Source organism: Cupressus sempervirens, chromosome 11, assembly GCF_028749045.1.
Source record: "Cupressus sempervirens isolate cs-2001-9-10 chromosome 11, ASM2874904v1, whole genome shotgun sequence".
NCBI classification, from domain to species: domain Eukaryota; kingdom Viridiplantae; phylum Streptophyta; class Pinopsida; order Cupressales; family Cupressaceae; genus Cupressus; species Cupressus sempervirens.
The window spans coordinates 437,017,788-437,306,145 of NC_143128.1; the positions used below are offsets into that span (position 1 = coordinate 437,017,788).

General features: G+C 35.4%; 3 protein-coding genes across 4 annotated transcripts; 1 reads left to right on the top strand and 2 right to left on the bottom strand.

The window, feature by feature from the left end:
- Positions 1-16,799: 16,799 nt before the first annotated feature.
- Positions 16,800-220,751, top strand: ORC3 (origin recognition complex subunit 3). 2 transcript variants are annotated; one of them, XM_089809069.1, is made up of 18 exons: positions 16,800-17,000; positions 17,079-17,306; positions 61,035-61,209; positions 61,387-61,556; positions 61,768-61,898; positions 69,536-69,809; positions 69,935-70,009; positions 70,286-70,362; positions 70,543-70,639; positions 92,199-92,416; positions 92,847-92,916; positions 113,080-113,285; positions 138,418-138,507; positions 164,141-164,216; positions 218,951-219,075; positions 219,314-219,490; positions 219,878-219,975; positions 220,076-220,751. In XM_089809069.1, exons 1-18 carry the CDS (start codon positions 16,932-16,934, stop codon positions 220,081-220,083), a joined length of 2,364 nt encoding a protein of 787 aa, XP_089665195.1. In that variant the 5' UTR covers positions 16,800-16,931; the 3' UTR covers positions 220,084-220,751. The 2 variants fall into 2 exon arrangements, with proteins under 2 accessions (XP_089665195.1, XP_089665196.1); XM_089809070.1 differs by lacking the exon at positions 220,076-220,751 and having other exon boundaries at positions 16,849-17,000; positions 219,878-219,983.
- Positions 19,636-21,618, bottom strand: LOC149530297 (uncharacterized). The gene is made up of 4 exons (XM_089811147.1): positions 21,474-21,618; positions 20,988-21,388; positions 20,477-20,882; positions 19,636-20,345 (listed from the first exon to the last, which is right to left on the bottom strand). Exons 1-4 carry the CDS (start codon positions 21,616-21,618, stop codon positions 19,771-19,773), a joined length of 1,527 nt encoding a protein of 508 aa, XP_089667273.1. The 3' UTR covers positions 19,636-19,770.
- LOC149530298 (uncharacterized) lies at positions 21,607-22,270 on the bottom strand. The gene is made up of 2 exons (XM_089809657.1): positions 22,090-22,270; positions 21,607-21,967 (listed from the first exon to the last, which is right to left on the bottom strand). Exons 1-2 carry the CDS (start codon positions 22,233-22,235, stop codon positions 21,727-21,729), a joined length of 387 nt encoding a protein of 128 aa, XP_089665783.1. The 5' UTR covers positions 22,236-22,270; the 3' UTR covers positions 21,607-21,726.
- Positions 220,752-288,358: the final 67,607 nt, after the last annotated feature.

The window sequence follows — 288,358 nt, forward strand, 5'->3', positions numbered from 1 at the left end:
AAGACCACTTAGATTAAAATAAATCATAATAGAGATAAATTAAATTTTAATCCTAATATTAACTAAGGTTGCATACAACTCTTTGCCAAAACCAAGTTTACCATAGCATAAATGCTAATATAATTGTAAAATATAACCCAAAGACTAACTACAATGTAAAATATAATAGTTACCCTAACACTAAGTATAACTATAACAATACAGTTGTCTATAATTCCAATATGAGCACTACCCTTTAGATTTTTTTAATAACCTAACACTAACATTGAGTGCAACAATAACAAGTTAAAATCCATTGTAATACAAGCACTACCCCTAACTATAACCTTTACCTTGAGAATATAATTAAACATAGCCATACAAACACAAATAATCCTAAAAAAATCAAATGCATCCAAAAGACAACCATAAATTATAATAAAAATCAGTCTACTATCAAAGAAGATATGAGGGTCGAAACACTACAAACTACATATTGAATTTATCATAAGGTTGCCCCTTAATGTAAGATTTTTTGAAAACATTAACTCTAGTTGTACCCATAGTTATACTCTAATCCATTGCATTACCCATTACCTTTGCCTAAGTCTTATAGAAAGCTTCATTATAATGGTACATATAATCTAAAACCCTAACTCTAGTCTATTGTTATTTGTAACCCTAATTATAATCTTAAAAAACTACATGTTTGATCCTTATTATAATTATAACCTTAACCATAACCCTACTCCTATGAGCACACTTATAACTATAACCCTAACCCAACTTCTAAATCTAACCCTTTCTCCAATCATGTTTCTTGAGCCTTACATCTAACTCTAACCCTAACCCTACCTCTAAACCTAACCCTATCCCTAACCCTAACTCTAACCCTTAATGTAACCATAATCCTAACTCTATACCTAACCCTTACCCTAACCCTAAATCTAACCCCGACCCTAATTCTACCCCTAACTCTAATCTCGACCCTAATTATATCCCTAACTCAAACACTAACTTTAACCCTAAACTCTAATCCCAATCCTCATCCTAACCCTAACCATAACTCTACTCGACTGTAATATTTTACGTAATAATATCCTTAAAAAAATGTTATGCAAATCAAACACCATATATAGAATTGAAAAATAAAATGTTGATCAATGACAATAACATTATCAAAATAGAAAAATAAAATAAGATGTTTCCTATTGCACTGCGACTACTACTAGCGTGTGTAAACACACATATATAACCATTAAAAATTATTAACTAAGAAACTTAATGATCTATATATATATATATATATATATATATATATATATATATATAGTATAACTAAAGAATTTGTGCGCACGTCACACACACACACATATATTAATGTTAAAATATTAAACAAGACTCCAACTACTAATACCATACATTTATATCCTTTAAATATTTTGTTACATGTGTGTATATATATATATATATATATATATATATATATATATATGTATCTTATGTTTTTGGGTTCGTTAATTTTCTATATATTAAAAATGGTCATAATTTTTATAAAGTTTTAATTTTTATTTTCATTTATTCATTTATTTTTTAATAAATAAAGTATTATGTGAAATATGATTGATTTATACAATTTTGTGTTTATAGGGGCACATTTTGCATCCTCTATATTTTTTGCCTACATTTTAACACATTTTAATGTTTGAATATACTTATGTTTTCAATATTTTTCATATGATAAAAATATTTATGAAAATAATTAAACTTATTATCTATTTGACTTACAAATTTACCTTAAAAAATTATTTTTGAATAATTGAATTTCACTAAACTACTTAACGTAGTCAAATTCTATTTTAAATCTAAATTATCATATTAATTTGCACAATTTATTTATTTTACTAAGCTCTTCAATTTCTATTAAAATTGTATCAAATATTTTAAATATATATAATAACAATTATACTAATAGCTCTCTTACAACTTTTGTTAATAAATTATGTATAACTATGAAAAAATGCTAACATCTTTAATCATATTTTTAACAAATATATATTTATATTACAAGTATGTTTAAATTTTAGTTTTAAATACTACATCTACATTGAAAAATACATTATTTTTTATTAAATAAGATGGGTTTTAATAGGTGCCTGAAACTCTATAGTAACAAAATAAGGCTGAATTAAAGTATAGATCATAAAGGAGAACAATAAAACACTACAAGCCAAGGAAGGCCACTAACTAGTCCTAAGAAAAAATAACCTCTAAAGGAGCATGCAAGCCCAGCCAAACAAAAAATCAAGGGGAAAAAAAAAGAAAAGCCAGGAGAACAAATAAGGGCACTATTTCTTGGACCAACACAATAGTCTTGAGCTTCAACTTTTCCATGGTCTCTGCTGCTTTAGTCATCAGGTGATTATCATCTGGAGTGTCCTCCCTATCCCTCTTCCTCTTGTTTGATCTCACTTTATTGCTCAGGCTTTCATCCAAGTGGTTAACATCCTCTTTAGAAACCATGTTTACCTCATTTCCTATGTCAACTTTCCCACTTGTGCTAACCTTCATCATCACTTGTATTTGTTTGATATTATCATTTAAGCCTTTGATAATATTAAGGCTCTGGTTAGCAGAACTGTGAAGAGTGCTCTCCATCTTGTCCATTCTATTATCCATCTCAATAACCCTAGTTTTCAGAATGCTAATTATGTCAAACTCGTCATCCCCTTCCTTCCTTTACAGCCCCTACAACCTGTTCTTTAACTCTCTAGCTTCGTGAAAATCCACTTGATTGATCGAAAGTTATCTACCATGTTGTTGCAGCATTGTTGAGGAGATTCATCCCCACCTCCCTAGCATTGTCACGAAGAACCACCATTGTTGGATCAATAAGTTTCTCCAAATGGATTTTACCATCATCTCCCTCTAAGACCTTAGGCTGGATAATCTCTCTAACAATGGCCATTTTTGGAATTTGAGACTTGAAGTTCCTCCATACCATTTTCCTACCCTTGGAGTTGAAAGATATGGTAATTTTCTCCTTGCCATAATCCTCATTTTTGACCTCTTGGGCATTAAGAGTGGTCTCCTGACCCTTTCTTGAGTCTTGATCAACTTCAATTTAATTTCCCCTTCTCCTCTTTGTCGGGCTTTCCACCTTCGTGCAAATCGAGACCTTGCTAGTACCCTCCTCTTTCACATAATTCTCCTCTTCTGTATCCATCCCCTCATCCTTATCATTATAATCCTCAGCTAAATTAACCTTAGACTAGAAAATTTTACCTGTCAAGCCTTTCCTTGTCTTTTTCTTCTTATTTTTGCCCAAATCCATAATTATCTTGGCCACCTCCTCTTCACCATCCAAGTGGAGCCCTACACTATCCTTAGTATCTGATGGGAGATAGGAGCTTTCTGTATCATCTGAGGACTCCACTTTGTGGACAATAGATTTTCCACGGGTTTGAGCCTTGAAGTGCTCATAAATCAATAATAATAGACCCTCGTGGAAAGTTGGATTAGCATGCAATTTCTTCTTATAACCCATGATATTCTTATTGACAAAGAAGAAGAGGTAGTAGGGTATGGAGATTTTTGTACCATACCTGAAGTGGTTGAGGATGAAAAAGTGATGGGTACGGATTCTATCATACCTAGTATACAACATAATGTAAGAAATAATCGCCCTCAAGATGAACCTCCAAATTTTTTTAGTTGAATCTAGTTCATAGTACGCTCTCATATTCACTAGGCCTTTTGTCTCCTTGACATTCTTAGCAAAGTCTTTCACTGCATTGAGGGAAACTTTGTTGTCCCTAAAGAATTTAATGCCCTCAGAAAGGGACTCAGTGACCTCCACAATAATGCCTTCATTAACCTGGAAATCAACCTTGTCAATCTTAACTTTTCCATATTTCCAAGATTTGACCATAAAATCAGTAACCTTAGGGTTCTAACAATGCAATTTTATTTAACTAAGAAGTTTCATGAACTTATTAGATATATTTACTATAAGTGTTTTTTTTGTGCATTTATGTATTTTCACTCTTAAATTTTTTAAGAAGACTCCAACTCCAATAACCATACATTTGTATCTTTTAAATATTTTGTTAAAACATGTATTAAAAGATTAATCGATATGAAAAAATGCATATATTTTATTATTATCTACTTTCTCATTGGTTTGCTATTACACACACACACACACACACACACACACATATATATATATATGTATGTATGTATATATATGTATGTGTGTATATATATATATATATATATATATATATATATATATATATATATATATATATATATATATATATATATATATATATATATATATATATATATATATATATATATGTATATATATATATATGTATATATATGTATATATATACATATGTATATATATATATATATGTATGTATATATATGTATGTATATCTATGTATATATATGTATGTATATATATATATATATACATACACACACATACATATATACATACATACACATATGTATATATATGCATATATACATATACGTATTGTTGATTTCAAATTGGTTTTGGCAAGTGAGTGTCGAGTCACTCATGTGCCGAGTTACTCAAGTGCCAAGCAAACAATGTATGCCAAGAGATACATGAGCTAAGTAAGCAGTACATGTTGAGCCATTTAGATGTCGAGTCAAAATATAGAAATCAATATATGTCGAGCATCAGAGACTTCAGATGCTTAGTAAGACAGTTTTGTCATAGTTGTTTGTAATGGCACAAACTACTATGTAAACCATTTTTGAGTTGACTTAAAGATTGAATTATGATATTTTAGAGCTAAGGACAAATCTTAAGTTGGAATCCCTATGAATTGCATGCAGCCAATTAGGAAAAGGGAAGGCTTAAGCGGCAAAATGAATGAATCACAACCGTTGATTCATACCTAACCCTAAGTCACCTAAGTCTTCTTAAGGAGGAAAAACCCTAAACTATCTAATGTGTGTGAAAGGAGCGAAGAGAGAAGTTTGCATGTGCAAATAGAGTATTCATGGTTAAAGTGAGATTAAATTGCAGAATCAATTAAAGGAAAATAGAGGAAGGGGCCAGTTTACAACAGAGAGACATCTGATCAAGAAGGATTAAGAATACATTAGTTTAGGGGTGATCTATCATCAAACAATAGAGTGCTAATCATAGGATCATTTTTGAGTCATTCTAATAGGTGAATCAGTTAAATCTCTTAACAAAGTAGTCCTAACAAGCTATATTGAAATCCTCTAACAAGGTGCTTACTTAATTGTGAGTTAAAGTCCTTTAACAAGGCACACTTCTACCAGGGTTTTGAAATCCTTTAATAGGGTGAGACCTAATAGTCTTTGTAAGCCTTTAATAGGGTAAACCTTTCACAGGGTAGATCATAGCTCATGATCAAACATTGTAACCTTCATTGGATAAACTTTATTACTGTAGTAGTGAAGATTCCTGGGTGTCATCCTCGCTCCAGTTTTACCTTCTTGTTGGAGGGTTTCTGGGTGATCATATCTGGTGTCATATATGTGTGAATGCTTACTTGTTTATATGATTTAGATGTATATGCTTTACATGGTATTTTAGTTTACTTATTGAATGTATGAGATGGATGTGTGGTGAATGTTTTATGGGTCAAAGTTTAAACTACTAATTCACCCCCCCTCCCCCCCCCCTAAAGTTTAACTTTCCTATTATAATTCCAAAAATTGGTATCAGAGCCTTATTCTTTGAAAGAGAAGCTTTGCATATTTGAGGAAAGATCTTGAAAATGGAAGTCTACAAGTTGACAAAGATCATTGAGAATCAGGGAATTGAAATACAACTCATTCTACATCAATTGAATGAAGCAAGAGAAGTCTTAGAGAAATCTTTGAAGAGAATAAAGGAAATTGCTATTGAGGAGAATGACACACAATACAGAGAAATGGATACTACTAAGCTATTTGCTAATGGAGACTCTAATGAATTTGATGCAACAGTTGTAGATCTAATGGAAAAGAACAGAGCTCGAGTTGAGAAAATCAGAAATCTCAAGTTGGAGCAAGAATCACAAGCCTATGATTACTATGCGAGGTGACTGAATGGAAGAGGAAAGCTATGGAAGAAAAAGCCATGATTGAAGAAGACAAAAAAAAATTGAGCAATAGATTGGAAGAGAAATCATCAGAGCTAACCAAGATTTCCAACATGCAATTGGATACTCTAAGTCAAATGATGAATGCCAACTATGTATTGAACGTCAAGGACATTGAGATAACAACATTGAAGGTGTAGAATGAGTAATTGCATAGTGATCTATAAAGGGAAAAGGAATTTGTTGAAAGTTTCAAAAAACCAAGTGAAGTCATCAAATACTTTGAGCAATTAATAAGATCCCTAGACCTAACAATGATACATATGAACTTTGATACACAAGTACTGAAGAAGGAGAGTCATCCAAAAGTGTTGGAGAAAGGAGAAACAAAGGTAAGAATTCCAAACCTATTTGTCATAATTATGGTGAGAAAGGTCATACTGCTAATGTGTGCAAGAGTAAAACTACAAATCAAAATATCAAGCATAGGAGCATGGTTCACCGCCACAACAAACAAGGTTATCAAGAACATGAATAAATAACTAAGACCACAAACACTTAGAGATTTGAAGGATATTGTTATAACTATCTTAAGTATGGACATAGAGCTTTTGAGTGCAGATCCAAACTCATGTGGTCATCAAATAGGCAAACAAAGGTAAGGAACAATGACAACTCTTATAACTGGGATTATAATACAAGGTACAACTGTCATTATTGTCAAGAATATGGACATATTTATGAGAATTGTATTAGAACACACTTCAAAAGTGACTACAAAAGGTGGTTGAGTCAAACCACATGTTTTAGTTGTTTGAAGATTGGTCACATTAGTCAATATTGTTCAACAAAGTAAAAGGCACCAAGTTGTGAGTTCAACAAAGGAAAAGACAAGGAAGATGTTGAAAATGTCAGAGATGAAATGAACAAGACATGGAAGAAAAAGGAGGGTTACAACAAATCAGGTGGAGAAGGGATCACTTCACCCAATGGGTTAGGTGATCACACCCCATCAAACCAAGCAATCAAGATGTATGTGAGACTGATATTCAAAAGTTATATCATAAATCAGTTCCAAAGGATTTAGTGCTAAAAAGATTACATAAGCACGAACAAAGATGCAAGATTTTATTAGGAATCAAAGTAAAATCTTCAATTTTTTCATGTTACTACCAAACATGAAAAGTTTCCTATGATTCCCAAGTGAGATACTAGAGGATGTCGAGTCGATAGATTGGCTAGTTGATGTTAAGATCATAATGGTTGTTAAATGAATAAAATGCTAGTGGATGCCAAGTGAGCTAAAAATTGGTTGATGCCAAGCTTACAACTGTGTAAGCACTCAGCCTTAATTGCAGTACTCCAAAGGGGTATTTGATCAATTTTTAACTCAATTTACATCATTTTGAAATCAAGAAAGCGCAAGGAGAGCTAGAGGTAATTAGGAAATTCATCAAAAGTGATCGCAAATTATTTGAACAATGATTCAACATCATTTTGTCAGATTTAGCAAGTTATTTATCATGTGCTGAGCTACGCTATTTCTATTTTCATAAACCCTAGTTTCACATAATGGCATCCAATTCTTCAAGGGCTAAAGAAGTAGAGGGTAAGGTGGGTTTGAATGTTCAATTGGTTAGTAATGAGGTCAAACAACTGATTTTCAAGGCCATACTTGATATTTCTTATAAATAAGACCCCTCTGATGCATTATCCATGATACTCCAGAAAGTTTTAATGGTTCAAGACATCAGAAAATGTTATAATTGTAAAATTGGGAGTATTGGTGATATTAGATCAGGCAAGCATATGATAGACTTTGTAAAAAATGGTGTACTAAGGGAAGAACTTTAAATTGTAGAGAAGAAAGGGTTAAGTCATGCCCTAGATTTCCCAAATGTTTTCAAAACTGAATGGATTAGGATTGTATTGAGTAAGATTCATGATAGTTCACTTTGGTTAGACAACAAGCCAATTAAAATCACCAAAAGAATAATCCATAGGGTAACAGGGTATCCAACCCTAAATTAGCCTAAGGCTTCAAGGAGTGATTCAAAATAGGTTATTGAGAAGAAAACAGGGGCTATGTGGAATAAGAGGGAAATGATAATAGATACCATCACAGATTTAAATAGTGTGCTCTGTATTGCAGTAGATGTTGGTTATAAGATTGTGAAAAAGGATCATGTATATGATCTTGCTGAGCTACAACTACAACAATTGATTGAGAACCTAGGAGCAATAAGGAAGACAAAGAGTGCTCAATGGAAATTTGGATCTATCTTTATATGTATCTTCTTTTATTTTCAAAACACGTTTCCTACATTTGGCACTGTAGTATGGAAAACAAATAGGTCAATGGCTATACAAATAGATGAGTTCATTGAATAATTGGGTGAAAATTTGAAGTCAGTAATAACAAGTTATTTTGAAGACTTCAAGCAATTTATAAACAAAATATTGAGAATTCTAGTATCATTGTGGAAAAACGTTATGATGATGTTTGTTTCATAGTTGATGTTGATTATACATTTGTTCAAGCAACAACTCCAAGGGTAAGATGGCTAAGGCCATTAGGCTATGAAATAAATGTAGATGAGGCCTCTGTAGCAATAATTGCACTACTCATAGAAGATATAGATAAAGATGCCAAAGCATTTGGAAACTATGAGATGGATAAATCTAAGATTACCATGGAACTAAAGGTCGCCTCTGTTATAAAGAAGAAGGATAAGTTGGTAAAGAAATTGAAAGCTAAATTTGGTGAAGGTGTTGAGCAGGAAGAGGATGAAGAGGAAGAAGACACCCAGACCCAAGCACCACTTGCATTAACACAAGGAATGGGAGAAGATCAACAAGACGAAGAGATAGAAATTGCAGAAGGTGCTAAGGGAGAAGAAGTCAAGGAAGCACTTACTTCTACTAATCAAAAGAAGAGAAAAGCTAAGGCTTAACTAATGACAATAACCAAGAAGACTGCCAAACCAAGCTAGCCCAAACCTACAACACCTACTACAAGGGCTAGTGCACGTATCATTACACAAAAGGTAAAATAAAAGATAAAACCAACGAAACAGGAAGGAGGAGCTTAGAAAAGGCCAAGGAGAAAGTACATTGCTCAAGCTGGATCTAATGAGGAGAAAATAGAATCAAATGACAATAACCAATTTCAAGTGGTGAGTCACAACCCATCCTCAGATCTAGAAAACCTATGTAAAAATATTAGAAATAGTGTAAATCTGTCAGGATTTTCTCATATTGATTTTGATAATCTTGGTAAAGTTGAAAAGAATCAAGTAGAGGAGACAATATATGGCATGATGGTAAATTTTAAGAAAGCCCCACTAGAGATTGCCAACTCAATGCCTAAAAGTTTATATGAAAGAGTGGAGCAAAAATAACATCATTGTTTGAATTTAGAAAGACAAATAAGGGAGTCATCACTTGCTCAAGTTATGCCTGAACTTAGTAAGGCAAAAATTGCTAAGGCTATGAAAAATACACAATTAGACTTGTTTCAAAATATAGAGCCTTCAACATATTGCAAAGCAATATTGAAGATGTTGTGAAGAAATCCACACAGATGTGGAAGGTCATATATGGATTAGCTACAGTAAAGGTAGGTGAACAAGAGCCTATAGAGGTTAAAGATGATGAAGAAGATGACAACAATGAAGACACTATTGAGGGAGGTACAGAAATGAGTATAGATGACATGACAATAGTTGAGGTAGAGCAACAAGAAGAACAAAGTGTACAAAATACACAACTGCCAAATGTTAGCCCTCAACAAACAACAAGTGTAAATACTAAAACAGTAACAGTAAAGGATGTTTCTGATCTCATTGCTCAGAACATCAATCCCCTTATAGAGGAAGATCTGAAAAAGATACTTGATCAATCTACACTGCGATTAAAATTATGTGACAATCCTATATTGGTGAGTGTAGATGAAATAAAAAATTAGTGATTAACACTACAAGGGAAGAGGTGAATACACAAGAACCACCTACCATTACCCCTCAAGTCACCATTGTATAATCTTTAGATAAAACACCATAAATTACATCAGAAAAGGTTGACATAGTTATAAAGGACATAATGAAAACTCAAGGCACCACTAAAGAATAGAGTGAAATAGGTCAGATAGATTTATCTGCACCTCCAGCACAAGTTTAAGGTGCAATTCAAGGCATTGTGGAAAATAAGGACAAGCTCAAAGAGACTGAGTTGAAACCAAAGCTAAAGGAGCAAGAAACCATTCAAACACTTGTAATTTTACTAGAATTTGGCACTCCTTCCAGTCACACTCTTCAGAAGCCAACCAAAAATGCAACACCTTTGCAATTTTTAGTGCCGAGTCTAAATTCATCAAAGGTAGAAGAGGTAGTAACATATGTAAATGTAAGCCTAGATGAAGAGATTGTTTTACCTAAGTATGATTATGACACAATGACAATAGAGCATATGGGTATACTTCAAGAAGCCTTGGCTAGAAAGAAGCATCGAAAACTGCTCAGAAGGGAGCATAGGCATAAGCAAGCTTTGCTCTATATTAAAGACATCTTCTTAGATGCATTCAATCTTCCTACTCTAGATGAAACCAACCAATTGATTGAACAATTGACAAATATAGTGGAAAAGGTAAGTGATGCAAACCTTGATACAAATGCAAAATTATTAGAATGGTCTGAAAAGAAATTTCAAAGCAAAGTGAATGAGAAAATATTAGGTGACATAACACTTACACAAGTTGCATTGGCAACTAAGGTAAAAAGTGTGATGAAGGTACTTGAGAACATTTTCTCACACTACACCAAATTGTGTAGCCCCACACTCTTCACACAAGAAACAAGGAGTCACATTTTGAGTTTGGAAAGTTAAATTAATGCATCAAGTGTAAAATTGCCTATGACTCCAGCTCAAAGTGAGAAGCACTTCCGAACTTTATTGCAAACCCAATGTCAGTTAGCAACATTGTCTGTAGATGAAGCCAACATAAGGGCTAAACTAATTAACATCCAAACCACTTTGACTCCTCACATGGAGATTTTGCACAAGGAGTTAGGTTATGCATAAACTCTTATGAAGAAAGACCACCTACCATCGCCCCTCAAGTCACCATTGTATAATCTTTAGATACAACACCATAAATTACATCAGAAAAGGTTGACATAGTTATAAAGGACATAATGAAAACTCAAGGCACCACTAAAGCATAGAGTGAAATAGGTTAGATAAATTTATTTGCACCTCTAGCACAAGTTCAAGGTGCAATTCAAGGCATTGTGGAAAATAAGGACAAGCTCAAAGAGACTGAGTTGACACCAAAGCTAAAGGAGCAAGAAACCATTCAAACACTGGTAATTTTACCAGAATTTGGCACTCCTTCCAGTCACACTCTTCAGAAGCTAACCAAAAATGCAACACCTTTGCAATTTTTAGTGCCGAGTCTAAATTCATCAAAGGTAGAAGAGGTAATAACATATGCAAATGTAAGCCTGGATGAAGAGATTGTTTTACCTAAGTATGATTATGACACAATGACAATAGAGCATATGGGTATACTTCAAGAAGCCTTGGCTAGAAAGAAGCATCAAGAACTGCTCAGAAGGGAGCATAGGCAGAAGCAAGCTTTGCTGGATATTAAAGACATCTTCTTAGATGCATTCAATCTTCCTATTCCAGATGAAACCAAGCCATTGATTGAACAATTGACAAAATAGTGGAAAAGGTAAGTGATGCAAACCTTGATACAAATGCAAAATTATTAGAATGGTCTGAAAAGAAATTTCAAAGAAAAGTGAATGAGAAAATATCAGGTGACATAACACTTACACAAGTTGCATTGGCAACTAAGGTAAAAAGTGTGATGAAGGTACTTGAGAACATTTTCTCACACTACACCAAATTGTATAGCCCCACACTCTTCACACAAGAAACAAGGAGTCACATTTTGAGTTTGGAAAGTTAAATTAATGCATCAAGTGTAAAATTGCCTATGACTCCAGCTCAAAGTGAGAAGCACTTCCGAACTTTATTACAAACCCAATGTCAGTTAACATCATTGTCTGTAGATGAAGCCAACATAAGGGCCAAACTGATTAACATCCAAACCACTTTGACTCCTCACATGGAGATTTTGCACAAGGAGTTAGGCTATGCATAAACTCTTATGAAGAAAGACCACCTACCATCGCACCTCAAGTCACCATTGTATAATCTTTAGATATAACACCATAAATTACATCAGAAAAGGTTGACATAGTTATAAAGGACATAATGAAAACTCAAGGCACCACTAAAGCATAGAGTGAAATAGGTCAGATAGATTTATCTGCACCTCCAACACAAGTTCAAGGTGCAATTCAAGGCATTGTGGAAAATAAGGACAAGCTCAAAGAGACTAAGTTGACACCAAAGCTAAAGGAGCAAGAAACCATTCAAACATTGGTAATTTTACCAAAATTTGGCACTCCTTCTAGTCACACTCTTTAGAAGCCAACCAAAAATGCAACACCTTTGCAATTTTTAGTGCCGAGTCTAAATTCATCAAAGGTAGAAGAGGTAGTAACATATGCAAATGTAAGCCTGGATGAAGAGATTGTTTTACCTAAGTATGATTATGACACAATGACAATAGAGCATATGCATATACTTCAAGAAGCCTTGGCTAGAAAGAAGCATCAGGAATTGCTCATAAGGGAGCATAGGCAGAAGCAAGCTTTGCTGGATATTAAAGACATCTTCTTAGATGCATTCAATCTTCCTACTCCAGATGAAACCAAGCCATTGATTGAATAATTGACAAATATAGTGGAAAAGGTAAGTGATGCAAACCTTGATACAAATGCAAAATTATTAGAATGGTCTGAAAGAAATTTCAAAGCAAAGTGAATGAGAAAATATCAGGTGACATAACACTTACACAAGTTGCATTGGCAACTAAGGTAAAAAGTGTGATGAAGGTACTTGAGAACATTTTCTCACACTACACCAAATTGTGTAGCCCCACACTCTTCACACAAGAAATAAGGAGTCACATTTTGAGTTTGGAAAGTTAAATTAATGCATCAAGTGTAAAATTGCCTATGACTCCAGCTCAAAGTGAGAAGCACTTTCGAACTTTATTGCAAACCCAATGTCAGTTAGCAACATTGTCTGTAGATGAAGCCAACATAAGGGCCAAACTAATTAACATCCAAACCACTTTGACTCCTCACATGGAGATTTTGCACAAGGAGTTAGGCTATGCATAAACTCTTATGAAGAAAGATCCCAATCTTTCTACATTAGATGACCTAGTCCACCTTTTTGCTGCACTAGCTATCCAAATAAAGTCTTTGGATGTAGAGTGTGAAAATTGGGATGCAACTCTTAAGATTATACTAGAAGTCCATAAATCTTTCTTGGAAAAATGCACTATCAGTGTATAGCCCATTGACATAAGTGTCAAAAATGGGGAGAAAAGTGAGCTTATGAAGTATAGGGAGAAAGTAAAAGAAAGGGGGAGAAAGAGCAAAAAAGGAGCTAATCAAAGAGGGAGAAAGTAAAAACAGAGTAAGAGCATGGGGGAGAAAGCAAAGCACACTTACTTAGTAGAAGTACAAAATTTTGAATACAATACAAACCTATCAACTCAGGGGGAGTTATCAAATTTTGAGGTATAAGTTGTTGCAAAATTTTGATATTTTGAAATTTTGTATAACAACAGAATAAGAGATATGTTATGCTTGTAAGAGTAAGGATATCAATGCATGACCAAGTGTTTTTGACACTCATGTCAAAGGGGGAGATTGTTAATCTCATATTGGTTCTGACAAGTGAGTGTTTATACACTTAAGTCATTTACTTAGTTCATGTTGAACAAGTAGTACATGTTGAGCACAACATCTATAAGATAAAGCATGCTAAGTTCACGGTGAGTGTCGAGTCACTCATATGTCGAGTCACTCAAGTGCGAAGCAAATAGTTTATGTCGAGTGATATAGGAGCTAAGTAAGCAGTTCATGCCGAGTCATGGTATAGAAATTAGTATATGTTGAGCATTAGAGAATTTAGATGCCAAGTAAGAAGGTTTTGTCATAGTTGTTTGTAATGGCACAAACTACCATGTAAATTATTTTTGAGCTGACTTGAAGATTGAATTACAATATTTTGGAGATAAGGATGAATGTTAAGTTGGAATCCCTATGAATTGCATACAACCAATTAGGAAAAGGGAATGTTTAAGTGGAAAAATGGATGAAACATAGTTGTTGATTCAAACCTAACCCTAAGCCACCTAAGTCTTCTTAAGGAGGACAAACCCTAAACTATCTAATGCGTGTGGAAGGAGCAAAGAGAGAAGTTTGTATGCACAAACAGTGTATTCATGGTGGCTAAGGAATTGTGAAGTGAGATTACATTGCAGAATCAGTTAAAGGAGAACAAAGGAAGGAGACAACATATAGCAGAGAGACATATGATCAAGAAGGATTGAGAATATATCAGTTTAGAGGTGATCTATCATCAAGTAATAGAGTGCTAACTGCAGGATCATTGTTGAGTAATTCTAACAGGTGAATTAGTCAAATCTCTTAACAGAGTAATCCTAATAGGTTGTATTGAAATCCTCTGACAAGGTGCTTATTTAATTGTGAGTTAATGTCCTTTAACAAGGCATACTTTTACCAGGGTGTTGAAATCCTTTAAGAGGGTGAGACCTAACAGTCTTTGTAAGCCTTTAAAAGAGCAGACTTTTCACAAGGTAGATCATGACATATGATTAAACATTGTAACCTTCATTCGATACACTTTATTACCATAGTAGTGAAGATTTGTGGGTGTCATCCCCACCCCATTTTTACCTTATTGTTGGAGGGTTTATGGGTAATCAAATTTGGTGTCATATATATGTGTGAATGCTTAGTTGTTTACATGATTTAGATGTATATGCTTTATATAATATTTTAGTTTACTTATTGAATGTATGAGATGGATGTGTGGTGAATGTTTTATGGATCAAAGTTTAAACTACCGATTCACCCCCCTCTCAGAAGTTTATCTTTCCTATTGTAATTCTAACATGTATACATACATGTGTATGTACACACACACACACACACACACACACACACACACACACATAAACGACCCGTAGGCAACTTGAAGACAAGGGCACTAGAGCCACCTTTCATATGTGTGTGTGTGTGTGTGTGTGTGTGTGTGTGTGTGTGTGTGTGTGTGTGTGTGTGTGTGTGTGCACGCACACACGCACACACACACACACACACACACACACACACACAACCGCCACCACCACCACCACCACCACCACAAAAATGACAAATATCTTGTGCTCTTGGAATTTTCTTTTTCTACTTAAAAAAAAAATTGTTTAATGCTTTTGTACCTTTGAACTGTTTTGTTAAAATTGTAAACTGGCTAAATAAACTACTAATATTCCTACTTAAATAAGTGGATAGAATATGTAATTATGAATAAGGGACTCAAAAGTCTTAGGCTATACTACGAGTTTTCCTTTCGAATCTTTTCTTCAATGCCTCTACTTGAACATGAAATAAAATGTAAAATACAACTTAAAAAATTTAACCTAAAAAATAAATATTAACATGAGCACAATCACACTATCCCACTCCACCCTTTGTGTCATTGTAGAATGCCTCATAACATTAATAAAATACTACGTTGTCTATAATAAATTAAGTCTAATATTGACAAATTTTCATACTATCTAAAAAATTTGACCATTAGTTGAAAAGTGAAACCGACTAATAATTTTAATGACATCATAAACAATTTCTATATCCCTTTTCATTTCCAATTTCATGATATGAATCTTAATGAGAAATCTTAAGTTTGCTTGATGTTATTTGAAATTTTAAATGACATCATAATGAGTTTGGAATTTTAAACAAGAGTTACAATGCCAATAATTGGAAACGAAAGAAAATAGAGATTTATAGATATAAGGAAGGATATGCAGGGAGAGCTAAAATAGAGATGTACAATGATAGAGAGAGTTGAAGGGAATTTTAAAAATATTCATAATTATATTATTTTAAGAAATATTATATGAATGCACTACTCATTTCTACCAATTCAATTATAAGTTGAAATATTTAATCTTCAAAAATAAATTGTTGATTACTTAATTCACACTATCAAAATATCTAGTATGTTTGAGGGGGTAGTATTAGTTTTACAATTTGTAAAATGGTATAAAAAAATTTAGATCATGATTGTAAAATAGTAGCTAGTAAAACATAGTGTAAACTCAAAGAAATAAATTTTATAATTGATAAAAATAAACACTAATGTAAAACTAATAAATATATTCAAAATAAAAAAATATAAAACATTTAACTCTATATATATAGCTGGTAATAAAAATATATTGTGATAATTAATATTGACTAAACATTTTTTTTGAAAATCTAATCAACTTTTCACAAATGTGAAAAAGATAAAGTTGTAATTAATAGATTGATTAATGTATGATAGATTTGTTAGAAAATATTTGTATTTTGATTGAAGATAATTGAATTTTATCCCTACCAAAAATAATATGACAAAATAAAAAATGTGATTTATAAAAAAATAATGAAAAAATATAAACATTTGAAATTTATTTTAATCTTTTGAATTCTATGAGCTAATTGGTCAATTGAATTGATGCCCTTAAGAATTAATAATAATATCATAATAGGTTCTACTGTTGTCGTGAGCTGTGCACTGGGAAAGAAACATCTCTTTTGGCACACCCGTAGTCTTCGTCCACAAATAGGTATATCTAGCACTAATATCGATTTGTATTTTAGGCCGCGCAAATAGGCGGGAAGAGCCATGGAGGGTTGTAGTGCCTCCGATTCCTCTCATTCCTCAGGCGACCAAGGGGATGACAAGCATTTGCAGGTATCATATTTCTGTTTGTCTTCATCACTTGTCGGAGAAGAAAATAATTTACATTCTTCATGTTCTTTTTCAACACAGGCTTGCTTTGTACTGAGGGGCTGCGCTTCGCCTTCCAAATCTTCGTGCGACACGGCATCATCTGCTAAGTCTTCTAAATCTAAGAGGAAAGCCGAATGGGAAAGAAATAATTCGGGTAAAACGCTGCATCGCCTCCCGCCCTTTTCAGAAGAGGAACATCCTCTGTACGGTCGATGGCGCATGGAGGCATTTACTTGCGTCTGGTCACGAATTGAGACCATTATCAAGGTACATTTGTTTACTTATATATTTTTTGGACTGCTGCACAATGACTTTTGTAGTTTTTTTAATATATAATGGTTAGTTGAGAGCTTCTAAGCCTCGATTTCCTTTACTTTGATGGATTACTTGGATTCAATTCCCAAGGTGAAATAGATTATCGGACTTAATTTTTTTCTCAAATGGCTTCCAGTTTTGACTAAAATTTGAAAACCACTGACGGCCTACTTCAGGTTCATCAACACAGTCGCGGCCAAATTTGATTCTTGATCTGATCGTTGAAACTTTGAATTTTGAAGCATTACGTTTGCAAATGCTGGGGTTTAGAGGAGTATTCGTATTTTATATGTTTTTTTAATGCTGATTATTTTTCTCTTGAATGTCTTGGATGAGATCACTTGCTGCTTTTATATAACTGGTAAATTTCCCTTACGGCGAAGTAAGATGGAGAAGCTAAAATTTTAGTGTACAAAAGAGAAAATACACACGCTATAGAATTCCGGCAAGAGAATTAATGATTACTGTCAGAAATTAGGTAGGGCTGGATAGATTGACATTTCACACCTCAACTGGGTACTAATTATTGACCAACTAGATGTTCTAATATTTTGTAACTACAAATTTAAACCGAACAGAGAAAAAAAAAAAAACAGGAAAATGGAAAAAAACAAGAGGCACAATTTATAGTGGTTCAGCAATTGCCTACATCCACCCTACAAGCAGGGAATCACTTCATTAATGTTTGACCAATACAGTGAAATACATGACTGCACACATCCATTAATATACTAGCATACATGTTTCAAGTTTAGTTATTGATTCGTGACACAAATCTGATTCGGGCACATGAATCGGATCCGTGGACTCGGGATTCTCTTTTCTCCAAATATGATTCATGGAGGATTCGTGCACACACACACACACACGCACACACAAATAAGAGAAATATACATAATTCTAAAACTAAATCATTTCATAGTATGACTCTAGGATTCTAGTATGCATCTACAAGTCTAGTTAACTTGATCAATGATAATTAATCTATTTTCATGATTATAAAAAAAATCGACACATACACATTGAATTACTGAAAGTGAAAGTTCGTAATATTCAAAATATAGATCATTAAACTTAAAGTTTGAAACATAAATACTCATAAAAGAGTCAAGAGTCAAGATTAAAGTTTTTGATTTAATCATCAAATGGATTTTTGTACTATCTCCTTTCGGATATTTCTCCAAAAACCCATAATATGAAAGTGCAGATTTAAAACCGAACAGTAAACCAATATCCAATATAAATCTCAGAATTTAAATCGATTTCTAATCAGCAGATTTACATACAATAAAAATCAAAAAAGCTAGTTTATTCCTCCAATGTTCAGAAAGTGCATATATAAACCATGAGTTAACTCAGATAAATATCAAATGCGTTATTGTATTTTACAACAGCAATACAATAACATGCAAATATCCAAATGATCCAATCTTACAAATAGTAAAAACAGTTAGATTGGCAAATGTAGATAAAACCTGTAAGAATTTGTGTCCAACCTTCAAAGCTTCTTCAAGGGTTTGCGTCCTCGAAGAAATAACCAGCAACTGTTTCCAGCTCCTAGATTAATATTTGTTTAAATATTATATCTTCATATATGCTCTCATATGGAGCTTGTTGTACCTTTATCATTTTTTCCAATGTGATGCATGCTCTTTTAAGTAATGTGGGATAAAACACCTTTTTGTCCTTTAGTCACTTAAGTGAACATAATACCTTTTTAAATAAAGTGACAAGTTAAATGAACTTAAATAGTCACTTAGTCAATAAACCATATAGCCATCGGGCATTAAAATAACTGACCAAATGAACTCTGATAAGCATGTACAATAGCTCGTTGGAAAGCTCTCGGTGAGACGCTTCCAACCCAGCACTGAGGTATTGAAAATACTGAGCTCTGGTTACTTACTAAAAATAGTAAGCATCTGGACCATAGTAACGTGAATCGGAATCGTATTGGAATCGGCACGACCGAATCGAATTGTGAATCGGGGGTGAATCGCCGGTGAATCGGCAAATTTGAAAAAACCCTTTAAATGTAAAGATTTTAACAATTTAAGACTTATTTCATGCACCCTTTATTGAATATAACTTAAAAACACTATAACATCATCAAATAGAATCTAACATACATAAACATGAAACATAAAATCCATCACATACGTAACTATGTTATCATTATGTACTAAAATGTAAATTGTATGCTAGCTGAAGTAAATAAAAATCAAATGATCATAATGATTCAAATCATAGAATCAGTAAGATGAAATCATGAAGATCTATAAGACATCAAATCATAAATGTATGTATAAATCTAAGATGAAGATCCATGAAAGTTTGAAACATATGTCTATTAGTGATTCAGTATCACTATCAATATCTATACAGTGTAAACAAAATATAAAAACAAGGCTCCAGCTCAAGCCTCATCATCCTCTAGCTCTGCTGCAGCCTCAACCTCAGCCTCTGAGTATCCAGTTTGCCTATGAGAAAGGCGTGTAAGGTAGGTCCTAGAGGACCGCCGAGCCATGTCCCCTGCATGGGCAATGGGCTCATGAATTTCGTCGCTAGGGCCTGCGTCTGTGTGTGCGCGTGTGCATCTACCAATGCCTGAACGTGCTCTAGCTGCCTCCTCTGCCCTAGCCACAGCCTCAGCCTCTACATCCACCTGGTCAACCCACACGCGGTCTTCCTCAGTGAAGACTGGATCCACGGTCTCTGTGATCCACTCTGATTCTGGATCAATCTCTTCTAGAATGATCGGAGAGGAGTCAGCGCTCAAAATCTGTCTAATCTTAAGACGAAGGTTGTAATGAACAAAGACAAGATCATTCAACCTCTGCACTGTCAACCTGTTTCTCCTCTTCGAGTGGATGTGCTCGAACATGGACCAACTGCGCTCACATCCAGAAGCGTTGCTCGGCTGACTCAGAATGCGGATGGCAATTTTTTGAAGGTTTGGGGTTGTGGCCCCAAACATTTGCCACCATCTATCTGAAATAAGGAAAAAATAAAAACAATTAGTCTCATTTACAAATTACAACTCTAAAATTAATGCATTATATAATCAACTTTAAGTTTAGAATCTAGATTCATGAACATTGAATATATTATTTAATTTTTACCTGGCTGTAGTGTTGTCTGAGCATTTATGGCCATCCTGCCAGAGAAAAGTGGCCCCTCCTTATTGTTGAACTGGTCTAGCTCAACAATCGCAGCAGCGCTATTTTCATCGCTGCTCAATCTCTGAATCACTGTGTATAAGCCAGTGAGAACCTCCGCATTTGCCTTGAACTCAGGACGGAAACGAAATGCCGGATTCAGATAGTAAGCTGCTGCGTGGATGGGTCGATGGAGCTGATTCTGCCATCTCCTATCGATGATGTCCCAAATAGGGCCATACCTCTCTTGCACTCCTGCATATTGGTCTCTGATGGCCTCCTTGGCCCTATCCATGCCCTCATAAATGTAGCCCATAGAGGGCTTCTCCCTATCAGCAGTTCGTAGCAAAGCTACAAGGGGCTCAGTGACCTACATATAAAGTAAAACAAAAAATTTGAGTCAAAACTTAAATATAAAATAATATTACTTAAAAGTAAAAGCAAAATACTAAATGTTAAATTGCAATAAATTTACCTTAAGGATTTCTCTAGCGGGTTTCCAAAAACCATCCTCATCAAATATGCAATCCGCCACATCTAACCCTACAGTGGTCGTAGCATAAGAAGAGCAAATCCACTCCTGCCCAACAAACATGCTCCTCAATCCATCCCTTGATGTCAACAAGGACTGCAAGGTGATGAAATTCGAGGCAAACCTCGTGATACCTGGGCGAGCTAACTCCTTGCCTTTTGTGTACTTCCTCATTGTGCTAAGGACAAATGCATGATTATAAATGAATTTGCATATATTTTTTGCCCTTTCCACACATGACTTGACAAACTCAAGTTTGCCAATTTCCTCCAACATGAGGTCAACGCAGTGTGCCGCACAAGGGGACCAAAATATGGTGGGGTGCCTCTCCATCAAAAGTTTACCTACAACAATTTTAAGTTAATTAGAAACTCAAATTTCAAAATTCAAATAAATTTATTTTCAAAACTTGCAAAGTTAAAAGTTTACCTGCTGCAACATAATTTGCTGCATTATCCGTCACCACCTGGATCACATTTTGTTCTCCCACCTCTGCTATAACTTCCTCAATAGCCTCACATAAATATGTGGCATTTTTCACATGTACGGAAGCATCAATGGATTTTATGAACATGGTATATCCTACAAGTAACAAAACAACGAATTATAATATTAAATGGATCATTAACGAATTAGCATTCAACAAATCAAAATTTACAATGTATGTAGGAAAGTAGAATGATCAATCACCTCCACAGGATACAAGAAAATTGAGGAGTGTTCTATTCCTCCTATCGGTCCAACCATCAGTCATGATGGTGCAACCCTTTGCAATCCATTCCTTTCGGTTCTCCTCGAGGTCAACCCTCATGTCCTCTACCATCTCATCCAGGAGGTATCCGCTCAACTCAGCCTCAGTTGGGGCTTTAAACCCCGGACCACAAATAGCAACCGCATCTATCATATTCTGCCAATAAGGAGCCCTGTCACAAATAAAAGTTTAGATGTCAAAGACTCAAATTATAAAACAAGTAGATATAATTAAAGTTTTACTTTTACTTTTAATTTTAGCTTTAAAGAAAACAAAGAAAAAAGAATCAATTACCTGGCTGCAATAAATGGAATGTTGCAAAAGTACCAAAATTTGCATATCTCCTTTCTGGCAGCATCGTGAATCTCCTTGTTCAAACCCATGCCCTCTAGCGTGGGTTGGGAACCAGGAGTAGTGCGGGGCACAAAGTAACTATCCATTCTGTTTTTTCGCACTCTAGGCTGCAATAGGTTGGTGTGGGACTCCGTGTTAGTATGTGACCGACTAGCACTAGCACTAGCACGAGCAGAAGAACTAGGATAAAAAGGAGGCCTAGAAGAACCCTCTCCAACACAACCTACGGATGCGGAAGCTGATGCAGATGCAGATGTGGATGCGGCTGCGGATGCGGGAACATGGGAGCCAATACCCCTTAACCCTTCAACTTGCATTTTCCTATTTGCTTTTTCTTTTTCAATTTTTTCTAATGCCATTAAGCAAGTGCATTTTGCCTCAGGAGTTTGGTGAGTGCAAATTGTAACATCATGTCCAGGTATAGCAGCAATGTGGAATTTCAATCTATAAATACCCCCGGAAGTTATTTTTTCTTTACAAAACATGCATTTTGTTTGATATTTGGTTCTTCTAGGAAACTCTTCATTATATTTCTAACATTCATCTTTTTTACCCATTGGAATTTGCGAAAAATGAGAGCAAAGGCTGCTGCAATAATTTTTTTTATGTAAAATATCAAAGTTTGAAGCTAATAAAAATTAGAAAACAACAAACCCTAGCTTGCAACTTAGTAAAAATAAAGAGCATTCAAGGTTTACACTAAAATTCTTGAAAACTATAGAAATTTAACAAAAAATGCATAATACACTAAAAATTTAATAAAAAATGCATAATACACTAACATGCAAGAAAAAAAATAAGCACTTACCTCTTGCAAATGAGTTGAGGAGTGTTGATATTGGCTCCTTAATGCTCCCAAAGCAATTGATGGGCTCCCCAAATGGCCTGCTGATCTCTTTGGTGCTCCTCCTTCTTGCCGGTTGGAAACCTATGGCTTTTCTTTTCTTTTCTTCTCTCACACTTTTCCTCTCTTCTACTCATGCTTCACAAATAGAAGGCCCTTTAGGGTTATAACAAAGAGAATAGGTGAAAAACAAAGTGAAAAAAACAAGTGATTTTTTTAAAAATTTCAACTTCCCTTTTTACATGCCGCGGGCGATTCACAGCCGATTTTTTAAGGCGATTTTGGCGATTTTTACATGAATTGCCTGAATCGCCGATTCAGGCGATTCATGGCCCAGAAATCGGCGATACCGATTCACGATTCAAAAAAAATCACCCAGGATGAATCGGGTCGCGGAATCGTCGATTCAGGCGATTCTCGTTACTATGATCTGGACAACCTGCCAAAACTGCTCTGATGTGTCGGAAATTGGAAATGTCTAGGTCAAATCTCGAACGGAACCTCGTAAAGAGCCTTCTCGCCCCCAAAACCTAGGCGAAGTGAGCTGACAACACTAAATTATAATATATCAGAAAAAGGGGACATTATAATGCCTCCCTTCTCAAAGATTGCTTGCCCTCAAGCAATCCGCTCATACTTGTAAAAATCAAATGCTAGGATCCCATACTCGCCTCAAGAATGAGGTTCTATTCTTTAGCCGATGTATCCCGACATGCATCTTCTCAAACTCAGAATGGCGAAACAATACAATAGGAATCAATGTGCCAAGTAACTGAATACTAGGATCCCAAGGCTCACCATTAAAAGACATCAATTGCCATGTGCTGCTGCCCTGTGTACCAATACCCTTAGTCAGAATGAATGCCTCACTCCATGAGTGACCCTGCAAGTCTCTACTGTCAAGTGATGATGGGAGCTCGACAATATACCAACATCTACCCCAAGATGATAACGACCAAACTCTCCTAGCTCCCTGATAAAAGGAAATACATAAGGATGCTCCCCTTGGATCCCAAGTGAGAACTCATGCACTGTCCGAGATACCACTGACCAACCCCTGAAATATTTGCACCATAGTACCACTGTACCACTCCTGCAATATTTATTCTGATGACAATGATAGATCCGGCCAATCTAACTCCACCACTATATCACCCTGGTGAAAACGGAGTAATCCTAATCTCTGGAACTTTGATGTGTCAGAAGGCTAAAGCACATAGATCATAATCCTGTGACTATGTAACAACATGACATAATCCACTAGATGTAAGATACTATTAACACCTGGATACTCGATCACCCAATCAACATGATCTTGGATAAAAGGAAGAGTGGTTGGTGAATCACCAAAATCATGAAGGCTAACACTGTCTTCCAGATACTGCTGAATAAAAAATGTAGACACTTTATGAGGAACGTAGGATAGTGTGTGTTCTCCCCACTCTCCTGCAAATAACTCATTGACCCTTGAAGGCCAAATGAAATCAGCGAATATATTACCAACACACATAGGCAAATCATTGATAGCTGGAATATACCAACAAGAAAAATCACCAATCAACAAGTAGGCTGTGGTCATCTCATAAGAGTTGGGTGATAAAACTCTAGGTAAGCTGAAAAATCCCTCAGAGCATGCTAAGGATAAATCTGAAATTCCTACACCATAAGTACTCTTGCTTATGTCAAAGTCTTCATAAAAGAAAGGTTCACTATAACTTGAAATTTTTGAATTATCCTCACTTGTGGTATCACTAACCATGTGCTCATGTGAAAATGTACAGCTGCTGTCATAAAATTCATAATTTTTAGACTCACCAACTTGCTGGTCCATAGAATTTTTCTCATCATGGAAAGTTTCAAATGGAAAACACGTGATTGAATTACATTGTTTGTCTTCACATCTACTCATGTTATGAATTTTTTCAATGATTTGCATGATTTCTTGTGCCTTCGAACCACGATTATCTTCTTCATAAGTGGCTGCTCCACTTGTTTGATTTTTAGCTTTGTAGATGGAATAATATGTTAAACTCAATTGAAGGCATAGCTCATCTACCTCACTCTACTTGTCCCTTTCAAATTCTATTGCTAGATCTCTATCCATTAACAGTTGCAAGTACTCATATTTTATCATTTTCAAAGTTTCAAAAATAGTATGTAAAAGAGAACTCGTGACACCACATGCATTCCCATGCATCTCCTCTATCACAATCTTCCGCATGAGATCTTCAATCAAATTAGAGGAATCATCCATCCTTGTCAATACTTGGAAAATCTTGTCCTCTTTGACCAAAAGCATATCTAATAAGTCAAGGAGTGATAATGGTTTTTGATCATCTCCTTCGAACACAAGTGGGCTGTTCTCCATAGAATTTTTTGATTTTTCATCCCCTAGGGGAACAATATTTTCAGATATGTCCTTTAACTCAATGTGTGCTAGATCATCTATCCTGCCAACATTGCGATCCATTTGCTCCTCAAATTTTGATATAGTTTCCAGACTATTATCACCATAAAATTTATCCAAGCTAATTTTCATGTCACCAAATAAGATGCAGGTATTTTCCGTGTCTAAACAAGATGGGGAGTTGCCAACGTTGGCGATTTGGTCAACTCTTCTACCTGAGCCATCAATATGCTTATCACAAGGACTAGTGTAAACAACTCCATAAGATACTTTTGTCTCCCAATTACCTGTTAGTCTACTTGTGTCATTATCATGCAAAGGTTGCTCTTCCCTTTTAGTACTACTATCAAGTTGATCAATGGCTTCCTCGTGTAAATTTCTGTACTTGTCCTTTGCAAGGAGATCTCAAGCCGGATCATAGCATTTATTTCTTATCATATCCGTCTTGTTTTGTAGCTCTCACTGAAAGTCCACATATTCCAAGAATGGTAATTCTTTTTGAATCTATGGAGGAAATTCGTTGTACTCATCATATATGCTCATTATTTCAGTCCTCAGATTGGATTGGAAATTTTGGGCTAATTGTTGTTGTAGCTTCAGAATATCTTTCTTGGTTTTATCCAAGTCCTGTATCTTCCTCATGGCTAAATACTACTTGTCTGTAGCTGTGGACCAAACACCGTAGTAAACCCCCGGTCCTATCTTGCCTTTGTAGTTTTGAGTTTTCTGATATCTGAGACACAGGGATGATGGCTGAGTCTACTCCAACCGCCGATTACTCCTTAACCCCACTCACAGTGGTATACTGTCGTGCCCTCCAATGTTAATGGTATTTCAACGACTGTAATAATCTTGGCAAATTTTACAACAGAGTTCTGAAATTGTAATCGGGTAATTTTGTCAAACAGTTATCAATCAACCACCATATTAATCACTACTAACTTTCGGTATAACTCAAACCATTGTTTATTAACTCATACACTAGGTGAGGTTGAGTCTAAACAAATATAGTTTCGCATTCCATTAAGATAGTTCATACTGAGTTTGACAGTCAAGTTTTACAACAATCCAATGACCAACAAAGAGCTCAAATATCTAGATCTTCAAAATGAGGCCAATTGGACAATGATCGCTGCCATTCACATCTGGAATTGTGTAAGAGTCATATACATTGTCCACAATTGATTTTGAAACAAGGAAGTAGTCAAGACGCCAACTTCTATTGTCAGCTCTTGCCCCTTGTCTATAGCCCCAGTATGTGTAGCCAACTGTGTTTGGGTGTTGTTGTCGGAAGGTATCCACAAAATTATCTTCAAATGACCTTCTTTCTTCATCTGTAAATCCTGCACTCCTTTGGTTTCCATCAGGATTGTAGATATTTTTCTGTTCTAGATCTTTGATGTAGCTGCTTAGAGTTGGATCCCATTTTTGAACCCTGTAAGTTAGTCTTTCAAGCCTTTGACCAGAGTTAGGAACATATCACACAACCAAATAGAATTGATCAAGTTTTATGGTAATTAGTCGACCTTCACCGTCATGGTTGGAAAGTTCAAGTCCAAACCTTATAGAAACAGGTTTAACTCTAAAAATCATGGTAGTGCCTGAATAGTCAAGCTTGGAGACACTACAAGTCTAGAAACTATTTTCATATCCATCAAGAAGACCTTGCTTAATTTGTTGTAATGTCCTTCATGAACGTGTTTGAAAATGGCCCTATTGCTACGCTGGTTCTGGTATCTTAACCAATTGGCCGACCAATATTTTTAATTGCTCCTTGTAAGTTGGCAGAACGTGTGAACTACACTAGTGAAGAGTTTCCTTTCTAATGGTGGTCCCGACTGATATATATTGCTTCCCATGTGACAACCCCGTCCGGTTTGTAGGAGTTCAATGCCATGAAGGGCTCCTGGTTCACTCACGTAATCTATTGGCATTCACGTGAGTCAAACACTTGGCTGACTGTAGCTAGTGTGCTGGTTTGAGTGCGTCCATTTGCAAGGCATTAGTGTTGCCATGACTGGTTCCAACTTGCTTCCGACTCTCTGCTCGTAGTGTCCCGTGGCTGTTGGAGGGATACCTACTGTCCGTGTCGGGGAAAGAACCACGACGTGATCATGGTCTGCATTGACGCGAGGTTCTTGCCAGAGATTTTCGCATTACATCTGAACCATGCCCAACACTGGTCAACGCCGATTGAAACCACACTAAGCATCTCGCGACTGCTTCAGTTGAGTGGGAAATGCTGTAATGGATTGGAATAACCTACCCATGATCTGATATGGAGGAAGGCATGACTGGGAACAACTTCTCCTTAACCCGTAACGTGATCACCTTGCAGGACGTGGATAGAAGAGACCTCACGATGAAGACCCGACCCTGTATTATGTGCAACAATTCATAGTTTCAACGTTCAGATGCCGTTAATCTGTATCAACTCCTTATCATGTGATTGATGAAACCAGCTGTGGGAAGCCCTTCACGGAAGATATACTGTAAATGCTATTGGCTATTCCCTCAATCCGACATAGAATTATCTATCTGACAGTAACTTTGCCTAGACGTTTGCAATTTCTCTAACTATATTTAACCCTTTCAAATGCATAAACCTAACTGTACTTATGTCAATGCCTAAACTGAAACCGATTGTCTTTGCTGTAAATTTAGTTCACCAAGGTAACCACTTCTAGTTCTCTAAAGAACTCCTGTCATTCAACCACCTGTGATAAGCACTGTATTACTGATTCTCATACCATGTGCAGAGCTGGGGCTACGTCTAGACTTCTTCCACATAACCCAAGGGTATGTCGTCCTTAAGCTGGCCTAGTCACAATAAGCAATAAGAGATTTCTAATCATTGAATCATAAAATTTCTGTGTGTTGCGTGATTCCACAGGATGGCAAGATTCTTGGTTCTGATACCATTGTACTATCCCCTTCTGGATATTTTCCCAAAAACCCGTAATATTAAAGTGCAGATTTAAAATCAAACAGTAAACCAATATCCAATTAAAATCCCAGAATTTAAATCAATTTCTAATCAGCAGATTTACATACAATAAAACTCAGAAAAGCTAGTTTATTCCTCCAATGTTCAGAAAGTGCATATATAAACCAGGAGTTAACTCAGACAACCATCAAACGCATTACTGTATTTTACAACAGCAATACAATAACATGCAAATATCCAAATGATCTAATCTTACAAATAGTAAAAACAGTTAGATTAGCAAATGTAGATAAAACCTATAAGAAGGTTAGGTTTACGTCCAACCTCCAAAGCTTCTTCAAGGGTTTGCGTCCTCGAAAAAATAACCAACAATTGTTTCCAGCTCTCAGATTAATATTTGTTTAAATATTATATATTCATATATGCTCTCATGTGGAGCTTGTTGTACCTTTATCACTTTTCTCAATGTGATACACACTCTTTTAAGCAATGTGGGATAAAGCACCTTTTTGTCCCTTAGTCACTTAAGTGAACATAGTACTTTTTAAAATAAAGTGACAAGTTAAATGAACTTTAATAGTCACTTAGTCAGTAAACCATATAGCCATTGGGCATTAAAATAACTAACCAAATGAACTCTGATAAGCATGTACAATAGCTCATTGGAAAGCTCTCGGCGAGACGCTTCCAACTTAGCACTGAGGTACCGAAAATACTGAGCTCTGATTACTTACTAAAAATAGTAAGCATTTGGACAACCTGCCAAAATTGCTCTGATGGGTCGGAAATTGGAAATGTCTAGGTCAAATCTCGAAGAGAACCCCGTAAAGAACCTTCTTGCCCTCAAAACCTAGGCGAAGTGAGCAGAAAACACTGAATTATAATGCCCCAAAAAAAGGGGACATTACAATTTTCAAGAAAATTCGCATTAGAGGGGTATTGATGAGCAACAGATGTTGCATCTGTATTAGTAAAGGAACCCAAACCACTAGTAGTAGAGGGGATTGTGAATTCATAATCCTCCTCATCATCCACATCAATCAAAGTGGATCTAGCAAGATCCCAGATGGTCATATCTAAATCAGGAGTCTTGGGTGCTACATCTCGAAGCTTTTTGGGCTCCTTCTTGTACATTGGATCCTTGTGTGACAACAACTGTAAATTGTTGTGAATGAACACAAGGTCTTCTGATTCTTTTAGAGCCAATCGGTTGCATTTGACTTAGTGGATAAAGGAGTAAGTACTCCAATTCTGCTTTGCTGTAGAAGAGCTGGCAACCTAAAGAGAAATTAAAAATTATCAATACAACAATCAAGATAAATAAATTAAATAATTGTTGGTGTAAATACATATTTACTATTTACACTTAAGTTTACTTAGGTTAATGCATTATTTTATTATTTTATTTTGTGAGACACTTAGGAGTTTGTGTACCTTTTTGGGTTGTCATGTTGACAATACAGAAGTACGCAACTCTATTTCAACACATGGTGTCTACAACACTGGAGTTTGCATCATTCATTGAGTTGTTATGTAGACAACACAGTTATTCGCACTTCTTTTTTAGCACATGTTGTCTACAACATTGATTTGCGTGTTACACCTTTGTAGGTTTATCCTCTCATCATCGCACTTACTTTCGTGCTTAATGGAGGATTACCCATATCGAGTGGACATGTGCTTGGTTGTATGACTTATCATGTAGCTGATTCCGAGGCATTCTAGATGCATCTCAGAGGCCTTTATATACAGGCACTTGTAGTGTACTCTTAATGCATATTGAATTGAATACGTTGTTATTTTGATCATACTCCTTTTTAGTTTATAGTTGTGCTTGTGTTTGAGTTCTTAGTTTTTAGGTGAATTTTGCCCTAAGGCAAATTCTTACATGGTATTAGATCTTGGAGATTTTCTCTTCACATAGCTGTTCGAGACCATTGTTGCATTAGCACCTTAGTTCGAATCCGGAGTACAGTAGAAATTGGGAGTGTCTAGAGCCTGAACGGACCTCACCATTGTGTCCGGAATACTGATTCAGTGCGAATCTACTAAAAACTCGGCTACCTTTGGCCAAAGTCGATTGTGAGGCAAATTTTTTTTGCAAACCGACACCTAGAGGCCTGTATTTGCAATTTGGGTATGGTCATTTGCAGATCTATTTGATTAATTTTTCAGGTCTGTAATTTTAATTCTCTGCATTATTTTTCGATTGTATTATTTCGAATTTTTTTTGCCTTGTATTATTTTGAATTTTTTTTGGCCCTCTGGGTAGGTAGCAAAGAATTTTTTTTATAGGTATTGGGCTGTCAGATCCCAGCCTTGCACAGAGGAATATTCTTTTGTTATTTTGGTGAACCACATTCAAATTTTGGCCAAGTCGCAGCGGCAACATCTCTGCACACATTCCAACCATTGGCTGAACAAATCTGGTGTATGCCTCAGCACACTGACGGCTTCCTCATACTCCTGGTGGCCTTGTTTATGACAAACCCACAGATTATTCTTTTAAAACTGTAGGTGGGCTCTCCGCACATACATATGGGACAATTCCCACTGGAATTTGAACATTGGTAACGACGTGGTTTTTAAGACTTCCAACCATCGAGCATAACGATTTCGATAGCGGCAATGATTTGTGGTTTTTTGTCGGCAACACTCGTTTTCTGGCCGCGAAAGCTATCTCCAGCCATGACCAACTCTTTCGTGCACGCTTGGCTCCCTGCGTAGCATCTTCGATGACTGACAGTATATTCCGGCAACGGTTTGATAACTCACGGCAACTGTTTATTAAATTTGGTGCCGCTGTTTACTCTCGTGCCACATTCGCAGAACCTTGCGGACTGCCCTATGCTGCCATGTGTACACTCTAGAACGTCTAGTCAGTGTCACACGTAGGACCCACCACCTGGACTCACAGCTTAGCGCCAAAGGACATGTCAGCAAATCTGACTCGGATTGTCACTTCAGCAAACAAGCCGTATGCCATGTGTCACGTCACTAGGTCGCTGATTTTTCGTTGACTTCAACATTTCACTAGGTTAAATTTGACGACCGTTTGACCGTCATTCATAGTTGTTTTTAAACTGCTGCGACTTTCGTTTGATCGTCAAATTTAAGATAACAGTTTTCCTTCTAGACCCCTCTTTAGATTGCTTTTTGATTTGGCAGCTTGACTTTGCGAGCTCATAACTTGGTCATCCAGACTCCAATTGAGGTGCGAGTTTTTTCTGGTTTTGGTGCAAGGATTTTTCTGAAATTGCATTTTTTGGCAACTATATTTGCTTAATCTTGCATTTTGCAACTTCAAATGCTTTGTACGGGCTCATCTGGTCACTTTTTTAGGTTTCGTTTTTTTTGAAAGTGTGTTATTTTTCGTCTACTTTCCAGATCTGCAGTCAGATTCTGGGGTTGTGTGGACAAAATTCTCACTTTCAAAATTAGGGCTTTTTCTGCATTGTAAAGATTTAATTACTTTTTAGAATTCTTGTACATCTTAGCTACAGTGCTTAATGACAGATTTGGGCCTCAAAAGACAGTTGTAAAAGCAAAATCAGAAAGTCCACTTTGTTCATTTTGACAAGTGGCCCATTGTACACGCACTACTTATAAAGTGCTAAAAGCATATTTTTTGGGAGGATCTTTTGATTGAGTGAAAAGGGGGGGTGTGTACTGTGTTTTTGTGTCTTTCTTTTGTGCTCTTTTCATTTTTTGCATCATGGGTTCATTTAAATGTCCACCTCTAACTTCACGCAATTATTCTACATGAAAAGATATTGCATAGAGTAGATTAATGGGAAAAGGTTACAATCTTTATGTTGATGGTACAATTACCAAACCTATTGACGCTAAAGAACTCATTGAATGGAAAAAACAAGACCAATAGGCTTTAGGAATTATCAGGAGTTGTGTACATACAGATCTCTTCTTCCACATTGCCAATTTCATAGAATCCAAATCAGCTTGGGACAAACTTGAATCATTGTATGATAAGGTGGATGAGGAAAAGGGATTTCAAATTGAGAATGATTTACTTCTCTTGGATCCAAAGAACTTTGACATAATTTAGGATTACATCAACAAAGCCAATGAGTATAGGGCACTTCTTAAAGATTGTGGAAATCCCATGAAGGATGAAAAGTTGATTCATCACATCCTGAAGAGGCTATCTTTAGAGTATGCTTTGTTTGTTTCGAGTTTGAATACTCATAGGTTAACTATGGGAATTGCTTACTGGAAGCCTACATTTGACGCATTCGTAGAGATGTTGATTGTCGAACAATCTCACTTAATGGATTTAGGACTTCTCACGACATCAAAGAAAGCCTTGGTGGCTAGTGATGAGCAGCAATTGAGTTAAGGAGGGAAAAGCAAGAAGAAGAAGAAGCAGTGGAAGCAGAAATCACAATCTGAGACACAACAATCCTCCTCACAGCAAGGCAATTCTTCTTCCAACAAGAAGGGAAGTAATGAAAAGGACAAATTTTTTTGTGCATACTGCAAAAAGCCAAATCATGACGAGCATTATTGCAAGACTAAAAGAATCGATGAGTTAGAAAATCTACTTAGGAAGAGCAAAATTCAAATGCTTAAGTCTCCTTCTCAAGCCTTGTTGACTCACTCTACTTCACAAACCACACTATGGCATGAGCATTTTGGTCACCTTGCCTTCCGCTCTCTTCAGCATCTTTGCTCAAAACACATGGTCAAAGGTCTACCTAACATCAACTTTTTAAAGGGTGAGTGTTCATCATGTTCAGTGGATATGCATCTCGAGGAGAAGTATGATAAAGGGAAGTCTTCACGAGCACCAATTGTTCTCCAGTTGGTTTACATGGTTTTAGTAGGAGCCTTTGTAGTGACTTCAGTCAGCCAAGGCCGCTACATCCTTACTTTTGTTGATGGCTTTTCACGATTCACATGGGTCTACTTCCTTCATTACAAGAGTGAAGTGGTTCATAAGCTTCAAGCCTTTAAGACTCATGTTGAACACAAATCAAGGAAAGCCATCAAGGTTCTATGGATGGACAACGAGAACAAATATGTGGACAGAAGACTTAGAGACTTTTGCAAACTTGAGGGAATTGATTTTCAAAATCCACTAGCATTCAGTCCGCACAAGACAGATGTTGCAGCACTGAGGATTAGGACTCTCAAATCCATGGCAAGTTGCATGATAAAATCCAAGTTTCTCAATCCTACACTTGAAGTTGAAGACATTAGCAGTGCTCCTTACATACTTAACAAGTCTCCTCATAATGCCTTAGACAAAAAGACTCCTTTTGAGGCATGGTGCGGTAGAAAACTAGTTGTGAGTCACTTCAAAGTCTTCTGTTGTCTAGCATGGGCAAACCTATCTTCTAAAGGATGCAAGGCACCAACACCTTGGCCTTGTACTTTCATTGGATATGAAGACAGTTCTAAGGCTTACAGACTTATGGATCCAGAGACACATCGAATCTTTGTGGAGAAGGATGTTCACTTTGAGGAAAGTTCACCCAACTTATCCTCTAATCCTCTTCGCACCTCATACACTGTGGAAACTGATAGTGACACCGGTGATGGTGCTTTAACAGATTCAGACATGTGGGGTTCTATTGACAGTTGCATTGAGAGGTCACATTGTCAGTCTAGTCCACATGCTTATATTGCCACAGTGAAAGGTCCAACACAACATGGTACATCTCGTCTTCCAACTCGAGCTTTAGTTGATGACTACATGGCAAACATTACAGGTTTGTTCGTGGAGTCGCACACCGTAGATTTGGGAGACAGCCTTGAGGATTTACATCTTCTCTTTGATGAAGATGATCCTTCTATAGTTGTTGCAAGGGCTCACTTTGACTCTCATGTCCATTCTCTACATGATCAATCTTCACAGGTTAGCATGATTGTGGATCCTTATGAACAACAGTTGTTAGAGGTTTCTTTATCAGTTGAGGAGACAAATGGTTCATTGGGATAGGTTCAATAGGTATCCTTGCCAGATTTGCATTCGTTCTTTTCAGCACTGTTGGAAGGGGCGATCATCAGCATTAGCACAGGGATACTTGAGCAAGTTTCAGGAGCACCATACATCTTAAGAATTGTACCTTTGCTATTGTTTCTTCCAAAGGGGAGGAACATCATTCTGCACTCTTGAACCAACATCTTCTTTGGAGTAGCACTCACTGGTCGACATTCTTCATTTGGGGGGGGACTACTTTGTCTCTTTTCCTCTTCTTTCTTATGGGGGGGACTTTTCCCTCTTATGAGGTCTTGTTCTTCTCATTCTTCACTCTTGTATATATTGGATGTATGTCGTAATGGGGGGGTTTTAATTGTTGCCCTGCATTTTGTCACCACAAAATGTAGGTAACAGTACGAAGTTTTTTCAAATTAGTTTCGCATTTCTCTGAGTTTATTTCATTATTTAATTGGTTAGTATTGATTAACCAATCGGTACCAATTGATACAATGAATCCTTTTACTGAAAGCCTTCATCAAGTCTTTTTTGTTTTGCTTTCTGTCGAGCCTTTGCTTGATTTTTGAAGCCTTCACAGTCCGTTCTTTGATTTTGAGTTTGCGTTTGTTTGTTTTTAGTCCTTTGAATTTGCTCATATTATGCCTTTCGATTTCCCCTTCGATTCGGTCTAACCTAGAGGTCAATCGGAGTTGTCAATTAAGAGATATGGTCATTTTAGTGCCTCAAAAGTGGACATTTTAGGTGCAACAGCACGAATTAAAAATATGATGTTATATTTTCATTTTGACATTCACTTTTTGAAAATATAACATTTTACTCACTTTTTGTTATGTTTTGAAGTTACTTTTTATTTAAATTTATAACTTAAAGTGATTGTAGTGCACTTTATGTTATAATTTTAAGTTGAGTTACTTTTTAATTTTTCACTTAAAGTGACTATAGAACTATATAGTTACTTTTTAAATTTTTGATTTTTAAATCAAATACTTATATTAATGTCACTTTAACTTAATGTTTATGACTTATATTGATTAATATAATACATAAATATTATTTTTGACCCATATTGTTGACATTTTTATAAAAATAAGTGAAATGCATAACTTAAAAGTCTAAAAGTGGACATTTTATGTGCATATGCATGTAAAAATCTATAAAAAGTGGAAACTTTTCATGCTAATGCATATAAAAATTCATTTTTAGGACTTTTTTCAAGTCATTACATCAAAAGCTTGTAAAAGTGGACCTTTTTGATGTAATGACAGGAAAAGTTGAGTTTTCATGCTTGTGCATGAAAAAGGTGAGATATGTTTATAGAACATGTAAGTGGCTCCAAAAAGTGAGATTTTGGAGATTTGCACATTTTAAAATATGTAATGGGCTTCAAAAAGTGAGATTATATCTCAAGACATATTTTAAAACATGCATTGGACTCAAAAAGGTCCTCTTTTGCCTTCCAACATGTTTTAAAATATGCAATGATCACAAAAATGTCCTATTATGTGAAGAAAACATGTTCTTGCTCCAAAAACCTTTTATTTTGATCATAACTTTTGATTCTCTTCATGGATTTGAATGAAATCAATTGCATTCATCATGTTTTTGATAGGTGATCATTTTGCCCTCATCAAAAATCAAGTTATTGCACCCAAAAACATGTTTGAAACTCCCAAGCTAAGACACGTTGTTTGTATAAAACTCCATAAATCTTCAAAGTTTGATCACATTTTTGTATGGAATTAAATCGTTTTGGCCCTATTTGCTGATTACATCACATAGTGATCACCATTTTTGTGTTTAAACATCAAATTGTTTTGTTTGGAAGATCACGTTTTTTGCTTGGAGAAACACGTTTTTGCTTAAGTTTGCCGAAAAATTGGGGTTTTAATCCACTTTTTTGCATTTTGAAGTCACTTTTTTGCATTTTAATCCATGTATATCCATTTGGGGAAGTCGTTTTTGCATTCACAAGTCAAAAATGACTTTAAAATATGCATTTTTCGTTTTTGCAAAAACGGCTCAGATTTTTGAATTAAAAAGTCATATTTTTGTTCAAAAAACTCAAAAAATTGCATTTTCAGCCCATACATTTGATCAAAAGGGATTGTTTTTGAGTTTTAAATGCATGATATTGTTTTTGGAGACCATTTATTTGGCACTTTCATGTCAAATCCGACCATTGAATGTCCATTACATGCAAGTGCGGAAAAAGTCAAAAGGTTATTTGAAAATTCGGATTTAAGGGAGAATTGGTCTTAAGACTATAAAACTTGCTATTTAGAGCATCTTTTCCTTCATTTTTGGCTCATATTCATCATGTAAGTAGACCTCTTCTTTCTTACATTTTAATTCATGCTTATCCTTTCTGATTTTATGCATGAAATCGTTGAATGGATGCCATTTGTAAGAATCTTTGCCTTAAAAAGTGCATTTTTCCTTTGAATATGAAGTTTTCCTTCATTTTGATGTTTTTGGTTCTTCCCCAAGTTCCAAATTCAAATTTCATCTTTGGAGTGCATTGCATCTTGGCATGTTTTGAGTTGTTTTCAAATGTATGTTTTTCTTTTGTTTTGGTTTTGTGTGCTTGTTGGTTTTTCTCCATTTTGAAGAAGTTGCAAGTTTTTTCCCAAAAACTTGTTTTTCCTTCGTTACATGCGAAAGCATTATCATTTCATTTTTTTTTCACATTCCGTTTCCATGTCATTACATCTCACATTTCATCCGACAAATGCGATTACATGTTTTTCATCCCATTCGCCGTTCACATATGCATGTAATCCCATTTTCCACTTCTGTTTTCATCCATCTCATTCTTTTGCTTTCATTCGCATGACACGATTACACGAAATGTCTTATGTGTAATTGCATTTAAAAGGTCCGATTTTGATCAAAAGTCATATTTTGAAAAGACAAAAAAAATGTTATTTTCGCTTTCCGTGAATTTTGACTTCTTTCTTCCTCCAAAAGTGACTATATAATTCATTGTTTCATTCCCATCTCCATATGCATTCACACCTCCATGAGTAAATACATGTTTCCGTATCTTTCCATGCTTTTCATGTTAGCCTTCATCCACATATGCATGTAAAGTGTATCTTTCACTCACACTTGCATTTCATTTCACCTTCCACCTTTCGTTACATGTTGCATTTACATGTAATCCATTTTCTGTGCAGTGACATCTTGAAAGCCCAAGTCATTTTTTGAAAATCAGCAATTTCCATTTACACGCATTCCCATGCCCCAAGCACTTTACTTCAAAAAAAGAAGAAGAAGGAATTAAAGGTGTTGATGGGAAGTTGTTCTGAGTGTACATCCAAACATCGTCAAGAAGGTGTTCAAAGTGTCAAAGACTCCAGTTTGTACTAATCTACAAAGGAGAATTCACGACAACTTGAGCGAGAAAAGATGGATCACATCAAATTTCTAGATGATAATGGACAATTCATCAAAGAGAGCTAGAGGTTGTCAAAAGATGCAACACTATGGTTATCAACGTGAATGTAGCAGTACAAGGTACAGGAACTCCCAATCTTGTTATCATCTAGGATTGCATCGTCAAGTACAAGGCCTTTCAGAATTGTTCTTTTCTCTTTCGTCTTCTTTCTTCTTCTTTCATGTTTGTAGTTGGAGAAGATGCATTACGTGAAAAAGTGTGATTACATGTAATGCGAACTACATGTGTATGTAAAAGAGGTAATATGAGTTGCACGTGCAGTTGCATGTAATCCTATATTTTCTCTTGTAGTTAGACTTGGTCAAAGTTGGTTGAGTTGCTCCCACTTTTTGCTCCCCCTTTTGCTCAACTTCTTTGCCTATATAAAGGAGTGCCTCCTTATTGTAAAAATTATCTTTTGTTGTATGCAAGAAAGCTCTGCCACATTTGTGCAAGCATAACTTTGATTGTGTAATACGAATTTGGGAGAAAAGTGAATAAAAGAAGCAATTGGATTCGAAGCTTTGACTGGAAGCAATTGTGATAGAACAAATCAGAAGCTTTGACTATAATTTGTGCCTATTGTCTTGATTCATGTTATTATTGTGTGTTCAATAAAAGAGCATAGAGAGTTAAGAAACAATTGAAGCCCGAGCTTTGACCAGGAACAATTGTGAAAATCCATAGCTAGAAGCTTTATCTGTGGCTTGTATTTTCATCTTAATTTGCAAAATAGTTAGATTATTCTTACTTTTAGGAGTCTTTGTGCCCTAATTGTAAACTTTTACCATATAGAAGTACGACTAGACTTAGAGCCAAACCGGTATGTTTTAGCTAGCCTTTGAGTTAGTGAAGATTTATCGGTATCATTGTTTCCAGCTCTTGATAGAAGTGTAGTTAGAGATTTACCTTGCCCATTATTCGTTCTACGAGTAAGTGGATCTTTTCTTGAAAGTTAAGAAGAAAGGATATTAGTAACACCTTGTTTAAGATCTCTCGACTTCTTGCTTACCTTGAGTTGATCCAAAGAACGGTGAGAAGGGGGAGCCTTCCTTTTAAGGTAGGAGAGACTCTGTCTCACATGTTGTGATTGGTCATCCTATTTTGCGACTAAATTTTTACCCAAAATTGTCGGTTGCAAAATATCCACTCAACATTAATTACTCCATCCATCCATGCATTCCTATTCATCTCTCTTTTTGGGTGAGGGTTTTTCCCATGAGGTTTTTTCTTTTTCTCCGTTTTATGAGAGATTGCATTTCATTATGTACATGGGTACCTAACATGGCTTAGTAGCCGGGGCCCATCTTGCACTTCATCCTAGTTTTCGTAAGTTTAAGGGCATTCCCCTAAGTTGCACTTAAGGGGGGATGTTGGTGTAAATACATATTTACTATTTACACTTAAGTTTACTTAGGTTAATGCATTATTTTATTATTTTATTTTGTGAGACACTTAGGAGTTTGTGTACTTTTTTGAGTTGTGATGTTGACAACATAGAAGTACGCAACTCTGTTTCAACACATGGTGTCTACAACACTGGAGTTTGCATCATTCACTGAGTTGTCATTTAGACAACATAGTTATTCGCACTCCCTTTTTAACACATGTTGTCTATAACATTGATTTGCCTGTTACACCTTTGTAGGCTTATCCTCTCATCATCGCACTTACTTTCGTGCTTAATGGAGACTAACTCATATTTGGTGGACATGTGTCTAGTTGTATGACTTATCATGTAGCTGATTCCGAGGCATTCTAGATGCATCTTAAAGGCTTTTATATATAGGCACTCCTAGTGTACTCTTAATGCATATTGAATTGAATACATTGTTATTTTGATCATACTCCTTTTTGGTCTACAGTTGTGCTTGTGTTTGAGTTCTTAGTTCTTAGGTGAATTTTGCCCTAAGGCAAATTCTTACAATAATAAATTCAAGGAATTGAGAGTGTTAATCTTAAGCTTAATTTTACAAACTTACTTGGGATAGGACCTTTATGGCAAAAGGTTGTAGGTATATGAAGGCTTGCCCATGAAGGTACCACCATTTGATGGCATCCATCTTGCTTTGATCTGCTGTGGCAATAGGGTGGAAATCCTCACTTGAGATAAAGACTACAAATTCACTCCTCACAATTGCCCCAATCTTTGGATCTTGGAATATCTTAGTTGATGCCCTCTTATACCCATTTGCAACCTCTGCATTTCTAAATGGTGGCACTTTACCTGGAAGGCGAAGTACATTTGCACTATAGTACCTAGGGATAACAAAAGACAATTGAACATTATCAAATATCAATAGCACAAACATTGGATAAAATAAGCACAAGTATTTGATAAGAACTATAGTACCTCGGGGATAGAGCATATGCAAGGAGGTGCAAAGGTGTGGTCATCTTGTTCCATCGATAATGAACAATTATTTCCACCTTGTAAAGGGTGTCCTTAGGATCATTCTACCTCCTCTGTATGACTTAGGATATGAGATATGAATAATAATTATAATTAGTGAATATGTCAATTTAAACTTTAGAATCTAGATATCTCTCAAATAAAAAATTGTTGTAAAAGAGCGTAGAACTTACCATTTTAATTTTTTCTAGCGTAGTGTCCATGGAATCATAAATATCCCCAAGGCATGGCTCATCACTATTTGCAAAGCGAAGCATTGTCATTATTGGATCAGTGACTTCCAACACATAAATCACAAGACCCCACCAATCCTCATCTATTATCATTCTTCTCACATTTAAGGCCTTTGCTGTATTGAAATTCTTCCAAACGCCCCATTGGGGGCTAATGACCATGTGTTTCAATGCTTCTTTTACCTTCACAAGTCGTCTCAAGACGATTGTGTGAGAGGCAAAGCGGGTTTCAGCAACCTAAGAACATGTTAAACTCAAGTTAGTAATACATTTAAAAATTAAAAATTGTTAATGTAAACAAAAAAATTTATGGAATCCAATAATATTCAATTATATATTAAATATACAAATATACCTTCAATAATTCCAAGCTTGAGAAACTCCTAAAAATTGCTTGTGACATGTGATTTGTCACAAATATTTGAATCTCTTTAGCTTCCTCATATACCTTTTTCACCCAATCTATTTCGGTGCCAATTACTTTCATCACTAAATTCAGAGAGTGGACGAGGCATGGTGTCCAAAAGATATGATCATATCTAGACTCTATAATTATCCCTGTGGCCATGCAAACTTTTGCATTGTTTGTGATCACTTGGACAACATTATCATGATCCATTGACTCTATGGCATCAATAAGAATGTGTGAAATAAATTCTAAATTTTTCACTTGCCCTTCACAATCAACTGCCTTCAAGAACATTGCCCTCTTAGGGCATACAACAATAACATTGATCAATGGACAGTTTCTACAATCTTTCCACCCATCTGAAATAATAGACACACTCGATTGAACCCAATAATGTCTTATTGGTTGAAGTTCAACCACTATAGATTTTCTCTCATCATGTAATATGGTAGTGCACAACTTTTCATAACCAGGGGGTTTGTAACCACGGGGTGCTTCATTTATTGCTTCCACCATCTCCCTAAAATAAGGCGATCTCACAAAATTAAATGAAACACCATTTGCAATTAAACAACGTCCAGTTTTGTGATGAGTAATGTCTCTCTTTTCATTTTGGAATGCCCTATCTAGTGGGCCTCTCTTGCGAGTGAGTGGAGATGGGTCTTTATCTTCATCATTTGTAGTTGGCATAGGCAAAAAAGGATGTGTTCTTGTGCTTGTTTGATTGGATGATGGTGTTGGTGTATTTGTTCTTTTGGAAGCACCACGTTTTGCATTTGCAACTGCTCTATTAGCATCATCTTTCTCTTTTGCTAACGCTGCTATTTGTGCAGTTGGTAATCCCTTCTTATCACTACCTTGACACATGTTAATTCCTTCACCCGCAGGGCCCAAAAAATGTAGTTTCACTTGGGAATAGGAGATTCTATGTTGTATATTGCAATAATTATATTTCCATATGTATGCCCCACCCCTAGGACATTGTGTGACTTTTGTTGTGTGTCTCTATAAAAGAGACCCTTTATCAATTTTGAAGCTTGGTGATGTAGCCCCACCCCCACCCATGGAGCCTTGACCACTCATTAATCTATTCTTGCAATCTAGAAAAAATAAAGAAAGAAAACCATACTTCACACTCACACAAAAACTTGAAAATTTCGAAAATTAAAAACAAATCAATAATCTATGAAAGAACTCAAGAATATGGCTGAAATGCATACCTTAAACACTTCTTGCAAGGTATTTGGAGCTCCACAACTGATCTCCTTCAGATCCAAGCACTTTACTTCAACATTGGGTGTTGAACCTCAACATTTGTCTTCTAACACAAGAATTTCAGTTCTCCTACATTGATGTCGGCAGTACCATAATCTGGCACCTGCGCCTGCTTAAACATGTGTTTCACCATATTTACTTTGACCACGGGTCCATCATGCTAATCATGGTGCTCACCAACTTTCCTTTATTGGCACCGACTTTTTCATGATACGTTTTGTTATCTATTTGTTCACTTTGGATTTGTAGAACCTCTAAACGAGTCATTCTTCCTCTATTATGCTGTAATGTTGTAAAAGAATTAACCTTGTATTTATTTTCTCTTGGTCTGCCTATGTCAGCAAGTTCCGTGTCTCGATCTTTTTCTCTGTTACCATTGCTAATGCTCTTCTCAGAGCAAACCTCTGCAATTACCAACGTGAGGGTTATCACTTCCCAAATTCATCATATGACTTCACAAATTCTCAATTGTAACTGCTCTATCTTTTATGGACTGTTTGACTTTACATTTTTTTCTTGTCAATTCTGTACTCAGTAAGAATTATATGGAGCCCAATAATTCCATTTTTAGCTCCCTATTTCTTCTCATTTCACAAAACTCCCACTTGTTTATAACTTTCTCCTTTTTCTTCTCTGTATAGGAAATCTGCTCTTTCAACATCAAAACCTGCTCTTTTAGAGTAACAATTTTTTTTAAGGCAATCCTCTTGATTCTTGGCCTCTCTTCCATCTCTTTGCCAATTGCAGCAACAACTACATCGAGAGTCGAGAAGGAAACAAACCTAGCTTTTTCCTAAACCATTCTCTTTTGTTCGTCCATCCCACCAATGCACACAACATCTTCGCACCATCTCTACTCAATACTTCACCATGCCTCTGAGACCAATTCTAAATTTAAACCGAACAAAGAAATGGAATAAAAATAGAAAAATGAACAAAATAAGAAACAGAATTTATAGTGGCTCAGCAAGTGCCTACATCTACTGAATGTTTAACCAACATAGTGAAATATATGACTACACACATCCATGTATGCACTGGCATATAGGCTTCAAGCGAAGAGCCATGAGAAGCCTAAGAGTTGTGTGATTGTTGGGCTTCACATTCCTAACACTAACACTCCTTTCAATTGTCCAATTCATATAAATTGTTGGGTCATGGACAGTTCAATTAAGAACTTTATTAATTTGATAGGAGGCAATGACTTTGTAAGTCAACAAAATGCATTTGTATTTCATTATTTTTCACCATTTTTACAATGAAGTGGCAGCAAAACTCAATATTTTTAGATCACTCTTGCACAATGAGATTCTTCACCATCTTTAAAACATTTTGATATTCCATATTACATTGTTGGTGGTTGTTTCTGAAATGGTTATTAATTGATGCATTAACTATGGAGAACAAAAGTTCCATATATAGGAAATACACGATGTTCTTAAAAAAACAATTGATAACCACAAACTGATATAGAAACAAACTAAACTTACTAAAGTACATTGAGTGTATCAAATAAAAAATATCTAATATTACTGTAGTGCCCTCTCTTAATTACCATTCTATTGACTACAACAAGTTGCTCCTTCCTTGGAGACTGAGGACAATCTATTGCATAGTGGCTGTCATGAAATGATGAAATGAGATATGTAGCTCACAACATAATTGAGATTAGGTCTAGCAGTTGTAAGATAAATTGTGGTGCCCGCTTGTTGTCCGAAAGCTAACTTTTTCACCATAGGTGAATCTGATTTGGCCTATAATTTCAGCCCTTTCTACATGGGTGTAGATGAAGGTTTGCAATCAGTCATGCTGAACTTATCTAACAAACTCATGACATACATGATTGAGAAATTAAAATTCTGCCACCTGTTTGACTAACATCTACACTGCGACAATAATGGAGAAATCTTGAATTAGTCATATCAAATGCCTGACACATTCAATTTGATCTGCCCGAGGAACTATGCCCCATTACCAATAATGATGATATCATCGATATAGATGACAAGAACAATGATGCCATTACCAATGATTTTGACATGCAAGTTTGGATCTAAAGGACTTTTGTGAAAACCTTGTGCAACCAAATATGTATCAATTTTGATCTACCAACCCCGGGGGCTTGCTTGAGGCTATAAAGAGCTTTGACCAGTTTACATACCTACTGCTCTTTGCCTTCAATTTTGAAACAAGGAGGTTGTGACATATAGACTTCTTTCTCCAAATCGCCATTGAGGAAGGCACTCTTTACATCCACTTGATTGACTTTTCCAATAATGACCATCTTTGTTGGTTCAATAAGTTTCTTTTTTAGTTGTTTACAATTGTTTTTTATTAGAAACATTGTCTTGTAATCTTTTATAACAAAGCTGTTTGCCTTTATTGTATACATCAATTCTATAATAACACGGTGTAAGAGCGGGTTAAGATTTTACTAACCAATTTTGTTTTTTTATAAAAAATCATGATTTTCTTGGAAATTAATTGTACAAAAGCTTTTGAATGATTTTTTAATAAATTTGTGAATCATGTGCAGTTATTTCTGGTGAAGGATTCTTTTGGGTTGTTTTCTCGTGACCTCTTTTTTCCCACCGACGTCATAGGGTTTTATGGCATCACTCTTCCGACTTTGCATGGTTTTTTTTGGTTTTTCAGTTTTTTTCTTTTCCACATTTCTTTCAAAGACTTGCACGAAGAAGGGTTTTTTGCTACTTTGAAACCTATATTTCTTACCCACAATCTGCAAGCTTTTCTATTCTGCAGTCATGGAGATTATTGTATCATTTTGTTGAAACACAGATGGCTTTTTGGTTTTGTCAAGCTTGCACAACCTTAACTTTGAGGTTTCCAGTGTGCACGCAAGATTTTTTTTCCATTCTTTTAGATTGCAAAGCATGATCAACCTATGTTGTGCCATCACAAATGTGTGGTGAAAGGTGCCCAAGTACGGTTTCAAGATAAAGGAGACCCAAAATCCCTCGAGCATTCTAGGGACACCTAGTTGTTCCCCGTCACAAGATAATTAGATTTTGTTTTACTATTTAAAATTTCAATTTGTTAGAATATAGAGTTGTAATTTTTTAATTTTAAAGTGGGGCATAGGCTGAAACTTTGTCTTTATTGATTTATTTCTTTTTGTGAAGTGTGTTGTCAAAATGAGCTCCCACAATCATGAAATGAGTGAGAATGAGATGGAAGTTCATTCTCACAGTGCAAACCAATTAGGCCCCGTTTGTTTGCTGGAATTAACCTCGAATAGGGAAACGGGAATAGGAAAATTGGAATAAATTTATTCCAATTTTGGCCCAAAATGAGAATAAATCGAATTCTAATTTTTTTTTGGAATTCGATTTATTCTCATTTTGGGCCAAAATTGGAATAGATTTATTCCAATTTTCCTATTCCCGTTTCCCTATTCCAGGTTAATTCCAGCAAACAAACGGGGCCTTAGAGGTTGAGCATGATAATAAGCCCAATGAGGGGGGTGAGCATGGGTCAAATTTGGAAGGGCAAACTATTTGTATAGCTAATGCACCACTTGCTACTAAATGCTCAATCACATTTTTGGCAGAGTGGGTTAGGGGTCTTTATAGTCTCAAATCTCCTTTTAGATAGTTTGCAACAAGAATAACAATCCCAACTCGATCTGGTCGCAACACAAGGAAATGGAAAGCAACATTTGTGGTACTAATCTCCTCTCAGTCGGTTTGCAACAAGAATAACAGTCCCAAGCCATCTGGTAGCAACATAAGGAAATTGAAATTGATCATTTGTGGTACACAGTGGTTTGGGAGCATCACTAGAGTTAATGTACACTTCCTCTCTTGGCTAGGAATAGGTGTAGGAGCATGTGTTTTTTTTTAAAGGAGCCTAAAAATTTGCATGACAAAATTGAGTTCAACAAGCTTTGGAGTGTTCTTGATGATGTGGGAATCACAATGCCTACTACCTTGTCTGGTAGGCAATATATTCATACTATTCAATAGATGAAGGAACATCAAATGTGGGGGCAACCACATATTTCTATTCCTGGATCACAATAGAGACTCGCAATATTGTTAGGGTCAGCATTAGGACCTTTGTCCATTTATATTGCTAGGGCTGCACTTGAGAGAGTAGATAGATGATTACATTAGTATGTTTTTTTGCCAATGGCATCCAATTTCATGTAGCTCAATTTCCCTTATTATAAGGCGATAATGTCAATAGTGACGAGGCGGGAGGACCATCATTTGTGCCACCAAGTGAGCACAAACTGAGGACCACAATCTTGGATAACTAGTGTACCAAGACCAATTCATTAATGGAGACCATGAGGACATGTTGGGAGTTGTCTAGATGCAATTATGGTGGGTGGGTAGAGATTAGGCACCATCCACTCATTAATATAATAGTTACATGCTCGAAGGGCTCATCCTTTCTCAAGGTGGCAATCAAAAGGATGTCGATTTTTAGTTTTACATTCTTCAAACACCTATTGAGGAGATTAGGCCATAAGATGTGGCCCAAGTAGTGATAGATGCAACACGTGTGTAAAGTTGTAGGGAAGCTTATTGAGGCACCATACATACATATTTGGTGGACTCCATGTTTACATGCCATGAACAATGCACTGAAGGACACTGAGAAGATTAATCGGAATAAAGAAGTGGTCAATGATGCTAGAGATGTGCAAATGTATATTTTGAACCACTACGCTTCACATGCATTCTTTAAGAGCTTTGCAAAGGAGTTCTTGAAACCAGTTGAGACCAGATAATCATCCTATTTCATTCTTTTGGAGAGAATGCTTGAGTTGCAAGAGCCATTGCAACTTATGGTTACGATGAATGAGCGACATATGTGGAATGGGTCTAGGACAAAAGAGGGGAGAGGGTGAAGTAGATAGTGAAAAGTAATGCATTTTGGAGTGATGCAAAATACATAGTATTTATCATCACTCCGATTTTCGAGGTCATCAGATATGGGGATGGGGATGGGGATGCACCTAACCTTGGATAGGTGTATGAGTGTATTGATTCTATGCTTGGCTAGATGAGGGCATTTGTGTGAGAGGATCCTGCTTCAACATTCTACAATGAGCACATTCAACCTATTATTTAGTGTAGATGGGACAACCTAAACACTCCTTTGCACATTGCTTCTTACACATTGAATCCAAAGTGTTCAATTCCTAAGCCTAAAATAGTTCGATTGATTTAAGAAGATGTGGTGAAGAGAGGATTCTTCACGTGCATTGTAGGATGTATGACTTTGAAATTGTTGGGAAGGTTCACACTGAGTGGATGAAATGTGATACTTGTATGGGTTATAAGGCTACGACAAAGGTGGACATAAGAACTATGGCACAAGAAGATCCAATTTTTTGGTAGACTTGTCATGGACCGAAATCAATGACTACTACACTCACCATTTGTTTGTTGTATTTAGTTTCTAGTTCTTCAACTTTTAAGAGGAACTGGTCTACTTAAAACTTCATCCACTCTCGTAAGAGGAACAAACATACCTCTAGGAGAGTGAAGAAGCTAGTGGCTGTTTATAGCAGTGTTATGGGACTCAGCGAGTCCTGAGGGGAGGCAGGCAAAACGAGACCAATGGCCTCTTGCCTCGGACGAGTCCTACCCAAGTCTTGGCTGACTTGCAAAGTCCCGTTAGCCTGAATTGGCCGGCGGGTAGCCTCTAGAAATGACAAAAAAAAAAAAAGTTAATGTTTTTTTTTTGTTTTTTTATATGTTTTAGCATGAGTAAAATCTAAAAAGGTCATTTTGTTACTTGCAAACACAAATAATAGAGAAAGAAGAGTTGAGGGAAGAGTATTGGGGTTTTGGGATCCGATAGTGGCAATGGCAGTAGAGGAGGCTAGAGCACGAGGAGACCTAGTGCAGGATCCTGAGGTTGAGAGTGATGAATCTGACTCTGATGATGAGGATTATGAGGATGAGTATGAGGATGAAGATTATGAGGATGAGTATGAGGATGAGGATGATCATAATGAGCATGTCATTGAGGTTCAACCTCAAACATCGGGAGAGAGGACTCCTCTAGAGTCTTCCATGACCTATCTTTGGTATACTCGTAGGAAGACATAGGCTACTACGAGCCTTTCTTTTGATATATGTTTTGAAGTTTTGATTCCATTGATTGCATATTCCATGGATATTCTAGACATTTGACAGTTACATTATATTTCAGATTTCTATTATGTTATTCAGTTTAACTTTAAGTAATTTCTTTCAAAAATTTGAATTTATACTTACGTGATCTATAAAAAGTTGTATATGTGTGCAAAGTAGCTTTTATTTATCTCAATTATTGTGTATTTGATGTTAATTGGCTAAATGATGCATGCAAAAACATAAAATCCTTAAAATTTTTCAAATTTCATGGGGTTTTTAATTTGCTGAGTTTGGCTACTAAGACCGAATTTGAGCCCAATCTGGGCCTGACCAAGTTCAAGCCGAGTTCGAGGTTGGTAACATTGGTTTATAATGCCTTGTATATTATTATCTGTAGGATATGTATATACTAGGAGAGTCCAATAACATGATTAGATGTAGAGCCAAAGAAGCTATAATAGATTGATGTGATGAGGAAGCTTTAGATGTAGGATTGGTTGGTGTTCCTTTGGCAGATCTTGACCTTGGAGAGTCCAGTAATTCCAATGATGAGGAGTTTCCCGACCTCCTGAGGGATGATTAGAGGCCTCCTTCACTACATTTTGTCATTTTGATTTTGTACTTGTTTTTGTTATCATGGTACTCATTGAAATCATCTTTATGATCAAATACCTTAGATACCTTTGATATCATATGATAAAATAGAAATCTTCCATTTTTTTTTTTTATCATTATGTAGTATTGAATATTCTAATTTCTAATTAGTAATTTGATATTAAAAACTTTTTGTAATTTACCATTTTTCATCTTTGTCTTATACATCTTTTCATGACTAGCATTTTATGTACCATACGTTTAGTATATAGTATATACATCCCCCCACCTCCACTTACTGTCATCCCCCGCTGCCCAAAAACTGGGGACCTTTTGCCCTCCATCCTGGAAACCTAACTCTTCATTCCAACATCCCCTTGCCCTTGACAATGGTGTAACTATGGTAATATGAAATGCAAGAATAGGCGATAGCCTAATTCCAAAACGAAACTAAACAACAAAATGCAAATAAATATAATAATCTATTTTGATTTTTAACTCTTCAACTCAGATATGAAGTAATAGAGCCGTACGAAGTTGTACAACCAACAAGAAAAGATATAACAATCCAATGCAATAAATACTCAGTAGGTTTTGACACAATACTAGCCGTCCCATTGAAATGAGCAGCAATGAATGATTTTTGCCTCATACGTTTGAAATTGCATACAAAACCTTTCCTTGCTGGACATGAGAATTATTTGGAGGTTGTATGGCCTTGATTGGGATTCCTAGCTAATTTTGATTTGCTGCCCTAGGTCTGATCTGTTAATTTGTTGTGAAATTCTGCCTCCTCTTCAAGCAAGTACAATAACCTCACCGAAATCGATTCCCTAAATGAAAACCCAATCTGTAGGCAAGTTAAGGGTACATCTAGCTTGGTTTTTTCAAGAGTTTTTGTTCATGAAAGATGAATCCATTGTGAACCTTGAGGTTAGAGCTCCAACTTCAATCTGCAATGTAAATATCACTTTATTTTGTCCCCATCTATTTTGAATTGCTATAAGGTTTCTTTTTTAATAAAAATATTTGCCTTGCCCTTGGTTCAAACTTCTAAGGCATCATTATATATTATTACATTGGCCCCTTATTTACAACAACTTACAATCATCTAATTGGGGAAATGGGCCCATGACTTACTACAACTTATTATAATACAAAATGATTATAATACTAATTTTATTATCATTTATTTAATCTCAACTTAGGAAATATTTAAATATTTAGCAATTTATTCATAAAACACTCATTTTTAGAACTCGAATTTGATCGAGGCTAGCGGATCATTGATGATGCTTGAGTTCTATAGATCAATTAATAGTTCCTCCACAATGGATCCTCCCTAAAAAGTAAGAGACTGTCTACAATCATTTGAAAGTGCTCAAAAGGGATTTTGCTCTGCTCCACTTTTGGGTGGTCAACCAATCAATTGACAAACCTCCCTAAAAATTTTTGGGATACGGTGACTCAACCTTATCATGATTTATTGGTTTTTTATTTATTCAGTTTTGGAAGATGCTAAATGAGACAAAATCTTCCACACGGATAGACTTGGAGCAAAAAACAGAAAGTTTGTTTTTTGGGCTTTATTCTCTTTGCTTTGTCTTTTATGCAAGAGTTGTGCATAAAGAAATTTTCTAAATAAGTTGTAGAACATTGAATGTAGATGCTTTATAAACTGTTTCCTTTTGTATGGAAATTCTATAAGTACAATGAGCTGTTGAAGAGATGTAAGAAAGAGATGAGAAGTTCTTTACACATGGTTATGCTGTTGGATTTTCTCTAGGATGGAGCAAGATGTAAATCTCCACGTGAAAGCTGAAAATGTATTGTAACTTGTTGCTCAATGATACATTAGCTTGATAGCTTGGAGGGTGGGGTTTTTATCTGGAAAGGTTTTCCCCACCTATATCTGTGTTTTCTATTCTATCTCATTCTTCTAGTTTCATGATTTTAGAATATTAAATCTGTATGTTGTAATGCTGCTGAATTTTTTCTTAGATTTGTAAACTGTAATCACTCTCCTTTAAGGTTTTAATTGTGGGAAATCAACCGTGTGTTTCCACTTTTATGGCATAGTTGTAGGCGCTTGTATTTTCTTATTAGAAACTATTCAAGGAATCATTGGATATAGTTTGTGCATACTGATCTCATATGGCTTTCTGGGATGTTCTTATTTCCCTTCAATTGGTATTAGAGCTCAGTTTTCATTTTGTGAGTTGCATGTTGCTTGCATCTGACAATTCATAGTGGTTTTGGTTTTGAGTATCTCTTCTATTAAGATTTTTTAGCTTGCAGAGCTTGAATAGATCCGTTTTGAAGGAATTGGCTAATAATTAATCCTGTGATGAGTTCTTGCATTTGATTTAATGTTTTAGGTGACAATAGACATTTCTTGAAGGATGGTGAAGACAAAAAAACAGAGTTGATCATGTTGAAATGACTTTGATTTGGAGCCCTTGGTTGATAGCGAAATAATTCATGATGCATGGGTATTGGAATGTGTCTCTTTTTTGTTACCTGGAATGCATAGAGGTTATGGAGTTGATCATTGGATGATTTGGAAGCTTCTAGATAACCTATCTCTCTCAGATGCATGTGCTAGTAGTGATTTTGGAGCTAGTCTACTACTGGGCTTGGAGTTCCTGTACTACATCTTCCTCTCGGATGATTGTACTTGCATGCCTTGGATTGTTGTTTGTTGAATCTGAGGGGTTTATGGATTCTCCTTAAAAACCTATGATGATTCTCATCTATGATAATCCATTATTCTGGGTTTAGTTGTTTGGTGTTTTCAAACCTTTGAATCCTCCAGATGAGAATTGGATGTGAATGTGCATGGGTGTTCTTCAATACAATGGTTTTGTAAGTTTTGGATACTCAAGGAAAAGCTTGTAGTTTTTTTGTGGATCTATTGAAGAACTATTTTCTAGACCTTGGTTTCTTCAGGGTATTACTAGATGAGATAGTTGTAGTTCTACATGCATGCATGTTTTGTGCATGGTGAGAGGTGTGTTTCTTTCCCTGCATGGAGATGTTGGTACGTGATTAGTCACTCAACATTTTTGTGGTGATTCTTTTGTGATACTTGGACTATGGTTCTGGATGTAGACATTATTGGCAAATTAGATTTATGCTTGATTTGGTGTTTGAGTCATGTTGTCTACATGATTGTTCTCTTTGATCCCATTTTTACATGTCACTGATGTGATAGTGGGTTTGCATGTTGCAATGATTGGACCTACAAGTTATGTAGTCAGGTGGGTAGGTGGGTCTGTCTATATCTACTAGATTTGATTCAATACTTGTTAGTTGGCCTTGTATGTGGTCACTTATGCATTGGTGTAGTTACTTTGGGATGAAAGAATGCATGATAGTTGAGTACTTGGATAGTCGGTTATGGTGTCCTACAACATGGTGAATTTCCGTAGTTTGGAAATCTTGGCTTCACTCAGTTTGATGTGTGGGCTTGGATGATTTTCAGATTTGGGAGATGGTGTGTCATATGCTTGGAGAGCTTGGTATCAGACTTTAGTGGGAGCTTTAGCAGCAATTGTATATTCATCACATGGTGATGGATGATATTCTTTTCTGTTACAAAGGTTGAAGGATAACTTAGATCTTGTTGTTGTAGAAGAATCTTTCACATTTGTTGGTTCACTAGTTAGAGATGTTATCTTCGTGTGATTGGAGATGTTGACATCTTTAGGATTCTAGGGGTCCTTGGTAGAGATGTGGTTTATGCTTTCTTTGATATGTTATCATGGTGGCTTTTATGTCATGGTTTTGCTCTTGATTACCGGTTTAGAGTCATGATATGATGTAGTTATTTGATATGATCACATGGAGCATGTTATCTCTTTTGAGGAGATGGTTTTAGATCATGTTGTCATCCTTAAATTCCTTATTCCATTGTTGGAGCTTTGACTTTGATCTTGGTTTAGTTTATTGGTATTGAGTACTTTGATAATTTGTTGGATACTTCATGATAGTGCTATGTTGTAGCAGTGGAGTTTGGCATGGAGTGATTGATTATAGGTGCTCATGAATACTTGGAGATTTAGGTGAGGCTAGAGTTCTCTTGATATGAGAGACATGTTGTTGAGATGTATTCTTTTGATGAGATTTCAGCAGAAAGTCTGAGGAAACTACACCTTGGTTGGACTTAAGTTCAAGAGAGATCTATGAGGAGATTGTTCTTGGATAAGTCATGATGACTTGCATATATTGGAGCAGCATTCTCACTCCCCTCTCTTGGTCTACTCGGCAATTTATCACTTTAGAGGTATTGCCCGATGTTACTATCAGGTGCTTTATGTTTCCTTTCATATTCATGGATGTTGAGTTGCAGTTAGATGGTTCTGGAGGAATCATTGTGAGAGATGGATAACATGTTTATCTCCTTGAGGTGTGTTTTTCATTTATGATGATAGTAGGAGATAGTAGTGGGTTGAATTTTTGAAATGGGAAATGAAGTTGTTTGATCTTCTTTGAAGAGGCTTACATCCATATAGATTCATAATATCATGCTATGTTTGATCTCTTGAGGTTGAACAATCTTGGATGTTGTTGTGGCTTTTCTCTTGGGGTTGTGAAGGAGATCATACTTGGCATAGTTGACATTTAGAGGTATTTGTGTAAGGACATGCTACATGCCTATGATTTGTAGATTCTCTCTTCGGTCTTGGTTATCTTCTTGGATATTTGGATTCACATAACATTGTTTTTTGAGATTTGTTGGAGCTCTGGTGGTCACTCTTTTGTGGTCATATGTTATCACTTGTACTTAATTGTTTTTTGGTGATAACATGGCGGTTCCTTTATCTCTTTTCTTTGTTGGACTTGGAGAACATGGGAGAGTTGTGGCGATTGGATGAGAGAGATGTTTCTTGTAGAATTTTTGCTATGGGATTTGCATATCTTTGTGGACGGTCCTTTGTACTACATGGTTACACTTTCTTTGTGTTGTTATTAATAGACTTAGTATGCCTTTGATTTTTCAAATTTGACATTACCCATACAGTGGGAGTTCTTGTATGTGTTTGGTCTTCATCGATTGGTTTGCACATGTAGCTTGAGGTTGTAGCTAATGGGTTGGTTATGTCGTTGGTGTGAGTTTCCTAATGTTGGATACCTTTGAGCTATGGTTGATTGGATGGGTTAGCATTTGCTATGGATGTTATTTCCAATTTGATGGGTTTATTAGTTAAATTGGAGCAATTGGTTTGGTTGTTGTTCTGGCTGATGTTTTATCTAGTTTTTTAGAGGATTACTTTGCAACTGTGTTAGGCTAAGAAGTTGATGTTTTTGATGTTTCTATATAGCTCATGAATGTAGTGGAATGGTAGTAGTATTTTTCAGCCTTTGTTATCACTAGGATGTTATGCTTGTGTTGTTTAGACGTGTCTACTTGGAGCATGAGAGCACGTGTTAAGATTTATGTGGTTTCATGGATGGCTGTGATGATATAGTTTCATCAGTTTGAATCTTGTAAGGTCTTCGTCAAGTGGGAGATTGTTGGGATATGGTGACTCAACCTTATGATGATTTATTGATTTTTTATTTTTGCATTTTTGGAAGATGCTACATGAGGCCAAATCTTCCACACGGATAGACTTGGAACAAAAAACATAAAGCTTGTTTTTTGGGCTTTATTCTCTTTGCTTTGTTTTTTATGCAGGAGTTGTGGATAAAGGAAGTTTCTAAATAAGTTGTAGATACATTAAATGTAGACGCTTTCGAAACTGTTTTCATTTGTATGAAAACTCTATAAATACAATGAGCTGTTGAAGAGATGTTAAGAGAGAGATGAGAAGTTCTTTACTCAAGGTTATGTTGCTGGATTTTCTCTAGGATGGAGCAAGATGTAAATTTCCATGTGAAGGCTGAAAATGTATTGTAACTTCTTGTTCACTAATACATTAGCTTAATGGTTTGGAGGGTGGGGTTTTTGCTTGGAAAGGTTTTCTGCACCTATACCTGCATTTTCTATTTTGTCTCATTCTTCTAGTTTCATGATTGTAGAATATTAAATTTGTATGTCATAATGTTGGTGAATTTTTTAGATTTGTAAACAGTAATCACTTTTCTTTAAGGTTTACTATCTTGTTTTTGTTTTTATGGCATAGTAGTAGGTACTTGTATTTGCTTATTAGAAGCTATTCAAGAAACATTGGATATAGTTTGTGCATACTGACCTTATATGGCTTTCTAGGATGCTCTCATTTCCCTTCAAAGATAAAACCCCTCCCTCAAAAGTAGGAATCGCCATCCAAATGCCCAAAACAACTTAGAGAGCCTATGCAAAGCTCAATGACCCCTTGATTGAGTCCCCTATCTATATTGTTGACCTTTGACGATTTGAATGATAGGTCAAACCCTTGTCAACTGTTGATCAGTCTAAGGAGAGGACATTATAGTCCTCCCTTCCTAGAGTTGCTTGCCTACAAGCCACAACAAGGTTAAATAATGAAGTATAGCCTCTCCTTCCCATGTGGAATCCTCTAAGAGTAAATCCCTACAACTACACTATTCCCTGATTACTCAGTTCCTCAACCTGCTCTCCCATATGTCTAAAATCTCAACAAGAATCAGAACTAGTCTTCCTTTCTCATCTAGTGGAGGTAACTCAATTGAAGATAGAATATGCTGCCCCAAGGCCTTTTTCAAGCACAACACATGAAATATGTTATGTCTCTTGCTCTCAAAAGGTAACTCAAGGTAACTCAAGCTCATAGGCCACCTCTCTAATCCTCCTCAGTACTCTCTATGGCTTGTAAAACCTTGGCTTGAGTTCCTCTGCTCGACTCCTCTTAAGTGTACTTTGTCTATAAGATTGAAGGCACAAGAAGAGCATGTCTCCAACTTCAAATGACTTCTCTGTCTTGTTTTGGTCCGCATACATCTTTTGACTGATTTTGTGCATGTTGACTAATATTTTTAAGTGGCATCAGGATATCTGGACATTCCTGTAATATATCATGATCTCTAGGTGCTTTATTGTCACCCAACACCAAATTTAAAAATGATAGTGCATTATAACTATATAAGGTTTGGAAGGGAGTCATACCAATGGACATATGGTATGTAGTGTCATAATAATACGCACTCAAATACAACCAATGCACCCATGCTCTCTGCTGCCCCAAGACATAGTATGCACAAATAACCCTCAATCCATTTATTTACTACCTTTATCTGTCCATTTGTTTGAGGGTGGTACTTGGTGCTAGGGGTCAACTTTGTACTTGCTAACCAAAATAACCGTTGCCAAAAGATACCCATGAATTTTTTGTTAGAATCATTAGCAATAGTCCTGGGAAGCCCATTGGTTTGAATACCTCACTAAAGAATAACTTGGCTACCTAAGATGTTGTGAAGTTGACTATAATGGGAAGCATATGTGTATACTTTGTCAATTCTATCCAAAACCACATAAACACAATCTTTTCCTTGAACTCTCAGAAGACTTGTAATGGAAGCTGTAGATATACATTCCCACCTTTTCTATAGAATGGGTAATGGCTATAGAAGACCTGTTGGGAAAGTGTGCTTTGACTGATTTGAGTGACAAGTCACACTTGCACATGACGCAAGACATCTCCTTGAGGCCCTTCCACAAGAACCCTATCCAATCTGCCTATATGTCTCAAAGCTATGCTTAATGCCCTGCTAGTGATCTGTCATGGATGGCGTGCAAATTCTCCTCATGTTTTGATATAGGAACCAAGTAAAATTTTGTTCTTATAGTGTATAACATCATCAATCTTTGTATACCTGTCATCTGGAACCAAGCCATCTGTAATCTCACATGCAAAATAATTCTTGAAATACTCATCCAATAGTTCAGACTTTTAATCTGCTGAAATCTCACTCAAGGAACATAAGGCAGCAGCTATATGTCTCCTTGAAAGTGCATCAGAAACAACGTTTTTCTTCCATTTGGCATACTTGATGTCAAAATCATATGCTTATATCTTTCTAAACCATTTATACACACATTAAGCTCCTTTTGTTCCAAGAAGTATTGCAGACTGTTGTGGCTGGTCCTTGCCACAAACTTCCCACCTAAGTTGTAATGACAAAACTTCGCCCATGCATGCATGATGCAAAACATCTCCTTGTCATAGGTGGAATAAAGTCTCTCATTATCTCTTAGCTTCCTACTCCCGTAGGCAATAATATGACGATTTTGCATAAGAATTGCTCCAATACCATCTCCTAATGCATCACATTCCAACACAGAGGGCTGAGAGAAATCTGGAAAAGCCAAAACTGGACACTCATTGCCCATGGCAGAATCCATAAAGCACACCATTTTTATGATATTAATCTTCACACATTCCAAGGATCAGAAAGACACAAATCAGAAAATCAATGGAGATAAGAGATATCAACCATCTCCAATCTGACACCCAACTTATTCTTTCTCTGAATATTATTGTGCGAAGTAGTGGTTTCTCCACATGTCAAGAAACAGTTTACAATGCCCAGAAACAATTCAAATTTCCCTTTCTGATTTTGGTGAACTTTACAAGTATGTTTAGTCTACTATAAATGACCAAGAGATGAGGAGAAGAAAAAATAAGTGAATATAAGTTATACATTCCACATGAACAAGCAGGTTATGACCAGTAAACCAGAATTGACAAGCATCGCAATAGTTAATAAACAATCTTTTCCTTTAGGGAGACCAAACATTGTTGTTTCAGGATGGTTGTGTGCTAGAGAGGCCTACCATTACATTTTTCATTGTAGAAAGTGGATTAGTGATTTATTTGCTTCATTTGTACATGGTCATGTTGTAAGTTGACATCCATGCATGATCAAGTGTGAAAGATATGTTACATTTGCAGAGAGACATCGATTTTAGATTTATCACTGTTTTTATGTTGCTTTGATGACTATTATTATGTTATATCCATGGTTATTGGGAGACCCATCTCCTCCCTATAAGTCCCGTCTGGGAGACCGAGACGCGTCTCAAAGACTTTTTGCATCTCCGGAGACCTCAAAAAAGGTTGGAGACTTCATGGCAAAGTCTCCTGAAGTCTCCCAGCCTCCTAATCCAAAAGGTGAAGTCTCCCCAAAGTCTCCTGATAAAATATAAATTTAAAATATAATATTAAATAATTTTATATATTTTAGCCCTCATTTTAATGTTTTTAATGAAAAAATTAAGACCACTAACACTTTAAATGATTAAATCATTTAAAATATTTTAATAATAAATATTTTATTGAATAAATTAGTAACTTTAAAAACGTTAGAAATTTGCGAGAATGGAACTTTTGAAAACAGCTGATACAAGGTTTGCATCTTATTTTATTCTTCTTGACCGCCTTTGTGAAGTCAAAGTAGCTTTGTGTTCCACAATGGTTAGTGATGCATGGGCTTCTTGGAGACGGTCTAAATCAGACACTACAGTTGAGGTGAGAAGTTTGGTTCTTGATGATCACTTTTGAGCTGATGTTAGATTTGTTGTGGCATTTATTAGGTCCATTTGTGAGGCGATCAAATTTGCAGACTCAAATAGGCTATGTTTGGGGGAGATTTATGAGGAAATGGAATCCGTGTGTGAAAGAATGAAGACAATAACAAATGCTAGAGATCCCCCTTTATATCCTTTAATAGAAGATAAACTCCATGGAAGATGGAATAAGTTGAACAAACCCCTTCATTGTATTGCATATGCCTTAAATCCTAGATGGTATAATACAGAAGAGACCAAGAAGAGGGCCCCACATGAGGATAGAGAGGTAATGAAGGGATTTTGGGCTGCAATAAAAAAGATTTATGGTCAACATGATGAGACTTCGGTTATAAGGAGTCAATGGAATAAGTTTTTCACGTGGATAGGGTAATTTTGCTTCAACAACTTTATATGATATGCAAGAAAAGAAAGGCCCTATAGAATGGTGGTGAAACCATGGAGGTGATACTCCTGAGTTGCAATCATTTGCAATAAGATTGTTGTCACAAGTGGCCAATTCTTCAACTTGTGAGAGGAACTAGAGCACTTATGGTTTTATTCATTCATTGAAGAGGAACCGATTGGGGTCAAAGAAAGCAGAGAACTTGGTGTACATTCATAGAACACTCTACCTTCTCTCTTGTGTTGATCCTACATATATAGAAGGTACCTCAGCAAAATGGGATCAAATTGCATATGATGGAGATGTTGCAGCCATGGTGGAAGAAGTAGTTGAACCAAATGGCCTTAGGGCCCGTTTGGCGAGCGGAATAGGAATACGTATTCCAAAAATTTTGAATTCCTTGTTTGGATGCACCAAAACGGAATTGGAATACGAAGTAAAATAGGAATACGTATTCCAATTTTGGCCCAAAAATGGGGTTTGGCAATTCCACCCAAATAGGTGTTATTGGAATACGTATTCCTATTCCACTTTTTTTAATTTTAGAAAACATAAATTTTGGGGTCCGCGAATTCCCATCAAATATTGGCTGAACAAAACGGAGAACAGGAATACGTAGCCCCATTTTCTATTCCAGAATACGTATTCCTATTCCGCTCGCCAAATGTGCCCTTAATGAATTGCCCCCAGTTTTACTACCATCAGAGGAACCTAAGTTGGACAGATGGTTTTTTGGAGAGCATGACAGCTGAAGACCTTGAGATGGATGATCACAACCTTGTGGAGTAGATGATAGTACCATCAACATACTAGTACTAGATAGATTTCTGTTTTTTGTTTATTGTACTAAGTTTGTTCATTTTTGTTTGCATATCGGCAATTTAGCATCAAACTATACTTTTTTGAATTTAAAATTTGAATATGTAATCATAATCTCAGCGATTATCAATCTGATATGATGATGATCATATGCAATATTCGAAAAAACAAGTATGTCTATGAGATACAATATTGTGATTATGTGAGTTTTGAAATATTTGACTCTATATTAATGTGACATTACTATTATTATTTACTTTAGTCTTTTAGTTTTATAGTACTATTATTTTCAAATTTTGTATTTAGTATTAGACTCTTTAAACTATTAAAAAAATAAATTGGCGTCTCCAAGTACCTCTGTCTCCTATTTTTGAAAAATTGCCATACTGGTACCACCACCAGTACTGGAGACCTCCAAGTCTCCCCGTCACCCAATGACCTTGGTTATATCATATGAGAATATTTTAAATTTCAGATTTCATTGTATATTTTAAGTTTCCCTTATTTTTAATACACACACACACATACATATGGCTGCCCCCTGCTGTCCCTTGCTCTGGAAAAAAAAAACTGTACCAAAAACCTGTTTCCCATCACCCTGTCATTGAACTTAGGGTAACATAGACATATATTAGAGATAAAATCGTTGCTAGTTTGGTTGTTTGCATTGTTAAGAGATAAGGCGTTGTTTACTTTGGGGAATTGAAACAAATAAATCCATTCAAAGACGATAGATGTAATGCAGAAATCTCTGACCCAGCAAAGCTTAGTTTTATGTAGATTGCTTTGTCATGAAGCAAAAGTAATTTTAATTTATTAATAGATCATTCTTTATTCAACCGAAAAATTGTCGTCTTTAGATATATTTGGGATGAAGAGAAGAGCAATTGCTTTTAAGTTGCTTTGTGGTGAAGCAAATGTTAGCTATGTTTAGAGAAGGTTAATTCTCATATATACGGCAAGACATAATGGTACAAGGGCATACACTGTTTTGAGTTAGTGGTCTTAAATTTTTTGGAGTGCTTCTCATGTAAGGACATATACTGTTTTGACAAGGTCATGCACTGCTTTTATTTTTGGTGTAATTAGATTTGAGTTTCAGCATCTGTATTCTGCCATAAAAACAAATTTTAAAATGCAGTCTTTGAAGATTCATATTTCAAAATTCTGGTAAAAACTTTTTATTTCCAAAATAATGAGCTATACAATTATCTGTCCTGTGATAGTCTTAATAAGAAATCCAGAATTCTTCTTCCTAACAACTTCTTATCAGTAGATAAAACTATCTCAAGGCTTTATTCAGAGCAGTGACCTTACACCTAATAATTAGTTGCTCCTGGAATTAGAATTGAAAATGCTCTAGCCAAGAACCTTTGTTATCCCTTAACAAGTTCGAATATTGTTTGCATTGCCTTTTCAGGTTCTGTCAAACTTTGTAAAATTACCCATCATACTTTACTCAATTGTACTCTTTTTGCACTTAGCCCTTGAACTGGATTGTTGTTGGCTGTTTTACTTTTAACACAATTAACTCGTTTCTGGTTCTTCTGTTTAGGATGTTGTTGTTGAGCAAAATATGCATATATTTGAAGAAATTCAGCGGTGGATCTACAATTCATTCTCTTCTGATCTGCAGTCTAAGTTGTATCTATCTGCTGGAGATAAAATCACAAATTGCACCCAGAGTAATTTAGTTGTCAAGAAGCTTCCCACTGCATTAGTTTTCATTAGTAAGTTGCTACAAATAATTTATTCTGGCACGACCATCTACATACACTGTATATATTTATATCCACAATAGATCATTATTCTCAAGTAGAAAGTAGTTATATTCAATTTGCTATTTTAAAGCAGTCTGGTACTGTTATGGACCTGATATCTGCATATTTTGTGGTATGTGTGTGTAGGAAATGTGGAGTTCGTAGATGACCAAAGAACTTTTAAAGAGCTTGGTTCTTATTTGAATTCTAATAATTGCCATGTTGCTAACTTGAGACCACAACAATTTTCATCCAAGATTGGTGTTGGAGGTTGTGTTCAGAGTCTATTGAGACAGATGGTCATGATCAGCCCTAATGTAAGTCTGTTATTTCCTATTCATGTTTGCATCCTCTGAATACAACATAGTGTACGTATCCAGACAGTTATGATCAGCCCTTGCAAGCCTGTTGTTTCCTTTTTATGTTTATGTAAATATCCTTTAAGAATATCATATTTTATTGACAATTATTATATGTATTATGGTTCCTTTAAAGAGTTTTTGACAGTTCTTTTTGTTTTTGCAACAGACACCAGATATGGACATATTGGCCTCTTGGCATCAGGAGCCAAGTAATAGAAATCATCCTGTTGTCATTATTATTGAGGATGTGGAACGCTGCAATTCTGCTGTACTAGCAGAATTTATTGTTATGTTAAGGTACCATATTAAGACTTTTGTAGTTCAAATATGAAATCTTAATTTGGCCAGTTGGAAATAGAATCACCTCAATTATTAATGATTGGGATGTATAGGGTCCTTGATCCACAATGCTTATTAGTCGTTGATATAGAAATCTGATTGTGTAGACCAAATACACACATATAGGAAAGTGGATGATATGTACATTGTTTATATCATAATGGTTGGTATGATTAAATCCAGATCTAGTCATGGATTAATATTATATTAATTCATCATGGATGAGCGAGTATATGCCACTAAAGCCACTGTCTAGATTTCTTTAACCCTAAAGAATTTGGGGCATCATTTGTGGTAATCAGAAGGTAGTGTGAAATTCAAATCTAACACCCAACATGCATTGGGGAAAGTTAAATGACTCTATAGCGCTAGAAGGTGTCTTGGGAAAGGTAACTTTTTTGAATTTTTAAACAAAACATTTCTTGAGTACACAAGAAGAAAGTAGTGTTGCTAATATCTTCCTTGACAATATAAGAACCTTTCAATCTGTTTTAAGATTTCGGCCTTTGTTGCCTTGTTTATTGATTAGGCTGTCAATTTTAAGCACAAGGTCTTCAATGTTAACGAATCATTAAGACATCTTGTAATTGTATTGTTAGCTGACATGGTTTAGGTGTGCTTGAATAAAATCACACAGGTCTAATCAAATAAGCTTGGGGCTAGGCCACTTGCTTTAAAAGCCTTAGGAATGAGCTATTGAGTACTGAATTCCATCTGATTAGGACTGTTTTCTTTCTGGTTTAATACAAAGATTGTAGGAGTAGGATGGCTAGCATTGTGATGTAGAGGATCCCTGAATAATAAATTCCTAACCATACTGCGATAAAAGAAAATAGGGATGCAAGGGACAATCCCTAGGGTGGATAATTAAACTAGGAGGGTTCCACCTAAAGTGCTTTCAATACATTAGGAAGTAAAATAACCCACTACCCTTAAGAAGACTAAAGTGCTGAACAAGTGTAAGAGTTTTCTTTTGCTATATGGGCTGCTGATTGTGTAAGAGGATTGAGAAAATGTTAGATAGAGAGCAAGAGGAGCTTTGTTTCATACAAAGGAAACAATAGACTGAAAGATCCAATTCTGAAACTAGAGTTGAGAAGCCAACACAAGGACTAACCCACACTCCAAGTTTTAGCTTGAAATGCATGTTAAATTATAATATTGTAATGTTTCTTTAGTTAGTCTTTATTTTACCAAAATACAATTTTTAGTTTATTAAAATAAGTGTTTCCAATTTTTTTTTTTGAGTTTTTAAAATAAACATTGTTTGAGGTATTCTATGAAAATTTCGTGGTTCCTCTTCGAAGGTTTTTGCTGAAAATTGTGAGCATGGTCGAGGGTTTTGATCACACAATTTCTTGGTTTGAGCAAAAATCTTTGATTTATCGAAGGTGGCAGTACTATTTTGTGAGTTGCGTGTTCTTGCACGTCCATTTTGTGAGTTGCATGTTGCTTGCATTTGCTTTTTTTGAGTTGCGGTTGCTTGCATGTGCTTTTTTCAGGTTGCATGTTGCTTGCATATGTTGTTTACCACACAAAATCTCATGGTTTGTCACATGAAGGTTTCTCTAATGGATTTTAATCTAAGATATTGATTCGTACCTAGATTAGGTGGTTTCAAAGGCGAATATGTTCAAATTTTGGATGGATCTAGATTCCCTGTGGATTCTAGCTGGTAGCTGGAAGCTAGCTACATTCCTCCGAATGCGTCAACAAGCCACTATTTGGCTTCCTGACGCATTCGGAGGCTTGTGGCTCTTGGATATGGCTTCTTGATGCATACAGAGCCCTGTGGCTGGCTTCTAGCCAAAATCCACTGGGAATCTAGACGCATCTAGAGGAATCCACGGGCCCAACATTAAGATAACTAATAAAAAATGCTTGAACTTAAGTTAGTTTTATTTGCATGTGCTCTAATGATGTTTCAGTAGTTGGAGATGATGATGAGAATGTGGATTTTCATGCAAATCCTTATGACTTAGACTATGATGCATATTAGTTGATTGAATTTTCAATCATGAACTAAGTTATTATTTTGTTGGGATCTTGAACATGACCTATTGGAACTTATTGTTTAAGATTAAACTCTAATGTTGAACAAGCACATATTGATATATCATATGAATTTTGAAATATCTTCAATTTTGATAAAGGGTGAAGTATCATAGTCATTCTATCAAATGATTTGTTTTTGTATATTTCTTGCATTTCTTTGTATATACATATACATATATACATATATGAAATATCCCAAACCAATATTGACTCAATTTTTCCCTTAAAGTATATTCAGATCTTAAACATAGGCAGATGTATTACAAAACAACAATAGAAACTAGTAGATATTCCAAAATATTTAGGATTCAAGCATATGAAAATGCATTACATATCAATAGTATAAAATCCGTAAACTCTCATAAAATTCCTCAAGACATGTTATTGCATTATACAACAACAATACAATAACTAGCATTCAAAATCCAATCTTAAACATAGTTTTAAAGTTAGATTGGAGCACTAAGAGAAGAACCTGTAAGCGCATACGAGACACCTGAAGTGACGTCTTCACAGACAATGGGTTTGCGTCCACTGTTTTCTGGCATGAGCGGCTACATCTTCACACTGGCTGAAAGCTAAAGCTTTTCGAATAACTCTTGCAAGAGAGAATTAAAATCTAAGTCATAAATGAAGCATGCCCAAATGAATGAGTCTCTTCTTTTATTCTCACAACAATGACTCTTTGACTCCTTTCCTAGCTTTTCGTCTTATCTCTCATTGTCATTTTTAGCCCACTTTATGATATTAAATTGACCTTTTATAATTTGGGTCCACGCTCTAAAAGTCAATTTTAGTTTTATACGAATGTCTTTAACTTTCTAGTGTCCCAAAAAGGGAACATTACAATATACATATATACATATACATATACATACGCTTCCTCTCGCATCCGCATCCAATTTTTTTGGTTTGCCTGCATCCTGTATCCACTTCTAGAATCCGCATCCGAATTGGTAACTTAAGTATTAATGAGTTTTTCCTAAAAAATTATCTGTTAGGTTTTAATAATTTTTCCTTAAAAATTATTTGTTGGGTTTTACTAATTTTTTCCTCAAAATTTTTTTGTTGGATTTTACCGTAGTTTTTTATTCTTTGAAAGTTTGATCCATGTCTTAGATTTTATTTTTTGATTTTGATCAATTTTTCACCTCAAAAATTATGTATGATTTTTTCGCTCAAAATTCATTTTTGCTTACTATAATTTCACAAAGTTTTTGTGCAATTTTTTGTCAGGATTCTTATTTTAAGGTTTTTATTGTTTTTTCTCGAAAAACAATGCCTCATTTACTTCAAATCATGGTATCTCGCAGTTTGTTTTGGTGGAATCTACTCATTTGCAATAATTTGAAGGGTTTGCCGAGTTTTCCTCAAAATTGTGGCAGCTGTTCGCATTGCGTGCCTCTGTTTACAGAGGTAGTCAGTTTTGTTATCCGACATTAGGTTCGACAGTTTTTGAATGATTTTAGGCTAGAAGTTCTATAGTTCTAGGAAAGTTAGTGGCAGAGTCATCTTAGTGGTAGAGCAGGGACATGCTCTTTTCTCTTGTTGCTAAGCATATTGAAAAAGGGGACTGTCTTCTCTATTTTTATGAGATGGATTTCCACTACTCTAGGTCATCGACATTCTACAGATCCATAGACAGTCTTAACAATAGCAAAATGTTATGCAAAATTTATGACCACAAGACAAGTACAATCTTCTGTAGGGTAGTTAGACAATGACCATTAAGGGAGAGATATTAGAATATTGTAATGTTCCTTTAATGGTCAGCTTAGTTAGTCTTTAGCTTATTAGGTTGTTTCTGTTTTCGTCTCTAGTTCATGATTGTTTCATAATAAAAATGACACCTTTTTAAATCTATATAGTGAGCTTTCATCTCCTTCATTTAATTCAATACAACAACATCGATTTAATGTAATATGTCAGGAGTGACCTAGAGTGTAGGGGGTGTCTGGACTCGTCCTTGATGTTGAGTTTTCCTATAACTAAATACAAAACTTTGCCACTTGTTACTTGCACACATGAAACTAGAAAATTGTTGGGATAAAGTGGTTTGCTTCAATCGAACCTGTATTAGGAACTAGCCTTGAAATCAAATTGACATTGCAGAAGCTTCATAAATATCCTATACCTTGACGATACAAATGCTTCTTGAAATGAGATTTTAAGTGTTGATGCAATAGCATCACTCCACAAATACCTAAACGGACATCACAGAGACATGCTTGCATAATGATTGCTAGGATTTCCACCATGATTCACTACCCAAGTGGGGAATTGGACACAATTAAGCAATTCGTACAATTTATGACACTACACATACAAGTATCTATGGTAGTTTGGTTTTGAAATTTCAATAGAAGCAAAACTTGTGAAAAGTTTGAACTAGAAAAGATAAATAAAAAGTAAAAGAAAAATAATGCAAGGAGCTCATGATGTATCTTGGGAAAAAACCTTGTCAAAGAGGGAAACAACCTAGCCTGGCAAATTTAAGTACTTCATTGATTATGTCAAATCAGATCAACAATGTCTTTTGCTTTCATCACATCTCATGTTCCATAACCAGCATATGTTTAACTAAGATGAATAAAGCAGTAATAAATAAATGCTAGTGCCTCTTCATGAAATGAAACTCTGCAAGAGTTTATGTAAAAGATATACTCTATATACTCTTAGAGAGTATACAAAATTTAATCGTTGCTCTAACATATTTTGGTAAAAGGTGTTTTAATGAGTGAATGTATCAAAAACAACTTTGAGATCTATTGTTTGTGGAAGCATAGTTTCAACCTTTTATAGTTTAGATTGTATTAGAACAATTAAGATGAGTGAAATGAGGATTGTGGATGTGGTATATCATGCACTAGGTCAAGTGGAAGTGATAATCTTGTACCTTAATATGCAGAGATTAGTTCTAGAGTCTATGTCAAATTCTACAAAATTTTAACATATTATGCTGAAAGGTAAAACAATGATTAAATGTTTGTATTGAAGAGAGCTTTTAAATCCATTGTTGGCGAGAGCTTGAGCTATGATCTCAAAATTTTATAGAGTAGGTTGTATTAGAAGAAGTGAGATGAGTGAAAAAAGGACCGTGGATGTTGAACCTTAAGATGAAGACATTGGCTTTAGGGAGCGGACAAGGCAAAGAAGAGTTATCACAAGGGAAGAAGATGATGATGAGGTAAGTTTCAAGAAGCTTGAAGATGATGTAGTGAGAGTAACTAGTTTGGTTGGTAAAATTCCTAGGCAACAATCTATATTGCTTGCTTTGATGGAGAGGATGTGCAAGAAGTAGTCTCATGAAGAGGAAATAGGAGTCACTAAAAGCCAAACTCATAAGCTGAATCATGCAAAGTTTCTCAAGGCTCAAACAAAAATAGACATCTAGCCCTAAGTGATGGTGAAATTATTGTATAGATCTTAAATCAATGGATCTTGCAAATGGAAGTGTGTTTTAGTGTTTTAGTCTCCTTCCAATTTCAGAGGCTCAAATCTTCTGGTCTGTAATGCCCCTTTTTGGTATATTCTGTATTTTTGCCCTAAAGCAGTAATTGCAACAAAAGATGAGAACTGCATTATACTTATAAATGCAAATTTATCAAAAATGATAAAATTTTATTATAATATTATAGTTGTTAATTCTATGAGTAATTCTGAAAATAGATCTTATCTTGGGTTTCTGCAATACATTTCCTTGAAACGCTGATGATATTGTCTTTGTCAACTATTATGAATTTATTATAATATTCAGACCAATAAATCATAGCATAGTAGTCATTCTTATTGTGAATTCTCCAGAAATACTGGCAAATCTGCTGAATTAGAGGTTTTTGTCAATCAGTCAACAGTAACAATACCAAGGGTTTTTGTCCTTAGTATGCCAAAGAGCATAAAAGCTTTTTCATCCTTTCAACTCTTAGCCCATCTTGGAGGGTTTTTGTCCTCCTTGACCAAGATTTGGGTTTTTCTCCAAACTTGATAAGATCACGAAAGGGTTTTCATCCATCCAAATCTTGTGGACCCAAAATGATTTTGTCCTTCCAATTTGTAAGATACTACCTAGAATTCAAAACTGACAATGTGATGTTTCAGTGGATTATGCATTAAAGAATTTCAGGTTTATATTTATTACTGAATGAATTGACACTTGAGATATGAATTTCTGCTTTATATTTATTACTGAAGGAATCGACACATGAGATATGAATTTATGAGTTTGGCACATTAAAGAAATGAATTTCTGATTTTTATTTATGGCTGAATGGTTGATGTTTGAATAATTGATGAATACATGATGGGTGTTTGAATGAATTATGTTTGAATGGCGGATGATTAAATGATTGAATTGATCTTTTACTGCTTGCTGGCTTGTTTGCTTGAATTCAAATTTTCTGAATTGATTGAGTTTTTCTGATTATTGATTCTGGGATTTATTTTCTAATTAGATGAATAGATTGCATGAAATATGTACATATGCATGGGGATGTGCATGTGCATGTGTATCTGCATGTACATACACATATACACACACATTTACACATATATACCCATATAAACATATACATATACATATACATATACATATACATATAAAACACATGGAACAGTCACAGTTACACCTTTGCTGTGCATCAATCTAAGAATGGCGAGATTTGATCCTTTACCACTAGGCGGCTATTGAAGAGAAAAATTTCTTCATCAACGTTGAATCGTGTACTGCAAAATGCACATATTCAAAACACCTGCAATGCCTGGAAGGAATATTCATGTAGTTGAATATGTGAGACTGGTACTATCCATTCTTTGTTTACATTGAAACTGGAAGAACTTTGTGGTAGTAGTGTGGAATTGGTGTTTAGTATCATCTGAGGTGTGCAGAAGCTTTCCTTGCAAATTGTTAATTTGTAGCTTAGAATGATACTAAAATCGTAGTCGTAGGTATGGAGGGCAGGCCCAAACAGGAACTGTGGTGAAAGAGTCTCGGCTGGGGTCAAAAGAAGGTTGCAAAGGGTTCAAACAAATTCTTTTAATCCCAAAATGACTACCCTAAATTGAATATCACATTTTTGTCTGCTTTTGTTTTACAATAGATAATGATGAAACCTTGCCTGCAGGGGAACAAGTCATCAATTTGTGAGTGAAAAGCCATGAAACTTGAAAACATTGCTCGATGCTTTAGGCAAATTCGTGAGGTATAAATGAGTTTTGCTGTATAGAAAATGACTTTGGGGATAGATCTGATTTACTTCTTGGAAAAGAATGCGATCAGTTTAATCACCCATTTTAAGCATTCTAAAGAGGGTTTACAATTCCTCTTTTGCAGCATTTTGAAGACTTTTTTGAATATTAGCTAGATAAAAAAATGCATTGAGAATAATACTAGTGTCCATATGCATAGTGATTGTAAATAAATATTGGTTCAGATTGTATGTTCATGTACATTATAATTGCAATGGATTTCTTGGTTACTAATAGAAATGTCTATTTGCGTTGGCAGTTTTCTAGTTTTTGAGTTTTTAATGTTCTTGTGTCAGTGAATGGGTTGTTCAGATACCAGTTGTTCTTGTAATGGGAATGGCAACAACTGTTGATGCTTTAAGGAAACTACTGCCCTCAAGTGCAATACAACATCTAAATCCTCAAAGGTTTAACTTAAAGTATCCTCATGAGCGCCTCGAGGCTTTTCTCATTGCCATATTGATTGAATCCTTTTGTGGATTTGATATTGGATTCAAGGTTGCAAGGTTTCTGTACACAAACTTCTTGAGGCAGGATGGTACTGCAACCTTCTTTCTAAGGGCACTGAAGGTCAGTTTCAGAATTTAATATCTTTTTATATAGCGACTGTGATGTTTATATTCTGTTGGGTCATACAAATATATGTTGTCTTGACTCATGCAGAACTTGGACTTGTTTTGTTGTGAATTCTGCAGATGGCATGCATGGAACATTTTTACCACGAACCATTGAGCTTCTTATGCAATGAACTAATGAAGAATATGAGCCAGGTTTGTGTAACATGTCACCAATTGTTATTAGTTTTACATTAATAATCTTTGTTCGCAGAGTACACAGTTGATGGAAGCATATAAATCTATGTGAGCTAGAAATGCTATTTTTTAAGATAGAGCTTTGTTTTCATTTTGTTAGGCAGTTAGGTCTTGTTTATGAAGAGTTTAAGTTGAAAGAACAATGTATTGGTATATGCTGCATGTATTAGTTTACACAAAGATGGAATGCTTGAGAATTGTGATAAAATTCTGAAATTCAAGCAGTTATTTTAGGAAGCTTGGGATGATGTATGCAAAGCAATACCAAAGTTTATGCTGAAGTATGCTGCAGATCTTCCCTCAGTTAATACGTAAGAGTTGGATGCCTTATTCTTTTATCTTTTGCTTTTATGTTTGGAGGCTTTTACACAGAATGGCTTTCTGGTTATCATACGGTTATTCATGAATTTTTACTCCTACTACTGAGTTGTTTAACTATTGGTCAATTTATATTCAATCTGTTTTAGATTTGTTGTGATGGTTGTGAGCAGAGAACTTAAGTACAAAGATGGAGACATAGGTCTGAATTTGGCTGCTGCATTGTTGGATATTAAGAAAAGAAAACAGAACTGGAGCAGAGTACTTATGGTAAGTAGCTTGCAATAGTGAAATCTAAAGTTTAACTTGTTCGTTTCCACAATATTCATTTGAATTTTCACCATCAACTTCAGTGTTGGAGCTAGAATGAAGAGTACAGATAGTAATGTGACTTCGAAAATTTCAAACAATATTAGCAATGGCCAAATTAAGACCTGTCTCTATATACATTTGATCATTTTGGTGTAAATAACCACCTGAATGGACTAAACAAGTGCAGCATAAACTTTTTCAGTGTTGTCTTTGTTTGGAACAGAGTATACTGTTGGCTAGAAGTGGGGAATCTGCTGATGTAAGAGCTAGTCTAGAGCTGAAATTAGAGATATGATCTGATAAACAGAATAGATAGCTGCTGTTGTGTTAAAATGCTATTAGAATACAGTTGTGAAAATATAGTAGACAAGTAGATGCAAATATGCTTTGTTTGAATAAAATACTGTTATAGGTGAAGTCACAGGGTTTGCGATTGCTTTTCGTATAAATTTGAAATTTAGGAAACTTTGGAAAACACAAAAAAGGGTTCAAAGTGATGAAATATTTCATTAAGAGTTTTTGTGGGAAAAATTAATTAGTGGCATCCCCAAGGGTGTCTGGGCATGATTTTCTGGTGTTCAACTGAAGCTTTTTCCACTGCCACTGTTGTTTACCAGCGGTGCCTGCTCTCACAATTTTTGACATCTTCCTTTTTCTTCTTTCTGTGGAGAATTTATATTCTAACCAAATTATCTGCGAAAGGTCAAAAGAGGATAATAGGCATCTGTCATATAAGATAGTAGTTTGAAAGAGACACATGAAGTAACTGACAGTTTTTATTTCCAAATGGTTTCAACTTTTGTTTTGGATGAAGTCTTAGGGTAAAACAAAATGTAAACAAAAGAGGGATATTTGAGATTTGTGAAAAATGGGTTCAGATTAAAAAGGAGCTGTAGTGGCAAAATAGTAACAGAGGAACCTTTTAAAACTCATGACTCAGAGTGTATGATGTATAGGTGCTGACATGAATGGAAGAAAGATAAATTTTTTTTAAAAGTTAAAGCTTTATGGCATTACTATGATAGTCTTACACCACTTAGAGTTTTTAATTAATTTTAACTTTCAGGTTTTAAATTTAATTTTTATTATATTCCATGATTAATTTATAATTATTGCAGATACAACAGAGTTTAGCATTAACATTCTGCCTGCTATGACATGCATTTTACATTCCAGATAACCATCTTGGTTGTGCATATTTCTAACAATGGATTACAAATTGGTGTTCTTCGAGTCTTTAAATGTTGGGATGACCAAATACCTGCTGGGGGTGGGAGTGTTACAATCCTTTGATCCAGCTTATTAGCAACTTCCACCTGCTTTGTAGGCTAGAAAAAGTAAATTTCTGATTTGTCTGTGTTAACTTGCTGACCCCATACAGAAGTATAGTTTCTAAATGTTTTTTTTGATTATGTTTGCTTCTTGAACTTCTTGAATATGTTGTTACTGATTTAAAGGTTGATGATCAAGGTCATATAAATTTCAAAGGATTATTCTTACGTAATAGAGATTTGAATTGAGCTCACTACTTGTCTGCTTGAGCCACTTGGTTGGGTGGCTGACCTATCTGGATACTCACTTGGCCACTTGGTTGCATGCTTGGGCTACTTGGATATGTGCTTGAGGTGCTTGAGCTACTTGGATGTGTGCTTGAGCTACTTGGTTGTGTGGCCTGGCCGTCTGGTTGAGCTACTTAGGTCTTTGCCTAAGTTGCTTGCTTGTCTATTTGTGCTGCTTGCCTGTCTCTTGCACATCCTAGGTCTTTTTTTTCTATCTCAGTATTGCAATATTTAAGAAGTTGCCTTATTTGGTTTTTAATTGTTTGTGTGGATATTATTATTAGTTTTGTGCCATATATCTTTATGTGGAGAAAATTACAGAAGCTGCAGTTATGAGTATGATGGCATAAAAAATTAAAAGTGGGCAGCTTTTGGATGAAACAATTATTATCATATTTACTTATTTCTTGATGTTCTGGTTGATTTCTGTGGCAGCTACTTTGTAACGCTGTGACAGATAATATAAAGTCATATTTAATTAAATCGTTTTTATATTTGAAATGTGGCAAATTTTTTTCCCTGCGATGATTGGTCAGATTATTGATGTGTTGTTTTTTTGTTTACGGTTGTAAGGGGTCTGCACTTTGAGGCCGACTTGATGGCCAAGTTTATCAACTCGGACGGCCGACTTGGTAACTCTTTGTGAAGCAGAGGTGATTTAGGTCCGCACCATGGGCAATGTGCTAATTGTGGAGATCGCCATGGCTTGATGATGTGTTGATGTGCAAGATAGGACCTGTGGGGTTTCTATTAAATCCTTGAACAACGTTCACTTGGTGGCTGACTTGGGCAGTTTAGGTCCAAGCATTAATGTAATGGGCGTGTTGCATGGGGAGTTAAAATGGGTTTGGTCCCAAATGTGTAACGGCTAGATGGAAGGATTCCACTATAAAGGAAGCACGAAATTAATCCATGAGGCAGTCAGTCAGAATTGAAGACAGAAGTCTAAGGCAGAGCAATCAGGAATTTGGGATCGAGGCAGTGGTTAGCGAATTCAGATTTCGGCAGTAGAAAGTGGAGCAGCAGAGGACATCAAGTGTAGGAGTTGGTCTTGATCACTGGGTTGTCAAAATTGTATACTGGGCTGTTGCATTTCTATGAGTGTGGAGCTCAATGTAATAAGGACAGCTAAGAGGCTTTAGCCGATCCATTACAAGGAGGCGATTGTCATGTCCCTTTTTTTTGGAGGTAATTTGATTTAATTAATTAAATTAATTAAGTTGTTCAAAATAATGAATATTTTATGAGGATGACTAATTAATTATTTTAGTTAAATAAATAAGTGGTATTAAGTTAATTATTTATAAAGTTATCAAATAAACAAATATTAAAATGTAACTTTATATTTAATAAATTTAATAAAGTGACTTGAGTTATAAAATATTTTATAAAGTCACTTAATAAATAAAATAATGTTCTAGAAGTTTCTAGAGAAAGTGGAGAAAAAAGAATAAATAGGCATTCTGGGCTTCATTCTTAGCAGGCAGATTTGTTGTTATTGATGTTGATGTTTGATGGTTGTGGAGCTTAGGGTTTATGCAGTAGTCACAATTGGCCATTGAGAACGAAAACTCTCAATTGGTAGGCAATTTTGAGGGTGTGAAATATCACTTGAATTATTGCAGCTGGGGAGAATGTTACTTCAAACTTTCATTTGTGTTTCATTTGTTAAAACTTTGGGGCCTTTGGCCAAGTTTTGTATGATATTGATTGGTGTTTGCTTTGGAGACTTTTGGAGTTCATAGTCTTCAACGAATTTGAATTAAGGAGGTGATTTGCAGCATCTACAATTTATTTAGAAGTCTGATATACTGCTGCTGGGGCATCATTGGAAACATATTTTTGTTCATATCTTCACTTAGAGGTATCCGATGGTTCTGATATTATTGCATTCAATTGCTATCGTCGAGACAATCATTTCAAGGACAAATTCGAGGAGCTTAGAGGTTGCATTTATTTTTCTGAAGTATTGCTAGGCAAGAACACAGGCGGCTGGGTGAAAGCATCGATTGGGCCTAAGAGAAGTTCATTTTGCTTGAAACTTGATTTTTTCATCAGCTCTTTTCTAAGGCATCATCATTTCTCCAGGTTCCTTTGTTTATCATTCATGTTAGCATTGCATTTTAGGTGTTATAAGTTTCAGTTGTAGGTGTGCATTATACCAACATTATCATATTTTGTAATCCATATAAATGCCAAGAGTATTGGCCATATTTCATGAGCATTGTATTAGAAATTTCATTGCAATCAAGGAGATAATAGTTGCTGGTGTCATTTGAGCAATTCAATATCATTTTTTATCAGTCAGTTAGTTTGCATACCAACTATTTGTAAAAATGCCAGTTGGCTGTAGGTGTTCATTTCTCATGCTTAGATCATATATATGCATTGAATATTGCCAAAATTAGTTGCACATTCATGTTAGGTCATTGTTTAGACAATCTGGAGTCTTCTTGCAAGCATTCTTATTGATGCAAATTGAAGAAAAGAGTCTTTTTAGCAAACTGAAAAGTTATATCAGTCATATGACCCTTCTATGCAAAGTGTTTGACAAAATTTCTTGAGCCTTCAATTAGAAGTTTTCAATCAGATTTCAGCAAGGTCATTATAGCGATTTGTGTTTGTTAACACTCAATCCTATCCACTTATTCATTGTGAGTTGGTTACTTTTGAATCAAGCATACTTGGGGAGATCGCCCCACCAAATCTTATGGTCCGTGTTATTTGCATTGCACATGTTATACTTTGATTTTACCTTGCATCCGTATATAGGAGATCTCAGATCTATAGTTAAAGCTTCCACATAAGTGCATTTTTGGGATAGGTGTAGTCTAGTATCCTATATGTGAGCTTGGCTTGCATTATTCCGCTAGGATAGCCAGTGCCACATGGTTTACCTCCCACGGACCGTGACAGGTGGTATTAGAGCTATTTAATCTAAAGCTTGAGGCGATTCTTGTACACATTGGAACAAGTCATATTCAGAGCAGTTTGAGCTTAGTGACAAGGAACACTGAGCAATTATGTTTGGAGAGTTGGTCTCTAAGCAATTTGGTTTAGATCGTGGCAGAATTGAACACGAGGTGTTCGAGACAAATCGGAGCGAAGCAAGGATAACATGGCTGATGCTGATAGTCAAGTCGACATGCACCAGGTCCAGATCCAGCACACCGATGCGAGTAGTAAGACTCTAAAACACCGTGACTAGTTGTTATCGCATGATGCAAGATTGGACGTATTGGAGGCTTTCGATTTGGAGGACAGATTGGAAGAGAAGATGAGTGTTGAGATGGCTAATCTTGGAGAATAGATAGAGTCTTTGAGGGAAGAGGTCCATTCTTTGAGAGATAGTCAGAAGGCCGACCACTTGATACAAGGGGGAGGACAAGACAACAAGTCTTCTAGGATTGGCAAGTATGACGGAGACTACGAAGACACCAGCCTAGATAACTTCTTTTGGGATGCGGAGGAGTCTCTAGTAAGTTCACCAAACTTAAGCGATGAAGCTCAAGTCAAAGAGGTGATGACACATTTGATAGGAAGTGCTAAGTTGTGGTGGAGGACACATTAGTTGGATTGGTGTGCCGGCAAGCCAGTAAAGGACATGAAGTCTTGGGAAGATTTGAAGAAGGCTTTGCATGACTAGTTCAGGCTAGGTTATTTCGATTGGATCATTCGGACAAAAATGTAGAATCTAAAGCAGAATGGCACCATCCGAGACTATGTCAAAGTGTTTCAAGTGTTGGACTTGGAGTGCACCAAGTTGGGTGATTTTGAGCGTTTGTACCTGTTCACTAAAGGCTTGCAACCTTGGGCAAAAAAGGAGATCAGAGGTCAAAATGTTCAAACTCTTGCGGAGGCAATCATGGTAGTAGATGGCTTGCTCGATTATAAGGGAGTCACTGCAAAGGACTTTAGGAAAGCACGTGAGAACCATGGGAAATGGTTCTGCCAAAATGATAAGAAGGAAAATGCTCCTAACCATGAAGGCAAGCAAAAAGGCAAGAAAAGACATCAAAGACAAATGGCAAAGGTAACACCAAGAAGAAAGAGGTAGCCTCAGAAAAGAAAAAGAACTAAGACTTGGGTTGTTTCATTTGCAATCGGATTGATCACTGGGTTAGGGAATGTTCGAATAGGAGTAGGATCAGTGCGATTATGGGAGAGGAAGCCAAGATGCCCGAAATGAGTACCTTGCAACTTCTCAACTCGATCCACAATTCATCTAGTGCACCCAAAGCCGATTGACATGAATTGTGTTACTTGGAAACCTTCTTTGGGGGAAGGAAGGTAATGGCGATGGTTGACTTAGGGGTGACACACAACTACATTTCGGCGAGATAGGCTAAGGGGCTTGGCCTTAAGATGGAAGAAACATCAACTTAGTTCAAGGTAGTCATCGCATCGACAAAGAAAGTCAGTGGAGACATCCACAAGGAGATCATTCAAGTTGGATCTTGGCAAGGAACAGTGGACTTGGTCGCCATTGACATGGATGAGTTTGATTTGATCCTCGGACATGAGTTCTCAAGGACGACATTTGTAGCAGTGGTGCCACACTTGAATTGTATAAGTACTCGATCCAACTAGGCCTTGTTTGATACCTACGATGAAGAGCAAGGACAGAGAGAGAGGCCTTAATACGTTGAGTGTAAAACAGGTTTGTAAGAGCAATTGGGATGATTTATACTTAGCTGCTTTGCTTGGAGGATGGGATGAAGGAGAGTCATCACTAACTTCTGACACTGCAGCCATTCAAGAAGTATTGCTAGAGTACATGGATTTCATGCCCAAAAGCTTTCCATCAGTTTTGCCCCCACGAAGACATGTGGATCATAGGATTGAGTTGCAGGAAGGAGCTAGATCACTTGCAAAAGCTCCATACTGCATTTTAGGATTGAAGATGGTCGAGCTGAAGAAGCAGTTGACAGATCTTATCGAGGTCGGTTATCTCTATCCGTGCAGATCACCCTATGCTGCACCAGTCTTGTTTCAACGGAAGAAGGAAGGGACTCTTCGACTTTGTGTGGACTACAAGGCGTTGAACAGACGTTCAAAACCAAATATCCACTCCCCTTGATAGTGGATAGTTTCGACCGCTTGGTGGATGCACGAGTGTTTAGCAAGTTGGACTTGAGGCAGGGATGTTACTAGATTAGGATCACACTGGGCGACGAAGAAAAACCAACCATAACGACTAGGTATGGGATTTATGAGTTCATGGTGATGCCTTTTGGTCTAACCAATGCCCCTACGACGTTCAACACTCTGATAAACGATGTATTCAGGCCTTTGTTGGACAAGTGTGTGGTTGTTTACTTGGACAACATCTTCTTCTATAGCAGAGATTTGGCCGAGCACAAGGAGCATCTAAGGGAGGTGTTCAAGCTGCTCAAGATGCATGATCTGTATGTTAAAAAGGAGAAGTGCATGTTTGCACAAGAGGATGTGCTGTTTTTGGGACACATTGTTGGGCGAGGAATGATCAAGCCAGATCTGAAAAAGTTGTGCTATCCAACATTAGGAACCCTTGCACAATGTTCATGAGGTGAGGCAGTTTCTCGGTCTAGCCAACCACTATCGGAAATTCGTAGATGGCTACTCCAGTATCGTTGGCCCATTGACCGATCTACTGAAGGAGGACAGAGGTTGGAAATGGGACGATACACAACAGAGGGCATTTGATACCTTGAAGGCAAGACTAACCGAGAGTCTGGTCCTAGCTTTGCTGAAGTATGGACTTCTATACAAGGTATAGATAGATGTGTCCAATTATGCCATGGGAGGCATCCTGATGCAAGAAGGTCATCCGATTGCCTTTGAGTCTAGGAAACTCAATGACAGGGAATGAAACTATTCGGCGCATGAGAAAGAGATGACAGCTATAGTGCATTGCCTAAGGACTTGGAGACACTACTTGTTGGGGGTTCTGTTTGTGGTTAAAATAGATAATGTCAGCTCAACCTACTTCAAGACTCAATCTAAGCTTACCCTGAAGACGGTGGGTGGCAAGAATTTCTGGCGGAATTCAATTTTGAGATGGTGTATAATCTAGGCCGACATAATGTGGTTGTCGATGCACTTAAGAGGAAGGCATAGTTGGGAGCTTAGGAAATATTGGGCCAAAGTCAGGTGTTGCCGTCCGAGGAAATGATCGAGAAGATCAAAATAGGGTTAGAATATGACTCGGAAGCTTGGCAGATTGTGTTACAGGTTCAAGCTGGCAGAACTAGGAGGTTCACAATCCATGATGGCATTCTTTACTATGCTGAGTCTAGAGTCTATCTACCAAAATGGGGAGATGTTTGCAAAGAAGTTCTGCACGAGTGTTACGACTCTGTTTGGGTAGGACATCTACGACAAAAGTGAACTATGGCTTTACTAGAGAGAGGGTTTTATTGGTCGAGTATGCGTGATGATGTGGATTGTTATGTGCAGACTTGTCTTACATGCCAACAAGACAAAGCAGTCACAATGCAACTAGCCGGTCTGCTTCAACCTCTACTTATTCCGATTCGACCTTGGGCCAGCGTGAGCATGGATTTCGTCACCCAACTGCCCAACATCAAAAGATTTCTCAAGAATCATGGTGATTGTTGATCGATTCTTAAAGTATGCCATTTTTGTGGCTTGCAAAACTCCCTATACAACGGAGGATGTGGCAGATTTGTTTTTCAAAAATGTGGTAAAATTTTGCAGCTTTCCGTTAAATATTGTAAGTGATTGAGGTCTGAGATTCACTTTCGCATTTTGGCAAGAGTTGTTCAAAATCTTGGGCACCCGTTTGTTGACGAGTTTCAGGTTCCATCCTCAAAAAGATGGGCAAACAGAATGGATAAATGACATCCTTGAAGATTATCTTAGGCATTTTGTAGCATCGAACCAAAGGAATTGGCCAAGATTGTTGGATGCAACTCAATTCTCCTACAACTTTCAAAGGAGTGAAGCTTCTAAATACAACCCTTTTGAATTGGCAACGGGGCAACAACCACTTACACCCCATACTGTGGTGGCAGGATATTAGGGACTCGATAGAAATGCTACAAAACTCATTCAATCCTGGAATGAAAGAGTTGATCTAGCAAGGTATCATTTGACTCAAGCTTCTGATCAGATGAAGAAGTTTGCGGATAGGCATCGGTAGAAAGTTGAGTTCAATGTCGGTGACAAGGTATTGCTATGGGTAGACTAGAATCAGTTCAAAGCACTGAAAGGGCTGAGTGCTTCGCTGGTAAGACGTTGGGACGGTCCTTTTGAAGTGGTTCGGAAGATCAACAATGTGGCACACTGACTCAACTTACCACCAGACATGAAGGCTCATCTTGTTTTTCATGTCTCTCAACTAAGAAGGCATCATCCTGATGAAGAGGACTTAGTGAGGAATATTCTGAACAGGGGCCCAACAAATGTGGTGGATAATCCAGACCGTTGTGTGAGTCAAGTGTTAGCCATGAGAACTCGTGGAGGAGGGAAACGTGGTATTCAGGAGTTCTTAGTAGTATTTGATGGACAAGGTCGTGAGACAACTACTTGGGAATGTTGTGAGACTTTGTGGCAGGATGAAGAATTGATTATGGAGTTCCTCACAAATGGGAACTCATTTAGACCTACCTAAGGATTACATGTTTGGACCTCCCGAGCACAAGCAGGTTGTGTAGGCGTCGAGGATGTCACCACTAGTTTAGTGGGGGAGGATGTAAGGGGTTTGCACTTAGAGGCTGACTTGATGGGCAAGTTTATTAACTCAAATGACAGACTTGGTAACTCTTTGTGAAGCAGAGGTGATTTAGGTCCGCACCGTGGGCAATGTGCTAAGTGTGGAGATCGTTGAGGCTTGATGATGCGTTGATGTGCAAGATAGGACCGGTGGGGTTTCTATTAAATCCTTGAATAGCGTTCACTTGGTGGCTGACTTAGGCAGTTCAGGTCCCAGCATTAATGTAACGGGCGTGTTGCATGGGGAGTTAAAATGGGTTTGGTCCCAAATGTGTAAAGCCTAGATGGAAGGATTCCACTATAAAGGAAGCACGACATCCATCCATGAGGCAGTCAGTCAGAATCGAAGACAAAAGTCCAAGGCAGAGCAATCAAGAATTTGGGATCAAGGCAGTGGTTAGTGAATTTAGATTTCGGCAGAAAAAGGTGGAGCAGCGGAGGACATCAAGTGCAAGAGTTAGTCTTGATCACTGACTTGTCAAAATTGTATATGGGCTGTTGCATTTCTATGAGCGTGGAGCTCAATGTAATAAGGACAGCTAAGAGGCTTTAGTCGATCCATTATAAGGAGGCGATCTGTGTTTGTTAACACTCAATCCTATCTGCTTATTCATTGAGGGTTGGTTACTTTTGAATCAAGCATTCTTGGGGAGATCGCCCCACCAAATATTATGGTCCGTGTTATTTGCATTGCACATGTTATACATTGATTTTACCTTGCATCCGAAAATGGGAGATCTTAGATCTGTAGTTAAAGCTTCCTTATAAGCACATTTTTGGAACAAGCGTAGTCTGGTATCTTGTATGTGAGCTCGGCTTGAATTATTCTGCTAGGATAGCTAGTGCCGCATGGTTCACCTCCCACGGTTCGTGACAACGGTAGACATGTTTTTAACGAAGCATTTCTTTTGGACATAGTCGTGGTATTGAGTGGAAGTATGAATGACAATGCAATAAAGATGCGGACAAAGGAAATCAGTGAAATATGCAGAGAATGTGTGGGAAGATATTCCGGTTTCAGTTTTGAATAAATATTTGATACCCTAGAATTTGATGTGTGGGGGGTCTTAAGAAAACGCAGGTGGGTGTTTGGAGTGCTCTAGAAATGGTTTAGCGTTAATTCTTTACTGGCAAGGGAGTGGTATGATGAAAGTGTTGTCCAATGTTGTGTATGAAATATGTAGGAATTGATAATGATTACTAAGCAAGATTGGGTAGAGTGTTGATGAGATAGTGTGATGAAACAAATAATGTGCAAGGGACAATCACGAGGACAGATGAGCTAGCTAGGAAGCTCACACCTAAACTACTTTCATACATTGGAAGGGCTATGATCCATTGGACTCAAGGAGGCTCAAACATTGAGTGGATGCAATTCATTTTGGTGGGGAGATGAGTTCAGCTTTTGTTAAAATTATGGGATAGTCAAGCCTCTACATTGGTGACTTTGAGGTTGTAATTGACACACATTTTGCTGAGGATAGTCCTACTTAATGTGAGAGCATGCTAGGATATCAAGACCATGAGAAATTGCTTGACAATGATGACATAACAACCACCTTGTCCATACATATAAATTAATCAAATAGGGAAATTGAGGTCTACGATGACGTTGATGACACCCTTGTGAGGAGTGATGAATCATGTGCTCTTTATAACAAAAGCTCACTTATACATGATAGTGATCTAGAAGACCAATCAAAGACCATTAAAGTTCCATATAGGAAGGCTCAAATAGGAGAACGAAAGTGGTATGGGAGGTGATTCTTATGTTGTTGATTTACATGTGGTTGAAGTAGCCTTTTGAATCTTTGAGATCAGATTATTTATGTTGACTTTTAGACAAGGATTATATTTTAAAGGTTGCTGAATATATGTCGATCAGCTGATGAGAAAAGAGAATGATGCTCATGGGACATTGGATAATACGGGGGTTTCCCTTCAAGAAGTGGAAAAGCAGATTTTGGGGACTGATTAGTTCTAGGAACAAGAAATCAAGGAAAACACTGATTTTTCTCAGAGAGGTGATCAAGGAACTTGATAGTATTTAGTAGACATATGACTTGGATAGCTGCCTAGGAGATCAAGTAGAAATTATTTTGTAACTACTAGAACTTCAATATGAGTTGGAAAACATTCAGTTGGTTGACAATTGTTTGTTTAAGATGGATACTGATTTAACATTTAATAATCCGCTTTTTGAGTTGGATGAGAAAGGTCTTTCTGATTTCCATGATGAGGATGGGATTGATTGCATGATTTGGGGCCTAGGTGTAGTTTCTAGTGACAAGTCTTGGTCACAAGGCTGGAGTAGTGGAACAATTTCCAGAGTTAGTACTTATGCTCATTCTTTAATCAGCTTATACGCGGTTTTAGATTCTAACTTACATATGAGTTGGATGGATTTTATGCCCCCAACAACTAGATAGATCTTGGTTGAGGATTGATGAGAGCTATATTTTTATCATAGGGGATGGGTTTTTGGTCCCTCCTTTACTCGTGACACCTATGAACTTGGGGACATTTTAGATTGATGATTGTGGTGTTAGCCTTACCGTACCTTTGGTGTTGATCTCAACTATTGAGCAATTTGCTTGTTACATCGATAGTTTAGGATGGGCAATTTATGATTTATTATATGTAGGGTGATATGCATTTCAATGGGAGATCACTCACAGATTTAGAATAGTCTAGTGCTAATAGCTACTAGAATAATCTTAAGGGTTGTGCTTCATGAAAGATGGCAGAGTAACTAAGGGTTAGGAAACCAGATCTAGATATGCCTTTAAGGTTGGGATTTAAATTAGAGGTTAGAATGGTATAGTTAGATTTGTTATTGTTACGATTCTAACAATTGTTTTGCAAGTATTAGTTGTCCCAAGATAACCCTAATAGTGGGCACATTACAATGGTATTAGAGCAATGATCTCACCATCCTGTAGGGTAATCACAATTATGAAAAAATTGATCAGACTATTGAATACAAGTAATAATGAACCCTGTAAATATATATTTGTATATATAAGTGATTTATGTTGATCTAGGAGAGCTAGAGTAAATCCTCGTGAGATAGGTGAATTCCAAGATGGGTATGAAAATGAAGTCCCAATGCCTTGAGGGAGCATACTCATAGATGAGTGTCTAGCACCCTGCGACATTAAAATTCTCATCCTTTTAATGGAGAACATGCAAGAAGCAGGGAACACTTTATATTCAAGTCATTTATCAAAGAGATTATCAAAGAGATCATCAAATGAATTATTATCTACAACAATAAGATATTGAAACTATTTAGATCAATCATGCATTCATGTTGGAACAATCAATCAAACAATTTAAGTTGGCTTGATTAGGCAACTCATCGAAAATAACAAATTGCTCCAACTTGGACATTATGAAATCTATCAATCAAGCGACGATTCTTCATTATAATTATTCAATCATCTGATAGTAAAGAAGAATCAATATTACATTCACCATTCTAATTATCCTATATTAAATTAAAATTAAATCACTCATAAACATTCAATTGATTATATCATCAAATTCAAACTTTGACTAGGTGTTGGCTAAGATCTATTGGATATGATGAAAATAGTAATTGCTTGAGGACAAGCAATTTTGGGAGGGTAGGATTGTGATATCCCCTCAAATAAGAAAGTCTAATACTAAATCAAAATTGATATCCCTAATTATAACTGATTATAAGGTTGTACATGTGTAATAGATAATTGATTAATCAACAAAACAAATACATGTGTTAATAAAATATATAATTATCGATGTATAATCCAACCACATTGCTCTTTTAATATAAATAAATTAGTATTCATAATAGACACCAATAAATAAATAATATTAGATAATTAAATAAATACATCTAAACTAGATAGCTATTTGGCATCTAAATCCTAATAGATATATTAACAAAATAATAATATATCCATTCATAATATTCACACTTTATTAACAAAATAACATAGGCTGTTTGATAAGATTGGAACCTTTTGGGTGCATATATATTTGACATCACTAAGGGAGCATTTAAAGGAGGGGCAGAGAATATAAAAAAGAAGAAGACATCATATAATATAATTAAAAAAGGGAGGAACGAAAACAATGAATAACAAATGATTAAGAGAAAATAATAATACATTTCCACCCAATAGAAAGTCAAGCAGTAGAATAGAAAGCATATATGGCAATAGTATGAAAAATTAAATGGGATGGTAAAACTTAATGTAGACTGACGTAGAATCATATTCTCCATCCAAGAATTCACATTGTCCATTCAAACATGGATTTTGGCAATCAAGGAATATTTCTATTTAAATTAAAAGACAATGTGTTGTTTACTTTAGGAAGGATAGGAGAAAAGCTACGTGGACTACATATAAGGTTAAATAAGGTAAGCATATATTTTATTTCTATTAAAATGAAATTATTTATTTTCATATAAAATGAAGGATTACTATTATTTTAATTTTATATAGATGAAGAATTATATTTTATGTAAAAAAATATTTATCTATCTATCTATCTATCTATCTATCTATCTATCTATCTATCTATATATAATGAATTTATAAACAAGAAAATTTATAAATGAATACATGTGTGAATATTATTATGAAAAGTAGATTTTATGAAGTGGTCAAATTATCTTCTTATGGGAGAAGAAATTGACCTTAAACACTATAGTGTCAGTATATGAGACTAACACCATGGAGATTGAGGGGATTCCTATCATGGTGCATGTGAGGCGTTAAGGTCTCCATCTGACCACTATGATTAGGATTAATAGATAATCTCTATGTGCCAATATTCTGATAATGTCAACATATGCATATGTGATTGGCCTTGGATAGAGAATGTCTCGTCCAAGAAGAATCTTGAGGGTTACACTTTAGGGAAGACGATGGAATAAATAAGGGTTAGCAAACTCAATCTGTAGATGCCTTTAAGGTTGAGATTTAAATTAGAGGGTAAATGGTATAGTTAGATTTTGATAAGTAGGATATAATCTCCACAAGAAGTCAAATTGTGATATTGCTATTAGGATTTAACTATGTGATTTTGAGTCAAACTCATTGAGCCATGCTTCATGATTAGTGATTCAACATGAATCCATCTCTCATGAGAATAAATGGAACACTCAGCACTCATTGGATCTAGGTGATGCTCACAGGGGTGAAGCATCAGGACTTCCTGGGAGGTCACCTAGCCCAGTACTACTCCAGCCTAAGTGTGCTTAACTACGAAGTTTCCTCCATGGTTAATCCCAAAGCTTGCAACCCCATTTGCAAAACCTTCACCAAGTGTTGTGCCTTATGAACCATTCATTAGAAAGCCCCTTAAGCTCATCAATTGATAAGTAGGAGATAATTTCCACAACAAGTCAAATTGTGATATTGCTATCAGGATTTAATTGTATTATTTTGAGTCAAACTCATTGACCCATGTTTCATGAGCAATGATTCAACATGAATCCATCTCTCATGAGAATAAATTGAACACTTAGCACTCATTGGATCTAGGTGATGCTCACAGGGGTGAAGCACCGGGACTTCTTGAGAGGTCACCCATCCTAGTACTACTCCAACCTGAGTGCGCTTAACTACGAAGTTTCCTCCATGGTTAAACCCAAGGCTTGCAACCCCATTTGCAAAACCTTCACCAAGTGTTGTGCCTTATGAACCATTCATTAGAAAGCCCCTTAAGCTCATCAATTGATAAGTAGGGGATAATTTCCACAGCAGGTCAAATTGTGATATTGCTATCAAGATTTAACTGTGTGATTTTGAGTTAAACTCATTGACCCATGTTTCATGAGTAGTGACTCAACATAAATCCATCTCTCATGAGTGCTAAGTGTTCCATTTATTCTCATGAGAGATGGATTCATGTTGAATTAATACTCATGAAACATTGCTATTTTGATTTTATTGATGAATTTTATAAATTTCAGCCTTTGAAAATCAGAAAATTACACTCAAGAAATACACTCTTTCTATGAAAACTTAGAAAAAAATCAGAAGAAAATCTGTGATCAAACTAAAATAATTTAAATTCTTCAAGTATTTAACAAATTTCTTCTTGAAAAGGTCTTTATTTCCCTTCCTTCTGTGATTTTGAACTGATTTTTTCTGCTTCTTTGCTTCAATTTTGAGCGGAGAACTACTTCTTTCTTCTGCAAACCTGTAAGATGACTTTTGAAAAATGAATTTCATTTTCGATAAATGCTCTTTTTGTAGATGTTGAAAGTCTTTCTTGCAAGGACCGATTTGCTGTTTGCTCTTCTTTTTCTGAGAAAAAGAATTTGAAAAGAATTAAAGAAAACTCTTTATTGCTTTCTTTCCCAATAAGCTAATTATCTTTGATTTTGTCTAGTCGGCAATTTCTTTTATGCGTGTTTTCACATGAAAGGGATGGACTTAGTATGAAAGCAAAAAAAGTTTAAACTTGCCCAAATATCATTAAGGCAATAGTGTGTATAGTTTAGCTTTGCTTTCACTTGTTTTTATTCTTCATGTTGACATCTTAGAAACTTCAAACCTATAATTTTCATCGTCCGTCCTTCTTGTTTTAGCTTTCAACACTCATGCTTCTAAGAACTTGTTAAGGAAATCAATCTTTTTGGACTCTAGGGGAGTTTTCAATGTCTCATTTCATTAGCCCCAAATTTCAGTTATGGAAGTTGGTTTTATTCATTGATGTCAAAGGGGTGATAATTAAGTCACACGGAGCAACTTTATTCAAGCCAAGGGGAGCAATATTACTTCAGAGCTTCGTTGTGTCGTTTCGGTTTCAGATAGAGTTGCCATCACAGACAAAGGGGGAGATTGTCGAGTATGTTGTCATTGATGTTAAGGATTGACGATTGGGTTCATCCTAATTTCAAATGATTATTCTAAGTTATAGAGATTTGGATTGAGCTACTTGATTGATTGCTTGGGCTGCTTGGTTGTGTGGTTGAGCTACCTAGTTAGCTACTTGAGCTACTTGGCTACTTTAGATATTTTATTGCTTCAAAATGTTATAGGAGATTGAAGGCTCACTGCTTGGGTGTTTGATGAATTTCATTTTTCTTGTACATTTAGGAAAGAACTTGCATGATTTAACCTTTGAGGATGATACCTTGTTGAGTTTACTGGTTTTAGTGGCAAAAGATCCACCCTAGCTGATTTATTGTGGTTTTAGTTTTAAAAATCACAGTGGAGCTTCATTAGAGTTTGTAGTTTTCCACAGAGATGTTTAGGTTTGTTGATATATGCTGAAGTTTTGCAAATTGATTTTGCTATTGATACAGAGTGCTTTGATGGGATTGAAAGTATTTCAAGTCAGGGTTTGCTTAGGCCATACCATTGTCTAGTAAAGGCTGTGCCATTCATGTTTGTTGGACAAGTTGCAAAAGAGTTTGCTTATCATCATATTTGTAGTTATTTATGTTTCCTATAATAGGGTGACATTTTTGAAAGATTTCTTGATGGTTATTATTGTATGCATAATTTTCTAAGCAAGATTTATTAGGCATAGTATTGTTGGAGCTATGGTGTGGAAACATGGAAGCAAATCATTGCCTTAATGACATGATTCTCAGACCTACAAAGGCTGCCCCTTGGGATTTGGCAATGCTTTTTGGGGTTTTCATTTGATTTTAAAAAAAAATCCGTAGAACTCACAATAAATTGCCCGAACCTTAAAAAGTCACGCCTTTGATAAAAATGATGGAAGGATAGAAAACGCAAGTTATTTGCCTATGATCTTGATTATAAGGTAGATCTGTCTTGTGCTTTCATCCTCCCTGCTGGGTATGAAAATGACACCCACTCACTTACAATCTATTAGAACTGCTATGATGGAGATATCTGATGATTGAGGTTTACAAATTTATAAATGATTCTCATTTCTTATTTGCACCACCCTTTACATCTTAGAGAACTTTGTATTCTATCTAGTTCAGAATGATAGTCTTTGAAAATCTTGAATCTACCCACTTGTCACCTAAGGAAATCATAAAAAACCTAGAAAGAAAGTTATGTGGATTTTACAATAGATACCTTGAACAAAGAACTGCCTTGGATAAAACTATTGACCCAAATTCTTCATAAGTAATAGAGATACTTGTCAAAAAAACTCATTTGGGAATGAACCCCTCATGAATGTGGGGAGTGCACAACTTTGAAATTTATTAAGGGTGATGGTCGCAAATGGCCCCTTAAGAATCTTGTGTTTTAACAAAGTGTTTTAATTTTTAATTTTGCTCATTACTTTTTGACGTGAATGTAGAAGAACAAGTGTGGCTGCAAACTAGATTTCCTACATTATTTTACTAATATCTACATATTTTGGTTCAGGTTCTCCGACCCTGCTTCAGTGTGAGATTGGCCATGTAGTCCTGTGTCAACAAGGGGTATGGTTCCCTTGTTCTTCTTGAGGGACAATCTTTCTATCACCATATTTGAGGACACCACGTCCAAGTTATCTCTCATGGACTTTTTGATTAGGCTGATTGAGCTTTATGAATATGTGGCTTGTAGACCCTCCTTTCTGGAGTTGGACAAGGCTTTAGTTGAGAGAGTTGAAACCCTTCTTTTCCAGTGCATCATTAGGTGCCACAAGTCCACTCATACCAACATCATTCTGGGTGAGTTTGGGGTCCATACTTTAAGGTTGGGTGTCGGATCTAGTTTGGTTGCTCCATTGGTTTTAGGGCTTCGTAGATTCAGTTGAGGGGACAATCTTTCTGACACCATATTTGAGGACACCATGTCTAAGTTCTCTCATGGACTTTTTGATTAGGTTGATTGTGCTTTAGGAATATGTGGCTTGTAGACCCTCCTTTCTGAGTCAGACTAGGCTTCAATTGAGAGAGTCAAAACCCTTCTTTTCCAATGCATCATCGGGTGCCACAAGTCCACTCCTACCAGCATCATTTTGAGTGAGTTTGGGGTCCATCCTTTAAGGCTGGATGCCAGATCTAGTTTGGTTCCTTCATTGGCTTTGGGGCTTCACAAATTCAGTTGAGGAACATCACAAATACTCTTACCTAGCTTATTGCTTGTCAGATTCGATTCTGGATGACAAAGCAACTAGTCAAACCCAGTGTTGGTACGCTCAAGCCTTTGCTCTTTTCCGCTCGGTGGGGATCAAGATAGACCACCTCCCCTAATTGAGTGAGCACGTCAAGATTGACATTTACAAATGGTATGTTACTATGGCATGTGTTAAACTCTCGGAGGGGGGCTTACCCCATGGATGGCCTTCTATGCAAGGCACTACATGGATATTCATGATGGGATTATTGTGCATTTGCCTTACCCCGCTTGATGTTGGACACACACTCTTCGCTTTTATTTGGGCTCTTCAAGGTGGGCTCCCATTGGTTTTGTATACAAATTGACCACCAACATGACTTAGAGGATTGGATCTATTGCCTTTGTGACTAGGTGGAGATAGAGACAGAGACACATTTATTTTCCACTGCCCCATATAGTATGAGATCAGAGGGAGGTTCTACTGCCTGTTTAGAGGGTGTCAATCTCTTTCATCCTTCTTCAAATACATTGATCAACGGTGTCTTGCGCTCTATCTCTGAGAGGCCATGCATCTTTGGGACCACACTTTGCAGCTTCTATTCCCTTTGAACTAGAATACTGATCAGCTCATCAACTCCTTGTTCACGTTGGTGTCTTGGCTAAGGGCACCAAGCGTTTTGCTTGGCCCTCCTACTCTGAGACATTCCAGGTCCATGAGACCTTGCAGGGGTTACATGCGGTAATAACACCCCAGTTCAAGCAACTCTTTGTAGTGTCTCGCGACACCCCCTCAATAGACCTTATCCTCCGATTCTAGGCTACTTCTCGTTGACAGGTAGCGACTAGTATGTTGTTGGTCTCTGCTTCCGTTCTTTTCTCGGGTTCTTGCTTTGGCTTGTTCTTGTGTTTCTTTGTTCTTTACCTGGGCACCGTTCGGTGTTCCCACTACTAGTTACTCCTCTATTTTGTAGTTTCAGTCCCTTAGACCCTCTATGTGGTCTCTCGTTGGACATTAATAAATTTATCTTATCTTATCTAAGGATAGTTCATGATTCTTGGTCTATGAAGTGGAATGAACTTTAATTTGGTATATATGTGAAGAAATCAGTAATATGGTTCTGAATTTTAATAATACACTTATGTTTAAATCTTTTAAAAAAATGTGAAAAGCATATTATTTTTAATGTTCAATAAATTTTGCAAGTTATTTTTGAGTCACAAGTTCTTAACTTTTTTGGAGACGCTGAGCTTTAATTGTGGAAGGTTACTAAAATGGTGGAATTTGTTTGCAAGTTATGGAGAAAATCTATGGCATTATAGAGCCTTGCACAATCCAAAGCATAAGCTGTATGAACAAAGCCTTTAGCCTAATTAATTATAGCTTTATTACTTTTTGTGGTAAAAAAAAGATTTGTAAAAATCATTCAAAAAATAGTAAAAAGAACATAGAAAGAAACTTGAACAATTTTGTGGTGAGGTTGCAAAATTAAAAGCTAGGACATGGTGTAAGCATGGGTACCTGTTATTGGCCATTTTTTCTGTAATTCAGTGCTTAATATGCTTGTAAAGGGCTTCAACTTAACTATAACTTGATTCCTCCTGATAAAAGAGTTGTACTTACATAAATGGAGGCCCAACAAACTACAGCCCAGGTACAAACAATTCAAACAATGCTAAAGAATCATAGATAGAAACTTGAACAATTTCCCAGTAAGGTTGCATAGTCCAACTATAACTACCCTTTTCTCCTGCAATGAATGCTTCCGTTGCTTCTTAGTCATTTATAAAAGTGATTAGCACAACCTTACTAGGCTCCGGTGCCATGTCAATGGATTAGAATCTTTAATTTAAGCAGATTATCATTTAGCCACAAATTAGAAAGTAACCAAGAAGTAAATAAAGTTGTGTACTTATAGTACACAATACATTGTATATATGTGAAGGTAACGTTTTTAGGCAACAAAAACCAGAAAACATCATTCATTATAAGAGGAAACTTGCATCAATATCTGCACCAATACAAACATATAAAGAACCTGTGCTTCCTGGTATTTTATTCCTGCATTTCTTTCCTTATAATGGCCTCCAAAAACTACCTCTCGTACTCTTCCATTGCCTCCACATACACAACAATGTACACAAGATACTGCCAATAATATCTACCACTTAAGGTAGTCCTCAAATATGGGTGGTGGATATAGTAGTTGCTCAGTTGAGGGGTTGGCAAACTTTTACCTTATAATTGATTTTGGCTATTAAGTCGGATAGTCTCTATTTGGTATAATCAATTGTTCATTTTAGCGGTTGGTTTTGGATTATATATACAAAGTTACTTTTATGCATTTGATTATCAGAAGCAAGTTGAATCTTTATACTTATTCTAGCCCGTGGGACAAATATGAGAACAACAATGTGTGTGTACAGATTTTTGATTGTAAATTTGATTTCTATTCTTATGTATTCTTTTTGAACAAGTAGAAAAATAGTATTTTCTAGTCATTCTGAACATAGATATATTAGAGAGATATTTGAAAATTTGCTTGATGCAAGGCTCTAAAATTCTCGCATATGGACACTGCAATTATTATTATTTTTGACTATGAAAATAGCTAGTGTCAATGATAATGTAATTGTGTAATTTAAATTTTTTTTTAATGGGATTTGACCTGTACTTATTCTAGCCCGTGGGACAAATATGAGAACAACAATGTGTGTGTACAGATTTTTGATTGTAAATTTGATTTCTATTCTTATGTATTCTTTTTGAACAAGTAGAAAAATAGTATTTTCTAGTCATTCTGAACATAGATATATTAGAGAGATATTTGAAAATTTGCTTGATGCAAGGCTCTAAAATTCTCACATATGGACACTGCAATTATTATTATTTTTGACTATGAAAATAGCTAGTCTCAATGATAATGTAATTGTGTAATTTTAAATTTTTTTTAATGGGATTTGACCTGTACTTTTACTTTTGTTCATCTCAAGATGACCTCCATGGTTAGTTATACAGCAATGCCATTTTTCCTTTCGTTTTTAAACATTCTGATTTTTGAGAGTTGTGCTTGTTTTATTAACATTGTTCATGATATTGTAAAACAATATTTAGATTTCAAACCTTAGGGCGGGTTTGCATTTTAATCTTTAGATTGTCACACCTGTTGAACATTTAATGATTCAAACCTATTTCTTTATCTGCAGTGTCTATATGAAGTGGGGAAGTATGCCAAAATTTGCCTCATGGACATATATGCTGAGGCACTTTATTCACTGCCTTCATCATTTTCACATAAATCAGGTAAAAAGGAGGATGGAAAAGATTCTAGTACCTGTGTATACAGCATAGCTGATATTCATAATAGCAAGTTTTCAGATATGACAAAGGGAAAGTTCATTGGTCTTGTGATCAGAAAGCTAAGGTATGTTTTTGGTTGATGGATGAAAACCAATTCTTTTGATCAGAATTGAACTTGATGGTTGTTCTTGCTTGCTTATAAAATGTGTTCTTGAGAGATGATTTGTAGAGAGGAAACAAGATCATTTGTCATTTATGTATCTAGTTATATCATTACGGCCTAAGGTCATCTCATAAAAAAATGATTAGCTTTTATAAAAATTGCCTTGGCTATACAAGTATTGCATAATACAAATGCATGTATATTGACATTCAATACTTTTTCTTGGCGATGCCTTCAATTATTTTTCCCTTTACCATGCTTATTGTTTGTTAAACTGTTATATTATAGAAATCTACTAACCGTGATACACAAACTTGTTAGTTTGTATCTGAAAGCACAATTTATAACTATGGCTGGAGCTAATGAAATTGATTTATTCTTAATGGTCCAGGGATTTGCCATTGCCATCGTTAGCTAGTGTCCTTCAGGAGTGGGAGAAGCTGACGGACGGAATGACAGAGGTATGCTTGATGTAAATCATGATGTGGGTTATGCATTAATGCAAAAAATCTCACTAATAATTTATTGGCTATCAATAGTTGCATTCCCTATAGAATCATTTGTAATGAATTGTAAATTCTCTTTGATTCTTATATCTTCGAATATATGGTTTTCTGCAGTCACATTGAGCTAGTGATTATTTTTAGTGTCTTGGTTGTGGCTTATTATTATAGCAGGGATGTCATTTTTGCATCCCCCTGCAGTATCCTTTTTTTGGCAAGCTTGGAAATGGCTAGAAGTCCTGTACTCATCCTAGGGAATTTTCGCCATCTTCTATTACCAAACCATTTTTGGACTGTCAGTGTTAAAAAATAAGATATTTTTGAATTTGAAAAAAAGATTGCCTGGTCCACAAGGACACCCAGACGACATTTAACAATACCAAAACGTTCTCTACATATGAAACAACTAGAAAGAAGAAACATAGATGCATTTTCACATTTGTAAAGGAGAAGCAAACAAGAGAAGGGGCAGCTTAAAGGAGTGAACAACAGTTGAAAGGGGAGGTTAAGGCATCAAATCTACTTTATTTAGACTCCTAGATCTACCATCTATTGATTATGGACAATTATATCTTATTGCAGACTTCTTGTAAGAACCCCAATTGGTTCTAACTTTAACAGACACCAAATAACTTCACTTTTCTGATGACTAAATTTTTCAAACACTTTGCATGCAAGTTCAGATACCACTGTAATGTCCCTTGGTAAATGCGAATCCGTTTTGCTTATTTGAGCTCCAAGGAATATTGTCAAACACTTGTCTATGAACCTTTCAATTTGCTACTGAACTGATGTATTGTGTATTTTTGCATGTTTTGATGACTGAAAAGAATTCAAAGAAGTAATCTATATATAGAAATGAACGGAATGCAATGCTACAGCTCGATGCAATCTTTCAGTGAATATATATATATATATATATATATATATATATATATATATATATATATATGTATGTATATATATGTATGTATATGTATGTATGTATGTATGTATGTATATGACGGGATTGGCACGAGTAGTGCTCCTACAGCTTAGTGGACATTATTATGCACACCTGGCATGTTAACATCAAACTTTCTTTAACTGAAAGAGATGCGAGTAATAACCTACAGCAGTTTGTCATTAAGACAAAAAGTTGGTATGCAATTTCCAACTTTATTTAATTTTGAAAACTATGATTTGCTGATATGAAATGACTGATTACAACTCTGATTGCAATGATGAAACTAGTGACTGATTATATTGCAATTAAGCTCATACAGATGCCCTAATGGCTGATATGAATTTCCATACTTATGCTTCAGATTTAATCTAAATACTTGCATATTTGAAGGATAAAACCTGGAATGAACTGCAAGTTTGAAAAGGGTTATGACTTTAAATAATGGAACTGCAAACTGGCAATCAAAATCCCATAAAGTATGCAATCTGCACTCGACAAACTTTAACCGTTGCTTGATATAGACCCCACGTGCCAAGAGGAAGGTACTGTAGCAATTACTGTTCACAGGTACTATAGAGTCACTGTTCGTGGGTACTGTAGTGGCTATTAAATAATTTAATCTGATATAGAATGGCTGGCAAGAATGAATTTCCAAGTCTGCTATAGATATACCTTCCAATCCTTCAAACCCTAGATGAAATTCTTCACCTTTAAGCACAAATAAAACTCTTGATTTAAGCTCACTTAATGCCAAATTCACTTAATATTTTCACCAACTCAAGAGGGCTGCAACTCTGGGAATTACCAATTCTCCAGGGTCTTGAATCCTGAAACCATTGGGTTGAAACTCGACATACAAAATAACAAATTCTCAAATGCACAATAGGATAATTTCACCCTTCTCTTAGAAGGTATTTATCAATCCCATACGAAAATTGAGCCTGAAGCTTCAAGCTTACACTACATATGATTTATCATATGGGGTTTCATTGCAAGTTTGAAATATAATACTCTATTTTATTTACTCCATTAGATGCGCAACAACATAATGTAAAATCTATATTAATAGTCGTTTGTATTTCCCTTTAAATTGACAATTTACTGCATTCTTCATATGCACTTAGGGTCCGTTTGGTTCGTGGAATTTAAAAAACCTGGATTTCTACAAACCTTGGTTTAGTCAAATCAAGGTTTTGCAAATCTTCATTCCAATTTTTGGGATTTTACTTGAACTGTTTGTTTTACTTGGAAGATGTGTGTGAAGACACATTTTTATGTGTAAACTTGGAGTTGGAAGGCAAATTTCAAAAAGTAGTCCAATCTATTGTATTTACACTCCTTAAAAAACATAACCAGGTTTTGATTTTCAATTCTTGCTTGCTAGTAGGAAGTTGGAAAACCTGGTTTTGAGGCAAGATTGGAAGTCTGGTATGCTGATTCCATTTTGCCAATTTTGAAACAAACGCAAAAGTTTTCAAATCCGGATTTTGAAAAAGCAAATTCCTGTCATCTTCCAGGAACCAAATGGACCCTTAGTAATCATTAAATAATCCCCTTTTAATAATAAAGTCTTACTTTATACAAAATAAAAATGTCACAACTCCAAGATACTCATTATTTATTGATTTTAACTCAACTTGGGAGTTAACCATTGTATCCAAGGTGCATCCAACCTCCTTATTAAAAATAGTAAGGGTCTGTCTCTTACATTCACTGATTTTGTATAAGTAATGTTATTTTTGAGGATTGCTTGCAAATGTAATTATTATGATAATAGACAATTATCTATTATTAGTTAATGGTAATCTATTTGTAGTCTATTGTAAAATATTAGAATGTTTCTAATATTTTGTTAGCTTTAGTTAGTTGTAGCTTTTTTTAGCTCTCTTTCAGCTAGAATAGAATGTTTCTATTCTTTATGATCGTTTCCTAAGGAAACATCATTCCATTCTTTTGTATATAATGACCTCTCGGCCTTTGTTAATAACAAGTAAGTATTTTACCAATTACTTCGTAATATGGTATTAGAGCCAATAATTTTTTCTAAAAATTTAGAATTTCATTTGAAATTGTTTGTTAAAATTTTTCGAAATTATTTTTGAGATTTTTTCACAAAAACCCATCTAGGGTTTCCGTTTTTTAGATACTTTCCTCTATTCAAATCTTGGAGATTAGTAATGAAAACTCGCATATGCATTGGTCTCGGCTAAGGTTTCAAGAAAAAACTTTGAAAATTGCGACTTGGTCTCTGGCAGCCCGTGATTTCCATGTATTTGTAAATTAGTGTGTCCAATGGTTGTTCATATCTGATCGAATTTGCACGTCTTCCATTGACAATTTGTTTGCAACTCGCGACATAAACTCCTTGGCATAGCTCGCAATTATCTTTGCAAATTGCGTCATTTTTTGCAAACGACTTCTTCTGCAATCGGTCCAAAAAAATGCGTGCCTTAACTTTGTTTTTGAACAAACATCTGTAGATTTGGTGACGTCTCAGCCAACATGAACATACTCTGTGTAAAAATCAATTGTTTGCTACCTCCAATTGCCATTTTTTTGCCAATTCAACCTTCAATAGCGATCAACTAGGGTTTAATTTGAAACACTAATTTTTGAGCTCCAGATTTTTTTGATTCAAAACTCTTGGTGGGTTTTTCGAGTCTCATTTGGGTTGTCGTCAAAGTAACATGAATCAGAATCAGATCGGAATCGGCAAGGCCGAACCGAATCATGAATCGGTGATGCATCGACAGATTTGAAAAAACCCTTTAAATTTAAAGATTTTAACAATTTAAAACTTATTTCATGCACCCTTTACTGAATATAACTTAAACACACTATAACATCATCAAATAGAAGTTAACACTTAACACACATTAACATGGAAATTTGGAACATAAAATCCATCACATACGTAACTATGTTATCTAAAATGTAAATTGTAGGCTAGCTGAAGTAAATAGAAATCAAATGATCATAATGATTTAAATCATAGAATGTATGTAAGATGATCCATAAGACATCAAATCATAAATGTATGTAAGAATCTAAGATGAAGATCCATGAAAGTTTGAAACATATGTCTATCAATGATTCAGTATCAATATCTGTAAACAAAATATAAAAACAAGGCTCCAGCTCAAGGCTCAGGCTCATAGTCATCATCATCCTCAACATCATCCTCAAGCTCGGTTGCAACCTCAGCGTCAGCCTCTGAGTATCCAGTCTGTCTACTAGCAAGGCATCTAATGTAAGTCATAGAGGACTGTCGAGCCATATCTCCCGCATGTAAGATGGGCTCACGAACATCGCTACGGCTTGTGTCTGTGCATGCGTGTGTGCGTCTACCAATGCCTGAAGAACATGCTCTAACTGCCTCAGCCTCTATATCCTCCTGGTCAACCCACGCACGGTCTTCCTTAGTGAAGACTGGATCAACAACCTCTGTGAGCCACTCTGATTCTAGAGCAATCTCCTCCAGAATGATCGAAGAGGAGTTAGTGCCCAAAATTTGTCTGATCCTAAGACGGAGGTTGTAATGAACAAAGACAAGATCATTCAACCTCTGCACTGTCAACCTGTTTCTCCTCTTCGAGTGGATGTGCTCAAACATGGACCAATTGCGTTGAAATCCAGAGGCGCTGCTTGGCTGACTCAGAATACATATGGCAATTTTTTGAAGTTTTGGCGTTGTGGCCCCAAACATTTCCCACCATCTATCTGAAATAAGGGAAAATAAAAACAATTAGTCTCATTTACAAATTACAAATTACAAGTTAACTTTAAAATTACATAATCAACTTTAAGTTTATAATCTAGATTCATGAACATTGAATATATGATTTAATTTTTACCTAGTTGTATTGTTTCCCGAGAACTTGGCCATCCTGCTAGAGAAAAGTGGCCCTTCTTTATTATCGAACTTATCGAGCTCAATAATTGTAGCACTGCTATCCTCATTAGTACTCAACCTCTGGATCATTGTATATAATCCGGTGAGAACCTCCTCATCCACCTTGAAGTTAGGACGGAAATGAAATGCTGGATTCAAAAAGTAAGTTACTGCATGGATGGGTCTATGGAGCTGATTTTGCCATCTCCTATCAATGATGTTCCAAATAAGGGCATACTTCTCGTGCACTCCTGCATACTGGGCTCTAATGGCCTCCTTGGCCCTATCCATGCCCTCATATATGTAGCCCATAGAGGGCTTCTCCCCATCAGTAGTTTGTAGGAGAAATACAAGGGGCTCAGTGGCCTACATATAAAGTAAAACAAAAATTTGAGTCAAAACATAAATATAGAATAATTCAATAATATAACTTAAGGTAAAACTAAATCATTAAACAATTAGCATAGTAAATTGTAAAATATTAAATGTTAAATTGCAATAAATTTACCTTAAGGATTTCTTTAGCAGGTGTCCAAAAACCAACATCATCAAATATGCAATCCACCACATCTATCCCTGCAGTGGTCACAGCATAGGAAGATCAAATCCACTCCCGCACACAAACATACTTCTCAAATCATCCCTTGATGTCAACAAGGACTGCAAGGTGATGAAATTCAAGGCAAACCTCGTGATCCCTGGACGAGCTAACTCTTTGTCTCCTGTGTACTTCCTCATTGTGCTAAGGACAAATGAATGATTATAAATAAACTTGCATATGTTTTTTGCCCTTTCCACACATGACTTGACCCATTCAAGTTTGCCAATTTTCTCCAACATGAGCTCAATGCAGTGTGCCGCACAAGGGGACCAAAATATGGTGGGTTGCCTCTCCATCAAAAGTTCACCTACAACAATTTTAAGTTAATTTGAAATTCAAATTTCAAATATGTTAGAACTTAGGAAACTTAGAAATTCTAAGTTAGAATTAGAAAAAGTTCAAAATTCAAATAAAATTAATTTTCAAAACTTGAAAAGTTAAAAGTTTACTTGCAGCAACATAACTTGCTGCATTATCCATCACCACTTGCACCACATGTTGTTCTTCCACCTTTGCTATGACTTCCTCAATAACCTCACATAAGTATGTGGCGTTTTTTACATGAGCAGAAGCATCAATGGATTTGAGGAACATTGTATATCCTACAAGTAACAAAACAACGAATTATAATTAACAATCAATGAATCAAAATTTGAAATAGTCAATCACGATTCAAAATTATGTATGTAAGAAAGTAGAATGATCAATCACCTCCACATGATACAAGAAAATTGAGGAGTGTTCTTCCCCTCCTATCTGTCCAACCATCTGTCATGATGGTGCAAGTGCAACCCTTTTTGATCCACTCCTTTCGGTTGTCCTCAAGCTCAACCTTCATATCCTCTACCATTTCATCTAGGAGGTATCCACTCAAGTCAGCTTCAGTTGGGGCTTTAAATCCCAGACGACAAATAGCAACTACATCTATCATGTTCTGCCAATAAGGAGCCTTGTCACAAATATATAATGATATTGATTAGAAATTTAGATGTCAAAAACTCAAATCATAAAACAAGTAGATATAATTAAAGTTTTACTTTTACTTTTAACTTTAACTTTAAAGAAAACAAAGAAAAAAGAATCAATTACCTGGCTGCAATAAATGGAATGTTGTAAAAGTACCAAAATTTGCAAACCTCTTTTCTGGCAGCATCAAGAATCTCCTTGTTCAAACCCATGCCCTCAAGCGTGGGTTGGGAGCCAGGAGTAGTGCGGGGCAAAAAGTAACTATCCATTCTGTTTTTCCGCACTCTAGGTCGCAATAGGTTGGTGTTGGACTCTGTCTCAGTATAAGACCGACTACCACTAACACTCGCATGAGCACTAGAACTAGGATGAAAAGGAGGCTTGGAAGAACCCTCTCCAACACAACCTACGAATGCGGAAGCTGATGCAAATGCAGATGTAGATGCGGCTGCAGATGTGGGAGTACGAGAGCCAATACCTTTTAACCCTTCAAGTTGCATTTTCATATTCAACTTGTCTTGTTCAATTTTTTCTAATGCCACTAAACAAGTGCGTTTTGCCTCAGCAGTTTGATGAGTGCAAACTGTGGCATCATGGCCAGGTATGCCAAAAATGTGGTATTTCAATTTATAGATACCTCCGAAATTTATTTTTTCTTTACAAAATATACATTTTGTTTGATATTTGGTTCTTCCAGGAAACTCTTCATTATATTTCCAACATTCATCTTTTTTACCCATTGTGGAAATTGGAAAATGAAAGCAAAGGGCTGCTGAAATAAAAAAATTCATGTAAAATATCAAAGTTTGCAACTAGTAAACAAAAGTTACAAAACAACAAACCCTAGTTTGCAATTTAGTAAAAATAAAAAACATTCAAGATTTGCAAATGAAAACTAAAAAAATTTAACAAAAAATGCATAATACACTAACATGCAAAAAAAAACCAGCACTCACCTCTTGCAAATGAGTTGAGGATTGTTGATATTGACTTTTAATGCTCCCAATGCAATTTATGGCTTCCCTAGGTGGACTTCTGAGCTCTTTAGTGCTCTTCCTTCTTGCCGGTTGGAAATCTATGGATTTTCTTTTCTCTTCTTCTCTCTCACTCTTCCTCTTTCTACTCATGCTAAGCAAATAGAAGGCTCTTTAGGGTTATAACAAAGAAGAAAGACAAATAAGAAAGCAAATAAAACATGTGTTTTTTTTTAAGTCCAACTTTACATGCTTGCTACTGCGGCTGATTTTTGGCGATACACGAGTGATTTTGGCGATGTTCGCCATGAATTGCCGATATTGGCGATTCAGGTGATTCACTTGAAAAAATTGCTGTCAGCGATTTTCGATCCAAAAAAAATCATGAGTCATGAATCTTATCACCAAATCGGTGATTTTGGTAATTTTAAGGCGATTTTTGGAACTATGGTTGTCGTCAAATTTTTCTGGATGCCTTGATTTTTGAGCCAGCGGATCCATAAATTGACAACATTTTCTATTTACATTTTTCAAGCTTTTTGGGTTTTCCTTCAAATTTTTTGGTTATTCCATTTTTTTGCCTTGAAGAAAGTGCCTTCCCAGAGTTAACATATTTTCATTGAAAAACGTGCCATGGCATCTTTGACAAACATTTTGCTCAAACACAACTCAAAATTGAATGGTCGAATTTATGGCATTTGGTAGCAGCGGATCATAGCGATTTTTGAATATCGGAATACCAATCAAATTGTTTTGGGTGTTACAAATCGTCCAACTGCTCTCAGTACTGATCAGAATACATGGGATCTGAATAATTGAGAGGCGGTGGTGCTTCTCAAATTATCCGTGACTAGTGATCAACTCTCTAAAATTCCATCCGGCAAGACAACTACTAAGATCTGGACACATCTCAAAGGTCTTCATGAGACTTATGAGAAAAGCACGACTTTCTTTTTGAAGAACACTTTGTTTTCTATTATCATGGATGAGCAAGCCTCGCTCCAGGCACACTTGAATAGGATTCAAGAAATCTGTGATCAATTGCTTGCCATCGGTCGCAAGATGGAGGAAGAGGACATTGTGGTTATCACTCTTCGAAGTTTACCAAAGTCCTATGAGCAATTTATTGAGACTCCCAAAATCACGTCTTCTGGTTTTGATCCGAAGTTCATTGATCTCTGCACACTTTTGCTTCAACAAGATCAGTGGAAACAACAGTTTGGTAGTAGTTCCAGCTCCACCTCCACAGAGCAAGCCTTTGCTGCTAAATCCTTTCAGAAGGATAGAGGCAAGTTTCAACATCTGTCTGAACATATGTCTTTTGCTCCCACATTAGATGGCTCCCGAAAGAACATTCAATGCAACTATTGCTACAAGTTTGGGCACATGAAGGTTGAATGTCGGAAATGCTTAGCTGTACAATCTAAGCAATCAGGTTTGCAGCCCAAAGTGAACAGTGCAAAGCACACTAAGCAAATGAAATTTGCCTTTTATGCCTTTAAGGCTAAAAGACCTATAGATCATGTGAAGTCGTTTGCGTGGTACATTGATTCAGGTGGCTCTCGTCACTTTGCTCACTACAGAGACTGGTTTATTGACTACTAGCGTTATTCTGATTTTGTTATTTTTGGTGGTGGAGAAGAGTACACTGTTGTTGGCAAAGGCAACATTCAGATTCAGTTTGTTGGGAGGAACCTCATTTTATCTATGTGTACTATGTTCCCTAGATGGAACTAAATCTACTCTTAGTCAGTCAGTTACTGTGACATTCTCCATAGTTGGATGTCACCTTCAATTCATATCGGTGTACCATCATTGATAGGGCGGCTCAGTCTATTGTTGTAGTGGGTCTTGAGGATTATGGTCTTTTCCAACTTACTGATTTTGGTGATTCTCGAGACTTAGCTATGGTTGCTCGATGGTCTCAAGTTATCAGCTAAGTCTGATTCTCCTCCTGTTGATGTTACTACATACATGCAACTAGTCAACAACCTTGTCTACCTCTCTTCCTCTAGGCCTGACATCAGCTTCGCAATCAACTACATCTCCCGCTTTATGTCAGCTCCTAAGGTTGATCATTGGATGGCAGGAAAACATGTGCTACTTTATGTGAAGGGCATTTTAGAGTATGGACTTCTTTACTTTCAAAGTTCTAATCCTAGACTCAATGGGTTCACAGATTCAGATTTGGCAGGCTCTGTTGATGATAAAATATTAAAAAGTCAACTTTTGGATATGTTTTCTATTTGGGACTCAATGCCGTCACAATGACCAGTAAGAATTGACAAGCAATTTCTCTCTCCTCTACAGAGGCCGAATATAGAGGGACTGTTAAGGCAAGATGTGAAGCTGTTTGGCTTCATCGAATGCTAGGGGATATGCAAATGTCAGCAGTAGGACCGACTACTCTGTTAGTTGAATACGAAGGCTTTATCAAATTAGCTTGAAATCCAGTCTTCCATGATTGAACTGAGCATGTGGATGTTCACTGTCACTACATAACAACTAGTTGAAGATGGGACAATAGATTAGCTATATGTTCCTACCAAAGATCAAACTATAGACATTCTCACCAAGCTTCTTGATCTTGATAAGTTTGTCAAATTCAGAGGATAGTGTAATGTCCCCTCTTTAGTTCGACATGGCATTGATCATGGATTTGCCTATTCCAGACTCTCGTAGGCAAATGGTGTGGAGAGAGAGTCAATTCTGCGGATCAGATGGTTATATCTTGCTCTTGAAGAAGTGTTAAGAGGTTATATTTTATTATTATGTGTTATTGGGGCCTACATGTTATAATTTTAAGTTGAGTTGCACTTTTTATTTTATAAAATTACTTTATTATAAAAAGTGCATTATAATGAGATTTTATAAAGGATGTTTCTAGAAGTTTTAGCAACTTCTTAGAAAAGTGAATAAATAGAGGGCTGGGCCTCTCATTTGGACATGCTTGGATTTGAGATTTCTTCTACTTCTTCCATTGTGGAGCAAATTTGTAGTCTCTTGGGTCTGCAAATTATTATTTGATCTTTGGGAACGAATCATTCCCTTGGATTGGCGACTTTGAGGGTGTGAAATATCACCTGAATTGTTGCATTTGAGGAGTTGGTAATGCAGCCATCTCATTTGGACTTCATTGAGATTCAGTTATAAGGGTTTACTTTGGTTGGAATAAGGGTTTCAATTGTGCCCTAACATTTGTGGATTGATTAACAGGGTTTGAAGACACAGTTGTGCATTATTTTCAGACTGTCAGTCCAGGGTTTGGACCCACGTTTTTGCTCATAACTCCTAATTGGCTTGACGGATGAATTTCATATTTTAGGGGGTTATTCCGCAACCCTAGGCGCCCAGATTTATTGCTTTTGGAGTGACAAAAAACGCTGCAATATTTTTATCTAGCAGCCGTACCAGGCCGTACCTGTACGGCCCTGTCAGTTGGGCAGCAGCAGCAATTTTGTGAGTCGGTTTGGGGCAGATTGTGAGGTCTTCGTGTGGCATTAATCCAGCATTCATATCCGGCAAAATTGGAGCTATTCCAGGTGCACAAAATATTGATTGCCAAAATATTGCATGTTAAGGATTAGAACAGTCAGCACTGTCATTGCATAAATAGTTATTTCCAGTCATTAATAACTGTTGTAAAAGTTTCGTCATTTGCATTCCAAATCTGAACTGGGTTATTGTTCATGTCATAACATTGCATTGTCAAGAGCTTGATGTATTAGAAGTGCATAGTTGTGACAGTCTCTCATTGTAATCAGTTCTATTTGCTGTCATAAAATCAGAATTGCATTGGACTTTATATTTGAGTTTCATATTGTCATCTATCTCTTAGATTGGTAGTGTTATAATCTGGAATTGTTGTTCATACATTATTGGCATCATATATTGAGGTTTCGTTGTACAACAATTAGTAATATTGCAGCCTTATTCGGTTACATGCCAACTGTTTGACAAAATTCCTAAGTCCAGTTTGAGGGTTTCAGTGGCCTTTATAGTAAGGGTCTTTACAGAAAGCTTGGTGTTGTAGATAGATTAACTATTAAGGGAGGTAATTATGATAATAGATAATCGTCTATTACTGGTTAATGGTAATCTATTTGTAATCTATTGTAAAATATTAGAATGTTTCTAATATTTAGTTAGCTTTAGTTAGTTGTATTTTTTTTAGCTTTCTTTTAGCTAGAATAGAATGTTTCTATTCTTTACGATCGTTTCCTAAGGAAACATTGTTCCATTATTTTGTATATAATGACCTCTTGGTCATTGTTAATAACAAGCACGTATTTTACCCATTATTTCGTAATAGTAATTGCACTGCCTTTTAAGGTATGTGCTTTCCAAATGGCAACCATCTCTCTTAAACTAGATGAAATATTTAACACACAAATATATATTTGTCTATATATATAGATATCACATACATTTAATTAAATATATACCCCATATATATATCTTTAGTGAGTTTTATTTACAACTAAAACTACACTAACATTAACACTCCCTCTTAGTTAGGGAGGATAAACACATGATCATATATTACCTAAATGTAATATAAGAATATCTTTGATCATAAGATATTCAACATTTTGGTATCATTAGTACTGGCCTCTAGAATATCAACAAATGATATTCATCAAATACTCTGAGTAATGATATTGGGAGTAATGGCCTTCTCAATGTCATCTCATTTGACATTCACTATGTACTCTTTGAGCAATGGCCCCCTAAATGTCGAGTTGCAAGATATTCACCAAGTACTATGAGTAATGGTCTCTTGAATGTCATCTCATATGATATTCACCAAGTACTTTGTGTAATGGCCTCCTGAACATCAATTTGCATAACATCACTATGTACTCAAAATGTTCATAAGGTATGTGCACACAAATTCTCATCATGCTTACCATATGAACATCCACCATGTAGAGTATTATCTATCATGATCTACAAAGACATCGTAAGATATACATCATAATAGAAAATTAAGTTATTGTAAGATTGTCACTTTTCAATAACTTCTGCAAATACAAGTGATAATCACTTGGAAGCCTTCACTTCCTCATGATGTACATAGGAGTTAGGTCCATTAAAACCATGTAGTCACACACATGGACTTTTAGACTCCTTTTGAAAATTCAATCATCTGACTTCCCCAACCAAAGTTTCCTTTGATGAAGTGTCATACTCCCTTGAGTTTGAAATCAATCTCTCTTTTCCTGCAATAACATTCTTGGAAAAAATCAAGGCAAATAGCACTTACATATTAAAAAAATAAAGAGATTAACTACAAGAAGTAAATGACGGTAGTTCTCAATGCTTATCTCATTATTTTGGAGCTAATATCCAATGACATCCTTTACGATGTTATTCCTTTCTATACATATATGAAATTCTTGTTTGTAGTTTCTTCTAGCATCTCCTCTCTACTCAAATTATATTATTTAGTTGATTCACCTATCCATGTAGTATTCCCTTACATTCCTTCGACCTTGCATGATGCCTCTTACCTCTTCAGATTATTATCAATTTTCCCAAGTGACTTTTCCTTATTGTGAATGTGGTAACGATTAGACTTTCTCCATGTCTCTATAGGTAATGTATAATTATGTGGCATCTTCATCTTTCTCTTAAAGTTGACTAATCTTCACCTTGTATATTTAAAAATAACTAATATAATGGTCTTTATACATCTACAAAGTCCTCCCTTAAAACTTCATACTTGAGTGGTTTTATCTCAGGATGTATAATCTCGCACGTTATATTTGTCGCATAGTGTTGATTGAATCCCACACGCTATGTTTTTCGTATTATATTTAGTTGTATTTTACTTGCCACACTCCTTTCATTAGTCCCCAACAAGAGCCATTGATGGAGCCAAATTTCTTTTTTCTTTGCAAAAATTAGGGCATCATTTTGAGGAAAAACACTGGAAGTCAATACCGTATGTGATGGGAAAATGTCATTGATGTCATAGAGTTTACTTGGATGCAAATCATTTATTTGGATCAAACAACATAGAAAATAATATGAAGCATAGATATTTTGAGGAGATTGGAAATGCAATGTTTTTAGGATTGGTGTATACTGGAACTACAATGTGGAAATATGAAAGAAGCTTTCTCTTCCCTTGGGTTTTACGCTTAACAAGATAAGCAGGCCTATTATTCTCTTGGTGGAGATTGAAAAGCATATACACTAATACTAGAAACCGGCCTACTTGGGGATATGTCTCAAAACAATCTATACTTCACATGGTTTACAACATGTATAGGCTATGGAAGGTATAGGATACCTTTCTCCATTTTCTAGCCTATGAAACTTGATGGTACTGGATTGAATCCACTCCTCGAAGATACAATGAGAATTCTCTTGTTGCCAAGAAAGTAGAGAGTCCTAGCCACAGTAGATATACTTGGCAAGTCAACTGAACAAATTCCTTGAGAATATGATCCTCATTATCACAAAATCTTGAGCGCATTTACATTCCAAGTTGAGTTTTCTTCCAAGTGCATCTAGAGAGGGATGATTGGAGAGCATTAATTTTAATCAGTCGATTGATTAAACACACAATCAACAAGAATGTAACACTTCTTGCTTTTCTACTCTTCAAAAGACGCAAGTCAAGTAAGTCATCTTGCTATGCTTGTGAAATATGAGCTTTTGCTTTTAGTCCCTACTATTTCTCGGAATTGCTTGTTAGCAAGCATCTTTACAAAGCTCTTGCGACAATATTGTAACCAAATAAATTATTAAGAATGGTTAGAATGCACTCATAAGAATCATTATCTGTGGGATGTCATAGAATAGAGGACTGATCAAGGTGCATCATATAAACCATAATTAGTAGCGCTTCAGTAGTTGCCTGGTTAATTGTTTTCTAGGAGATTGCACCTCTTCCAAACAGAGAAACAACTTAGTTAATGTGCAGTCAATGACATAGATGTTGGTGCATCTTGTAAGGCAATACCAAAATTGGAGGAAATGCCGAACAATCAAAGAGCATACAAGAAGTTTTGAAAAGGCTCATACAGAATGAATCGTTGGGGAAGAACTATTGGGTGCAGCTTTGTATATGCCCAGTACCCAACTCTTAATTGGCAGTTTGAGATTCCACATCAAGATTGGTTATTGGTTTTTAATGTGCAAATCCCATACATTTATTTCTTGTAGATTTAAATAACTATGGAGAAATTAAAAATTGTCAAATATGTATCTGTTGTACTCGATTCCACCTCTTGGACATTGCCACTGTCTTAGTATTTTCCAATTTTTGTCATCCGGGTTATAGAGGCTGTAGGCGGCTCAAGGAGCAAAGATTATAAATGAGGAAACCATCAATGAAATGGTCGGATATTAAGAAGAATCAAACAACATAATCATAAACGAAAGTCAATAAATTAGAGTTTGAGAAATCTGGAGAAGTTTGGAGTATAAAGATGGCCGGATAGCAAAGCGCTCAATGCCTGGAATATGGGGTCCGGTGAAGATGAAATGGCATCAACATTGACAAAGATCAAGTAAAACAATATACTCTTGGCGTGTAGCATTTCTGCGGTAAGTTTTGGAATGATTGGAACAACTTGGAATTAGTGGAAATAAGAAATATGTTCATCTTTTGCAGTATTCGAAGGGTATTGAGAAGTCTAACGATGAAGGCTAACCTACTCAGCGACATCTATAAGAGGAAAATAAATAGCAAGAAACAAAATTATCACCAGCAACAACAAGAAAGTAAAATTTGTGCATGTCTCGGCATGGCCCGTGCTCATACGCTAACAAGGATACTAGTTCAGCAACAACTCCATACAAAGAATTTCAAATAGAAAAGATATTTGACTTGTGACTGCAATCAATTCATATAGTTGGGTGTTGGAGATAATTTGCAATCGCAAGGAAAAGTCATCACAGGAGAAAAACGCCCCATCAACAAGCATTGACCTTCCAAATTCAACGTGACTAGACTGCAGAAGCATACAAAGACATGATAAGCCTCATTCGGTCATAAGCATGGGAAAATTCAATGCCAAAACCATCATGCTTGAAGTTCATGAATCAAACTTACCAGGTTATCAAAGTATTCAAATGAATATAGTATTAGAGACTTGATAAAGAATAGATATTGCATGCCATAAATGGACATGATGAATACTAAGACACCCTAAGTTAGCAAAATCAACGTTGAGTTCTACAAATGTGAAAATCATTTGATGGCTTCGAGATAGAGGGATGAAGGAATATTGGGGCATAACCATGTGGACGATGGAATATAAAGTAAAATAATTTTAATGCTTATGCAATCCAAGACTTAGTTAAATTGTGCAAAGTGTGACTATTGATATTATTTAAATTTGTTAAAAGGAAGAGACATAAGTTTTTGTTTTCGAAAGGTCACTTCTTTTTATATCAACAAATATAAATCATAACAAGTGTACCATTTAAAGAGGAAGTGGATAAAAAATAACAAGACATATTTGATAAGGAGAAGAAAAAGGAGTTGTATTTATTTGTAAGGAAGAACAAGGAGTGTAAAGCATGGCTTTGTAATATAAATTCAAATATTATATTTTAATAATAAATAAAAGGCCCTTTTGTTTATTTTCAAGGCAAAGAGCTTGCAATTAAAATGTGGATTCGTCCTTTTATGATCAATAAACAGATTATTGAATTATTTCGACAAGGCTTGTATTTTTGCATTTGGTATTTTCGCATTTTGTGTTCAACAACAGGGAATAGTGTGAAACATATAAAATTTCTATGTCTCTGGCTAACTCGACTTCCTACCTAAGAAGTTAAACTCCTTTTGGCTAGCATAAAATTGCATATAAAAAGTATCTATTGCAGAGTTTAGAAGTAATTGATGATATTTTTGATGAAATATTGTCTTATAAAGTTGTATGTAATAATCTTCGTAATAGTTCACTTTGTTGCCCGAATAAGAAAAGACATTGGTCTTTTAAATCACTGAAGTTCAATAATTTGGATTTATGGTTGAAGGCAGAAATCTACATATTTCCTTAATGCAAGGATCAAATTAATTATTGATAAACCTTACAGAAACATTCAATCAATTCAAACATTCAACATTCAATTTTAATTTTGATCGAGGTCAAGGATTTTGCCAACCGAAGAACTCAATAAGTTTAAATTTGGTATAGAATAGCTTTGAATAAAGTGATCAGGTTCGAGGAGAAGGTTTAGCTACCTAGGTTTAGTGAAGCCTGAAGTGCAGAGGAATTGAAGTCATTATTTGTTGGCCAGAACTAATTGTGGAATCTTGTTGGAGAATTGGCAAGCTCTTGGATTTCCAATTTGTGGTTTTGGGAACCAATAGAGATAGCAACCTTTTGAAAAAATTAGTTCTCCTTGAATTCCGCATTTGGAAAATGACTAGGGTAGATGTTGAGATCCTGTTACTTAATGTATGGATTCGATGATGACTTGGACTTTTCTCATTCTGTATTCTTCTTAATATCTATTTTCCCACAACGAACTCAATCGATCTGGTACAAATCCAGTGGCAATGTTGGATTATTTTCTTTAAAAACCTCCACCAACCACGATCAAACTTGGTCAGTTTGAAACTCTCTTGTCATTGGAACAGTTAATGTCAAGCCAATCAACATTCCATTGCCAGGAAATTTGTAGTAACACTTATGTGAGACATTGTTGAGATGATTGACTACATCTTTTGCATTGGTGTGGCATTGGATTAGCATTGAACATCCAATCCAATCCGAGATCCATGTTGGTGTTTTTTTTTCAAAACGTGGGCATTATTTGTGATTCAGCGACCATCTGACTTGATTGTAGACATCTCGAGCACTAGGGCATTGATCATTCACGTAGCATTTCCATGGTCGCATTCCAAGTATTTGACGAGATAAATAGTCATCAAGTCATTGTAGTCTCCACCAAGCTCCCTGGCGTCGATGGTTGTTTATTCCAATGGCTGATAGTTAGTGACTCCCAATTTTCTATTCTGTTCTTATAAAATGCTTTGCTACCTCTTATTTTTGTCATAGGATCTCTCTATGAATAATCTCATTCTTCCCTTTTGGCTTTCATACATCTGCAACTAGGCTCAGTTACCATGTTATTTTTGAGGATCGCTTGCAGATGTAATTGCACTACTTGTTAAGGTATGTGCTTTCCAAATGGCAGCCTTCTCTCTTATATTAGATGAAATATGGATAGACATGTCCCTTAGGGACATGTCTATTCATATTTCATCAAATATAATAGTTTTTTATTTAACAAACACACACACACACATATATATAGTGAGTTTTATCCAACTGAAACTACACTAACATTAACAAGTTGTAAGTCTTTGAAGTTGAGCCAATTGACAAATGAGTTAATCATCTTGCATAACACTGAGTATAATTTGACATACTATAAATAGTAAGATCCAAATTGGAAGATCTGTCAATGTCACACAACTTGATACTACTAGCAAATTGTCTGAGTGTGTAATGTCCTCGTTTTGGAGGAGTTAATTATTTATAAAGTTATCGATAAAAGAAAATATTACAAGGTAACTTTATATTTAATTAAGTGATATATCTCATAAAGTCATTAAATAAAATAATGTTCTAGAGGTTGCTGGAAGGAGCAGAGAAATAATTAAAAAAAGAGGCCGACCTCTCGAGGAAAAAAGAATAAATAGGCATTGAGGGCTCATTGCCTATCATCGAGATTTATTATTGATATTTGCTGATGTGCGTTGTGTAGCCTAGGGTTTCTGCAAGTAGTCACAATTGGCCATTGAGAACAAAATCTCTCAATTGGTACGCAATTTTGAGGGTGTGAAAGATCACTTGAATTATTGCAACTATGGGAAGGATATTTCAGTCCTTTCACTTGTGCTTATTTGTTGGTTTGGAGTTTCAAGTGGAGTTGCACTTTCACCATATCATCTTCAGCAGTCAGTCTCCAGTATCTGATCAATCCAGGTTTTTCATTACAGTTTGTAGTTGTAACAAGTTCTCAATTGTATACAGCCAGTTAGGGTTTGTCTGTAATGTGCCATGTCATAATGTTTTGGTGCTGAAAATTGCCATATCATTTGTAAAAACATTTGGTTTTCATTGAATGAATACATTGGCACTATTATTTCCTTATTTCAGCAATATACTTTAGCAGTGTATTAAATTTAGGGTTTTGTTTAGTGGCCTATTGGAAAGGGTCATTACAGAGTGTCCTACTAAAAATAGAAACCCTAACTTACCCAAATGTGCTAATCTAACTCCAACGAAGAGCAATCGTAAACATCCCTAACCTATGGAGTGGGAATTGGCCTCCAACTCTTGCCATTCACCCCCCCCCCCGGTTTCTTCCCTTCTCTCTGCATATATTCCTCTTCATCTTGAGCAACTCTTCCCATTCCATAATGTTCCAGTTTTGAATAATATGCTCCTTTTTTGTTTCCATGTCACTATTTTAAGGAGGAAGTTCTTGCTAATTACAAAAGGTTTGTACCCTCCTATATTGGTGGACATGACACATAAAATGTTCAAGCAATGTTGATGAACAGGTGCAAATTCCTGCATATCTTTTATGAGAGAAACTACACTAAATAGGATACAAAATTTGAATCATGCAAAAGAATAACAAATGCATATACAAGATGAACTAGATATACCTTGGGAAAATTGTTTTGGAAAAACTCAACATCCAAAGCACTGCACAACTCAATGTACCATCTCAGCTATAGGATTATGGTACCTTCATGAAGTTCTCCATGCAGTACATCTTTTTTAGCTGTGTAAAACCTATTTGCACTCCTGACAAGATCAATTCAAGAGCAAATATGAACCGTGAATCTACAGATCCAACTTCATATTTTTCTCAAGACATTGTTACCATATATGCAGGGTCCTTGACATCCACCAAGTTCTTCATTATTCCATTCTCATTGTGTTTAGTACACCATGACCTGTAATAATAGATGCATTTTCTCTTGTGCATTGTCAGTGAACCTAAGGGAACCCGAGGGCCGCCAAAAAAGATTATAGGAAAAAGGTTATTAGGATGCCTTGTCAGGTGAGAAACTTAAAAAAATAAGGTGACAAGGAGTTGGATTCTTAGTCTTGAATGTTTTGATTTAGACATCATTGTGGTGGAACTTGTCAAAGATCTCTTTAGATGAGACTTTTGTACAATACATGGCTGGTGGAAATGGGATTTCAACTCATTGCGGGTTAAGTGAAATTCAACCAAATGTTGGCTTGGATGCTTTTGAGGAGGAGCAATGTGAAAATTATTAAATATAGGTTGTAATTTTCATTGTGTTAACATTAGCATTCCAGGAATCATTGATTTTCGCAAATTATGAAGTACTTAAATATTTTGTTTATTGTCAATTATGGGTATCACTGGTTTATATTGTATAATTTAAAAAATATATATGTTTGAGCCCATACCTGGTGCTGCACCAGTGCCTATACTGGTAACTTAGTATAATAGTATCTACAAGCTTATAAATCTGATGGAATGCATAAACGGATTGTCCTTTGTTACAGATGGTAGTAATAGGCATGAATTATTATGCTGTTGTTTTATGATCAGCCCATTGATTATATGATTTTACATGAAACATTTGTGTTTCTTGTTACTGAAATAATGTTACTTATTGCTTTTTATATATCAGAAAATGTTTTATATGGACTGGCTGATAAGCTCAAGGATTTGTTTCATTGGTAATATCTTATTAACAGGAATGCATTTTTTGCAGATGAATAATGAGGTCAAAGTCTTGCAATCAATAGTTGAACCTGAATTGTATAGGAGCACTGGTGAATGTAAATCAAGCGCTGTTGAAGCGAAGTGCAAACTAAGAGGAAAATTACTTAATATAGAGAAGCATCTTGATAATATTTCTGATGGAGTTACGACAGGTTCACCACAGACTGGAAAATGCTCCATAGACCAGTTACTAACGTAAGATTATGTTTCTCCAGGTTTTCATTGTTGGAAGGCTTATTGAATAGCAATCAGACATAAATAATGTGTTATATGGCCTCTCTGTATTTCTGTTTCGTCTTTCACTATATAAATACATTTAATAAGGTAGTCGAAATGAAAGGATGATTATGGTACTTGCTTTTTGTATTGATATCATCAACCAACATTATTGAGTTATATTTATAGTAGCCAGTGGCTTTTTTTAATGAGTACATTTCAGAAATTAATGCTGTCATTGATTCCTTGTGATGTGGTCATTTCATGTCTATGCCATCCTTGTATCTCTTAAACAATTTTAATTTGGGCTGGAACTGAGTACAAGCTCTATAAAATGCTCCATGAAGAGTTTTGTTGTTCCCTGTGAAAAGTGAATCCCATTGCCATGCCTTTTGTTTGATCATAGAACAAAGTGAATCTCATGAAAAGTTCTATTAAACAAGCTTTCTAGTCATTACTGTGCTTTCTAACTGTCATAATTGCATCCTTAATATTGAATTTGGTGAAAACCGATACAGCAATTTACTTGACCAAAACAATGATTTAAACAATCACTTAACAAAATTGATAAAATGTGAAGATTTCAAAATAAAACAAGATTGTTATGCAATTTTTGAGATTCTTTGTCAAGTAAACACAATCTCAGAGTTTGTAGGATCGAATGTGTCTTGAGTTTAAATGATTGCTCTTAATTGAACACCTTGCTTGTTGATGGTAGGAGCCCCATATGTCCTTGGAATGACTTTTTCATTTGACATCAATTCATTTTATACATCCTCTTTGAAAAGATGAACTTTTGACAACTTTGGACACCCTTTCCAAGATTGGATTATTTTCTGATTTTTTATTTTTCCACATAGAATGCTGACTCGAGGAAAACAAGGCTTGTATTCACCATGGAAGTACTGTGATCATGATGCAGGGCTGAGGGGTACTTGTGGAACAACCACAATCAAATGTAAGCTTTGTCCAATGGCTTGGCAAGGTACTTACATGAGTGTGAAGGCTCATTTCTTTCACATACCTGGAAAATGTGCTGATCCTTGTCCAAATGAGGGAGAACAATATAATGTTTTGGGAAATCAACAAAAGTCTAATGGATCTCATGCTTTAATAGATGGGGCAACTAGTGCAGCTCAAAATCAAATAGAGAGTGAGAGGTAAATGTGTCTTCTAGTGTCCTAACCATAGAAAATGCTTGGAAGAGACCACACATTGGTAGCTCGAAATCCATTGGAAGATTGTTTGCTGTGCAAGGTCGAGAAGCAATTGATGTAGTGATTGCAAGTTTCTTTCATGCAAATAGAATCATTCAATATTATTTTCTCATATTTCTAATCAGAGATGGTGTATAATTGATTTCGGTATGAAAAGCTTTGCAATACTCTAATCAATAAAGAAAATATTTGATTATATGAACAATCTGCACCAATGAAAAGAGTGTGAGCTACAAAAAGATGCATATTGTGATGGATGGGTGGACAAATGCTACAAATCGTCCACTACTTAATATCACTGTATAAACAAAGGGCTCTTTTTTTTGTAGGCAATAGATTGTTTAGGGATCTTTTTTTATTTTTAAATAATTTCTTCATAACCATGTGACAACATGAGGAGGTGGGGCCACCACGTGTAGTCCAAGTTGTTATATGTTGTCCTCGTTTGTAGAGCAGCTGATAAGTTGGTGCAAAAAGGTACAAACATATATTTTGGACACCATGTTGTCTGCATTTGTTTAAAAATGCACTTAAAGATATTGACAAGTTCAAATGGATTTCAGATCTCATAGAGAAGGAAAAAAAATACAAATGGTCTTTTGTAACCGTCACCACACACAAGGCATTTATTGTAAATTTGCGAAGTTGAAACTTCTCAAACCTGCTAATACATGTTTTGCATCTTACTTTGTTCTTATTGATTGTCTTTATGAAATAAAAGGCGCTTTGTGTTTCACAATTGTTAGTGATGCGTGGATGTCATGGAGACAATCTACTTCAGATCCTGCAGATGAGGTGAGAGGTATGGTCCTTCATGACCATTTTTGGGCTGATGTTAAACGTGTTATGGACTTTATTAAGTGTACATGAGAGGTGATAAGTTTTGCAGATTCTGACAAGGCATACTTGGGAGAAGTTTATGAGGCAATGGATATTTTGTGTGAAATAGTCAAGAACACGAGATTCAAAATATTTTTCTGCACATCCTTTCATAGAGGAAAATTTACATGGAAGTTTGAATGAACTTAACACAGCTCTTCATTGTGCTGCCTATGCCCTTAAACCTAAGTGTTTTGATATGCAAGTGACCAATAAGAGGGTCCACATCAAGCAATCAAGCAATCCTGAACCTGTAAACCAGTACCATGATCCCATATGAAGCAAGTAGATTGGAAAACTAGAAATGAACTTGAAATTCAATGATACGCAAGTGACCAATAAGAGGGTCCACATGATGTAATGAAGCAATCATGAACCTGCAAACCAGTACCATGATCCCATATGAAACAATTAGATTGGAAAACTATAAATGAACTTGAAATTCAATGGTAAACTCTGTTGTGAATACACCACTGAAGATGGACTGTGTTTCGTCCAATCCACCTAGAAGCCTGAAGGTTTCCGTTTTCAGGTTTTTGAAAGTGAGTGCTGAAAGCTTCCCAAGTTTCTCCAAAAGAAAATCGAAATTCAAACTGAAATCCTCAAATGAAACTAGCTTTCCTCTTTCATTGCCCAAAGCAGTGACTCTTTAGTTTCCCGTTTCTGTCTTTCATGTTCTTCCTCTTTTGTCACCTTTTTCCCTTTTTAATTTTTAAATGACTTTTAATAATTTGCATTCAACTTTCTAATAGTTCAATGTTTACATAGAATATGGATTTTCGTCAAGACATAGGCATGGATGTACAAAACTCTTAGATAAGGCAATTGCACTGTTTGACAAAATATCTCCACACAAGTTATTATTACAAGATATGTGAAAATGGATTTGTTGAAGGAACCTTCATCAAATTAGACTGTTTGATAGTCCAATTGTAATGGCCCGCTAGGGAACCCAAGAGAAATTACCCTAAATATAACACTAAGTTTACTAAACATTTTTTTTCTTATGTGTTTATACAATATGAATATAACAATGCAAAAGTAATAGATTAAATACACATGACATACACATAAAGCAATACAATCGTAGTTACTTTCCTCCAAGGTTCCTTAATGTTGAATCACATTCACGAAAATTCTATTAATTGGATTTAATTTTAAGTACAATGTCCACATCTACTATAAAATATTAGGTACATAATTTCATAGTGAATTAAGCAAGTACTTTGATACAATGAAAAACACCCAAATACACAACATCCACTACGCATGTTGCAGGGTATGTAGGAATAACCCAAATACAACATGATACAATACATCATCCTATAAAGAACCTTGAGATACAAATACATGATACATGAATTTATAGATACAACATATGGATGCATAGCATATTTGCAAGAGATAATGGTACAACTGCAATATTGGAACATCCAAAATCAATGCAAATATGTGGGGACCCCATTGATAAGAGAGTCCCTACCTCCCGACCTTATGGTAACCTAATCAAGCCTATGTTGGGGAGAACCTAATCAAGCCCATGTTGGGGAGATAATGTACGATCCGTACACGAATATGAAATCACAAAAACCATTCCTAGACAAGGGACCCTGAAAGCTTTGTCTACCTCAAAGGTACTACAACTACTGATAAAGAAAAGATAACAAATTTTAAAACAACAATCAACCAAAACCAAAACCACATATCAAAGTCAACAACCCAATACCAACTCCGAAACAAGTACCAATGTCAATGGAGAACAATTATTGAATGAATATCAACTTTCAAATCAAATAGCAATCATCAAAAGAATAATAACCATTGAATAAAAAACAACCACTAATTAGTACCAGCTGACCACAATTAGTAACACTCACTAGAGGCAAATACAAAATCTATGGAGGAGACTTAGGCTACACAGTAGGAGTGTCATCACATGGTCAAACTACTTGAGTGACCTTGGACTAGTCTCTCACTAGATTTTGGACCCTCAAGCATTGAGATGCCCTAGACTGGTCACTCTGGACCCCGAACACTCAAGGTGACCAATGCGGAACTAGAATACCCTCTCATGAAGACGAGGAATACTAGTCATACCTCTTGTTAGGTATCACCTAATTCCAATTCCTAGCTTATACAAACACTTAACATGTGGGCAAGGGAACATCACTATTTATCTTTTTAATGTTTTATCCACAATATTGATTACTATGTTGTCACTAATTACCAAACTTACGATAGGTTACCCTGTAAACTTACAATAGGTTACCCTATCATTGGCCACTTTGGGCCCCAAACCCCTATTGTAAGTCACTTACGATAGGTACCTTGACACAAGCCATATTAAGCCCTAGACCCTTATTGTAAGTCACTCACTTAGGTTACCCTAGCACTTGCCACTTTGGGCTGCAGACCCCTATTGCAAGCCACTCCTTAGGATGTACCAAGACAACCTCCCCTAAGCTCACAAATCACAAATATGTCTTATAAGCCACTCCTTAGGATGTACCAAGAAAACCTCCCCTAAGCTCACAAATCACAAATATGTCTTATAAATCATAAAAGAATGATAATCGATTTTGGTTTCATAACAGTCAACCAAAACTCACATTGGTTCTCAAACCTCGAATATTATAAATGCTCATAAAAGCATACACCATGAATATAAGTCCCAAATTAACAAATACATAACATAACATAACAATAACAATTCACCATAAATAATATACCTCAGAACCCTGTAGTGCACATTTTGAAATGGCCAACTAAGTTTCCCAAAAGATAACATAAAATAAAACCCCTTATAAATTCACAACCAACCATATAAAAAAAATACAAGAATTTCAGCCACATAGAGCAGTTTATTGTTTTCTAATGTCCAGTTCGGCTATAAGGATGTGCATGTGCAAATAACACAAAGTCTCATACAAAGCTCGTCCATTAAGAGTTACGTAGCAAAAATTCTTGATCATAATCATATGACTCAATATACAATTGAAAAATAGTAAAGATAAGGCATTAATATTGATAAAACAACGTTGAATTATCTATAACTAAAATTAATAATTGTTAATTAAAATCTCGAAAATTGAAATATGACCTCAAATCACAAATTAAAATTTAAGTCAATTAACATTAAATTTAATATATAAATAACAAATTGTATTTGAATTAATTTTAAAATATAACAAATTTTATATAAGATAAACTAAATTTATATTATTTATTATCTTTTAATTTATTAAATATTTTTATTAAAAATTTATATATTAATATTTTAATGGAGGGGGATCAAACCCCACACGATGCCTATTTTTGGCTAATTTTGTGTCTAAAAATGGGGTAGGAGGCCTTTGGAAACACTCTAGGTGATGAGGAGGAGAGAATGCTTCGAGGGCTTTATTATTAGTTCTATACATTAAAATGTTATGATGCTGTTGTGCTTGAAGGGAAATATATGTTAGCCCCAACTGATAATGCATCTAAGAATGCTATGAATGTATGTGAAAGTCGTATCAATTGTTATGTTGTCATTGATGTCAAAGTCTTGGTTGGCTAGCCATTATGCTACTTCAGTAAGCGCCATATCATTTGACTGATAAAGAGGATTTGAAGAAAGCATGATGATGACACAGTTGATATGTATGGTATTCAATGGGCACTTGAATGATTTGTATAGTGATAATGTAATATTGGTTTAATTGTTTTACAATCATGTAATTGTGTAATCTAATGATGAAGTCTTTGTATTCACCGAGCTATACAAAATAAACCGAGTAACGAGGTGAAAGGAGTACAGTATTGTCCAAGCTACTAAAGTGTTAAGGGAGTAATTCATATGTTAATCGAGTGATATATTGACCGAGTGAAATGTAATGTTCATCAAGTATTAGTTGGAAGAACAAGTTTAGAAAGATGGAATCTAAGGCAAACTTGTGGTAAAATAAAGAATGTATGAGAAGTTCAAAAGCGAAAGTCAAAGTTTGTTACAAGATCAATGATTGGAAAAATACAATGAAGATCTGATGATGGAGATTGAAATGAGATAAGGATGATCACAAAGTTCAATGAAAGTTCTATTTTCTAAGTGACTAAATACATGAAATCTGAGATCTATGGATGTGGTTAAGTGGCAAAATCTGAAAGAATTTGGAAGAAAAGAATTTAGTATTTAAGGAGATGTTGGAGCAAGTTTTTGGTTGTTGGTTGAATGCTGAATGGATGCGAATTATTGACAGAGAAGAAGAGAACGAAAAGAAGCAAGGAGAACCAAGTAGAGAAGAAGGAAGATCAAGTAGAGTTAGAGCAAAGTGAAAGTGTGAAGAAGTAAATCAGCCAAAAAGAGATCAAGCAGAGATCAAAGAAGGAAGAAGACAGAGCTGAACAAAGATCTGAACAAGCAAGTTAGTGCTAATCTAACAGATCATTTGACTATTACTTTCTTACCATTGTAGCAGAAAAAATTTCTTAATTGAGTGGATCTAACAAGTCTATGAAATCCTATATGGTAACATCGATTAGTGATGTTTGTAAGTCCTTTGGAGTAGGCCACTCTTTAAAAAGATCAAGGAGTGATAAGCTCTAGATAATCTTTATGTTAAAACCCTCTAACCAGGTCACACTAAAAATGTGCATGTAACCTTCAATAAGGTTGGCTCTTAGCAAAGCTCACTTCATAAGAGTGAACATTATTTGGGTTGCCAGTCCCAGGTGGTTTTTCCCTTTACAAGGTTTCCATGTTAAATCATGCTGTAAAATGTGTGAATGTTTTTATGTCGCAAGTTGATTTTCATGGTCTCTTATATGATCAACAATTTTGTATCTTTCTCAAACTAATGGATAATGAGTTGACAATAGAAGAGAATGAGCAAACACATGAATTAAGTAATGTTTCAAATTCAAATATAGAGGAAATGGAAGTACAAGTCCATCACGATGAGAGCGGTAAACAATTAGACTATGAAGAACATGGAAATAATGAAGAGGATTCTCTCAGTGTGGATGAGATTTCGACCTTGCTAGACATGGAATATCAAAGTATGTTGAAAAGGGTGGTCAAATTTTTCTTCCCATACACAAAGAAAATCAGATTAATAAGACAATAGATATGTCATATGAAACATTCAACGAACAAGAAAATTCAGTCATCTTGTCAAATGCATATCACTTTCGTGAGGAGGAAACCAATGAAGTAGAAGGATCATACACTACTGAGAAATATGATATATTTATTGAAGATGTGCATTATGGTCTAAGTATAGAAATAGGTCAATTTGGATACAATTTCAAAGAATTTTCAGATCTCATATATGATGAATTAGCACAAGGGAATGTAGAATTAAACTCATACAATTCTGGGTCTTGAGGAAAATGCAAGCATTCGGGAAGAGGAGGAAAAATACATCCAAGAAGGATTTTAAAATCATTTCAGATTTTTCATGTATTGAAACAATAGAGAATCCTGATAGAGTATTTTGTGGAGATGAAGTAGAACAGCGTGTGGCATTAGAACAAAAGAAGATTTTAGATGAGGGATCTTATGGAGATATGCTTGAGCTTTCCATGTTTTTGAGTCCATTGTTTGAAGATCAAGTATATCGGCATCATAATGAAGATATCATGCCTAATGATAATCATGAAGACGATACAATTCATGGTATCCATTCACAAGGCAAGAATCTTTTTAGTTCATCATATGAGCCAAAATTATATTAGATATATGAGGATGATATGAAATCAAACAAGTGCAATGAAGAGAGTGTGTTGAGCTTGAATCATAGTTCTAAAACTTTTTCAAGTATCATTACCAAATCAGAATCTTGATCAAAGGAAACCTCTATTTCACAAAAGTGACCTACTTTCAAAACTTTTTTGAGGAAAATCAACATTTAAGGTGTGGAGATCAAGCAAATTGCGTGCTAGCAGATATCCAAGCAGGGAAAGCTGATTTCCCTCTATTCAGCAAAGATCACAATGCACTTAATGACTTCTCAAGAGTGAAACAAAAATCACTTACAAAAGGTTGCATTGATGAAGTAGGATCAGTTAGTGTTTCGTATAAGGATGATGCATTTGATGCAGGTATGAAATATGAGCTGCATACTGAGGTAAGTATCCTTGAAGACCTTATGGTAGTATTTATTAATAATATGCTTAAGGAGATGCTTTTAAGTTCTCATCACAATTCTTTTGCGGATTTTTCTTCTCGATATACTAATCAAAACAGCAAAGCAAGAGATTAGATATCTTGGTTAAATAATAATGAAATTTATTCCTTCTCAAAAGACCCTATTGATAAGGCAAACGTAAATTCTAATCATGAATAGGAGATAAAAGACAAGCACATGTCATGTGATGTTTGTTTTATATGTACTAACGGATCAGATTTTACTAATGAGTGATATGATATCATATGCAGGACATCCAAAGTGTTACATGATCAGAATCGAGTATTTGACAGAGGAAAGAGTCAGTATTCACTTTTTTGGGGGGCCTGGGGCCACCCAACTTCATCATGCATATGGGTGCTCGGTCTGCTCCTCCAGAAATAACTGGGATCTCATTATGCCCGCAAGGGGAATATGTCACCAGCAAGAGCCACTGATGGAGCATAATTTTTTTGCAAATATAGTCTCCACTCATAGCATTTTTCATTTATGCACATATGCACGAGGATATACAAAAACTGAAAATTAGCATGAACTGAGTTGTATATGATTGGTATCCAGATTGGTGGTGATTATCTACAACCTTTTTTTACTGTTACAAAGGATATAACGGAGGGAAAAGTCATGATTTTTCTATTTAGTCACTGGTAACAGGGCACTTATTGATGTAAATCAGAGGCACTACCAGAACTGGTGGATTGGATTTATAAATATCAATGTTATGAGTCAGCATCAACAATCTTAAAGCAATCCTTGGAATAGGTCATATTGATAAAGTAGCATATTCAGCATCAAAACTAGAAAATATAAAGAGTTTGGACAATTTGGGCATTACTTGATTGATGAGGATCTGTATATTGTTCTAAACTTTGGGAAATGAGTATATTGTTTGCCTTTAAATATATATCAGATGTATTCAGTTCAGATTAAAATGAATAGTCAATATTATATCAGAGACTAGGTGAATAGGTGTCTTGAATTCTTGCAGATTCAGTAGTAAAAGATACACATCCAGATTCATCTGCAGCGTAAATCATTATTTGATGATGATATATTTAAGATAGCTATAGCAATGAAAGATTTTGAAATATGAACAAAAAATACAGTATGGACATAGAATTGAAATTATCAGGTTTCTGGGCAAGGAATATATTGGGCACAATTCAGGTTCATATACATAAGAAATATTAAATATTATGGTCACTGGAAATAAGATCAGTCTTATGAGTGGGCAGATTATATAGGCTAGTAGTTGTGAATATTAACACCTAATATATAGACCCATTTTCCAAGCAACAAATGAGTTCTATTTTCATGATGGACGATTGACATTTCTTTATGTTTTATTTCAGGGATTCGAATGGAATTAAGAAGGACTTGTGCAAATTGTGTGAAGATATATATATGGAAAGGAACATTTTTAAATTGCAATCGATGTAATGATCACTACACCAGACAACACACATTCCTATTTGAAACTTGTGGCACCTTCGATATCTTCAATAATGATCGAATGGTCTGAGTAGGGCAAAGGAGCTTCGTGATATTGGTAATATCCTTTCATGTGGTGAAGTTCAAAGCCGATTCTCCATTGATACCGCCAACAAGGATGCATTCTTTGATCGTATGTTCCAATTGAATGCAACGTGCGACAGTGTCTAGAGCATCACCACCGAAGAGCCCTTTCCAGTTTGAAGTCGTGTAATTCCTGAGGCGTTATTTCGAGACATACTTGTGTGAATACATATTGGGTCAAAGCTCATGTGCAAGAAAGCACACGTTGAAGCCAGGAGTTAAAGCGTCTATTTAGATACCACACGGGAACCTTGCATCTAGCATCACCTAAAGGAATAATATCATACATTCAAATCCCGACTCTTTTTTCTTTTAAATTATTTATCAGTAGTGCCAACCATATTAAAGATGCTTTAGTTTCTATTTTGTCAAATTTAAGCATCTTAATTAAATAATAGATTAGTTAGGATGATTAGATGCTCTAAAGGGATGTGTTGTTTTATCAAACACCTCTTCATCATCTATAAATATATGATAGAGAATCAAAACAAAACACAATATATACTCATACAATTTCAAAAAAGACAATTTATATCCATATACAAGTTTTTACATACCTAAGTTATATATGCTCTATGATATATTTTATTCTTTCATTGGTAGAGAGATGAAGTTTTGAACTAAGCCCATGGATTGTTGATTATTGAATATATGCATATGCGATTATGGAGTCAAATTGTATTGGATGGATCATTTATAAGGAGTGTCTCCAGCGCAATTTTATTTCTGGCATGATTAGTAAGAAATATTTATTTTATTTCATGAAGCTTTAGAGTTAAAATATTATATAGTTTCATCCTTTATAATTATTATTTTAATTTTATAAATAATTTATATGATAGAGAAGTGGACAAGATCAATTATAGCATTTTAAAATCGAACATCATAGATATTGAGAAATATTTAATCATTTCCGAATCTATGTTTGGTTTGTCTCCAAACCATAGAAGTTAAAATACATTCCAAACTATTTTAAAATTGCGTCCATATATTTGATCAGTGTCAGCTTGATTACTAAACTGTTTATAATTTATGTGCATAGAATTTTATAAAGTTGTATGTTTTAAACTTATAATATTGACTCTATCGCCCTTCTGCACTAGTCTTTATATTTTTTCATAATTTGCAATTCATATGCTGGCAATTGTTTCATTTATTTCTTTTGAAGAATTAATATATTCATTTGTTGCACTAATCTATACTTACTTTTATTTAAAACATTCATATACTCATTTATTATTATTAATTCATTATTTACAAGTTTAAAGTTTTTTGTAATTCTTGCTGTTAGGAAAACTTTCATTGCATTTGCATTCTAATCAATTTACTATAAGCATCTTGTGCTTAAGTGTTTTGTTCAGGATTAGGTACACCTGCCTTGGTTTTGTAGAGGCAGAAGCATAGGGGATTTGGATCACATCGATCAATCCCGCCAAGTTGGCCATAACCGGTTGGATATCCCAGCATTGAGTTGGCAAGACTTCCAGGATTCCAATTTGCAGTTTTGGGAACCAACAGGTAGTTCAAAGACAGAGAAGAGTAGTAAAGATGAAATTGAATCTAAACCTGAAGATGATATGGATGATATTGAAGCATTGCTTTCAAGGAGATTATCAAGAGGAAAAAGTAAATTACCCCCAATCTGTGTTAAGTGCAATGAAGTTGGTCATTTTGCTAGTAAGTGTCATAACAAAAGTAAGGCTGACAGAAATGATATGAAAGATCACAAGTATAGGAAGAACAAGGATTACAAAGACAAAGGAAATAAATCATGCTACATTGCTGAATAAGAGTACACCGAGTTTAGTTCTGATAATGAGAAAGAAGCAGTTGAGATGGTGTATGTTGGTATCAAGGAAGATCCCAATGGAGAAAGGTATGAGAGTGAAAAGCCCTTATTTCACATGTTGGCAAGAATGATACATGGATAATAGATAGTGGATGCTCACATCACATGACTAGTGATATAAGTAAGTTTGACAAACTTGAAGAAATTGATGATGGTGGAAAGATAAGTTAGGTAATGAGGTTTCGTATCCGGTGAAAAGTAGAGGATCATTAATGTTGAATGATAAATTGAGATGTGATGATGCATACTGGGTAGAAGGACTAATGTATAATCTTTATAATCTTTTGAGTATTGCTTAGTTGAATAATACAGGTCACAGGCTGGAGTTTCAGAATAGAAAAGTTAAGACCTTTGATGATGAAGGAAACCTGATTGGAAGTGGAATGCAAACTAAAGGTAATCTATTTTATCTTTATCCTACTATGGATACATGTTTGTTTTCTAAAGTTGAGGATGTATGGTGGTGGCATAAGAGGTTGTGTCATGTAAATTTTTAGAACATGGTGAAGGATAATATTTTGGAATTATTGCATACTGATCTGTATGGAAATGATAGTGGAAGGAATTTTGTTGAATTAAATATTCCAAATGGATATTTGCTTTGCTGTTGCTATAATGTTTAATTATATAAATTATATTTTCTTGTAAATTTTTCTTTGATCTTATAGAACTAGACAAAAGTTGCAGAAGAATGTTGTTTCTTTTTGTATTTTTCAGAATATAGGTATTACCATAGTTTAAAAACTCGGTATCAGCAATATCTCGGCCAGTCCAATTTTTTTGAAAAACTTGAAATAGGCAAAAACTCGGTGAAAAAATCGGCAATAAATTGGCACTTTTATCGAACATTTGAAAATATAAAATTTCTTAAAATATTCTAAAATCTATTATATATCTATTTACATCTATTAGAATTCTACTAATATATTATATATTATAATATAAATCTATTATTTAATAATTATCTGTAAAATATATTCCTAAAAATGAAAATAAAACAATATTAAAGTATATTTTAAATTTAAAATACAGTAAACTGAAATTGCTTTTGTCTTTAAAATTGTAAATACTTTAAATTTACTGTATTACTATTTACTCTTTACAATTTAAATAAATATATTAAATTTACTATATTTATTTTTAAAACTTAATAAAAATTAAATTTAATGTAAATCTATTAGATATATAATAATCTCATCATACATAATGATAATCAAGGTTAAATAAATTAGGAAGGCTTATAATTTTGAAACTGCTGATAAGTTGTTGCTCCAAACTCGCCATATGAACTAGGCCGGTAGCTGAGGGTATACGTACCACGACGAGCGATAGCAAAGGCTTCGTTTCAAAATTTGATTGATTGACTTTATACCAGCCAGACTGCTGGGTCCCATATGTGCTGTGCCATGACTTTCCTTTTGCTTTATCCTTAGAAACACCAGTGGGAAACCCTATCTTACGCAAGCAAAAACGTTACCATTTCAAATAATATTTTAGGTCAACTTTATGACTTTTTACTTGGATGATTTTTGTCTTATTTAAGCGTGCGATTTGGCGGTTTCTTCAATAAAATCGCAGTGGTTTTATTAAAAATTCGTAGCCAATATTGTTTGCGGTTAAATTGCCCAGCATAGCAGCTCTCGAAATATCGCAATTTTGTTGTTATTTCGCCCTTTTTTTGAACTATGGGTATTACAATGAATAAATAACAGTAACTGATAAAATAGAAGTGAGAGAAATCATATGTAGCATTACATACTAATCTAGAAATGATTCTAAAACCGTACTAGCAAAGTCTGATTTATTTTAGAATAGTACCAATACAGATGTGCTTCAAATAAGGTTGACGCCAGTTGAAAATGGGAACCAACTACAGCCAAAGAAGTTCAAATGATAAAGCCCAAGCTGCTGCAATAAAACAACTCTAGTCTGCTGCAAATAAACACTCCAGAATTCTTCACGTGAGCTGCTATAAAGAAACACCAGGCTGAACCAAAGTGGCTGCCTGCCCTAAAAGCCCACTGCTTGCAAAGTGTGATTGCAATACTAGAAATTGATCCCTTGCCTTGATCAAATTGTATGCATAAGAACTTTCGAATTTGATCTTGTTGAGGGCTACGTCCCAACAAATCTACTCTCAGTACTAGGGTTTGCATCCTAGGTGAGGAATGCTCTTCCAGAGCAATAGCGTCCAAGATAAGTTGACAAAATGATAAAAGATACCTTTATATCACCTTTCCAAGGCAAATCAAACCCTAAAAGAATCCTAAAGTGGATTTCATTTGAACTATATAATATAATATTATTTCCCCAATAAGGGCGTCCAAATAGAAGGAAATGATTACTTTATTAATGACAAATAGCTCCGAGCATCAAGTAAGTCACGACAAGTGATAATCAAATAGTAGAGATAGAGCTCTTTCCAATGAGCTATCACACATATGCAAATTGATCCAAATGGAGTAAAAAGACTCCTTATTACTCCAAAATGGCCAAACACTTAGCCTTATTTAAGTTATTAAAATGCTAACTTAGGAGCATATTAAAATATATTAAAACATTTTCCAAGTAGCAAAGGAATAAACCAAACACATCAAAAACATGAAACTGAGTTTGTCACCTGCTTGTGACTGATGCCAAACAACTTGGGCCAATTGGCATTCTAACCTTCAAACCTAGAGATACTCCTAAAAATAGGGAACACACTCAAATCTCCTGATATTGAGACCATGGGTTGATCTCATAGAACCTCAACTTTCGATAAGTCACCACCTCCGAAAAAGTAGGAATCTCCTACAATCAAGGAACTACCTCCTAAAATTAAGGAATTGCTCTCAACAAATCTACTACTATAATGTCCCCACCTAAGCACTCGACCAAGTGTGTGCGCATTAGCCTAGTTCTACATAGTCATGAGGGCTAATGATGGGTTTAAAGGGATCTTAGAGTGTTTTGTCCTAGTTATCTCCAGTTTGTGCCAAAACAAAGTTGATTTACTTAGTTTCAGCCATACTTATGCTAGTTTTGGTGATTGAATTGATACTCCACGGTGAGAGCTTTTCGACGAGCTATCACTTGTGCTATTCGGAGTCTGATAGCTAATATATTTTTATGCCTGAAGTATTATTAAAGTAACAATTAATTTAGTTGTAAAATATTAAAATGTTACTTTAATATTAAATTTTATGAGAATGTGTGTAAATCAAAAGGGGCGCCTAAGGGAGACATAAGTGATTATTTTAATATATTTTATATCTCACATCTTTTATCCCACATTGCTCATGTGAGTGGAATAGACCTTTGGAAAAAGAATAAAAGGGAGCATTAGTGGCTTCATTCGACAGGTTGAATATGAGAAAAAAATTGATGTGTGAGTTGCAGATCTGTTCTTGGCATTAGAGGATGTCTATCCTCTCTTTTGACATTCTAGATGTCATTTCCTTGGGGTTTGGCATTTGGAATTCATTGCTATCAGCATCATTGACAGGCAGATTGGGCGCATTTTCAGCTACAGGCGGATTGGGTGTTTGCTCATATCATTTCGCTTCTTGTTCGATGCTTATGACACTATTCATATTACTGTAGTAGCAAGATGGGAAGTCATTACTGGAATATTATGTTATAATGCTGTAGTAATTAGTGAGTTGAAACGTCTGCTATGTATTTGGTTTTATTAGTTTGAAAATTAATAGTATTTTGGCAGTAGTTCAATCTTCAGTTTGCATATTATTATAAATTACTTCTTGTTCATGTTATGTAGTTTCAAATTTATGCAAAGACATAAAAACAAACAAACATTTTTATTTCCGGAGCCATAATGGGGTTTAAACATTTGACAGAGAAATAAAGAGTTGGATTCAAATTATTTTACTAAATTTCTATCAGCACCCGGTTCAATTTATGGGCATTTCTAGGGCATCCATTAGATTCGTATCAGAGCTGTAAGTCTTGCCATCCTGTGGAAGCCTTACAAAGAATTTGGAACAAACCGATAAAGGGAGAAGTGTTTGACGAAATGTCAAAACACTAAAGTCAGAAATAAAATAGGTTTAGAGTGTATGTTTGAGCATGTGGTAGAGGCCATTAACTTCCGCCATACCAGAGCAAGACAACAAAGATTCAGACTGACAGAGCGAGCAATCTAGTTCATCCATGCAGGTGGACATAGAATCCAATCATATAGACACAAAGGAGATATTCTTTGAACAAGACAGTAGTATGGGTGACCGAGATGACATGAATACAGGACTAGGCAGAGGCAGGAATGCTGTTTCAGATCAGGAGAAGGTAATGTTTAGACGATTACTGGGTACGTTAGAAGAGGCTCAGCCTATGCAACAAGAGCAGAATAGGCGAATGGATATGATGTTACAGCTTATGGCTAGATAGATGGGCGTCAATATTAATCCAGGTGATGCAAACAATGGAAATGGGGGCAATGATAATAATGGAGGCCAAGGCAACAACAATGGTCCTGAGAGTAACATTAATGATAATAATATTGGACATGGCAACAATGGGAATGAGGCTGATAACTTTAGACATGTTGCACGCCTAGCTTGGAAAGTGAGCTCGAGACTTCTTCTACCCATCTTCCCACCCAGAAAACTAGTAAACGAACTGTAGATTACTGAGTTACTGGAATAGTTCAGGAGGGATTGGGAGGCTAGTGGACCAGAGTTTCAGGCGGATATTTCCCTCAGAGATTATATGGACTTGAGGATGAAACACATGCCTAGAGTAGGAGGGAGAAATCAAAACTTTGAGCTAAGTAAGAAAGTTGGGAAACTTTCTTTACGTTATTATGATGCCTCAGGGAAGATGACTACACGAGCTTGGGTGTAGAAGCTAGATACGTACTTCCACCTGAATCCGATGCCTGAGGAGGAGGCTATCAAGTATGTGACTATTCATTTGAATGACCTAGCACATGAGTGGCGACATCATGGCATGGTAACCTTGGGGCATAATTAGATCACATCTTACAAGGAGTTCATTGAGAGACTCATAGAGAGATTTGATACCAAAGATCTCGAGTCACAATTTAAAGAGTTGGCACAACTCAAGCACTGGGCATGAGTTGAGACATACATCATTGAATTTCAGTGGTTAGCTGTGTTGGTTACAGATATTTCAGAGAGGAGATTAGTAGTGCTATTTATGGATGGACTCTCAGATCCCTTGAGGGGTTGGGTCAAGGGACATGACCCGACTACATTATAGCAGGCCACTAGTAAGGCTTGTGACTTAGCACCTTCTTCTTTTAGGAGCAGATTTAAGCCTAGGGTTTCAGATACAAAGAAGGATAAGGATAAGGACAAAAAACTTTTTACCAGGATGCACAACCAAAAGGGGATAATAGGAAGTTGGATAATGACACCCTGAATGAGTCGAGGAGGAAGAAGCTGTGTTTTCATTGTAAAGAGCCTTGGGACTTATCTCATAAGTGCCCTCTCAAAGCTAAGGCAAATCAAATGGAGTATTTGTCATGTCCCCAATTTTTGCCCTTCCTTAGTGACAACATTTCTAGCAGGGTTGATCTATTATTTGGTTCCCTTAGGCCAATAGAGCGTAGAGGGAACCAACTCAGGGGCTTTGAGAGTCATGCATGAGCTTCCCAAGTAGTTTGGAGCAGTAGACAATAGTTTCCTACAATTTAGGAGGGATTCCTAATTTGTAGGGATTGACTAGGAGTGGTCTAGGAAGCATTTGGAGACCTTAGCGAACGTTTTGGAAACTTAGAGTGCATCTCCTATTTTTTAGGAGGCATTCCTATTTTTTAGGAGGAACTCCCAGTTCAGTGACAGTTCTCTCAGAGGTGCACACAGTAGGGGAGAGTCATTGGGACTCAATTTTGGTTGATTGGGGTTGTCTCCTACTTTTTAGGAGCATCCCTAGATTTTAGGGATGGACTGCCAGTTGACCCATCTTGTTCGGCATCAGTCACAGACAGGTGACAAGGTCAGATTCATGTTTGATTGGTCATTTTGGGTCTTTTGGGACCATTTGGGAAATATTTTAATATATTTAAATATTTCCTAAGTTGGTGATTAAATAAATTAAATAAGGTTAAGTTTTAGCCATTTTGGAGTAATAAGGGGTTTTTTGGCCTCAGCTGGATGCGCATCCTATGGTGTGATAGCTCGTTAGAAAGGTCTCAAAATTCTCTAAATCTTTCTTTTTGGTCTCAGTGCATTTTAGTGAATGGAATTCTATCTATGAGGAAAAAGGTCATTTTCTAGTAACATGACCACTTTAAAATAAGAAATTAGAACATTTTCACTACACAACACCACTTGGAGACACTTAGGGTTCGATTTGCAATTGAGAGGGGGTTATAAGGAGATGGAAGCTTCATTCTATGATTATCTTTTGCATATTGAAAAACTTGTTTTTGTGAATTGGCTCTGAGAGAGCAATTCTTCATCTGGGACGCAAACCCCAGGTTCTGGATTGGCTAGGACGTATCCCTCAGCAGTTATTGGCATTGGATTCTTTAGACAGTGTGCATTGCTATCAGGGATAGAGTACACCATTTTTTATTGTGGATTCAGGTTGCAGATTTATGGTTTCAGCGTTACAGATTGATTCTTTCAGCTGAGACATGATTCCTTGCAGTCTTACGACTGCCATTTGCAGCAGTTTGGCATCATTGTTGGATGTAAGCTCCTTGGAACTGCATTGGATTTATTATTTGGCTTTATAAATCAGAAATCTGCCTGGTACAATTTATAGCAATTCTGATTTGGTTCAATGTTCTTATTTATTTTCAGTCTCCTCTCATTTTTATTGTTCATTATTCATTACTATTGTGAAAACTATCAAAAAATACAAAACAAAAACAAAATCTTCTGCAACTTCTGTCTATTGTCAAAGACCATCAAAGAAATCACAGGAAAATATAGTTTATTAATTTAAAAACTACAGCAAATCAGCAAGGGCATCTATCAGGGATCTTTCAGTGGTATCAGAGCCTACATCCTGCCAGCCTGTAGGGTTTGTGAGAAATTGTCACAATAGATTTTGGCATCTGGGTATTGGATAAAAAGTTTTGATAATTCATTTCAGCATCTGGGTACTGGCTTAAAAGTTTTGGTAATTCATTTTGACATCTGGGTATTGGATAAAAGGTTTTGATAATTCATTTCAGCATCTGGGTACTGGCTAAAAAATTTTAATAATTCATTTTGGCATCTGGGTACTGGATCAAAAGTTTTGATAATTCATATTAGCAGTATAGGGTCGATTTTTGCTCTGGCATGTTAGTTTCCGTTGGTCAGCGTGGTAGTTCATTATGACAAAATTGTTAAGAGATATAACCCTGTGGAAAGAATGGGAACAGTCACAACAAAAATTCAAGCTTCAATTGCAGCAGTTCAATGATTCTATGTCAAGGAAATTTGGACATGCTAGTGGATCATCATCTTCTTCTAGAAAGGATCCATTGCCACTAGACAGGAAAACGGAAGTAATTAGCATACTTGAGGAGTATAATACTCTTCCTCAATATGTTAGGGAGAACTTTCATTTCAAAGATTACATTGACATGCATCCAAAAATTTGTCATAAGTTTAAGCTTGCAAAAAAGGAATACCATGCCATAGTTGATGATATGTTTTCATGTGAGAAAGAAGATTTGTGTCAACCTATCCATGTTCATGATAAAAACACCATAATGGATCAGTCACTTGCAGGGTATGCAAAAGAAAGGCATGAAGATGTGTTATCATTTGATTTGCAGCCTATGAAAAACAAAAATCAGTCATCATGTGGGATTCCTAAAGAAGAAATAACTCTAGATCAGGAGGGGACACATAGCACACCATTGATTAATCAAGTTGATCACAAAATGGAAGAGATTACAATCATGGATCAGTCCATTAGGGATGCTGAAAGCATGTCTCCAAGGTCTAATACCTATTCTAATTTTTGCAACAGTAGCTCTAGTCATGTGGTATCATCCATTTCACATGAAGGTAATGAGGTTGTTGAGTCTTCCTATGATGGTACTCAGGTTAAGTGTGTTGCACATGAGATTTATATTGTGGATTCAAACCACAAAGGTTTTGATTGTGTTTACCCCACCTTGGAAGATGTGAAAAAGGCTCAAGAGACGTGCAATGGATGGTCACATAGAGCTAAGAAGGCCAAGATGCTTGCTGCCCAAACAAGACAACACTTACAAGAGGTCAAGGAAAGATGCAATCAGCTTGATAATGCAAGAAGACGAAGAGAGTCATATATTAGATCCTTATTTCTTCCAAGGGAAGAAAGTGAGGATGTTGAGCATAGAAGGGAAGAGCTTCTTGAGGTAAGGCCACAAGAAGAGCAAGTTGAGATGTGTGAAGAGGAAAAGAGTTATGATTTAAAAAACTCAATTTGGTCTAGTTTGCATCATGAAGTTTATGACGTTCCTCTTCTAAAGAGCCCCTTAAAGGCTTCAAACAATGATGATTTTAGTTTCAGATTTGATGGACCAGCCACAAGTGTTATTTTCATTTGTGTGGAATGGAACATTATTGATTCTGATTTGGTTAGTCATGCATCATCTATAATGGAAGGGCAATTGTTAAGATCATATGAAGCATCTTGTCTTAAAGAGATGATTAGAGAGACTAAGAGGCTGCTTACTAAGAAGATATTGCATTTTGATAATGTTTGGTTTGTTTGGCATACTACACCTTGGAGTTTGTTAGTAATGGGAAACATATCAGTTATGGAGATAGAGGTATGGATCAGATTTTGCGCAGCTAAGGCAGTTAATGGGACATGTTATATTCGTTTGAACACACCCCATGGACCAGCACCTTTAGAGGAGTCACCTACCTTGGAAGGAGAGGCAAGAGAAGACCGCAAAAACATTGTGGGAAGGTATGAACATACTTCTGATTTTCTGACTTTGAACAACAATTCTCTTTCATCTCATGAGTCAAACTTTGAACCTTGGGTTGGTTACATTCAAGTTGGGGTGTTCAAGTGTGAAATTGATCCTTCCCAAAGCCAAAGACCTGTTGCAGGATAGTTAGGATATCCTGAGAGCACTCAAGGAGAACATACAACAGACTCAAAATCAGCAAAAGTTGTATGCTGATCAACATAGGGTAGATCGCAGTTTCAAGGTAGGGGATATGGTGTATTTGAGGCTATAACCATATATGTAGTCATTGCTCAAGAGGAGCGGTGTAGAGAAGTTGAAGCCTAGATTTTATGGTCCGTACAGGGTGATTCACAGAGTGGGAGAAGTCGCCTATGAGTTTGAGCTTCTAGAGGGCAATTGGGTGCACAATGTATTTCATGTGTCGAGGCTTGATAAAGCCATTAGTTAGAGTGTAGTGCCTTTTGTAGATTTAGCCCCTTTGGATGAGGAGGGGAAGCTCGTGTTAGTACCTGAGGCTATTTTGGACACCCGAGAGAGAAAACTCATAACGATGATAGTGAAGGAGTATTTGGTTAGATGGAAAGACCAGTCAGAGGAGGATGCTACATGGGAGAGTGAGTAGGTTATTCAGTAGGTTGGATTGAGATTGCTTGAGGACAAACAATTTCAAGGGGGGCGGATTGTAATGTCCCCAGGTGTGTGTGTTAGCCTAGTTCTATATAGTCCCGAGGGCTAATGAGGGGGCAGAAGGGATCTTAGAGTGTTTTGGCCTAGTCATCTCCAGTTTGTGCCAAAATGGAGTTGATTTACTTAGTTTCAGGCATACTTACTATTTTTAGTACGTCAGCAGGACATAGGAGAGGCTAGTTTTAGTGATTGAATTTGATACTCTGTGATGAGAGCTTTTTGACGAGCTATCACTCGTACTATTTAGTGTTCGATAGCTAATATATTTTTATGCTTGAACTATTATTGAATTAACAATTAATTTAGTTGTAAAATATTAAATTGTTATTTTAATATTAAATTTTATGGGAATGTGTGCAAATCAAAAGGAACGCCTAAGGGAGACAAGTGATTATTTTAATATGTTTTATATCTCACATCTTTTATCTCACATTGCTCGTGTGTGTGGAATGGACCCTTGGAGAAAGAATAAAATGGAGCGTTAGTGGCTTCATTCTGTAGGTTGAATATGTGAAGAAAATTGATTTGTGAGTTGTAGATCCATTCTTGGCATTAGAGGACATCTATCCTCTCTTGTGACATTCTAGATGTCATTCCCTTGGGGTTTGGCTTTTGGAATTCATTGCTATCAGCTTCATTGACAGGTAGATTGGGTGCATTTCCAGCTACAGGCGGATTGGATGTTTGCTCATACCATTCTCGCTTCTTGTCCGATGCTTATGACATTGTGAAGGGATGATTTTATGAGGGTCTTGGACTGATTGAAGACAGATTTTATTGTAGCAGCGCTATAGCACGACACTATTCATATTACTGCAGCAGCAAGATGGGATGTCATTACTGGAATATTATGTTATAATGCTGGAGTAAATAATGAGTTGAAACACCTGCTATGTATTTGGATTTATTAGTTTGAAAATTAATATTATTTCAGTAGTAGTTCAATCTCCAGTTTGCATATTATTATAAATTACCTCTTGTTGATGTTATTATAAATTACCTCTTGTAGACGTTATGTGGTTTCAAATCTATGCAAAGACATAAAAACAAACAAACATTTTATTTCCGGAGCCATAAAAGGTTTTAAACATTTAAAGGAGAAATTAAGAGTTGGATGCAAATTATTTGACTAACTTCCTATCAGCAGCTGGTTCAGTTTATGGGCATTTCTTGGGTGTTCATTACAATTACTGCTTGTAATACCAACTCCGGATGTTGAAAAACCTGCCTGAGTCCCTAATCACCATTGCTAGCCTATGAGACTCCATAATAGGCTAACTCTCATGTCACTGTTAGACAAAGCTAAAGAGGGGGCATGACATTGAAATATACTTTATTTTATTTGTTGATGATTACACTAGGATGATGACTGTCATATTCATGAGGGTAAAGTTACATGCTTTTGATATGTTCAAATAGTATAAGGCTAGAGTTGAGAAAGAAATTGGTAAACAATTGAGATGTCTAAGATTTGATAGAGGTGGTGAATTAATGTTTGTTTAAATCACTAACTTTTGTGCTGAGAATGGTATGAAAAGATATTTATTTGCACCGAGGAAACCACAACAAAATGGAATTCCTGAGAGAAAAAATAGATCTATTGTGGATTGTGTAAGGACATTGCTGATTAAAATGATTTTGCACAAATGTTTTGGAGAGAAGCTATAAAAATTGTAGTTTGTACTCTCAATCGTGTTCAGTTGAAGAAATGAACAAACAAGACACCCTATGAACTCTGGTATGATCATACATCTAATGTAAGTTATTTCAAGATATTTGGAAGTAGGTGTTACATTCATAAGGATGCAAGGTATGGTAAATTTGTTTCAAAAGGAGATGAAGGTATTTTCCTTGGCTATTCATCTAAGAGAAAAGCATATAAATGTTTGAACAAAGCTACTACTAACACAAGGATTGAAAGTGCAAATGTAAGGATCGATGAGTTTGCAAATAAGAATGATTTGAAAAGCGTGAATGAACCTGAATATTACAACAGATTTGTTTATGTGTATGAAGATGTACGTAACACACCACTCAAGTTACAATAGAGAGCTACCAAGCAACAACATACTTTACCCGAGCGATAGACAGTACAGCCTGAGTAGGACGAGGAATCCCAACCGAGTGAATGCTGAAAATCAAAGACATGAACATTTGTTAGCCAAATATGTGAGGAAGAATCATTCACCTGAACAAATCATTGGAGATAGGAGTGCTGGAGTAATGATAAGAAGTAAGTTGAAAGACAATACATGTTTAGTAGCTAATTTTGAGCCTAGAACAGTTAAGGCAGCACTTGACAATGAGGATATGATACATTCTATGAATGAAGAGATTGATCAGATAGAGAAGAAAAACACATGGACACTAGTTGGGGTTTGAACTTCTCAAACATTCTTTATTTTACCATAAGTTGGCCTCAAATTCCATCTTTCTTAACTTTTCTTCCAGCTCATACTCAGTGAACATTACATTTCACTCAGTCAATATATCACTCAGTTAAGATATGAGTTACTCGATTAACACTATAGTAGCTTGGGCAATACTGTACTCCTTTCACGTTGTTACTCGGTTTAGCTTGTATAGCTTGGTGAATACATAGAATTCATCGATACATAACAAAATTACATGATTGTAAAACAATCAAACCAATATTACATTATCACTATCCAACTCATTCAAGTGCCCATTGAATACCATACTTGTCAACTCTGTCAGCGTCATACTTTCTTCAAATCCTCTTCATCAGTCAAATGATATGACACTACTATATTTATTAATGCATTATGACAGTTCTTGCCTTAAATATAGAATCAGCTTAATCCGACACCTTTCTTTACTATCCATATGATATTACTGCTCTAATATATTACTGACGAGGAACTAAGTCTTTGTCTTTAAGTTGCCATCTTTAGTTATGTATATGTTAATCATTCCCTTCTTATATTTCTTTAGTGTCTCTTCTTAATCATTGTTTATTCTTACCACTGCTTGAACATCATGAAGTCATCATTCTGAACATCAGTACAGCAGCTGTATATCTTAAGGAACCAAGATAACCTTTTTGCAGTTATAAAGTTGGGCATGTTGATGTTGATTAACATTACAGATTGCTGCTTCTCATATAAATGACTTTCATTAAGATTCATTTAGGTCCTCAATGTACTCCAAGTCTTTCCTCACAAGTGTCAAGTCATGTTATATTGTTTCTTATGTATGTAATTCCAATCATTTTGACATCAATGCCAATTTTTTTAATCAATCTTCAAGGAGTGCTCTTGACATCAATGCCAATGTTCCCAACAGAAATATAGACAAAGAACATCAGAGTTAGTGTTGTAGTTGTTGTAGGTCTTGTCATGACAAACTCGTAAAGTTTGTTTGTTTCCTGTCAATAATCTCACGAGGATTTCAAAATACACCTTTATGGAGTGATGAACTAATTTTTCAATGGAAAGATCTGTTATTTGAAGAGATGCTGATTCTGGATTAACACTCATGAAATTATATGCAGAAGGAATAGAGGAAGCTGGCAAATTGATGTTTTCTTCTTCCATAAAAGATTTACCAGCTTCCTGTATAAATATTTAACTTTCTATCTATATTTTACTGCACATTGTAAGCTATTTCTCTCTACATAATCTTATTTTGTTTCAGTCATTTTAAGAAAATTATAGAAGTTTACTTATATATTGTACATCAACAAATGCATGATGAGTTTTAACTGATAAGAACCTGTCGAGTTTTTGTTTTTTCATTGTTAACAGAAATGGGGCTCCAAAATGGCAAGTGTACCTTTTGTAGGAGTGAAATTGGGCAAATAACTATTTATGGAAATAAAATAATTATTTTATGTCAGGTATAATACCAAGCTTTGTTCAGCAAGAGGAAGAGGCGAATGTAAATCTCCAAATGAAATGGCAGTGGATTTTCTTGAGCGCATAACTAGGTGAGTCTTCTATATAAAACTCACAACAGGCTGAAATGTGAATTATTAATTTACTAATTTTTTCTCAAGTTCTAGGTCTTTAGTTCATTTGCTGGCATTTAGTTGCTTTCTTTCTACTTGTGATTTGTTTTTATGCATTAATGATGTTAACACATTTCTTATGAATAACAGGAGTTCTAGTCCTTATAATATGACAAACATCCTTAAAAAATGTGAAACAAGTGCAAACATCTTGAACTATGTCCAGAAATTGTGCTGGATTAATAATCAACTGACAATTTGAGATCAATTATTTGACAGTGGTTAATCTCAAAAATGTATTTTTGGACACATTTCAGATTTATTTGTTTTACTAGAGTGCAAAGTATTAGCCCAAGACTGATAATGGATAAAGTTTTGTGTGCTTGAAGGCAGGCTTTGCTTTTTTTGACTGATAACAGTTCGAAGCTGAAAATTATTTTATTAATAAAAAATAGAAAATCACAGTTTGGTCTCTGTTTAGCGCGGGCACTTGTTAGAAAGAAAGGAGTAAAGAAAACCTTTGGTCTAGCTCAGGACTTCTGCAGTCTGAATTATCAATTACATGTTTTAAACTGCCCTGGACTAGCGGTTAATTTATGGCAATGTAGCCATTATGTAATGTTCCCTTTTTTAGCATTCATAGCATGATGTTGTCGTTAGCCTATTTTCCATGGTCTTGTAGGTTAACCAAGACATTAAAGGGGCTTAGAGGCCATTTGGCTTAGATAGTTTCAGTTGCAGGTCTTTCTGAGGGGGTTTTGAGGCAACTTTGGGCATACTTACTATTTATAGTAAGTCATCTTGGATATGGTCGGACATCCAGTGGCAGCGGTATGTTGATGGTAATTGTTTAAAATCGACAAAAAGACTTGTTTATCATTGATAAGATTTGTTATGCATTGATAAAGCTATTTTATAAAGTTAAATTTAAATATTTAACTTTATTAATGCATAGACTATAGTTTGTGGGAAATATTTAAATTAAAAGAGTCCCTTTTATTTTATAACACATTGGAGACATAAGTTACATAAAAGGAGTTATCTTTTATCCCACATTGAGAAAACGAAGGATTGAGCTCTTGTGAGAACACTATAAAAGAAAGGGAAGAGCTTCTTTTTAGTAGGCTTGGAAATATCAAAGAAATTGGAAATTTTTTTGGAGATTATGTCTCAATAGTTTGGAGGACGAAATCCCTTCAAGCTGGAAATCTTGACGCCATTGAAAGATATGGTCTTGAGATTCAACATAGTAGCAGTCCGAAAAAGCGGAACCGAAAAAGCAGGCTTAAAAAGCGGGTACAAAAAAGCAGTCCGAAAAAAACGAAACCAAAAAAGCAAGCCGAAAAAGCAGTTCGAAAAAAGAAAAGCAGAAGGGGCAGCATAGAAGGAAATTATTACAGCCATCTACAACCAGGTTCTTTTGTTAGTATTGTTTTTTAAGCTTTCAGCTGTAAGTGTGCATTATACCAGCATTATCATTTTGTAATCCATGTAAATGCCAAAGTCTTGGCCATATTTCATGAGCATTGTAATTTTCATTGCAATTAAGAAGATAATAGTTGCTGGTGCTATTTAAGCAATTTAATATCATTATTTATCAGCTAGTTAGTCTGCATACCAACTATTTGTAAAAATGTCAGTTGGTTGTAAGTGTTCATTTCTCATGCTTAGATCATATATATGCACTGAATATTGTCAAAATTAGTAGCACACTCATGTTAGGTCATTGTGTAGTCCATTGTAGTCTTCTAGCACAAGATTCTCATTGATGCAAATTGAAGAAAAAGTCATTTGAAGCTAGCTGAAATACTATATCAGTCATACGTCCCTTGCATGTGAATTGTTTGATGAAATTCCTTGAGCTTTCATCAGCATTTTTTGAGGGCAGATTTGAGGAGGGCCATTACAGTGGTATCAGAGCTTGCTTGCAAAGTGTTTGACGAAATGTCAAACAACTGAAATATAAAGATTTTTGGTGTTGAAGAAGTTATAACCTATTGGGGTTATTATAGTGGTATCAGAGCGGTTTCCTGCCATCCTGTGGAGGTCTTATTGGGAATTTAAATTAGCCAGATAGAGAGAAAAATGTTTGACAAAATGAATGTCGGTCCAGATTAGGGAAAGGAAAGATTTGTACATTTATTAGACACCTTAGCACAGGGACAACGATCAGCAGAGCAGAGAGCACAGGAACAGAGTCAAAGATTGGAGCTTATGATGCAGATGATGGCTCGTCAAATGGGGTTGAATGGTAATGTGGGTGGAGGAAATAATCAGAATGGTAATAACCAGCGTGGTAATAATCAGGATGGGACACATAATGGATGCGAACAAGTTGGGAACAATTTCGGTCATGCACCCCAGCAAAGTAGGACAGTGAGTTCGAGGCCCATTATTCCCACATTTCCTCCTAGAGCTCCAGGGCAGCCCGTACTAGAGCCTCAGATCATGGATGTACAGGGCCAGCTGAGGAGAGATTGGGAAGCCGGAGGTCCAAATTTTATTGCTACAATCACCTTTAGGGAGTATATAGATGTGCGCATGAAGCATATGCCATGTGGACATGACAGGAACCGGAGCTATGAGCTACGAAAGAAAGTAGGGAAACTGCAGTTACCATATTATGATGGCTCGGGAAAGTCTACAGCAAGAGCTTGGGTTCAAAAGCTTGACACATACTTACAATTGAACCTTATGCCTGAGGAAGAAGCTATTAAGTACTCAGCAATTCACCTGGATGGGTTAGCACACAAGTGGTGGCATCATGGTATGGTCACTATGGGTCATGCACACATTACCTCATATGTGGAGTTTACGGAGAGACTGATTGAACGCTTTGATAGGCCTAAGGATCATACCTTCCCTATGACAGGCAGAAACTTGTATGAGGAGTTTAACAGGCATGCAGATTCGATACAGGGAAACTTCAGCACATCTTCAGGTAATGGTTTATCTGCATCATCTTCACAGGCAGAAGGGGTTTCAAATGTTGTGCAGGTTGAGCCAGTTGCATCAGAAGGTGATATCATAGGCACACCGGATTGCATGATTGACACAGATAGTGATTCCATATTAGATGTGCGCATGAAGCATATGCCATGTGGACATGACAGGAACCAGAGCTATGAGCTACGAAAGAAAGTAGGGAAACTTCAGTTACCATATTATGATGGCTCGGGAAAGTCTACAGCAAGAGCTTGGGTTCAAAAGCTTGACACATACAATTGAACCTTATGCCTAAGGAAGAAGCTATTAAGTATGCAGCAATTCACCTGGATGGGTTAGCACACAAGTGGTGGCATCATGGTATGGTCACTATGGGTCATGCACACATTACCTCATATGTGGAGTTTATGAAGAGACTGATTGAACGCTTTGATAGGCCTAAGTATCATACCTTCCCTATGACAGGCAAAAACTTGTATGAGGAGTTTAACAGACATGCAGATTCGATACAGGGAAGCTTCAGCACATCTTCAGGTATTGGTTTATTTGCATCATCTTCACAGGCAGAAGGGGTTTCAAATGTTGTGCAGGTTGAGCCAGTTGCATCAGAAGGTGATATCATAGGCACACCGGATTGCATGATTGACACAGATAGTGATTCCAGTACAGTTGGGCTGGATGAAGTTACAACAGTTGATGATACTGTCATGTTTGAGGATAGTACAGTTGATCAGAAAGTGAGCATTCAGGACTTTACAGAAAATGAGTATCAAGCACAGTTGGATGCTTCTTCACATGAGATAGAGGCTAGTAGCTCTTCACTTGGTTTGGCAAGCCAGCTGAAGACAAGGGACAAGGATATTGTCGCGGCTTTATCTCATCATAACAGGATGTATGGATTGATTGAGAATCACATTTGGATGATTCAACTGCAAGAGAGATAGAAAGGAGTCACAACAGGTTCTTCTTGTGACGACTTACAGCAGATCAAGGAAGGCATGGAGGCAATGAAGGTAAGTTAGATACACCGACTTTCAAATCACGATCATCTCCTTAATCTTGCAGGGATCTATTTAGATGCATTGAAGAAGGAGGAGGAGGAGGTTGACCAGCTTTCTCATGAGCTAGAGGATACTCGAAATTCCTTGGTGTGTATTCAGTTGGCTCTCCAGGATTCTAAGAGACATGTGGACGAGCTTTGTCTTGAGGTGAGCTCAGTTCGGGAGTTAGCGCTTATAGCAGGGACTCAGTTTTCTTTTACAGTCAGGTCACATGTTGATGATTTCTCAAAGATGACAGAGTTTACAGGAGAGTCCCAGGATCTAATTATTACAGACGACACCCAGGGGGATGTTGTGGATAGTTTTGAGGACTTAGTTTCCTCAGCAGTTTCTTATGGTACGGAGGGGTTGGACAACGATGCTATAGTTTTTGATACTATGTATGTTGATATGAGCTTTGGAGTTGATTTGCAGGATATGGATGATAATACTCTAGAGACTAGTAACTTTGAGGATGGTCCTTTAGACAGTGTGTCAGAGGAGGTTTGTAGGAGACGGTCTAGCCAGTGTCATCATGTGTCTAGTCAGTTGAGAGTTAGTGAGCGAGGCATTTCTATCGCTTGCCAGCATTTCGATGCTGCTCATTAGTTGTTAGCAGTTTATGGATTGGGTTGTCCTACTAGTGATGAGCAAGGAGGTAGTTATCTTTCCTTGACAGAGATCTACTCTTTATGGGAGGCTATTCGGATTCTGAGACAGGATTATATGCAGTTGGTAGCCGACAGAGATTATCTTATGGAGTGGGGGAGTACAGCATACGATGCATTATTGGCCAAGGAAGATGAAATGAGTGAGCTTACTCAACAGCTCGAGGTGACTTCTGAGATTCTTGAGAGTACACAGTTGGCTTTCGAGGAGTCACAGTTTCATTTGGCTAAGGTGACCATGGAGTTAGAGCGACTGCAGTCTTTACCAGATTCTGTACAGTCACAATCTGTGGTGTCTAGTGATCTGAGGATGTCCATGGTCGAGATTGTCAAAGACAGTGGAGATGGGAATGCATCCATCCTTGATACTAACATTGGCATATCGGGTTCGTTCCCACAAGAGTCAGGATCAGTTGAGTTGGGTGTTGCAGCAGATTGTTTTGGTATGCCTGACATGGTGGTGGCCTCTAGTACTGATGGCACAGAGACTAGAGATATTGTATCAAAGATCATGTGTGATATTGGTGAGCCGGCAGTTGGCATGGTTCCTGCTAGTAATACTACTCCCTTGGTGATGTCTTCGGAGGTAGTAGTCAGTTCCAACATGGTTAATGATCGATTGCAGTCTGAGCCACTGTCTAAGATTGGCGCATTCTATCGGCATTACACTGTGAGGTATGCTCATCAATTTACCTTTGATGACCATGTTGATGAGATGATGATACATAGATGTACTTTGGTTCCTAGTGCTTTTCATCAGTTATGGGACGGTTTGACGCCTCGGGATGAGAGTTGTGATGGGCATGACATGGCGATAGGTTCTGCGGTTGACAACTTGATAATACATGACTTAGAGCAGGAGTTTGGGAGTGATGCTTCAGCGGTTGTTGTTATTGATTCTACGCCTTTGGCTATGACATCTCTTGACTTACTGGTGATCAGTCACAATGAGTTGTATCACTTGTTCATGGTGAGCTGTTGATTGGGGTTGGTTCTTTTTATCAGCATTATACTGCAGGGTATGTACATCAGTTAGCATTTGATCCTTGTGCTGAGGAGTTGGTGGCAGGCAAATTTGGTTTGGGTTCCATTTCTTGTTATTTATCTTGTGATGTCTTTTCACCATCAGCGGTGCATGGGAGTTATGGTTATGAGACAGTGGTCGGTGATCTGCAGAGTTGTGTTGACTGCAGGAGTTGTACAGTGTGTGGATTCTCCATACTTGGTACAGTTTCATTTGGGAGCGTTCACCATTGTTGCAGAGTTGGATTATACATTCTGTATAGGCTAGTGGGATGTGTTGATGGTATTTACTATGTTGGCAGTTTGGGTTATCTACTCTACTTGGGTTCTGATATTTCGAGAGCTTGTTTCTCATGGGTTCTTGACTTTGGAGTTTGGGTGAGTTCTATTCGCCAATTTGATTATGGATTCCTCTTGGTTAATTTTCAGAGGTTGTTGCAGGAGCCTATGTTGAATGACAACAGTATAGTTCATGACTACATTTGGGATCCAGGTGGATTGATTGGGTTGTTGTTCGACCATTGCTTGGGGACAAGCAATTTTGACAACGGCGGACTGTAATGTTCCCTTTTTTAGCATTCATAGTATGATGTTGTCGTTAGCCTATTTCCCCACGGTCTCGTAGGCTAACCAGGACATTAAAGGGGCTTAGAGGCCATTTGGCCTAGATAGTTTCAGTTGCAGGTCTTTCTGAGGGGGTTTTGAGGCAACTTTGAGCATACTTACTATTTATAGTAAGTCATCTTGGATATGGTCGGACATCCAGTGGCAGCGGTATGTCGATGGTAATTGTTTAAAATCGACAAAAAGACTTGTTTATCATTGATAAGATTTGTTATGCATTGATAAAGCTATTTTATAAAGTTAAATTTAAATATTTAACTTTATTAATGCATAGACTATAGTTTGTGGGAAATATTTAAATTAAAAGAGTCTCCTTTATTTTATAACACATTGGAGACATAAGTTACGTAAAGGGAGTTATCTTTTATCCCACATTGAGAAAACGAAGGATTGAGCTCTTGTGAGAACACTATAAAAGAAAGGGAAGAGCTTCTTTTTAGTAGGCTTGGAAATATCAAAGAAATTGGAAAATTTTCTGGAGATTATGTCTCAATAGTTTGGAGGACGAAATCCCTTCAAGCTGGAAATCTTGACGCCATTGAAAGATATGGTCTTGAGATTCAACATAGTAGCAGTCCGAAAAAGCGGAACCGAAAAAGCAGGCTGAAAAAGCGGGTACAAAAAAGCAGTCTGAAAAAAGCGGAACCGAAAAAGCAGGCTGAAAAAGCGGGTACGAAAAAGCTGTCTGAAAAAGCAAAACCGAAAAAAGCAAGCCGAAAAAGCAGTTCGAAAAAAGCAAAGCAGAAGGGGCAGCATAGAAGGAAATTATTACAGCCATCTACAACCAGGTTCTTTTGTTAGTATTATTTTTTAAGCTTTCAGCTGTAAGTGTGCATTATACCAGCATTATCATTTTGTAATCCATGTAAATGCCAAAGTCTTGGCCATATTTCATGAGCATTGTAATTTTCATTGCAATTAAGAAGATAATAGTTGCTGGTGCTATTTAAGCAATTTAATATCATTATTTATCAGCTAGTTAGTTTGCATACCAACTATTTGTAAAAATGTCAGTTGGCTGTAGGTGTTCATTTCTCATGCTTAGATCATATATATGCACTGAATATTGTCAAAATTAGTAGCTCACTCATGTTAGGTCATTGTGTAGTCCATTGTAGTCTTCTAGCACAAGATTCTCATTGATGCAAATTGAAGAAAAAGTCATTTGAAGCTAGCTGAAATACTATATCAGTCATACGTCCCTTGCATGCGAATTGTTTGATGAAATTCCTTGAGCTTTCATCAGCATTTTTTGAGGGCAGATTTGAAGAGGGCCATTATAGTGGTATCAGAGCTTGCTTGCAAAGTGTTTGACGAAATGTCAAACAACTGAAGTATAAAGATTTTTGGTGTTGAAGAAGTTATAACCTATTGGGGTTATTACACATTAGCATATCCAGATTTTAGTATTTGTATTACAATTCCACACCCTATTAGGTAGGGGGTAACAATATGTTTACAATGCCAGTGAGATTCCTTACAAAGTCATGGTTATGGACTATTACATCTTTGGGCTTTTATGATTTGTGTCAAGAAATAACAATAACAATTATAATTATACCGCTGATTGCAAACTTGTAAATTTTGGAACCGTTTCATAATGCCCGACTTTTACTGGCTTGGCTGAAATTTACCTTCCTTAAAACCCAAAATTTGGCATGTTTCATCTTCCGATTTATTGTTAGTATTCAAAAAGTAAATTTAATATTTTTGAGCATTTACATGTGGACCAAATTCTTTCACATACGAATTTAATATTTCTTTGTGTTTTATTGCTTGAAATTTGGAGCTTTTAGAGGAAGAATACTATTATCTGGAAATTGTTGGTGGGTAACATTAGACACCCCTCTAGTTACTTTTGTTGTAGAAATCTACCGTAGTTGCTGAGCCTGAGAGACCATTCTTGCAAGTGCCTCGGCCATGATGACATAGAGGAAAGAAGAAATAGGATCTCCTTGTCTAACCTCCCTTGAAAGGTCAAAGAAACCTTCAAATGTGCCATTGAAGAGAATAGATACTTTAGGTATTGATATGCAATTGAAGATGAGGTTTATCCATTGTATAGAAAAGTCAATGCTTCTAGGCATCTATATAAAAGTTTCCAATTGACTTTGTCGTATGCCTTTTGTAGGTCTAATTTAATAATCATACTAGGGTCCTTGTTCTTTTGGACAGAGTGGACCAATTCTTGTATAATAATGATTTTATCAAAGATGGATCTACCAGGAAGAAACCTAGTTGCTCTTTAGGTTTTATGTGACGAAGGAGTGTCCTTAAATTGTTGGCTAATGCCTTGGATAAAATTTTGTAGCTAGTATTATAAGGAGCAACTGATTTGAAGTCGCCTAATTGGTCCACTTCATATTTTTTTGGAATAAGTGTTAAAAATGTATTATTGATTTATCTTAAAAGGTTCTTAGATTTTATAGTATTTTCAATGAACTCTTAGAGTTCATCAACCATGAAATGCCAACATTTGTGGAAAAATCCGGCTTGGAAGCTGTTTGGACTAGGTGTTATTTCTAGTTGCATTTGAAAAAGTGTTGTTCTTATCTCTTCCACTTCCTTTTATCATCATTAGTTACAATATTAGGAATATTTTTAAGTAGTTCTTGTTGTGAGATAAGGTTTGAAGAATCCTAATTGTTTCATGTATATTTGAAGAAAGCAATTGCTTCATTTTCCAGTTCTTTTGGGTTATCAATTAAATTTCCTTGGTCATTTTTTATTATATATATTCAATTAATATTTCTCTTTGTTTTGTGCTATTGTGAGAGAATTTAGATTTTTTTGTAGAATTTGTAGTATATCTTTGTAACAAGCTATTTTTCCTACCTTAAATAACAATTTATAAATTATGGATTTCGTTACTTTCCTGATTCACATGCATGAAAGATAGTGAAAACAACTTTTTCACATATTCGTATGCAAGAGATTTAACAGCTATAACATATTAATTGAATTCGAGATAATTTGTTTTATCATTAGAATGAAGGGGAAATGAAAAATTATTTATTGAATTAGCTTCTTGAAAACATGGAAAAGATTACAACGTTAACAACTAACTAATATAATTTCAATTGAACTTGAAAATATACAAAAGTAGAATGCTTGATAAAAAAGGGAGACATGGTTGCAGATCCGTTCTGTGTTGTACAAGTCTTGGTATTGGGTGGAGAGGAGAAGCATTGCTAGAGGCTTAACCTCCAACCACGAACCCGTAGTATCCCCACACAATCTCATCTGATAAAGGCCTCCCTGCACGAGATTAGGCATGGGAATATCTCTGTCCTGCCACTGAGCATCGTGATGTTAGAGTATTAACATCATAGTTGGATGGGTTGCGAACTCCTTTCATCAACCTATCTATCTAATTGGAAGCTATTCTAACATCCAGTGATCACCCACTGCTCAACATGGCAACAAGACTTATACCTTTTGACCACCACGAGCTGACTCTATTTAATATACTTGCTTATATTCATTTACTGATTAGTTTGTACTGCTTTTTGACATTTTGTTTTTCAAGTTATTTGCCTTAATTAATTGTTATCAGCCTACACCCTTTAGTTCAACCTTGCTGGTCATCCTTGATGAACCCCGGTGTGGTTGTCCATGATTCTTGATTAAACTCTGTTCATTACAAACAAGATTTCTTTGCCCATCTGGGGCCTTTAATAGATATTATGAAAAGGTTCATGGCATTTCATAAACAATATCATTAACTCTATGATGACAGTGCCTCTTATTTTCTCAGAGGCTTATGGATTATACCCCAGTATAAGGATGCACAGATTTGATTTTCTTTCCCACTTATTTAAGTTTTGAAATGAAATTATGAAAAATATATAGAAGATGATTCAGCTGATTACATGTACATAAGCATTCATGTTGGATGATTGTAGCTCATATAAACAATTCATTCTGGCATTGTCTTATACTCAAAAGATCAATGATACTTGGTGCACAAGTCTCAGAGCTTGCATTCACAAATAATGAAATAAAGAGAAGAGCAGAAGGACACACGACTATAATTTTTGGGTATGTCACCTTTGATTGTTGGTATAGCTATGAATTGGCTTGACATGGCTCCTTCTATTTATTTGATCTCCTCTGTGGTTGTGATAACTGCTTATAGATGAGGTATGGGAATGCTTGAGAAGGCTCGAGTTAAATTGCAGGCAGAGAACAATGGAGAGCTGGAAAAGTATGGCTGCAGGTAGTAAATTCTATCCCTGATAGTGAGTGTTACCATAGTTATTGAAAGAATGGCCTTACTTGCCTCACACATGCTTGGTTTACAAATTTAATCTCCCAAGAGGAGTTGCGAGCAAGATGTTCTAAAGTTGGGGAAACATAAAGATACATTCTTGATATGCATAATTGGAAGTCACAAATAAAAGGCCGATGGAAAATAAAAGGCCGATGAAAAATAATAATAGAGGCCGATGGAAAAAATAATATCAAAGTACTGATGAAGATAATATTAAAACCTTGACACAAAATGGAAATAATAATTTGCTTATGATGTTTTAGTATAATGACACCATTTGTGTCTACATATATTTGTATATGTATGTACACATATACATAGTATTCTAAATATATATATTTTTGTGTATACCTCATATTTTAAGTAAACCTATACATTCATGTACTCACATTTGAATATACGCATGTATACGTATATATGTATTTACATGTACAAGTACGTGTAAGTACCATGGTATCATTATACTAGAACATGTTCTACATAACAAGGAAACTCTAAGATTGACCCATATTATAAAGGTACAATTGTTCTTAATTCGTTCATCTTATTATCTTATTAATTGTGTTGGTCTAGTTAGCTCATTGTGATCACTTAATATACCCTTGCTTGTCTAGTCCAATTTCCCTTAGCCATGACGATTTAGGACTCATACTTGTTAGCTCAATGGTAGATGTTGCACTCATGCCCATTTCCCTCTCTCGCAATGCTTCCCTCCTTTGTCATGTTCCTACAAAAAGAAATTTACCATGGTAATAACATATTTTCAAATTACTTTACCAAAATCAAATAATCATTTAGCTAAACCATTTTCCATTCATATAACATCATAACGAAAACTACTATTTATAATTGTCATCAACTGTAACGAATAACCAACACTTCAATTTCATATGAAACCATAATGAACAACTAATACTTCATTTTCATATGAAACGAAAATGAATAACAAATTTAACCAACCACCTCAATTTTGCTTGAAGTCTTAACAACTATATAGAACATTTATAGTCAAGCAAAAATAGGGGATGTAACATACCCTTCCCTTTGTTTTTCATCATCCTCGATGAACTTTGCAATTTTAAAACACTTAAAAGAATATTCGGAACACAAGATATATAGAAGCATGAAATTATCACATATCAAATTGAATCACAATTTATCTATGGTCCACAGAGTTTCTGGGATGGGGACATTTTAGGGGACAGGGACGTGTTTCTAGTATGGGTACGGGTTGAAGCCAAAATTTAGGGGACGAGACCCTAGGGGACAACGATTAAAAACATAGGGGATTTTTTATATATAGAAACAAAATTCAAATATGCATATCATAACATTGATAAACCATTCACCATAGACATTTTAGAAGATCAATGCAAGGAATATTCTCAAATGACAAATACTAAGTACTTCCATATTAACAATATCGCATACATATATAGCAAAAATTAAAATACCTAAAGGCTCCAAGTACTATGCATGAAATCAGAATGAAATAAAGTGAAGTCCAACTAAAATAGTTACAAAATACTAAACACAATCTTTCCTCACTAAGCACTATCTTTTCTCACCGCTGCTCCTGCTTTTATGTTTTTTTTCTTTCTCTTAGCAAGTATGTCAAATCTAAAAATGAGTAGAAAAATTAGTGTTTTAATGGATCATGTTGTCCTTCATTTTGTCACCATAAAATGTTGGTAACAGTACGAAAATTTTTCAAACTAGTTTTGCGTCTCTCTAAGTTGAATTTGATATTCAATTGTTTTATGTTGATCGATCAATCAACTCCAATTCGTATATTAAATTCTTTTACTGAAGGCTTTTGTCATGTCTTTTCTGTTTTTCTATCTGTCGAGCCTATGCTTGATTTGCTAGGCCTTCATCGTCCTTTTCTTTGTTTTTGAATGTGTTTGTTGGTTTTTAGTCCTTTGGTCTTGCTCGAATCATGGCTTTCGGTTTCCCCTTCCGTTTGATCTAACCTAAGGCATAATCAAAGTTGTTTGTCAAGAGATATGGCCGTTTTAGTGCCCAAAAAGTGGACCTCTTTGGTGCAACAACATGAATTAAGTACTACATTATATTTTTAATTTGACATTCACTTTTTGAAAAAGATAACTTAAATTCACTTTATGTTATGTTTCTAAGTTATTTCATCATTTAATTTTTCACTTAAATTAACTATAGTGCACTTCATGTTATATATTTGAGTTGAGTTTATTTTTTTATTTTTCACTTAAGTGACTATATTAACTATATAGTTCATTTTAGTTTTTAACATTTAAATCAAATGCTCTAGTAAATATTACTTTTTAAATGATATTTACATGTTATATTATTAATATGATATGTAAATATAATTATGTTCCAAATAAGTAATATTTTAATGAATTTAAATTGACATGTGCTTATTAAATAACTTAAAGTCATCAAAAGTGGACCTTCTACATGCCATGGTATATAAAATTCGACTTAGAAGTATAAATTCATCAAAGTGGACCTTTTTAATGTCTTTGCATAAAAAATGAGAGTTTTCACTTAAAATGTGTACCGACCATGAAAAGGTGAGTTTTCAAGCTAAAAGCATATTTTAAAATATGCAATGACCACCAAAAAGTACGTTTTGCATTTTATAGCATATTTTAAAATATGCAGTCACTCCTAAAAGGTGTGTTTTGCACTATTGAGAGATTTTAAAATATGCTAAAAGGTGCGTTTCGCATTAAAGTCCATGTTTTTTGCTCTTGAGAAACACTTTTTTGGAAGAACACATGCAAAGAGCCTCCAAGAACCTGTTTTTGAAGATTGTGGTTGATTTCCTTCATGGTTTTTCAGAAAATCTTCTCCAATAGGGTTGTTTTTGCCTATCCATGGGTTTTTCAATATTGAAAATGGATTTATATTGCTAAGAAACGTTATTTCAAACTCCTTCCAAGGGCACGTTTTTGGGAAAATCTTCAAAAAACTCCATTTTTGGCTTACGTTTTGGCCCAAAGAGGAATCAATTTGACATTTCTTGGTGTTCTCATTACATTGTGATACGCATTTTGGCTTTTTGAAGCCAAAACATTTTGATCTCTGACTTAGAGAAATATGTTTTTTTATGAAAACGTCTCGAGGGCATGTGCATATAACAAATGTTGGGATTTAGAGAAAACTTAGGGCACATTTTTGGCATTTACCTTTGAAAACGCCTCTTTTGCTGTCTTTTCCAATTCAAAATTGCAAATTTTGAAAGAGTCTCAAGTGTTTTTTGAAGAATTTTTCAAATTTGGAGCTTCCCCTCCATCATTTTTGGCACTTAATCCTTATGTAAGTGGACATATTCTTTCTTGGTATTTAATTTGTGCTTATCTTGCTAAATTTATGCACATTTATGCTTAATGATTGCTACAATTATTGCCACTTGTTGAAATTGATACCATGGAAAGTGCATTTTTCCTTTAAAAATGATGAAATTGTTCATTTTCATGTTTTTGGTTTTTCCCCAAACTCCAAATTCGAATTTGCATGTTGAAGTGCTTCGCTTGTTGACATGTTTGAGTCATTTGCGAAAGGTATGTTTTTCTTTTGAAGTTTTTGTGTTGTTTGCTTTGCCTTCCAGTTTTCTCCATTTTGGAGAAGTTACAAGTTCTTGGGAAAGAACTTTTTTTTTTCATTTCACGCAAAAGCGTCATCCACATTCAATTTTCATCTTCCATGTCACAACACTTCGCGTCTCATTTGACAAACGCGATTACATGTTTTGCATCTCATTCACCATCAGCATGTGCGTGTAATCTCATTTTCCACTTCCATTTTCACTCATCTCACTTTCCTTATCCACTCGCATGACATGATTATATGAAAAAGCATTGTGTAATTGCATCTCCAAAACCCGTTTTTGACTTAGTCACTTTTTGAAAAGTCAAAAAAATGTCATTTTCATTTTTCATGTACTTTGACTACACCTTTTCACCAAAAATGAACTATAAAGTTCATTTTTCCTTTTCCATTTTTCATTTCAATCTCTCCATATGCACTCATGCCTTCATGAGCAAATACATGTTTTTCCATTTTCCATGTCTTTCCATGGTTCGCATCTCATCAATTATCCGCACTTACATGTAAGCTCATCCTCCTTCCTCGTTCACATCTTATCTCATCTTTCATTTTTTGTTACATGTTGGACTTACATGTAGTCATTTTTCGTGCAATAACGTTTTGAAAACCCTAAGTCACGTTTGAAAATCAGCAATCTTCATTTGCACGCATTCCCATGCCTTCCGCCTTCACACATTCATTTTCCTTTCATTTCATTCCATTTTCCATTTTCCACCTTTATAACACTTCATTCCACACTCCATTTCCATTTCATCTCCAATCATTGCATATGTATATGATTTCTCTTTGAGCTCATTCCATCGGATCTACTAAGTTTCCAATCACATTCACTTGGTGTTTGCATTTCCTATGGGTGTCATGGAACCTAATTTCGTTCTTAGATGTGTAAGACATTTCAGCCCAAAATCGAAGATGATCAAGGATGGTGACAACAAGGTTATCATTATTCTTGATCTAGAGGTCATTGAGCAAATCTTCAAGGTACCACATAATGCAGAATGTGCATATCTAACCAAAGAACCATCTTTGGCAAGCTGGAATGAGAAGAAAGGTGATTATCATAAGTATGTTAACCAATATTGGTTAGATAATAAAATGAACAACTTCTAAAGATGGCCAAAGAGCGTTCACAGGTCTAACTCTAAACAAGAATACAAAGATCTGATCATTCTACTTAGCAAAATTTGCCTTCTCAAAGATTCCACTGATTTCGAGTCGTGGATGTACGAATTCATCTTCCAAGTCATGGAAAACAGAGAACACATCTTTTGGGGAGAGTTGATTAGCACTGCACTCTGCCAGCAGCTGCTGAACGTAGGAACTTCAATGCCTTTTTACTTGAACTCCTACCTTGTCTACATTGTTGTCGCCATGGGATCTTTCTCTAGTTTCTCAACCAAAGGAGATCGTCTTCAGATTCCAGTTTGGGATTATTATGACTATATTACTTTGGCTAATAGTAAGTTTAATTACAGAAGAGTTCAAGATGCTTTCTTTGGGCACTTTCGGTGTTTATTCGATAAACAGTTATGCATCAAGTGGGTATCTGATGCAGCCTGGGAAAAGGTGAATCAGTACGGTTGTATATTTATTCAGTTTCCAACTTTTACATACTTGAGAGTTGGGTATTTTATGAGCCATATACCTTACCTAGGTATGCTACTAAGAGGATCATCTTGATGGAGTTAGCCAAACAACTAATGGAAGTGCAGAGTGATCAACATACTTTGGATAGGCTTGGTTTCGGTATCACTTCTGCCAAATCCTTTGGCGATTGGTAACTATTTGATCAACTCTGTGCACAAAGCAAAGAATATGGAAGCAAAATTGCAATTGATCACCTTGAAGAAGTTCAAAGCCCGATTTGACTTTGATTATTGAGAAATGAATTCTCAAATCAAGAGGGCTTTCGCACATGCTAACCGTGTCGAGGATATCTGGATTGATATGAGAACAAAGCTGGATATAATGAAGATGGACTACTGCAGATTAACTTTGCAGTAGATAATCTATCTTAACGTGTTGGAGATTCCTTCAGATTTTCCAAGTTGAAGATGATGGCAACATCCTTGGTTTGGAATTTCATTAGGCCGGTTTTGATAAAAGGTGCCCTTTTCCTATTCAGTGGTAGCAGAAGGAAGGTATATCTATCTTGGATAGATTTCAATCCATTTTGGTAAACACCAACAAGTGGCTGAAAATGAAAGGCCTAAAAAGAGTTAATTCTAAGTTGGGGTTTGGATTGTGGAAGCTTTGGCCCTCTTGGAAGGAAGTCACAACTAGAAATTAAAGTGAAAGATGGTGTCTCCTTTTCTGATGTGAAGAGTTCCCTCAAATTCAAGTTCAAGGGTGGAAAGGGATCAAAGTCATCTGAGATCTCTGAACCAATTCAAGAATCAGAGGAGGAATTGGAAATAGAATTAGACGAAGAGGATGAGGAAGAAGAAGGGGAAGTTATGATCATATCTCCCCCAAGGTATGTGTTACCTCTGGTTTTACCGCCAAAGACTCAAATTCAAATCCGCGGCTTGTTCAACGGTTAGCCTAAAAAATTGTTATTTTAATGCCCCGACTCGCCAAAGTTTCTCTTCCATAAGATTTTAGATGGATCGACGGTCGGCGCGATCTCGTCATCGGAAGTTGCACGGGAGATAGTATCAGCGACATTGCGCCCGATTGACACGTGTTTGGTGGGCCCGACGGGTGGGCTACAACGGAGGGCGGGTCGGGAAAGTTTTTTGGCGCTGCAGGCGCTATGGCGCTATCGCTCGCCAACCGGAAAATCTCCATGGCGACATAGCGCCCGGCGGAGATGCTCACGACGGCGGGCGGGTCACGTTGCCGAAAAAATGTTGCGACGGTCGGGTAAAGTTTGGCGGGCCGGAGAAAATAAACAGCGAGAGCTTCAAACAAAATATTGGGCCCCATTATGTACCTCATCTGCCCAGTTGGCGGAGCTCGGTGCCACGACAGCGAATCAAAAGGAACCACGCACAGATAGGGACATGTCATCGGTTGGGCGCTATGGCGCTATGGGAATTTAGCCTCGATTTTCCCATAGCGACATGGCGCCTGGTCGACACGTGGTCACCCTGTGAGGCCAAGTCGCAAGATTGCCTGGTGGTGTTCCGCTGGGCCAGTAAGGAATCGCCGTGTGTAACCAGGCTGGAGTCTCTATCAGTACGGTTGGCACAGTCAAGATTATGATCTCCACCGTCGGATTTGATTGCGTCAACGGATGGCGCCATCTCGCTATGGCGGAGATGCGCAGATGTTATTATGGCGACATAGCGCCCATCCGCCGCGTGGCCATTCTATGGATCAAGTCTCGGGTTCACCAATCAGATGATGCCATGTGTATATGTCAGGACACGGCGTACCACGGGCCCAGTAGTTTTCAGAAGGGACGGCGAGTGAAGTACGATGTCGCTCTGATCGTCAGATCTGCAAAGATCTACGGCTGGCACTATCTCGCCATCGGGAACTACCCGGACTTTAGCATCAGCGACATAGCGCCCGTGCGCCACATGTACTGGCGGAGCTGCATTTCATGCCGTCAGAAGCGGTTAGGATGGGATGACCGACAAACCAACAGGAGGACGCCACGTATTAGCGGGCCCGGCGAATCAATAGAAACAGAGGGTTACGGGAGGTCAAGTTCTGTGACTGTCAGATTAGAGGAGATCAACGGTAGGTGCCATGTCGCCTTGGTGAAGCTGCGAGATTTTTATCATGGCGACATAGCGCCCACTTACCACGTGTCATTCAGGTGCGGTGCGGATGCTGAGTTGTCACCAGATACGATGGGCCCGGGGTAAAGACAGCACAGAGCAAGACGAGTCTTCGTGATCGTCGGATGAGAAAAGATCAACGGTAGGCGCCATGTCGCCTTAGTGAAGCTGCAAGATTTTTACCATGGCGACATTGCGCCCGATTGACACGTGTCCTCGTGGGTCCGATTTTCGACGTGGCGATTAGCTAACGGCCAGCGGTTAGATGGTAGGGTGACGCGGTTAGTTCGATGAAGGCAGTCAATCGCGGAAGGACTCTCCAGGTGGCAAAACAAAGGATTACGGTTGGCCCGCGTGGCCTAGTCGGCATATAAGAAATCGGGTCGACTGATAGGCTAGGATGATTGATGAACCAAGATGCAGAGACGATCGACGTATCTTGCGATCTGATCTTCGCGATCATTTCCGACCTATCAGGAATGAATACAGGACATAAGGACACTCCATCCATCCGGTCGATCCATCTACCATGTCAGGGAATGTTGTGGCGCCGTTTCTATCTTCTCCAGGCTCTTCTCAGAAAGAAATTTTTTTTGGTATGCAGGCCAGGATTTCAATCAGATCCCCGATTGGATTCTCAAGATGGGAAGTTAATGCCAGTAGGTAAGAAGTGAATGTAACGCGGAAATCTTCAGTTGTGCCTGATCTATAAAGGCAATTTTGTGATCTGTTCTCAAGGTCGATTCTTTCTGATTTTCTCTGCTACTGCTTGCAGATTTGCAGTGTAAAATCCCTTTGTCTCTAAGCCATGTAATAGCCTGTATCATCTCTTTCAGCCATCAGTGTGAATGTGCATCACTTTGCCTCCCATTGGTGTATTGTTGAGATCAATGATCTGCATACTGTATCTATCTTTGGCCTATTGGATAATACATAAGTGAAATCTCCTTTACCTAGTGTCATTCGGTTGGTTTTTTTCTGATCTGTATGTGATTATTGATCGATATAAGTCTGGACGTGTATGACTTTTGTATGTTATTCTGGTTTTGTAGTATATATATGGGTAGGAATGAGTCTGAACACTCTGTTTTGGTGCATCGCCGCCTTAGATTAGACTAGGTAGATTTGCTTTAACGCTCTCTTTCTCCCTTTCCCTTCTGAGAATAGATAGGTGCGCCTTGACAGTAAGAGGAAGCCGGCCTTCTCCGGAGACTCAACCTCGTAGTTCAAGTCCCACAGCTTGGAGGTTGTTTCCATGTTTCACTAGGTTGTCCTCGCGCATAGGCCTTAGACAAGGGTGCAAACCTAAGTGACAACAGTATGCACAAGGTCATGCACCATCCATGCATGAAACATCTTTTTGTGATGAAGTAGATGATGATGTGGATTCATTCTCCACTGTTTTCAGACCTTCTATTCTAGTTTTTGAAGTCAATACAATAGCTCTTCCTATTTCTTCTGTCGCTCCTCTCATCTTGGCAAATGAACAATATGAGCATTTGGGGGGCATGTTTGAGGATTTTCCAACTCTTACAAATGGTCAAGTTTCCCAACTTGATACATCTTTGACGGGTTTTGAGCTTTTTTTGATGGAGTCCTCTTATATCATGCACCAATGAATTTAGCTGTGCAGACTAAATCTTGTTCAGTGACGATGGAGATACAATTTGGATGAATGCCAATGGTCTCCACTGTACCTGCTTCCATGGATGAAAGTTCCAGCTTGCTTGCATGGTTAAGCAGAATAACAAAGAGAGGAAAAGTGGTTGTACCTCTGGATAATCTCCTTATCAAGAAAATCGAATCCAAATCTTTGAAAGATAAGATTGTTTCAAGGATTTTGGTTGATTCGGATAAGACCAAATTTGTAGAAGTTGTTGAGCCATTTGTAGACAAACCTGTTGAAGAAGTTACTTGTTTTGATTACAAGTTCACTAAGGTTGAAATCGGGAAACAATCACATTTGAGTTGTTTACAAGATGCTGAAGATGCATTAGCAAATGTATCGAAAAGCAATCATGAATTTTGGGAGATAAGATAAGATAATGATATTAATGTCCAACAAAAGACCAAAAAGAGGTCTATGGGACTGAAAGATTACAACAAAGCAGGGCTGAAACCAACAGGAGCACACAAAGGTGTCCGAAGAAAAGCAACAACAACAAACAAATACAAGCAACAGAAAGCACTAGGAGTCGTTCTTGGGTGAGAAGAAATCAGTCATAGAATGATACACGTGTCGATGCATAGAGGTACTACACTGTCTCCGACCTGTCCCAGAAGAGTGTCGCTGGTGCTTATAAGCAGAACGGGATTTGACGCATCTAGAAAGATCACTAGGCCGAATAGAGCTAGAGGGCCTTTTCACACCACACAAAGGTGTAAAAAAGGCAGTAATGAGCTGAGTAGATGAGTGCTGGTGTGGAAGTAGAGTCTGAATCATGTTATCCAGGAGCATAGTGGCCTCACGCAGATACAGTGCAAGGCATCTCTGATCATAATAGCTAAAGAAATCATAGAGAGAGAAGCACTCTCTGAACAAACAAAAGAACCTCCCTCTGATATCATAATAAATAGGGCATCGAAAAAGAAAGTGAGCCTCATCCTCCACCTCCCCTAAAGAACAGAACAAACAAGTTCGCTCCTCCCTGTCAATATGATGATCCAACTGAGCCCGAAGACAGTGGGAACCAACTCTGAAAGAACCTAAAGAGATACGCAGGGCATGAGACCAACGTCGTGAAAGATAGCTAGGTCGAGCAATAATCCCATCTGAGATCTCCAAAAAGTTTGTCGCATAAAATGACATCCGTGGGCGTAATCCACCAGTAGGGTTAACCCAGGTAGCAGTAATGTAACATCTATAAATATCAAGACGAACACGCTCTTTCAACTCCTGCCGAGAAGGGAGAAGATGAGCAGGGGCATCTAAAGAAAACTGAAAAGGGGGGAGACGATCAATATCAATCCCAATCGAATGCAACAAAGAAGAGACTTGTGCATACCGACACCGTGCACGAGCACCAGACTCAGCAGCCGCCATGGAAATTGAAGAGCAATAAGCTAAATAAGAGTAACGATCACGGTCTCCAACCATATCAGCAAACCCACGAAGGCGATGAAGAAACCAAACTAAGTCAAAAATGGCTGCAAGTCTGAAAGGATGAGCCCCAAACTCAGCAAGAATGATACCATGAGGAGTAGATCTATGACATCTGATAATGCGCCGCAAGAACAAAGTTTGGAGAAGAAAATTAACTCAAACAGGAGGTTTCTTGCCTGAATGAAGTCATTTGGCAACAATATTCTCAAAGTACTGTTGTTATGTCTCAGACATCTAAGGAAAGAAAGCTGACTGAAGCCGCCAAGTCTTGGAAAGGAGAAATCATATCTGAAGGAGTTTGAGCCATCACAGACACGTTTGTAGTTCTTAGGCATGTCGAAGAGATGAATGAAATGGAGCAAAACTTGATCTCTTCTTTGACTTGAGAAGCAGATGATTTGAAGGAAATCCTCAATGATTGGGATGAAATTGCAAAATTTGATCTAGATGTCTTGGTCTCATTTGACATTCTTTCGTCATGTGAAATGTTCTTCAAATTTCAAGGGCTTATTGGTTGCAAAGAGAAAACATTGAGGAAGCTGATTTCAAAGTTGCAGGCAGCTCTTGGAGATTGTCAAATAGTTGAAACAAGTGTTACTTGTGATTTGGAACAAATGGCATGTCATGTTTTTGATGCGGTTGCAAGGGCAAGTTCAAAATATACAATCAAGATCAATGGTGATTTGGATTGTAAAGACTTTGGTTCTCACACAATGAACAAGTTTGTCTTATATAAATCCTCTACAAAGCACTTGTTAGATTCTCTGGTGACAAATTCCAAGGCTGTACAATCAGCACATGCAGATGCAGCGAGGATTGAAGCCATATCAAAGACGATGGAGATTGCTGATCTTCCTATAGTGCATAATGTCATCATGAAGTTCAAGGCACTAAAAAACAATCTTTAAGATTGTTATTTTGGTTTTTATTTCTATTTATAGGTCTAAGAGGATGCATTGCATGAAAAGATGTAATTACATGTAATGCGAGTTGCATGTAACCCAATAATTTCTCTTTTAGTTAGCGTAGGTCAAAGTTGGTTGAGTTGCTACGACCTTTTCATTCATCTTTTTCTCAACTGTTGTGCCTATATAAAGTAGTGCCTCCCTTATTGTAAAAAGGATCTTTTATCTTATATGGTATGTAAGAGAGCTCTAGAGAAATTGTACCAATAGAAATTTGTTTGTGTAGCACTATTTTGAGGGAAAAGTGAATATAAATGAGTAATTTAGACTTAACTTTGATTGAGGGAGATTGTTACATGTGTGAATTAGAAGCTTTGTCTGTAATTCACATACGTTATTTTTGATTCATGTTATCTTGTGTTCTTGGTAATTGAATATAAAATAGTTAAGAAGTAATGGCGTCAGAGCTTTAACTAGGAGCAATTGTGGAAATATATAGCTCAAAGCTTTATTTACAGCTTATATTTCTTTTTTAGTTCGCAAAATAGTTAAGATATCTTTACTTTTAGAAGTCCTTGTGCCCTATTAGTAAAGCTTTTTCCATTTAGAAGTACAATTGAGGCGTTTGCCGCTTGATTGTAACCCTTAAGATTTGCAATTTGGTCCACTCAGTGCGAACCCTAGCTGTTATCTCAAGGTCATACATCCTATGTATGCACTTGAAGAACCCTTCCTTCACTTGAAAAAATTAAATAGTACAAATTATTAGCAAATAGAAGAATCAAGATGCTAGTAATGTAAATGATTAAATTTTTAAAATGATAAGAGTCTAAGACAAAGTCTTAAAGATGATTAAAATGAGTAGTGTTATATAATAAATTAATGATATAAATCACCTGATCATCGTGAAGTGGTGTAACTCTATTTGGCCTAGTCATGTACCACTTCGGATTGAGTGCATATGCATCCATGTGTAAGGGTGTGTTAAGTTTGTCCCATCTACGCTGAATAATAGGCCGAATGTGATCATTGTAGAAGGCTAAGGTGAGGTCCTTCTCTCGTACAACTGCCCTCATCTACCCAAGCATAGAATCAATGCACTCGTACAGCTCTGCAAGTGTAGGTGCATCCCCATCTCCATACTTGATCACCTCGAAGACTGGCCTAATGATAGAGAATGTATTTTGCATCTCTCCAAAATACATCTCTCTTAACTATTTCCTTCACCTTCATCCCTTGCTCTGACCTGGAACCATCCCACCTATTCCATTCATTTGTCATAATCATTAGTTGTAGTGGCCACTGCAACTCAAGCATTCTCTCCAAGAGAATGAAATAGGATGCATATTGTGTCTCAACTAGCTTTAGGAACTCCTTCTTGGCGAAGCTCCTAAATAGTGCATGTGAGCTGTGGTGGTTGCAGATATACATTTGCATATCTCTAGCATAATTCACCACTCCCTTTATCCAACTAATCTTTCCCATGTCCTTTAGAGCATTGTTCATAGCATGCACACAACAAGGAGTCCACCAAATATGCCGATATGTGGCCTCAACAAGCCTCCTTGTAGCTCTCCACACACGAGTTGCATTTGTTACTACTTGGACCACATTTTGTGGCCCAATCTCCTCGATGGCTTTAAAATCAGCATCTTTTTGATGCCTTGAACAATCAACCACCCTAAGAAAGGATGGACCCTATGTGCATGTGACTATGACATTGATGAGTGGACGATGTCTAATGTCCATCCACCCATCCATGATAATGCTGCACCCTGATTCCTCCCAAACAACCGTCATGCTCTCCATGGACTCGCTAATCTTGGAATACTCATCATCCAAAATTTTAGTCCTCAATTTGTGCTCACCTGGTGGCACATATGATGGTAACCTGCCTTCGCTACATTCTGAAATGCCTCCTTAAAATAAGGAGACCGAGCAATATGAAGTGAAATGCCATTGGAAAATAACATGCATGAAATGCCATTGGAAAATAACATTCTCCCAATGCATGCATCTAACTTCTCTCTCATCTGGGTTGCAAACAAATCTGCTATAGGGTTGTTGTCACTAGACTGTGGCCTGTGTTTCCCCTTGCTCGATTGGGCTGCTGCTACACCTATAGAGCTATTCGAACCTTGTTGAATTCAATTCTCAAGTTCAAGTTTTTGGATTCACTCAAAAAATTACATGGTCCAACACCTTTACCTATCCAAAAGAGGAGGTGTACATTCAGTCTAGTGATGCCACCATACTATACATCACCACAAATATTGCATCTCCACTTTCTTGTGCCACTTGATGCTGATTTACTTGTTATTCTAGTGGCAAATTGTTTTAGAGGAGATTTTGGATCAAACTTACCGCTAGCCCACTTTGCCGAAGATGGGGAGGGGCAATCAATAGATGGAGTACCAAGTAGTTGAAATTCACTACCCATGAAGTGGAACTAGTTTGAGCCCCTTGCTGATTTGGCCCAGCCCCAATGTTAGTCTCATGCTCGCCCCTTTCAATGGTGTCATCACCATACTTAGCCCCAACCTCAGGCTCAGGTTAATATTCTGACTCACTGCCACTATCTGAATGAAATTATATTTCATCATCACTATGAGAATCGATGTGGGAGCTCATTTTGACACTGTATTTTACAAAATGGAATAGAAAATTAATAAACAAACTTTCAGCCTATGTCCTATTTTAAATTTTTGAAAATTTGGAACTAAATAACAAGAATTTGCAAAATGAAACATCAAGAATCTTAATCTATTATTTATAAATGATTCAATGAATGAATGATAACTATAAAAAATGAAACAACACACATTTAGAACCAAAAACATTGAACAATAATTTATAAACATGCATTTGAAAATCAGAAAAACAAGTTAAAAAATCTACCTTTTGCTTGAAAAACTCCTTCAACAAGATGCTAAACACTCCTCTTCTTCTTCTTGCTCCTAGGGTCTCCATTTTCACTTGCAAACACATTCTTCACTCTCGCACAAGTGCTTATCGCAGCTTTTCACTCTTTTTCTTGTTGTTGCAAAGGATGAGAAATGCAAATGTGAATAAAAGAATAGAAGACTTTTGAACAAAGGAGGAGGAAGGAATGGGCCCCGGATTCCATTATAATAACAATGGAACCAAAAAAATATTAAAATAGTGCCTTTTTTTTTAATGACCCCCATTTTGTTGCCGTGGGAGATGTCTTGGTGTCCCCCCACATTAAAGGGGACGTGATCGCATCCCCGCGCACCCACAGGGGAAGTCGAGATGTGTCGGAGACGTCTCACCGTCTTTGGCAAAGGTGGCGTTCTGAGTGGTGTTGCTCGAGACGTTGAGACGCCGTCCCCCCGTCTCGGGTGCATCCCAGTTTTGGTGGGGGGACGCGTCCCCGTATTACACTGTAAATAACCATATCAGCACCAATACTAGTCTCTAGAGTCTCCAAGTACCCTCTTCTCTTGGTAACCTTGATTTAAATGTTTATGTTCTAAAGACTAACTTGATAAGTAAGAATAATAGTCTTGTGCAATATTTGAATGTTGTGCTTCTTTGCTCTATGCATTAATATGGCTATATGTACGAGATTAGAATGTATAAACTTAGACCTTGTTATGAAGAATTTAGTAACATTTTGCATTTTTATTCTTGTACTTAAATATTAGCCATATACTTATGTATATATCTGTGCCAATATTACAGAGATTACTTGAGGCCGATAGAGTCAATGCCTTTCCATGAAATAATATGCTACAAACATATTGATGCATTACAATCGGTAAGGATTTTATTCATGCAATTTGTTTTTTCACTTCTATCTTTTTCTACCTAGCGCATTTGAGTTTAGTAAGATTTTCTGTCGCATGTTTTCTTTTTAATGGATGTGTATTGAAATTTTCGCTTATATCGTGCACTCCACATCATTTTTTCTTTATTATTTTGATAATTTGACGATCTGAAATGAATTTTGGTTGGCTTATATGCATCACTTCTTTAGCAAAGAATGGCAAGCAATCAATCATACATGTTTGAAAATAACTGCTTTGTAAGAAAATATGTAGGAAAAGGGCAAATACAGTAAGGACCATAAAATTAAGTATATTTACTGTTTTTTTGAAGTCTGTTTACCTCTTTTTGATTACATGCATAATATAATATTTGTGTTTGAACACTTTAGTTACAGCCTTGAACAATAAAAGCAGGGCCACTTTTGAAATTCAGTTTGCAGACTTTTCCTTGGTCGGTTTTGATTTGAAATCCCCAAAGAAATGCTAATTGTAGATCCTGAATCCAAGGGTCTGCAACCTCTTTAAGGTACCTTTGTCTTATACAAAGCACAATTGACTTTGTCAACATGCGACTCTCCTAGTGATGCTAAGAAAGAAAGACTCTAATACCACTCCAATATCCTGACTACCTTTGATCAATACAAAATCCAGCAATGTGGAATAAAAGATCCTGTAGTTAAGAATAAGACATTATCAATTATGAACGTTACTGTGGGTCTTGCCTATCAATGAAAAGGAAAATAAGACACATTTGATATTTGCATGAATTTAAGAGACCCTAAATTCTAAAGTGTTGCTAAACAACATCCATCATACATCCTCTTTCAAAATTTTTGGCAATGTGTTGTATACCTTGCACATAAGGATATTGAATATTTTGTAAAGTTTCTGCCCATCCCAAAATGGGTTGCCACAACTTGGGGTGCATTATTTTCCCTATGTGGTGGTTGTAACATTGGAAATGCATTTTCCATGGATTACACCATAGAATTAGAAGTCACGAAAAACTCAGAATTAGTCCTAAAAATCTGAAATAGCTTGGTCAAATGATTTTGTTTCTCATTAAATCTTGTTTTTAATCAAATTGTCAACCCTTGAATTTCAAAGAGATTTTGGTGTGTAAACAAATTAAAATCTAGAAAAACTGAAGCAAAAATCAAGGAGAAAATCTTCGGTTTTAATAAATTTTTCTGGACTATGGTTTAAAGACAACATTGTACAATTTTTGTTTCAGTATGTTAGTCGTCCATGGAGCTGAGTCCTTGCACAGGGACAGACAAAAGGAGGTTGATTTGTGTGTGACAATTTATAAGTCTTCTTTTCATTCTTTTTAATAAAATTTACTAAGTTGCCAATTTTAGTTTTGATATGGCTTTGGGTATGTGGGTTTGACAAATTTGTTTCTTTTGGGTTTGGGCTTTTCGTTACACATATTTTCAAATATATATACATGTTCAAGCATATTATAAAGGTTAGAAGTGTGATACTAGATCATCCATAATTGTGAACAAAATTATAAATAAATTACCTATATATCATATTTATAATTTGCAAAAATCTCCAAATTTATTGGTAAAAGATCTTTTAGGGTGCTAGATAATTTTTAAAGGCACATGGGACCCATTTTTTGTCACTGACAACTAGGGGTGCGGCTTAGACACTTAGTTTCCTATTGAAGGAAGTTGGGTTGAACTTGGAGGAGAACTCTACTAGAACTTGATTATAAATGAAACTTGAATCGAACCTCAAATAGAGGAACCCAAGAACCTAGTAAATTTATATTGTAATTATAATGTAATGTAATAATATAATATTCATATTATTATGTTAATACTATATATTAATAATATTATTATACTATTTTTTTGGGTGGGGAGGGGAGGTTGGGGGATGTTATACTAGAGGGGTTAGCCACTATATTAAAGATGAAACAAAACATTAGATTACATGTGTGATGGAGATCTTAACATACACTAGTTCTTGGATTTCCTCGATCTGTAATTTTAAAACATGACATCACATAGATAGACACAATAGAGAGAGTAAATCATTTAGAAAGACTAGGCCATTTACCTTTCCATTCAAATGCTTTTTTTCTAGAATTTTAATGGTGTCCTTCGGAAAGCAGAGCACCCAAGTATTTGGACAACATCTTAGAGAGTAAAAAACAAAATATTTTTGATATCATCTTTAGATTGGCTCTTTTAATATTTAAGCAGAAATTGTGCACTTGTGCTGACTTGATGCCTCTATCTACTTTGCAATTCAATTTTGATTACCTTGGCTTCTTTTATTGCTTCCTCTCCCATGACTAATGTATTCTATGCAAGTTGAAGAAGAATTAAGGGCTTAATGCCTTCCACAACTCTAATGCGCTTCCATACCCTAGGTGAGCCCAATGTTCTAAAGTACTGACTACTCACCCACAACTTGAACAATAATGATATAGAGAAATGGGGATAATCGATCCCCCTACTAGATCCCATTTGTGGGTCCAAAAGTACCACGCATTGAATCTTTGACTAAGATTTAGTACCAGGTGGTCCAAATGCATGAATAAATGATTTGTAACCATTCTTTATGAAAGCTGAATTCTTCTGTAACTAACACTTAAAAGTCTCATTCTACTTTGTCATATACTTTGCTTACATCGAACTTTATAATTATTCCATCTAACTTCTTAGAGGTAACAATGTGAATAGCCATTGACACCAGAGTAATGCTATTTGTAGTTTGTCGCCCCAGAGTAAATATGTTCTGCTTTTTTGAAATGGTTGAACCCAACAGCTTTTTTAAATGGTTGGTCAATACTTCTGATATAATTTTATGCAACATATTACAAAGAGAAATAGGTCTATCGTTTGGAAAGGATGAACAATCATTCTTTTCAAAATTAAAGCTATGACCATATTGTTAATATTTCTCACATTTTTTTGTTCTTCGTGAAGGTTCCCACCAAACTCTCATTCCTGAGAGAGGACCAACATACTTGGTAGAATTTAGTCGCCATGCCTCATTTCCTCAGTAGAATTGAATTGTGATGCCATCAACTTGAGTAGTGGTTGGGCCTTCAAGTCTCCCAATTACATACACAAATCAGTCTTAAGGTGTTTAAATCAATAATTGCAAAATGCAGAGGGTTGTTGAATTCCAAAGAAATATTCCAAGGGTTGGGGTACCTTCATGGGACAATTTGTCCTTGGGAGAATTAATTGTCCACTTTGTCTTTGAATTTGAGCGAAATCAATGGAATGTTGCAAGTTAGTGTGAAAAGTGTTGGTGGAGGTTGATTTCCACTCTTTGGAAGAAAGAAATAATGAAATTGAATTAAAATGTCCTCAACATTCTTATGGAGATCAATTTCCCTTTGAGCAATTAAGTCAAAACCCAGAGGTCTTGACAAAGGTTGATTTTCCACATTTAGTTCAAATTTCAAAACACTTTTCAAAAGTTGTGACGCATGTTGGGAATTTAGAAGTCCCCATGAGGATCATTTTCCACTTAGAGGCAAAATTAAAGTACTTAATGGGCGTGTTGGTTCCCAAAACCGTAGATTGGAATCCTACGAGTCTTGCCAACTCGATGCTCGGATATCCAACTGGTTATGGCTAACTTGATGGGATTGATTGATGCAATCCAAATCCCTTGCGTTTTTGGCTTGGCAAGGCTAAGGCTGGTGCACCTAATACTAGACAGAATACTTAAATCCAAGATTCTTATAACAGATCGATTAGAATGCGAATGTTATGAAAGTCTTCCTAAAACTTGAAAATTATGAATAAATAAATAAATGTGATAATGTTTTAAATAAAGAATGAACACCACAAATGAATATATTAATTCCTCAATGGAAAGAAATGAAATTGTTGCTAGTGTATGGATTATGAATCAAGAGTAATATAAAGACCAGTGCTTAGTTAAATGGGCAATTAGAGTCAATATTATAAGTTGAAATGTACAACTTTATAAAGTCCAATGTACTTAAACTATAAACTATAAACAATTTCAACAATTTAGATGCAACAGATCAATTATATGAACGCAATTATAAACTAGTCTAGGATGTACTTCAACTCCTGTGATATGGAGACAAACTAGACATAAATACGGAAACAATTAAATATTTCACAATATCTATGTTTATCAAGTTTAAAATGCAATAATGACCCAGTCCACTTATATGAATATTAAAATGTTTATAGAAAATTAATAAAAATATTTATAAAAAACACAACTTAATAATACTTTAAACCCTAATGCAAATAAATAAATTAGATACGCTTACAGATTGTGCCGGAAATAAAAATTGAACATAGAGACACTCCTTACGGATGGTTCATCTATTGCAAATTTATTCGGACCGCATAAAATTTACCTAATAATTCAAATCCACTAGCTTTGTTCAATCGATCATTCCTTTACCAATGAAAGATATAATATATCAAAGTGTGCATAGGATATGTAAATTTCTAATATGAATATGATATGTGCTGTTTTTGATTTTACATTATATATTTATAGAGATTGAAGGGTGTCAGTTGCTTTTCCAAGCACCATACCTTTTCAAAACAAATAACTGACCATTTATAATGGTAATATAACTTTAATAAAATTTAATTTTGTCTAACATAACCAGTGGTATATCCTTAAAATTTCCATCTCCATCGCACATACTCCTATTTCCGGCACGCGTCTATACTCAGGCTTCCAAGTAACTCCCCATGTGTATATTTATTTCTACGGAAGACACGAAGCATCATTAGATACAGATCATCAAATAATGATAGGTATAAGACCCTGCTTGGGAAGCTCTCACACGCTACGAAAACTTTCAGAATTGCTTTGAGAGTATTTGCTTGTTGCACTGAATTATTCTTTCACGGATATATGCATAGGTATCTTTCTCGCCGTATAGAAATGCATAGCCCTGCCTTCCTGAGTGCTATCTTGCCCCCATAGCAGACATTTCTGAAATTGGTGTAATGATGGTTATCTAGAAGGTCATTCAACCCCTTATGAAAGACTTGAGGATTTGAATTCGATGGAATCTGTGAGACATGTGATTCGTGCATCACAGCCATTTCCAATCTACATGCTCGCTAATGGCCTTCACCCCTTGTATCCTTTATTGTTGTGTGCTGGAGTATAATTCTTGTCTCATTCCAAAATCTGGCAAAGTCCTCCTTTATGTATATTACTGGAGTCACTGTGTGAACAAGATACCAAGAAAGGCAGCAGTCCAGAAAATTCATAATATTCTGAATAATGAAATTGTGTATCATAGGACAGAAGATATCCTAGAGCCTCTGCTGTGAATACTCATCACAATCTCAAAGATGATGTGCCGACTTATTGCTATTGTGGATGCTAGTGCTTTGCCAGATTCATGTATTACGATGCTTTCCCTTCAATTTACCATATGCACTGATAGAGGTTCGAATGATAACTCTTCAGGTGGGAAAAAAAAAGAAGAGTCTAGTGTGAGCACAGGATAACTCTCAACATCTCCAAGTGGACTCTGTAATTATACACTCATATATACCAGGCTGTGTGCACGTAAACTTCTTTGTTTCATACAAGTTCAAATGTCTCTGTAGATTATATCCCCATCACCAAAAACTCTCTACCAGAATGCAAATGAATTGACTGTTACAAATGCCTGCTGTGCACTTGCTGCTGTCTTGGATATTCTCATTATTCTGGTCATGCCTATTCTTTCATTGGTTTGTCTTTGACCTCAAAAGGCATCTGCAGTTTCTACAATTGTGGTTTAACACATCAGGCAAATTCTGACCTTCCACAATGCTGCTAAATAAAATCATTGAATATTTTGCTACTGGAAGAATCATCGAATATATCAACAATCAGAAACTGCATGAGATTTTCGAGATAGTCAAATAAATGCCCCTGCTGCCTTTTCCGTTTATAGAGTTGCTGTTCATATTAGGTGGCTAATCTGGAAATCTGTCTAATAGTAATAACTTATTTTACTTGCACACTGTTTCTTTATCAAGACATAAAAAATGACCCATTCCATTAGGAATCTCCAACATAATCTCTAAAATGGAGGCAAAAATTTTGGGCTCCATCAGGGCGTTGCAATGAAAGTAAGCACAAAATGCAGGGACTATGTTGTCCCTACAGAGGTTGATTTTCCACTTTGTACCTATGGAGGTCGATATTCGACTTTGTCCCTATGGAGGTCAAATTCGCACTTGGTGATCAAATATGCAGTGAATGAATTTTCCCCTACGAGGGTCAATTTGCATCTCTACTTTGTGCGACAAAAGATTTTCCACCTTCTCTACAATGAATAACAAAAGATGAGTTTTATGGGGACAAGTTGAATTATAGACTAAATTGTCCTTATCCCAATTTATGGGGACAAGTTGAATTATAGACTAAATTGTCCTTATCCCAATCAAATCTCCACCAAGTGAGAAATATGCAAGGATTGATCAAACTTCGTGGGATTCATATTGTCCGTATAGACATTGATTTTCCACCTGCAAGATGAAGCAAATTTTGAAGGACAAATTTTGGACTCAAGCTGTTCCTACGAGCATCGATTTTCACCCATTGCATTTGGTGGAATGAATAAGAGGAATATGAACTTAATTGAGTTCCCATGCTGGTCAATTTTCCACTTTAAGCAATATTTTGTCCCACATGCATTATAGAGTTGCACAAGTAAGGGGAAGATGAATTAAATAAGAGCAAAGGTGAATTTAAATGCAGATGATTCTGAAAATTAGAAGCATTGAAAAGTGAAAGTAACTTGAATAGAGAGCAAATTGTATGAGGTGAAAGGAGATTATAACAAAATTCAGGGATAAAATTGAGTGATGCATGAGATGATGATCATTATTCCGGCTGAAGGAGGGCTTGCAAAGTGAATTTTGTGAAATAATTGGTCTTATAATAAGATGCGACCTCCAACTCAAAGGCAAATTTAACCAAGAATCTTGGTGCATCTCAAGAGAAGCAGGTTTGTAGATGGGAACTGCATCTGTAGTTGAGCAAGTGCAATACAATTTATCATCTTCTGAGAAAACAAATTTAAGGTTAAATCAGAAATTATTCAAGTGTGATTTTGAATAAGCAAAGGTAAAATGCATGGTTAGCATTAAGATTGTGAGAAAGTAAAATTTCTTGATCCAAGTACAACTATAGTGCCAAGTTGAAATCATGTTATTAAGAAAGGATGTTTTATCATAAGAAATCGAGGTGCTAGTGAAAGGAGGCTTTCAAGATGGAGATGACAAGCAAGGATGTTGTTCAAGGTCGAACATTTTGTGAGCAGGGATGATTACAATATCGGGATCAACAACGATGTAATCACAAGTCATTTATTAACCTAACTATAAGTCTAGGATTGCAACTAAAGATGGAAGTACAAGTGCAAAGTCAACAATCCCAATGCTTGAAGGAGGAACTATTGCAACATGAGAACTTCAAGGATGAAAAAAAGGGATATCTGGATAAATATTGTATATCCAAATTTGTTGGAAACATCAACTAAGGGTGATGATCAAATTGCAAATATACACATCTCATGTAATAAGGGAAGTTAAGATGGAAGTCAATACAAGGAAAGATGAGTATTGGCAAGTTCAAGTCATGAGAAAGGAGCAAAGCTAAGATATCAAAACAAGTAGAATTTCAATAACATTTTAGTGAGAAGATTTCTAAAACAAGGAGGATGAAAGTGTGGAGTGAAAAGAATTTCACAAGATAAACATGTTGAGGTGGCTCTTCTTTATCTCCATCAATTAAGTTATTCCAAGTTGGCATGTTGTAATGTCTCCTTTTTATCCAATCTTAGAGGGCGAGTTTTAAGCCTATTATTGTGTCTCGTATAGGCTAATTATTGTGGATATAGGGACTTCGGAGGCTGAAACTTCGTTATGGGAGGGTCTTGCCTTCTTCACAATTCAGTATGTTCTAGTTTGGTCTTTGTTTGGCTCACATTGGATTTCATTTGGGCTTAGTTTCATGTACTTACAATTAATGTTAAGTCTTGTGCTGATTGAGAGAGACCCTTTGTATTTTTGAAAAGTGCATTTGGCCATGTAGGGAAATAATAGGTGTGACTCCTGTTTCAGACGAAATATTTTAAGGGTAAGTATTTTGGGAGTTATTATTATTTTAGTGGCCTATTTGACTTCATTATTTCACTGAAGTTGAGGGTTGAGTCATGATTGGAAGGGGGCATTTATTCAGTTAATTCATGGAAGCTTAAACTAAGGTATTGATTAAAGCATTGGAGTAAACAAATTATTAAAGGGAAAGGATATATCTACTTATCACACATTGACTGGAAAACTGTGATAGTTCTCCCACAAAAGTTATAAAAGACTCACATTAGTTCTTTTCATTTTGTTGTTTTTGCTATTGCCTTTGTTGTTTTGTGAGTTTGACGCTGAAGAGGGTTTTGAGAAGTTTGGAAGAATTGATAGCTGATGTCAGGTTTTGATGCCCTCTAAATTGGTTGTATTTTGCCAATGAATTGTGCTTGGAATTATCAGATTTATTGGAGCGCGAGGCTATCTATTGGAGCAATTTACAGTTGACGTCTTTCCTTTCTGAGTTTTCCAATTCCATTCTAGCTGGACGTTTCCCACATACAAGTTGCAGCATATTACTAGGGGTGTGATTGAAGTTTTGGCAGCCGCATGCATTAACAGAAAATGCTGGGGTTTGGGGAAGGCTATGTTTGGTTACACAGAGGTAGCATATGATCTTACTAGGGCTGCAAATACATTTAAGGGCCCATTTTTCCTGATTTGACTCCTGCATCAACATCTGAGATCAATTCATGGTTGCTGTGAATCATCTGAAAATCAACATTTGCAATGTGTGCATTATACATGCTTGCATAGTGAATAAAAGGAGGTCTCGAAATTGCAATTTCCTTCCTTTGCATTATAATTTTCTTTTTTCTAAATTCTGAAAAAATGATAAAATTAAATATTTTAAAGAACTCAAGAAATTGCAAAGCGATCTATTTCAAAACACATATCAGAATTCTTCAGCATAAGAGCTAGGCTCATTAGATGTGGAATGCATTTAATGGTTTCACCCGTCAAATTTTCAAAGCAATGTAATTTTCTTACTTGCCAACATGTAATGCTTGTAGGTGGTAGTTGTAGTAGGGTTGTGTTGATTAATCTGTGTTGTTGATGTTGAATCAATTTGATCCATCCATTGTACTTGAAGCCTTTGTATAAGGCTCGCTCAAATGATTTGTAAGGGGGATTCTGAATAAATTGTTGCTGAGATATTGCCATAGTAATTGCAAATTCAATGGTTTTACATAATGAATACAGGTGTTATTTTGGAGTGTTGAATGGTTTCCTACCTCTTACATATGTTCATACCTTTTGGTACTTATTGATTGCAAGTTATTGTGTAAGGTTAGGCTGAACTCATCACAAAACACTTAAATTGCTTCATGGTCATTGACTTGCATACTTTATGGTATTGATGTGCATAAGTAATTTGAAAATCATTCACACATGCTTAGAAGATAGCGTCCTCCTTAGCTGAAGAAAGGACTGGTTTGGTTTCATCGCATCTTCAGTAGTTTCTTGCATTGGTAGATTTTGAGAGAGATAGCTTAGATTCCTAAATCCATATCCCATTTGCAATTTATTTCATATCATTGTAAGGATTAGTTGAAGAACTGAAATTTCCATATTATTTGTCAAAAGAAAGTTGATAGATCTTATATAAAAGAGTAGTGCAAGTCCCTACATGGTTACTAGCAAATCACAATCAAATCACATCATAAAACTAACTTATGTCCAACAAAAAAATGCTCTATCTCATTGCCTTGCAAAGCTTGGAGTCACTTCACATGGTTACACAATAACTGCATTGTTTACCATTTGGGGTTTCCTTGTTCAAGAAAGGATTGGTTACCTAGTTTTTATCCTGCATGCTAGATGGTCACAAAATTCACATCAAACACTCTTGAGGAAATAGTTTTGCATGTTATTTAAGATCTTTTTCTCTTTGAGAATCATTTGCAAACATCCTTTATTTGATGACTTTATTATTTAAACTTTCCAATTTCGATTCCACCTTCTCTTTTTCTAGGAAAATGAACCTTTCTTATGTATGGCAGTTGAAACTAATCGTACTTGGGCACTTACCATTCTCCTTCCACCATTGTTTGATTTTGTTGACTAGGCTTGCTTCTTGCCACTACATTGATTCAAATTTGAAATAGTCTCTAGCTAGTTTTCTACTTATTTGCATGTTCAGAAGAATTGAAAAGTAGTCGCAAGCAATGACTGGTAGAATTCTTGACATGAGACTAAATTCACTTCTAACCATAATTCTTGGACTCTAGAGGACTCTGAGTCCTAGTAAGTGCTGAGTAAAACGATGTAGTGGAGTGCCAAGGGCCCTAGATTATTTATAGACTTTGTTTAGACAAGACACTCTAGAAATTGGTTTTTTGCCGAGTCTAGTTGAGTTTGTAATGAGTTCATACAGTTTGCTTGAGTTTTCTGCAACTCTCGAGTCAGGTCAGCCTTGCTGAGACCTATTCTCATTTCAATGCTTCTAACACATTTTGTTCCAATTGAAATCCTATCAATATGCTCAAAAATGTTTTTAATTCCTTCCTACCTATTGGGCCATGTAAACCTACAATCCTTTGGGGGGTATTCATCGCCAAAATATTCTCTGTAAACTCTATGACATCTAACATCACGTTATTTTTTGTTTTCTATTTGCCACTTTTCTCATCGAAGTCTAATATTTTATTAAAATCACCTCCAAGTATTACCTTGCTCTTGTTGAGGGAGCTAATACGAGTGCTACACTATTCTTTTTTCCTTAGCCTTTGTTGTGCTATATAGATAAAAAATGGGGAATTTAAAATCTAGCATTTGACAATTGATAGAGCATAACATTCAATTATGGCTGGCTTCGAGAATCCTTTTTCTTTTATGTGAATTGTTAGAGAAGCACATAATACCTAGACCTGGAGTCAATCTTTGACCATCCTCTTCATTGATTTTGGTTTGTTGAAGGACAATGAAGTTTGGAGCTAATTTATTGACATGATGCTTAATCAAGCATTGTTTGTTGGCCATTGTTGTTTGATGTAATTAACTTCGTCGCCCTTGACTTCCTTCCCCTTATGTCTCTTACCTAACTTTGTGGCAGCCGATTGACTAATGAATATAGTGTCAACAATCCCCAAATCATCTAAATGCACCAAATTATCTTCCGATCCATCCATGTCGGGATAGATCCTCAATAATTTCGAGGCACTCATGTTGATCTTTATTGTTTAATTCAATCTCCTTCAATGAATAATTGATCCCAACCTTTTCAGATGCGTTTAGAGAAATTAGCATGCCCTCTCCTCTTTGTGGCTTACATGTGTTATCTTCCTTTGAAATATTGTCTTTTTGTCTTCAACGAGTGCCACGTTAGTAGTCCTTTTTTCCTAGTCTAGACAATCTATCCATTTGGGGAGTCAATGATAAGATTGGATCAGAAATCTTCTCTTTAGTCATATTTTGTTTCCTTTCAATGAGTTATAGCCAAAGAATTGATGCTCTTGAGCCCATACCCATTTCATTGTAGGCGCTCGCTTTTAAACATCTTCTCTATGATCCTTCTCTTTACATCTTAAAGCAAATTATATTTCTTCCTAAACTTTGATTGACTAAGCTTGGAGCTCTCCATGCACAATATGATTTTTGTTTGAACTTGTCGTATTGCGACAAATTGCAATCACATAAACAAATATGAATCTTGATCTCTGATGTCTATATTGATTTCCCTTTGGGTTCCTGACGATTGTCCTATATTTTGCATATATTTAGACCAATATTCAATAGGGATGCTATATAAATGGATACAAATAGGCTCTTCATATGGATATAGTGTCACAGGGAGTGAAGTTTGGTACACTTTTTGCATGTATAGTTGATATTTGCCAATCTTCTATAGACTACACTAGCACACTCTCTCTCTATTTCCTTTGTCAATGCAAAAATAGTTACAAATAAACCTTTGGGAAAAAATATTATAATACTGCCCATCCTCGAATTTTTGTGTACCGAAACTCCATTTTCTTTTTTGTTGAATCTTGAGCCAATGAATCAAAATATGATTGGTAGTTATTCCAACATGCTTGTGTCCTATTTTGCCTCCTTGGATACGCTAATTGTTTTGGCCTATCATTTCCACGTTGACTGATAGTCCAATTTGATCCTCCATCATTTTGGAATATGAGTCATTTCTCTTTTACTGCTTTTTTCATATTATATGTATTTTTCAAAGATAAATGAGGCAAATGGTGCCAGTTTTGACATATGAAATGTGCCGTTAGCACCAAATTTAGAAGTTACAAAAACTTAGAATTATCCTAGAAAAATTTTCATACTACTATTGAGATAATTGCTCAAAATTTTGTAGACTATCCTAGGAGAATTTGCTCTTATTGTGACTCGCGTACCTAGAATCCTTGTGTATCAAAAGAAGTAACTATCATCATTTGCCGCCAAAGGCTAGTGTCATCCAAAAGGAAACCCAGGCCTCCCTTCGCTTGTGCATTTCAATGAAACTTATGAAATGTAGTTTCAAGGATGAGAAATAGGATTGAGGGCTCCTATGAATCTACTAAGTTCTTAGCTAGGATTCTGGTAACCACCCCTATTCACCACAATTCCCATATATTGCACAATGCCCTGTTAGAAACAATAGTCTACCAAGATAACTTTGGGGAGGGGGTGTGAATCAATTATCCAATAATTAAAACATTTATCCACCTTAAATAGTCTTAAACATTCAATCAATGTAAACAACAAACATACAATGATGTACATACACAATTACACCAGATATGTTAACTAGAGAAACTCTTGATCAGAGGGAAAACCCCGGTGGGAATGGTGCCCACAAGATGATGTACTAATATAAATATTCCTTGTTAGAGGATGGACCCTGTTAGGAGTCTATTGTAACATTTAGTACATATGAGTCCCTATTAGGAGACTTTGAATCCCTGTTAGAAGATTCCAACCCTGTTAGGAGTTATGCCAACCTTATTAAGAGTTGTAGAAGCTAGAAGGACCCATTGTCCAAACAACTTCTGGAGCAAGATCACTGAACTCATTGTCCAACTGATCTCTCAACTATTCCTTGCAGAATAATTGTATGTATTGTACTTTAACTTCTTTCCTCTATCTTGTCAACTAGACCAATCACTGTTTGACCTTGTAGACTAGGTCACGAACCTCAGATACAAGCATCAAACTTCGGATCACAGAATAAAACCTTGGCAACAAAGTTTCCTTCACCTTCGCTTTGCTTTGCTTATCTTCGCATTCTGCTCTTCGTGCTGCTTACAATCCTTTTCTACTCCCTTGTATGATAAAGGAAATTGTCCTTCCTTTATATTGAATCCATAAAACATTTCCTTGAGTCGGCTATTACACCTTCTCAATTAATTATTATAGGACCACATTAAGAACACGTTACATTTAGCGATAACATTGATCTTCCGCCTTGTAACTTGAATAACTTTTCGTACACGTATCATTATGATGAGCGAGCTTAGCTATGTCATCTCCAAAGTGTCTTCTTCACATCTTTAACTTCGGCTTCGCAAAACAACAAGTCTGCTAATAGATATAACAAGTTTACCAGAACATGCCTTCATAAACTCTATCTTAGAACACTCTTCACCGAAACTTGCATAACTTCTTCCAGACTTAATATCTTATGCTTTCGAGGTTAGTTGCATATACTAGACACTTAGTAGTATCTCCTTTTAACCTCGCTTAGTGAAAATGCTCCCAACTAGATTTTTCTGTTGTTCTTCTGTCAGGTACCACAGAAAAATGCTATGTCAACATCAATGACAATTAGAGTCATGAATGTAACATATCATCATGATAATGATCTAATCATGTTTCTACAATACTCCCCCATAGGAATATCATCAACATTCATGCTTCCAACATGCCCTACTCTACATGGATTTGGCACACTTTAACCACTTGTTTGTGTAGTGTATTTCCTTTCAAAAATATTTACCCATGATATAAAAGCATACACTTCACCTGCATCTGTTTTGTTAGAATATTCATGATATTGATGAAAAGGTCATTTTTGGAACCAAAGGGAATTAATAAATTATATCATTCAAATATGTGCTTTAGCATAAAGGTACAAGCATTTAAGTGAAAAAGAGACTTCATGAAGCTAATTGTAAGAGTGATAAGGAAGATTTTTTATATAATTATAAATGCAATGGTTTGGTTCAAATGAAATTGGATTTAGATATCTTTGTTTACATTGTGGAGAAGTTGGTCTTGAGGGTTTTGAAGAAATGTCATGGGTGGGTGCTGTGTCTTTTCTTGCACTTTGAGCCATTCTTGATAATGGTGAATCTTGCCTACTGAATAGTTATTGAATACTAACCTGAGCAACTTTCTCTAGGAGTAGTGAATCGCCTTTATGAGCTACGAATTTGTGTGTGGTTACCATCCATTCCTACTAGGGCTGCATTCATTTATATTCAGTCGAGCATGTATAATTTGCAGGGCTGCGTATATAGTTGTGGCCTGTGATTTACATATAGGGTTTGAGATGTATACTAGAAGGCAACATTGATCTCTCTGAGCTCTGATTTCTCTTAGAAACATTTCATGAAAGGTGTATCATTCTAGTTCAATTTTGTTATTCAAATGTATCTTTCAGTATTGAGTATATTTGCAAATGCACTGGGTTGTATTTGGCAAGAAATAAAATAGAGTTCAATCTGTGCATTTAGTTTGAGAAGTTTAGATGCATTTTAATTATTGTTGCAAACCTGAAAAGTGTATAATTGTTCACAAACACAAGGGAACTACAATTTCTAGCATTGCATAAAATGCTAGGCAATATCCTAGTGTAGGATATTACAATGGTATCAAAGCAATTTCTTGTCATCTTGCGGTGGTGGAATTTTTGAGTTCCCATGCTTGATTTGTGAGTGATCTCTAGGCTAAAATATTTGTATGTCATTGACCACAAGTTACAAAATAGGGACTTAGGCAACATTTCATTAGATTTCTCTCTTCTTTCAGTAATAGGGGAGGCTTCCTTACTGGAGGGGGCTCCATTAGGAACTTAACTAGAAATTATAGAAAGGGTGGTTTTCTTAATCAATTCCTTTTTTTTCATGAATGATTTGCAAACAACTACAACTTTTAAAGTTAACAAAAAGGTCCTATTGCTGTGGTAGTACTAGTGACCCTGGAATTAAAGTAAGATCAACACTAAGGGCAGCAATTTACTTTTTACTTTTTGTGGAATAAGTACAAGAATTTAAAGTCTCCTACGATTGTGCAAAATGAAGATTCAAGTAGACCATCCAATAAGACACAAAGTCTCTTACTACATAGTCTCAATCTTAATAAAAACATACTTATAACTGAACCCAAAGTCTTCAACTCTGAAGTGTAGTCACTACTATGTATTACAATTTGTCTTCTTGCAACACAAAGTCTTCAAAAGTTCAAATTGTCTTTGAATGCAATAGGAAGTTCGAAGTACGAAAGTTTGATGAAGTGGATTTATGGAGCTACTGATAGAATTTTTAACGGGTAAAAGTTTATTACTATTTGTTGTTACAATTAAATGAGCTTAAAGCTCTGGTTACAAGGAAAGGTGCGCCAATTATCAGTTCAATCTTAAACAAGCAAATTTCTCATTCTCAAAATGGGCCTCTCAGCAAGTAATAAAACTTGGAATGAAGAACCTATGCCCATTATGCAACTTGGCTTGAATTTGCCCAAAGGAAAGGAAGTCAACATCATCTTTGAGTTGTGCTTGGTTGCATTCTCATGGCTCCTTTTTCAGTTAGTGAGTTTTGTTGTGCCATCAGCCCGTTTTGTCTTGGTCCCATAAGCAAACTAGGTTTTCTATACCGTGAAAGCAGTTTTGGCCTAGGCAATTTCAATAGCCAATTAATTAGGGTTGTTTCAATGGGGTTTCTAGATACTTACTATAGAAGTCAACAAGCTCAATGTTCTTGGAATTTTAGGGTTCAACTATGAGTTTCTTGTTGATAACTCTCTGATGAGCTATCATACATGCATTTTCGAGTCCATCTGTTTAGAGATTTTAATGCTTGGAGATGTAATTGGTTTATCATAAAATGACTATAACATAATCTTGTATTGTTATTTTCACTTTATTATCTATGAGGACTTTATTTCCTTAAGTGGGGAAACATATCATTTAAAAAGGAAATTAAGAAACAAAAAGCGAAACTTGTAGAGTTACCTATTTGTGATTTGGATTTCACTTTCTCTCTTGGAGAGTTATTTGGAAAGCTTCAGTGTTCAATAGGTGAGAGGACAATAACCCTCAAGCTTGGGCAGTGGATAGAAACCCATTGGTCAGTTGAAGATGTTGCACAAGTGTTTCACATTGTATTCTAGGTTCATCTTTTCTATTATCCAATCTCGCCGTAGTTATTGTATCTACGACTGGATTTCTTGGTCTTTTTGTTGAATAACTTCAATTACTTCAATGAAATATTATTTCTACATGAGATCGATTGTAATAATAGTTTGAGACTCATTTTTCTCTATAATTTTCTAGGGTTTTGTTCATGAAATATTAAATGCATTTTACGAAATTATTTGTTTAAAATTTTTGAGATTCAATTAAGGGTTTTGAAAAAATATCTGGTTAGGGATATTACAATGGTATCAAAGCATCAAACCTACACTTGTTGAGTGAAATTAGAGACTTTATCAGAGTTGGGTTTCTTGCTAGCCTATCAAGCTATTTTAAAGATAAATTTATTAGGACGGTTTTATTAGTGCTGAAAATATTGTTAGATTTCAAAGAAGATAATTAAGTCACTTTGGCTATGAAATTAATAATCATAGTTTGTTATTGTTGATTTATGAGGATTGCTGCAAATATAATAGCATTGCCTGATCGTATGTGTTTTCGAAGGGTAGTAACTCTTGTATCAAGAATAACAGAGGCCTAGAAGATTCAACGACGAGAGCTGCCACCTAGATTCGAAGCCGTCGCCACCTCAGAGGAGCAATAAGCGAGGTAAGAGTATCTGTAGTGATTGACAGAGAAATCTACGAAGCCCCGAAGATGACGTAGAAACCAAACCAAATCAAAGATGATACCAAGCCTGGAAGAATGAACCCCATACTCGACCAAGATGATAAGGTGTGGAGTGTACCAATGACATCTAATAATGCACCGAAGGAGGGTTTTGACTCTTTCAATCGAAGCCTAGTCGAACTTAAGGGAGAGGGCCCCTACATAGTAGAGGCAGAGAGGATGGTTGACTTGACCAAGAAGTCCAACAAGGACATCTTGGTCGTGGTATCCTAGAAGTGATGTCTGAAGCATCGTCTCTCAAGCATAGCTAGGGAACCCAGACCCTTTTAAACGCAAGGTTGCATGGTAGATCTCAAGCTAAAATTAGGTCTAGAGAACTTAACCTCCAAGTAAGTATAGGAGTAAGTGATCTTAATCTCATTCCCTTGAAAGAAAAAGTGAAGGTGCAGGGGTTTTAGGTAGATGAAAACCATCACCTATGTCTTGCCTAGGTTAACAACTAATTATCTCAAATCACAGAAGGAGGCTAGCCCATCCAGAAGTCATTGGAGCCCTTCAGGAGAAGAGCTCAATAGAACCACATCATTGACAAAAAGTAAAATGGAGATCAAAACCTGATTTAAGTAACAACCACAGCCAGGGAGCAAGAAGTTCCAAAGGAAAGGCTCAAGGTCATCAATGTAGATACCAAAGAGAGTAGGGGAGAGAGGGCAGACATTCTTCACCCTGATGGTGCTCTGAATAGGATCTAAGAAACCTTGTGGAGTTTTGAATCTTGCCCATCACACTCGTATAACCTCAATATAGCCGACAAAAGGGTCTTTGAATTGCCAATATCTCTAAGCCATTGGAAGAGAGTGACAAGAGTAACAAAATCAAAAGGTTTGCAAACTTCAAGAAAGCAACATAGTGGCATAAAATTTGGCAAATGTATGCCCCACCATGATGGTAATGGAGGTGTTGGGGTTAGAAGCCGAGCTTGTCTTATAGATTGAATAAATATTGTGTCGCGACCAAGAATCAGGAACACTAGTGCAAGCCACCCTGTTAAAGAGCACAATGAGAAAAGAACCCAAGACAATGATATCAAGCTTGAAGAGCTTTGCTTGGAACTCTTCCTCATTAGCAGTCATGTTATTGTTCATGCACCTAACGACCTCACTGATGTTAGAGAATGTAAAGAGGTGACAATGAGGTTGAGGGGTAAGGTGGGCAAGCGCCTGGTCGCGTATCTCATAACTGGTCGCATTGTGAGAGACAAGAGAATTGGGATCCAAGGTGGGGGGGAATGGGGGTAGCGAGGGAACAGGGTGTGCCAGAAAAGCTCTGGGGATTGCAAGAGAGAAGTGCAAAGGTATTAACACTGCAACGTGGAAAACATTCGATTCTTGTGGTAAAGAAGGCGGTAGTAGCCAAGCAAGACCTAGATGAAAAAGGGGGTGGAGAAAGCCGAACGAACCAAGTGATGGAAGTATTGCAGTCCTTGTCAAACCATTGGTTCATTGGGCAAGTGTTCTTATGCTTCAGGCCATGGCAAAGGGAGGAGGTGCGGTGAGGAATAGAGAGGAGGGAAAACTCCCACATCGTGCCAATAGGCAAGCCAAACATGGAAGGAGCGTCCCTTGAATCAGTAAAGGGGACCTGGGTGAGGAGTTGCTTGAGGTGGTGGATGAAGAGGTCACCATTGTTCTCAGAGAAGCAAAAGGAGGTTTGGGTGGGGGAGGGCACGTGAGGGTAAGGCTAAGAAGGGCATGGTGTACCAAGCGAAGACAGGAAAGGGTGAATTGGCTAATGGAGGAGATGAAGAAAGTACACGTGAGGACATAGTTGACAATACTCGTGCCTCCACCGTGAGGCCAATAGGTGAAAACACTGCAATTAGGAAATCTTGTTCAGGATCACCAGGTCCGAGAGCTCACAAAGCCATAACTAATGGTTGTCATATCTAGTAAAGGGTCCTTGACTATCCTTAGAGAAGTGTTGTAGCGCTAGGGCTAAGAAGGGCATGGTTGGCTAGGGGAAGGAGAGAGAGGGTGAATTGACTAGTGGAGTAGATGAAGCAAGTACATGAGAGGGCAAAGTTGACAACACTCGCGCCTCCACCATGAGGCTGGCAGGTGAAAAGACTTGAACTGGGAAATCTCATTCGGGATAACCAAATCAGAGAACTCACAAAGTTGTAGCAGATGCTGATCGTATCTAGTAATGGGTCCCTGACTATCCTCACAGAAATGTTGTAGCCCAAGGGTGCCTAGATCCACCTATGTCATGTAAATCGAATTAGACTCACGATCATGAATAGGGGTATGAAAATCTTTGGTCTGTGCATTAAAGTGTCCAAAGATGAGGATGTTCCCTAGGGCTAAAAATATGGTAATATGCTCCAAGAGGTTTTCGAAAGGGTCCCTGCTCTCCATGCTATGAACTGTGTAGTATGAGGAAGCTGACAAGAAATAACATGCTGCGATGAAGATGTTCCTGTGTTGTGACATCACCTATTTGATGTAGATCCACGATTCTAGCACAACTATTGGAATGGACCATGGAAGTCGTGCTAAAAAGGCCATCTCTGACAAAATAGGCAACCCCAACAGATCCACTGATTCCACTAGAGAACTTGACCTCATCCATAAAATGAGATAACCAGTAAAAGCAAGAGATGACAGGGAGACGATGAGCAAAACTCTCATGTGTTTTTGTGACAAGCATAATGTCAGTTAAGCCAAGAGCATCTAGAAGAAGACCCAATAATGACCACAAGGTACCCTTGTCATTCCAACAATCGACATGCAAAGAACTACTAAGAGATTCTAACATGTCCAGTTGCTGAGATCACTGTCATTTGGCCATAATGGCCGACCTCGATTCCCATCTAGGAAGAAGAGGTTCTAGAATAACCACTGTTAGGTTCCCAATTGTTGCTCACTCCCCACTGCGTCTAGCCTCTGAAACAAGTCCCCTAGAGTGCTTCAACTTTGTCCCTTGTGACCTAGTGAGATCATTATCGAGAAAAATCTTAGTGGGAAGAGAAAAGTTTACTCTTCGCACTAAGAATCCAAAGGCAGTTAGACAATGAATGGACCAAAGGAAGAGGGGGCCATCAAGGCCAATCCATTCCTTGTCAAGTGTTAATGCTTGTAATGTCTACTTGATCACTAAGGAAAGGGTATCCCACAGAGGTAGGATCAATAGTAGAAGTTAGGCCACGAACTCTAAGGTTGTTGTTTGAGTAGTCGACATGCAAAGAAGCCCTGAGAGGTTTTGATGAGCCCAACTGTTGAGAAGACTATCATTTGGCCTTACTGGGCGACCTTGATTCCCATCTCGGAGGAGGAGAATCCCGAATAATCACTCTAAGGTTCCTGATAACCACCCACTTGCCAATGCATCTAGCCTCTGCAATAAGTCCCCTAGAGTGCTTCAACTCTATCACCTGTGACCTAGTGAGGTCCTCGTCAAGGAAAATCTTAGTGAAAAGAGGAAAAAGTTTCTTCTTCGCCCTAAGAACTTGAAGGCGGACGAACAATGAAAGGAACCAAAGAAAGAGGATGTCATCAAGGCCAACTGATGCCTAGTCAAGTGTATTGCTGTGATGTCTTGTTGATTGTTGAGGAAAGAGTAATTTGCAGAGGTAGGATCAACAATAGAAGGGGTGAGGCGGCGAACCCTAAGGTTAAGCTCATAAGCTCACCTAACCTACTCATCGGTCAACCTAGTCTATATAGTCTTCTCCACACCTGAGAAGGGTACAGGGCTAGTGGTGTTACAAATGGATGCATGTGATTTTAGTTGTTTCATTTCTGTCACGAAAGAGGTTTGCTAACTGTCAAGTTCGATTTGTTTTTCCTTGATAACATTGATTTCTTGAATGTGTTTTTGGTTGGAATTAACTTGCGTTGTAGGACTGTAATATCCACTTTCAACCTTCGAATACCATCATTTTTCTTTCGCAGGTCTGCTAGTTTAGTAGTTAGGGAGTTAACACAATCTCGAAAGATAAGGTTCTCTACCTCCACTTTGGTCATATGGTCAAAAAGCCTTTGATAGGTGATAGGTGTTAATGGGGTCTCCATCCTGACAAGCATCATTGAGCAAAAAAGGTAATAACAATCGACGAGCTAGCAAGTAGGATGCAAACAAGTAGTGAGCTGAAGAAGCTAATGCTAGAAACAAGAGTTGACGAAGAAGATGTGAAACAAGGTTTATCATAGGCATAAAATTAAAGGAGCTGTCAAGAAGTCAAGGCCACATGAAAACCAGCCCGACACATGGTGTCGAGAAACCCAAAGAAAAGAAGTGAAGTGGTAGAAGGCTAGTCATAGACCCACGACCATAAGTTGGAATGGCTCACACGCAGGTTGACGGCAAGAGAGGAACACAAGAAATACAAAACCCGCTGAAAAAATGCCAGACAACAAAGCCACGACCAAAACTAATGGCAGGAAATGAACGCATGAAATGAAAGGGATGAAACAAACAGGGAGAAGGGTTACATGCCATTTGCACAAAGCATGTGAGGGATAGAGAGAAGGTCAAAGCATTTGCCATCGTGTAGGGTGATCGTGGGGTGAGAAAAATCAACTAGAATTTGCTATAGCTTGAGGGATTGCAATCAAGAATAATTTTTGCTATGTTATAAAATGAACTTTACACCATTTAATTTTTCCATTGTTATATCTGAAATCCTAGTTGTATCTGTATCGTAGTTATGTGCGGTTGTTGGTCCTTTTTGCGTTTCGGTTGAAAGCATTCCCCAAAACTCAAATTACATCAGAAGACGGAGTTGGACATCTAAAATTTAGAGGAAGATCATCCATTAGATTGAGATCTCACCAAATGTTGGTTGCTAATTTGTCTTTATCAATGGGAAAAAGGAGTCTATTTTAAAGATGTTTAGGAGGACAAAATCTGCAAATAATAGTATCTAGTCCTAGGATTGTAAGTTAGATTAACTTGAGGAACACCATAAAGTGCAGATGGGGGAAGGCAATCAAACTTATGCTTCCATTCCATGATGTGTGATGAGCCCATTTTATGGTCTATTACGTTCCATGTTTTCCGTGTTTGTCAGTCCAGGAGTTAGGCTGTTATATTTTCCGAAAAACTCTTTTAAGACAATATGTGTATAAAGGCCTCATATAAAGTACATATAGTCATGTTTTGTTATGATATGGTTATAGGAGTAGGAAAGACTTAATTGTCAATACTTATGGATAAACTGATCATCTTTTATAATTCATGTTTTCATGGATGGTTATAATTTGGAAGTTATCCTGCAGCCAAGTGAATCCTTTATTGCAAGAATGAAATAGTACATAGATGTTTTAATTACAAGTAGAATAATGAGGCATCATGCGTTATGAATATGGCATGTGTTGCTAACCATCTTGTGCAGGACTAAGTTAGCCAAGCGCAATGAAGCTGCCGACACAAGGCACCTTGGACTAATTCAATAATTGTTTGAGGAAGTGGACATGAATGTGCGAAACTACCATCAAGCGGGTCAAACTAAGAACCACTTCAGCTGAGAGAAAATCTAGCTAAAGAAGAGCTTATATTTCTGTTGAGCGTTTAATGGAGAAGACCTGTTCTGTCAAGATGAAAAAATGTCTCAGCTTGTTTAGAATCAAATAAAACTTTGCTAGAGCTTATGCGACTGAAATGGCCGATAATCTAGGGAGTAGTTACGATGTCTTTTCTTATGAATAAATTCCCTTCAGACTTCATAAATTAGTTTTTGGCAAGAAGTCTTACTGCAAATTCAGGCAATATTAATTAATACAGTAAAATCTTCAGTATGTACTTGATTTCCAGCTATGAATAAAACAAAGATTTTTGTTCCAGTAAGTTTATATTGAGTTGTTTCAATTCACTTGTCTAAGGTGGCCCACTTGGTGAGTGGGTATTTTTGTTCCTTTTATTTCTTGAGGCATTATCCAGTGCTTTGTTCTCTTTGTAGCCAATAGGTACCAGAAGTTGTGGTTGTTCCTCCAACAATGTTAGACAAAGTAGAATCCTATTTGATCGTTGGATCTTTACTGAGTAGCATAAGTTAGTCAAAGCTTTTCAGTTCTTGTTTAGATAAGTTATTTTCCAGTACCTTATTTCAGGAATGTAATATTTCCTTTGAGTAGAATAGTGATGACATTTACTGTAACTTAGTGCATATACCTTGTTGCACCATTTCAAGTCCATGTCCCTAGGTAATTGATAGCTTCTTTGTGGATGTGTAATCCATAAGTAATGGGTAATTTATCCTAGTTTTAAGTTAGATTAATTTGGCAAGCAATTTGAATACATTATTCTTCTCAGTCTTGTTTTTCACCACATTATTTACTGGTGAAATGGTTGTATCAAGTTTATTTGCTAGGGTTTTCACTCTCATTTTCTTATTTTGGAAGATCCTCCATTTTCTTTCTTTCCAAACTTTACCAAATTATCTTGGAGGGGCATATGGTCCATTAGCTGGTGAAGGCAGACTTCTTATGTTTCCAAGGACATCTCTAGTGGTAGACTCAATGGCATAGGTACCTTCTTGTTCAATTTACTCACTATATGTTTCCTACAAAAGTCTAAATAATCACAAGGTAACAACATATGCTATGCAGGTTATTCTTCCTTTTTAGATAGTGGGCACTGAAGGTGATCTTGAAACTCTAGCTTCTTCAACTTGTCCCATGGTAGGTATGATCCTTTTTTGTATAGTAGCCCACGCAAATACTCCATCCTATGGGAGATAATCCTTATTCTAGCATAATTGTACTGATCAAATTTCTAGTGCAATAGTCTGCTCTCATGGTTTGTACATTAGTTCAATAGAGCATCCCCTAGATTTTGATCTGCACCATTTCACTTCATCTTCTCCTTTTGGAATTACCAATGTTGTTTTTTAAACATAACTGCCATTGGCTTATTATACAATATATCATTTAACCACACGGTGAAGAGACCTCCATAGTCATACCATAGTAATACCAACCTTCCTTTTCTGACTGTCTTCTCCACTTTATTTACTACCTTATCGCCCCCATCCTTCATTAGTGTCTTGTTGATCTTATCCAAGTTTCTGTCAATTACTAGCATTTCGTGACTATCTTAGGTTATATTCCCAAAGGAAGAATGTTAGCCATTTTTAATGTCATACGTAACATGTTCTCTAATGCTTGTTTGGCAGATCATTGCAAGATTTTCAAGTTGGTAGATTTTCAATTGCGAAAACCTGTGGTCCTACCAATTGTATCTAAATATTTCTATTTTAGTATTCTTGAGCATTTTTTATGGTTGTTACTGACATACTCTAAACTAGCTTTGCTCTTAACTTACCAACTATAATATCTAGGATCCTTTCTCTCTCTTTGCATTCTTAAATTTGTTTTAATGAGGAAATATCTAGCTTGTGCAAATTAATGCTTTGCCAAGAACACTTACTGTAGTTACCTAGCATTTTCTTCATTATTCTTTCTTTCCTCCTAGTAGTTGGTCAAAATAATAGTGTGTCATCAGCAAATTGCTGATGTGGGATTCCCTCCAAACTAGTAGCTACCTTAACTCTCCAATTTGTTTTGATAAATTCATTAGTGGTAATTGTTCCCAATGTCTCTGCAATATTCCCGATTCTCTATTTTTCTTGATTTCTCTAGGTGTGTCAATACTTATTCTACTATAATGATGATAGGAAAGAAATGGTCAAGACATAGACTTTGAGTCATCCATGGTGCCTGGAATTCTACATCATTATTGGTAACCTTTTGTATATTGTAGCTTCTTTGACTTAAATTTGAGAATGCCTCTTCTACAATTTCTAAGTATCCAGACCCTAATGGATCTAAGTTTCCTAGAAGCTCCATCAAAATTCACCTGAAGGTATCCTTCATCTGGCAGGGACCATTTCACGTCTGTTGTAGGGTTCGAAGTCAGATTAACTGGACAAATCTCATAAAGTGGGGAGGGGGAAAGGTACTCAAACATGCCCAATAGGCCCTTAATTTTTCAGCTTGAGAATTGACTACATTGTTCTTCAAAGCCTGATTTGTCACTACCTTATTTACTACTGAAATGGTTGTCTCAAATTTATTTGCCATTTTTTTCATACTCATTATTTTGGAAGATTGGAAGTCAGATTAATTGGACGAATCTTGTAAAGTGGGGAGGGGGAAAGGTACTCAAACATGCCCAATAGGCCCTTAATTTTTCAGCTCGAGATGTGACTACATTGTTCTTCAAGGCCTGATTTGTCACCACCTTATTTACTGCTAAAATGGTTGTCTCAAATTTATTTGCCATTTTTTTCACACTCATTATTTTGGAAGATCCTCTATTTTCTTTCTTACTTTCCAAACTTCCCAAATTATAATGGAGGGCCATATTTTCCACTATCTAGTGAAGGCAAACTTGTTATGCTTCTACGACCATCCCTAGAACATCATCTCTAGTAGACTCAATGGCATAGACACCTTGTAGTTCAATTTATTCATTGTATTTTTCCAGCAAAATTCTAAATAATCACACAGCAACAACATATGTTGTGCAATTTCCTCTTCCTTTCTATATAATGGGCAACAAAAGGGACCTTGAAGTCCTAGCTTCTTCAACTTGTCCTGTGCTACTTTCCTTTTTTGATAACAATGGCCAACCATATCCCTGCATAATAACACTGGCCAACCATCCAGCACAATAGTGATCTCTGGCAGTTTGTACCTTAGTTTTACAGAGTATCCCTAAGATTTTGATTTGTATCATTTCACTTTGTCTTCTCTAGAAATTGTGAAACTCCTTTTTTGAAATATATCCGCTGTTTGTTTACGTTGTGTATCATTTAACCACGTCTTGAAGAGAACTCCATAGCCCTACGTCTCTTCCATTCTCAATTCTCTTCTTTGCATAATTGACTACCATCTATCTCCTTAATCCTTCATCAATGTCTGCTTGATCTGATCCAAGTTTCTGTTTTTTGCTAGCGCCTCATGCCTATCCAAAGATTAATTCCAAAAGGAAGCATGTTGGCCATTTCTAATGTCACATGTAACATATTCTATAGTGGTTGTTTTACACTTAATCATGAGATTCCAAATCATTGATCCATGTGGTGGAATTTCATATCTAAAAAGCCTTGGTGCTACTATATGTATCTAATTATTTCATTTTTAGAATTTTTGAGTATTTTTTATGGTCCTTAGTGTACCTATTCCAAACTAGCTTTTGCTCTTAACTAACCAACTGCATTATCACATTCATTTTGCAAATGCCAAATTCAGAAGTCAACTCATTGGTCATTTGGGTTTGTTGCAAATTGACATGAAAGTTGTCCGAGAACTGAGAAATTTGATGCAAAGTTGGCTTGGAGGACCTTGTACGAATTTGATTGACTTCCGAAATGTAGATGTGAGCTTGAGAAGACTTCACAACAAATTTGGTACAAATTTTCTTTTTTGGACTTTTCAATAACATTTTAAGCTTTGTTTTGAGAAATAACACCCTAAAAAAAGGTCGAGAGACGTTTTTTAATAGCTTTTTTGGCCATATAATTTGTTCCATAGTAGTAGATGATTTTTGTCCATAGCAGCAGATAATTTATCATTTCTTCCACAATAGCAAACTGTTCTTTGACAACAACAAACTGTTCTTCCTCCCACGACAGTAGATGGCCTCCATCAATCTCATTTTTTTATCAAAGCCTAAATGTATGCACGAATAGTAAAACTCCTTTGGTCACATGTTTTAATATTTATTATTTAAGATTATTCCTTTGTTTTTGTCATCTCATAGATGGTAATAGTTATGAACAACTCATCCAATATTTGTCAGAATCGCCACATCGACACCTTTAGAACTGTTACCAAGCAATGAATATTGACAAGCATGCAGGGCCATTTTGATTTTTCAATTTTTTAATTTTATTGCAAAGTGTAATATTGACTACAGTTTAGTAATATTTATTATTTTACAAATTTATTGGCATGTAAAATTTAAAAATTGTACTGCAGTGCTATTTTTTGTGATTGCATATTTCAAGTTAGAGATGTTTTTTGACATGAAATAATCACAAGGAATGGCTGGAAGTGCTACTATTGGAAACTCCTGCTTTAAATAGACATATGCTCTCCACATATTTAGCCAGTGGCAAGTGGAGGAGATTATCTATGGGTTTAGAATCATTGCAAAGAGGAATTTAGTAGCTCTTACAGTAGAGTGAAAGCACAATTGTACTTAATTCCTCAAAAAGGCATTAAACTTTGTACAAGGAAGCCAAGGGTTGATGGGGTGCAAGCTATAACCTTTCTTATGAGTCACATTGTGAGCAAATATATTGAAGACCAAAAACAGGTAGACAAAGCAATTGGGAGGGCAAGTTGTCATCCTTTGTAAAATACTAGGAAAAAAGGAAGAACATCATGTATGTCTTCAACTTCCACTCCCAATGAACCAACCACAGAGGTTCATCCATTTTTCATGGTCCTCTACTACTGGTTTCAACAACAAGAATAATGGGGCCCTTGAAAACATCATTTCAAAATAAAGCTAGAGACATTGCCGAGCAAGCCATGGTGGGATGCATCTATGCACGTGGATTGGCATTTAATGTTTTTCTCATATTGTATTGTCAAAAAATGGCAAGAGCAATTAATGAGGCTGCAAGGGGATTTAAGGTCCCAAGTTATGAGAAGGTGCATATCACCTTATTGGATAGAGAGGTGACCAATGTGGAGGCTGCTGTGCAGTCCAATAAGGATTTATGGATTGAAATAGGTGTGACCATAGTATCCAGTGGATGGAAAGATGTGAGAAGTCGTCCTTTGGTGAATGTTATTGCATTTGGCGTGTTGAAACACTTGCTGTTTCATAAGTGTTAACAATATACATTCATACGTATGTACGTACGTACATACATACCTACATACGTACATACACACCTACGTACGTACGTATTTACATACATACATACGTACGTACATGCATACGTACATATGTACGTATAATACACCAATTATTTTGAATATAGAAACCTAAGCATAAATATGTAAATGTTATTCTATGTTGAACAATCTTCAAATTGAATGACATAAGTTTCGATGCTTCATGTAATTTTGATTTTATTGGGTGTATTCAATATTCTGTTACACCAATTGTTATCAAGTGTATTGTAATGTCCCCTTTTTAGCATTCATAGCATGATGTTGTCATTAACCTATTTCCCCACGGTCCTGTAGGCTAACCAGGACATTAAAGGGGCTTAGAGGCCATTAGGCCTAGATAGTTTCAGTTGCAGGTCTTTCTGAGGGGTTTTGAGGCAACTTTGGGCATATTTACTATTTATAGTAAGTCATCTTGGGCATGGGTGGACATCTAGGGGTAGTGGTATGTCGATGGTAATTGTTTAAAATCGGCAAGAAGACCTGTTTATCATTGACAAGATTTGTTATGCATTGATAATGCTATTTTATAAAGTTAAATTTAAATATTTAACTTTATTAATGCATAGACTATAGTTTGTGGGAAATATTTAAATTAAAAGAGTCCCCTTTATTTTATAACACTTTGGAGACATAAATTACATAAAAAGGAGTGGTGTTTTATCCCACATTGAGAAAATGAAGGATGGAGCCCTTGTGAGAATACTATAAAAGAAATGGAAGAGCTTCTTTTAGACATGCTTGGAAATATCAAAGAAATTGGGAAATTTTTTGGAGATTGTCTCAATAGTTTGAAGGACGAAATCCCTTCAAGCTGGAAATTTTGACGCCATTGAAAGATATGGTCTTGAGATTCAAAAGGGTAGCAGTCTGAAAAAGCTGATACGAAAAAGCAGTCCCAAAAAAAGCGGAACCAAAAAAGCAAGCAGAAAAAGCAGTCCGAAAAAGCGGAACCGAAAAAGCAGGCCGAAAAAAGCAGTTCGAAAAAGTAGTTCGAAAAAAGCAAATAAGAAGGGGCAGCATTGAAGAAGATTATTACAGCAAATCCCTTCAAGTTGGAAATCTTGACGCCATTGAAAGATATGGTCTTGAGATTCAACATAGTAGCAGTCTGAAAAAGCGGAACCGAAAAAGTAGGCTGAAAAAAGCGGGTACGAAAAAGCTGTCCGAAAAAAGCGGAACCGAAAAAGCAGGCTGAAAAAGTGGGTGCGAAAAAGCAGGCCGAAAAAGCAGTTCGAAAAAAGCGAAGTAGAAGGGGCAGCATAGGAGAAAATTATTACAGCCATCTACAACCAGGTTCTTTGTTATGTATTGTTTTTTTAGGGTGTTATAAGCTTTCAGCTGTAAGTGTGCATTATACCAACATTATCATTTTGTAATCCATGTAAATGCCAAAGTCTTGGTCATATTTCATGAGCATTGTAATTTTCATTGCAATTAAGAAGATAATAGTTGCTAGTGCCATTTAAGCAATTTAATATCATTATTTATCAGCTAGTTAGTTTGCATACCAACTGTTTGTAAAAATGCCAGTTGGCTGTAGGTGTTCATTTCTCATGCTTAGATCATATATATGCACTGAATATTGTCAAAATTAGTAGCACACTCATGTTAGGTCATTGTGTAGTCCATTGTAGTCTTCTAGCACAAGATTTTCATTAATGCAAATTGAAAAAAAAAAAGTGATTTGAAGCTAGCTGAAATACTATATCAGTCATATGTCCCTTGCATGTGAATTGTTTGATGAAATTCCTTGAGCTTTCATCAACATTTTTTTTGAGGGCAGATTAGAGGTGGGTTATTACATGTATGTTATTAATACCAATTAGTATCGGGTGTGTGAGGTATATATTCTCGCCAATTATATAAAATGAATTGCATTGTAATACTTCCACGAATTGGATCATTAGGAATTTCCTTAACCAATTATTATTACTATTAATGGGTGTTAGAATTGGTAAATTGGTAATATTTCTTTGGTTGTATTTATTATGCAACGCCCCACCAAGGGATCCAAAAGAATAAACCTAAAGTTTCAGCAAGTTTGGTAGCATTTTTTTTTTTTTTTTGAAACATGAAAGTAAAACCATTCACATCATACACACAGTAGCGGAAGCAATAACAACATTCAACTGAAAGTATACATAAACATACATGATAGGTTACATTCCTTATTCTATCTATCAATTAAAACCTAGCCCATTAAATTACTTGGATTTACGCATGGTGCAGTTTCCTCCTAAAATATTCAACACATGAAATTCTCAAAAAGCATTCAGAAGACACAATGAAGACAGAAAGTGGAAGAAGTGAAAATAACATAGGCAGAATCACAAGTGTCTACCTGGACACTGATGCTAATTCACTTTTCCTCAGAATCTGCAGAGCAAGCTCCTTCTCCGACGTTCGCGGATCCACCCAAACACGCTCCCCGAGCTTCTCGGAGTGCATGAATATAAGGACCTCTTAGGAAGCACCTAGAATGTCTCTAAAAACCATAGTTGGAAAACTCGCCAAATGCAAAAACTCGCCAAGCCCCCCAAAAGTTTAATCGGGAAAAACTCGGCGATTTAAAAAAAAAACTCGGGAAAAACTCGGGAACCTAAAAAACCGCTGAAATTTAATTAAAAATACATTTATTTTGTAAAATTTAATGAGAAGATGCATCCAATAAGTTAATTAAAGACAATACAAAAGAAAGAAACAAAGTTTGGATATATATAAATGCATAATGCGTACAAAATTGCATTCTCATGCAGAATGCTCATGGTAGGAAGCAAAATAGTAAATTACTAAATAGTTTCAATCTGTCAAACTAGAAGTAAATACTAAAAGTCTAAATACATCAATACAATGTGACAATGCCAATCACATCTTCCTCTTTCCACTTGCACTAGCAGGAAAGCGAGGGGGTCTAGTCCTAGAAGAAGTGCCCCGCACTGGGATAGGGCGTGAGCTGCGTGACTGTGAACTCTGTGGCTGTGCCCCCTCGCTCGACGTCCCTACTGACTGGCTCGGCGTCCTAGAAGAGGATGCATCTTCTCCTAATGGTAATGTCTGATCCTCGCCTGAATCATCATCATCCTCATCCTCATCCTCAATGTCATCCATAGTGAACTGAAAATTAGTGTCAACCTCCCCCTCCATGGCCTGCCTCTCCAAATCAGCGATCTCATCTGGTGTAAAAAATGGACTTGGCTCCTGTGCTGTCCAATCAGAATAAGGATCTATCTCATCTAGATCAAGCGGACCAGGTAGTTCTAAGAGATGTGACTTTTTTATGCGCAACTTATGATTATAGTGCACATAAACAAGGTCATTAAGCCGTTTTTGAGTCATTCTGTTTCTTTTCTTTGTATGGATGGACTCAAATAAGCTCCAATTGCGCTCACAATGGGATGAGCTACAAGGTTGGGATAGGACTCTGAGAGCAAATTTCCTTAAATTGGGGGTATTGCCACCCCAACTTGCCCACCAAGCATTTGCAAAACAAAATTTAAAAAGTTATAAAGCAATAAAAAACAAAATCAGAAGCACAACTTATCAATTAGCAAAAGTTTTAAAGTTTGACGATTTACTTGGTGCTTGAGTAGATTTTGCTCTCTTTGCTAGCATAGAAGAGAACAAAGGACCCCTTGATTCCACATAGATTTGTTGTTCGGTCACAATAAGGTCTCTCTCCTCTTCACTTGATATCATTCTCTCAATGCATTTAGAGAGACCTTCCATGACCTCTCCATTAGGATCTGAGTAGGAATCATCAGCCCTAAAACAAATAGAAAATGATATCAAGTCTTACTACACAACCTTAAAAAGTAAAGTAAAATAAAGACTTATTAAAATCCCAACTTCAAGGACAGTCAATTATCATAGTACCTGAATTTGGGATTGAGGAAGTAGCCTGCTGCATGAATAGGTTGGTGGAGCATATTGTTCCACCTCCTATCAATTATTTCCCAAATGGGGTCAAATCTGAGATTGTCCCCGTGATAGTAACTTTTAGCAGCCTCTTTCGCCCTATGCATGGCCTCATAAAGACCTCCCATTGGGGATTGCTGCCCATCACATGTGCGCAAGACTAGAACCAGGGGCAGAGACATTTACATTTGAAATTTGAAAAATACAAATTAGTTAATAACATAGTAAGTTATGAATTGAAAATGAAACTTGAATAAACTAAAAATATAATGAAGTTACCTCCACAATCTCCTTAGCCTTTGCAAAAAAGCTATCATCAAAGACTATTCGTGCCACAGCTTCTCCTTCGGGCTTCTTTGAGTAAGGTGAAGCAACCCAATCAGCACACACAAACATTTGCTTCAAAGCCAATATGTGGTCAAGAATACTTTGCAACGTCAAGAAGACTGTTGCAAACCTTGTCATAGCAAGTCTCATCAAATTTTTGCCTTTAGTGGCTTTTCTCATCAAACTGAGAACCCATGGGTGATTATAGATATATTTCGTGACTCGTCTAGCATCTTCCACAACTGGACTCACCCAATCAAGTTTTCCTATGTCCTCCAAAAGAAGGTCAAGGACATGTGCTGCACAAGGTGACCAAAAAAGTGTGGGATGCCTCTCTTGGAGGATTCTACGTAAAAGATTAGCAAAAAATCAATAATCAGTAACAAACTTTCCATATTTAGTATTTACAAATTATATCAAATCTAAATTGAATAATACCATAGCATTACATTCATGATTCATATTGATTCAAATATAAAAAATTAAATCTACTTGCTGCCACATATGCTGCTGCATTATCTGTGATTATTTGCACCACATTCTCTATTCCCACCTCCATGACAACATTCTCCAACATTAAAGCCAATGTGGCTGCATTTTTCACTTTGTTGGAGGCATCGATAGATTTCCAAAACACAACATCATCTTTGCAAGCAATCAAGAAGTTAATAATGGTTCTACTTCTTCCATCTGTCCACCCATCAGATAAAATGGTGTAGCCATACTTCTTCCACTCTTTCTTTGGGTCTTCTATCAACAATCTTGCCCTACCAACCGCTTTGTCAAGCAACCTACAAAATTTAAGTGTAATATTAAATAAAGTGTAAGTGTTAGTAAAAAATTAGGAAATAAGTTATAACAATTAAGATTTAAAATATAACAATGAACTAAAGTGAATCTCAATTATTTACAATTACTAAATAGTAAAATACTAACCTTCCACTCATATCCTTGCGATTAGGCGGCTTGTACCCTTTGCCTGATATTGTCATTGCATTCACCATATTGACCCAATAGGGACTATCAGCGGCATTCATTGAGATATTGTTGAAAAACCAAAAATCAGCTGCTGCAATATCAGTTTGCTCATGCACCTCCTTAAACCATGTAGTGCCCTCTAATGATGGCTGTGCTCCAGGTATGTTCCTGGGCACAAAATAACCACCTATCCCTGATGGGGATCTGGATGGTGATGATGAAGAAGTAGGAGATGTAGAAGAAGTGGAATTGGTAAAAGAGAAATTTTGTTTGCGGATCCGTGGGCCACGAAGAGATCCTGTTATGTTCTCAAGTGCTTCTTCTTCCTCTTGCATATCAAAAGGAGCTCCTTCAAATTCAGCTATGGCTGCCCTCATAGCTATTTTTGCCCTCTCCCTATTCAATTTTTTCTCTTCAGTAGCTGCAAGTAGGGCATGGATGAATCTTTTTTCTTCATCAGTTACCTTGAGACAAGGATTTGAGTTATGTTTCTTTATGCCTGCAAGGTGGTATTTGAGGCGGTTTATGCCTCCAGAAATAATTCTCTCACAAGGAATGCATATCACCTTCCCAATATCATTTGGATTTGGAGCTTCATAGGCATACCGCCATGCCTTATCTCTTGCATTTTTAGGCTGAGTGCCTATATATCCAGATGGGCATGGTGTTTGCGGCCACTCTTCTTGTGGGTTTGTCATTTTTTTAATGGTTGACCGCTGCCCTACACATAAATATATAGAGAAATGAATAAACAAAGTTAGAACTTAGAAGCTAGGGTTTCAAATGATTCAAACTTCAAACTTGAACCATATCCTTAGCAAACAACAAACTTCAACCATATCCTTAGAAGCTAGGGTTTCAAATGATTCAAAATGATTTTAAATGATTTGAAAACATTTACAAAAAACAACAAAAACAAAAGAACATTTTTTATAAAACTATAAAAAGTTTTCAAACTATGATAAGATGAACATACCTGAAAGGAAATTTGTCTTCTAAAATCGGTTAGAATCCTCTACAATCCACTCAAATCCGCCTTGAATCACTTGCAATCAGCCAAGAATGCTTCCAAACCTTCTTCTCTTCACTCCTCAAGGTTCTAAACAATGCAAATACAAGAAAGAATGAGAAAAAACACACTCACTGCCGCTTAAATCCGTCACAGGTCGCGTTCACCAGTAAATCGCGAGTTTTTAGGAAAAACTCGCCGAGTTTTTGCCGAGCGAGTTTTTACCAGATTGCCGAGTTTTTAAATCGGCGAGTTAACTGGTTAAAAACTCGCTGAGCTAGGAAACTCGGCGAGGTTTCCATCTATGCTAGAAACAACCAGAAGATAAGATAAGCGTTGACAACTAAGCACGAGCCTATTCCAACCTTCTAGATGAGTCACAAGGTTGTAGACACCATGTGCTTAATTTGTGCGCTAACTCCTGTGTTGTAGACATATGTGCAATCAAGGGGTGCGCTTACTCCTAGGTAGACTTATAACTTTTATTTTAATTCTTTTATCATTATTATTAGTATTATTATTTATTTATTATTTTATTATTATTATTAATTTTAATTTCTTTTATTTAATTCTTTTACTCAATTAATTTCCCATTTAATTAGTTAAAATCAAAATATCAACACATCATAATATTATATTAATTTTTTTCAAAATAATTAAATCATTAATTAAATCTTTTAATTTTAGACTTAATTTAATAAAATATTCAGCAAAGACCTCCAAAATAAAATATGAAAACCCATCATAGAACAATCCATACAAAATCAGTCTAAGGGATTAAAATCATGAATTACGTCATCCGACGCATTTGGTAGGTAAATCATCTCAGATACTCTTCCTACCTTTCTAGGACAAATGGTTTAAGGGTCTAGGATTTGGACTTGAGAATTTATCTCCCCTCTCTTACCATTGAGATAGTGTGATAGGCTACGCTCATCCTGGCAATTTAGGGAAGTCGATACCCAGTACTTGCAACTTGCATAAAATTCATGCATGTACATACAATATATATATATATATGCTAGGCTAAACAGGCAATGACAGGAAGTGGTGCATTGTGTAGATCTCGACTAGCAGGTGACTACGACTCCCTTCCTTAACCACATCAAAAACGCTATACATAAAGAGAACAAACACGCACACCATACAAATGCAAGTATGGGGTAAGTATCCATAAGAAAACACATGTGATAATAAAGCATCTAACTAATCATCATCAATAATTGAAAATAATGTAATAATCATCATGCATACATGAAATGTAGAGTCTAAGTAATCTCATCATATATCACTGAATCCATAGCACAATATCTGATAGTCTCAAAACAATGCTACTAACCATCAACATAAAACTGGCCTAACAGAGTTCGGCCATGATAGCAACAATATATTTAGAAAAATGTAAACGAGGGCAGGCACTACATCCACCCCCCCAGGATTAGGCTTACTCTTGGAAGCCTACAAACAAGTAGGGATATAAATCTCGTAATCTAGCTGCATCCTCCCATGTAGCTGAAGAGTCATTAGTAGGGTCCCATTGGACCCTTACCTGCTCTATGGTTCGACCCCTGAGGGTCAACTCTCGCCGCTCCAGAATAGGAACCGGCTCCAAAGCTAGCTGCCTGTCCTCTACCTGCAACGCATTCCAATCAAGAATATGTGCTACATCAGGGATATATTGCCTAAGTACTGAAACATGGAAAACATCGTGAATGCGAGCTAGGCTGGGCGGTAAGGCAAGGCGATAAGCAACTGGGCCAATCCTCTCAAGAATCTCGAATGGTCGCACAAAGCGAGGTGCTAGCTTTGAACCCTTTTCGTATCGGATCGGACTTTTTTGTGGACGCACTCTCAAGAATACCTTGTCTCCCACAACAAACTACTTATCTGTCCTATGTGCATCGGCATACTTTTTCTGCCTATCCTGTGCCGTAGTCAAGTGCTCGCGGATACGCATTACCTGTTGCTCTATATCGCGAAGCATCTCAAGACCCAATAGGATGCAATCCTCAAGACTGTCCCAACTCAAAGGTGTACGATAAGGACGTTCATATAAAGCTTGGAATGGTGCCATGCCAATAGAATTGTGATACCCGTTGTAAGCAAACTCCACTAGGTAGAGATAGTCCTCCTAATGAGTCTGCCTATCCATCACATACATCCTTAACATATTTTCTAGAACCTGATTCACCCTCTTTGTTTGACCATCTGTCTCTGGGTGATATCCAGAACTGAAATTTAATTATGCTCCAGGATCATGCTGCAGCGATGTCCAGAATGCGGATGTGAATACAAGATCCCTATTTGATATGATCTTTCAGGGAATGCCATGTAGTCTCACAATGTCACGCATGAAGACGTTAGCGACAGAAGCTGTCGTGTAGGAAGACCTGATTGGTGAAAAATGTGCCACCTTAGTCAACCGATCAACAGTGACCATGATAGCATCATGATGACGAGCAGTCATAGGTAATCCTACTATGAAGTCCATAGAGATGATGTCCCACTTCCATGAAGGAATGAGATTTGGTTGCAAGAGTCCTGTCGGATGTTGGTGTTTTGCCTTGACTCTCTGACACTTAAGACACCTAGCCACATAATCAGCAATGTCACGCTTCATCCCGGACAATAGAATAAACGTCGCAAATCAGCATGCATGTTCTTGACACTTGGATGTGCCGAGTAACGTGCACGATGGGCCTCTGCTAGAATCAAGGTGCGAAGCTCATCCAGTAGCAGCACATAAATCCTTCCTGAAAGTCTCAAAAGACCATTTGACTCTAGGACATAGCCTGAAAACTTACCCTCCAAAGGTCTCCTTGAATCTATTTCTCTGCACACCTCCTGGTACCAAGAATTTGTAGGAAGTGCCTAAAGAATTTGACTCCTCAAATCAACACTAAGAGTCATAGATGATATCATGTGTCTCCTACGACTCAAAACATTTGCCACCACATTCTCCTTTCCTTGAATGTACTTTACTTCGAAGTCATACTCACATAGAAATTCCATCCATCGCCTTTGGTGAGCATTCAGATTAGGCTGAGTGAACATGTACTGAAGATTGCGATGATCACTATGTAGCTCGAATCTGTGCCCCAACAAGAAATTTCTCCACCTTGTCAAAGCATGAACTACTGTTGCTAGCTCAAGATCATGTGTAGGATAATTTAGCTCGTGATCCTTGAGCTTGCATGATTCATATGCAATCACCCGTTCATTCTGCATCAAAACCGCTCCAATCCCTTCAAGGGAAGCATCTGTACATACCATGAAATCACCTTTTGGATTAGGTACTACTAAGATCGGTGCATTGGTCAAAAGCTCTTTGAGCTTCCGAAATGCTTACTCACACTTCTTCGTCCATAGAAACTTTTTTCCTTTCATCTGAAGGGAAGTGATAGGATGCGCTATTCTGGAGAAGTTTTGGACAAATCTGCGATAATAACTAGCTAGACCCATGAAACTACGAATCTCTGACACATTAGTCAGTGTAGGCCAATCTACTATTGCCTGGATCTTTGCAAGGTCTACAAAAATGCCATCACTTGATATGACGTGCCCTAAATACTGAATCTCTGATTTGAAGAATTCACATTTAGCCGCATTGGTATAAAGCTGATTGTCTCTCAAGCACTGTAAAACCAATCGCAAGTGTTCCTCATGTTCCCTCTGAGTCTTAGAATATATCAATATATCAAGGAACACAAGTACAAACCTTTCAAGATAAGATCAAAACACCCCATTCATCAAACTCATGAAAACTGATGGAGCATTTGTTAGCCCAAAAGGTACCACTCTGAACTCATAGTGACCATAGCGAGTTGAAAGGTGGTCTTGTGAATGTCGGCTTCCTTAATGCGAAGCTAGTGGTATCTTGACTTAAGGTCGATCTTGGAGAATACTGTAGCTCCCTTGATCTAATCAAATAAGTCATTGATCCTTGGTAGAGGATACCTGTTCTTTATTGTCACCTTATTCCGTTGTCTGTAATCAATACAAAGGCGCAAAGAACCATCTTTCTTTTTCACAAAGAGCACTGGAGCTCCCCATGGTCACACACTAGGTCGAATGCTCCCTTTGGCCAAAAGTTCCTCTAGCTGAAGACGCAACTCACCCAATTCTTGTGTAGTCATACGATAAGGAGCTTTAGAGATAGGCTCCGCCCCTGGAATGAGGTTAAAATTGAAATCGATGTCCCTTTTTGAGGGCATGCTCGGAATCTCACTCGGAAAAGCATCTGCATACTCTTGTAAAATCGAGTGATCTAAAGTCTTCCCCAGAGGATCTTCCTCATCAAGCTCATTAACTGTAACAACAAATATCTGACATCCCTTATGGAAACTCCGCTTCAATTGTATAGCAGAAATCATCCTTAGAGATATAGGCCTCGATATCCCAAAAATCTTCACATCCTTCCCTTGGTCATCTTGACACATAATAATCTTCTTCCTGCAGTCTATTCTAGCTCTATGAGATCCAAGCTAGTCCATACCTAAAACCACATTGTAGGAACCAAGAGGTATAACCCGAAGGTCAACTGCATTATCAAATCCTCCTATGCTAAGCCCACACTTATGAACTACGGAATTTGTGGAGACCTTAATGCCTGAGGCTAGTTCCACTTGCCAACCATGATCTTGCTTCACCGCATCCAGCTTACACTTAGCAACTAGAGATGGAGAAATAAAAGAATTTGTAGCACTTGAATCAAACAACACTGAAAGAGGTGTACCTCGAATAGCTCCTGTGGTTTCAACCACTGTCCCCTGATGGTCTGCTTGACAGTGATCTACCGCTGCAAACACTATATGAGCTCTACCTGCATCTCCAACTGTAGGCTCTGATGCTGTTGGCCTAGGACTTGAATACTGAGGTGCTCGCTGTGGACAGTGAGCTGCAAAATGTCCAACTTGCCCACATGTAAAACATCCTGTACTTTTGCCAGATCCTCTCCCTGTAGGTGGTGCATTTGATTGCTGGCGGCTATCCCTGCTAACAAAAGATTGACTGCTCTATGTGGGTGAAGTGTGCTGATTTCGTTTATTGCGTCAAGCATTGCGGTTGTTCTTGGAGTTAGAACCTCCGCCACCACCTTGAGCCTGAGGGTACGATCCCTTCTACTGCTGTGCCTGTTGAGACTGTTACTGATATTGTTTCCCCTTAGAAAAAGGAGGCTTTCTGTTTCCACTTGAGTTGTGGTTGCCCTTAGATCCTGATGCTGCAGGTGCTCCCACAAAACCTCCCTGAGCAAGGTTGACACTTTGTTCTACAAGGATGGCTCGTCGTATTGCATCCTTGAGGGTTTTAGGCTCAAATACCTTGACACCCCCAATAATACGGTTGGTCAAACCTCTAATGAAGTGCTGAGTCAACTGAGCTGAGTTGTCACTGAATCTCGAAAAGGACATGAGCTCTTAGAATTTGCGCTCATACTTTGTTATAGTCATAGAATACTGTCTGAGGTTATGGAACTCATCTGCTCTTTGCTGCTTCCATTCTTTTGGTAGGAATTGCTCGCGGAAACTCTCTAAGAATAGCTTCCAAGTGACACTGTTCATATCTATGCCCAGCTTCTTTTCCTCAATTGTCCACCAAGTGGCCCCAAAATTCTCTAAGTTGGTAATGGCAAATCTCGTTTTCACATTACTGTCAAAGTCCTGGATAGCAAAAATCCTGTCAAGGGTAATAAGGCATTGTTTGGGCACATATCCAGAACCTTGCTTGTTAAAGGGCTTGACCTTGGATCTCGAAAGGTCCTTTATCTGAGTAGATACAATGGATCTATGTCGATCCTTCCGAGGGCTCCTAGACCTAGATCTATGCTCATGTTCTGACTGATGTGCTCTATGTTGATCATGAACAGGAGGTAGGCGATCAAGAATGGTCTGCATCATTTGTCTCAAGTTAACCTCCTCAGACTCAACTTGGTTCCCTCTAAGGCTCTCTTCTTGCTGCTCACTAATGTGCTCTCCCCCACTCTCTTCATGAGCAGGCCCTCTGCGGATAGACTCATGGATGCTGATAGCTCTGCCACAACCACGACCTCTTCCACAACCTCTACCATGGCCTCTAACAAAAGACCTTGTCCTAGATACCATTCTACAACAATATCCAAGATGCAAAATACTATTACAACCATGATACATGCTACTGTATAGCATAAAAGGCACATGTTTTACAAATAGACTAAGTTCAGTTTCAGTTTGCCTATGTTTAGGTTTAAGTAGAGGTTTAAGTAGAATTTTCAGTTTTGAAAGCTAAGTGTTGCAGTGTGAAACATATGCAAGTAACAGTTTAAGTTCTGTCTTAGTTCACCTAGTTTCAAGTTTGAAAGAGATACACATGATAGTTCAAAGTCCTTGTTTTGTTCCAAAATACCCAGAGCTCCCAATGTAGAAACTCGGGCTCTGATACGAAATGTAACGCCCCGCCAAGGGATCCAAAAGAATGAACCTAAAGTTTCAGTAAGTTAGGTAACTTTTTTTTTTTTTTTGAAACATGAAAGTAAAACCATTCACATCATACACACAGTAGCGGAAGCAATAACGACATTCAACTGAAAGTATACATAAACGTACATGATAGGTTACATTCCTTATTCTATCTATCAATTAAAACCTAGCCCATTAAATTACTCCGATCTACACATGGTGTAGTTTCCTCATAAAGTATTCAACACATGAAATTCTTAAAAAGCATTCAGAAGACATGATGAAGACAGAAAGTGGAACAAGTGAAAATAACATAGGCAGAATCACAAGTGTCTACCTGGACACTGATTCTAATTCACTTCTCAGAATATGCAGAGCAAGCTCCTTCCTTCTCCGATGTTCGTGGATCCACCCAAACACGCTCCCCAAGCTTCTAGGAGTGCATGAGTATAAGGACCTCTTAGGAAGCACCTAGAATGTCTCTAGAAACAACTAGAAGATAAGATAAGCGTTGACAACTAAGCACGAGCCTATTCCAACCTTCTAGATGAGTCACAAGATTGTAGATACCATGTGCTTAATTTGTGTGCTAACTCTTGTGTTGTAGACATATGTGCAATCAAGGGGTGCGCTTATTCCTAGGTAGACTTATAACTTTTATTTTAATTCTTTTATAATTATTATAATTATTATTTATTTATTATTATTAATTTTAATTTCTTTTATTTTAATTCTTTTACTCAATTAATTTCCAATTTAATTAGTTAAAATCAAAATATCAACATATCATAATATTATATTAATTTTTTCCAAAATAATTAAATCATTAATTAAATCTTTTAATTTTAGACTTAATTTAATAGAATATTCAACAAAGACCTCCAAAATAAAATATGAAAACTCATTATAGAACAATCAATACAAAATCAGTCTAAAGGGTTAAAGTCATGAATTACGTCATCCGACGCAATCGGTAGGTAAAACATCTCAGATACTTGTCCTACCTTTCTAGGACAAATGGTTTAAGGGTCTAGGATTTGGACTTGAGAATTTATCTCCCCTCTGTTATCATTGAGATAGTGCGATAGGGTACGCTCATCTTGACAATTCAGGGAAGTCGATATCTTGTACCTACAACCTGCATAAAATCCATACATGTACATACAATATATATATATATGTTAAGTTAAACAGGCAATGGTAGGAAGTGGTGCATCGTGTAGATCCGGACTAGCAGGTGACTACGACTCCCTTCCTTAACCACATTAGAAATGCCATACATAAAGAGAACAAACACGCACACCATACACATGCAAGTATGGGGTAAGTATCCATAATAAAACACATGTGATAATAAACCATCTAACTAATCATCATCAATAATAAAAAATAATGTAATAATCATCATGCATACATGAAATGTAGAGTCTAAGTAATTTTATCATATATCACTGAATCCATAGCACAATATCTGATAATGTCAAAATAATGCTACTAACTATCAACATAAAACTGGCCTAACAGAGTTCGGCCATGATAGCAACAATGTATCTAGAAAAATGTAAACGAGGGCAAGCACTACATATTAAATGGGGTAAACCAAGGTATCCCTTATGTTGTTTGTCCTCACATATATACCCAGATAAATATACAATTTATTATGACTATGATGATTAGTAAATTGGTATATTCCTTCAACAAGTAAATTAAGTACCCATGTTTACCCTCAATGGAGTTTTTAACCTGATATCCATACATTGTTTATTACTCATTGATCTTCCAGGATCACTACATTTACCTTAATTCTAATAGGATTATGAGTTATCTTACGCATTTGCCTTCACTATGATCTATTGATTTGCACATAGTTGCAATTTTATGCTTTTATAGCATTGTTCTATGTCCATGTTGGCACTTTATGGTTTTATACCGTTGATTTATATGAAGTTTTTTTTTGAGTTGCATAGGGAGCCAATTTTTCAAGGTTAACTATGTAGGTCCCCTCAGTATAACTGATACATAGTTGCCTTATCTGGCCCATGGAGTATCCCTCCATCCTATATTGGTGTGCACTCATTTTATATGGAGTTTCCCTTCATTTGGTCCTTTTTGTTCTACTTTGAAAGGATGACATTTTATATGGAGTTTCTCTCTATATTTGGTTCTATTTGTTCTACTTTGAAAGGATGATATTTTATATGGAGTTTCCCTCCATTTGGTTCTATTGCTTCCACTTTGAAAGATTGATATTTATATGGAGTTTCCCTCCATTTGATTCTATATGCTCTACCTTGAAGGTTGATATTTATGGAGTTCCCTCCATGTTGTTTCATTTTGTTCCTCAATGAAGAGGATGTTATTATTGGAGTTTTTCCTCCAAATTCGGATGGCTTGATCCAATTTGAAGGGAATATGTTGTTAAATCCTCATAATCCATACCTTTTAGTGTCCTATCAAAAAAATCATGATAATACTAATTTGATCAGCATGTCTCTCCTTATACTTTCCCCTTTCAAAAAAAAAAACAACATAAGGGATACTTGGTTTATCCCATTTAATAAATACAACCAAGTAAAGATTACCAATTCTAACAATGGGATTACCATCAGGTGTGATTAGTATTTGTTTAGGATTAGTTATGAATCGATACAAATTAATATTGTATACATTGAGGCATGACCACGTAGGGTTATGCCCCTACTTGATCATGTTTCAATGTATATATTTACTAGATTCATTTCTCATCTGCAGATCATATCAATAACACTGTCATATAGATCTCAGACTGAAAATTGAAAACAAGTTTCAGATAACATTAGACTCAGAAGTCAAGCCATCATTCTACATCTACCAAGTGTGTCATAGGAAGGAAATTAATAAGAAATATAGTAATTAGTCTCCACAAAACAAGGTCTATAAAACATTACATGGTATCAGAGCCTAATTGGTAGAGAGACTCATTCTTATTTAAAATAAAAGGACAATATGTCAAATAATGTAACAGTAGAGGACAGACTTGTAGGAGTAGTGAATTTCTTTTTTTGGAAAATTCGAATTACTACAATTCTTGAAGAATTAGAACTTGAATCTTTTATTGAATAAGATATTTTAATTCTTGAAGATGAAGCTAAAAAAGCTACTTGAAAAAGACGAAATAATTAAGCGAGGAAGATCATTGTGGATTCTATAAAAGATCATATCCTTCCATCTATATGAGATTTAAGGAAAGCATTTGAAGTATTCAAAACAATTAAGGATAGGTTTGAGATTAACAACTCAAGTAGACTGATTACACTGAAAAACGAACTAATGAATACTAAAATGTGTAAAGGGGAAACGATCTCATCATATTTTGGAAAGGTTTCCGAAATTAAAAATCATCTAAATGCTATTGGAAGCAAGATAAAAGATCAAGAACTATCAATAATAGCACTTAGAGGATTGCCCTTATCATGGGAAGCATTCATCCAAGTAATCAGCAGACCTACTATACCTCCTTTTGATCAACTAAAGAATGATTGCACATTAGACAAATCAAGGCTAATCTCTAGAGGGATTATCTTAAATCAAGAGGGAGAAAATTAAGCCCTCTTTTCAGTTTCAAATTACAAAAGGAAAAAGAGGAAATTTAAAGGAAATAAATATGACAAAAAGAAAGAGAATCGAAATTACAAAAGAAATGATTTTTCTAAAGTTCAATGTTATAAGTGTGAGAAATTCAGACATATTTTTCAGTAAATGTCCTGAAAGGGAAAATCTTAATCTCATTAGCCGAAAGCAAGAAAGATGAAAATCTATTATTCTACACCGCCTTATCAAGTGAGATAAACTCAAATGCAAGTGTGTGGATAATAGATATTGGTGCTTCTTGACATATAACAGGATTCAAAGAAAAAATTGAAACAATTGAAAATTACAGATCTGAAGGATTCACTATTGGAGACAACTCCACTCATCCAGTCAAAGGTATTGGGACTTGTTCTATACAACTAAGGGTTGGAGTTACACTAAAATTAAAAGATGTTTTGTTTGTACCAGGCATAAAAAGAAACATAATTTCAATTTCTGGAGTAGCTGATGAAGGATTCCAAGTCACCTTCAATGAAGACAAAGCCTTGTATTGGCCTAAAAATTCAAATCTAAAAAATGCCATTCGCATAGGAACCAGAGATGGGGCGTTATATAAGGTATGTAATATCCAAAAGTAGGCTCTTAATCTCGAAGTGACAAGTTCTAATGAAGTATGACCTAGAAGACTTGGACATATTGGATTTAGTTCACTCTCAAATGTAGAGAAAATAACGTCTTGAACAACATGATGGAGCTCTAAATTTTTGCCTTCACTAGTGATGTTGGAGACTAGAAAGAAGTTATTAATTGATGATATCAGAGGAATTCAAAAGTGTGATCAGGATTGTTTGGATAACCATTATCAATATAAAAAATGAGGAGTCAATTTCACTGTTTGAAAGATGTGAGGCTTATCTTCAAATTATCAAATTTATTGAGATGCTATTGCAATATTACTAGTACTACTAGTTGGAAAAGGTGAATAAAAACATGCATGACGTGTATATAGAAATAGTGATGCATGGATGCACTCAGCCAATAAGCAAATATACAATAACATATAGAAGTCAACATATTGAATATATGATTTGCCCAGTCTAAGGAATATATGCTCTCTTCAGGGATATCTTGTCCTAAGGATTTCAGACCAAATTCTAATTCAAATGCTCATTGGGTCTGATAGAACAGTTGGCACTCTAAATACAAATCACTAGTATTTCATTTAGATGCATGGGTCATTGAATATTGAAACAATGTTTGATAAACCACATGGACGACTGTGTAGAAGAAAAGGGCAGATAAATTATGATCACTCGTAGCAAGACACACGAAGTCAATAGCAGTAATATATACAATAGTGATGAAGAACTGATGCATTATGGAAATAACAAAGTCTCAAGGAATATGGAAAAGGTTGTATTTGGAGTAAATTTAATCATGTAACAAAATTATGGATTACTTATATCAAATCATATATAATTCACTACAAACTCCAGCAACCAATGAATACAATCAGCGCATGCACATACGTCAGTCTTCCTAAGGTCTGGCAGAGTATCTACCAAACAAACATGTATAGATCGTGCCAGTCATGAAGTTGAAAGGCAACACTGAAGAAATAAATGAAAGCATCAACACAATAGTAGGAAGCGTGATAAAGACATGGTCATATGACTATAAAAGTATCTTTGGCTACGAAGCAAACTGTATAGAGTCAAACCTGTAGATGGCAATTAGTTTTGGAACATGCATGTTTGGATATCGTATAGGAATGACAGAGTTACATTCATTTCAGGAGTGAATAGCAAGGAGTTTTGTATTGATCGGCACTAATCATTAATGAACTTTAATTAATATTTAATATTTGATATCTTGTCGTATTTGTTGCAAGTCTGGAGATAATACACGGGATGGTGGAGATGACAAAAAGTTGCTATGAGTGTCCCAGGATTAATGATGGATGATTTCATCAAGATGATAATGAATTTTGGAATTACGTAGTAGACATAAGCAGTGATTATCTTGAAGTGGATCATTCTGAACAAAAGTTGCAGCATTTATATTGGAGGCACCTTCAGAATCTCGTCTATTGATTGTGCGGAGAGGCAAAGATCTGTATATGAAGGAGTAGAAGCGCTTGGCGTAAGGTGTACGTTCGAATACAGGAGTCCATCATTCGCATTCATATGAAAATTTCATGCATTGGAGTCACTGCGGAAGAAGCAAGGGCTGGGACCTACGATTCTGAAGGATACCTGTCATCAAGATTTGCGAAGATGGATTGGGTATTCATGCCAATCGTTTGTTGATACTAAGTGTTTAAAAGGAATCCTTATCGCAAATGTCTAACTTCTTGTTAAACATAACAATATCGAGCAAGGAGGAGGATAAGCTTGTAGACACCAAAATATGGAGGGATCCTCGTGTTTGGTTTGCCCAATATTTAAATGTAGGAATCATAACCGATGATCATTTTAGTTGAAAGTTTTTTATTTAATTATTTGTTTTGAAAGGTTGTGGTGTTTTAAAAGTAATCGACACCCTTCGGCCCTTTATAAATATGTGATGGAAAAATCAAACAAGACCACCGTTTTTTATTTTCAAAAGCTCTCTACATTCCTAAAGCATATATGTTATTGAAACTCCTTCCATGAAAAAGATTTAATTTTGAATAAAGCTCCTGGATGTTGAATTACTGGGCATACATTTCGATATTGTGTGAGATATAATTGTGTTGAGTGGAGCATCAACATTTGAGTGTCTTCAATACAAATTTCTGCAGAGTATAATCAGTAAGATTTTTATTTGCTTTAGAGTTAAATTATTATATGGTTCGTCCTTTGTGATCATCTTTATCTTCTATCAATAATTGCGATAAGTGGATCAAATTATTGATTGCTATTTAAACCTAACAAGTACAAATATTGTGAAATATTGTTATTGTTTTCTTTATTTGTATCTATTTTGTCTATATATGGGTTAAAACATCATAGATTGGTTTAAATACGCATAAAAACAAAATAAATTAACGCATGCTGATAATCGAATTGTTTATAAATTTAATATACATAATATCATAGAGTTGTATGTAAAAACATATGGTTTTGACTCTATCGCCCTTTTAAATTTCAGCACTGATCATAAACTTGCTCATATTTCTCAATCTATATGCTAGCAATATTCTAATCTTTTTCTTTTAAGGGTTTGATATCTATTTGTTTTAGTAATTCACTTTTAATCTTATTTCAGCATTCACAACTTTATCAAAGTAATCGTATTTTGAAGATTAATACTCATTATTATCAATCCAAAAGTTTCCTTAAAACCTTGCCATCTCGGGAAAAACTGTCTTTGCATTGAATCTATCTAATATAAATGTCTTGGATCCAAGTATTTGTCCAAAATCAAGTGCACCGGCCTTGGTTTTGCAGAGCCAAAAATTCAGAGGATCTAGATCGAATTGATTGATCCTGTCAAATTGGCCACAACCAATTAGATATCCCAGCATCGAGCAGGCCATAGGATTCTAGTCTATGGTTTTGGGAACCAACACAACAAGTCTAAGCTCAAAACACATAAGTATATGTAAAGGATGTGCTCTAGGAAAGAACATTAAAAAACCTTTCCCTCCTAGTGAACACAAGTCTAAGTCAATCTTGGAACTAATTCACTCTAATTTATGTGGGCCCATGCCAACTCTTTCTCTAGGAGGTTATGCCTATTACATAACATTCATTGATAATTACTCTAGGAAGACTTGGATTTTTTTCTAAAAGTTAAAGAATCAAATGAGGTGTTATCAAAATTCAAAGAATTCAAGGAATTGGTGGAAAATCAAGTGTCAAAGAAAATTAAAGCTCTAAGAACTAACAATGGTGGAGAATACACTTCTGAAAATTTGAAAGCTTTTTGTACATCTATTTGGATTTAGAGGGAGTATACTGTACCTTATAATCCTCAACAAAATTGGGTAGCAGAAAGAAAAATAGAACTATTGTTGAAGCAACAAAATCTATGCTTCATGATAAAAACTTATAGTTCTCATTCTGTGTGCAAGCCACAAATACTGCTGTATACATACAAAACAAATGTCTACACATTCTAGAAAATATGACACCTAAAGAAGTCTTTACAAGAAATAAACTTGATTTTAGTCACCTTAGGATTTTTGGTTAACCTGTGTATATACATATACCTAAAGAAAGAAGAACTAAGTTAGAACCATCTGGAAAGAAAGGGATATTTGTTGGATATTTGAAGAACTAAGTTAGAACCATCTAGAAGTATGTCAAAAGGAAGATTACATATTCTTAAATCAAGGAAAATATGCTCAGGATATTTTGAATAGATTTGGGATGATGGACCACAAACCACTTGCAATTCCGATGGAAACTAATCTACACAAGCTAAAAGAGGAAGCAACACATTCAAAATCTTTTGATCCTACCCTTTATAGAAAAATCATTGGATCTCATGTTTTTGGTAAACACTAGGCTTGATATCTGCTATTTCACAAACGTACTAAGTCACTTTATGTGTGAGCCTAAGAAAATACACCTAATGGCTGCGAAACATGTTTTGAGATATCTACATGGCACTATTGGTCTTGGACTAAAGTACAGAGATGTTGGAATCAAACTTGAAGGCTATACTGATTCTAATTGGGTTGCTTGTTCTATAAAATGTAAGAGTACCACCGGATGTTGCTTCACTCTTGGATCAACAATGATATAATGGTTCAGTAGAAAACAACCTATAGCTGCCTTGAGTTCTACTGAAGCAGAATATATGGCAGCCTCCATGGGAGCATGTGAAGCAGTTTGGTTAGGGAAGCTATTATTTGGATTATTTAGAAAGAAGTTAGATTCCACTATGATCTATTATGACAATTAGAGTTGCATTGAACTTTCTGCAAATCCAGTGTTCTAGAATCAGTCTAAATACATTGAGACTCCTTACCACTATATCAGAGACATGGTTGTCAAGAATGTGATCAAGCTGATCTATGCTAACACAAATGATCAAAATGCTGATATTTTCACTAAACCTCTTGCAAGAGTGAAAATAGAGTATTTTAGAATTAAATTTGGTATGACAAATTTGTAATTACTTTTTTGTAAATTTATTCATGAATATTATATTAAATTAAATTGTTTGCAAACTTGTTAAATGAAAGATGACGATCTTTCATGTGTTCAAAGGTCTCTATTGTAAAGTGACGATCTTATCAATAGATGACCAACCTTTCAACATCAAAAGCGTTGAAGGTTATTGGAGTCATTGTTATTAGGCCGGATTTTGTGACACATTGATATCCATCATGGTTATTAGGTCAGATTTTTCTAGACACCATGAAAATCATTGTTATGGTTATTAGGCTGGATTTTTTCGGACACCATATTCTATTAGACATAATTGAGTCATATTTAATTGTATGAAGAACTTTCAAACACTCATTGCTAAAGAGGGAGTGTTAAGAGTGTTAGCATTCAATGTGATGAAACAACTATTGTTTCATAAGTGTTAACAGTATATATATATATATATATATATATATATATATATATATATATATATATATATATATATATATATTATACACCTGTTATTCTGAATGCAGAAATTTAAGCATATATATGTAAATGTTATTATATCTATGTTAAATGATCTTCAATGCCTCATGTAATCCCGATTGTATCGGGTGCATTCAATATTCTATTACACTGATTGTTATCAAGTGTATGTTATTATCATCGATTAGTATCGAGTTTGTAAAGTATATATTCTCGCCGATTATATAAAGGTGAACTACATTGTATTACTTCCACTGATTGGATAATCAGGAGTTTCATTAACCAATCGTTATTACTATTAAAGGGATTACCATCGGGTGTGATTAGTATCTGTTAACTATTAGTTATCTCATCTGCAGATCCTATCAATAACACTGGCATATAGATCTCAGAGTAAAAATTGAAAACAAGTTTCAGATAACAATAGACTCAGAAGTCAAGCCATCATTCTACATCCATCAAGTCTGTCATAAGAAGGAAATTAATCAAAAATACATTGCTTATTCTCCACCGATCAAGGTCTATAAAACTTTATAGTGTGCACAAGAGGTGCAATGTATCTAAAAGTTGTGGATTGTGAAGGAGAGTTGGACGGTCCTTTCATTGCAATCATTCTCATCCAAGCCATTGAGCAAGTTGGCCCTCAAAATGTTGTTCAGGTAATAACCGACAATGCCAAGAATTGTAAGGTTGTTGGTTTATTGGTTGAAGAGCGCGTCAAACACATTTGTTTGACACCATGTGTTGTGTACTCACTGAACCTAATGTTGCTAAAAGTTGGCACTACGATTGAGTGGGTGACAAAATGTATGAAGAGGCACAAGAGACGGAAATGTTTGTCACTGTCACCATATGACACAAATGATATTTAGAGAATTCCCGAAATTGGAGCTCTTGAAGGTGAGTTGAATTTGTTTAAATTTCAAAATTTAAACGTGTTCTAGAATTCTAGCGACTTTAGTAAACTTTCTATATTATTGTTTTGATTGTAAAATGGGTTGCAGAGACTTGCTTTGCCTACAATACTATTGCTTTGAGATGCCTTGTCAAGGTTAAAGAGGCATTATCTAGTATGTTAATCAGTGCTAATTGGAGCACATGGAGGCAATCTAGTATTGCCAATGCAGCTGCCATTAAGACATTGATACTAGATGACTCTCGGTGGTATTGTGTTGAGTAACTTCTAAAGTTCACTGAGCCTATATTGAGCATGATCTGATATACAGACATGGATAGGCCTTGCTTTGGTGAGGTATTTAATGGTATTGACTCCATGATTGAAGATATTAGAAATATCATAAATGAGGGAAGAAGATCGTGATGAAAAGTTCTTCAAGGAGCTACAAGTAATTGTGGTAGAGAGATGGAGCAAAATGACAACACCTTTGCATCAACTTGCCTTTGCATTGAGCCCCAAACTATATAGCCAATCAATCCTTAGGGGGAGTACCACTAGAGTTGCAATACAAGGATCCTAAAGTTGCTCAAGGGTACACGGCAGCCCTTTGAAGACTCTTTCCCAAGCGCCTATGAGCTGTATTGAGGTCTGAATTCATGACTTTCACGAGCACCGCTGATTGTGGCCTTGGAGCTCTTTAAAACAAAAATAACCTTGATGCTCATAAATGGTGGTATTTCCATGCACAAAATGTAACAGCACCTACAACCCACTGCCATCAAAATTTCATCAGAAGTGAGTTCACACTTAAGATTCTAATTTCTAAATTCTTATTGATGAATATTTAATAAATTTATTTTAAATTTTTTTATTCAAAACTCTGAACTCTCTAATTTCAAAATTGTAAATCTTGATAGGTTGCTAGTTCATCATCATATGAGAGGAGTTGGAGCACATACTCCTCCATCCACTCAAAAAAATCAACTGACTAAACTCCAAAAAGGCAGATAACTTGGTAAGGATTCATTCAAACTTGAGGCTCACAAGACACAAATAATATACTTAACATAATGGGCAGGCAAAGCATTGGGATGTTGAACCAAAGTCTGCGGAGTTGGAAGCGCATTTTAATGCACTTGCAATTGATGGTGAAGATTGCGAAATACTTGTGATGTTGAGGCTGATCCTGAGGCTGGGCTTAAAGCTGCTAGGACTGATGCTAGTGACACTGTTTGTACTTCTAATCTGCCACAGTAGAATGATGTTTTTTGGATGATATTTAACTGATTATTACTGTTGTTAATATATGTTATTTCATTCTAACTAAATTGTTAATATATGTGGTTGTGTATTTTGCTAAGTTGCTTCAACATTAGCATAGTGGTGTATGAACTTATTTGCTGCAGCATATTTTTTCATATATATATTTAAAAATAAATAACTGTATGGAAGAACCCAAAATGAACCTTAACCCACCCCAAAAGTTTTTTGGACAAATTTCAAACCTGCATCTGTACTGGAATCCAAACTGGCAACTTTAGCTTACCAATTATAATATCTAGGATCCTTGCTATCTCTTTGCATTCTTAAATCTGTGTTAAAGAAGAAAATGTCGAGCTTGTGCGAATTGAGCTTTGCCCAAGACTTTCCTATAGTTGTCTAGCATTTTCTTCATTATTATTGCTTCCCTCCTGTTAGCTATTTGAGATAACAGTGTATTATAAGCAAATTGCTAATGTGGGATCCCTTCCAAACAAATAGCTACCATAACTCCTCTCCAGTTTCTTTTGACTCATGCGTTAGTGATACATCTTCCTAACGTCTCTGCCATTTTCCTGTTTCTCAATTTTTGTAGATTTGTCTGTGTCAGTACTCATTCTACCACTATGATGATAGGAAAGAGTGGTTAAACTTAAAACCCGTTTCACTCTGTGACTATCATGTTTGCTGGTATAGAGAATATAGTAAGCCATATTATGGATTTGATCAAGACTCATGAATAGCAGTACACATGGTAATGTGTAGAGGATTTTGTGGCTTGTGGAAACTGGAAACACTTCAGTGGTCTGTGATACACTAGAGCACATTGTGGATTCTTGCAGTAACATGGATGTTCTCTGATTAGAGACATTTTTTTATATTTAGAATAAACAGGAAAGCTAGGACAGGTTATAATAACCTACAGGCAACTCTTCATTTTGGAATCCAATGGTGTTGTATCTATGTTCTTCTTTATTGCCTAATTTACAGCCTGCATACCGTTTTCCTCCAAGAGCTGACAGCCCATGTATATCATTTAACACTTTTTTCCTTGAAGAATTTGTAGAATGTGTTTTGCTTATTTTATTGAGGAGATTAGGATTTTGCAGACCACCTTGTCTTATTGAAATGATCAATGCGGGTGCTGATACAAGTGATTATCCATTCAATTACTTTGTAACTGAAGTATACATTTTGAGCATTATATATATTGGCACACTGCCCCTCTCAAAGACTCTAGAAATAACCAGTTTCATAATTACTCCTGGCCTTGTTGGAGTATTTTCTGTGCATCAGTGCATGGAGAGGAGTTAAATTGTCAGTGATCTGTCTTCCTCTTACAAATGCTGATTGGTTTCTTTGAATTATTTTGAAATGAGTCTTTTCTGTCTGCTATCTATTATGATGGCAAAAATTTATAAACCATATTATAGATTACTGTTAGACAAACCTGATAGAGAAGCTATATTTGCTGTTTTTTGATATCCGTAGCAGTTTTGTGGCATTTATGTGATTAGACATTCTATTGTTTCTTCAAGATTCTTCTACTATCTCTTAAAATTCTTCTTGATGACATTCCTGAAAGTCTGACAAAATAAATAAGAGAATTTTTTCGGGGCAAGCAGATTTATCCTTGTTGAATGAGAGGAAAATTCCTCTTCTTACACATTTTTGGAATGAAATCATTCTTCTTTGCTTCCATGACTCCTAGAATGTGTTTTAAGAGCTTTTCCTGAGGTTAAGTTAACCATGGCATTTCCTAACTGATTACTAGAGTATTTGGTTACATGGTTGTGAGATCTTCTGATAAAATGTCCATCCAGATGTTTTAATTGGGATTCATCATTTAGTCAAGGTTACATGGGGACAGGGTACTCAGGGTATGGGTTCAGGTACAACTATTTTTCAAAATAAGAGAGGGGGGTACTTGTGTACATCAATATTTTTATAGTATTGTTTAATATTTTTGGAAAATCTGAAAATTCAAAATATGAGTCATAACAATAGTTTTTCAAAACAAGAAAGTGATGAAGTGTGCAGATGTGATGTATTGTTTTCAGTTTCAGATTTGCAATACATTTGTAATAATGATATATGCTAAATGTTTAGATGCATAACAGAGAAGGTAGACTTTAAAAGTGAAGAAGAAGATCATAAATCACATAACAATGACATATTGCAAATGATAAACTTCTTTGAAAAGTGATAAAGTTTACTGTTAATCAGTATTGTATCAAAGTTTCAAGCTGTTTACATATTGAATTCTGATATGCAAGCAAAAAACAAAACAAAAATCAGAAAACTTAATCAAGGTCCTTAGCTATGATGCTCTCCATTGAGTACCCGGAACTTGGGTATGTGGGTATGTGTCCTAGGGTTGTGGGTTTGCATACCCATGCAACCTTGCATTTAGTGTTTTTTGTTTTGTAATAATTGTTGAAGAAAGAATTGTTTGAATCTCTAATTTTTATTAGTTTTGTGATTTCTTGTTCTCTAATTTTCCTATAAATAATATCAATGTTTTGCATGTTCCACTCTTCCAGCTGCGAAAATATGGGAAAAAGCTTTGTGATTCCATTTTGTAGTTTTAGTCATCATACTCACTTCTCTGAAAGCTATGAATTTATTCAAATCCACCCGAATTACTGGAATCATGTTATGAGCATATAGGTTAGAAGAAAATTTGCATTTTTTGATATTATTTTTATCATTCGTGTCATGGATGTTATTTGCAGGCCCTCACAGTAGACACACGAAGAACAACTCAGAATGATCTCCTTAATTCTCAGCTGTCTCTCCAGTGCAGCTGCTGCAGAGGAGTGGCTGGATTGTCTCCATCAATGCACGAGACCTCTCTTGCGTAATAAGTTTAATCTCTACAATTTACAATATCAATATATATATATTGAGGCTACATTTGCTGTTTTCTGATATCCGTAGCAGTTGCTTGAGACTGAGATTATACACACACACACACACACAATCTCAGTATTACGGGCAGTGAGCTACATCATGTCCTTAGATCTTAAATAATGATGTTCTTTTAGCTATTTAAGATGCTTTTGTTTTTCAATGATTGTTTTTTCAATATCCTGCAGATATCATTTGGCTCAAGAACATGGTGACCTGATCAATGTACATGATTGGTATCAGTCATTTGGAGCCATAGCTTTCATTCCAGACCTAAGCAATGATGATAGGGGAAATGAAGCCGCTTCACAGAAAAGGCAGAGGGCTGTGAATGGGCTTCTGCAGGCAGATAAAGCTTCTATTCAGTATCCTTATTTTAGCTGGCTAGATGCAACCCTTGATGTTTTATTTTTTTCTACATACCATTGAAAAGGATTTTACTTAATCTTTTGAATATCTGTTTTGCATGGAATGCTATAGGCATGGCATTTAGTTCACAACTTCATATAATAATAATTTTTGTCAATTGCTTATAATTTACAACTTTTTTTTAAAATTTCCCATGTCTGAATCTTTTGCATCTATAACACTGAGTACCTCTTTGAACTTGTCACATAATAGTTAATACTTATCTGTGTCAACTTTCTTTGATTTTCTCTTCTATCTTTCCTTTCGAGACTTGTTATCTATGTCTCCTCCTGTGTATCATTATCCTGTCAACTTCACAGACACTCCTTAACATGTGCTTTTAGGGCAAGGTTTTCAAAAGCAATCACAGAGCTTCAAATAGTTGGACTTGTGCGAATGCCTTGCAAGAGACGCGCTGATTACTTACAACGAATTGCATTTGGTTTGTAGAACTCAACTGCCTTTGTTTAAGGTTTTCTGAAGCAACTTGGCAATGTGTAGAAGTTAAAACAGTGTAATTGTTTACAATTCTCTCTTGACAGGTATCTGAAATAAACTGTTGAGTGAGGATTAAACTGATGTACAAAAGTATATAATAAGAGTGCTCTAAAGCATCTGACAGAACAGGTAATATGATTAATTAGATTGTCAGCTATTTTTGCAAGACACGGGGCAGTATTCTATGCAGTGACAGTTCTAACATGTGAAACGAGTGGTGGAGAACTTGTGCTATTGAAAGAAAGGTCAATAGTTCCAATCCTTCAGAGAATAAGGTATGTATGCTTCATTTCTAGCACAGGTAGGTGTCTTCCAGAAGGAGTACAAGGTATTCCCCTATTATCGTCACCATCTGTAGACCCAAATACAGATAGCTGGTATCGTGGACTCTAAAAGCACCTATATGTGATGGTATTCCTCCTTGTTTCAAATGGCAATATTGTGGACATATGGCAGACTTGTAGGAAAGACCATAAGTAAACAGTTTTGTTCATCAAGATGCCAGCTCAGGATGTTTTGGTATATAGTTATGAGTTTTTTATGTACAACTTATATGAGCTTCTGAGCTTTGTTAAATTTCAAAATTGTTGTGTAACAGCACAGTTGAAACCAAATGCCATGTTTAATTGTTTGGCATTATCATCAATGCTTTGATTTGAGAGATTAGCAACAAAATAATTTCTAATATCGCTGTCACATTTATAGTGTGCTTTTCCTGAATTTGTTGTCAGTTATTGTTCTTCTTGATATGGTTTGCCCATTAGTAGGATATTGGGTATACATAATCCATGATGGAATCTGTAGGTTATTGGAATCTTCTATATTCTGATGAGAATATGAATATGTGATCCTCATGTGGTTTGACTCAACTTATAAGGTTTCGTTTTTGAAAATATGTTGGTAATTGAAACTTAGGTAAGATTGATTCATGTTAATGTTAATTAGCATGTGATCTGAGGTCACATCAATGCAACAGGGAATATTTAATGTCTGAACCATTTTTTCCTTGTGCTTGAACATAAACTGCTCAATGTATAATTAACAAATATGCTATAATAATATTTAAAATTCTAGTTCCCTTGTTCAGTTTGTTTTAATTACTCAGTTGGTAGTGGACATGATCTAATAAACAAAGTGGGGCTACACCATAGGAAGCTATTATTGAATGTCAAAATCTATGGGGGAACAAACAATGTTTGACCAAGTTTCTTGACGGGAGGTTACGTGGATAGGTTTTGAAGACCAAGGGCCTAAGTTTGGGAATAACAAGTGGATGATAGTAGGGGTGGCTCTGATATACATAAAGTACTTGCAAAACTAGTTATAAAATGATGTGTAAGAACTACATTTCAACTGAAACTTTGGCAAATTGGTAAAATATCAGAATAACAAATATGAAAACACTTGTATATACTAAATTTTGACAATTGAAAATGTCAAATTTGAGATTTCTATTATTTGCAAAATCTCATAAAGACGATTCCAAAATTTGGGCAGCATCATATCAAAATAAGGAGTAAAGGGAAGCATCCAATTATCCCCAAATTCTTCAACATTCAAACTATTGGACTCTACAAACAAACCACTAGAAACCAGCCTTTCTTTTGGAGTTTTGACATTGCCATCAACTTATGTTGGCTCCTTTGGCTCTATGTCCCATTATGTTGTTGGACTCTGTGTACATAAGTGTCTCGTGGTCAATGAGATGTAAAACACCATGTACGAGTGCAATCTTCTCTGATCTCGTAGAAGTAGTTGTGTTACTCTTAAGAGTGGATTATGTTATAGGTAGTTTAGTTCCTCCTTGTTGAAGAATTAGAAACTTGAGATAGCAATTGGATGGATAGAGTGGTGAAAGATATTAGCTCAAGGTGTTTTCACCATGAATTAGATACTTATATGCTATAGTTGCCCAGTTTGGTTGACTTAAAATTTACCCTTCAAGTGTGACAAACTTTGGTCCCCTTAATGTTTATCATGTTGGCTACATTATTGTATATGTCCTTCAATGCATTCACCTTAACATTGTGATTTGGTGTAATTCTACCAGACCCAATATTGTACCGCTTTGGATTCACTACATGGGCAACCATGTGCAAGAGAGTGTTCTTCCATATTTTATGAATAGTTGAATGTGCTTATTGTAAAATGCTAATATAGGGTCCTCTTGAATGACAAATCTCATCTAGTGTAGCATAGAATTAGTGCACTCATACACCTATATGAGGCTAGGTGCATCCATATCCCCATGTTTGATGACTTGGAAAACTACAACAAGAGTGGAGACTATATTTTGTATCATTCCAAAACATATCAATCTTCATTGTATGATTCAAGATCCTCCCCTATCTTCACTTGGCCCATCAATTACTTGTGGCCATAACCATGAATTGTAGTGAGTATAGAAACTCAATCCTTTCGCTCAACAGAATTAAGTGGGATGCATATTTAGTCTCAACAAGTTTCAAGAACATAGAGAAGTTCATAAAGGGTGCATGTGAAGAATGGTAGTTAGAGATTAACATTTGTACACCTCTAACATCATTGACAACCACTTTGTTCCACTCATCCTTTCAGTCGCCTTTGAGTGCATTATTCATGGCATGCATACATGGAGTCTGACAAATGTCTATAACCTATCTCAACAAATTTTCATGTGATATTTGATGAGTGTACGTTGCATGTGAATTAGTGTAGTAACATATAAATATTTGTACATCTTTAACATCATTGAGCATTACTTTGTTCCACTCAATCTGTTACAAGATTCAAGAAGAGTTGGCAGATTAATGGATTTCCGGATGATTCATTGATTAACAGAGGAACAAATGTGTTCCTTATAAAGAATTACAAGGACGTTGTTTCTAAAACAAACAACGTAGACTGAAGACGGAATTAGAAACAAAACTAGAGACAGGATAGGAAACATTCCTATCTAGATTGAAGACAAAAGAGGCGGGATAGGAAATATTCCTATCTAGACTGAAAGACAGACTATAGACAAGTAGTTGACTATTATAGAAAGTATAAGATATTATCTTAATACCCTCCCTTAATGGTCAACGTATGGATGTTGGAACATTCTGTGATAATTGAGACCCTCCCTGGATCTACAGAATGCTGAAATCAAGAAGCTTTGCTAGAAGAGTGCTATGACTCAAAATAAGTTGCAATTACAAAACTTCGTTTTTGTGGAAAAAACGGTAAAATCTAGAATCTCACACAACCTTGCGTATTACAGACAACTTGAAATGATTTTTGAAGAGAAAATCAACAAACCCAGAATCTCACACAACTGTGTATTACAGACAACTTGAAATGATTTTTGAGGAGAAAATCAACAAACCCATAATAAAACAGAAATAGATTCAGAAGGCGAAAAATGCAGCTTCACCTTGATCAGGAGGCTCGACAACTTGTGTTGTTGTTTCATGCAGCTCTTTCAGATATTTTCAGATTTCTGCAGCTGACTTGCCGGAAGGAATCTGTGGTAGCTGATCATCGATAACAGAGAGCTTGAGAAGCATAATAACCTCTCGATTGTGATCATCAAACTTGTCCTGTTCTGCTTGGTCGGAGGTCGGATGAGTCTTTTTGCCTAGAACAAGCTCATTCAAACGACGATACTCGAAGATGGTTAACATGCGCTGCTTCCAATGGTTATAATTGTGGCCATTGAATCGTAGACTGCCCTCCATCAGATTAGTCAAAGATGCCATATGCATGAAGTTCGAGGCAATGTTGAGTCTGACCTAGAAAAAATTGACAAGTACCCAGAAGAGGAGATGAAAAACCCAGAAGGAATCTGCTATCGTTTTCTAGATCCGTTGGCTCAAAAATCGAGGCACCCAGAAAAAACAGACGACAACCGAGTTGAGCTCTCGAAAAACCCACCAAGAATTTGCAAACAAAATATTTTTTCAACTCCAAAAATTAGGGTTTCGAAAAAAAACGGCCCTGGTTGAAAAAAGCTTGAAAAAACTTCAGATTTCTTGATAAAAATGGCGGATTTTTTTTCAGGGAGAGCGCAAATGATGAACGCAAACAAAACGAACTAATCCTTGACCCTACAATTGCGATTTTGCTGTCAAATGAGCTAGAAAATATATGGACGCGAGTTGCTTCAAATGCGTGTGATTTGGACGCGATTTTCAAATTCATAAACCCTAGCTGAAACTTAGATGGGCACAGATAAATTTCTCAAAAAAATAGAAATCTTGGACATGCTATAGAGAAATCCCTAGAAATAATTTCAAAAAATTTAGCAGATAATTTCAAAAGAAATTATAAATTTTTCGAAAAATTCCTTATCATGGCTCTAATACCATGTTACAAGATTCAAGAAGAGTTGGCAGATTAACGGATTTTCGGATGATTCATTGATTAACAGAGGAACAAATGTGTTCTTTATAAAGAATTACAAGGACATTGTTTCTAAAAGAAACAACGTAGACTGAAGACGAAATTAGAAACAAAACTAGAGACAAGATAGGAAAAATTCCTATCTGGACTGAAGACAAAAGAGACGGGATAGGAAACATTCCTATCTAGACTGAAAGACGAACTATAGACAACTAGTTGACTATTATAGAAAGTATAAGATATTATCTTAATACAATCTTCTAATGGGAGTGCACTATTTAGGCATGCACACAACATTAAGTCCAACATCTATGTCTATAATCCACCCCAACTAATTTCCTTGCAATATTGGTGAGTTGACAATACCCAATGTTTATCCAAACATCAACATCTATATTGCATTGACATTTCACCCAAATGTATGTTCATTTTCTCCATCAACATATTGATCTTAGAATGTCTTACCAAAGATTGTGGTCCTCAATTTTGTCTCACCTTGTGACACATGATGGTTCTCCCTTTGCTGCCATTGACATCTTATAATAGGGGGATCAAGCTACTTGAAATGTGATGCTATTGACAAGGAACTTGTCATTGCCATAATCTGTATCAATCTTTTAATGACACAATGAACAAATCATCTATGGGCTTTACGTTTTGCATTTACCACTATCCTTTACAACTTGGAAAGTTGGTTAAGAATTTGACATAACTACTCTTGTTTGCAAAGTATGGCTAGATTTTTATAGATGAAAAGGAGTTGTCGTACTATCATCAAGAACAACCCTTAGTTGTATACCCTTGCCTTGCATTCGAGATTTGATGCTTTTACCAAAAAATGATCACATCCACCACACATTTTCCTTGAATAAAAAGGTGTGCATTGACTCTTGCAATATTGCTGAAAAATTGTAGGTTGCAAAAGTGGCACTCTGACAAAATTGTATCACCAAAATGTCCCTAGCGAGCATGCTATTATGTTATAAACTATTTAAGAGGAGATTTACAAAAGAAAATGCTAGTAGCACTTTGTCGATAATGTAGAGGAGCACTCTATACATGTAGATGCATATTACATGGAAATAGTTCGGGCTTTATGTTCACACTTAGCTCTACGATTGCACACCTCAATAATAGGCAAATGTTCAAATTTGGTACATTCACTATGACCCTCTGCCTTATCCTCACTCATGCCATGGGAGCTCATTACACATGCATTATAAATTCAACTTGGTTTAACTTGGTTGAAAATAAAATTTCAATTTCAATGTTGAATCTGATGATAATATGAATACCAGACATTGCAATGAACCTATGTGTATGCTTTTCTAGCAATGTTTATGGAATTATTATCAAAATTAAATTTTGAAAAAGAAAGTTAACATTTACAAAGAAATTGGAAATCGATTGTAGAATCCCACTTTGTTCGAAATCATCTTCTTCATGCTTCTCATTTAAGAATAGCTAGAAGAAAAACATGAGTTCTAGGAGTTTATCTGCTACTAATGAGGACATTGCTGATGGGAATTCAAAAGATCAGACTACTCATGACAAGAATATTGAGAAGGCTGACAATGTTGTAGAGGAGAGAAATAATTAAGGCAATATTGATGCTTCAGTGACTTATTTAGGTAAAAATAACACGGATCTTGTGTCTACCCCTACTAATGAGGAGAAGGTTAAGATTATGGTCCATAATGAGAAGAAGGATGTTTCTTCCACTGATGAAAGTGTCAGCCAGATTGTTTAGTTGTTGTTTGGGGATAAGGTTGGTACTCTAGAAAAAGAAAATAAGGATTTTTTGATGGAGGTCGAGGATCAAATTAATAATGCTACTTCCGAGGATGAAGTCAATGATCTTGTGACTAATGCCCTTGATAATAACATCTATGTTGGTATTAAAGCTCCTGAAGTTGAAGAAGATAATGAGGCTGAGAAGAATGAAGTCTACAACCACAAAGAGGAGGTGAATACCATCTTTGAGGATCTTGGTATCTAAGTTGATGATGAGTTGGAGGGTAGGCTTGAGTTTCTCAACAACGATAAAATGAAAGTTCACAATCCTTTCTCTTTTGACACCTAGATCTACAATGAGTTGAAGGTTCCAAAGAAAGATGTAGCTGATTTGCAAGGGAAGTTGAATCAAGAAGCTATAAAAAGAAAGGATTTGGAAGCTAAAGTTGGCAATATTCCTAATAAGCTCTTGGATTATGAAGGCAAATTTTGCCAATTGCTTAAATCTAGTGAGTAGGGCATTTAGAATGTCACTTCTAGCCTTCTTGAGGTTGCCACTAAAATGTGGAAAGGGCCTTTTGATGAAATGATGAATAAAAGCTCTTCTGTAGCTGATAAATGAGTGGCAGCTCGAGTAAATGTACTAGGAAAAATACAAGGAAGGATAATACTGTGTCTACCACTTCTTCTATGATGGATACTGTTGAGGAGGTTGTTGGTTTGGGTAAGAGTTTGACTACTCTAGTGTTCTTCTGTTGTCTTTTTATTTTGTTTAGGTTCTTTATGGTCTTGTGTGCTAGTATTTTGTTTCTTTCAAATAGTTTTTTTGGTCTTCTTTGCCCCTTATGGGATATGTTTTTTAATGCTTGATTTTGTCGAGATGGTGTATGGACTTTCAAGTCCCCTCAAAAACTGTCTCTTCGTCTTTTATTTTAAAAATCTTTGTTATTGATGCAAGGGGTCTAGGTCCCCTCAAAACTTATTTTTACATTAATCCATAACATTAAGTGTAATGGTTAGAGTAAGGGCTTAGGGTTAGGGTTAGTAATATGGTCAAGGTTAGTAATAGTTATATTTAGGCTTATGACGAAGGTTGTGGATTAATGCAATAGTTGGGGGTAATCTTAGGGTTAGTGTTATAGCAAGATGGAAATCATAGATACCTATACAATGGACGATGGATATAGGTAGGCTTTGTATCATATTTAGTAGTATAGTTATGGATAGGGCTAGGGTTTGATATAAAGTTTTAGTAAATGCTTAGTATAGTTAGGGCTCAAGAAGATGGTTTGGAGTTAGGTGTACTATTAGTATATTGGTTATATGTATAGTTAGGGTTAGGATTATGATTGTAGTTATAATTAGGGTTAAGTGTAGAGTTAGGATTTGATGCAGAGCCACACCTTGGAAAGCTCAGGAGGAATACTCACTCAACTGAGTTACCTCAAGGGCATCTACAACCTTCAAGATCGTATTCGAACCCAAACTTAAGATTGGACTAGACAGGATCTGCAACTCATTCTTTATACAACAAATCAAGATCTATTAGGAAAGCCAATTACCTCCATAGTTTACCTTCACCTGCACTGTATCTCCATCAAGATAGCCAAAGACAATTGAAAAACATTATATATCTCCCCCTCCAGTTCGGTTCTTTTAAAATGAAGCACGAAATATGTTCTGAAAGAGTTTTACCATAAAAACCTGCATGGAACCCAGTGTATTGACTCGTAACTGAGTTTTGGACCCAATTATTGTTTCAGCCGAGTTTTTGATAAGAGGTGCCTTGCAGATTCTGAAGCATTTCGATCTAACTTACATGCAAACTTCGCATGGATGGAAATACAGTGACTACTTTTACTATGTAATCTCCGCATGGATGGCAATCGGGTGCCATCGAACTATACCCATGATAAGGGTTCTTAAAGAAACGCCATTACACCACAGGACACCCGCTTTTTCCCATTCCACGGCTATCTCTTTTTTTTTATATGCGGATTCAGTTACACCCAATGTTTATCACCTTCTCCCACCTTCACAACGGTCGAGCTGTTATCGGTTTCTCTTCATAACCGAGCCTCCCAAGTTGCATGTACATAACTATCTTCACCTACCTTTTCGATGATACCCAAGCTTCTTGCAACTCACCTCTGTTTGAATGACCATCGGGTTCTTTCACAACCGAGCAATACCCATAAACAATGATCTTAAAGGGACGTCATGTTTGAAACATCAAGGCAAATAAAAAAATGCTGAACATTCGTATTCTCTGCTGAAAAACGCAGAAGAACAGTATACCAAAAACTGAAACTTTTTTTCAATGAGGAGACAAGGAGAATTCGTACCACAACTCGGACCTCCGAAATTTGCATGAAATAAAATTCATTGCCTTCCCTCCAAAATTCGATCCTTCTTACATAGCCGACTGGCTTATTTAAACTGACTCTCCTTTTCTTATAAAAGGATGAGAAACATTTTTTCGTCTTCTATCCAAGAAAAGGATAAGAATCCGAAATTGCCTACTACCTATTATTGGAATCTGACAATCATGCAGTAGGCCATGTCTTAAATATCCACGTTTTTTTGTCTTCTATCCAAGGAAAGGATAAGAATCCGAAACTGCCTACTACCTATTATTGGAATCTGACAATCATTATCTATGAGTTAAAACTATTCTAATTTAAAGAAACTACACCCGGTCGTAGGTGGCTATATTTGGAGAGCTCATCGAACTGCTACTCTAGGTATGCCACCACATGTAGGACGTTTATTGAAAACATTAAATTTAAAACACACAAAACATAAACCTTTCTTATTCTATTTCCTGCTCTGCTACTGCAGCATACTCCCCTGTAGAAAGAATCTCAAGTCCACTTGAGATGAGATCATGAACTGATGAACCATGTTTGCTAATTTGTTGCTCATCCATCCAAATAGCCTTTGTCACTGGTTTGTTCATCCATTTGACTAGATACTGAGTGTATTGTCGTCTACGAGTTTTCTTTATTTTTGTATCTAGGATTTTCTCCAACTTAGGTGGTGCTGGTTTAGGTAGTTGTTGCAGATCTTCTGTTACTGAATCTTCATGTACGGCTTGTGTTTCAGAACCTCTATATTGTGTGAGATCAGAAACATTGAATATGGGTGAAATACCAATGTCTGTAGGTAACTGAATTTTGTAAGGATTATGTCCATATTTTTCCAGAATTTGACAAGGACCAACCTTCTTAGGTAGTAACTTTGTATGCTTCGTTTGAGGTAACCTCTCTTTCTTCAGATACGCCCATACTAAATCACCAACTTCGAATTGTACAGCTCTTCTTTTCTGATCAGCAACTTCTTTGTACGTTTGATTTGAGTTCTGTAGCTGCAACTTGACTTGATCTTGGACCTCTTTAATAGCTTCAGCAAATTCTTCATCATGTGAACTACTTGGAAAAGTATTTGGAAGTTCCCTCAGCTTGAGAATTCCTCTTGGATGTGTACCATACACAATCTGAAATGGAGATTTCCCTGTACTTCTATTCACTGTATCATTGTATGAGAATTCAGCTTGAGCAAGTACAGAATCCCACTTTTCTTCATGTTGTTTTGTAAGGCATCTTAATAGATTTCCCAAAGATCTGTTGACAACTTTTGTTTGACCATCGGTCTGTGGATGATATACAGATGAAAATGATAAATTTGTGCCCAGTTTCTTCCAAAGAGTCCTCCAAAAATGACCCACAAATTTGCCATCTCTGTTTGAAACAATATTTAATGGTAGTCCATGAATTCACACTATCTCCTTGAAAAATAAATCTGCAATGTATGATGCATCTTTGGTGGATTTACATGGTAAGAAATGTGACATTTTACTGAATCTATCCACAACAACAAAAATGCTATCATACCCCTTTTGAGTTCTTGGTAATCCCATAACAAAATCCATACTAATACTTTCCCATGGTCGTGAAGGAATAGGTAAGGGCTGATACAATCTTGCATTGGTACTTTTACCTTTACCTTTTCGACAAATGGTGCATTCTTCCACAAACTTCCGCACATCCTTTTGTAACTTTGGCCAAAAATAGTATCTACGAACCAGTTCTAAAGTCTTATCCAGTCCAAAATGACCAAATAATGCCCCACTATGTTTCTCATGTATGATATTATCTCTCATTGAACACTTTGGGATGCAAAGTTGTCCTCCTTTGAACAATAATCCTTCTTGAACCAGAAAATCAGAATATTCCCTATTGTACCTTTCATCCAGATTAATACATGCTTGATAAATGTCTTTGAAATCAGCATCATCAACATACATACCTTTCAGATTTGAAATGCTTGTAGTTTCCAACTGAATTTGTGATGTAGTCAAAGTTCTTCTGCTTAATGCATCAGCAACCTTATTTGTTACTCCCTTCTTGTGCTTGATAGAAAATGTGAATGCTTGCAATGTCTCCACCCATTTCATGTGCCTATGATTCAATTTCTCTTGACTGTTTATGAAACTAAGTGCCTGGTTATCTGTGTATACAATGAATTCCTTGGGTAGCAAATAGTGTCTCCATTTCTTCAGGGATTGAACAAGTGCATACATTTCCAAATCGTATGATGAATATCTCTGTTTGGCTTCATTGAGCTTCTCACTGAAAAAGGCTACAGGTCTGTCCTCTTGACTAAGAACACCTCCTATGCCTATGTTGCTTGCATCACATTCAATCTGAAAGACTTTATTGAAATCAGGAAATGCCAGGACTGGTTGTCGGGCCACTTTTTGCTTAAGAAGTTCAAAGGCTTTATTGGCTTCTTCTGTCCAAACAAATCTGCACTTTTGCCCTCCTTTTATGGTGTTCAAAATAGGTGCACAAATCAAGCTGAAATTTCTGATAAACTTTCTGTAGAAAGTGGCTAAACCATGAAAACTTCTAACTGCTGCAATAGTTCTAGGAGTTGGCCAAGAAAGAATTGCACTTACCTTATCCTGATCCATCTTGAGTGTGCCCTTTGAGATCACAAAGCCAAGGTATGTCAGTTCTTCTCGCATAAAACTACACTTCTCCATATTGATCATTAACTTTTCCTCTTGTAACCTTCTCAACACCAAATCTATGTGTTTCAGATGCTCCTCTTTTGTTTCGCTGAAAACCAAAATGTCATCTAGATACACTATCACAAACTTCCCTGTAAAATCCTTCAAAACTTCATTCATAAGCCTCATAAACGTACTAGGAGCGTTAGACAATCCAAATGACATTACCTTCCATTCATACAATCCCTCATTTGTTTTAAATGCTATTTTCCATTCATCTCCTGGCCTAATTCTTATCTGATGATACCCGCTTTTCAAATCAATCTTTGAAAAATATCTTGCTTTTCTTAAACAATCCAGTAAATCTTCTATTCTAGGCATTGGAAATCTGTACCTTATAGTGATCTTGTTCAGTGTTCTTGAATCTATGCATAGTCTCCATGTTCCTTCTTTCTTTGGTGCTAGGACTGCAGGTACTGCGCATGGGCTTAGACTTTTACCAATCAAACCAGCCTCGAGCAACTCTTCAATTTGTCTTGCCATTTCTTCATTTTGTTGTGGTGTTAGTTTATATGCTGCTTTGTTGGGTAATGTTGATCCTGGTATGAGATCAATGCAATGACTGATTTCTCGCACTGGTGGGAGACTTTTTGGTATTCCATCAGCTATAATTTCTTTGTACTTGTCCAGAATTGGTTCCACTTCGTCAGGTACCTTTTCCTTCTTCTTTTCTATCACTTCCACCTTCAAGTTTGAAGACTCCATCTCTGAATTTTCTTCCTCTGTCTGATTTGCAGCATCATTCTGTAATTTTTCTTTGAGTACAGGAACCAGTGCAAAGAGTGGGCTCTTCTTTCCTTTCACTTCTTTCAAGAATTCTTTCTTACCCATCACCATAACTTTGGCTTCTGCGGCTTCTTGACTTGGCTCAACTAAGGGTATTAGTTCAATGACCTTTCCATTCTTTGTAATGGTATATGTATTCTTGACTCCATCATGATGTGCCTTGAGATCATATTGCCAGGGTCTGCCGAAAAGTAAATGGCATGCATCCATGTTAACAATATCAAACAATAATCTGTCCTTATAGGCTCCAATTTGAAATTCCACCCAAGCTTGCTCTTCCACTATAGTATGCTGTCCTTTATTTAACCAAGATATTTTGTAAGGATACGGGTGTTGTATTCTTGGTAGCTTTAACTTTTCCACCATTTCAAGAGACACAAAATTTTCTGTAGAACCAGAGTCTACTAGTACCTTACAAAATTTTCCTCCAGATTTACAGGTAGTTCTGAAGATGGACTTCCTTTGCGGTGGTTCTTCTCTGACAGGCCTTTTCAACAGTGTTCTTCTCATCATAAGTGCTTCCCCTTTTTCCGGATAACCATGACTGTTTGAATCTTCTTGTAAATTTGCTTCTTGTGCCAGGTGTATTCTTCTTTCGCCATGAGTACTAGAGCTTGCTTTTGCTGGACATTTGTGTGCCATATGACCTTCCTGATTACAGTTGTAACATCTTATTGGTCCATTCGTCCTTCCTGGTGATCTTCCTCTGAAATTTGGCCTTCTACCTCTGAAACTTCCTCTGAAATTATCAAACTTTTAAACTTCATTATGCATCTCCATTTGTGGCTGAAAATTTGGACTTCTTCCTGTAAATGTACCTCTTCCTCTGAATGGTTGTCGTCCTCTGCCTCTGTTATTATTTTCTTGTCTCCTTTTGATTTTCTCTTCCACCTTTAAAGCCAACTGATAGCACTTAGCTACAGTTTTAGGACTCAACAAATGCAACTCTTCTTGTATGTTCATCCTCAAACCATTTAGGTATCTTGCTATCTTAATACTCTCGGGTTCTGCAAATTTTGACCTTAGACTTAACTTTTGAAATTCTTTTGTATAAGTACAGACATCCATATCCCTTTGTTTGAGATTCTGCCTCTTCTGATGCAACTGTACCTCATAGTCTTCAGGGAGATACGTCTCTCTTATCATTGACACCATCTTCTTCCACGAACAGATCTTCCTCTTATCTTCCTTTACCCTTTCTTCTTGCACGAAATTCAACCATGTAAGGGCTGCTCCCTTCATTCTGGACTTGGCCAATTTAACTTGCTATGATTCTGAAACTTTCTCACATTCAAAATGATTCTCTAAGGCTTCAATCCATTCCAACACTAATTCAGCGTTCATCTTTCCTGTAAACATAGGTAAATCAACGGGTTTTCCTCCCAAAGCCTTTAAAGCTTTAAAAAATGGCCTCTCGTTCTCAGCTATTCTATCTTCTTCACTGTCGGGTACATCTTCCTCTTCTTCCATTCCTTCTTTCATGTCTTTCTTCTCAACTACATTCTGCATATACTCCAACTTACTGGCTAGTTCTGCCACTATCCCCTTCAACTCTCTATTCTCGTTATGGAGTTCTTGCTCCTCGACCTTCTTCGTTAACTCTGCATTGGTCACCATCTCGCTTGACCCTACTGAAGAATCTTGATCAGGGGCGTTCAACATATAATTTCACAACCTGCAACTCTCAAGCTCTGATACCAAAAATGATGCAAAGCCACACCTTGGAAAGCTCAGGAGGAATACTCACTCAACTGAGTTACTTCAAGGGGCATCTACAACCTTCAGGATCATATTCGAACCCAAACTTAAGATTGGACTAGACAGGATCTGCAACTCATTCTTTATACAACAAATCGAGATCTATTAAGAAAGCCAATTACCTCCATAGTTTACCTTCACCCGCATTGTATCTCCATCAAGATAGCCAAAGACAATTGAAAAACATTATATATCTCCCCCTCCAGTTCAGTTCTTTTAAAATGAAGCACGAAATCTGTTCTGAAAGAGTTTTACCATAAAAACCTGCATGGAACCCAGTGTATTGACTCGTAACTGAGTTTTGGACCTGATTATTGTTTCAGCCGAGTTTTTGATAAGAGGTGCCTTGCAGATTCTGAAGCATTTTGATCTAACTTAATGCAAACTTCGCATGGATGGAAATACAGTGACTACTTTTACTATGTAATCTCCGCATGGATGGCAATCGGGTGCCACCGAACCATACCCATGATAAGGGTTCTTAAAGAAACGCCATTACACCACAGGACACCCGCTTTTTCCCATTCCACGGCTATCTCTTTTTTTTTATATGTGGATTCAGTTACACCCAATGTTTATCACCTTCTCCCACCTTCACAACGGTCGAGCTGTTATCGGTTTCTCTTCATAACCGAGCCTTCCAAGTTGCATGTACATAACTATCTTCACCTACCTTTTCGATGATACTCGAGCTTCCTGTAACTCACTTCTGTTTGAATGACCATCGGGTTCTTTCACAATCGAGCAATACCCATAAACAATGATCTTAAAGGGATGTCATGTTTGAAACATCAAGGCAAATAAAAAAACGTTGAACATTCATATTCTCTGTTGAAAAATGCAGAAGAACAGTATACCAAAAACTGAAACTTGTTTTCAATTAGGAGACAAGGAAAATTCGTACGACAACTCGAACTTCCGAAATTTGCATGAAATAAAATTCATTGCCTTCCCTCCAAAATTCGATCCTTCTTACATAGCCGACTGGCTTATTTAAACTGACTCTCCTTTTCTAATAAAAGGATGAGAAACATTTTTTCATCTTCTATCCAAGAAAAGGATAAGAATCCGAAATTGCCTACTACCTATTATTGGAATATGAAAATCATGCAGTAGGCCATGTCTTAAATATCCACGTTTTTTCGTCTTCTATCCAAGAAAAGGATAAGAATCCGAAACTGCCTACTACCTATTATTGGAATCTGACAATCATTATCTATGAATTAAAACTATTCTAATTTAAAGAACCTACACCCGGTCCTAGGTGGCTATATCTGGAGAGCTCATCGAACTGCTACTCTAGGTATGCCACCACATGTAGGACGTTTATTGAAAACATTAAATTTAAAACACACAAAACATAAACCTTTCTTATTCTATTTCCCGCTCTGCTACTGCAGCAGGATTAACGTTGGGGTTAGTATGTTTGGATATATAAAAACTTAAAGTTAATATTACCGCTTCAATTATGCATAGAGTCAATTTATGATAATAAATTAGGTTAGATCTATACATTTAGGGTCAGGGTTATATATAGAATCATGGTTAGGATTAAAGACAAGTTCAATGCTAGTGTTAATGTTTATCTTATATTTCGATTAGTTTTATGATTGGAAATCTGGATTATGTTATAAATGGATCCAAGATGACCCTTTCATGTGAATTTTAATTACATGTTAAGGCTTTCAATTTTTCTTTTCCACTCTAGATTTGGTAGCTTTTTTATGTTAGTCTTTCTTCCTATATTTGCATTGACTCACAAAGCCTCCAAGATTCACATAAAGCTTTCACCTCTTGCACAAGTATTGTTACAATGTTCATATACATAAAAAATGTTTCATAATGTCTCAGTGTCATAAAATTTCGTAAAAATTAAGGTTTAACACATTTAAATTAAAACTTACAATTTGCATTTTAAAATGTTGTTCCTGCTCACCATTACACAACTTCTACTGAAGTTTTCCTTTCTGCTATTGCGCTCCCTGATATAGCTGCTGCATTTGGGGGTGTTCTACCAGGGACCATCGTTCTTGGGAAGTCTTCTGCCCCTACTGATGCATTTGGTGGTGGGTCTTTTGGGCTGTCTCAGATGTTGCTAGGGTCCTCTCAAACGACCTTCTTGGGGTCTTTGGTAGCTAAGGGGTGGTCATCGATTTCATATGCAGATGTGGTTGCTTTTGAGGCAGTTATCAGTGGTCCTGCCTATGCTGGGAGAGGGGGATCTCGTCTTTTATTATTGCCTATCTCTGTAAGTAGCCCCATCGTGGTAAATTTTGATTCATATACAATGGATGAGATCTTCAAAAATGTGGAGGATTTCTCTTCTACTACTATTATTTTTCATTTTAGGGGTTTCTAAACCTCTCTTCCTGATTTACATGCTTGGATTTCCAAACCTTGGGAACCCATCATAACTGATGCACTTCAAATTTACCCTATGGCAAGGGTTTTTTTTGTGAAATTTGAAAATGCTGCAGATAGGAACACCATTTTGTGTAATTGTTGTTTCTCTTGGGAGGAGCAGTTTCCCCTAATGGCCAAATCCTTGTATCAGAGTTTTGATATTCTTACTGAATCCTTTAATAAAATACCCATATGGGTAAGATTGTTGAATCTTCTCCTTCATCTTTGGCTAGATTTAGCCTTGGAGTCTATGGTGGAGTCCATTGAGGATTTCTAGATGGTTGATATAGATTCTTTTGATATTTTTAAGACAATGTATGCTCGTATTCTTGTGGAGGTGGATGCTTCTAAGGGTTTGCCTGAATAGATCACTTTCGCTTCTTCAAATGGTTCTTGGACCCAGAATCTTGATTATGAGGGTATTCCATTTAGATGCAGGATATATCATAAGATTGACCATTTCACTACATGATGTTCCTCTGATAAGGTTAGATCGAAGAAATCACCTTCTTGGTGGTTAGGGGTTTTGGACCATCATTATATGGTTCAAAATGTTTCCAAGGAAGGGGGTGCGACAAATTGCTCAACTTAGATTGATCATTCTTTGGCAGTTACTACTGCTACTGTCTTGGATGCTATGGATGCTACCTCTAAGGCATATTAGGTTCAGAATGTTAAGGTTGCCCCTTCTATTATTGTTGTCCCTTTGCAGAACATCATTGTTGGCACAGATTCAATTGTCTTATCTCCTACTTTTGTGGGTATTGATGCCCATGTTTCTGTTGGGAAGGCTTTGGGGGTTACTTGTGGTGCTACCCCTTTCCCTTCTCTGGTTATTGATGTTGTTTTCCCTTTAGTGGGTCCTTTAGGTTTTTATTTGGATTGGCAGATGGCTGCTGAAAAGGTGGAGGATGGATGGACATCAATTAAAGGAAGATAAGTCAAATCTTTGAAACCTTCATTTGATATGTCTTTACGATCTCATAAGATTGGGCCAAAAAATTTGGTTGGTCCTTTGTTGTGTTTAACTGGGTTGGTTTTTAGCCCTCTTGATGGGAACTATGGTGAATTTCTCTAGTTTTTTAGGTGGTGTTCCATAGTTGTTTTAAGATCTTTCATTGCTATATCTTTCTTTTCTCTTTCTACAAGGTTTTGGGTCATTTCAAAACTTTTTTTTACTTAACCAATGTAGTGCCTGCCCCTGGTTCACATTTTGTTATCATTGCTGAACTCTTTTAGAGCTAGTTTTATGTTGTTGGTTAACAGCATTGTTTTTGAGACTATCAGATATTGTGCTATGAATTCAGTTTATTATGTGATGAGATTACTTAGACTTTGCATTTCATGTATGTATGATGATTATTTTCAGTGTTTGCAGTTATTAATGATGATTAGTAAGATGATTTATTATCATATGTGTTTTCTTATGGATACTTACCCCATACTTGCATGTGTATGGTGTGTGTGTTTGCTTTTGTATGGCGTGTCTGATGTGGTTAAGGAAGGGAGTCGTAGCCACCTGCTAGTCGGGATTTACACGATGCACCACATCCTGCCATTGCCTGTTTAGTTTAGTATATATATTGTGCTTGTACATGCATGATTTTTATGCAAGTTGTAGGTACTGGATATCGACTTCCCTAAATTGCCAGGATGAGTGTACCCTATCATATTATTTCAATGATAAGAGAGGGGAGATAAATTCTCAAGTCCAAATCCCAATCCTTTAAGCCATTTGTTCTAATTGAAAAATTAGGACAAGTATCCGAGTTGAGTACCTTTCGAATGTGTCAGATGACGTAATTCGTGATTTAAACCCTTAGTTTGATTTTGTATGTATTTTGGCTATGATGGGTTTTCATATTTTCACCTTATGAGTCTTTGATGTATTTTCTATTAATTAAGCCTAATTAAAAGATTTAATTAATGGTTTAATTAAATGAAAAATTAATATGGTATTTTAATATTTATTTTATTTAATTAATTGAAAAATTAATTAAATAAAATAATTAAATTTAAAAATAAAAAGTTAAAAGTTTAAATTTGAAATGTGACAATATTTATTTTAATAATAATATATTTGGAGCTCATTTTTAAATAAATGACTAAATAATATTATTATTAAAGCTAATAAATATTTTAGCAATTAAGCTTTGGAAAATAAAATTTAAAAGTGAAAAATATATTTTAAATTATTAAAAGATTCTAGATTTCATGTGCTTAAAATATAAATATATTAAGATTGAAAAGTGGAATTATTAAAGTTAGTGCATGAGATTTAATAAAATAAATAAATAAATTAAATTGGAAAGAGTAAAGTAAATATTATATTAATGATTTTGCATTATTTTAATATTTTCTCACATAGGAGTTTGTGAATTTTCGAGTGTTGTCATGTAGACAAAACAGGAGTTTGCACTCTAAGAATGCACAAGTTGTCTACACTTAGAAGTTAGCATTTTATTTGAGCACATGATGTCTACAACCTTAAGACTTATTTAGAAGGTTGGAGAAGATTCATGCTTGGTTGTCATGCTTATCTTCTAATTGTTTCTAGAGACACTCTAGATGCATCTTAGAGGCCTTTAAATAGAGGCTCTCCTAGTGTGCTTGGACAAGCTAAAATGAAAGCTTAATGGAAGCTACAAGTTACAAGCTTATCCAACATATTTCAATTTCAGCCCGATCCAATGGTTGATTAGGGAGATATGGCCGTCGTACTGTGACAGTTTTATTCAAGGACATATATTTCTCCATTTCCCATAACCAAGAGTTCTTTATGCTTAAACTTCACAAAAATAATATATCAAAGCATGGAATGAATTAAATATATTATTGCAATCTTCCTTTAGTAAAATCTTATTAATATGCATTAGTTTTATATGGTTTATTATCTAATCTAATTAAATCAAATTTAATTAAGATTAGTTAATAGTAGAAAAAGTGTACTTAATTATTAGTCAGTCTAAGTAAATAAATTTTTAAATGAGAGAAAATTAAAAGAAAAGAGATTTTAATATAGTTTATATAGTGGACATTTTATAATGTATACTATTTAATATATATTAAATAATTTTAGAGATGGTAATTTTATATTATGTTTTTAAATGAGGAGACTTTAATGATAATGGATTAAGATTTAATTGACATGGAGTCATTGTTATAACATTGTTATAATTTGAATTACTATGGTATTATTGATACGTTATATATTATTAACTAAATTATTGATATACCTTAATGGTATTAAAAGTTAGCTAATGAAGCTTATATAAAGTTTTCTAGATCGATTAATAATAGTTTTGATAAGTTTATTATTTATTAATGTTTGTTGGGTCTAACAAACTATTAATAAATAATAGTGTAAATAGTTTAAATAGTTATCAATTAATACGATCAGAGTTAATCTAGAGGAGATTAGTTAATGATTGAAGTACTGTAAAATATATTAATCAAATTGAATTGGTTAATAATTTGGAGGAGTATTAATTAATTGAATCAACGTACATAGGGGAAACTTATTTGAGATAATAATACTTGGTATTGGAGATTTATTATAATTTGTTATTATTAAAATATAAATAGGAACATTGTTGTAGAGTGACAAATGTGGTTATTACAGAATTATTATTAAGATTTTCAATATAGCTTGTTATTAAATTATTAACAAGATAATTATAATTAAATTCTTAATATGATCATTTGAGTATTGAATCATAGTTGACTTTCAACTTACATAATTATAGTTGGTTATTAGTCAACTGATATTAATTGGAACGTTGTTATGGTTATGCAATTATTAATTAAATCAATTAATGCGAATTAATTAGATTTAATTAATAATTAAGTTATGTAATAGAGATTTAATTGACATAATTCTTTTAACGAGATTGTAGATTATCTATATTGAAGTTGATAAGTCTTATGACTTGAATTATGACTTTAGGTATTATATGATTGTCAATGATGATAACGATTGAATTAAGAGGCTTAAATTTTAATAATATTTAATTAAGTCTTAATTAAGATTATTAGATGTTAATAGGTCATGGATGGTGTACCTATGTTAATGGATTGAGATAAATAAAGTTATCTTCTTCTTATTCGAAGTTTGATAATTGGTTCTTTTATCAATGAATAATGATCCTTGATTTATGTTGAAAGTTGAAGTAACATTAAAGGAGAGTTAATCAATTAGAATATGGATCTTAGTTAAATAAAGAAAGCAATTTAATTAAAGGTCAATGATGATCAGTTTAGTGAATATTTATCTTTAAGTTATTCTTAGGATAATGCTTTCGAGGAACAAATGGGTTGACTTGTAGGTCAAATGATTAAACTTAAGACACTTGAAGTATACTTGCAAACAAAAAATTGGAAACCCCTACACATTATTCAATTATGTAATATAGCAAAACCAAAACATGTGTCTGCATCGTGTATTCTCTATGCTTCTTGTTTTGGGTTTTGGGTTGACTAGTATTGACCAGTCTTAAGTTGTTACCAGAGGCTCGGGAGTTATGAGATATGATGACATGTTGATCTTATTTGGTCTCGATCTTTATAAGCCCAATCATGGTTATGTGATCATGTGCTCTATGAAATGTTTGTATTTACTGATTGTTATTGTTCATCAGTCTTCATGTGTGAAGCTGAGATGTATGAGACACTTGAGCTAATCATTTTTGAGTCATCGCTCAGCTATCCTTGGATTATTTTCTAGTCGCCATGATGAGATTGAAATGTGAATTTATTTCTTGATAATGTCATGTGACATGTTTGACTCAACCATTTTGGAGTCTTCGATCAGTATGATTTTGAGATATTCTTGGTTGCTTGTCGAGAACCAATGGATATGGTGATTTATTTTGAAATATATTTCAGTTATTGAGAACCAATGGATACTTATGATTATCAGTGATGCCTTCAGTTGCCAATAGAGAACTGTTGTGGTCATGATTTTCTATGGATGCTTTTCCAGACGCTCATGGAGATTTGATGATTCTTATCTTGGAGATTTGATGATTCTTTTTATGGATATTTGATGTTTATATTGTGGATATTTGATGATTCTTTTTTATGGATTATCTTTTGGATTTTCTTTACAGTCGCTTATACAGGACTGTGGTGATTTATGATTCCATGAGCTTAGGGTAGGTAATTTACTTGTAGTGTCAGGAAGTGGCTTGCAATGGGGCCCGGGGCCCTAAGTGGCTGTCAGGGTAACTCATTGTAAGTTTGGTTAATAAGTGATAACATTTACACACTAAATGGAGATTAAATGAACCTAAAAAGATAATTGTTTTGATGTTTTCGCCCATGCCTTGAGTCCTTGTACAGGCTAGGATGGGAGTAGTGAGAACACATGGTTGCGATCGTGCATTCCGTAGTATGCCTCGTCAGTATGAGAGGATACTAGTGGCCGTATGAGATCAGTATAGACCCGTGGAGTTTAGCTAACTACTAGGGTAACTTGTACATGATAAATGCGATGACACTTTCCCGCTTGTAGAGTAGGTTTCCTACATGTCATTGTTGTGCCTCTGAGAATTAGATGTCGATTTTGTGTGATGGAACCTTTGAATTAGTATACTTTTAGGATTCTTGGACTATAGAGATTTATGCTATGTGGTTTTGATAGCCTGTTTGAGACTTGAGATTATCTCCTCAGCACGGTGGGAGTGGAACACTTAGGTTCCACGCGGTCGGGTGGTAGTGTTTTTCCACTCTTATCATTTGAGATCCATTGAGACATCGTGGCTAGAGTATTCTTGGTTGGTATTTATCCTCATTATGTTCTTGGAGCATTATGATAGATGATATACTTTATGATAGATGTATTTACTGGTATGTTTCTTACAATGATGATTTGCATATGATGATGTTATCTTATGTTTTACTTTGCATGTTAGTAGGGTGTTTTAGGAGTGACATTCCTACTATGTTAATATCGATGATCTCTTCGGTGCTTTGGAATGTTACGCACAGAGGGATAGTTAGGATCCACGATGGTCTAATGATGCTATTTATGGTGGGGAGGAACCGTGCACTTAGTTATTTATGTCTGTGATGTATGGTTTTACTTTCATGTTTAAAAAAAAAAAATTGTTTGGTAAACTTAGTGAAATTCTTTGGGATCCTTTGGCGGGGCATTACATTTGGTATTAGAGCCCAAATTTCAACATTGGGAGCTTTGGGTATATTTGAATGCCACTAGTCATGAACTAGTTGAACAAAATGAAAATTTTGAACTATCATATGTATCTGTTTCAAGCTAAAAACTTAAAACTAGGTGAACTGAAACAGAACTTAAAATTGTTACTTACATATTTTTCATGCATTAACACTTAGCTTTTAAAACTGAAAATTCTACTGAAAACCTAAACGAAGGCAGAACTGAAAATTGAAACTCATTCTAGTTGCAAAACATGTATCTTTTATTTATGTTGAAGGGTAGTAAACCTTTGTTTATCTTTGCAAACATTAAGTTGCTCTTGTTTAGAATGTATTAAGAGATCTATTGTAGTAGTTGTTAAAAGGATGAATGTTGGATCAATATGGTTTTCGGTTTACCATTAAACCAGAATCATATTGCTCTAAGTGTGTTGTAATATTTTTAGTGGAATCATATCCCCCTGTAAGGAGGAAAAGGGATCAATGGGACCCACATAGTGAGTATCTTAGTTTCTCATTCTTGTAGGCTTCCAAGAGTAAGCCTAATCCCAAGGGGGGTGGATGTAGTGCCTGCCACTGGTTCGCATTTTGTTATCGTTGCTGAACTCTTTTAGAAATAGTTTTATGTTGTTGGTTAGCAGCATTGTTTTGAGACTATCAGATATTGTGCTATGGATTCAGTTTATTATGTGATGAGATTACTTAGACTTTGCATTTCATATATGTATGATGATTATTTTTAGTGTTTTCAGTTATTAATGATGATTAGTAAGATGATTTATTATCATATGTGTTTTCTTATGGATACTTACCCCATATTTGCATGTGTATGGTATGCGTGTTTGCTTTTGTATGTCGTGTCTGATGTGGTTAAGGAAAGGAGTCATAGTCAGCTGCTAGTCGGGATCTACATGATGCACCACTTCTTGCCATTGCCTGTTTAGTTTAGTATATATTGTGCTTGTACATGCATGGTTTTTATGATGGTTGCAGGTACCGGGTATCGACTTCCTTGAATTGCCAAGATGAGCGTACCCTATCATATTATTTCAATGATAAGAGAGGGGAAATAAATTCTCAAGTCCAAATCCCAATCCTTTAAGCCATTTGTTCTAATTGAAAAATTAGGACAAGTATCCGAGTTGAGTACCCTCCGAATGCGTCAGATGACATAATTCGTGATTTAAACCCTTGATTTGATTTTGTATGTATTTTGGCTATGATGAGTTTTCATATTTTCACCTTATGAGTCTTTGATGTATTTTCTATTAATTAAGCCTAATTAAAAGATTTAATTAATGATTTAATTAAATGAAAAATTAATATGGTATTTTAATATTTATTTTATTTAATTAATTGAAAAATTAATTAAATAAAATAATTAAATTTGAAAATAAAAAGTTAAAAGTTTAAATTTGGAATGTGACAATGTTTATTTTAATAATAATATATTTTGAGCTCATTTTTAAATAAATGACTAAATAATATTATTATTAAAGCTAATAAATATTTTAGCAATTAAGTTTTGGAAAATAAAATTTAAAAGTGAAAAATATATTTTAAATTATTAAAAGATTCTAGATTTCATGTGCTTAAAATATAAATATATTAAGATTGAAAAGTGGAATTATTAAAGTTAGTGCATGAGATTTAATAAAATAAATAAATAAATTAAATTGGAAAGAGTAAAGTAAATATTATATTAATGATTGTGCATTATTTTAATATTTTATCACATAGGAGTTTGTGAATTCGCGAGAGTTGTCATGTAGACAACATAGGAGTTTGCACTTTAAAAATGCACAAGTTGTCTACACTTAGAAGTTAGCATTTTATTTGAGCACATGAGGTCTACAACCTTAAGACTTCTCTAGAAGGTTGGAGAAGACTCATGCTTGGTTGTTATGCTTATCTTCTAATTGTTTCTAGAGACACTCTAGATGCATCTTAGAGGCCTTTAAATAGAGGCTCTCCTAGTGTGCTTGGACAAGTTAAAATGAAAGCTTAATGGAAGCTACAAGCTACAAGCTGAATGGAAGCTACAAGCTACAAGCTTAAAATGGAAGCTTCAAAGCTTACATGCATTGGAGAAGTTCATATGCTCATATATTTTTTACATGCTTCTATGCTTCTTCTAGCACTTCTAGTCACTTGGAGGATTCGGTTGGCTTGGATCTTGGAGGAATTGCGAATGATGGAGAAGGAAGAGATTTTTTATGGACTTCTGAGGCATGGCAAATTTAGCATTAGTGTCCAGGTGCACTCGTAATATTCGCATACTCTCTTTACACTATTTCTCTTCCTATCTTCATTATGTCTTATATGTGTCTGAACACTCTTGTGAATGAATCTACAATTAAATTGGAATCTAGGTATGCTATTTGGTTGAGAAGAAAACAATAGAAAACAATAGATCCTAGTGAGGAGAAAATTAGATCTTAACGGGTTTGGGTTCGAATTAGAATAAAATTGAAATAGATTTGAAAATGGTTTCAAGATTTATGGCCAAATCCATTAGTGAAATTATTGGATAAATTTAGAGAACAATTACCTTTTGAGAGGAAATTCTTAATTCATCACAAACTGCCTTGTCGCTGCCCCTTGGATAGACCCGAACTCAGTCATTCATAACCTTTTATTGTGATGGAATTTGTTCGATCGCTCCGGTTAGAATTGGCGCAACTTGGCCCTCTCCAACATATTTCAATTTTGGCCCGATCCAACGGTTCATTAGGGAGATATGGCCGTCGTACTGGGACTGTTTTATTCAAAGACAGATATTTCTCCATTTTCCATAACCAAGAGTTCTTTATGCTTAAACTTCACAAAAATAATATATCAAAGCATGGAATGAATTAAATATATTATTGCAATCTTCCCTTAATAAAATCTTATTAATATGCATTAGTTTTATATGGTTTATTATCTAATCTAATTAAATCAAATTTAATTAAGATTAGTTAATAGTAGAAGAAGTGTAATTAATTATTAGTCAATCTAAGTAAATAAATTTTTAAATGAGAAAAAATTAAAAGAAAAGAGATTTTAGTATAGTTTATATAGTGGACATTTTATAATGTATACTATTTAATATATATTAAATAATTTTAGAGATGGTAATTTTATATTACGTTTTTAAATGAGGAGACTTTAATGATAATGGATTAAGATTTAATTGACATGGAGTCATTGTTATAACATTGTTATAATTTGAATTACTATAGTATTATTAATACGTTATATATTATTAACTAAATTATTGATATACCTTAATAGCATCAGATATCCATAATAAGAATCATCAAATCTCCATGAGCATCTGAAAAGCATCCATAGAAAATCATGACCACAACAATTCTGTATTGGCAACTGAAGGCATCACTGATAATTATAAGTATCAATTGGTTCTCAATAACCAAAATATATCTCAAGATAAATCACAATATCCATTGGTTCTCAACAAGCAACCAAGAATATCTCAAAATCATACTGATCGAAGACTCCAAAATGGTTGAACCAAATATGTCACAACATGACATTATCAAGAATAAATCCACATTTCAGTCCCATCATGGCAACTAGAAAATAATTCAAGGATAACTAATCGATGACTCAAAAATGATTAGCTCAAGTGTCTCATACACATACATCTCAGCTTCACACATGAAGACTGATGAACAAATACAAATATTTCATAGAGCATACGATCACATTACCATGGTTGGGTTTATAAAGATCGAGACCAAATAAAATCAACATGCCATCACATCTCATAACCCCCGAGCCTCTGGTAACAACCTAGGACTGGTCAACACTAGTTAACCCAAAACCCAAAATAGAAGCATAGAGAATACACGATGCAAACACATGTTTTGATTTTCGCTATATTTACATAGTTGAATCAAGTGTAGAGGTTTTCAGTTTTCTGGTTGCAAGTATACTTCAAGTGTCTAAGTTTAATTATTTGACCTACAAGTCAACCCGTTTGTTCCCCGAAAGCATTATCCTTCCATTATTAAGAATTACATTCTAAGAATAACTTAAAGATAAATATTCACTAAACTGATCATTATTGACCTTTAATTAAATTGTTCTCTTTATTTAACTATGAACCATATTCTAATTAGTTAACTCTTCTTTAATATTACTTCACCTTTTCAACATAATCAAAAGATCATTATTCGTTTAAATTATAAGAGAGCCAATTACTAGTCTTCGAATAAGAAATTATAACTTTATTAAAATGATCAATTAACGTCGGTTCACAATCCTTGACCTATTACATTCTAATAGTTTTCAATTAGACCTAAATGAAGGCAAAACTGAAAAAATTGGAACTCATTCTAGTTGCAAAACATGTATCTTTTCTCTATAATATGCTCTAGATTATCTTTGCAAGAATTAAGTTGCTCTTGTTTAGAATGTATTAGGAGATCTATTTTAGTAGTTGTTAAAAGAGTGAATGTTGGATCAATGTGATTTTCGATTTATCATTAAACCAGAATCATATTGCTCTATGTGTGTTGTAGTGTTCTTAGTGGAATCATATTTCCCTATAGGAGGGAAAGGGTTCAATGAGACCCGCATAGTGAGTATTTTAGTTTTTCCTTCTTGTAGGCTTCCGGCAGTAAGCCTAATCCCAAGGGGGGTGGATGTAGTGCCTACCCCTAGGTTGCATTTTTGCTGTCATTGTCAAGCTCTTTTGGGGCTAGTTTTATGTTGATGGTTAGCAACATTGTTTTGAGACTATTAGATATTGTGACATTGTTTTGAGACTATTAGATATTGTGCTATGGATTCAGTTTATTATGTGATGAGATCACTTAGATTTTACATTTCATGTATGCATGATTATTTTCAGTGTTTGCAGTTATTAATGATGATTAGTAAGATGATTTATCATCATATGTATTTTCTTATGAATACTTACCTCATACTTGCATGTGTATGGTGTGTGTGTTTGCTTTTGTATGACGTGTCTGATGTGGTTAAAGAAGGGAGTCGTAGTCACCTGCTAGTCGGGATCTACAAGATGCACCACTTCCTGCCATTTCCTGTTTAGTTTAGTATATATTGTGCTTGTATATGCATGATTTTTACGCAGGTTGCAGGTACCGGGTATCGACTTTCCTGAATTGCTAGGATGAGCGTACCCTATCACATTATCTCAATGATAAGAGAGGGAAGATAATTCTCAAGTCCAAATCCCAACCCTTTAAGCCATTTGTCCTAATTAAAAAATTATGACAAGTATCCGAGTTGAGTACCCTCCGAATGCGTCAGATGACGTAATTCGTGATTTAAACCCTTGGTTTGATTTTGTATGTATTTTGGCTATGATGGATTTTCATATTTTATCTTTGAGAGTCTTTGATGTATTTTCTATTAATTAAGCATATTTAAAAGATTTAATTAATAGTTTAATTTAATAGAAAATTAATATCATATTTTAATATTTATTTTATTTAATTAATTGAAAAATTAATTAAATAAAATAATTAAATTTGAAAATAAAAGTTATAAGTTCAAATTTGGAATGTGACAATATTTATTTTAATAATAATATATTTGAAGTTCATTTTTAAATAAATGACTAATATTATTATTAAAGCTAACAAATATTTTAGCAATTAAGTTTTGAAAATGAAATTTAAAAGTGGAAAATATATTAAAATTATTAAAAGATTAAAGGTTTCATGATGTGTGCACATGATTAAAATATAAATATATTAAGACTTAAAAAAGTGAAATTATTAAAGTTAGTGCATGAGATTTAATAAATAAATAAATTAAATTGGAAAAAGTAAATTAAATATTATATTAATTATTGTGTATTATTTTAATGTTTGATCACATAAAAGTTGGAAAATTTTCGAGAGTTGTCATGTAGACAACACAGGGATTTGCACTCTAAGAATGCATAAGTTGTCTACACTTAGGAGTTAGCATTTTATTTGAGCACATGGTGTCTACAACCTTAAGACTCATCTAGAAGGTTGGAGAAGAACCATGCTTGGTTGTCATGCTTATCTTCTAGTTGTTTCTAGAGACACTCTAGATGCATCTTAGAGGCCTTTAAATAGAGGCTCTCTTAGTGTGTTTGAACAAGCTTAATGGAAGCTACAAGCTACAAGCTTAATGGAAGCTACAAACTACAAGCTTCAAGTTAAAGTGGAAGCTTCAAGGCTTACATGCATTTGAGGAGCTCATATGCTTCCACATGCTCATATGCTTCTATGCTTTTTCTAGCACTTCTAGTCACTTGGAGGATTCAGTTGGTTTGGATCTTGGAGGAATTGCGAATGATGGAGAAGAAAATTTTTTTCTATGGACTTCTGAGGCATAGCAAAAATTAGCATCAGTGTCCAGGTGCACTCGTAATATACACATATTCTCTTTGCACTATTTCTCTTCTTGTCTTTATTGTGTCTGTTATATGTGTCTGAATATTCTTTGTGATTGAATCCACAATTAAATTGGAATCTAGATATGTTATTAGTTGAGAAGAAAATAATAGAAAAACCCTAGATCCAATTAAGGAGAAATAATTAGATATGAATCGGGTTTGGGTTCGAATTTATATTAAATTAGAAAGACAAGGTTTGGAATTAAAATAAAAATTTTATGGTGAAAATTTGAATGATTAGATGTAATCTTTCTATCAATTATATTTTTAGATGTGTATAAACGAACCCTTTTATGATTAAATTTAGATAACAATTATTTTAAGAAGAAATTCTTAATTCATCACGAATTGTCTTGTCGCTGCCCCTTGGATAGACCCGAACTCAGTCATTCATAACTTTTTATCGTGACCAAATTTATTCGATCGCTCCAGTCAGAATTGGCGCAACTTGACCATATCTCCCTAATGAACCGTTGGATTGGGCTGAAATTAAAATGTGTCTGTTATATGTGTCTGAATACTCTTTGTGGTTGAATCTATAATTTGAATTGGAATCTAGATATGTATTTATTTGGTTGCAAAAGAAATCAATAGAGAACTCAATAGAAAAACCCTAGATCCAATTAAGGAAGAAATTAGATCTAAACGGGTTTGGGTTCGAATTAGAATCAAATTGAAATAGATTTGAAAATGGTTTCAAGATTTATGGCCAAATCTATTAGTGAAATTATTGGATAAATTTAGAGAACAATTACCTTTTAGGAGAAATTCTTAATTCATCACAAACTGCCCTGCCGCTGCCCTTGGATAGACTTGAACTCAGTCATTCATAACTTTTTATCGTGATCAAATTTATTCGATCGCTCTAGTCAAAATTGGCGCAACTTAGCTCTCTCCAACATATTTTAATTTCAGCCCGATCCAACGGTTCATTAGGGAGATATGACCCTCGTACTGAGACTGTTTTATTCAAGGACAAATATTTCTCCATTTCCCATAACCAAGAGTTCTTTATGCTTAACCTTCACCAAAAAATAATATATCAAAGCATGAAATAAATTAAAGATATTATTGCAATCTTCCCTTAGTAGAATCTTATTAATATGCATGATTTTTATATGATTTATTATCTAATCTAATTAAATCAAATTTAATTAAAATTAGTTAATAGTAGAAGAAGTGTAATTAATTATTAGTCAATTTAAGTAAATCGATTTTTATTCTCTAAGTGTGTTGGAATTTGGATCTCATACTGACGAGGCATACTACGAAATGCACGGTCGCAACCATGTGTTTTCACTGCTCCCATCCTAGTCTGTACAAGCGCTCAAAGCATAGGCGAGAACATCAAAACAATTATCTTTTTACGTTCATTTAATTCCCATTTAGTGTGTAAATGTTATCATTTATTAACCAAATTTACAATGAGTTACCCTAGCGGCCACTTAGAGCCCTGACCCCCATTGCAAGCCACTTCCCGACACGACAAGTAGATTACCTACCCTAAGCTCATGGAATCAATACAGTCCTGTACAAGCGACTGTAAAGAAAATCCAAAAGATAATCCATAAAAAGAATCATCAAATATCCACAATATAAGCATCAAATATCCATAATAAGAATCATCAAATCACCAAGATAAGAATCATCAAATCTCCATGAGCATCTGGAAAAACATCCATAGAAAATCATGACCACAACAGTTCTCTACTGGCAACTGAAGGCATCACTGATAATCATAAGTATCAATTGGTTCTCAATAACCAAAATATATTTAAAAAATCATACAGATCGAAGACTCCAAAATGGTTGAGTCAAAACATGTCACAACATGACATCATCAAGAAATAAATCCACATTTCAGTCCCATCATGGCGACTAGAAAATAATTCAAGGATAACTGATCGATGACTCAAAAATGATTAGCTCAAGTGCCTCAAATACATATACATCTAAGCTTCACACATGAAGACTGATGAACAATAACAATCAGTAAATACAAACATTTCATAGAGCGTACGATCACATTACCATGGTTGGGCTTATAAAGATTGAGACCAAAGAAAATCAACATGCCATCACATCTCATAACCCCCGAGCCTCTGGTAACAACCTAGGACTGGTCAACAATAGTTAACCCAAAACCCAAAACAAGAAGCATATAGAATACACGATGCAAACAGATGTTTTGGTTTACTAAATTCACATAGTTGAATAATGTGTGGAGTTTCATTTTCCATTTTAAGTGTAGGGGTTTCAGTTTTCATTTTCAAGTATACTTCAAGTGTCTTAAGTTTCATCATTTGACTTACAAGTCAACCCATGTGTTCCCTGATAGCATTATTCTTCCATTATTAAGAATTACATTCTAAGAATAACTTAAGGATAAATATTCACTAAACTGATCATCATTGACTTTTAATTAAATTGTTCTCTTTATTTAACTAAGATCCATATTCTAATTAATTAACTCTCTTTTAATATTACTACAACTTTCGAGATAATCAAATGATCATTATTCATTTATAAAAAAATCAATTATCAATCTTTGAATAAGAAGAAGATAACTTTATTTATCTCAATCCATTAACATAGGTACAACATCCATGACCTATTAATATCTTATTAGTTTTCAATTCAATATTACCAAGTCTCACCATTAAAACATCTAAGGTTATTATTCAAGTCATGAGAGTACGGCTTATCAACTTCGATGTAAATACTTCACAATTTTGCTAGAGGAATCGATATTAGCATATCAATTAAAACACTATTACATAACCTGATTATTAATTAAATCTAATTAACTCTAATTAATTTAATTAATAATTACATATCCAAGGCAACGTTCTAATTAATATCAGTTGACTAATAACTAACTATAACTTATAAGTTAAAAGTCAACTATAACTCAAATCCCCAATATTCATATTAATAGTTCAATAACGGCTTGTTATTATTTAATAGCAAGTTATAGAAAATCTCTAATGACCACATACGTCATTCTTTCAAAGAAAACTAACATTCCCTTGACAAATTTGTATTATCAATAATTATTTCAAAATAGACTCTATCGCACAACGTAATTATTAATATCATAGTTATAATATCAACTTGATATCAATTTTTTTACAATCTCACTAAAAGAATTATATCAATTAAATCTCTATTACATGATTATTAATTAAATCCAATCAACTCTAGTTAATTGATTTAATTAATAATTGCACAACCATACCATCAACCTAAAGAATATCAGTTGACCTACAGTAGTTTGTACGTAGAAAGTCAACTTCAATACAAATATTAATATTTCAATAATACTAATAGTAATAATGAAATTTTATCCATAATGACCACAATCATCATACCAATATCTTCTTAACATACTCGTATCAATGATAATCATCTATACTCTATTTCATTAACATTTGAGTTGATAATAATTTAATAGCTAATAACAATCTATGATGGTAGATTCTTCATTACTTTACTAACAACAATGTCACTAGTAGTTTGAATATAACTTCCCAATATACGAGTCACTAAGATAAATACTCAAATAAATAATCTATAATTTCCTTCATGCACCTCATAGGCAATTCATTTATCTAAAATAATCTTTAATAATTCTAAATATAATAATTGCCAACTTAATTTCATTCATGAATTCATCTCCATTATATTTTCTTAGTAACCTTAATTAGAATAAATTCTAATTAAATATTTAGATTAATTTAAAACTATATTATTTATTTAAAATCTTACATATTTAAAATTTCATTCACATTATATATATATATACTAATAATTAATATACAACCATTATTAACACACACACACACACACACACACACACACACACACACACACACACACACACACACACACACACACACACACACATTTAACATCATAGAAGAGAATCGAATTAAAATTCGATTTTTTTTCAAATATCATTTACAAAATGTAACAACCAATATATTAAATTTATCACAATACTCCTTAAACAAAATTCAATATATTGAAATCGCATTCATTCATGCCCTGCAAAGGTTTAAAGAGATTATTAAATCGCTGGCAGTATAATATATGCCGTGCGGCCCGCGGGTCGCAGGTACCCTGCATACTCGCAGGTACTCTGCGACCTGTGCAGGTACTTTGCCGCTGAGAGAATGGAGTACGGGGGGGTAATCCGCCCTCCCCAATAATATATATGTATATTTTAAAACGGTTCAAGTAACGTTTTCATTAAACATTTCACCATATGCATTATCGAATTTTATACAAAGGGTTTCCACATATGTGTGTGTGTGTGGTGTGTGTATTCATATATATATATATATTCGCAGATTATCAATCAGTTATACAGTGTTTAAATACGTATATGTGTGTGTGTGTGTGTGTGTGTGTGTGTGTGCAGATTTGTAAAATATATTTATATAGAAAGGGCTTTTTCCATACATGAATTTTTTCTTTTAAATAATTATTTTTCTAAACATATCCATTAATCCATCCAATAGGTTTAACTATAAATTTAAAATCATCTTTCTCAATTTGATTCAAATTCGAACCCAAACCCGTTTAAATCTAATTTCTTTCTTAATTGGATCTAGGGTTTTTCTATTGTTTTATTCTCAACTAAATAGCATATCTAGATTCCAATTTTAAAATTGCAGATCCAATCACAGAGAATATTCAGACACATATAACAAATACGATGAAGACAGGAAGAGAAGTAGTGCAAAGAGAGTATGCGAATATCACGAGTGCACCTGGACACTGATGCTAAATTTGCCATGTCTCAGAAGTCCATAGAAAATCCCTTCCTTCTCCATCATTCGCAATTCCTCCAAGATCCAAGCTAACCGAATCCTTCAAGTGACTAGAAGTGCTAGAAGAAGCATAGAAGCATGTAGAAAATATATGAGCATGTAGAAGCATATGATCTTCTCAATGAATGTAAGCTTTGAAGCTTCCATTTTAGCTTGAAGCTTGTAGCTTGTAGCTTCCACTCAGCTTGTAGCTTCCATTCAACTTGCCAAAACACACTAGGAGAGCCTCTATTTAAAGACCTCTAAGGTGCATCTAGAGTGTCTCTCGAAACAACTAGAAGATAAGCATGACAACCAAGCATGAGTCTTCTCCAACCTTCTAGATGAGTCTTAAGGTTGTAGACACCATGTGCTCAAATAAAATGCTAACTTCTAAGTGTAGACAACTTATGCATTCTTAGAGTGCAAACTCCAGTGTTGTCTACATGACAACTCCTGAGAATTTGCCAACTCCTATGTGAGCAAATAATGCACATTAATTAATATAATATTTAATTTACTCTTTCCAATTTAATTAATTAATTTATTAAATCTCATGCACTGACTTTAATAATTCCACTTTTCAATCTTAATATATTTATATTTTAATCATATGAGATCTAGAATCTTTTAATAATTTTAAATATATTTTTCACTTTTAAATTTCATTTTCAAAACTTAATTGCTAAAATATTTATTAGCTTTAATAATATTATTATTTAGTCATTTATTTAAAAATGAACTCCAAATTTAATATTATAACTTTTATTTTCAAATTTAATTATTTTATTTAATTAATTTCTCAATTAATTAAATAAAATAAATATTAAATACCATATTAATTTTTCATTTAATTAAACCATTAATTAAATATTTTAATTAGGCTTAATTAATAGAAAATACATCAAAGACTCACAAGGTAAAAATATGAAAACCCATCATAGCCAAAATACATACAAAATTAAACCAAGGGTTTAAATCACGAATTATGTCATCTGACGCATTCAGAAGGTACTCAACTCGGATACTTGTCCTAATTTCCAATTAGGACAAATGGTTTAAAGGGTTGGGATTTGGACTTGATAATTTATCTCCCCTCTCTTATCATTGAGATGATGTGATAGGGTACACTCATCCTGGCAATTCAGGGAAGTCAATACCTGGTACTTGCAACCTGCATAAAAATCATGCATGTACAAGCACAATATATACTAAACTAAACAGGCAATGGTAGGAAGTGGTGCATCGTGTAGATCCCGACTAGTAGGTGACTACGACTCCCTTCCTTAACCACATCAAACATGCCATACAAAAGAAAACACGTAAAGCAAACACGCACACCATACACATGCAAGTATGGGGTAAGTATCTTAAATTTATTCAATAATTTCACTAATGGATTTGGCCATAAATCTTGAAACCATTTTCAAATCTATTTCAATTTGATTCAAATTCGAACCCAAACCCGTTAAGATCTAATTTCCTCCTTAATAGGATCTAGGGTTTTCTATTGTTTTCTTCTCAACCAAATAGCATATCTAGATTCCAATTTAATTATAGATTCATTCACAAGAGTATTTAGACACATATAACAAACATGATGAAGACAGGAAGAGAAAAAGTGCAAAGAGAGTATGCGAATATTTACTGGTATGTTTCTCACAATGATGATTTGCATATGATGATGTTATCTTATGTTTTACTTTGCATGTTAGTAGGATGTTTTAGGAGTGACATTCCTACTATGTTAATACCGATGATTTTTTCGGTGCTTTGGAATGTTACGCACGGAGGGATGGCTAGGATCTACGATGGTCTAATGATGCTATTTACGGTTGGGAGGAATTGTGCACTTAGTTATTTATGTTTGTGATGTATGGTTTTACTTTCATGTTTAAAAAAAAAAAATTGTTTGGTAAACTTAGTGAAATTCTTTGGGATCCCTTGGCAGGGCATTACAACCAAAACACACATTTAAATTATTTCCAAAAAAATAATAAATGGTGCTTATTATCCAATGCATTAAACAAAATATAACATAAATTGGATTTCTACGATTCTAGAAAATCACAATTTTTTTTTTATAGGTGGAATTCACACCAATCTTTATAGGTAATTATGGTTACTAAATTTATTTATTTAGTAGCTTAGTTTCTCATTTTAATGAGAATTTGTTTCTATAATGGAAAATACAAATGAAATTTCCTTGACTTGATATTTTCAAATGTGGTATTGATAACGATAATGTTCAACTTATGAGAAAATCTAAGTGTTGATATTAAAGCATATAAAGTCTTGAATGTTTATTACAATGAATTATGATTTAGCTTATTCTTGAAGAGCTCCATATAAAATTTAGATATCACAATTTGTTTTAGGGAATCCTTTTTTTCTACATGCATTATCTATATATTAATAGTATAATAAAGTTACATATACTTGATGTTAAATAACTACAAAGTTTTGATGAGTTTAAAAAATATGAACTACTTACTAACCTTGAACTAAAATAACTAAAATAACTAAAAGTATTTGATAGGTGAGCAAATTTTTCAATTCATAGACAATCTCAAATTGAAATAATTAATGTTAAATTTATATTGTTTAGACATTTAGTAGAAATCAACTTATATAAAATAGACCAAATATAGTTTGTAGTGAAAATTAAAAGCAATGCTTCTATTCCTTTTTCCCCTTTTAAAAGAAAATCAATTATTTTCAATATCATATTAAATTTTAGTTCTAATTTTTTAAAATGAATTAACATCAGTTTTGTAATAATTATAAAATATAAAATTGAAATATAGATTTTAACAAAAGGTTTCTAAATTTTCAATAGATATTTAAAAAATATTTTTATTATGTTGCAAATCATTCTATATTCTAAGATATTTTAGGAAAAGTTTAAAACTAAAATTTAAGAGAATAGAAGGTGATATATAGAATAAAAATTCTAATATCAAAAACAACTTTTATTTATTGTATTTTAAAAATAGATTGCAATTAGTTTTAAAAAAAAGTTAAAACAAAAGTCTACAATTTATAAAATGGTTCTATTTTTTCTATTTCTATTCAAATTTTATTTTATTTTATTGTTTTCTTATCAAAATTATTTGGATTCTTAAATCAAGATTATACTTTTATAACTCTTAAATTAATAAATAATTGATTTGAATGCATTTGTAACTATCTTGAATCTCAAATATCAACATTTTTCTCACCTTAGATGGGTCAAATTCCTTTCATATTCCTATGCCCAAGACCAGAATGGAGAGCACAAACGTGACAAGATCAATTCCACCATGATAAATCTTATGAGAACACTGTTAGCATAGTATTTACAGAACATGGAATTCAATTGATGCCTCTGTAAAACAAGTTCGCCCACATCTTGAAAAGTGAATTGTGTGTTGAATCATTTTAAAGAAAAGAAAAACAGATAGGTGTTACTAGACATGAAATGAAGAGGAAATTAAAGTTTGGACTTTGGTCTACCTAATCCAAATTGATGAGAAACAATCTATAGTGGAATATTGATGAAAAACTCTCCAACAATATAAATCTATAGTGGAATATTGATGAATAACTCTAAGAACAATATAAATCTTGTTTTATAGTTAGAAAACTGACTATTTGCATTAAATCTCTTCTCTTCCAAATTGGACATTATTTCCACTTACACTTTTTATTTAAATTCTAGATGACATGCATGTTTTATTTTATTTTTAAAATAACTCTTGTGCCAAGTGTAAATAGGAATTTTTTGGTTGTTGTTTCTTTATTTTTTAAATTCATTTTAAATTATTATTCTTTTAATAATTTTAATTTATTTTTAATTAGCTTGTTATTTTCTTGTAATTTATTTTAATTTTTTAAGTTATTATTTATTTATGTTGCACCTTATCTTTACGAGTTCTTTTGTTTGGTCTTGAAATTTGACTTCCTATTTTTTGGATTAGCTATTATTTTGGGCTTGCATTGGAATTTTATGATAGTTTAAAAATTTATATTTAATTTAAATATTTGTAACTGTAGCATTTTTTATTAACACAGAATCCTTGATTTTTATAAAGTTTAGAAATATATTTTTAAGTTTAATATGTTTTAAAACTTATTTATCTTCATTATGATTTATTTAAAAAATTAATGTTATTTATCTATCACATATACTTCAATCCCTCTAAGTTATCTCCTTCCTCTCATATTATTGGCAATTTTTTTACATCCCTTGTTCTTAAGTGTCAAGTTTGTGTGAAGCACATTGCGTGTTAGCATGACATTGATTTTAGTAATACCTTGTCCCTTTAACTCCATTAAAATGCATGAAGGCACCATGTGGTGATGTCATGTAAGGACAATTAAAATCTTTTTTCTTTAGACGTGCTTGTTGTGAAAGCATTGCCTATTGTCACCACATACCTTTTTAAAGGCTATGTAATATAAAACTTTAGCAATCTTTGCCAACATACTAGGTGTCCAAGATGTGGGTGGGCTATAGAAGAAAGCAAAATACTATCACAATAGAGTGGAGCATACCACATGTTGGCATATGCAGATTTTTAGAGAAAAAAAAAAAGACAGCCTCGACAAGTCCTTCTAGATCACCACATGTAGCAGGTGCGGGCTAAGGTAGGGATCACATGAGGAAGGCTTGGGCTCTAGTTTCTAGGAAAGAGAGGTTTTGTGAGATTTTTTATAGGAGGCTACGAGATTATTTAGAATCTTTTTCTCCAAAACAAGAGCTCCTATCTTTTAGCTCTCTTAATTTGAGTGGGTAAAAATGGGGTGCGACTGGAAAAAGATTGAACAAGTTAGAAAAACTATGTGCAACATGTCAACAAATAAAAGAAAATTTTAATTTTTTAATTTGATATTTTAAATTAAAATATTCTAAACTTGCATAAATTGAGGAACTAAAATTTTTTACAATGTAAAACACTTTATAATTTATAATTTATAAGTTATAGAACACTCATCTTTTAACATTCCTTAAAAAAATTCTCAACTGTGACTCCATAAACTTAAAAAAAGGGAGAAACTAATCTTATAGTGTGAGATGGAGACACCAAATGACATCAGAACTATAGGCCTAGTATGTTTTGATCCTAGAAATAAATTAGAGGCATGACATTAGTAACTCTAAAAATTGTATGACATCAAATGCAGAAGTGGTTACAATTGAAGAGAATAGATGATCTAGGTGCCTGGAAGACTAATCATTGACAATGAGATCATTTTCTCGCAAGTAGTTACATTGGCCATCATGTATGGTGCATGATAATTGGAAAAATGATTGTAAGAGGTCAAGAAGAGATATGTTGTCTAATTTGCAATCATCACAATAAATTGAATAAAATCATTTTAAATTATTTCTATAATTGTCATCTTTATTGTTTGGAATTTGAATTCTTGCAAAAGGTTTCAAATCACTAAAGCATTTACTTAATTCATTGAATGAAAAGAAATAGAAAACTGAAATACAACCTATCCTAGTTGTTTTAAATTGAATAAACTTTGCCCATACAACCTCAAGATAACTAGCCAATAAAAATGGAGACAAGATGCAAAAAAAAAAGATATGGTGGTAGTTCATCTTTGTATTAATTTTCTTTAAAAATCGTATAACATTGGAATAAAAATCAGAACAACTCAAGACAAAACAACATGACCCTTGAATGCTAATGCATCCTCAGATTTGCAGAGTAAGATATATCACAAAATTTACATCAAGAAAACTGGACTGAATGTAAAGCTAGCAAAAAACTAAAAATTATATAATAGTTTGGACCCTTTCTCTAGCCTTGGAATCTCATTTATCTAGCATGAGATGCAACAAGCTTTAGGCTTAGAGAACAATGACATATGTCCTTTAGACAGAAAGATATTTACAAAAGGTTACTGTTGCAAAAGACAAAATTTGGTGCAACAGAAAGATTTACATCATGAATATTCCTTTTGTGGGACCACTTCTACTATGACTTCTTTTTTGCTGAGGAGTTTGTAATTGGCCTTGATATAATTGTTATTCCTCAAAGTGTGTGACTATTGTACTTACTTGTGATGGATTAGGCTTTGGTATTTGAAAGCTGAGTTTAACTTGTGGTTCTCCATCCAGGTCATCGTGTACTGACAAACTAACAATTACACTTAATTCTTCTGCTACCAAGTCATCCATTTGAACTTCTGTACTTGTTACTATAGTTGATTTTTTATCTTTCTCTTCTTCTACTTTAACTGATGCATTAATTATTTGTAGCTCATCTTGGTTCACCTCATCTTCATCAATTTCATTGAGTACTAACTATTTTGAATGTACAAAATCTATCATCCACTTGTCAAAAAGTGTCTCATCTGGCCAATTGAAACTCAATATTTCACATTGCTTCTTTAAAACACATTCTCTTGATTTATTTATTTCAAAAAATTCCTCCTTAATAGAATCAAAGAATATTTGAACTTCAACAATTTCCTCTATTGTTTTTTCCCACCATGCATGCCCCTTTTCATTTATGACCCTATTAATTCTCATCCAATTCTTTGGCCCATTCTACCTTGTCTTTTAATTTATCTATTTTCTTGAGTACATGGGGGAAAAGCTCAATTTTTTCACCAAGATGCTTTGAGAAGTAGTTTATGATTCTCTTCTACACTACAATCCTATTATCATAAAAATTAGAGAGATCATTAGTCACACCAAAGGTTTTTTCTATTTTCTCACAAGAAAGACTAATGATTGGAAAACATAAAAGAGTAATATCTCTATCCCTACTATTCCATTTATTCACAATTGTCTTCAAAGTAACCTCACTACTTTTTATCTCATTCCATATGTTCAATATCCTTTCCAGATGTTCATGAAATGTAAGCCAACAAATTTTATCTACCATATACATGATATTTTTCTTATTTTGTCCTCATATTGGATATTCAATCCCACATGTAATGCCCAAAGTTTTCTCTTCTCCTCTTCAAAATCCTTAGCTATATAAAATTGAGGTCTTTGTGGAGTATTCAGTAGCTTTATGAGGGGAGTTGACTTGAAAGGTTCAATTGGAAGACGAGGAGAATAAGTAATCTTTGGTTTGCTGGATTCTCCCACCATTCTTTTTCCAAGTTCCTTGTCCATTTGGGCCATCTAAGCCTCCAATTGATGTATCCTATTTCCTCTTTCCTCATATGCCTTTAACATCTCTTCAAATCTAGCACTGAGCTCCAAGAATTTATTCTTATCTTTTGCAGCAACAATAACTCCAAAATCCACCATTTCTTTAGTCATTAGAGACACTTTTTCATCATCTACCTCTTCTACCCTGTACACCATGAGGTTGCTTGTATGTTCACCATTTGAGGCTTCTTGCATCTGGCTTTATCATTTTTCTAAATGGACCATATCATTAGTGGTTGATGATCATCATTGTATTTCATTCCCTTATGGGCCTGCAAGACCTCTTCTTTAGTTTTGAACTAAGTATCTTTTTCTTTCCTCACAATATCAAAAACCATGACATTTTCAATATCCCTTTAAGATAATATCAAAATTCTTAAATCCTTCAATGATTGTCTTCCCACTTTAGAGGTTATCTGTGAAAACCCCTCTATGAAATTGGCTTTAAATTCTTCTTTGAATTCAGAGTCCTTTTTGCTAGGTTTATCTACTTTAACCATTTTACACTTGGCCTCAAAGTTATCAATATTTCTTCTCCAAAAGATTTGAGCAAATGCTCTTGACAAAACTCTCATCATCAATAAATTTCTTAGAGGCTTGTGCTATTACAAGATCTATTTTTGTACTTCTATAATCTCCTACAGCGAGGGCTAGTGTTGGCATAGGAGGTTCTTCAGGTACTTCCTCTTCTATATTTGTTGTTGTAACTACAATATCCCTCTCCCCTCCCATTTGTCTCAACTACTCTTTCGAGGATACTTCATTACCTATCTGGAGTGGGGTCTGGGTAGGGGAGTATTCTTCAATATTAGAAGATGATCCCTGCTCTAATTTATATTTCTTAGGTGCATGTGCAACAGGTGGGATTTCAGAGCGTGGTCTTTTATATTGAGGAATGGGTTGTACACTCCTGGCCACTATATACTCGACTTTCTTTTGCAATGTGTACTTCCCTAGGTTCAAAATCATCTTATTTGCAAATCTTTTCTCAACCTCAACGACCTTATCAGGGTATGCTAGTGTCACAATTTCCTTCTTCTCATTCAAAGTTTGCATAAACCCAAAAAGGTTATCCATCAACATATCTATTTTCATACCCCAATATTTTCTATCAATAAGGGGGTCATAATCTAGCTCAAAGGCATTTATAAAATCTAGGACCTTGCTATATACTTTCCAATTCTCTTCACTAAGTTCCTACTCTTGTAATGAGAACTTATTTCAAACTATATCCTTTGGAAAATACACCATGTGTTTATGATCCTTGGATTTAGTTATTTCTTTGAATAAATCATAAAATCCCCTTGGGTCTATGAAGCAGGCATGAGATTGAGCCATTTGATATTTTTCTAAACATTTCTTCAAGTGCCTCCATCCCTTTTTGACAAAAATAAAATTATGCACAATAGTAATTTGGGGAAAGAAAGTACCTTTGAATTTTCCTAGTTAATTCTCTTTCTTCTACTAATCCTATCTACCACAAGAAGAAAACAATTCCTACTTTTCTAGACACCTAATAAGGTAGCACATGTGGCTTTCCAAGAAAACCATAAACTCTAAATACAATAAGCACTGCATATGGGATGATGTCTCGCCAATTGTGACTCACCATCAACCCTTTGGCATGATCTTTTGGTCTAATTAGTTCTAGTAGAGGTTGAGGTATTTTAGGGATATCCCGTACTAATAAAATTCAAAGCCTTGAAGAAAAAAACTTGTCAAATCTAACGAAGCTTGCATTAGTTACCTCCCATGTCATATCTACACTCCATAATTGGATAGGGAGCTTTTATCCATCTCTTTCCAATTATAACTTCATTTGTTTAGAGAAAAAGGTAACTCCCTTATACAAGTATATGTACATAATCATGGAGTACTAGCAAAAGGGCTTATTAACTTTAGCCTTTGCAATATGCATTAACCTAGTATGAATTTCTTCTGCCAAGAGAGTAGCAAAGTCAAAAATAGAACTCACACCATATTGAAGGGTTTGAGAAATGATGAAGACAATGGAACTTGGGATATGGTCTTGCTCGATCTCATAGAGAGAGAAATACAACGCTTGTGCTCTAGGGTTGAAATATTTTTTAAACAATGGGTTTGGAGTGTTTGGGGTAACTAGGGGTAATGATCCTATTCTGACAAAATGCTCTTGTAATGGTCCTCCCCTTAAATATACCCTCTATGTATCATACCTAGCCTGGAGGTCTTCCATATCTATCTTCTCATAAACTGCATGGTTAGGGTTTAATTTGAAAACCTCTTAGATCAATTCTAGTGAAACCCTAAAAAGATTATCACCAACATGATTCTTTATAATCCTAGTTATTAGATCATATTTCTTTGACATTATTGCAAGAAAATAATCATCAAAGAAAAATCTTGGGATAATTAATTTGCCAATGTTAAATTCTCATACATTATTTAGGGGAGTATCTAGTCTTCTCTTTGCAAACCATTTATGGAAAAGCTCTAATCCTCCAACAGATACTTCAACATCTCTCAACCAGTCTTCTTTGTCATAAAAACCCTCGCTAAACCAATAACCTAAATTTCTTTGGAATAAATTCCTTTCCCCTAGCAAGCTCATTCATGGATTGCGGCCTTTTCTCTAAGAAATCATCATGTACAACCCTTTTTAAGTAATCTATCTTCCTTGAAAAATCCCTTCATGTAGGCATGTTTATTAATTATCTTACTCTGAATATATTTTCTCAACTTTTCGAAAACCCAAGATATTCACCTGATCTTCTTGTTTTCTCCTCTAAAAATCACTTAGTAGAAAATTGAAACCCTTGGAAAATTTGTGCTCTTAACTTTGAAAATCTTTTCTTTATGAGAATTCTACAACTTTAGTGTTCAAATAATGGAAAATTGGAATTCTTATTGTAAAATTAACCTTGCACGAAATATAATTGATTAGAATTAATGCCCTAATAGTCATATTTCATGTCGCGCCATGGAATTTGAAATTCAACTATCAATCTTCACAAATCTATGATATCCTCGCTAAAGATAATATTTAATAATTATTAAGACACAAAATAATAAGTAATATACATAATAATTATAAATAACTAATGATATTTTTATTTTAAGTAAAGATAGATAAATAAATAAATAAATAAATAAATACTATTGTAATGTATAATGATTAACAATTATAAATAAATGAAATGATATAACTAAATAATGTTTGTATTTAATAGATTAATGTTATATTTAATATGCCTCATAAATTTAATATTTTTAAATAAACTAAATACTATAATCTAATAGTATTAAATCTTAAAATTGAGTAATGAAATAAAATCATTTCTTAATATTAATAATATATTATTTTTGATTTGGAAGAGATGTGTCATTTCATTTAATTAGATATAATAGAATGGTCCAAAGGATTCATTCAAAAATCATCAACAAAAATATCATTTGATTACTTAAATTTATCTTATCAACATGGATGAAGAATAGGGGTCATTACAGTGGTATCAGAGCCAGGTTCCTGCCATCCTGAATTATAATATCAAGAGATTTGAATTTGAATTATAGACCCTACACTTGACATAAGATTCATCAGTATGGTTTACACACTCACTATTACTGGAATCAAATAATCTAAAATGATGAGGCTATGAAATTAAAAGTCAATGTTGAACAAGGAGGTCAACATAGAGGCAGATCCAGAAATAAATTAGGGAAAAACACATTGAACAAAGTAGATGATTATCAAAAGGAAAGATAATTATTAAGTATACACCTAATTCGATCCACTATTTATAGGATTTCTCATAGTTATTACAAAAAAATACAAAGTTCATTCATAACAAAGAATTGTAGAAAGGTTGATCCCTCAAATTGAATGAGTAGAGTGTAAAACACACATGATATATTAATGCTTTCGTATTGAGAAGAACATGGTCTACACTTGAGGGGAATAATCTTGATGGAATAGTCAATGATTTCATAATACAAGAAGAGAATAGTTAAAAATAAATGACATGAAAATGGGGGACATAATAGATATTCTAATGTGGAGAATGACTGTGAAAAATAGAGTTGCATCAGGGGGAACAAAGATGATACTGTTAGAAGTTTTAGATAGAGAAAAAATGATAAAAAAAAATACATTCCTAGTGGTACACATGACTTTCCAATCAACATGATGGTCATTATACCCATAAGCACAGAGAAAAGAATTTAAATAATGGAACTATCAACTTTTAGAGAAAGAATTATCAGATAAGCGTAATGTAAAACATCAAGTAAAGATTGTATGATAAAGATAGAAGAAAATTTGGAAAGGGGCATCAATAAATATTTACTTATAGTTATCTCAAATATATATATGCCCAAGCAGATGTCACATATAGTGAATAATCAGGGCAGAACAAGGAGATTCAAGAAAGGAACACATATAGTGAATAATATGTCAACTAGTGATAAGTGGATTACATCCTCTAGTGAACATATTAGAGTTTGATATAGTTAGAAAGGATTTATGCAAGTACTATCAAAATGAAATAGAAGCAATGTGAGTACATGGGTGATTCTATATTCACTCAAACTTGAAACAAAAAGTTCTCTATCATTTGTAGGGTAGGGATAATATTATAAGTGGAAGAAGGGAGTCATACCAAAGAACAAGAGGAACAATGGTTCCAATTCATATTATTTTGAGAATTTATTTCCAAGGATACCATGATCAATTACATGTGTTTGGAGAGTGAAGCAAATAGTCACTAGACTCATATTCATGTTCATTTAGTGCGGGTTAAATTAAATACCCTATTTGTAATGTATCCCACCACGGTAGACATTTTCACTAACCAAGGTAAACACTATAGATAGATTATTTCAACAAATGATACAAGCTATAGTAAATCACCACATACATCAAAGTAGAATAATATATCAACCATCACTCTCTATAGAAACAATTTATAGAATGAATGGATTACATCAATTCAAAATAATAATGATAATAAGGGAATGGAAGACTATATATTATATCAACAAATGATACGAGCTATAGTAAATCACCACATACATCAAAGTAGAATAATATATCAATCATCACTCTCAGTAGCAACAATGTATAGAATGAATGGATTACATCAATTCAAAATAATAATGATAATAGGGGAATAGAAGACTATTAATCAACACTATTTGAAGATACACAATGATCCTTGTTCATTGGGAAAATATTTAGTACACAAACAAAGTTCCAATTTACTAAAGGAAAATTAGACAACTGAAAGAATAAGTCCAAAATGATAAGGAAAAAACCAAGGAACATGAAGTTAAAAGCCAAAATTATAGGAAGGTGTTTAAATTTATGAAATTAGGATACGCATGTATCATAAACCTTTAAATTTGAATTTGAAAGCTAGTATTCAATAATCAAAGAGGTGAGTTAAGACTTTTGAAAGGAAAAAAAGATATGGAGAAAAAGTAATAAGAAGTAGGGTCAAGTAAATGATAGAAAGAGATTAAATAAGAACATTCAATAAAGGGAAGGACATTGCAATAAAGATAATCAAGATAATTTTATTTTTAAATTTATTTATTATTATTTTAGAATTTTAGAATTCATTTTTTAATTAAAAAAAAAAAACTTAGTTTAAAAATTATATGTTCAAATATATTAATATTTTTATTTTATTAAATTATTGTTTCAGAATCAAGTTAAATAGAGATTTCAAGTAGATTATCTAATACAAAATTTTGAAAGGAGATTATAAGTTGTGTTTTTAGGAACAAAAGAATTTAGGATTATAAAGAAAGGTCTCAGAAAGGGGACATGACTCAAAATATTTGTGCTTAAATTTATGAGAGATAGTGAGTCTACATAGGGGGAGGAGTAAATTGGTTGCGTTGGAGCAAGAAAATCCCATTATGAATAAAGATCTAAGGGAGCCCCAAGCCGAGCGTATCCAAACTTGAGAAGCAATAAATCTACCATCCACATCAAAATTAAGCATGTACTTAGTGGGTAGGGAGTGTGTACAAGGGGGGAGTAAATCGATTGCCTTGGCACAAGAAAATCCCTATATGGATATAGATCTGAGGGAGTTCCAAGTTGAGCATGTCCAACTTCGAGAAGTAGTAAATCTACCATCCACATAAAAATTAAACATGTTCCTAGTGGGTAGGGAGTGTGCACAGGGGGAGGATTAAATCAGTCGCATTGGAGCAAGATAATCTTAATATGGATAAATATCTGAGGGAGCCCCAAGCTGAGCATGTCCAAACTCAAGCTACATTAAATCTACCATCCACTATAGAATTTTACACCCTATTATAGTACTAGCTATGGAAAAGTTGTTAAAAATAGCCATCTTCAAGAACTTTTGATTTTGAGATAGGAGAAAGGAGCACGACTTTCACGATCAAAGTGGTAAAACATTTCCTTACCTTATCTTATTTCAATTTGTAAGCAAGATTCTAACATGTATACTATGTGTCTACATTGTGTATTCATGCATCAATTTGTTTTTTTCGTGTCTTCTTAGTGTCTTCATGCATTCGTGTGTCTACCTCATGTTTGCATCACGTCTTCATGCATTAATGTGTCTACTTTGTGTCTTCATTCATATGTTCTTGTAATTGCTATTATATACTAACATGTTTACTTTGCAAGTGTCTAACACATATGTAGGGAAGAAAATTAATCTAAACTATAAATTAATTAAAAATCAAATCAATTTCCCGAGGACAAAAAAATTCGAAGGGAGGACTGTGATATCCCCGCTAAAATAATATTTAATAATTATTAAGATAAAAAATAATAAGTAATATATAATAATTATAAATAACTAATAATATTTTTATTTTAAGTAAAGATAGATAAATAAATAAATAAATACTATTGTAATATATAATGATTAAAAGTTATAAATAAAATAAAATGATATAACTAAATAATGTTTATATTTAATAAATGTTATTGTAATATATAATCTACCTCATAAATTTAATATTGTTAAAGAAACTAAATACTGTAATCTAATATTATTAAATCTTAAAATTTAATAATAAAATCAAATCATTTCTAAATATTAATAATATATTATTTTATGATCTGGAAGGGTTGTGTCATTTCATTTAATTAGATATAATAGGAGGATCCAAAGGATTCATTCTAAAATCATCAACAAATATATAATTTGATTACTTAAATTTATCTTATCAACATGGATGAAGAATAGGGGTCATTACAAAATTAGATGACTTAGCTTTAAACTCAAATGATTACGTTACCTTTTTGTGAAACTGGCCACACATCAATAAGTTGCTTTCTCACATTTGCTAAAGTTTGAGTAGTTTCAAATTGTGGGAAAGCACATATCGTCGATCTTCACGAGATTGACGATCATGAAAACCTATGGAATTGCTACATTCACTTTTAATATTTCAAACCCACTTACATAGTCACCCTCCAACTCATAAAACATGTAGGCTTCTCAACAAATTAGCATTAGACATTTGGCATGTGTCCCACCTCAGCATTACTTGGCAACTTTCTGAATGACTAACCCCACTTGGCCATGTGTTGTTGAGGCACTTCCCTGCTTTCTTTAAACATCAAAAATCTTCATAAAGTGGGAAAGAGCTCTCCATCGATCTCCAAACGATCGACAATTTTGTAAGATTTACTATGTTCTTGAAACCTAGTCAGCAACAATAGCCAATGAAAATGAGTTAATCTACCATGTGCTTTGACATTTTCCAACTATTCCAACACCTTTTCAAACTAGTGGCCCATAACAAAAATGACTTCATAAAATACACGTGTCACCAAAGTGCTTCCTTGCATTGTGGGAAAGTGCTCACCATTGATCTCTAGATGATTGACGATGTAACATTGTATTATTTAAAAATAATCCCAACACCTAGTTTGACCAATGAAATGGCTCAAGCTTTTGAGTGTGTCTTAACAACTGTCTAAGAACCTTGAACTTATTTTGACACATCCAAATTTTAGCTCATTAGGTAAATTACATCATCAGGGGATACATGTCCTGTATGCACTTCCCCACATTTCATAAAACTTGGACACTTTCAAATTGCAAGAAAGTGCTCACTGTTGATCTTTCTATGATCAACAATTTGTAAGAAAAGACCACATCATAGTTAAAAGACTTTCAAAGAATAGTAGTGGGTCAATAAGAGGTCAAAACCGTGTTTTAAAATAAAGGTTAATATAAATATAATTTTGGGAAAGTATTTTTAAAATAAACATGGAGAAAATAAAAGGAATTTCTAAAGCGAAAAGCTTCCCACATATTCTTAATAAAAAACAATACTTTACTAAATTTTGAAAATTAGGACATAAACAATAAGGGTTTCATGAACCTTAAGGTTTTATCTAGGGAATTTAACACATCCTACTTTTAGGATCATGAATCCACTAGGTTTTCACTGTGAAATGCAACAAAATTATTAAAAGTGAAAAACTAGGCCAACAACAATGTCAGTGTATGGATAATATGGAAAATTAAATGAGAGGTAGGGAAGATAAAGGGGAAGTGAGGAAGAGAGAGGAGAACCAACACATAGAGACTATGCATTATCTTGAGGAGGAACATAAGAAGAGGGAAGAGGACCAGTTACTGGGGGCCCAAAGGAAACTAGAGGGAGATAGGAGGAACAAAGAGCAAAAAAAGAAGGAAGCTAATTGCATAATGATTGAGTTAGTACATGAAAGGGTTTAGATTGCAACAAATATGAGTAAGGAGCTCAAGAAGGTAACTCCTCCTAGTTTCAATGGTAAGACTTCAAGAGAAGATGTAGAGGCTTGGATAACTACTATGGAGAAGTACTTTCTTGTCTATAACTTTACAAGAAAATCTAGAGTAGTATGGGATACTTTTTAGTTGGTTGGTGGAGCAACAATGTGGTGGGAAAATGTGATGGTTGAGAAGAAGATTCAACATGGAGAGATATTTTATGATAAGAAGGGATCTGAGTTCTAAAAGTTGATATAGGGAGTGATGAAAGTCACTTAGTACCATGAGAAATTTTGTCACTTGGTCAAATATGTACCTCAATATCAAAATGACAAGTTTTTTAGGACTTGTAAGTTTGTTACAGGATTTTTTCTAGAGATCTATAATGATGTAGAGATGCATGAGCTAGAAACTATGGATATTGCACTAAGGAAAGCTCTTAAATAGGAACAAAGGATGAAGTATGTGGCCATAATGATGTCATCTAAAAACCAATGTTTTATGAGGAAATTTGAAAATGATAAGCAAGAAAGTGGTGACCTTTCACCAAATTGGAATAAGAGAGAGGACAATCAACATAATTTGGAAAGGAATTCACACAAAAATTATCAAAATGAGAATCGATGTCATAAAATGAACATGAATTGTAAGGGTAGACTTGAGCGAAGGTAGGGTCCCCATGATGGTTCCTTCATGTGTGGGGGAAATCATTTTTCTTTTAGTTTTCCACAATGTTCAAAATCCATAGATGGGAAGAAGCCATAGTTAGATGGCCCAAGATTTGGGGATAGTGTTCATGGAGCCTATCCACCTCTTTGATTAGCATTCTTGTGAGAATTCATAGGATGTTTTTCAATTTTTCTTTTTATCTTCATAGATGTCTTATGCCTTATTTTCTTGTATAAAACTCTATGAGTGATATGATCTTTATTTGTGGATGTTTTTGTGACATTAGAATGATGCCTCTTCCTAGTGGGAAAGGTTTCCATAACCCACGTTCTGTGACTCTTACTATGTAGGATGAATTTGACACCCTTGGACTTAGTCAACTAGGTTAGTTGATCTCATTTTTATCTTTGTATCAATTTTTGTGAGCTAGACATTAAGTCATTATGTGTTTGACTTAGACCTATAGTTGACATGTTCTTGGTCGATATGCATTTTGACTATGTGAGTATGTGAATTGATTTTTGCAAGTTTTTCTTTGTATAGTCTTAGATTATTTCTATCATTGTCATGATGGACAGATGTGGCTATATTGTTCTTTAGTATATACTTGATTTGATTCATGAAGGTATTTTTATTTTGATATAATCGATTAAACAATCATGTTGATATGTTACAAGATGTTGATGGTACATTTTGATGCATTGATATGCTATATGTAATGATGTCATTGAATTTGATGATGATTTTATATGATATAATGTTATAATAGATGATGAAATAAAATGTAATGTGATAGTATATAAGATTTTATGATATGATGTTTTAATTTGGAAATCTAATACATGGGTTAAGATTTCATTGATTTATTTTGATTAATGATGGATATTGATATATTTCTATGCAATTGAGTATAACTGAGTGGTTGTAGGATTCAAGGTGAGGGTGTGGCTGAGGTATATGAGTCCAACTCCTTAGTAGGGTTGGTTCAGATAATCTGGCTTATACAAACACTGCTTTATGCATACTATGAACTTTTAAAAGAAGAAACACATTTCATCATTTTTCTTATTAACAATTTTAACATGTCCTTATTGAATTAGGATTAAATTAGATATGTGTTCTAATATATATTTTTAGGAAAATGTAAGTTTACCTTGAAAAAGTTATATTTGTAAGTTGGAAAAATTTCATTATCTAACCCAAGTGTGAGAAATGAAGACTACATTCACAAACATTTAATAGTCTATTACATAAACTTATCTTTGATTTGAAGATAAAGTCAAGGTAGTTAGATGAGTAGTGGAATTTAATTGTACATCTAAGTAGTAATTAGATATCATGACTTATCCCAAGTTTGATGAGAGATTTAAATAGTATTATTTAAGGATAATTAAGTCTAATAAGGTAGGGGAGAGAGAAAAAATGAGAGTAATTAATGTCTTCCTTAATATAACAAACACTTTTCCATTTGGGTAGGGATGTGAGTTTTAAACTTGAAAAATATATGGAAGAACCTGAATAAGGGGCATTTTCAATAGAGCACGAAAGATAGAAGGAAATTACAATTTTGGAGTAGTTGAGCAAGGACTTGTGTCTACATCAATTCCTGACAATTTTTTATTTTTGCTAGTTTCTTTTCAATCCAAAACTATCATTGTTAGTTGCTACGTGTGATGGTGTTAAAAATAAATTTTGGTTGGAATGTTAAAAAAAATACCCTATGAAATTACATTTACATTTATTATTGTTGTAGTTTCACATGGTTGTCTTGATTTACAATAATTTTCCAATGTTGGATATATGTAATTATGCTATAATATTAAAAAAAATCTTTATTTTTAGCTATTGCTCATAATGCTTGTTTGGCCATGTATATATATATGTATGTATGTGTATGTACACACACACACATGTACACATATATACATAGATATATATCTAAATATATATGTGTGTGTACAAATATATACATATATGCATATGTATACATATGTATATACATTTATGTATACATGTGTATATATGTATATAGACACATATGTATATATGTGCATGTATATATGTATATATAATCATATATACATATATGTATATATACATAAATAGATGTATACATACATATATATACATACATATATGTATACATATATACATATACATTTGTATATATGTACATGTATACACACACATATATAGATATATATATGTATATATACATATATATCTGTATATATATGTGTGTATACATATATGTATACATGTACATATATACAAATGTATATGTTTATATATACAGATATATATGTATATATATACACATATATATGTATATATGTGTATATACATACATACGTATATATGTATATGTATATATATACATAAACACACACACACACACAATATACACATATGTATACATACATACATACATACATACATACATACATATATGTTTGATAGAGATTAAGAATTAAAACTTCCCGTTGTCAGTTAGCGTTGACATATCGATTTGGATGTTCTGTTGCAAACTTAGGAAATAGCTAGTTTCAAATTTTATTTATACTGATATACTTTTTGTTGTTTATTTGTTATGAGTAAAAGAAATGATTGAGATATATACTGATTTTTCTTTTAAAATTGAAAATTGAGTTATTTAAAAATGAAGTAGATAAATTTAAATGCATGTGGGTTTAACTAGTTGCACAAATTCTTCTTTTTGTTGGCTATAGAAAATAAGTGTGATTTTTCTCATTATTTTCCTTAGGCTACAATATGCAAATCTAATTTTTTTGCTAAACTTCTTTAATTAGTGATCAACAACTTCATGGATAATATGAAACATTTACTATTTTCTCCTCTATTAAGCTCAAGTTGCATTGTAGTGCCTCTCCCATTTGATTTCTATAAATCATCCTGATGGATGCAACCTTGTTGATCTTTCCTTGTGAAGTGATCATGATTGGGACTATGACTGGTCCACACTCTTGAGGTGATTAGATTCAGGTTACTGTATCTATTGCTTCGATTATGCTTGTGGCTAATTTATGAGATGATGGATTAGATGGTTTCATTGAGGTTTGTACCAGTGTTTACTAGGATTGGTGTGGTATCATGATGTTGTTGCATGATTACCATAAGATGTGTGCAAATATTGCACTATGTACTATTATCCTGCTACATTGGACTAGGTTCCTATAGCAGTGGTTAGTCATGTATTTGACCATGTTCACTTATGTATTTTAAGTGCCTTTTTATGTTGTTTAATCAACCATTATTAAATTCTTAAATAATCAGAAATGAATTTTCCATGTTGGACTCACTGGTTATGTGCTACATATATTTACCTTGTCCATTTCAGTAAATTATCCAAAATGGTCTATTTAAATAGATGAATTTAATGTGATTTAATGCATTTATCACTTCGACTATATTATTATGTGTAATTGCACTTGATTGTGTTGTTTAGTGTGTAAGATTTATGTCCATGGAAGTGGCACATGGAGTCAATGATTCAACTGTTCAAATCTAGCTAATGTCACCCTTGCATGGTTAGTATATGCTATTTAATTATTTAAATTAAATCCTCTGGTGATTTAATAAATCTAGACTCATTTGCATTATGTGATTAGACCCGTGAGCGTGTCTGTGCATTTAGAGGTTCATAATTGTCATGAAAGTTATTAAAGAATTTTGTGAATTTTGGTTTAAGGGAATTTTAGGCTTTATCTTATTTAATTTAATTCCTAATAACTTTTTCGTAGTTGAATTCTAGTTACTTGGAATAACCTTTTTTGGTTTGGGTTGATTTAGGGTTTAACTAGGTGATCTAGTTAATTACCCTAATCCATTTATTCACTTGAAAATTGAATATATATCCAAAAAGGAATTTTATTCTTGACTTCTCACTTTCCAAAATAAGAAAATTAAGACCAAATTTTCAAATCGTCTTTTGTAGGGTTGCATTTCTGTTTGCTATGGGAGCTACGGGTGTGAGATCATTGTGAGATTGATCTCATTGGATCTAGGTTGGGGAGACCTTGGATTGCCACAATCTATAACAATTTTCATGAGATTTGTATTTTATTGTTTAGATTACTATTTTTTCCTTTTGGCTGTTAGGTAGGGCTCTCTTTTTTTTTTGTTTCAACTTTGTTTCTACTTCCATTTTTGGTAGCTATTTATTAGGAGGTTGAGAACTAGTGTTCCCCTCCATTTCTAATTGCTAGCTCTACCCAGTTTGTTGGGTATGAGCATTATCCTAATTTTCGAGATGGGAGTTTGGGGTCTCACACTATTATGCTGGCTATTTTTGCATATGGTTTTCAAACCTAATTTTTATTAGATTTCTATAGCTTATTTACCCAAGGGTAGAATGGGTTTTATTTTTATGGATTTTCTTCAACGATGGGTTTTTGAGGTTTTCACCTTGATTTGCATGCCACCTAGTTTTCTCAAGTTTTCTTGGCATGCTGTTGGTCATGGATTTAGATTATCCATAGGATTTCTATCTAACCATTATTGCATCTTTATGTTTGGATTAGGATGTGTGCCACATTCATACTCCTGACTTTGTGTTCATTCGAGTGATTCTATAGTTGGTGTTATTATTTTTGGTTGAAATCTTGTTATTTCATGGACGCTAGGATTCGTGTAGAATCCACTCCTAGATTTAGGCTAGTTGAGTGAGTTCATAATGTATGATTTTTTTGCATCTTTGGGATTCATGTAGGATCCATACTCTCAGATTTAGGCCAGTGGAGTGAGTCATGATGTTTGGTCTCTTTATTCATTGGGATTCATGTAGAATCCATGCCCCCAAATATAGGCCAATTGAGTGATTTTGTTAATCTTTGTATTTTTGCTTGTGTTCTCATCCAACCCTTGTTATTTATGATCTTTGTGGAGTTTGTGTGTCCACACACAAGCATGTGCATGCGCATTTATCGATTCTTGTGAGACCTAAACTCCTAGGTGATTGTGGTGGAGTTATGTTCATTGGGTTTGGGTTGGTAATATGCCTTTCCTATTGAAACTCATCGTGAGATGAGCATGGGTATGTAGGATAGATAGTGGAGGGCTTCTCTCATAACTTTGGTGTCTATTTCCTAGTTGGTTGGAGTGAAGAAGTTCTAAGTAAGTGATAACTAAAGAAATAAATTGGGTGATAAAACTTAGATAATTAAAATGTGATGCCTATATAGTTTATCCGAGGGCAAGTGTCTTACGATTTGATTTTGAGAATAGTCAACAATGACCTTGAGGGAGTACCTTGAGAGTGTTTCCACACTAGTGTGATGGCCTTCAAGGGATAACCTTGAGAGAGCTTCCACACTAGGTTTAGCTTGGGAGTACTAAGCATATTACTCTCCACTATAGTCCCTACACAGTTGACCCATAGAGTGTTTGACCAAGACCTATTGTAACTGCATTGTATCATGATCTTGGTTTCCATCCTTTTTACTATTTGGTGTGAGTGTTAGCCATGAACATTTGTTTCATGTGTGGTTATGGTTGGATCATTATCTCCATCAACATGATGGGAGTGAGCCTACAGGTTCCACATGGTTGGGAGGCATAGCTACCTATACCACTACTAGGGACCAATGTATAGAGATGGTCTATTTCAAGTTGAGATTGATGCTTGGTGGTCACTTGGTATTTTGAGTTTCTAGAGTATGTTCCTTGTGATTCTTTCTTTAAATGGAATGCTTGGATATCATGTTTAGATGATGTTAGTTTTGCATTACTTTATTATGATGTTATAGCATATTGTTAGATGATGTGATTCACTACTAGTTGGAGTATCTATGCTTTGATGGATTATCATTTTAGATCTTTTGTTTTTATGATGTTACTTACATTATAGTAGTGACATCCTCATAAGATAAATCCAACTATCTAGTTGGAAGTTTGGGAAATTATGCACAGGGGATGGCTAGGGCCTTTGAGGTCTCATGATGCTATTATGGTTGGGAGGAACTGCACACGAGTTTTAGTTGTGTTGGTGCTTAGATGTTTATGCTTACCTTCATATGATGTTTGGTTTATGAACCATGTATGTACATTGCGATGTTGTTTTCCTCATGTTCTTTCGTATGCTAGTATGGATTAGATGGATGGATGTTTTCTCCTTCCTATTACTTGGTGTCTTGTCTCTTATGCTCTCGAGTGATCATTCTTTGATTTACGTAGATCTGGTACTCTTTGGTGTGGAGGTTTCATGTTTTTATGCTTTTCCTTTACTTTTTGGTCATAATGTCAGTTGTTTTCTAGCATGGGAAGGATAGTTTCCTACACAAAAATGTACTTCCTCGTGCAAGCATGTGCTTTCTCATGTAGAGGAATGAAGTCTCATGCAACATGAGCACTTCCTCATGCAACATGTGCTCTTCCTCATGTGTATCTATGTAGTTCCTCATGTGGCGTGATGCAAATCCTCACACAGAGTAATGCACTTCCTTGCACAAAGAAATGCACTTACTCATGAACAATTTCACAAAGTCTCGCATGAGACTAGAGACAACATGTGCATTTCCTCGTGCACACCTATGTATTTCCTTGCACAATGTGATGTGGAATCCTTGTACAAAGTAGTGCACTTCCTTGCATAGAGAAATGCACTTACTTGCACATAGTGTCACAAAGTCACGCATGAGACTGTAGACCAATCTTTCCTTGCACGAGAAATAGGGGGCATTTGGGCTTGGTGGAGGAAAGTTTGAAAGTTGGTTTTGGACACCTTATTGGGATTTACATCTTCCTAGTTCAAAAAATATTTTGTATGGGGTTTAAAATATATTATTTAAGTATAAGTTGATGTATATTTAATTCCTTATACTTAAGATATATTTAATATATGAGAAAATTCATTTGAGATAGGTTCTAGACCTCTCTAAGTTAAGATAAAATTTTTAGGGCTTCATAAATTCAAACTTAGCCAAATTTCAAGACTTTAGGATTTCAGACTTAGCCAAGTTTTAGAAGTCAACATTTTTCTTTCAGTATGGTGTTTAGTAGATGAGTGGTTGTAACTTTGAGCACTCAGTTTCTTCATAAATATTGTTGGTCTCTACTTGTAATTTTTTAATATGATTTTTGGATATGGACTTGTATGTCTAACCATGCTTATAGGAGCCTCTATTTTTGGTTTGAAAGAGAACACTCGCTTGGTATATTCTCATGATTTGTGTGGTCTTGGTTTGTGAGTTGTAGTTTAGAGCTTGGAGATATTTAGAAGTAGTTGTAAGACTTACATTGGTGTAGGTGAACATGTGAGTCTTGCCATGTTCCCTATTCTTATCACCTTGTTTTGATTCTTCACTCTTGCACTTGGTTACTTTATGCTATTGTTAAGTAGCTTAACTCAAGAACAAAATTATTCAGTGCATGTTTTATCCTTGTGTTCCAAGGATCTCTGGGTGGGGCATTACATGCATCGCTAACCAAAATGTAAATTTAAAGGTGAATGTGAAAACCAAAATAGTTGGAAATCATAGTTAGTTCTTTTTATCTTTCTTTTCTTGGATTGTGATCTTTGGCCAATAAATTTTCCTTATTTACTTGCAAAGATATTTAAAAAATTGATTGTTTATAAGTAGTTTCCAACACACTTATGACATAGTCTAGAAATATAAATGAAAAAAAATGATTTGGATAACACTCTAGTTTACAAGGAAAATAATATGAAGTGTGTGAATATTAAAACAAACAAACAACAAAATTGTCTTTTATCTTATGTATTTGTAGACAAAATGGATTAAAATTTATGAGAAATTCGCAATTGTTAGCTATAGAGATTTGTTTACAAGTGCAATATTAATAATTAAGAGTTTTATGGTCTAGCTTTCAAGAACTAGACTAGACTATGGATTTTTGCTAGAAGTGAGTCTATTAGTTACATGTCAGAAACTTTACAATAAATTTTTGATAGTGGGATTAGGAATAGTTGATGATTATTGAGAATATAATTTCTTTAAATGACAACTCCAGATATTTGGAGTCAAGTAGCATTTAAACTTTTAGGAAAGAAACCAAATAATATTTTTGTATTGCAAAACTAAATAGACATTGTACTACTGATGTTTAGATACACACGAATTTACTAGAATGAACTATGGGGGACAAATTAATTGAGCATGTTGGACAATTTGAGAACATTGCAATATGTGAATGAGTAGATTTTGTTAAGGAATATGCGTTCCTTTTAAAAAAATGAGTTGTAATTATGTTTTCTTTTTTTCTTCTTATGCTCAACCTGATTGGAGAAATTTTCCTTCAGTGTAAAGAACTTTTCCTTGCTTTATAGATTTACATTTTTGGATGGGTGTTGAATGTTAGTTCATCAGGGAAGGGTAGTTTAAATGAAAAGATTTTTTCTTTCTATTTCATACTACCTGCCAATTTTATTCTTATTTGAAGCCTAGCCAAGCTAATAAAATGAATGCATATGTTTGAAATGCATTGGTTATATTTATTTTCTCCTTGCCACATCATTGTGTATGTTTTCTATTAGGCATATATGCATGTAGAATTAGGAACTTGGCTACACCCAATCCATTTGATCCAATTGTCTTGATTTTCTAGGCTTCTCATACTAGGGTTGGGGATTTCTTCATTCAGAAAGAACCTTGAGAGAGCTAACCACTCCCTGGTTGGGTGGTAAAAGTGCCTAGGCCACACTTGCATCTCATGATAGAAGATGGAATTCAATATGAAGGATTTGGTAATAGGGATTCATGTAGATGGACAAACCTTTGATGGCATATTTCTTTTATGTATTTGTGTTATATCATAATCTTGTACTTATATGATGTACTCATTATATAATGTTCAATGTGTAGGTCAACATTCTTCTATGATGTATTTGTTGGAATGTTCAAATGGGAAGAGTACTTCTAAGAGGGGGGGTGAATTAGAAGTACCACACTTTTAACCCTTTTCTACAATTTGAATCACATAACTAAAAATTAAACTGCATGCAAGTAAACATATAAATGAACATAAGGCAAACACACACAATGGCACATAACACCAGATTTAGTAACCCAAAAACCCTCCAGGAATAAGAAGGTAAAACCAAGGTGGGGATGATACCCACAAAAATCACTGTAGCAATAAATGTTCAACCACTTCTGATGGTTTGCCCTATGAAAGGCCTACACTGTTAAAGGCTTTAAATTGTATCAATAGTGACTTGATTAGAGGATTTAAAAACACTTACATGAATTGTCACCCTGTTAAAGGATTTAAAATAGGCTATTAAACCCACCTAATACATAGGATTTTCAATCACCTTCTCCAAAGGTTCTCCTACCTAGCTATTAAGCTAACCTATCAACATAGGATTTCAAAATCTAATACAATGGTAAGAAAGTATTAGAACATTTGACCTAATAGTATGCAATCTCCAATTGCTGGATTCAAGCACTTGATCTATTCTCTTTTGATCTTGGTCCTCTGAGATTTGATATCTGATCTTGTCCCTCGTCCCTTATATTGTTATGATCAACTAGATATGAAAATGCTGCTCTGTTCTCTAAGTCTTTCCTCCTTCTCACTAAAATTTTGTTATAAACTCCCCATACACTATTCTCATCCACACATGTAATGGAGTATTCAACCTCCTTTTAAAGAATACAAAGACTTGGGTTAGGTATGGATCTACAATCCACATTGAATCTCAAATTCCTACTCTTTCCTTGCATTTTTCTCATTGGTTGCATGCCTTCTCCATTTTTTTGATTGGCTGCATGCAGATCTCATGGGGAATGTAAAAGATTCATCCTTATCCTTTTTCTCCTTCAAAATCTTCTTATGTCAGTTTCAAAAATGATTTACATCTGAGTTTGTGAAGGCACAAACTCATATGCTAATTCTGTGTTACTTGGCACATATTGAACTACTGATACTCGACACAGACTATCCTGGATTGCTTGGCACCTATTACACTCTATCTTGCTTGGCACATATATGATTCTGGTTAACTTGGCATATAAAGCATTCTGGCTTGCTCGAGATCAATTGTGACTTGGCACCTATATATCACTCGGCACATATATACTACTTGGCACCTGTTGAAATACTAGCTCAGCACATACTGTGGCTTGGCATACATGGTGTACTTAGCTTCAATACAAAAAGTGATTAAGTGTGTTGACACTCAAATGTCAAAATTATTTAAGAACTAACAATATCCCCTTTGACATGAGTGTCAAAAACACTTAACTAGACATTACTAGTTTGCAAAATTGCAAGATGCATTCAAAATTTGTTCAAAATACCTTAACTCCCCTGAGTTGATTTGTGCCTTGTCAATCTTGTAACCAAAATTTTGTGCTGAATATGTCTGATGCTATTTATCTTCTACCCTATTCTTGCATTCTATACCTATGCCTCTGTATTTATTTTATCATTGCATCAGAGCTATTTTTCATATGATTACCAAAATTTTGTATCTCCCCCTTTTGACTATATCATAATGAAAGATTGTAAACAAAATTTATAGAATTCTCCCCCTTTTGATATACCTTCTTTACTGTTATTTCTCCTCCATTTTATAGTATTGTCCCCCTAAAACATGTATCACACATATCTCCCCCTTTATTATTATTTCTCCCCCTTTTTGACACTTATGTCAAAGGGCTCTAGGGAGTTATACCATACTTAGCCAAAAAAATTGTTGTTTACCTCCATTATTGTTTTCAAAGCTACATCCCAATTCTCCAAAGCAATGCCCAATGACTTGTGCTGGATGGCAGTCTCTGTAGCAAGGTGTACAAGTCCATCAAGAGTAGAAATATTTGGATCTTTCTTTAAAAATGTCTCAGTATAAACTTGTTCCTTATGGAGGACTTCTAAATGAGGGGTGATGGAGGATTAGATCTGCATCAATTTAGCCTTAATATTTGCTTCCTCTACTATTAGTATAGCTAACTCCCTTTGTGTGTGAAGCAATTGTGAAAAATGCTTCTCACTCTGAGCTAGATCTCTAGGTAATTGCATGATAGAGATTTTCAAGTTTCTTTCTAAGCTCATTATTCATTGATTAGTTTCTTGTGTGAAATTTGAAAAATCACACAACTTCCTATACAATGAAAAAATGTTTTCAAGAAAATTTTTGGCCTTGTCTATTGTCTTGGCCAACTCTACCTATTCAAGGGCAATGCCACTGGATCTCTTTTCATTAACCTTTACTTGAAACTTTCTTTCTGACCATTCCATGAGTTTAACATTGATGTCCTGGTCTTCATTTGTCACCTGGTCAACTATATCTGATAGTTGCTCAATTATTGGCTTTCCTTCATCTGGTGACTATAAGCTAAAGGCATCCACGAAGATGTCCTTGATGTCATGAAGTGCTCGCTTATGTTTAAACTCTTTCCTTGATATTTCTTTCCTCATCCTTCTATCCAATGCATTTTGCATTTTTGTCATTTGTGCTATTGTGAAAGTTTTGGAATCATAGGAGGGTATCACAATTTCTTCATCTAGTTTAGGATCTCCATAGTGAAGTACCCTAGCCACTCTTGTTGAACTTGAGCCTGGTGTTGAAAATTGCAAGGGAATAGCATCAGTGCTCAACTTCTAAATGGTCTTAGTAGGAGTGCTAGTCTTTGGTAGTTCTACCAATGTCTGAATTGTGACCTACTCCTTTTCTTTTGCTATGTCCTCTTTTTCATTTGACTTCCCCTACTCTACACTTGACATCTGATCGTTATCACTTGTTGCACTTGGTGGAGGTAGTCGTGGCAACATCAAAACTTTAGTTCTAGTAGCAGTGTATGTAAAAGGTTGTTCCTTTGGCTTCACCTTTTCTCTTTGTGGTGCTACTACTATTCTTTGCAGTTCATCTACAGTCACCAATTTAGGGCTTGTGCATAATTGTGCCTATAAAGTAGATTGGTGAAGGATCTTTGAGAGATCTTCTGCAGTAAGTGGATTGATGTTCTGAGTTATCTTGTCAGTAATATCCTTTATGATTACTATCTCTGTAGGTGTAGTTGTTGCATGAGGAGGGCTGGGAGGTGGCAATTGTGTGTCTTGCACATTCTGTTCTTCTTCCTGTTGCTAGTTAGTTGTTGCCATAGTTTCCTCTCCCTTAGCTAATTCCTTTCCTTTCTCCTTATTCTCTTCCTCACTTTTCTTTTCTTCTACCTTTTTCTCTGTTTCCTTAGCTTCTTCCTCTCCTTTCTGCACTTTTGCCTTCTTTTTGGCACTAGTTTCTACCTTACTGGTTTCTTCCACTTTATCATCAATATTCTTGTATATTTTTTTCCATATATATGTGGATTTATTTAAACATCTTCAACTTTGTTTTGAAGAATGCAAAAGGCTCTGTATTTGGGTGCAAATTTCCCAGTATGTTTCTTATTTGCCTTGGTTATTTGAGCCTTTGTCATATTAGGCTTCACTTGAGCTAGGGTAGATTCTCTAATCTCCCTTTCCATCTTTAAACAATAATGCCACTTATTCTCCACTATCTCATATAGTTCCTTTGGCATAGTGTTATCAAGCTCTAGAGGTGTGTTTTTGAACTTTCCCATCATGGCATACACAGATTCCTCTATTTTGTTCTGCTCTTCCCTACTGAGATTATTGAAATTTAAAGACTTTAAATTATTTAAATCTGCATTTTTAATTTTATTACAAAGCTTATCAATTGCAAATTTTGGAGGATGTCTTACCACTTTAAATTGGCTTATATCCTTAGATTCTATTCTTTCATCATCTGTATCTAGTTGAGCCACATATCTTCTTTTTTTCTTGGGCTCTTCAGCTAGTTGTGCAATAGCATTCTTCTTTTCCTTTACTGCCTCTTTGGCCTTTTGAGTTGATGCTCTTGTTGTGGCCCCTTGTTGCTACTAGTTTAGCTAGAGCTAGCTTGGTTTGAGCTTGTTTGGTGACCTTTTTAGGCTTTAACTGAGTTGAAGGCTGAGTTTTTCCCTTTCTCTTCTTTTGCTTAGTAGGTGTAGGTGCTTCCTCAACTTCTTCTCCCTCGGCACCTTCCTCTTTATCTTCTCCTTGGCCTTGTGTTAGCTCAATTGGTTCTTGCCCTTGCTCACCTTCTTCTTCATTGTCACCTTCTACTTCTTGTACTTCTTCTTCACCCGCTTCACCTTTAGTGTTAGCCCCAAATGTCTTCTTTATTTTTCTTACCATTTTATCCTTCTTCTCAATAACTGAGATAGTTTTCAATTCTATCTCAACTTTGGACTTAACAACATCATAAGTCCCAAAATGAGGAGTTGTCTTATCAATTTCTTTTGCTAGCAATGCTGTGATTGCTGCTAAGGCTTCATTTATATCAAGCTCATAACCTAATGGCCCTAGCCATCTTACCCTTGGTATTGCTACTTGAATGTAAATGAAATCAATATCAAACAAGAAACATATTTCATTGACATGTTTCTCAACTAATGAGACTGGTATCCTCATCCTTTGCTTCATAGACTTCTTAAAGTCTTCAAAATAGCTTGTCATCCATGCTTCAAAATTGTCTCCCATTTGATCAATGGATTCATTAATCTGGGTGACTACTGACTTATTAGAATTCCAGTTCACCTTCCCAATTGAAGGGAATTCTTCCATCACATAAAAGAATATGCACATGAGAATTGAGCCAAATTTGCATTGAGCACCTTTTGATCTCCTTATAGCTCTTAGGTTCTCATTTATTTGCTGCAACATGAGTTCAACCAGATCATAGGTATGATCTTTCTTCACCAGTTTATAAGCCACATCTAGGGTATGCTATTTTCATGCAGGAGCATCTAGAGGTATAAGGGCAACCTCGTGTCACCCCAAAAAAATGTACTTAGACTTAGTTTTTATTTCATGTGTTTTCATTTTTGGATACCCATTTGGGTCAAATAAAGGCTCCAAGTCTCACAGTTCCACTATCAGTGTTCTAGGTTAGAGTATTTGAACACCTTGGGATACATGTAAATGTCAAAAAAATAGGGGTATGTAATTGAGCCATAATTTTGGTAAATTAGAGGGTATAAATTAGCTAGATGAATGTAATTGTAATTTAGAGCATTCCAGAAAAAGAATTAGGTCAAAAGGCCTCATGGTTTGAAAGTTATTGCAGTTTTTCAATTTTTGGAGACCTCTTAAGAATTCTTCAAAGTTAGGTTAGGGGCATTAAATGACCTTGAATAAGGCTGAAAAATGGGGGATGAGAAAATCTAGTCCATAGGGCTATAGAGCACTTCAAGAGCTTTTCAAAAATGTAAACGGTTTGTCAATCGGAGCTACGGTTCAAAAGTTATGCCTCCTAGAAGTTTGATTACTGTTTCTAGATTCTTCTAATTTTGTGCCGACTTCTAATGCGACTTTTGGAGCCTTCTATTTGGTCAGTGGATGCCAAATAGAACTTTCTAGAATGTATTCCTAATCCTTAACCCTTTGGGGTCTATTTAAGAACATTTTTGGCATTGAAAAAGGCAATTCGGAGTGGAGTTTGAGAGAATGTACTGGGAGAAGAATTTATCTCCAGATTTATGCTATTGTAAGCCCATAGGGCATGTTTTGGAGTCTATTTCTCTGCACTAAGTGTACTAGCATATTTTTACAGTTAATAAAATTTTCCCTTTCCTATTGTGTCCATTCTTTTCTTGGGTTGTGTCCCCATCATATTTAGTCTACTAGATTGATAGAATTTATGTGAAATTATCCTTACAACAAAGTAGGGGTTCAATCATAGTGTCAATGGTCATTCCCCTATTGTTCCATTTTGCACAAGTATTCTTTTCAATAACTTCCTTTCTGTCAGTTCTCAAAGTCTTAGGCTGATCTAGGGTTGGAAGACTAGTAACCTTATGTACTATCTTGTTAGTAACCTTGATAGGTCTTGTCTCTAGTGACAAACATCCATCATGAATTCGACTCAAAATAATACGTATCCATTCTATCTTAAACACTATAGGGAAAACTAGGGTTTTGGTCAGACCCTTCTTCTTAATAATTTGAAACTTGTCTTTTAGTATTCTATTCTCACATAGCTTATCATAGGTATGAAATATTTCTAGGTCACCTATGGCACCAATTTTGTAGTTGTAGCACTTCCTCACATCTTGAACCATAACAACTTTGGGTGGAATGATAGATAATGCACTGGCTGGGTTGTTTCTATAGGAAACCTTAGGTATTGGCCTAGATTTAGGCTATTTAACTTCATTACTAACAAGTTGAATCTCATGATCTTCCTTAACCTTGGGATTCCTTGAGCTAGAGGCCATTTTACCAAACTAGGGTTTTAAATGTATTAAAAATTGTAACTTTACATAGCTCAGCACTTGATAAATACTTTTGAATCAATGACCTTGTTCTAAATTTCTATTGGAATCAATGCAAATGATTGTAGGGTAGCTTCTTGATTGCCTCTTTGCTCTTCTCATCTTTGCTTTACATTTGAATGGTGTGAAAATGAATAAAAATCAATCTTATACCTATCAATAACCTAACATTAAATGCTCCATGCATACAACTATAAACTCAACACTTGAAGGATTCACCATCACTCGACTCCCATTTTATTGTATTTACTAGGCCTTCACTAGACTTCTTTTTCACTCAGTTTCAACTGTTAGCTCGATAGCTATTGGAAACTCGACATCCATTGGAGCTTCACTCGACATCTAAGAGTAACTCAACAGCTTCTTCAAAATTTTGCTTGGCATCTTTTCTCATGCAAATTTCTTCTTTGCAGTACTTCTTTATTCTTTGGACTTGATGTATGATTTGACTTTGTATATTAGTCCCATACATCTTTCTTTGCCTAGTTAGATGAAGTGTGATCACTTGACCTATTGGGTGAAGTGATCCCTCCATTAGATGTGCTACACTTACCTTTCTTCTTCCATGTATTGTTCATTTGTCCTCTTATTTGTTCAACATAAACCTTCTCTTTTCCTTTGTTGACTTCTATCTTGGGTGCTTTTGATTTTTTTGGGCAATTCCTGCTGATATGACCAGTTTTGAAGCAACTAAAACATGTAGTTTGGCTTAGCCACCTGCTGTAACTTCCTCTAAAATGTGTCCTTATGCAATTTTCAAGAATGTGTCCATACTATTGACAATAGTGACAGCTATACCTAGTATTGTAATCCCAATTGTAGTGATGTGCATGATTGGTTCCTCTTGCAGGCTTATTAGGTGTCGACATAGGCTTTGATCTACACTCAAATGATCTATGTCCATACTTTTTGCAATTGTAGTAGTGACCTTCAAATCTTGGTATTCTTATGGTCTTGGTTCTACATTCATATGCTTGATGTCCTTGTTTCTTGCACTTGTGACAAAAGCTTCCATTTGTAGGCTTATCATGCTAATAGTTATTATTGCTCCTGCATACATTAGAGGTATGCCCCTTTTTACCACAGAAATGACAAGTAGGTTTAGCATTCTTATCTTTGTTACTCCTATTATTGGTCTTTTCTTTTGTAGTCTTGGATGATTCTCCTTGTTTAGTGCTGGTGTAACCAAGTCATGAAGTATCATTGCTAGCCCTTGGTGATTTTAACAATTGCTCAAAGTATTTGATGGCCTCACTGGGTTTGTTGTAACTTTTTTCCATCTCCTTTTCTCTTTTCAATTCATTCTGCAATTTTAGAGTCGAAATCTCAATGTCCTTCATGTCTAGCTCATGATGAGCATTCATCATTTGGCTTAAGGTGTCTAGTTGCATGTTTGCGATCTTTTCAAATTCAATTGTCTTCTCCTCTAGTCTATTGGTGAGATTTCTCTTGTCATCTTCTATCATGGCCTTGTCTTCAATGGCTCTTTTATTTTGTTTAGTCACTTCAAAAAGCATCATAGCTTGTGATTCTTGTTCAAGCTTGAATAATCTAATTTCTTTAGCTTGTGCTCTATTTTTCTCCATCAGTTCTGCTATTGCTGCATCAAATTCCTTGGAATCTCCATTTGAGAACACTTGTGTAGTATCAATCTCCTTGTAGCATATGTCATTTTTAGCTATGGCTATCTCCTTCCTTCTTTTTGAGGATTTTCTCAATTCTTCTTTGGCTTCTTCCACTTTCTATAGAGCTAGGTGCACATCAATCACCTAATCGTCTATGATCTTCCCAAGTTTGAAGACTTCCATCTTCAAACCTTTTCTCTAAGCTATTAGGCTATTCCTTTTGAGAACCAAAGCTCTAATACCAATTGTTGTAATGCTCAAATGGGAAGAGTACTTCTGAGGGGGGAGGGGGGGTGAATCAGAAGTACCACACTTTTAACCTTTTTCTACAATTTGAATCACATAACTAAAAACTAAATTGCATGCATGTAAACATATAAATGAACATAAGGAAAAAACATGCAATGACACATAAGACCAGATTTGTTAATCCAAAAACCCTTCAGGAATAAGAAGGTAAAATTGGGGTGGGGATGATACCCACAAAAATCATTGCAGCAATAAATGTTCAACCACTTCTAATGGTCTACCCTATGAAAGGCTTGCCCTATTAAAGGCTTTACATTGTATCAATAGTGACCTGATTAGAGGATTTACAAACACTTACGTGAAGTGTCACCCTATTAAAGGATTTAAAATAGGCTATTAAACCCATCTAATACATAGGATTTTCAATCACCTTCTCCACAGGTTCTCCTACCTACCTATTAAGTTAACCTATCAACATAAGATTTTAGCATCTAATACAATGGTAAGAAAGTATTAGAACATTTGAATTGATAGTATGAAATCTCCAATTGCTAGATCTAGGCACTTGATCTATTCTCTTCTAATCTTGATCCTCTAAGATCTAATATCTGATCTTGTCCCTTGCCCCTTGTATTGTTCTGATCAACTAGATATGAAAATGCTACTCTATTTCTCTAAGTCTTTCCTCCTTCTCACTAAAATTTTGCTATAATCTCCCATACACTATTATCATCTACACATGTAATGGAGTATTCAACCTTCTTTTAAAGAATACAAAGACTTAGGGTTAGGTATGGATCTATGATCCACATTAATCTCAAATTCCTGCTCATTCCTTGCATTTTTCTCATTGGTTGCATGCCTTCTCCATTTTTCTGATTGGCTGCATGTAGATCTCATGGGGAATGTAAAAGATTCATCCTTATCCTTTTTCTCCTTAGAAATCTTCTTATGTTGACTCCAAAAATGGTTTACATCTGAATTTGTGAAGGCACAAACTCATATGTTGATTTTGTGTTACTCGACACATACTAAACTATTTATGCTTGACACATACTACCTTGGATTGCTCAGCAC

Coding starts and splice junctions, on each gene's coding strand:
- LOC149530298 (XM_089809657.1), bottom strand. CDS start 22,235: ATGGATAGTTACTTTGTGCCCCGCACTACTCCTGGTTCCCAACCCACG. Junction 21,968..22,089: donor ATTCCATTTATTGCAGCCAG/GTAATTGATTCT, acceptor TATTTGTGACAG/GGCTCCTTATTGGCAGAATA.
- LOC149530297 (XM_089811147.1), bottom strand. CDS start 21,618: ATGTTCATAAAATCCATTGATGCTTCCGTACATGTGAAAAATGCCACA. Junction 21,389..21,473: donor AGCAAATTATGTTGCAGCAG/GTAAACTTTTAA, acceptor AAATTGTTGTAG/GTAAACTTTTGATGGAGAGG. Junction 20,883..20,987: donor CCGCTAGAGAAATCCTTAAG/GTAAATTTATTG, acceptor CTTTATATGTAG/GTCACTGAGCCCCTTGTAGC.
- ORC3 (XM_089809069.1), top strand. CDS start 16,932: ATGGAGGGTTGTAGTGCCTCCGATTCCTCTCATTCCTCAGGCGACCAA. Junction 17,001..17,078: donor GGGATGACAAGCATTTGCAG/GTATCATATTTC, acceptor TTTTCAACACAG/GCTTGCTTTGTACTGAGGGG. Junction 70,363..70,542: donor GATCTTCCCTCAGTTAATAC/GTAAGAGTTGGA, acceptor GGTTGTGAGCAG/AGAACTTAAGTACAAAGATG.